Source organism: Rhipicephalus microplus, chromosome 3 (genome assembly GCF_043290135.1).
Source record: "Rhipicephalus microplus isolate Deutch F79 chromosome 3, USDA_Rmic, whole genome shotgun sequence".
NCBI lineage: Eukaryota > Metazoa > Arthropoda > Arachnida > Ixodida > Ixodidae > Rhipicephalus > Rhipicephalus microplus.
Window position 1 is genome coordinate 116,606,230 of NC_134702.1, and position 288,358 is coordinate 116,894,587.

At 45.3% G+C, this 288,358-nt stretch overlaps 2 protein-coding genes and 1 long non-coding RNA gene across 3 annotated transcripts; 1 reads left to right on the plus strand and 2 right to left on the minus strand.

Moving 5' to 3' along the window:
- Positions 1 to 23,740: 23,740 nt before the first annotated feature.
- LOC142803304 (neprilysin-2-like) lies at positions 23,741 to 148,737 on the minus strand. The gene is made up of 12 exons (XM_075888434.1): positions 148,624 to 148,737; positions 143,106 to 143,249; positions 136,399 to 136,683; positions 118,502 to 118,639; positions 107,869 to 108,059; positions 82,933 to 83,092; positions 79,726 to 79,821; positions 58,362 to 58,646; positions 36,378 to 36,575; positions 34,039 to 34,268; positions 30,245 to 30,373; positions 23,741 to 24,101 (listed from the first exon to the last, which is right to left on the minus strand). The coding sequence occupies exons 5-12, from the start codon at positions 108,025 to 108,027 to the stop codon at positions 23,838 to 23,840; spliced, it is 1,521 nt and encodes a 506-aa protein (XP_075744549.1). The 5' UTR covers positions 108,028 to 108,059; positions 118,502 to 118,639; positions 136,399 to 136,683; positions 143,106 to 143,249; positions 148,624 to 148,737; the 3' UTR covers positions 23,741 to 23,837.
- A 95,728-nt stretch (positions 148,738 to 244,465) lies between these two features.
- On the minus strand, positions 244,466 to 265,776 carry LOC142803306 (uncharacterized). The gene is made up of 3 exons (XM_075888435.1): positions 265,622 to 265,776; positions 262,307 to 262,402; positions 244,466 to 244,740 (listed from the first exon to the last, which is right to left on the minus strand). The coding sequence occupies exons 2-3, from the start codon at positions 262,392 to 262,394 to the stop codon at positions 244,499 to 244,501; spliced, it is 330 nt and encodes a 109-aa protein (XP_075744550.1). The 5' UTR covers positions 262,395 to 262,402; positions 265,622 to 265,776; the 3' UTR covers positions 244,466 to 244,498.
- Positions 255,466 to 259,794, plus strand: LOC142803305 (uncharacterized). The gene is made up of 2 exons (XR_012894046.1): positions 255,466 to 255,703; positions 259,308 to 259,794. It is a non-coding gene; the product is annotated as an uncharacterized LOC142803305 (long non-coding RNA).
- Positions 265,777 to 288,358: the final 22,582 nt, after the last annotated feature.

Sequence of the window (288,358 nt, forward strand, 5' to 3'; positions counted from 1 at the left end):
GTTATATTTTGCGACAAGAAAACGAGGTATAATATTCAATTCGATGAACCTGTATCCCTAGATGACTCACGCACAATTTCTTCTAGGCCAAGGCAGAACTTATTTCAGGACGTTTTTCAGAACTAATTGTTTCAGTCTCACCAGGCATATTATTCTGCTCGTGTATGCATGCTTAGTTGAGGTCTCCGGCCTTTATCAACCTCGTGTTCCCGTTAACATGGTCACTCAAAACATCACTTAGCGAATCTAGAATCTGAGCAGTAGATGCAGAAGGTGTGTATACTGAGCCACTAGTGTACACTGTAATATTGAAAGGAATCTTACATCATTCAGTTTCACAAACATAACATTTAATGATGGCCACTAGTATGGAGCTTTTAAAAATGATAGCAGCGCCACCACCTCGCGCGTCTCTGTACCATCTGAAAAGCTTTTATCCTGGAGGAACAACGCAATCACTGCGTATTTCATCACGCAACTATGTTTATGTCAGTGATACAACACGGGGACTATGTGCCGTTAACAGATATTCTGCTTCCGTAGCTTTATTGACCATGCTACGAGTATTTTGGACAACAATTCTTAGCTACGACTGAGATTAGTTTTTTTTTAACTACCAGCAGATCCGCCCGAGTCAAAGAAGTCCTGTTCGTCATGCACACTCGCCGCTGGCGTCGCTTTAACTTTGTTATCCTTCTTGTCACTCCGGTATTGAAAAAGACGGCATTCATTTTTTTGATAATCCCAGACAAATATGCGTCCAGTTACCTTGATTGTATCGTGCACTATTGAGACTGTTGCCCCTTTATTTCGGTCTATGATTTGGAAATCTGCAATAAAATACAATCTTTTGAGTCTGATATTGCTCCTTTGTCGAAGCACTTATCAAGAGAAAAATAACGAACGTGGTAAAATGAACGTGGGGAGTTCACTCTTAAATTCACTCTTAAAGCTTTCTTGCGTGGCAATATATGCTTTCCCTGGAAGGTTGGAACATGTAAAACCTAGGCACAATCACAAGGACAGATTAAGTGTTCCCTGTGCCCATGGCATTGCGAACACTTACAAACTCCAGCCAATGAACTTCAAACATTATATATCGCCGTGTATACTTGTGTTTATAAGACCCACCTATATTGTTTAAGTAGTAGGACGCATTCGACTGTCAGGAAGCGGTAGTTTTCTCGAAACCTTCAATGTTAACAGAACCCACAGCTATAGGAAACTTTCTTAATAAATTTTTTTCATTTTCCTCCGAGTTATGGCTATATCTTCCGCTGGGCCCAAACATATGCTTTTGATGAGAAATTTAGTTAACACTGAGGGATATTGAGGCTAATATGCTCAGCAGAAATAAAAGTCAGTAACTCGTTAGCAATGGTAACTAAATCGTGGAACATGAAAAGCTTGCAAGGCAAAGATATTCAATAATTTGCTTTTAGTCTGGATGTTCCTAATTTACTCCTTCATTGAATAAACTCATTTGTAGAGAGAAAAATCGCATCTTTTAGCACACGTTGTCATTGACGGACGAGCAGGTTTCGAGCAGTGGCCTTTTTCACTTCTTCTAATGATCAGCCGGAATCCCCTGCCACCCGGCGGCGCTCAGAATGAGACCTGTAAATCTGTTCGGTTTATCAGCTTCGTGGTTGAGTAATAAATTCCGCGAGGACTCTACATATCTGCTTGTAGCGTTGTAGTAAGCCTAATACAACACCTATATATACCTAATATCCGGCCAACAAAGTATGTTTGGTTTTCTGCAGAATGAAATTGCCCTTTTGTATCTCTCAAGAATTACTGTATGATTGCTCTCCTACACTCTTAATCTTGTTCCACATAGGTTCCAGAGAAAGCAGCCCTTAGTTGGATCAGACGGAGCTGTTATGTGAATCAGAGTGGTCTGCGAGGGTTATCTGGAACAGCAGCTTTTTTTATCTTTAGGTTTTGTTTAAGTGGAACCCGACATATGCCATCGAGCCCAGCCATTCGTTCCAGTTACCAAGTGGCGTGCTTTTATGGTTGTTCTACTCATGGCGGCAAAGCGATGCCGTATCTGGATCGCATGTTCGAGATAGCATAAAGAACCAGTTTATACAGCTTAGGTGCATCGGGGAGGAGGTCCTTCCATTGAATCTCTTCTTTGATTTCGAAATGTGCAACGAAAGAAAGCACGCTCAACGCAGGACTACACTGCAAATCATTTCACACCCTTGAGGGTGAATTTTTCAATAAATCACCCATCTTACACCTATTATTTCTGCCAAACTTATCCGCACGGGTGTAATTTCTGCAATTCCACCTTTTGTACACCCATTTGTAATTTTTAGGTGTACTATAGGTGTATGTTCGCAAATTACACCCAAGGGTGTTTCCTTGAATGTTACACCTATCATATATGCATATAGTTTAGAGCATCAATACATATCACATCTCAACGGATGCAATTAAACCGCATGCCAAAGTTCTGGTGAAAATATCAATGTTTCGGCCTTTGTTTTCATTTCCCGTATCATTAGCCAAAGTATATCGTGGTATGTACTATATTTATTACACCACCCCCTAATTACATCATTCACAACATTTCTCACATGTTCAACGACTTAATACAAGGGTTACGTTTTTGGGATTCTTACTAAAAATATTTTGCTGCCGCTCATGTCCATTCTTCCCTAATTCTCACAGAGACATCGGTAAAAGAGATTATGATGCGCTTTAACATAACATGAAACGATTACACATTGTTTTTGACAGGCTATCGTGGGCGCTTTCTCATTTGAAATCACACTAAGTTTTTTTTTGTACCAGAGCTCCTGGTTTATTAAGAACGATGGTTTTTCTTGGGGACTTTCGACGCAAAAATTTTGGTCTGTCTGTCTGTCCGCCTGCACATTTATCTTGTTTGTCCACTCCATACGGCATCTGGTACTTGAAACGGCCGACCCCATCCGCATCGCCCACCAATGTTGCTCAAGACGGAGCGTTCATGCTTGTGCAATCGTCAATTAAAAAGCAATTATTGCGCATGTTTGAGGCACCATAACAACATGTATATATTCTGCACGTGCGTATTTTACTGGAAAAGCATACATGAGTAATTTTAAAGACCGTAGCGCTTATCACGCTGCGCTGACCATGCCATGATTGCACGGAACGGGGAGTGTTTCCAACGCTTTGCTAAGACGAGACGGTGGTGGCACCTACCGTCGCCTTGCGTTCTACACCTTATCACCTCTGAGATGGGCGCGCACACCCGTCTCAGAGCCATGCGCTTTGTTTTTTTTTTCAGAAAACTGCCAGATGGCGCTCATGTCTTATGTGTGATAAAGTCCCTTAATGTGTGAGGTGATTGATGCGCTCGTTCGCCTCCGCTGCACGCTCGAGGGACTCAAACGCAGTGCCTCCAGAATACCACTCACCGATTTTCTTGCACAGAACACCAAATAAATGTCCTGTTCACTCTTTCCACGCGCAAGACTGTCGTCTTTCGATGACATTTGCAGAAACATGCAGATACGGGGCCAATTTTTTTAATGGGGGTCCACATATTTCCTCACACTGAAGTATTTCGCTATAATACACACGTCCCTGATTTATTCAGTGAGTTATATTTAGATCTATGAACATGGATGAGTTCAAATTGAATGTTTGCACCATTCGGATTGCCGTGGAACTAGGCATGTTTACAAATAACAGGCTAAGCTTACTCTAATGCAGCTGCTGTGCACGCATGCCTCGCTGCAGGACAAGCTTAGCGTACATCCGCTAAGCCCGGGTGAACTCGTACAATGGTATGCACCACTCTGTGGGCACTTACTGTTCTTTTTTATATCCTTAATCTGAACGCTTGCGCGTCGCTTAATATACACGTGAACGATCGTAGACAACACTAGCCCAACGTATCCGTGCCACAAGAATGGAGAATAGTTGATTAGTTGCAGCATTGTAATTGATAGTTGTTACTGTGACGTTACAATGCACTGATAATCGCACATTGCTATGCTCACACACAAGTTAGGACTTTCATTCATACTTTGTTGGTAAAAAAAGCATAGTCCCCAGGTTCTTTTTGAATGGCAGAGTGTTATTTAAAGGAAGCTAATAGCACAGCGGGGGTGTTGCTAGGATTTATGCATTCAGGGGGACAGAAAGAGGAAAAAAAAGGGGGGCCTGACCCATTTACATGTACATTTTTGCCTGTGGTTGCATACTTGAGAAACCAAATCGGGAGCTTTCATTTTTTTCTTTGTGCGAAATGGGCCAAATTCTGAACCGAAAGTAGCTCCAATGACACTCAATTGGCTCATACATACGTTCACCTTTCCTCTAAAACAGTAATATTAAAACATTATTTATAATTATCACTGTTCTAGAAAAACGTTGATAGCATGTATATGCCAATGCAGCTCCGTTGAGCTTGTTTCGGTGCTAGATTTGCCCCATTTTGAATAAAAAGACTCCTCAAACGAACATAAGAAAGAGGTGGAGATGTGTCAAATATAGAACAACCTCCCCGCCGCCCTTCCCTAACTTTTTATTTATATCTATGTTGCATAAGTAACAAATTTTGACTCCAAAATTTCGAAACAACACCACAACCACGCCTCACTCGGCAAAAAAAAAAACTACTTTGAAGCTCTGCTAGCAAATAAATATGTTGTCAAGCATAAAACTTGCACTATATCTTGGAGGCTTGACATAGCTTGGAAATTATATCATAAAACGGTGCTGCTATGAATTTCGGTTTCGGTTTTGAGGTCTCGGGGCAACTGCCCATCGCCATCGTCAACAGGCAGACTTTGAATTGGGTAGTAACATGTCGTACGCGTGTTTGCTGCAGGCTGACGGTGGTTTATTATTTTACTATTCACTTGCTTTGCTTGGGATATACGGTTTGCACGGTTCAACTCGAGCTTACAGTAGATGCAGTACGAGTCACTGCAAGCTGTGGCGCGTCGGCAAGTACAGAACAACTTCGGTGCGGCGGAGTGTGTGTCCTCTGTCAACGGCTTTCGTTGAAGCTTGTGCCCGCCGCAAGCAGAGAGTTTCCGATCAAGCAATCAACGGACTGTACGCTGGGAGCTACATGGAGAACGCTTTTGGATTTCGTGCTATTGCTGAAAAGGTAAGCTTTCGTGTATGCGAACAACGACGTGCAGAAGTGCGTGCCGGCCTGCCGACGCCCTATTTGCCCGCGATACTCGTAATTGCAGGAAGCGACCGTCTCTTGGCGCCGCTAGCTTCGTGACCTTCGCTCGCTCTGTGCTTATCAGCTGGGATGTCTCAACAGTCGCAGTGTTCGTGAACCTCGCTGTAGCGCAGGGTTAAAGAAAACGGGGGGATGTGCCGCGCGCAGATGGACCTTAGGGCATGCGGCAGCGGGTGAGAAAAAAAAGGCGGGGGGGGGGGGGTGAGCGAGCCGAGGTGGGCGAAAGAAATGGCATAATAATAATAATAACAATAAACGAAGCAGATCAACGGTAAATGAGGCGCCAGTTGTCAGTTAGTGGGACTGCAGTGGACAAATGGGGCGCGTTTATTACGCGGGAGAAAAAAATCCAGAGTTCAATGACTGAAGATAGGGGTGCGTTTTTAATGCGAGTAAATACGCTATTTAAAGTAACAATTCCAAAATACTTAAAATTTGTATCAGTACCCCTTTGATGCCTGCGCTTTGCAGCGGCGTGACATGTGTTTTGTTAACGATTGTGCAGCTAACCAAAAAATTTAGATGTACCTTGTTTGGTTAGTGATTTGCGCTTTTTATGCCTTGTTAGGTTTGTTTATATTTCTTCTAGTATATCGTAGATAATCAGGATATGGAAATATTGATGTGCTTTAATAAGGGATTGAACAGCCACACTCAATTGCACACATCTTTTTGCATTTTTGCACCGTTGTAGTGCGGCACATAGAATATTGTAGAATAGAATATTTCTGTATATTTTGGTGTAGGGTTTTGGCGCTGTGGTTACATATGAAAGCTTAGCCAAAGTGTACCAACAAACACCCACACAATACTTTCAGTTAAGCGGATACAGCACAGATGATAATGGTGTAGGCATAGTTAGCCACTAAAGAACACGCTCGCGAAAAACAAAATGAGGATGGCGACACAGGTGGCTGTAAATGAAAGCAGGCAGACCTAACAGTTCTTGTCTGTTTCATGCATTTTGTCTGTGCAGGTTTCATCCTTAGGAATGCAAACACACTGATCCAACTAATAAGCCCTCCATGCATATATTCCTGTTAGCTACTTATCTAATAAGTCGTGCATTTTTTTTAATTTTACATTTAAAGTCCGGCAGTTCAGAGCTTATTGAGCATATACTTAACTTACTTGTGATACATTATCTGTTGTATGGCTGTTTTTATGAATTAAAAAAATTCAACTGTGAATGAGCTGCTTCTGCATGCACTGGAAGAATAAGATTAGCACGTCTTATTTATTTTTGAGATTTGTCAGTTTTACTCAAAGCCTAAAGTAATCATTTTGTTGACCAATAAGCAACCTGTAAAAGACACATTATAAAATTATCCAGTACCCCACATTTATGTAACTGGAGAAGAAATTTAGAGGTGAGCTTCCACAAATACACAGTGCTGTGTTTTCAGCAGCAGTTGTCCTTTAATAAGTGCTGTTGATCCTTTCAGATTGGGGCTTGCTCGATGTTTTACACTAGTGTCACACAGTAGATTGTACATCTGTGATGTGTACATGTCTACAAAACTATCCTTCAAAGTAAATGATAAATATTGCTACTTTTCTGTCTGAATGGGTTTATATAATTTTTTGTATCACCCATTGTAGTGGCCTATTGGTTAGGGTATTCTAGCTAAGCAATAAAACTTGGTAAAAACGCTGAAATTTGAGCATCCCAGTATATTTCAAACTTCTTGGTAGGTGCATGATTCAAGAGAGAAGCACTTTTTTACCACCACCATGGTGTAGACTCAAACATGGCACTTCCATTCGTACACTTATATGCACAGATGCTTGTAAATGTAAAAGTGAATAGTGGTAAAGCTGAAAGGGGGGAAGCTGGAGCTTTTTATTATATGACACATCATAATGAGATTCTGATTGTTCCCAGTATTTTTTAAATGCTTAGTTGAATGTTGTGCATCTCTTACATGCAGAAGGTTGAAAGGAAAGCAGACTACGTCTTCTACGACGGACTGGGTGCTGACGATGCAGTGCACTCATCACAACATGAAAGCAGCTGTTCCGGGCTCACGACCTCACTCAAAGGGTTGCAGCAGTGGTGGACGCTACTCATTGGGCGCACCAAATATCTTGTACATTTCAGGAACATTCCTCTGATGGGAAGGCTTCATCTCAAGCTATGTGTCCCAAATACCTATTTATTTTTCCAATATGAGTATCAGTTTGCCATCAGATCAACAGCAGTGCGTGTAGAAAACTGTATACAATGCATAATGTTAGAGTTGTATGATCAACTGGAGATGGCCTAGATGTCTTCAACTTAAAAGGTGCATTCACGAATGGGTCATTCCACCCCAAACATCCCAGCTATTTTAGCGACCATCTGAAATCTATTAAAAAAATTGTGATGATTCACTGCATTGACAACAGTGAAACAGTAAAATATTTCTGAAAGAAAAACATTTTGGTCACGTAGTTGCCTTATGAACTTAACGGAATGTCAATTTAATCTTGTTTGTGCAAAAGTTTATTTTAAAAGTACTGCTCCTTGCTTCTATACCAAAATTTGTCTACATGTTAAGTACAAGTTCATGTGTAAAGTGTTTGAAGCACAGTAATATTAGTGCAATTTCACTGGCACATACGACTCCAAGACTAACAAAGTGCTTGATACGGCTGGTTGGTGCTGTATGGTAGACAAAGAAAGTGCTTAACAGTGCAAACGACAAGAAGGGAAAGAAGAGACGAGGTGAGCCCTGAACAAGCATCCAAGGTTTATTGCAAACCAAGTGCAATATATAGAAAACAGAATCTGCGCATAACCACGCACCATAAGCGAATCGCACATACGTGCACCATACAGTCTACCTTATCAACAACCAGTCATATAAGTGGACCCCAGATAACTAACTTCACAGCAGTTAAGAAAAATTGAAGGTACGCTAACTTAGTAAGCACAAGTTGTTGAATGTAGAAGGCTTCACTAATCTCGTGATCGCGCCGATTTTTATATCCCCCCATGATCAAACACTTTTCAAGAATTGGCTGACAACAAGACTTATTACAATGGTCTGCCAAGTGGCTAGAAAGAGAACCTTTTAGAGAGTTAGCGTGCTCCCTCAACCGATCATTCATGCATCGCCCTAATTGGCCAATGTAACCGTGCCCAAAAGTAAAAAATATAGCTTGTAGAGAATCGCTAATACACAATCAACATGGCACGTAGCGTGTTTCTTAGTGCATGCTTCTTACTTAGGTCCTTCGCTGTTGACCCTGCGACATAGCCCAGCGAATTTATCGCGTGCGCAGAACACAACTCTTACACCTATTTTGTCAGTGACCTTCTTTAGCCTTTGGGAAACTTCGTGTACGTATAACGAATAACAGTCCTGCTAGAATGAGGCTTGTTGAGTTAGCTGTTGCTTTGTCTCTTATCAGGCACTCTTAGTGACGTTAGGAGAGTCTCGGCAATGGAAGTTAGCTCGGGATTAGAGAAGCCTGCTTGTTGAAGGCCGTGAACTTGCAGCGAGAAACTGCACTCTATCTGGCGGTGACAAGAGCCAGTTAGAATTGCCTTTAGGCAGAAAAAAGTGATGCTTTATTTGACTAGCTTAGAATGGGTGGACGTAAAAAGTAGGTTCTTTCTTGAGCATAGCTCGTACCGCCTATATACATGATCAACAAAAAAAAGCTTTTATAATTGTAGACAACGTAGGTTATCGACAGATATAAACTCCGACGTTATTTCTAGTTTCTTCATTTCACGCCCGAAAATGTCAAATATCTCATTGGGGGTTCGCCGAGGGTCAGATTGATCGATGCGGTAAAACACTAAAAAGTCGTCAACGTAGTCGAACACTTTAACTGTACTCGTGTGATCAAAGTTAGCCATGGGACTTCTTTCATACCGCGCGAGTAAAAGGTCACAAAGTACTGGTGCTAAACATGAGCCAATGCACACATCTGCACTGGTGAGATATTTGGCATTTTGTGGCGTGAAATGAAGCAACTGGAATTAAAGTCGGAGTTTGATTCATGACGACAAGTTACGATGTCTACACTTGGAAATGCTTTTTTTGGTTGACCATGTATATTGGCGGTACGAACCTTGCTCAAGGAAAAGCTTTCTTCTTTTTACGTCCACCCATTTTAAGCTAGTCAAGTGAAGCACCACTTTTTCCTGCCTAAAGGCAATTCTAACTGGCTCTTGTCACCGCCAAATAGAGTGCAGTTTCTCGTTCTTAGTTCACCGCCTCCAACAAGCAGGCTTTTCTAATCCCCTGCTAACTTCTATTGCCGAGGCTCTCCTAACGTCACTAAGATTGCCTGATAAGACACAAAGCAACAGCTAACTCAACAAGCCTCATTCTAGCAAGGCTGTTATTCCCTACGTACACAAAGTTTCCCATAGGCTAAAGAAGGTCACTGGAAAAATGGGTGTAAGAGTTGCGTTCTGCGCACGCGACAAGCTCGCTGGCCTATGTCGCATAGTGAACAGCGCAGGACCTAAGAACGAAGCACGCACTAAGAAACACACTATATTTGCCATGTTGAATGTGTTTTAGCGATTCTCTACAAGATATTATTTACTTGTGAACATTAGCCAAACAGGGCGATGCATGAACGATCGGTTGAGGCAGCACGCTAACTCTCTAAAAGGTTTCCTTCCCCGCCACTTGGCAGACCATTGTAATAAGTCTTGTTGTCAGCCAATTCTTGACAAGTGTTTGATCACAGGGGATATAAAAATCGGCGCGAGCACGAGATTAGTGAAGCCTTCTTTATTCAACAACTTAGTGCTTCCTGTGTTAGCCTACCCTCAATTTTTCTTAACTGCTGTGAAGTTAGTTATCAGGGGTCCACTTATATGACCGGTTGTTGATAAGGTAGGCCGTATGGTGCATGTATGTGCAATTCTGCTTATGGTGCGTGGTTATGCGCAGATTCTGTTTTCCATATATTGCAGTTGGTTTGCAATAAACTTTGGTTGTTTGTTCAGGGCTTTGTTCTCGCCTCTTCTTTCCCTTCTTGTCGTTTGCACTGTTAAGCACTTTCTTCGTCTACCACGCCTTCAAGAACTTAGCCAAAATGTGTTATATTTGCATTTTTTCTATTGTAATACTGCACTTTCTATGAATGTCTGAGTAATGAATACTAACTACACAAAAGGTATATTTTGAGGAAATAATATTATGAGACCTCTTAAGCTGCTGAAACATTACGAGAAAAAATTACAAATTTTGCAGAATCGTCATTTTCGTCTATATTGAGACGTGATTTGAACTGTCGAGTGGTCCAAATAAATATGACCTTCAAACCTAAATCGAAAAAAAAAGAAAAGGCATTTTCATACGCCAATTGTTATCATTACATATTTTTGTTTTAAGGAAGAAAATAACTTTCCCATTGATGAAAATAGGGAAATTCAAGGCGGCAGCTGTCGTATGACCAAATGGGAAGATAGGCGCCAATGGGAATGCTAAAAAATTATTTTCTTCCTCAAAACGAAAATTGTAATGATGGTATATGAAAAGAACTGTTTATTGGCTTTCAATTTATGTATACAGGTAATTTTTAGTTGAGCCTCCACATGGCATAAATTGCATCTCAATATGGACAAAAATTACGATTTTGTAGTATTAATGATTTTTTCTCATAAAGTTTACCAGCTTGAGAGGTCTTCAATATTTTTTTCTCAAAATATACCTTGCGTGGAGTTAGTATTCACTATTTCAGATATTCATACAAACTGCAGTATTGCAATAAAAAATTGCAAACATAACACATTTTGGTTAAATTCTTAGAAGCATATGTGCCAGTATAAATGCAATATTATTACTGAGCTTCAAACACCTTACACAAGAACCTTTACTCAACATGTAGACCAAGTTTGGTATAGAACGTACTTTTAAAGTAAATTTTTTCACAAACAACACCCAAACGACATTCCCGAAGTTCCGAAGGCAACCACGTGACCGAACATTTTTTCTCTCCAAAATATCCTACCGTTTCACTGCTTTCAATACAAATAATCAGCACAATAATTTTCAAATGCATTTGAGATGGTTGCCAAAATGACTGGGCGTTTGGCATGAAATCACTCTAACAGCGTGTCATGAACACAGAAAAAAGTCCTATGCTTATTAAGCCATTTATTTTCCAAGAAGTATATTGAAAGTGCCTCCTCTGAGGCACTGTATAACGCTGCTTTTTTGACAGTTCTAAGGCGGCTGCACGTGCTATTGTTGTTTACATGTGCAGCAGCGGCATTCATGTCTAGTAGAACTCGCTGTTGGGATAGTTGGTGCATGTTGCATTAAACATTAGTCAATTTTGCGCCAAAATGACGACCACACAAACAAATAGAACACAAAAACGAGATGGGCACTAATTTGCAATTGTTTATTTCTTGAGGAAACAGGCTGATATAAACCCACTTTTCGTCAACGCATGTGCAACCTACTCGGGCCGTCCCTTACCTAATGATGCTATAGGACACATGATCGCTAGATACCGTGCTTCCAGCTCATACATGATGAGCGAAGTTTTGCTAACGCAATTGATACCCCATTTCTTTTGTGAAAGTCCTTCGAAATTGCTCTTGGTGTGAATCCACGTGAAGTGACATGCGCTCTTGAACGGGCACCGTCGTTATTCTTTGCCGTAAGGGCGTGTTCACTCACTCGATCATTGACGCAGCGCCTCGTCGTCTGGCCAACATGTCTCTTTCTGCACAATAGGGGTATTTTGTAAACCGCTTCACTGACAGACTTCGTGAATGGCCGCGCATACTTCTTTTTACAGCCTTTCAGCTGCTCAGCATGATTTTCAGCGATGCACCAGCGCAACTTTGCTAGTTTGTTAGGGGCACGAACTCCATCAGTATTTCATGCCGACTCGCCACCTTTTTAAGGTTGTGTGTATGAATATATGGTATATTATAAATATATGGTACAAACAGCTGCTAGTGAGCAGCGGTTCTGTCCATGTGTTTTCTTTGTGCGGTCGTGGTTTCGTCGCGAAATTGACTATTCAATTCAGGCATTCATGTCTATTGACAGCACATGTTTAATGTCTATGGCACAATATTACATGCGATTTTCGTATCCATATTTGCATGTTGAAGAGAACAGCAGCCACGTCAATTGTGTCAATCGGATACAATTTCCTAATTTAGCACAAAACCATTATGAAATACACAACCAGCCTCAATTATTTCTCAGTATTGTTAATTTCATCATGAAACATAACATTCATTATTCAACGTAAGTTTGCACATCACCATCCAATTGATTGATAGGTGCAGTTTAATGTCCTAAAGCCATCATTTGATTATGAGACGCTTAGGGGAGGGCTCCAGAAATTTCGGCCGCCTGGGGTTCTTCTCCACCGAAATCTAAGCAAATGGGCCTACAGCGTTTTCGCCTGCATGAAAAATGCAACTGAGTACCTACCTTGGCTACTAAACCATCGAGGCGGGGTCATCATCATCCAATCTAATACAGATGCGCCAACCGTAATTATAACTTTTAATTGACCTAATTCTATCCTCACAGCAAAAGAAAAGAGTAGAACGGTTTAAAAGAAAGTTCTCCCCGCCCCTTTCTATGACGTCCATAGTGCTTTATAAGTCGCTTTTGCCAGAGTACGCTTTCGCTCTGCAGAAAAGTGCTTTATGATTTGGAAGTGGCTACTAATACTCGCTGTCACAGGACACAAAATATTTTTTCCCTATATTACTCTGCCATGTAGATGCCATTCAATAACAAGTACTAGTATGAGTGCTGGCTGTCTTTCAGAGTGATTTATGAGGTTTTTGCAGCCTGAAGTGACAATAAAAAAATCCTATGCCACTTTTTTGTTTTCGCCACCCCCTTGAGCTCCTCCTTTACGAATATATGGAATTTCTGGGTCGCCTGTCAAACAGTTTGGCAAGCTGGGCAAATACTACTGTGAGTTTTTAGCCCCTTATTTTAGAACGTCCCTTGACTAAATGCTTCACCTTGACTTGAGAAAATTCATTCCAGCGCAGTCTCTAGGCAAAGCAAGTCACCCAATATCAGGGATAATCTGCAGCGATTCTCGAGAAAAGCGTCATTTTTAGACAAGCGGTGGCACTGTGCTCAGCTAGTTCAGGTGAAGGACGAGATTCGAGTCGAGGAGCGTTCGTAAATAGGGAGGTTAGCATTGTTTGCACTGTGGGACAGTTCAAGAGTGCTTTTATTGAAATAGCTCGGCTCTCGTATATTTTGAATGAATTAGCGGATGTCAATTAATTTCTACATATATTTTTCCTTTTGTGTGATTCAGTCTAATTTGTTGTACTACTGTAAATTTGGAGCCCCACCGCGGTGGTCTAGGGGCTATGGTACTCGGCTGCTGACCCCCAGGTCGCGGCATCGAATCAGAACTGCGGTGCCTGCACTTCCAATGGAGGCAGAAATGCTGTAGGCCCGTGTGCTCAGATTCGGGTGCACGTTAAAGAACCCCAGGTGGTCAAAATTTCCGGAGCCCTCCACTACGACGTTTATCATAACCATATGGTGGTTTTGGGACGCTAAACTGCACATATCTATCAATGCTGTAAATTGGAATTTCAGGCTCAAAAATGTTGCGTTTGTTTTTCCTGAAACCTGCTCCAAATTAAAATTTTCTCCCTGGAAAAGCAAGATATGATGCTCCAAAATATTGCTCCAGATGATAGCGTGGCTGCTCCGCCTCTGCTAGCTGTAAGTGGTTACTCTTTCACCCTGCTTTTGTGTTCATTTTATGTTCTTTGATGTTGCATTGTTTCAGGGGGACATATTATGTGATGCGCTTGATATTTTTCATCTTTAAATCAATTATTCTGCATGGTTAGTATCTAGTGACACTGTTAAGCTATTGTAATTTTGCCTATTGTTTTTACTCGTGTATTATTGTTTTTCCAGTATTCTGAATGTCTGAACACACAAGGGTTATTGTGAAATGAAAATGCCATTTTAAGACTGTTTTGTCATTACATTCATTAGAATACTACTAGCATTGCATAATATGCATAGGGAATGCCACAACACATGCAAACTGTGGCGTATCAATGAGGCAATTATAGTGTGCATTGATATATTATTTCAGTATATTGGAGAAATAAGGCATGCTGCATTGCACTACTCTTCCTGCTGTTTGTATGCTTCACTGCACTGTGCTTTTGGTGCTGCATTGAAGCGTGTTAAAATTAATCCTTCATTTCTAAGTGCAAATAAAGGCTCTTCTCTTGTACTTTGATATGCATGCATCGGTCGTTAGAGCTCCATGCCGTACCATTGACGTCTGATTTTCGGTCTTCTTTTGTAGCAGATGGCATTCTGCTCTGCACAATTGAAAAAGGCTTTTGATTAAGGTACAATTTGTCTCTGAAGCCTGTATGTGCTCTGTGTCTAATAAAATAAAGCTTGATTTCATTTTGCACTATGGCATGTCTTTGTGAACGTTCTGTTATGTATGACAACTCATTTTGAGTGATGCCTTTGCACGCAGCTAGGATTACATGTTATATGTGAGAACCTTATATGCCGTGCTTCATATATGCACCATAAAAGCTGTGCTAGAGCCAGGATTACCACACTGTGGCAGGAGCCACTACAATAGGACATCTGCACATGAAAGTTCTAGCTAAAGAGTAAGCTTTCACGTGCTTTTACAGGGGCCTACTGGAAAGGGGTAACACTCAAATTATGGTACTTTTCGCATGGGTATTGGGGCATTATTCAGCATGAACACCCCCACACCCTTTTTGCTAATTGGGCGAATTACACCCTTACACTGCTTTTGTTTTTTAAGAGTGTTAGGGTGTCATAGCAATATTACACCCTTACGCCCTTAAGATTACTTGGGTGTACATCCGCTTTTACACCCTCACTCCCTTAAGGCCACGTGGGTGTACATTTGCTTTTACACCCCCAAAAATGTTTGTGCCATAGGGTGTAAGTTCGGAAATCCGCCCCACGGTATAGGTGTAGTGCTGCTTGATACACCCATTTCGTGGGGTGTAGGGGTGTGAGTTATAGACACTATAAAACACCTATATGGGTGTAATTTGGTTTACAGTGTAGCATTCGCGAAATAACGATTGCAGAACGTCCATGTCTCTTGGCAGTGGATCTTCCTACAAGCTGAAGAAAGCGCGTCCGTGCATTCGCACCAACACTTTCTTCACTGGAGAGCGTTGCGGTGGTTACGGAGTTGACAAGTGCTTCATAGGCTGGGAGGCAGCATGCACCCTCTTCTTCGCTCGTGAACTTGCGTGCTTTTCCGAAACTTTGTTCGGGTCTCTAGATGGTTCTGGAGGCTCCGGGACCCTCGTTAATAAGCTTGCTTTTGAAGCCTCGGACTATTATTTCTGCGCTCGCTTATCAGAGGTGAGGGACGAGCATTTATACTGCTTATGCATTAGCGGTACGGCGGACGCAGTCTTTGCGACATTTTTATCGCTTGCTTTGATTTCTGTCTTTGTTGTGTAGCATGAATGTTTATGTGACCGCAACCAAACGCAGAGAGTTTGGGTGTGCATGACCTAGCAAGATGAATACGGAAGCATCTGTGAGCAGCATAGTTAGTGTGCCTGGAAGAGCGGTTATGTAAATTCCATCAAGAACTTATAGACGTAATCATATGCTCGCAACGAAAATGGCACTGTACCAGTTTGATGTGCTTAGCTGTAGGCTTGGTTAATTGAGATTTATTGTGTAAAACACTGACGTTTATGGGAATAATAATGGTCGCTTGCTCGTATGGCCTGCGTCAGTGTGTTAGGACAATTCACGATGACCTTTCAAAAGCGTTGTTTGCACGACTGGCTTGTTTCGACAGCCTTTCCAGTGTACGACGAACTAGTTCGCAGTTCGCACATAGCGAAGTCACCTTACGTTTCCGCAATTTATCGTCTGTGACAACAGGGTGGTGTTCAAAGGGGTTTTATGTGTGTTGTGGGGTATCACTATTTTGCGCAGTGTCATGTCGTGTAACGTAAATTCTTCAAAAAACATTCGCACTGACTTATGTTATTATTCACTTTAATATTGAGCCTTTTTTTGACACCATTAAATTTTTTATGTCAAGTATACGGAGCATTCCTATGCCAATATGTGATGCTTCTGTACTTTAACGTAAAAATAAACAAGCTGTGATGATACCGACTCGAGTTCTCTTTTTTTTTCCCATTGAGTAGCTTCGAGATGGACGAATCACTTGTTATTGGACACCTTGATAATAAACCGCAGCGTGATTTTACCATATAAAAAAGGCTCTTTATCGTCTGTTTCTTCACGCACATCGAAAAACTCCCACATTGATTTTTTGAAGGTAAGAAGAATGGCTAAGTTTTCATTTCTTTTCTACCTCGAAAATATTGTATAGCTTTACATCAATTTGAGTGCGTGTGTCTGCGTGTGCATGCATGTGTGCGCGCGCTCGTGTGTGTGGGTGGGTGTGCCTTGGGGGCATGTGTGTGTGTGTGTGCGTGTGTGTCTGTGCGTGTGCAAGTGCGTGTGCGTGTGTGTGTGTGAAAGTGTGTGTGGGTGGGGGGGTACGAAATGTTTTAATCTGCATGTGCATTTAAACATATATTATGCGCTCTAATACGTTCCAGCTAATTAGAGCTGCAAAGGCAAGAAAATGGCCAGAAAGGTACCTCAAGTGTTTTAAACACTCCCTTACAAGCTTGAATGAGTAAGCGCATTTTAGCTGTTTTAACACCTCATTGTTGAAACGTTTTTCTCCCATTTGCTTGAAGATATAGAATACTGACCGAAATCGCCATATCTTGATGTCACTCATGCAAACAAGTCTTCCGGCGTCAAAGGGTTGTGGCGAAGGCTCCTTAAATGGCCAAGTGAATGCCATAGGAACACAGTTTCTGACCCAAGCTCCGGCAACAGAACCACCTACTACTACAATGAGCTCCACAGGTCAGGTATCAGAATGAGCACTGACGTTTCGTGATACTAATTCCGTAGGTTTGCTAATTATGTCAAATGATAGCATCCAGGTGGCATCACTAAAAGTAGAACTGTACTATTAGTACCATCTTGACGAACAGCTTACGTCAAGCGAGAATTTCTCTTTCTTGCACATGTTTTTCTGGGTTAACAATTGACACTTCGCACGTGTGTGAGATTAATAACTGATAGAACTTAATAATGCTTGTCAGTACCTGTATTACTTGTTTCTTTATCTGGATCTTCAGTTTATTCCTAATGTATTGATGTTGTTGGTACACAAATTTCATTCCGTATGGCTATGCACAATGGCTTATTCTTTTGTGTGTTGTTTGGAATGACATTGTGTTATCTATATACACTGTACTTGTTTTCATGTAACCATGTGCGAGAAAGCGTTCGGTAAAATAAATTGTTGAAAATATTTTTCTTCTTTGTTTTACTGCCAGGCGAAAGGGCAGGCGGCTTTCTTAGCAATAGCGTTTTTCTGTGAGTAGCATATTGCCTCCAGATCATGCACACACAAAGCAATAGCAACAGCTGTAGCAGTTGTATATTCACACTTGCACTGTAGGTTGAGGTTTTGTATAATGTAGGAAAATGTGGGTATGCATCGAAGCCAAATTAAAATAACGAAGAAGCAAGTTCAAATGCTGTAGCTTTACTACGGTCATTTTCACAATTTCGCGGGTTACATTGGTGCTACTTGGCCCTGTCTGACAGCACGGTTGTTTTCAGATTCATCTAGATAAACTAAATTACCATTTAGAGTTCAATGAATATATAAATGGCTGACTTTTTAGTTATCTTGACGCGTGCTTGTATAACTACTATTGTTACCATAACTGATATCTGGCATAACTAAGCCGATATGACAATTCAGTAGGACAACTCAACATTAAATTTCTGACATATCTATTGTGTACCCCCAACAGATAACTGAGTTGTTATTATTTAGTACAGTATGTTAAATACATGGGCAGGCATGTTTTAATGGAGCATAAATATTGGCGTGTTCCACGATGACACACCTGAGCAATTATTCAGTGAACCATTTTTTTCATTGTTATCACATATTACTAAGAAATGACTCCCATATCGTTCGTTGATGTATGCAGCAAATATATGAAAAAATTGAATGCATACTTGCCGCATTCAAGTATCATGCCTGTTTATCTATGCCAGAAATACGGGTGACGCTATGCATGGTGTCCATAAATTCCCTAGGATGCATGAATTCCTGCACGTTACTCACAACGAAATCACACAAATGGCATAAGTATTACGGAGCCCAATATTAAAGTGTTGCCGGTGGTAAATGTTTTAGGACCACATTGACGCCATAAAATACGTAAAAAACACATAATGCACATCACTAGGTTTGAAAGGTGTGCCTTTGGACGCTCCAGAAACAGAGGTGATGACCGTCTGCGCTGAAAAACGGGGTAGTCCTTGAGTCCCAGTTGAAGCAGCATGTCTAGTTTCCGACATATCAGCGACACTGATGCGTTCACAAGCTAGCACGTGCATCGTATGAGGACGATCGCGATCATCTTCATCCTTCTGGCAAATACCCTCTACAGGAAGTAGATCACGAATTCGATAGTGTTATATATTACCACATTAGCGAGCATCAAGTCCACCAAATATTCATTGGTAAGAACATTTTTAAATACCCCGCCAAACCATCACAAACCTAACACTGTGGCCTTCACGATCAGCTCCGACAATGCATTGCCATCGCATCGGAGCTAATCGCAGATGCCATAGTTTACGTCGACTGCGATGGCTAATTTACAAGAGGCGAGCAGTGAGTGCCACTTTGCATTGAAATGAATTGGCTGTAGCATCTAAAAAAGCACTAAAGTGTAACAATGGCATAACTTAGAATTGGAAGCTGCACTCTGAGAACTGTAATGTCGTATGTTTCACTATCATTAGCCCATATTAGCGGATAAAAACAAGGTGGGAGCATCATTTCTTGAACTTTTTTGCCAGTATCTGCGCGCTGAACGCAAGACTTTTCAAGACAAATTTTTGATATTTTCTTCATATTGCCACGATGAAATGTTTGGGAACTTCGTATGCTAAATCTAGGGCTCTCACAAAATACAATGTACTTCATCTTTATTGATTAGACGTTACGTAGGACCCTGTAGACACCTTCAAAATTTGTTGCGTCATGGCGTTTTGTGCTGGAATCTCAAGGTTCTTTCCCCATCCCCATTACCTTTCGAATATTTTCTCGCTTAATAAGAGTCGTGTCACGGAAATAGAGGTGTTTTCGGGATTGTGACCTTATACTATTCTATTGCACAAAAGAAAGTGTTGTTCTTTTGTGTTCTTTTGAGCAGGAAACTTCAAAACATGTAGAAAGCTTGATCCAATGGCGAGAGGCTGGAAGCAACAGTGGAGCTGGAGTTCTACCAAGCTATGTTTTCCAGCCACTTGGAGGTTTTTTTATTATAGAGCTTGAGTAATGCTACCCAAAGCTTAGCCATTTGGCTGTAGTTCTGTAGTTTCCGTTGGTTATTCAAAATGCACAGGTACCACGTGACCAGTTGCTGCCAGTGGTGGGAACAATAACGTGATATTGCTCTTTAGTCGCGTGTCTGGTTTCATCCTGCTGTCGCTTGATTTTAGTCGAGTGAGTTGCTGTTACGTTTTTTTGGCAGCGAGGCGTAATGTGACTAGCTGTTACGTGAAGTTGTTATTTTAGTCACGTCACTTGTTACTTCATTTTAGGCAATTTCAGGTACGTGACTAGATATTTAATGATATAATTTACGTTGTTTTGGGGAAGGACATGTCTCGTGAAAAGCTATAGTGTTATGTGGCGTGATTTTAGACACGTCCCTACAGTTACGCGATTTTACATGCTTTAGGTTTTTACGCATTACTTAGATTTAGGTCACGTGACTGATTTTCACAAATGTTATGTAATTTTTAGTTTTGTGAATGGACATTTCATCATAATCATCACCTTCATCATCATCATCATCAACCTAACTACGTCCACTGCAGGACAAAGGCCTCTCCCATGTTCCGCCAGTTAACCCGGTCCTGTGCTTGCTGCTGCCACTTTATACCCGCAAACTTCTTAATCTCATCTACCCACCTAACCTTCTGTCTCCCACTAACCCGCCTGATTTCTCTGGGAATCCAATCAGTTACCCTTAATGACCATTTCATACCATAGCTATAACCTGACGCTGCATGGCTATAGTTATGCGACTAGCTGTGACGGTATATTTTGTGAATTTAGTCATGTGGCTAAACGTTACGTAATGTCACCTAATAACGGTCAAGGTACTAGTTCTATGCAATCTTGCGTTTCTTTTGGTCACATGACTGCGTTCCTTGGTTTCGGACAGGGCTTCCTACTGATTCATATTGTTCATTGCTTCAGTAAAAACGAATATGGCTTAAGGAAGGCAAAGGGAAGCGAAGACGCGTCGCGTGCTCACACCCAAGAACGCCATGACGCGGGCTCCCGTCTCTATGTAACTTCAAGTCTTCATTCAGTCCTCGTCCTCTTTGTGACATTGTAGTTTTGCTTCTTGTAGTTACAGAACTATGCGTGATTTTTAGTCGCTAACAGACTCATTCATCACATTTGTTGTGCTCCAAGCTGAACAAATCGGCGCACTAGTTGCGGAACCGAAGCATTAGGTGAGAAAACGAAGCGATTCCGTGGCGTTTCGTGGTGAAGACGATTGCTGTTGTCAATACTAGGCGCAACAAAAAGCTTAGAAAGATCTGCTCCTAAAATTTCAGCCGATTTCAGCTGAGAAGCATAAATGCAATTGCAAAAACGCCCCATGCTGTCTCTCAGAGTGTAGTGATGGATATTGCTCACAAGACCTCGGAGAGACCAATTCCCTCTAGTCGAGCCCACTGCATTGTCAAGATCAGAAGGGTGGGGTAAGGTTGCTACATTCTTCATAACGTGCCTAATGAACATAATTTGGCATCATTATCAACATATAGGCAAAAAAATTAGTCATCGCGGTGCTGGCCATTCAGGAAGATTATCTTTGAAAATTCGAGCTGAGCGCAGTTTGAAACCTCAGCCATGCCCCGTTTCGCTTGCGTGGAGCCGAACATGACTGCGTAATTTTTTACCCTCTGTCTGTCTTCTTTTCGTCGTCCTCACTTCCATTTCATTCCCTCTTGCTTTTCGCGGCTATATTTCACACCGCTTTTTTTGCCTAACAGCATACATTACACTGTGATTTGGCATTTTTTCCTCCTTTCAATGGCTATGTTATGCAGATATTTTTCGTGCGGGACTCTCAGTGGCAACACAAAAAGACAGCACGTTCTAAACCTCCTCTTTTTTACTTCCTGCCCTCTTTTTTTTCTCTCTTCATGCTGACGTCGGCCTTCCATGACCACAACTCTTTCTTACGAACCTCGCTACGTGGGGCAGTGCTACAAATGACTACGCTATACATAATAGCATCGCTGCGTCGGCATGTCAGCCGTGCACAAGGCAGGACCAGCTGTACTAGCGCGTCTGCAGACTTCGTTGTCGTCGCTGCGTCGAAAGACAAGACTGCGACACTGCTTTCGCCAGTACCGGAGGAAGCTATACAAGAATACGATGGCCCACGACAGCCTGGGTCATTAGGGAGCTCCGCACTTTCAAAAAATAGAAATGCGGCAGCTGTATTTCTGCTAATTTTATTTTATTTGTTTCATTGTCTCTGTCGCTCTTTTTTCTGTATATTTCTTCCTGTCTTTAGCGCTCTTTTTCTCGAACACTCGCCCTTAACAACTCCATACTATGCTTGCCGTAATACCTGTTTTCTTAACACTCCACGAAAGCGAAATAGTTACGTCACTCGCCTTCCAACTCTAATTACCATGCTTCTAGCGTTTACTCGAGATGAGATTTTATCTCGTTTTGCTTACTGCTTCTCTTCCTAATCACTTCTCATATTTCATTCTTTTCTTGCTCCTCTCCTCTTTATCACCTCGGATTTTCTAGAGACACTCACCTGTCTTCCCTTCCCTGGCTTCGGGCCTCACTCCTTACCATTTTACAAGCATTTAGTTTTGCAACTAAACCTACTGTGAACTTCTTCAATGCTTTCCATCACTCTCCTCAAGATTCACGAGAATACCCACTACAAAAATGAGGATATTGCCTCGCCGCGGTGGTCTAGTGGCTAAGGTACTCGGCTGCTGGCCCGCAGCTTGCGGGTTCGAGTCCCAGCTGCGGCGGCTGCATTTCCGATGGAGGCGGAAATGTTGTAGGCCAGTGTGCTCATATTTGGGTGCACGTTAAAGAACCCCAGGTGGTCGAAATTTCCGGAGCCCTCCACTACGGCGTCTCTCATAATCATAATCGTCTCTCATAATGGTTTTGGGACGTTAAACCCTACATATCAAAAATGAGGGTATTCTAGTAGATCATACGCGTCCCGATCCTCATCGTGCATAGCCGTCCAGGTTCTTGCGGACCAGCTTAAAAGGCATAGGATTGCCTGTGTTACGATTTTACTTGCTTCACAAAAAAAAAGAGAGAAATAACATTTATTTATTTATTTAACCTGCGTGTAAGAAGTCCCCGGGCTCGCAGGGCTTGGATGTTTCCTATCTTAAGATTACGGCTATTATTGCTTCCTAAATTATCACGTTTGCTCACCTTCACTGTGACTGGAGAGGCGGGAGAGTGCACAGACTGGCTTCTATCAAGGGACTAGGTAGGTAGTCTGTGGAAGGAAGGGATAACAGCCACAGCTGGTGGCATCTATCAGTCACAATGACGTGATCACTTCATCTTGAAAAATGAGGCCATGGGCATGGAACCTTGCTAGTGTTTAAAGGGCTCGTATTTATTTGAGGATCAACGTCACTAAGAAAGGCTGGCGTTTAATTTTTTCTTTTTTTTTAATTTATTAGTTCACGCGATAGCATTACAGATGCCGGCGACTGCAGGAAACTGTGTACAAACAACTCCAATAAATTCCAATAAACCTGCCTAAACTGAGTTTCAAACAACGCTGGCAAAAAGTGCGCTAGCAAAAACACTTTATAGGCTGTAACAAATCGTTCGATGAAGCAATGATCATTTAAAAGTAAGGCACACATTTTTCTAAACGTGAGCATATCGTGTCACCAAGCCATCAGTGTAGAGCCAATAGCAATAGAATATCGAAACTATGCACGCATGGATCAACGTTCTTTTCATTACAGTTATTTTATATCACTCCTAGAAATAAACGTATATGCAAACTCAAGCTGTATGGTTTCCCTAGATGCATAAAATCTATTGTTTCGATTGGGATTCAACATTATCTCTAAAAGCTGGTACATTTCTGGTATATATACAAATAACAACGCGTGTAGTATATGGCAGTTGGCAGGGCAGATTTTGTACCAGAGTATTGTAGTAGGAAGCTCTTCCTTGGCTTTAATACATCTGAAGAAAGAATTGGAAAAGTATGTTGGTTAAAACCCATGCAGTAGCATTCATTTCGCCCGCAGCTATGCCGGCGGTCCACCCAAATGCTGATTTGGAGAAATCCTCCAGCCATTCTACTTACTCAATTTCATGACCTCAATGACTTTTCCAGTTTATTTTGCCATATAAAAGCTCATCTTCGACGCTCGTGAACTACCAAAAGGCACACTTTTCATCCGGATTCATTGGGGTCCCTGCATCACAGCCAAACGCCTGGGAGAACTCAGGCATATTCTTCAGTGGAACTATACACCGTGACCGGTATGGTGCTTGGTGTTTTCCTGGACTGCTTGGAGCACCATCCCATGCAATAGTTCATAAAGAACAGTTGGTCAGATGACGCAATAAAGCCGGCAAGTTTAACCCTCTTATCTTTTTCGGGCAGTGAGTCGTAGGCTGCAAAAGCAAGCTTGATTCCCTCAAGGTCAGCAAGGTTCTCGGAGTCCAGACCGTCGTTCGAAACTTCACGTTGGCTGACTGAAGAAAGCTGCGAAAACAGTCGCATTGTGGATGGTTATCTTCTGAACGCTGCTTGGAATACAACTAAGACATTACACTTGGCATGATCAAGGTTATTTCTAGAAGTAAACGCGCCTAAATTCTGGATTCCTTTTTAAGGCGAAGGGGACAAATCTGTCAGGTATCCAAATACGTTACCACAAACGCAAGTGCGCATTTGTGCAATGAAACGGATGTGGAATCGTCATTTTCTATACCTTTCCCGGACGCTTCTCTCTACAAAATTTATCCCGAAGTTACAAGTAAGAGGTGTGTCTGGGTACAAGTGTCCGGTTACCTTTAAATACGATCAGCTCAGATGAAATAAGGAACAATCAATTGAGCTCACAATCCCGCTCAGAAGGCAGCTTCGAAGGCACGTACACCGGTGTTCGCATACCACAAACCTTCTGACTGAGCAGACTATACAAACTATAAACATGCTTCACCATATTGCCAAACGTAGAAATATCTTCGAGAAGGATACCCTCCTTTCAATGCAAACAGTTATAGTTAGCCAGCTCACCTTTCACTTTTCCTATTGTAATTTCACAATTTCTCAAACCAAAAAGATTAACTATGGAGGAAGTTTAAAATGGTTATATATTTGCTTCCACACGCATCTACGCAGCTCCTTCATCAACGCGATTCTGCTGCATTAGAGAACTGGTGCAGTAGAAAATCCGCAGACACCAAAACGCTCTGCCATTCTTTCTCGTGTTGCATTGTGCATTCTTGGAAAGATTACTCGGGTACTACGTTATGAACTTGCGCCTTCTTGTCGCACCTCAACTAAGTTGGCTCCGATTACACGCAACATGAAAACACACAGCCATGCCGGTTGTCGACATGCCCAAGTTCCGGCAACAAGTGTCTTGTCGATGACACTACAAGCGTCGTAGTCCTCTATGCGGAAGTGCCATGCCAACCAGAGCTGTCAAGCGTGTGTTTCCCTGTGACAGATGACACAGAGGCCCTTTTGGCGTCTTCTACACTTCCAAAGACGGACAGTGATTCGGAAGGTGACGTTGCTGTCACTTTGTCTATTGCCAACTCTAGGACATTGTCACATGACGCTCCTGTAACAGTAGTAAATGGTTCAAGGTTGTATGCTTTGCTATCCCTGAAACTTGTAGCTACACAAAGACAGGGTATCCTGTTTTCTGTGTCGCCTTCCGCAATACATAAAGTGCCTCTCATCTGCACACCTAGACCTGCTGCTTTCTGCAGCTATGACCCCGTTCATGCGGTTGCCCTAGGTCTGACCACAAGGGCACTATGGGAAGAAGTATCCTACCCACATGGCATACCGAGAAAGAGAAAGAGAAAAACCGTATTCATGTATGCCTAATTGTTCGCATTTTCGGATAACGAGTCATTTTGCTATGCCTACACTGCGTGCCCGCAACAAAAGCCGATGCTGCTCCGGTGGCTCTGAGAGGTCACATCATTATGCCAGGAGGAATACGAGGTTGAAAGAAAAGGACGGTATCCCGGTGGTATGGACATTTCTAGTAGCGGTAACAAAGTGTGGCTGCGCTCTAGATAAGAAAAGTATGAGGATATTGTGTGGGGTGGAAGAGATTTAGCATGTAAAGGCAGATACATGAATTAGTCTGAATCAGACACCAGGAAAAAGCATGTTCTTGATTGAATACGCTGTTTTCATGCGGCGTTCTGACGGTCGCCACAAGTCATTTGCATGTGGATGGGAAGTAAATACGACTTGTTTGATTATTATGTGGGACTTAGCGTCGCAAAACTACCGTATCATTACGACAGACTCCTATGGGGTGCTCCAGAATTTTAGACCACCTAGAGTTTTTAACGTGGACGCAAATCTGAGCACACAGGCCTACAGCATGTTCGCCTCTATTAAAAACCAGCCACCACAGCCGGAATGCGATCCCGCGGCCTGTGGATTAGCAGCCGAGTACAATAGCCCCTAGACTACAATGGCAGAACAGCACACACGGCTTTCTTAGTAATGTTGAAGCGTGCGCCGTCATGGTGGTCTAGTGGCTAAGGTACACGGCTGCTGACCCACCGGTTGCGGGATCGAAAACCGGCGGTGGCGGTTGCATTTTTGATAGAAGTGAAAATGCTGTACCACGTTTGCTCAGATTTGGGTGCAAGTTAAAAAACCTCAAGAGATAAAAATTTCCGGAGTAGCCCACTACGGCGTGTCTCATAATCATATGGTGGTTTTGGGACGTTGAACCCCACATATCAATCAAATAAGTGTTGAAGCGTGTCAGTTTAGACGTTCTGTTGGTGCACCACATGAGTTGGACAGCCGTCTCGATGGCGTCCGATTTGTAAGCATTCGATATGCCGCATTCATACTAAGCTGCTATAATAAGCTGCTATACTAAGCTTCTGGTCTGCAAAGCCTTCTCCCGAAGTCTGATGAAGAGGATATCAGCCTCTCATTCAACATGAAGGTGCTCATTAAAGAAGCACGATGCTTTCGTTGCCTAGAGAAGGACCACATTGCGAAAAACTGCAGAAACCGGGTAAAAAGGGGAAGATGCGCAATGAGGCACGGAAGATCCTTTTGCGCATTCGACGACATCAAAAACAAAAAAACATGATATTTACATTAGTCACTCTAGTCTCCCCGCAAGCAAGGTCGGCCCTAATGCTACAGACTCTGAGGGGCAGCGTATCGGGTTCGAAATAATCTATGCGCTACCAAGTCCCTTTCGATGACGGAAGCCAGCAGAACTTCATTACGTCCAAAGTGCACAGAAAACTTGGCAGCGAGCAATTACAAGAGGAAACGTTGAAAGTCACTGTTGTTGGTGGCGACAACAATTGAAAAACCTTGAAGAAGGTACGTGTAACGATTCTGCCTGTAAACCAGAAATTTCCGGTATAATATAGACGCTGGCGGTGCCATGGTGGCCACGATATGTACTGAATGCATTGCAGCACCAAAGAAAACGCTTTAAGAGAAGAAAACAAGATGCACTTGGATAAGCAAGATGTATCTCTAGGAGAGCATAAAAGAAAATTACGTTGTGGTCATTATTGGGTCAGACTATTACTGGGATATGTTAACTGGTATCATTAAACCTGAATACGAAAAGCTGAAAGCTGTAAAGACAGAACTGGGATAGACTCTGCTAGGACCACTGTCTGTTGCCGGCCTATGTTATTCAGTGGGCCTGTACTGCAGTCCGAGAATGAACGGTGAACGAGCGCGACATCTTGAAACTGTTACTCCTTTCTCGGATTTAAAAAGCATTGGTATGAAAGTCAATTATGAATGTTTGGTGGTTGTCGATTTGGTGTTGGCGAATTTTCAGAACATCAGCAAAAAAGACAATCAATATAAAGCGGCGCTACCATTGAAGGAAAGGGTTGCTCAAGGTGAAAACTACGCAGTTGCACTCAAACATCTACACAGTTTCAAAAAGATTTACAACAGTGAGCTTTTAAACTGATATGAATAAACTATCTCGAAGCTGGCCGAAATCAAAATGCCGACGTATTTATGCAAGTGCTTCGCTTTCAACGCAACAAGTTAGCTAATAATGTCGAGAATTCATTCCTATAAGGTGGCGTGCGGGAACCCGACAAATATTTGGTTCGCTTGTTTTGGTTGAAGACTACACCTCAAGTTTTGAGAATGACTACGCTGCCTTTTGTAGCTACTTCAAGTCTTTCAATATTGAGTTCTACATTGAAGCACCACTTCAGGTTCAAAGGAAGCTCTATCCCGTGACAGCCCCATTATTGCAAATCACTATACATGTGAACTATCTTCTCATTTGCGCCGACACCACTGAACAAGCCCTTCAAATGCATGAAGATATAATTAGGGTCTTCAAAGAAGCTTCTATGTCATTCGTATATGGGCCAGCAACAACCTAGTTGTACTTGCCACCTTGAAAGATCGTATCACATCTCCTGAAATTTACTTTGCTCACCTTCAGGACCCATTAAAGCCCTTACACTTTATTGAAACAAGAAGACGGATACTTTTGGTAAGCGAATGCGCTTACCAAAAGACAGAACAGCACATCTTTTCCGACGCAAACGAGTCAGCTTACAGGGCTGCAGCGTGTGTTCGAATGGTCGACTGAAGGGGTGAGGTCCACACTAAAGTAATATAGACATGTACCCGAGCTGTGCCGTTAAAGACGGTCACTACGGCGAGGCTGGCACTGATGTTAATCTTGCTAGCAGCCCGCTTATATGCCTACATCATCAGGAACTGCAAATATGGTATTGGTGAATGAGCAATTTTGTCCGACTCTCAAATTACCCGTTGCTGAATTGATAAGGAACCTGTTACATGAAATGTATTTGTACAAAACAGGACGCATGTAATCGGGAATTCAACAGATAATGTCCAATGAATATTTTGTCCAAAAAAAAACAAGAGAAGACTCCGCACACTTAATCACTCTATAGGCTTGCCTGTGCACAAACTAAGTACGTCAGAGTGATGGTGGTATGGACATGGAAGGCTTGCCAGGTGCCGTAGGTTCAGGCGTGAATTCGAACAAAAGCATGATATCGAAAACGGGAATATCGAGGAAGCCGAGATGGGGCCGGAAATCAGTATCTCGCTGTTAACACGAGACCATCAGTGTTAGCGATAATTGATAACAAAAATATCCGCACCCTCACAAAAGTCATGAGGGTAGGGCAACGGCCTTCCGTTGTCATAGAAAGTTGAAGGAAAGTGACAGGTTTGAAGAGCGGTCTGTTGAAGACGTTCAGCAGGTGAAGTGCTACCTTATTCGCGTAGAACAGAAAGCTCTCTTTGGTAATGAAGGTAAATGCATCACAAGTGAAAAACTAATTCCTTCCAAAAGTACACTTGGATTGTTTCTCGAGAACTAGGAGCTGCTTCGGTTTAGGGGAAAAGCTCAGATGACCAACCACTAAAGAAAAAAAAAAGCCACAACAATAGTAATCGTACTAATTTGTTTTTTTTTTCGCCGGGATTTCTGGTCTTGCCATAAGTAATGTCAATTTTGATGTTAATGTTGACGCATATACGTCACTAAGTTGCTAAAAGACGCCCGTAATCCTAAGAGACAAACAATCTTTTTCTTTCTGGAAATTTATTTAGTTTACATTCTTTCGTTTTCTTATCTCCCTGTGGTATTTTTCTGTTTGCTGTATTTTTTCTTCTAACCTGCCGTTTGGCCTGTCCTGCAATTTTTTTTCAATGGTTTAAGCCTGTTATACGCATTCTTCGGGCTGTGGTACCATCAATCACTTTTTTTAAATTTCTTTCCCACGATAAATGTACGTATGCACTCCTGCAAACTTGTGCAACGCCGAAGAGCAATCAAAGCTCTTGCTTGCGGCAACCTCTCTTGAAGGATTTGATGGCGCTGCTCTCTTTTGCAGGCGCGAATATAGGTACATGTATTTTATTTCAAAATCGGCGAACCATGCTTATTAGCTGAGCAAAAATCGGCGTGAGCAGCTATCTCTCATTAAAAACCTTATTTTTTCGTAACCTTTTTTGTGTTTTATCGTTCGTCGCCAACAAAAAGTCTTGGCGCTCTTCTGCCAGACCAACACCGGCGTATCTAAGGCCTCTCTTATTTCATCACAAGTAATTTTAATCGTGAATCATAAAGGAGTCCCGTCATGATTTTAATTACCAATTTTTTGAAACGCCTATGGCATTGAGTAATAAATAAAGAAAAGTAATATATATTTCTGTTTTCTAAAACAGCGTAGTTGGTGCAAAATCGAACTTGCACACATATGCCGCAATCATCTCCTAATAAAATGACTATTCTTTAAATTACATCAATAATAATGACTAATTATTTAAAATGCTGAGCTAAAAATTAGTAGTGCAGTATTCCAATTTACCGAGAGCCGTATTGCCACTAGTGTTCCGAGCCGGCAAAATGTGGCCAGGCAAAGAGGGTGAAGAAGTCGAAGACAAGCAGTGCTGGCTCTTCGATCACGCTGCACATTCACCTTCTACTGTCTCGCTGTTATTACCTCTGGCTCCTAGTGTGTTAAAATAAGCACGAAATTTGCGTCGCCTATCTCCAATTTATTATTTCGGGTCGTTCTGCGCGAAATCGGGCACACCCTACGTGCGCGCCTATTATTGTAGAAAACAACATAAAAGGTACCAATACTCACCAGTGATCTATGCGATCTCCGCAAGCAAAGCGTCCTCTTAGCGTATTCCTTTTTTACATCTTTCGTGCTCCAGAACTGGCCTCCCAAGTGTCCGTCGTCGAATCCGCGCATGAGTATGTGGCCTATTGTCTGCGATGAAAACGTGTTAGAAGTAATGACCTGTTGCAGCTTAGCCTAAGCTTGCAGTGATTTATAGCTATCAAAATTCGTCAACCATAAATGAAAATGTCCGTGCCGTCATCGGCCTACTGAACTGATATAGTATTCGAGTACTCGCTGGATTTAAGGGGAAGCTGTATGCGCAAAGAGCAAAAATAGGGACTCTAAAAATGATGACTGCAGAGACTGGTTTCGAGAACGCTAAAATGTATACCAGAGCGCCTAGAATCAAAACAAAGCGACTTGTCCCCTAGGGATTCCTAGCTACTACAGAAGCTGCAGCATTGCGTGAAAGAGAGAAAAATATACTGGTGTGACAGCCGCGAACAGCGCTCCAATGTAAAAGCTCGGCTGCCGGTTTTCTTAAACTTTGTTATCGCCTCATATGACTCTGTTGATAGGACATGTGCTGGGGTAACCGTCCTTCATGCTACATAGGGGGCCCCTTCTATGAGAAGGTTCACCTGTGCTGATGTGATAGTTATAAGAGAAATGCACGTTCGTAGGACGAATGGACACTTTTAGGCCGTGCTGCTCTCTCCCGATCCCCCTCATTTTTCCGGATGACCCCGTCCACTCTCTCACCGCTTCCTCTGTTCCTCTTGATAACGTGCTCTCATTCAGGTCACCACTGAATTCTTCAGCTAGCCCTGTGCAGAGTCTGATAGGATCGACTTGCTTACAAGATTCGTGTACAATTGAGTGTCGTGATGCCATCAGTAAAACTTAATGTAGCATTTATGCACTATTGCAATAAAATACCTAATTTATAGCAAAAGAAGCGGAACCGCATTTGAAGACACTTGGAATTATATGTTTGTGGATCTTTGCTTCCGATAGACATTTTAGTTGATTGACCTATAAAACATGGTTCTGATCGGTCACTAATGATAATGAATGTAATAATCGGTCTACACCTTCCTTTTATCCTGCCCACCCAAGCACACTAGACAACGTGGTTATAAGTGGATGAAAACGTAACATGGCTGTTATGATGCTCTCAATAACAAGTACTCTGATGTCACATAAATAAAAACGCCAAAAAAAAGCTTTGTGTGATTGAAAACATCAAAATGTGACAGGGAAGCGAAATTATACCCTGGACTGCCTATGGTGTATCTTGAAATTCTATATAATTATTGTGGCTAAAGAGCGTTGAAGCGGTTAGCTTTCTACGTTCAACTCCACAAATAATGTATTTGTTCAAGAATATATTAGGCAAACTTGCATGGATGCACCAAAATGTGTCTCAGATGAAAGAGCGAAGGCCATCGTGGGCATGCCGGTGAACTCCTAGTTTGATTGCTTGCGTGTTGTGTGCCCACCTACCGCCACCAGTAAAAGACACATTTGGATGCAGTTGCGTTGTATTGTGCATGGCCACCCCAGGATAGAAAAGGTGATTCCTCCGGTAGCCATGGTGGGCCTATTCGTAAAGCGGCACACAACGGGAAACGTACGTCTTTTAACGGTGAGTGCACAGCTGTGCAGGCACAAATTATACTGCTTTAGCTGATTGTCTGCTGGAGCTCTGCAGAGGTCGTCTGCAAGCCATTTTCAATGCTAGCCTGCATCCGCAAAGGTGTTGGGGGTGCTCAACCTAGACAGCGTATTATCGAGTTAAAAACTGTATGTGCTTTGTTGTACAATCTCCCGTATTATGACTGATGCGGTCACTTATAACGGTCTATCAATTACTGATCGCAGATTGTGCCGGTACCGCTGAAGATATACGCTGCGTGTTTCAGTTCCGCTTTCGTTTAGGCCTTTATCATGCATCTATATTGAGTTTGCAGCGAGAGTCTGCACGTGGAATCATCAAAAAAGTCTTTCTACAAAACAAATAGACGCACTAAACAATGTTTTTAATGATTTCTAGACGGTTGTTTTAGGTGGGCGTACAATACGCTGATTCAAGCACGCACGCAACATTTGTTCTATCGAACTCTTCTCACCGAGAGCGGAAGTAGCTCCTAGGTACAATATGGACGGTGCTCGTTTTGGGGCCCATTGCCCTGCACTTTTTGGTCTTCGTTTCTGTTTGCTGTTTTTATCTACGATGGCTTTCTGCGTATGACAAAATAGAGTCTTTAAGTGTGCCGTGGCAAGTGTGTGCGGCAATTCCAGCCAAGAGCGTCGGCAGAATTGTTCTTTAGGAGGGGTTTGGGTTCTTTTTCATTTCGATGTTGAGCCCAAGCAGGCAGATGAGGTCAATTACTATTTCGTGTTCCATATGGTATGGCGAAAAAGCGCACACATCTGCTTGTAAGGGGAACCGTTAATAGACTAAGAAGCCGTGGGAGAAAGTTCTGTAAGAAGGAGATCTTTATTCATCACCGTAAAACTCATGGCTCTGCACACAACCGCTTTGGAAGCCCTCGCCTCCACCACACTCATGCTCGTGTCTTCATTCAGACTATTACACTGCGTGTGCAAGAAAGCGATGACTGAAAGTTTTCATTATACAAAGCAGTGCAGCACCGCTAGTGGTCAGCACTCATATCAGAACACGCATTGGAAAGGAGCGAACGCTCTACCGCAGAGCCATCTAGTGACCTCTCCGACTACTAGCGTGGCTACGACGACTTACAAAGACAAACCCCAGCCATAAGCTACTTTGCATCTTAAAATTTGAGGGGAGAACGGAGGCGTGCTGGATCATTGGCCTTGCCCACAATCTAGCATATGACCATGTCCAGTCTCTCCTGAGACATCATTCGCGCATCCCCGGTATTGTTGGGGCACTCGCACTCGCATGCGTTTACCGGTATCCTAAGGGAGCCCTACAGAACAAGGTCACAAAACGCTGCCTATCTGTAGTAGAGGCTCCCGAAAACTCGAGAGTCAAATAATAAAACTGTGCACGTGTCATCGACCGCAAAATAAATATTCAAATACAACTGAAATTGGTTTCTCTTATCTCGTCACATGATGGTAGAAACTCAAATATCACTAGAAACAACCCTTCTATCCGCCATTGGCTAATTGGCACACTCGGTCATTTTAGGGATCACCAAGAGAGACCGCTACTTGGCCACGCTTGTGCGCGGGATAACACTGAAAAAGCCGCATTATTTAAGTAAAAGAAGCAAAAAGTGCTCAAGGTTACGAGGCGCACGCAACTTATTTCCTTCATACATGCGCTTCCTCCCTGAATAGGTCGCAGTGTTTTCGTACAGAAAAGGGAAGAGAGAATTCGATAGCAGCGTGCGAGAAATCTTTGCGTTACTCGATTGTAGTAGACGGACTCAAAAAAAAGTTTGCGATGGTGGATGCGTGAGGCGATAAACTCTTTTAGTGAATCAATATTGTGGTTACCTAAAAGTGTTTCAGATCCCCTCTAAAAGATTGTTTGCGTTTCAAAAAGACGCGGCCACTAACCGCTCACATCGCATCACTGACTACCGGAAGATGCACTTGGGTGTCGGGATATATCGCCACAGAGCGGTGTTTTTCTGGGAGCTAGCTTTGAAGATATCTTTCAGAAAACAGCGTTTCGTTCTTGTCACGCTGTTTTTTGTGAATTTAAGCACGAGCACTGGATTTAACTTAGGAAAATCCTACCACTGGCGAGTACAGTGAGGGATGCTGCCAAAATTTCAGCATGCTTGATGCGCAATGAAAGAAGTGCTTACCGATCCTATGCCAGCATAGTTGAGGGCGGGGGGTCCATACTCGTAAATAAATGGACTATGCACATAAGCCGTTGTTATGACTGCGGTATTCGACCCCATGAAGAAGGTACTAACTTTCTCTTCATCGTAAAATAGGCTTTCTTGGTCTTTCCAACGGTAGTGAGCGTTAAGACGACGACCTTCCATCCATGAGGGGAAAAGTCGGTTGACTGGTACGTCACGAAGTGGCTCTGCACACGCAAGTGTCAACGTGTTATTATGCGAAACTCACTTGATGCATGCAAGCCTCTCTCTCTCTCTCTCTCTCACACACACAAACACACACACACACACACACACAAACACACACACACCTATGAGCGCTTGATGCAAAAAAGATTTTAACAAGATAACTCACTTAACAGTTTTGCAGATTATGGAGAAGTTTGGTTACATTGTGACGAAAAATGTAGAGCTGCTTGGGGAAGAGCTGTATGATGCATTGATAAACAGCTGAGAAAACATATATGAAGGGCGAATTCTAGAAGTAGTGGTATAACTGTCAGTTCAAGCGCACGAATAAACAGGAAGGAAGAGAGGACAAGCGCTTTTTAGCGCACGAATAAACAGAAAAGAAGAGAGGGGAAGCAACTGACAGTTATACCATGCATATCCAACTAGCTCAACTTTAGATTCTGTTAGAAGTAGTGGTTTTTTACTTATTGAGAACTAAAACTATTTTACAAGGTGTAACAGCTCGGCGCTTGCCCTGCTGCATATCAAACGACCATGCAACACTGTATAAACGTACTGGAACACAGTAGTTCGACGCTGGAAGAGATGACACCAAAATGGCAATCGAAGTATTAAGGCTAAGGCCTAAGGAAAGGCGTAATGCTGCCTTTCATTGAAATGTAGGTTTTTTTGTATTCAAAGTACACAACTATGCATGAGATAGAACTGTTGCATGAATTTGTTTTAGTGTTAGAGGAGATTGTGAGCTCGAGTACACTCGCAACGTGTGACGCTTAGCCCTTTAAGTGCTCGATGTTTTCGAATGTTTCACGAACACGGTGCATATTTTTCATTCCCGATTTCTAGTGTGATATAAAAAAGTAGCTAGTGCATGAGGAAAAGTATTTGTACCACATACTTGTTGAAATTAAAACAAAAACGTTTACTTCTGAACGACACAACGCAAAGCAGCCGTTCGCTTCTAATCCGGTTTTAAATCTAACAGTTCCAGCCGCATCAAGTTTGCTTCTGCAGGCTAACCATCTTCGAGCAAGATTTACTAGGGAGGATTCGGGACTGCGTGGAAAATTTAAAAACACGGAATAGCGTGAAGCTTCACAGGTCAGCACTCGCGATGCTAACTCCCGAGCTGTAATAATCATCCCCGGAACAGCTGCTGAATTCACCATCATCGCTGTCTTCATTTCCGGACACAAGATAAACATCTGTATTCAAATCTTCCTCACCGGAAGAAGATGATGAAAGTGAAAAGCTTCTTTTTCTGGGGTGTCACCACTGAATGTAAGCTTCACATCAAAAACCACGCTCCTGCTGCAGAGAAGAACTAAATGAAACGAATAAATGCTGTCAAGTGGAAGAGACGCGACGTAAGCCGTAGAACAGCTTTCCTTTAAATCAGTTTGGTGGCATCTTAGACCATTCCTTATTCAACTTCATCCAAATGAAAAACACAAAATGAATAGCAATTACATTTCTGTATCACACTTTTAGTTGCACGAAATCTTCGCAGCGCATTATCTACGTCCACAGTGGTTCACTAGCTAAAGATTCTGCAATGAGTGTTTATAATGATGTCAGGAAAAATTTTTGTGGATAATGCAGTAAATTCGAAGCCCCAAAATAGGGCCGAAAACCGAAGGCCATTAACCTATGAATTCTAAGAGCTTAGTTCTTTCTGTGTACAGACGACTGAAATAAGTTCTTACGCTTATAAGGTACCAAAGATAAAAAAACGCACATTTATCAAACAGCTGCTTTGCAATTATCGACCAATGAGTTTGAAAGAAGTGTACGGCTTTCATATATTCCACTACATGAGCATATAATATACGTTTTTTATCGTGAGCTGTACAAGGTGGAACACCACATTCACTTTATTAGGTAACTGCACCTAATGTTCTCAAATATGACGGACTGACTTACCCAGAACAGCTTTCTGCATGTGTTCTCTGTGCCAAGAACACTTATGACTTGCCAACTGCGTTTAACTACGTTGTTCTTCAAATGGCGATTTCTGTGTTATGTGACATATCCCTCACCAGGAATAATTTCAATTGCTGATCATTAACGTATCGGCTGCTGATGACTAGACGTGCAGTACTGACCATAAAAACGTTCGACGAACTTGGGTTCCGATCGATTTCCTGGGCTTCCTACAAGGAGCTCGATTTTCTGCAACTTCTCCAATAAACGTTTTCGAACACTCGAAGTCAGCCAGCTTGAAGATTTCACGGTCTCGAAGAAGGTATCTTTGATTCGAGACGCTATTTGCCTCACCTCATTTAGACTCTCTGCTGGAGCCACTGTTGGGTAGAAAAACACGAAAAGAAATGTTACCAAAGTCTGTCTGTATACTAGCCGTACAAATGTCACTCACATTCAGACGCAAATATTAAGACAAAGAGTGATAAAGAAACCGTTAACACTGTGCAGTGACGATATTCAACTGGTAGTAAATACAAGGTCATTTCGTTAGAGCTGACCAACCATAATGGGTTAAAGTTTGGTTACAATGCTTCAAATTTTATTTTTAATTTATCGAAACGTCCAGAAAGCAGGAGTACCTATTGGCCCGGTCAGTATTTTTAACTGCAACACAATACAAAATGTTGGATAACAAAGAAACAATAATTCGTTAAAGAAAGAGAGATGAGTATCGCCTTTGAAACGTTCTGAAAAACTACCATGCGGAACATCCAAAATTGATGCAAAACTCGACTCCTCGTGGTCTAATTGTCCTTGATGATTGCAGTTTTCTTACACATACTGCTTTGTACTTCATACGATGTCCATGGTTCATTGCGATAGGCACAATGCTTGAGACATTTCCGTGAAAATAAATCTGAAGACAATAGATCTAGTGACTTCGGAGGCATCTCATATGGAATTTTCCCACACGGCATGTTCTGCAATATTTCTCTAATAATTTTTTTCTCAGTAACACCAAAATTGAGTAAGACAATAAAAATCTGTTTTTACAAGTTTTTGGTGCAAATATAATCAATATTCCACAATAAAAAAATAAAAAAATTGGCATATCACACGCACTGTGCGAATCGATAATATGTGAAGCAGGAATAAAAAATGTTATTATGTCCCGGTAAAATCAGCAAAACTTTAAGGATGCAAATAAATGATGTTGTTCATCACTTCCGTATCATGAATATCATATTTGGAGGTGTCGTTTACCTTTGTCATCTATTCACGTTACGTGATACCAAATTAAGTATATGTGGAGCTAGAAAAACAGCTGTGAGCACGCAATAAGCGTGGTATGTTGTCATGTTCATACATGACAAGCGTGTCGGGATGTTCATATATGCAGCAGTCCTATATTTCGTCGTGCATTGACGTCACGTAAAATCAAATTTGATATATGTGGAGCTAGCCAAAGAACCGCGAGCGCATCGGTAAGGGCCCAATATACACCAATACAGTGTTGATGCGCGAGCACGCATGGCACAGCGACGCTGCATTAGCAAAACCCGAGCACTCTGACGACAGGCGCGACCAGCGTCCGTCGGCGTGGCCCAACTGCAACCAGTGCGAACTGCGACATGCCGCATTTCGCGCCGATGCGTTACCATTAATGCGTCTCTCTCTTTGCGTGACAGAGGCAAGCCCAACACGCCGAAACGCAAATGGATGAAGCAACGCAACGCGGCACGCTCCTGCGAGTATAAGGCAGGACCGGCGCCTAGCATGGCGACGCCGGCGTGACGGGACAAAATGAACGCCGGTGAGCACGTGCACCACGTCACATCTCATGATTAGCATGTTTGCTCTAGTCACATATCTTCGTCATTCATTCACGCCCTGTTATACCAAATTTGGTATAAGTGAAGCGAGCGAAACGGCCGCCAGCACATCATGAGCGTGGCGTGGAGTAGTGTTGTTACATAACACGAATCTCATGATTAACATGTTTGCACCAGTCACATACTTTCGTCATTCATTGGCGTCACGTAATCCCTAATTAAATTTGCACATACATGAAGCTAGCGAAACGGCCGCAAGTGCATCACCAGCGTGGCATGTAGTCATGTTGTTACATGATACACATGTCGTGATTTTCATGTTTAGATGTGTCACTTACCTATGTCGTCCGTTCGCGTCGCGTAATACCCAGTTTGGTACATGTGAAGCTAGCGAAACAGCCGTGAGCGCACCATGAGCATAGCCTGTAGTCATGTTGTTACATTACAAGCATTTCATGTGTATCATGTTGGTACCAGTATCATACCTTCATCATCAATTCCCATCCCGTAATACCAAATTTGGTATAAGTGAAGCTAGCGAAACGGCCGCGAGCGCATCATGAGCGTGGCATGTAGTCATGTTTTTACATGACACGCATGTCATAATTTTTATGTTAGGGTCTGCCACTTGTGTTCGCCATTCAATCATGCCATACCATATCAGTTTTGCAACATGCCATGTGGACGAAGCCACCGCAACAACGGCAGGACTATGAAATGTAAATCATAACATTCATGACATACATGTCACGCTTTTCATGTTATGACTAGTCAATTGTGTTCTTCATACAGTCCTGTTATGACATACCAAGTTTGGTATTGATATCACCATCAAAACGGCCGGAAGAGCTAAAAGTCGTAGGCGGCTAGATAGATAGATAGATAGATAGATAGATAGATAGATAAATAGATAGATAGATAAATAGATAGATAGATAGAAAGATAGATAGATAGATAGATAAATAGATAGATAGATAGATAGATAGATAGATAGATAGATAGATAGATAGATAGATAGATAGATAGATAGATAGATAGATAGATAGATACGCTCAACGTCGCTGAAGGTCGCCAAGAAATGCTTCGCATTCAATTGTGCAGCCCAATAAAAAAATTGGCTGATCCCACGTACATTGGGAATCAATGTTATGCGAAGCAGGAATGAGAAATTATGATATGACACTTTAAAATCATCACAACGTGACGAGGTGGAGGTAAGTTGTGCCGTACACCACTTCCGTGTCATGATTATCATGTTTGGACGTGTCGTTTACCTTCGCCATCTATTCACGTCATGTGTGGAGCAAGTGAAATGGCCACGAGCACGCTATAAACGTGGTATGTTGTCTTGTTCTTACATGGCAGGCGTGCCATGATCATGATGTCTGCACCAGTCATATACCTTCGTCATCTATTGACGTTACGTAACACCACATTTGGTATATGGGGATCTAGCGAAACGGCCGTGAGTGCATCATTAAAGGCCGAATATACTCCAACTTAATGTTGACGCCTGCGCACGCTGGGCATAGCGACGCAAGCAAAAGGCTAGCACTCTATAGACGAGAGCACACATAATCTCGAACCCAGGTGCCTTCGGCGGTATACCACTGCTCCCAGAGACGCCATAATTTGTTTGCAAAGGCCTAGGCGCGCCTCGCTTACATGGAATGCAGGGGCTTTGGGAGTTTAAAATGCGAAAGTGCGCCTGTTCACGCGGCGCCTGATTACAAAATGTCATTTTGGTACCACTGTGCTGTCATCAGATGCAACAAAAACCAGCGCAAGAGGAAGAGATTGCTGAGCACTGCCTGTGAACTTTATAGCGCATCGCGCGAATCGTTCTGGTGTAGTGTTTTGCGATTGCTCAAATTTTGGTCCACATCAAAAAACGCCGAGCTCCACCGTCTTGGGAAATATATAATCGCAATCAGCAGAGAAAAGTACCAGCCCTGTGAAGTGTACGAGATAGTAAACTTATTGTGTTTATTCAAGCATGACTCCAGCTGTTTCACTTTACAGCAGCGATTTGCGTGCAGTATGCCTGTAGTATGTGGCACAAAACCATTGCCGTACTCTATTGCCGTAACTTTCGCATGCCGCATGCCAATAATAGGATATACGTATTATGGCTCACGTGTGGATGCACGCGCCATGCAGGTTTAGTACAACCTTAACGGTCTACTATTACGATGCGTGAACGGCACGTAAAGCATAACTTTCGACCCGGTCGAAGTGCGACATGCCCTGACTTTCACTAGGTGAATCTACATGTGCTTTCGGCCGGCGTCACCGTAGCAATTTAGGATCTTGTTCTGACTGGCACATTTGCACCGCGCGTGTGTTCCGAGTGCCCGGCAATACTGGCAATCGATACACATGCGGTGCATGAGCGTAAGTTGGAACCGAATTCTAGCGCTACGTTGACGCCGGCTTACAGCACGAATTCCGATTTGTCACAGCCGAGGCACGCCGCAGTTCGACTGAGTCGAAAGCAACAATTTCCGCTATTCGCCTTTCTTTCAATCGTGATTCTATGTACCTCATGAAGCTGCTTCCGTAGTCTGCAATGCACGTGCTGCGGACATTCCGGACTGTCGAGGTAGGTCTCCTCGACGTTTCACACGACATCAGCATAAACCTCCAGCACAGGAACAGCGCGAAACATGCTTAGAGCCGGACTCGAGTTGTGAAGTTTCGCGTTTGATTTGCAGAGCGTCTGCTCGCCTGGCAGTTGAGAGTGTTGCTTCCCCGCGCTTGAAACAGACGGCACCACGTGCCGCAGCAAGCACTGAGCTCGCTGTGTTCTGGTGTACAGTCTGACGCTAGTCGCGATCGGCCCGGCCAGCACCCGTCAGCGCGGCTCGACGGCAACCGGCGCGAAGTGCGACACGCTGCATTTCGCGCAGATCCGTTACCCTTACAACCCTACGTCTGCCTCTTTTCCTGACGAAAGGACGTCACATGCGAAGGGACGTCACAGCGCGGAACGCGCCTGTGAGCATATGACAGAAGCGGCACCTGGCGTGGCAAATCTGGCACGTACACACGCCGGGTCACGTCCAAGTGTGTTGGCGCCTTGAATGTGGCATCTAGTCAGGCTCTAACATGACCTGCATCTTAGGACTATCATGTTTGCACCAGTCACATACCCTCGTCATCCATTGACAAGTAATACCAAGTTCGGCTTATGTAAGGCTAGCAAAATGGCGGCGAGCGCATCATGAGTACGGCAGGTTGTCATGTTGTTATATGACACGCATGTTGATTATCACAATTGCATACGTCATTTACCTATATTGTCCGTTCGCGTCACGTAATCTCCAATTTGTCGCATGTAAAGTTTACGAAACGGCGGCGAGCGCATCATGAGCGTAGCGTGAAGTCATGTTACATGACATGCATATCGTAGGCCCATTTACATTGACCCGACGAGTGTGCGTTGAGTCGAAACAAACAGGTTTTCCGGACTCGCCCTCCCCATGTATAAGCGGACGCGTCGGGGCGGAGAATCGTCGCGGCGAGTCCCGTCGACCCGGAGACAGGGGGTAGGTTCACCGAACTCGCCACGCTCAGAAAGGGCATGTATAACCGGTCGCGCTGAGTTGACGGCTCGTGACCTCTCCCGCCCGTCGCGGTCTCCGCTTCCCCTGTCCCCATCACTCCGATGTTGCTCTTTCTCTGTCGGCCGGTACGCGCGCGCTAGGCACGATGACATCCACGCGGGCTTCACGCACCATGTGGACAGATGATGAAATAACGACGTTGCTAGCTTTAGTCAACGAGAAAAAAATGAGTGATTTGCTCGATAGCAAGCATAAAAGAACGAGGACATCGTTCTGTTATGCAGTAAATGCAGATCGCTTTTACTTTTAAATCTTGCTTGGCACGTCCTACGAGAGCTTCTTGGTTATCGTTCTCACGGCCGGCTATTTTGCTCTGCCCGTAGCAGGAAAACGGCTTGTGCGCCAGAAATCTCAAATACGTGCACATGAACGCTTTAGTAAAGTTTCTGGTCACCTTGCCACCAGAATACATTTGCGTAAATTCACAGAATTGTCTACTAATGCGCAGCATTCCAACTCCGCTTGGATTTATTTTGCGTTCTTCACAGCCAGGTTCGACTATGAAAAAGCAAATACTTTCGGGTATTTTATTCTTTGTAAGTTTTGTTTTGGTTTTTTTGCAATTGGTGTAAATTGTCTTTATCACAAAAATTAAGTGCCTTTACCAATACATGTAATTTCCCCCAGCGGAAAAGCGTAGTCCAGGGTCGGTTTCGCTCTTTTTAATTCGTGTTTCATGAATCCCTGAATGGACTTAGGCATTTCGAACGTTTTTTTCGGGTTTAGTGTTCGGGTTTTGAAGGAGATGAGGGTCGTTTCACGCCAAATATCCCAAACAGTACGCTAGACCATCTACGACTACACTATAAAAAGTAATGGTTGGTCACTTTACTACACTATTAATTTTTGGAACCAATTTTCTAAAGAAAATTTCAATTTCTTAAATATGGTGGCAGTTAGGTTGCGACGAAACTTCGAAAAAGTGAAATATTATACGCAGCACGGTAAAACGATTCCAGTCGGTAGGAAAAGAACCGCATTTCCTTGTTAAAACGCATTCACCACTAGTGTATGTTAATGTGCTTTGCGGGGAAGCAATGCAGTGTTCTTGACCAAAGTCAGAAATATTTACAGCTTTCCGACTTTTCCAGAGAAGTTTAATACGAATCTTTGTTTTACACGAGAAAAATATTATTTATATTGAGCTGCCCCCAAGGCTGTCAACGGCGGACCGTAAGCGCAGTTCACTGCACCGAGGGTTCCTCGGCAGCCTCCTAAATGCACCAAAGCCGGCTTGTTGATTCGTGCTCCATTTTCCTGCGCTTACCGCCAGTAATTTTCCTGCGCTTACAGAACCACTGCTGCTATCTCGTTGTGCAGTGTTAGCCAAGACACCAACACAACCATAAAGTACAGCTGGTGCAAACTGAGAAAAAATACCAAGACAGCCATCGCGGTGGCGGAGCGACAACTGCGTAAACAACCGCAGCCCACAGCGGCGAGAGCGCAGGCTTGGAGGAGCGGAAACCGGTACCGGAAGACGGGCTTTCGGCTCGCCTCGACGCAAAGCGTCGCTGCGATCACCGCTCACCTCAACTCGTCCGTGCGAGTTCATATAAACTCGGACGCGTTGAGGTAAGCTGAACCCACCACTCAACTCAGTCCGCCCCCGTCGCGTCCATGTACACGGGGCTCGTGATTAACATGTTTGCACCAGTCACATACCTTCACCACTCATTCTCGTACCGTAATACGAAGTTTAGTATATGTGACGTTAGCGAAATGGCCGCGAGCGTATCATGAGTATTGCATGTTGTTATGGTGTTACATGACAGACATGTCATGGTTTTCATGTTATGGTCTGTCACTTGTGTTCACCATGCAATCATGCCATACAATACCAGTTTTGCAACATGTAATGTGAACGAAGCGCCTTAAGAGCAGCAAGACAATGAAATGTAAATCATGACATTCGTGACATACATGTGATGATTTTTATGTTATGATAAGTCAGATATCTTGAATTGACTTGAAGTTTATTTCGTCCTGAAATTCTTACATGATCAGGAGCAGAGGCTAAAGGCTATATAGCCTGACATGGGGCCTCTGCTTCTAAATACAGTTTGGCACGCAGGCCGCTCAATCTGTCGCATTCTTTTTTCATAAATAAACATATAACACAACAAGTAACACACAGAAATAAATAAATAACACAATAAATAAACCATAACACAACAAAATTTAGCATGGTCTTGTCACACTAATTCAGGGAAAACATTAGAAAAATCACTTTTTCTCAAAAGCGTCATCTGAAAACTACCTTCAATACAGAATATAAAATAAAGCATAAGAAAAGCAACTACAACACATAACTCAAATTGATAGATAGGATATAAGAATCTTCGTCGTACAGTCATGTTATGTCATACCCAGTTTGGTATCGATACCATTATCCAAACGGCCTGGAGAGCTAAAAGTCGTAGGAGGCTAGATACATATATACGCTCAAAATCGCCGAAGTTCGCTAAGAAATGCTTTGTACCTAATAAGCCCGATTCTGAAAGATTCATCCTTTTTATTGCAGCCGTGGGTATAAGGTTGAGCGTCCGTCTCATATGTGACCGTCACTGGGTAGAATTTTCAGTGGTCACTGGTTGTTGCTAATGACAGAAGCGGCGCCTGCCGCTGCTTCTGTGCTTCGATTCGAAACTTATTTGTTTATTAGAACTCATCCTGAAAGTGGCTTTGTATTTTTTGCAAAAAAAGCTAGTGCAGTCTTTACCCACCATAGCTTGTAGAAAGAGTCGAGCACCCAGCACTGCTGTGAAAGTAACCCAATTGCTGTCACCGGGTACCTACCGGCCTAATAAGTGCAGGGGCACATCTGAACTGGCCCTCAGAGGAACGTAGTAAACACTCTCTTAGAATGGCATCCACCTTGTGGAAAATTTGCGGCGTGGAACCATCAAAGCAAAATATGGTAATCATTTTTATATAGTGATTACGCAAATGCATTGTGGAATAACAGACACAAGATTGACCCCCACCTCCACGAAGTGAATTTTAAGGAAATGCGAATGCATTTATTACGCCAAGAGTAGAAGGCATAGTAATTTGAACACTTAAATAATGACTAGATGAACATTTTTACCATAACCATTTATTTACACATTCATCATCCAGCGAACGGTGAGAGAAAGGCGCGCACTTCACTCTCTTTATATCTACGTGCGAGCGAGCAGACGGGTAAATGGGGCATAAGGAGGAGAGAGAGCAAACGGCTAGAGAAATACCGGTGAAGCACTGCAGCTACCCTCTCCTACACTGCCTTCCCACGCTCGCACCCGTGGCGGCCAAATTCGTTTTATATAGAAATTCAATCCGTATACAAAAACGGCCGTTGGATGAGTCTCTTCCAGTGGAAAAAAGTGGTTACACAGTGGATCGTCACGCTGCTATATCGCGAAGGTTACGGTGTCTGGGAAATTGTGTTGCATGGTTTCAATAGGTGACCAGTAAAAGAGCGAGGGATGGTGGTATGCAGCGTCTGCTACCGGCTTCCGGTTCGAGAAGAGTAGACGATGGCGAACCGCTTCGCCGCAAGCCTTAGATTATTCGGGATTTGCGCGTGCGGCCATCCGTTTATCTTCGTCCTGATAAACCATGGTCGGTTGCTCAGCCGTTGGCTGCTCCTACTCGAGCGTCAAAGGCAAACGCAGAAAAAACGAAGAAAAAAAATGAGGTGGGCCATGGCTGTGAAGTCATATACCTTCGTCATCTATTGACGTTACGTGACACCGTATTTGGTATATGGGGTATACAGCGACAGGTAGGCTTTGAGTACGGAAGGTTGGAGCCAGAGTATGTGGAAGCCATTTTATCATGCTTACGTGTGTATTCCACGCTAAAAAAACTTACGCATGAATTTGCTACAAATATTGTTACGGGGAATAAAGTATACACTGGTGAGCAAATGCGTACTGGCGAATATACTGGCGAGCTAATGCGTACGACGCTGCTGCAGTCCGAGCACGTTCCCGTTAAACACTTCGTCGTCGTCATCCTCAGGCATCTACTTAGCCCGTGACATTACCCGCCGGCGGCAGAAGCACCGTCCCGGTGCGATCAATTCCCGAGGCGTGAGAAGTATGGTTTAAGCCGTGAGACGTGCACTATATCGGTCAGGACTGAAGCTGGTACTGACGTGGTATGGAGTGGAGCTATCTCAAAGGTCACGCTGGTGACCTTGCGTATGACGCGGTAGGGGCCAACGTAACGGGACATTAGTTTTTCGCTGAGACCAACACGCCGTGATGGTAACCACAGCAAGACGAGTGACCCCGGAGAGTACTGTACGTCACGGTGCCGGTGATCGTAAGCACTCTTTTGGTTAAGCTGCGAGGCACATAAACGATCTCGGGCGACTTGGTGGGCGATGTCAGCTCAGGCCAGGGCATCACGAGCATAAGCAGTCGATGAGGGGGCGTCAGATTGGAGCATGGTGTCCATGGGCAAAGGCGGGTCATAACCGAACAGTAGGTAAAAAGGGGAAAATCCAGCTGTATCATGACGTGAACTGTTGTATGCGAAGGTAACGAAAGGTAAGTGGATGTCCCAATCTTTGTGATCCTTGGAGACGTACATCGCTAACATATTCGTCAAGGTACAGTTGAGGCGTTCCGTGAGGCCGTTGGTTTGCGGATGGTACGCTGTAGTGAACTTGGGGTGGGTAGAGCAGGATCACAGGAGCTCGTCGACTACTTTAGATAGAAAGCAGCTATCGCGATCGGTGATCAACTGACGAGGAGCACCATGACGCAGAATGATGTCATGAAGAAAGAAATCGGCTACATCAGTAGCGCAGCTGGTGGGGAGGGCGCGTGTAACGGCATACCGCGTTGCGTAGTCAGTAGCAATAGCAATCCCCTTATTACCGGTAGCCGACACGGGAAAGCGTCCTAGAAAATCGAGGCCGACTCGGAAAAATGGCTCATCTGGTACTTCAATGGGCTGGAGGGTACCAGCAGGTCTCAGAGCAGGTGTCTTGCGGCGCTGGCAGAGGTCGCATGCCGCGACGTACTGTCGCACAGAACGGTAGAGGCCAGGCCAAACGAATCGGCGGCGAATGCGGTCATACGTGCGTGACACCCCTAGGTGTCCAGCGGAGGGGGCATCATGCAGCTGGGCCAAAACGTCTGAGCGAAGATGCACAGGAACAACGAGTAAAAGCTCAGCACCATCAGGGCGGGTGTTGTAGCGGTGCAAGATGTCGTTGTGAAGAACGAACAGATGTAAGGAGTGGTCAGGATGGGGTGAGTGCAGACCATTGATAATAGCACGCAAAGAGGGGTCGCGGCGTTGTTCAGCAGCTATGTCCGTGAAGTCGGTAATTGAAAGAACGAGGGCCTCTTGCTCATCTTCCCTCGTGTCAGGGGGATTGGCTGGGTAACGGGACAAGCAGGCGGCATCCTTTTGAAGTTATAGGATACGGAAAAAGTGTACTCTTGTAAGCGCAGTGCCCAGCGACCAAGGTGTCCCGTAGGGTCCTTGAGTGAGGAGAGCCAGCAAAGCGCATGGTGGTCCGTAATAACTGAGAATGGTCGGCCATACAGGTACGGTCGGAATTTCGCAATGGCCCAGACGAGAGCTAAGCACTCGCGTTCTGTGATGGAATAATTTTGTTCCGAGCGCGACAACAGTCGGCTTGCATACGCGACGACGCGGTGCATGCCTTGTTGCCGCTGCGCGAGCACTGCGCCTATGCCGTGGCCACTGGCGTCAGTACGAAGCTCCGTGGCGGCAGATGGGTTGAAGTGTGCTAGGACTGGTGGATTGGTGAGAATGTCAACGAGCGACGAGAAGGCGTTTGCTTGCTGTTGGCCCCAGGTGAATGCGACATCCGTTTTGAGGAGGCAGGTTAGAGGACGGGCTACTTCATCAAACTTCTCGACAAAACGACGGAATTAGGAGCAAAGTCCCAGAAAACTTCGGACGTCCTTGGCTGAGCGGGGTGTGGGGAAGTCGCGAACTGCTCGGACTTTCGCAAGGTCTGGTTGAACGCCCGCAGCGCTAACAAGATGGCCGAGTACGCAGATTCGGCGTTGCCCAAAGCGGCATTTGGACGAGTTAGGTTGCAAGTTGGCACGTCGAAAAACATCAAGCACTGCGGACAGACGAGTAAGATGGTCGTCGAAAGTAGTCGAAAAAACAATAACGTCGACAAGATAGCAGAGGCAGATGGTCCACTTCATGCCTCGAAGGAGACAGTCCATCATGCGCTCAAATGTCGTGGGGGCATTGCATAATCCAAAAGGCATCATCGTGAACTGATAAAGTCCATCAGGAGTCACGAAGGCCGTCTTCTCTCTGTCTTTGTCGTCCACAGCAATCTGCCAGTAGCCTGAGCGAAGGTCTATTGAAGAGGAATATTTGGCACCGTGCAAGCAATCGAGTGCATCATCTATGCGCGGTAGGGGATAGACATCTTTCTTGGTAATATGATTGAGATGGCGGTAATCAACAGAGAATCTCCAGCTATTGTCCTTCTTTTTAACAAGTTTGACGGGTGAGGACCAGGGACTAGATGAGGGCTCGATTATGCCCTTATCAAGCATTTTATCGACTTCTCGCTGTATAATAGCATGCTCCGGAGCTGACACACGGTAGGGTCGTCGGCGAATGGGTCGAGCGTCACCGGTGTCGATGCGATGAGTTACCACAGATGTCTGGCCCAAATTACGGTCGCCGAAGTCAAAGATGTCCCGATAAGAAGCAAGCACACGGCAGAAAGCAGAGACTTGTTCAGAGGTGAGCTTGTCAGATAGCATTGGCTTGAAAAGGTCGGAACAGGAACGTGAAAAGAACGACGTTGATGAAAAATCGGGTGGCGAATCGGTGGTTAGAGCGGAAACTGTGTGGTCGACCAATGGTGTAAGATGCGCAAGTGAAATGTCGCGAGGAATAACTTGCGCTGAGAGGCCAAAATGGAGGACGGGAAACGAAGTTCGGTTGTCCTTAACGGTAACCACCGTGTTGGGGAGTGCAACATTGCGTGTCATGGCGACGTCAGAAATTGGGGCAGCAACATAATCACCATCGGGTACTGCAGGATATGGCGAGAGTTGGACATGGACTGCGGCTTGCGGCGGAAGTCTAAGGAAATCGACAGAGCGTAGACGAGGTGGGCTGGTAGAGACGGTCTTCGGAAAGCATGGTAGTTCGAGCCGAAGAAGACCTTTGGAACAGTCATTGAGCGCAGCGTGTGAAGTCAGAAAGTCGAGTCCAAGGTCATGAGGGCAATTTTTCAGTACAGCGAACAGAACTGAAGTTTGATGCTCAGAAATTTTTAATCGCACAGTGCACATTCCAAGCACAGCAGGAGTACTCCCATCCGCTGTACGAACGGTAGGTGCAATCGCAGGCGTCAGAACTTTTTGGAGGCGGCGGCGGAGGTCTGAGCTCATTACAGATATTTGTGCACCGGTATCAATAAGAGCAGTTATAGGTAAACCATCAACGAGAATTGTAAGGAGGTTGCACCGCTGGTCGGGTGTAATCAGAGGAGTTGCAGTCCGAGTCGTGTATGCAGCGTCACCTCCGGGGGCTGCACCGGCTAGTTTTCCGAGCGATGGTCGTAGGGAGACCGAGAACGGCGGGGTTGGGGCAAGCGGGACTGACGACGCACGGGCGATGGCGAGCGGCTGGTCCGACGTTCTGGATTATGCTCTGCATCTGTCTCAGCACGGTAGGACGGGGCATAAAGTGCACGTTCAGAGCGAGGCCACCAGTCACAGAAGCTCGGTCGAGGTGATGAGGTCCAACGGCTGCGGCAATGGCGAGTGATGTGTCCTATCCGATGGCACGTGAAACATATGGGCCGATCATCATGAGTGCGCCATTCAGCTGGGTTTCGTCGTGGCGCGAACGTGCGGTTTGGAGTGACAGCCACAACGACTGGAGCCGAGCTGGAAGTAGAAGGGGCATTTTGGTGAGGTGGCGAAATGCCCATATTCGCGATCTCTTGGCGAACCACAGCCTGTATCATTGAAACAGCATCGAGGTTGTGTCCTGGCGCGCTGACGCTAGACATAGCGGGAGCCATAGCCTCGAGTTCCCCACAGACTATTCTGGTGACGTTTTCTGGCGCTGGTGGTTGGTGTAGTGTGGGCAAATCTTCACAAGAAGGCGTAGCCGCCGTGTTGGGAAGGCGGTCAAATCGGTGAACTATCGCCTACTTTTTGCCTGTTCGAAGCGACGACATGCTTCGATGACCGACTACACCGTCGAGCAGTCCTTGCACAGGAGAAAATTGAAGGCGTCATCCGCAATTCCTTTCAGGATGTGTCCGACTTTGTCCTCGTCGAGAATGTCCTTGTCGACCTTGCGGCACAAAGCCAACACGTCCTGGATGTACGCGATGTATGGCTCTGTGGATGTCTGGGCACGAGTCGCAAGCTCTTTCTTTGCGGCCACTTGACGTCTGATGGGTTTCCCAAATAGATAGCGCAATTTCTGCTTACAGACGTCCCAGCTAGTCAACTCTTCTTGATGTGTCTCGTACCAGAGTTTTGCCGTGCCATGCAAGTAGACGATGATGTTCGCCAACATAAGCGTCGGACCCCAATGGTTGCTGCTGCTGACGCGCTCATATTGAACCAGCCAGTCATCGACGTCTATGGCACCCTTGCCGTTGAATGGTCCTGAGTCACGAGGTTGCATCACAACGATCGGCTGCGGGGCTGACGGATCTTGTTGACATTGAGTAGCCTGGTCAGTCATCGTGGTAGCTGCAATGCGCCGTCCGCTGCGAAGATCCAGCTCGTTGGGCTGTATAGCGAGTGGTACCCCGCACCTTCCACCAATGATGTTACGGGGAATAAAGTATACACTGATGAGGAAATGCGTACTGGCGAATATACTGGCGAGCTAATGCGTACGACGCTGCTGCAGTCCGAGCACGTTCCCGTTCAGCACTTCGTCGTCGTCATTCTCAGGCATCTACTTAGCCCGTGACAATATTATACTGAGACATAAATTGTCACTCAGGCGCGCCTAGCTAAAATATTATGGGAACACGTGGGCGAAATATACCTGCCACACGAGATGACCGCCGGCCATTGCACATATATACATGACAAAAAACGCGAAAGCTTCACTCAAGAGTAGGTTTACACGAAGCGATGGACGAGTTCACTTGCGTGTATCTTGGTCAAACTGTGTGCCAGGACGGCACCCAAAGGAAAAAGTGCATTGAACAAGCACGGGGTTTCGATTATTCGGTGCCTTTATGTCTGCTGTATTGTTTAGGTGCCGCTATGCCGTGCAACTTGACCAAGGTCAGCGTTCAAGTAAGCATCTGGCTTCGACTAAGAAATGCATCTTATAGCGCGCTGAAGGCTAGAAAAAATATACCTCAACGCGCTCATTAGGTGTTGCGCTTCATGCCGATCGACTGACGAGTTCGGGCGTAGCAGCGATCCCGAAATGAACACTCAGCACATTGCTGTAGTCATCCCCATCCTCTGAGATCTTTAAAATTGTGGCTTTTTATCTGCAATTCGGTATCATACAAGGAAAACTGTTTTGCGTATTGACTGACTTGCTAGGCAAACTGACATCACCCCCGAGCAGCATAAAAGCCTTGCACACCAATTTAGTGCGACCAAAAAGTTCCCCGACAGTTCATGGCTTTCGCAGCTTGTCATTATCACAGTCACTGTTGTCGGAAAAAAAAACAACTTCTAAAGCACTGACATTGCACGGCGAGATGCTTTTTTCAACGGAGCAGTACAAAAATGCGCCCGTGCCGCTGCCGACCCGTGTGGTGCGTCGAACCGGAAGCCGTCGTATCCCACAGTTCCCAGCGATTGCCCGTTTTACCGGTCACCTATTTCCTGGTCGAAGTTATCAGCGTCACACTCCTTGGTAAGGAGTGGCAGCCTGGAAAGACAATCAGCGTCAGCATGGCATAACCCACTCGTTTAGGAGACAGTGAAGTTGGCCTAAAATAACGTCGTACGTAGACAGAGGAATCACGGCGAATTCAGTGGTCAATATTTTTGCGCACAAACAAACATCTGCTGTACGAACGCCGACCGGGCAATATGCGCCACTACTAATACTAGAAAATGACGATCATTTGTTTCTCGAAAACATGACTTTTTTGTCTCTGATGAATTCTTAAACTAAGGCTCATCAGTGATATTGTTTCCCCAGTATCTACGAGAGCCCTAGTAGGGAGATTGTCAACACGCACACATGAACTTTGTTTTTCAGCATGAAAGCTGACGGGGTTATATCGGATGACAGGGCAAAGTATCCAGCGACCTCACCCCCGTCTGCCGCACTGCCGAGCTTTCTGGTGGTAGTGACGAGAAGCGACGCTGCGGCAACGGCGACCGCTCAGCATGTGCAGCAGGCGGTGGCATTTGGCTGTGGTCTGAGGTGGAGCTGTGGTCGGAGTTCCGGAAGTTGCCTTGGAAAAATTGAAGACTAGAAGTTGGGTGTGTTGGTCACGGCGTTGAAAAGGGTGGATTGCTAGAATTGTAGAAGCCCCGTGATGGTGCTCCTCGGAATTGCTTTGAACGATCACAAAATCTTGAGATGTGGTTTGGGATGCCGCAGCATAGCACACATAAAGTGACCTAAATGCGCGGTGCTGCTTGAACCCCTCATTCCCGTTAGTAGGCATGCGGCATCTGCCCGTATCATTGCAATGCTTGTATGCTATTGTGGTCGAGTAAGTAGTATAGAACCGCAGTGGGGCATGGGTATTTCGTCGCTGCTGCTCGTCGAAGGAAGGTTGGTTCGCCGGCCCAGACCGAAGCACAGCTAGGTAATTGTCCATGTTCGCCGCGTTGATAGATGAAGGAGACGAGGCATGAGATAATCAAGGCTGGTTGCATCAGTAGTAGTTATCACTACTGCAATGGCGTATTTCACCGCACCGGAGAGGCTATTCCCGCACACTGTGTCATAATATTGATGACAGGTTAGATGGGGGTTAGTGTCGACGCTAGCTATTGTCGGAACGATAGCGAAGCGGCCAAGTTGCGGCGTTATACGATGCATAATCAGTGCTTCATAGGTACAGCAGTGCTTCATGGCGTCGGTCACAGGTTCTCTATGGTGATCAAAAACTAGTACACGTCCTCTGCTATGCTTTCAAGAGCATGGCCAGCTTTTGTCTTCTTCAGACATACCGGTGGTAACAAGTTTACATAGGTGTAGAATCTCTTCAATGTAAGTGATTAAAGTCTCTGGAAGCACCTGAGCCAGTTGAAAGCTGTCATATTCAGCCCACTTCATTTTTGTTGTGGTGTCTCCGAAGTACTTCTTCAATACGTCTACGAACGTTTTCCACATTGTGGGTGTATCCTCGTAGTTGTCGCACCACAAGAAGGGCAGTGTTGGTGAGGAAGAGCACATCATACGATAGCTGATCGGCGGAGTCCCAGCCGTTTGGTTTGCCAATCCGCTTGTACTGCTTCAACCACTCGTCCACGTCCTTCACCGCCATCCCACCAAATCTCGGTAGCTCCTTTTAAGGATGCGGAGAAGCCACCATTTTTAGGACATCGGGTTTCAGAGGGATCTCTCCTGTTGAGGTTGATGGTAGTCCCGTAAGGTGACGACTCCAATGAGCTGAAAGAATGGAAACTCTGTTTTTAGAGACTCGGGGTGCCCAGAAGTATGACCAATCTGTTACGTTGCTTGTAAACGAAGTTGAACACAGGTATATTCACAGAAGATGGAGGCAAGTGCATGCCGGAACTGCGCGTCACTCTTCTCTTCATTCTTGCTGTCGTTGTCGTTGCTGTTGTTTCAATTTATTGAACCCACGATAACAATATAGACATATATAGATAATTATAAATGCTGTAGAATACCTTCGGTAGTTATGAAAGTAGATGCTCTTTCTTTTAACAACTGTACACACACACACAAGTCGGCTAAATTTTTGCCCTTTTTAAAAGCTTTTTTGCGGCCTGGCACCCACCCGTGCCGACGAAACGGCTTCACGCTGGAGGTGATGGTGATGGTGGACGGGGAAGTTATTTCCTAAAAAACTCTCAAGCATTTCCCCGAGGGTGAACATGGTTAAGTACGAATACACGGGGTGATTATATTATATTTATTATATTTATTAATCACACTATGTTGCCTTTATGGTGTAATGGTTCCTGGGAATCGCAATTTGATCACACGGGGGAGTTTACGTTAACTCACAGGCGAACGCCAGCGGATTTTAACTTTACTCCCCCTCACGACCTGCTCTCGACGGGAGACTGAGAGAGAAGGCGGGCGCGTGAGAGAGAGGGGTGCGCGCGCAGCTGCAGCGAGCGAGGAGAGCGGAGGAGTGAGCGAAGGGGGAGGGGGTAAAAGGCGCGTTACTGACACCGATATCAGCGTCGCGTCCGTGGCTAATCGGTAGAGCGTCGTGCTGCGGCCCGCCAAGTCCTCTTTCCTTTAAAAATAGAGAGAAGACTGCGGACGCCGCCGACGGCGGTGGATGGTTTGGGGTCGCTTATAAAGTGTATTCACACTTAAAAGTTCCTAACGCGCGTTGGTGGCAGACTGCTTTTGCAAAAAGAGCGTTCTCCACGACAAAAAGCGTCTGCTTTTTCTCGTAGTGCAGAAACGACTCGACATCGCACGGCCACCACACAAGGCGTCGTTCGGTGTTTTGCAGGCGCATCGACGCTTCCCCGCTTGCCGAGGTTGCACATTCTAGTCATAGTGCGACTGAAGGATGCCTGGATGTCTAGAAGGTTAGCCTGAATCGTCTACCCTAGGCCCAGTAGACCGCGGCAAAGCTATCCCCGGTAAAAACACCGGAGGATTTTGCCTGCCCGAACATAACTGCGAAAAAATTGAGGAACCCATAAGCTTCACCTTTAGGAGTTGAACGCGATAGTGAAATTCGGCCCCTGGAGCGCCATTCAACCGTGAAGTGAATACTTTTTTATTATGTTCACACACACACACACTCACACAAACACACACACACACACATATATATATATATATATATATATATATATATATATATATATATATATATATATATATATATATATATATATATATATATATAGATGTATATATATTTAAATATATATATATATTATATATATATATATATATATATATATATATATATATATATATATATATATATATATATATATATATTTATATATATATGAAGTCAAAAGTAATGTTTAGCACAAAAACAATGCCAAAGCAGCAGACCGGCTATTAATACGTGTGAACCATCTCTCTGCAGCACGCTGCGCTAACCAACTTCGTCGAAGACGCATAATAAAGTTTACAATTACAGAAACATCTAATTTATAAGAACATCCTGCTCTAAAAACGAAAAAAAAAATGCTTGCAGTGTCTGACAGACAAAAGAGGTATAAAAACGACTGGCAAAGTGTTGGCTAAAACAACAACACAGAAGTAAAGGACGCCAGTGAAAGCGTCCTTCCCATAACAGCTCCCGAAAGCACGATTCCTCGCACGATTCATAACAGCGTCTTTTACACAAAATTAGGGCACATCGGTTGTCTGCGAAATCCGTGTACGACGTTGTGAAATTCGTGAACAACAAAAGCATTGAAGAAAGCTACAGGAAAAAAAGCAACTGTTGAGGAGGAAAAGGGAGATAATTGTCTTTGGGTTACCTACGTCGCAACAGAGAACTTCAAAAAGAAAGGCCTAAGCTAGGTGCTATATTGCTATATATTGAAAGCAAAGCTACTGATGTCATCCATCCGTGCATGTTATGTGCCGTAATCACGCTCGCAGTAAACTACTGATTATAGCTTATGACTAAGTTCGAATGTTGACTCTATTGCACGAACAAGGTTTAAAATTGTATAATTTAGAGAAAAACACTACGGGCCATCTCTCCGGAGCTAACCCTGATGGGATGTGAAGCAGCAGCGGTGTGCACGGCGTTGACCCGGTTGAAACGGGCGTTGACGCGAGTGCTGGAAGAGCGGGTTGAATTGAAACTCGGCATAGTGTTCACTAGAATAAATACTTGTTTGCGACGCAAGGAAATGGGAGGCGGGATGCGTTGAAAACGTTTGTGATCGGCTACCTTGGCTCACGTTTCGTCAGTGTTACCCGCGCGCCGTCTGTTTGTCGAACGTGATTGGTGTTCTTGACTCTCACTTCGTCGGTGTGACTGGTCTTCCACTGCTGACGCTTGCATCGGGTTTCCTTGGCTTACGCCACATCGGTGTTGCTGATGTCACTATTCGTGAATGCGACCGGCTTAGCTAACCCTCGCAACACCAGCGAATACTGGGAAAGGTAAGCGCTCATCTGAGGAAATGACGCCGCGATGGCGTCGCTCTCGACGGCTTGATCACACGGCAAGCAGCGGCGCACCATCCGCATTGTCGGCGCCTCCATATTCTCGAGGCGTGCATAGCGAGCACACCCGACGACTGATGGAGAGAGGTAGGGCGGCTGAAAACATGCCGGCGTGAGGAGTGGGCTTGAGCGTTGCGAGAGTTGGAGCGGGTGAAGCGATAGGGAGCGCACACGCGGTGATCGCGTGGCAGGCGAGGGAGAGACATCACTGCGCACTGATAGGAGGGCGCGAGCTACTTGGCACCACTTCAACACCTGCGGCGAGGGGAGCGGTGCGGACGGAGGGACAGCGTTACATAAGCGATACTCCAGGACAACTGTCTGAAGCGATGAAAGGAAAGCTGCGGAACCAAAGTGGGCGTGTGCCACCACTGAGGAATGTAACCCCACGAATGTGGCTCTGTTTTTCACGTGAAGGTAGTAGATAAACAACATCACTGCATTTTCTGCGACATGCTGTTTAGAAAGAGATGCTGCACGAATTACGGAGATATTGACAATTGTTTTTGTTAAATGAAGTGTAATTTTGCGTTTTTGCACGCCTGAAAACGTCGCACGTTTAAGTGCACCTCACAGCCAAAATGGCGTCCTCGTCTTTAAGTGATCGCTCGTCGCCCACCAGCTGTTCCGACGATTCGCCGAAGGAGCTCGTATCGAATTTCACTCACAAATAGCTGTGTAAGCGGACGTGGAAAATTCTGTGCAGTGGTATTATTCGAACATGGCTGTCATTAAGAAAGTGAGTCTAGCCGGACTACTTGGCGGAAGAGTACATGTGCAGTAGCTCCACCCTCGTAGCTGCTTCGAATCTAATATCATGCTTCGCTGATATTATAAAAGCTGCTTCGAATCTAATAATCATGAAGTAACCTTATTCATTTCAAGTTTCAAAAATGTTTCAGAAAGCTGAGGCCTACATCGGCGTTACAAAGGAAGGGACACCACCATATAGAGGAGTGAACGAATGTGCCTCCCTTTTTCCGTCTCTTTCTCGGCACTGAGTTTTTGTGTCTGACGAGGAAAGGAACTTGCCAGAACTCGACTGTAGAAGACGCATATCTCGACAGGTTTAAGAAGCTCGCAGCCGACAAAGTGCAGCAAAAGTTGACGTAAACTTGCGAATCTCTATAAAAAGCTCTTACTCGTACTGGGCAAACCCTAGATGCTTTTTTCAGACATTAGCGCCATAGACGCTTTGGTATACGGAGTGGTAAGAACTCCTCGGATCCAAATCAGTAGGCTGCCACGTAACGCGCTTTCTCAGGTGTCATTGTGTAGAACCTGCTACGCTTGCTATTTTAAAGATGAAAGTGTTTCTTGGGGACCTTCGACGGAAAAATTTTGAATTGTCTCTGTGTACTTTTGTCTGTTTGTCTGCCCTTAACAATACTTCAAACGGTCGACCCCATCCGCAGCGCCCACCAATATTGCTCAAGGTCCAGCGTTCATACTTGTGCGTTTTTAAATCAAAAAGCAATCATTGCGCATATCTGAGGTACCACAAAACACGTCGATGTTTTGTGTGTGCCTTTATACTAAAGAAGGCACACACAAGTAATTCTAAAAACCGTAGCGCTGTGCTGACATTGCGACGCGGTGCTCAAAAAGGCAAGTCTTAACAACGCTTTGCTAAAACGACATGTTGGTGGCACCTGCCCGTCGCTTTCCGTTCTGCACCTCAGCGCCTCGGAGAATAGCACGCATCTCTCTCCGCAGACGCGCAGGCCTTCCTTTGTTCTCAGAGATCATTGCCAGATGGCGCTCGTGGCTAACGTGTCTTGACGCGCTCGTTTGCCTCCGCTGCACGCTCGAGGCCCTCTAACGCAGCACCTCCAGAATCCCATTCACCAATATTTGTGCGCAGAACATCAAATTAATGTTTTTCTCACTCTTTCCAGACGCAAGACTTTCATCTTTCGATGGCATTTGCAAAGTACTATAGAGATCCGGGGCCATTTTTTTCATTCAAAACATAGTGTCTCTCAAAAACGAATTCCCTACACTGCGTCTGGAAGTACTAGGCTGGTCTTTTATTTTATGTGAGGATTATGCAAAGTGCCAGTGTTGCTTTCATGCACACAGGAGAATTGAACAGACGAAAAAGGAAATGGCTGCCAGAATTACCAAATTGTGAACTGCTGGTCCTCTTCATTGGGGTTCATTTGGCATCCACTATGAGGCTTGATAGTCTTTGGGCATCCCGTATCACATGAATTCTATATGCCTCTAGCTCTCAGCATGTTGCGCGATAAAAACTATTAAAATAATCAAAGAGGCGTCATCTCGCTGCAATAACTATGTTCGGTGCATGTTTCCTAAACACACTTATAGGGTGATGACGCTAAGTTCGCGTAAGGGGCGCAGTGAATGTACTTACCCACTTTGAAAAAGTTGCTGAGAATCGCCAGATTCATGACCTTTTTGACGTGCTCGAAGCAAGCTTCGTCAGCCTTCTTTTTGTAGAGGAACAAGTATTGATCAGTGAACTCGACCAGCTGCCTATAGATACTCCAGCCGACCAGGTATCGCAGACCGGCTTTCGTAACGTATTCGTGATCGAAGAGTTCCTTGATTATTCTAGTACTGCGTTGGAAGTTCCAAATTGGGTGCGAACCCGTATAGATGCCTTCGGTGTACTTCGAAAAAAAATTGGCCCATTGATCTGGTAGGAGAAGAATGAAAGTGTTAAAACACGTTATTATCACACCATTAGCGCATCCACGTAGCCTTTGCTATATATCTGCTATAGGCAGCAAATACTAAAATGTCCTTTCGCTAATTGTGATGGAGTTGAGATCAACAACATATTCGACAGCCCATCGCTGACGATGTAGCGATGTTTGTTGCACAAATAAATATCTAACAAAAAATGTCCAGGATGAATTTGACCTTATGTCTTACTAAAATTTGAGATTAGATCTAAATAAGGAGGATAACACAACGAGAGAAATGAAGATCATATGCAACAGCAAACGCATTTAGTCATTACGAACTAATTTTCGTGGGGTAAAAAGGGACATATTTGTTCTCAAGCGAAAGTTGTTGAGATAAAGTTTCACAGTACCGGACACTGTCTGACTTGACGGAATTATCAAAATTATATAAACAAGCACCGCATGTAGGTTTGGATCTATGTACTTATGTATTATCAAAAAATTTGTTTAGAATTCTGAACTTTTTTTAATTCAATGATATAGAGAGATGTTGGTGCCAATGCGTGGCGCCGGCTAAATTTAGATGCTGATAGACACCCTATGTTTTACCAATAAATGGAGTTTTTCTTTCCATTTTTTCAGGGATATGCAAATCATGTCTGGTATTTTATGGGAGCAGTTTAAATGAAACAGCTTTCGTTATCTCGGGGCTTTGTTGAACATGCGACCACCGTTCAAAACTTCCACACCTATTTACAGCGAAAGATGCTCTGTCCCGCTCCTTCATTGTGTACCGCGACTACTACTGTTACTGACGAAACTTCTTTTACATTTAAAGTCGCCTGTAAAAGATTGCCAGTTCCTTCGAGTACATAACTAGTTTTATGTTATTTTCAATATCTTCCGCTATAGTTGAATTATTTTTATGTTTTGTGCGCATTGCATAAAGCTTAAGCGATGGTGCTGTAAATGCATTTTATCACTAGTAAATCGAAGCTACAGTGCGTTCAGAACATGTTAATGTGCGTCAAAATAATCTCTAACGATTCATGAACTACACGTTGTGCATGCCTGCTAAGAGACAATAAAGAAGTGGCACTACTAGCTGTTATTGCCGAAAGCATGAGCCAAAATATGTTTTGCTCGAGGACACGCTATGCTGGCATGTGCTTCGGCAGAGTAAGAAAGACTCCCTACTTAAATTGTACGTCATTATTGGTAACCCCCAAATCCAGAAAGTCTCACAAAGCAATAAGTTAGAACCGAAAGCAAAATGAGTAATTGTTGATGGGTGACAGACATCACAAACCCAAAGTGACTCCGCTTTTGACAAACGTCAGATGTAAAGACAAACTTTTCAAACGCGAATGTATTTTTAGTCAAATTATTTCAGGCCTCTGGCGCCGTACGTACACCAGCAGGTGTTATCACTCCTGTCTCACTCCCATCCTCGTAGCTTAGGCTGTGATTGCTTCCGCTTCTCCTTGCCACTTGATTACGGAGCAGGTGGTGCGAGCGAAAAGGTGGATATAAAGTGGAGACGAGGAAGTGATGTGTTTTTTTTTTGAATGAAAAGAAGAGAAAAGTGAGTCCCATTACTGTCTCTCAGGGGGAGGACACCTCAACAGTAGCTCACGAGAGATGGAGTAGAGAATGGAATAAAAGGGTAGGATTAAAAGGTAGCGACATAAAAGAGAGAGGAAGAAGAGGGCGAGGCCCAGGGACAGGGAGCGACGAAAGTAAGCAGAGGGCAGGAAAGAAGGACACGGTTGCAGGAGTCCGAGGATGAGGCACCACTGGCGAGAGCTTTTGGCGACAGGAGATGACGTAGGGCTAATCTAGACGGTAAGAGCTACGCTGTGGTCGTCGTAGGGGACCGGCGGCAGGAGGTAGCGTAGGACCAAGCCAGTCGGCCAGAGCTGTGCTGTCGTCGGATATCGCGAGGGCACAACCGGTCGGCACGGAATCCAGCGTGCGAGTCATGGAGACGAACACGCTCTTGGGTGTCAGGGCGCTTATATGGCGGGAGCTTGACGGAGCTCCAGCGTGTGTGAAGGCAGCGTAGGAGAGGGTAGGTATAGTGCTTCGCCACTTTCTCCCGCGCCGTTCGCTCTCTTTCCTCTGTGCCCCACTCTCCCGTCCGCTCGCTCGTACGTGTATATAAATGAAATGAAGCGCACGCCTCACTCTCCGACAGTTCGTTGGCAGATGAGTGTGTAAACAAGTGGTTAAGGGAGAAATTCTCTAATCATTACCTTACTCCATTAATATTACTACGCCGTGTTTTTTTCACGCACGAAATGCCTTCGCATTTCCTCACGATTCTCTTCGGAGAGGTGGGGGCAGGATTTCTGTCAAACCGTTGCGTGATACTTGCGGGGTTTGATTAAACTTTTGATTGAATAGTAGGTCACATAATCTCTCCTGAATGAGCAATTAAACGGAACACAATCATGTGGCGGACGCCTTGGGAAAGTAAGAAACATGAATTTCGTCGCGTTTTTATATTGTGCTGTGGCAAGTTTTTTACCTATCTTTATTTACCAGGGGCAATCTGTTTATGTGAAAAGGAATGCAACATTGAAGAGAAGAGTCTGTTCACAACGCACTCGCACGTAACCGTACTGTTGCGTATACCATAATGAGTTACAATATACAAACAATGCTATGAAAAAAGGAAAAAAAACAGAACATATGTTTGCCAGCCGAATATAGCCACCGAAATCACATCTAAACGATGCACTTTTTCGACCTGCACTAGATAACGCTTGACAAAAAGAAAAACCAGAGCACAAAATTGCCGAGCACGCAATTAGATTAGAAGGGCTGGCTTAAGCTAAAAGTTTAGGCGATCAAAATATTCATGTTTAACGATCACAATCAGTGACTTAACTAGTAGAGACTTGTTGCAGAGACTGCGTGAATTCGTACCACGTGAAGCTCTTTAAAGGGGCCCTCCAACACTACCAAACCACCTATTTTTCATTTGTGGTTTGCGTAGACCGATAGCTGGAGATAAAATTAGCAGAGGTCTAAGCGCCAATATCAAATAATTTTGTATGGTTATTTCCGCAATAAGTTTAATACACCACTTGCGACCGCATCACTACGTAGTGGTGCTCGCCAGGGCTTTGCGCGCGGATATGACGCCAGAAAGTTGCCACCGTATGATTGAATAAATATAACGTTAGAAGTGATGGTAGTGTAGGATCAAAACTGAGGTTACTGATTTGCTTCAATTTTCATTTCTGTGCTTTTTCATCGAACACTGAACAGATGCGGCTACAGCAACAAAGATCACTGTAACTAAAAACACGACAAAGACGCTGGCTGTCATTTCGCCACTGAACATCTATAGCTTGCGTGTGTCGGATGTCGATTCCAAAGACGGGTGTCTCTTTTTTCTCTTCTTGGTTTTGGGAGTTCAGAGCTACCTCTTTCGCCAAACGCCGAACGGACAGTTATTCGCCGAACGGGCAACTGACTGAGCAACGCGCGAAGGGTAAACAGTACTTCAGTGTCTGGGTTGTTGCACAAGTTTGTTTCTCAAAATAAGAGAAGCGAGTTTGTCGGAATGTTGTAAAACAGCAGCAGATAATATCTCGCTTCGCCACAGTAACTTCCGCTCACGTTGTGGCAAGCCACTCTTCAGGCACCACGTTTGTTACTGTGGCAACGTGGTATACATACATTGGAAGAAACGAAAAAACAAGCAACAACGAGGTGCGCGCTTCTTCTACGTTGACGTTTCCTGACAATTACATTGGGGCCTTCCGACGTCATGAGGGAATGAAATGTGGTCAAGTGACCACACGACAATTAATCTGAGGGGTGGATTTTTTTTCTGGTATTTTGAATGTTCAATTTTTGAGGCTGCATGCCGTTATCACTGCCATTTTCGCCGTATTAGTCTGTCTTTACTTCAGTATACAAAACCAATGAATAAAACATGGTGGGTTTAATAGTGTTGGAGGGCCCCTTTAACGTGCAGCCTATATGGAAGTACATGGCATTTAGAAATTTGGCCACCACAGTAAATGCAGATCTGTGGGTCTTCTATTCGGCTCCATCACGACAAAACTACTGTGGTGAGGTAGCGTATTGTGTGATGAGGCGGACATAAGGATATATTATTTATTTTTTATTTACATTTCACCTGATATGCCGTGAGGCATTACGTAGGGGAGGTACACATAATTATTTGACTACATAGTTTTCAATAGAAACAATAGATTCAACAAAAAGCAGCACTCAAATATTTTAAGAGAAGAAAAAAAACACTCGAATATTGGTAAGTGAAAACAACGTCACAGTCATGCATTTGTAAACACCCACACGCTTCGAGACAGCAAACCATTCTTAGTGGCAGTGATATTGTAGGAGTTGTTACAAGGAAGAAAAAAAAGGATTCTTTATCAGTTTCATTGACGAGATCATCCGGTAGGCGGTTCCATTCCTGTATTATTTTTACGAAAAAAGAACTACCGAAAAAATGGGTTTCACGGTATTCTAATATTTTCCGTGAATGGTCTTGACGATTAGAGACGTACGTTGGTGTGAACAGATAATCAAGAGGGTTAACGGTATTTCCATTATAATATATACAATGAAGAAATTTAAGCCTCAGTTTCTGCCTTCTTACCATCAGTGTCTCCCATTTCAATGCTCGTTTCATTTCTGTGATGCTTGCAAAAGAATTATAGTTGTTGCTAACAAATCTGGCTGCTTGGTTTTGAACTTTTTCCAATGCGCCAATTAAGTATTGCTGATGGGGATCTCAGATTACGCAAGCATACTCTAGAATAGGTCTTACATACATGAAATAAAGGGTTTGTTTCATGGTCTGTGGAGCTTGCCTAAAATTTCTGCGTATGAAGTATAGCTTCTGGCTTGCCTTGGCCACAGTTATGTCAATGTGTTTATTCTACTTGAAATTGTCGGAAAATAGACGCCCAGATACTTATAATAGAATTCATTGCTAATTATTCAATTATTTATTTTGTATGTTGTGTCTACGTTAATAATTCCGTTGGTGAATGATACACAGCAACACTTACGGACGTTTAGACTCATTTTTCATTTTTGGCAACACGTTGATACTCGGTACAGATCATGCTGCAGAATTTCAGCATCCTTGTGCGATTCAATCACTCTAAACACTACACAATCATCTGCGAATAACTTAATGGGAGAGGTAATACCATCGACTATGCTATTATATAAATCAGGAAAAGCATAGGTCGCCCCGCCGCGGTGGTCTAGTGGCTAAGGCACTCGGCTGCTGACCCTAAGGGCGCGGGTTCGAATCCCTGCTGCGGCGGCTGCATTTCCGATGGAGGCGGAAATGTCGTAGGCCCGTGTGCTCAGATTTGGGTGCACGTTAAAGAACCCCAGGTGGTCTAAATTTCCGGAGCCCTCCACTACGGCGTCTCTCATAATCATATAGTGGTTTTGGGACGTTAAACCCCACATATCAAAAGCATAGGTCCTAATACGCTCCCCTGTGGTACACCGGACGTAACAATTACAGCAGATGATTTTGATCCATTAAGCACTACGTTCTGCTGTCGATCGTTTAGATAGTTCTTTACCCAAATGATAACTTTAAGGTTTATGCTTCCAGAGAGCATTGCAAATTCTAACAGATTGTGTAGGACGGTATCGAAGGCTTTCCGGAAGTCACCGAACACTGGATCTCCTTGAGCGCCACTGTCTTTAGATTGTGCGATGTAATGCTGAAATTCGACTAGTTGAGTTACGCATGAGCGTCTATTTCTGAAACCATGCTTAGATGGAGTGAGGAAGTTGATTGACTCTAGCTGTTTAACTGTTTCACTGTATATGATGCGCTCAAATAACTTACAGCAAATTGCTGTTAGCGAGATGGCCCTGCAGTTTTCGACAAGCTTTTTATCACCTGATTTATGAACCGGGATAACGTTTGCAACTTTCTAGTCTTGTGGGTCAACTCCAGTGTTTAGTGTAATTTCATGTATAAGGCATAAATACTTTGCAATAACGCTGTGAACGTTTTTAAGAACAAATTGTGATAAACCAGCTGGTCCAACTGCTTTATTTGTATCTATCTGCTGTAACAAGCAATTAACGCCAGTAATGTCAACCTGCACGTCTTTCATGGAAGGCCACGTGACTGGAAGCGCCCCCACATCGCCAGGTGTGGTTTGAGTGAAAACTGATTGGAAATAGTTGTTAAAAGCTTCAGCTTTTTCTCCATCGGTGCACAAAGTATCACCCTCCACGGTCGGAGCAGGAATACTTATATCGTCTTTTCTAGGTTGTTTAACATACTTACAGAACTCTTTCGGGTTTCGCTTTAACCTATCACCTAATTGGGCAAAAAAGGTATCCTTCCTTGTTTTTATTGCCGATTTAAGTTTAGGTTTGCATGCCTTAGCTCTTGTTCATCAGACGTGATACTCCTATCGCGAAATTTTCTGTGCGAACCTCGTGCTTTCCTAAGCACCTTCCGAATGTCTTTATTAAACCAAGGCTTTTGTTTTGTTCTCTTCTTTAGTATTCTGTTTGGTACATGAGCTTCAACAGCGTGAAGTACCTTATCACCAAAATAAGACCACAGAACTAAAGAGCAACGACTTTCTGCCAAAAGCAAGATTGTTAGGTAATACGACTCTAATTCTGCAGAAACAGAATCATAGTCACCTTGTTCATACAGGAAAATTCGTCGGGGTATTGCATGTGCTACTTGGCAGTACTCTATCTTTAAATCTGCCACAATGGCCTTATGGTCACTTATACCAGGAATCGCCGGCAAAGTGGAAATAATATTTGGGTCATTACATAATATTAATTCCAAAATAGCATCATGTCTTGGTGGAACATTCACATATTGAGAAAAACCAAACACTCTCAAGAATTCGCCGAACAAAGTATACACTGACGACCTGTTTTGTGTACCACTGGTTATCCAGTCAAAATCTGGTAGATTGAAATCTCCACTCAGGAGTACACTGGCTTGAATTAACTGTATCATTTCAGAAAGCAGTGTCATAGGAGTATCACCACTGTCTGGTGGTCGATAAAAACAACCCAACACGACAGTATCTCCCTTCGGTAAAAAAACACGGCACCAAACTGCTTCGGCAGAATTGTGGAAAGAAACTTCCTCGCTAGTCCACTCGTTCGCTACAAGAATTAATACGCCCCCACCATGGCGATTTCTATCTTTCCTATAAGCAGTGAAGCCATGTGGGAAGACCACAGTATCAGGTATCGCACTGTCCAGCCAAGATTTTGTACCCATAATAATTTTTGCTTGAGTAGGTGCCAGAAGGGACGCAAAAACAACTTTATTATTATAACTTCGACAGTTCACAAGAAGCAACGGTATGCGCCCGCATGTGTTTGAAGTATCCATTCTCCTAGTTCTGCGGTGACTGACATCATGTCAGCCGGCTTCTTGTGATCGCGCATGTGCATGCAGTGGGACAGGTTGGTTCATTTCACTGCCCCACACGAACGTCTTTCCGTTGATATCAAGCTTATCATAGTTAAGGCGCAATCGGCCTCCCTTGCTATCTCTCTTTTCCCTGACATAATTCCAAAGCCGTTAATAGGTTAATTATAACCTATATTACACGCTTTTTGGCCGCAACATTAGAATATTACATCAATAATTTTACTCTTGTATTGGGATATTCATATCTCATGTGGAGGGCGATCAATGAGGTAATGATCACTCCCCCCAAAAAAATGAAGTTACTCTCCAACAAAGCGGTCTGTCAGACGTCCAGATTGCAAATTCATTCAATGCCCATTTTACAGATGTTGGTTCATCTTCACAACTCAATGTACCAGTCTCTCCATTTGAATTTATAGCAAATAGGTGTTGTTCTACTTTGTTCTTGGTAGCCACCGATGACCGGGAGGTCCAGGACATAGTCTCATCGCTTAAAGACGGTTGTGTGGCTGATTATGACGATGCAAAGGCGCAGCCGCTAAAGCCGTTAGTGAATATGCAAGCATACCTCTAGCTCATATCTCTAAACTAATTCTTTTAAATGGCGTGTTCCCGGATGAAATTGAACTGGCTCGAGTGACCATAATTCATTAAGGTGGACCAGCTAATGATATGAATAACTACGGACTAATATCCGTGCTATCAGTTTTCGCGAAAATCGTTGAACGTATAATAAACAAAAGACTGAGTGGCTTTTTAAACACGATAATCTTAATTACACAAGAGCAATACGGTCTCTGTAAAAATAAATCTACTGAAACAGCTTTACTTGAAATAAAAGAACAAACTCTTGACAACATTGAAAACCGAATGCTAACCCTTGGTTTATTTCTTGAGTTTAGAAAAGCTTTTGATAGCGCGCAACACACAATTCTTTTGAAAAAAATACCCCACTATGGTATTCGTGGCGTCGCTTTATCCTTAATGAACAGCTATCTAACAGCACGAACACAGTTTACTATCATCAATGGCCCTACCTCTGAAATTCAGACCATAAAGTACGGTGTACCCTAAGGTTCTCTTTTTGTTGTATATAATTGATATTGTGCTACTACAGGGCTACTCTAACATTATGTTATATGCCGATGACACTAACATGTTCTTCTCAGAAAGGCAATAGACTTCTACCGAGGTACGTCACAGCGTGACGTCACCGGTGCACGAGCAAGGAGGTGGTTGGCAAAACACACCCGCCGGTGGCTGAGTGGGGTGCAGTCGCTCGATGATTGGGGCAATTTTTTTTTCTTTTTGAAAACTTAATCTTCATCTCACAGGGGCAACATTAGCTGTGGCATGTGTCAGAGAACATCTAGGTGTGTGATAAAGTGCGTGATGAAATGTTCGCCACGCTGGCGGGCTGTTTATCTACGAGAAGTGAACACACGTGGCGGCCTGTGCGAGGAACAGCGGCATCTTCTTCGAAAATGTGCAGTGTGCGTTGAAAGGCATCGACAATATTGGTTCATCTTTACTGACGGTGAAACTGGGAATATTGTGCGCGGTGTGTGCAGTGTGAATAATGCGATGCGTCCTGTTTGCGAAAACAGTGGTATTCATTGTGGGCTGGTTTCAGTAATCGATTGTCTTTGGAACTTTAAGATCTGACATTGTAGTCAAGGTAAAAATACATTCGACGCGATAATCTGGGAGTGGGTATATCTCGGCGTATGCGCGGCGTGCAGAAAAATAAAAGTGCCTGATCTCCTGGTGATATCTACGACTACGCATGAGTAGCGTCGCCGAATCTGCATATATGCTCCACCACGGCTATAACTCGTAATATCGAATACCTGATACGTGTCAATGGAAACAGTGGGATTTTGGTTTCTTGTCTACTTTTCACTTTCACAGCTCCATCCTTATGAAGCTGTGAATGCGTTGTCGAAGTTTGTGTATCAGGCCTAAAGGAGCGATAGGTACGAAAACACGTTATAAGTATCAAATGCAGAAAGGTAACTGTGCCAGATAATGTTATATATTATTAAGATGTCAGGTTTTACATCACCTGAATATTCACCGGGTTATTGAGAAACACCGCGGCAGAACTTCCCTTTGGTTTCCACGAGGATAAGTTAAATGCAGCGTAACCCATGAAAAGAAGTATTTTTTTTATTCATCTCCGATGAGACTTTTGGGCAATGAGTGAAAATCTTATACGTGACGTCGTACACAGCAGCTCAAAACCATGCTGCGCCAATGTTGTACCTCGTTTATAACTGCATTGCACATGCTACGATGGAAATTGAGTAAGCTTACATCTATTCCATGCAAATATTTGTCAAAGTGCAAGTAATCGTGTACATTGAATTTGTTCGCTTTCAAAAAAGATCAGATCTTTTTTATGGGTGCCATTTACGTAGGTGAAGCCTGCTGCGGGCTACTCGCATCTCTTAGTACTCTAAACAAAGTTTCTCCATCTATCCAACTACGACGAGCTAATTCCCACACTATGAGCAGTGATCCTTCCGCGACCCCCTCTTTTCAAAAGCTGTGGCACTAGAACGTAGCAATGTAGAAATTTCTGTCCAAAGAATGCAGACACGCCGCTCTGCTATGCATAAAAGTTCTACCGGAGGAACTTTCTTGCCAACCAGCACCTGTTCCGAGAGAGGGTGTATTGGGCGGGGTGACCGCAGTGACGTCCCACTGTTTACAAAGAGGGAGAGGTATATTGCACAGCATTTTTGAACAAGCCAACACCCTGCTACAAAGACTAGATATGTGGCTTAATGCAAATAAACTTCAAATAAACGTAAGTAAAACAAAATACTTGCTCTTTAAATCAAAAAGAGTGAACACGGCTTGTCATCCTCAGCTAAAGTTTCAAAAAGTAAATATTCAACAGCCAAGCACGGCGATATTCCTGGGAGATATATTCCACGAGAACATGTCGTGGTCACCACATATAGATTCTTTCAAAAGTAGCCTTGCCCGCGCTGTAGGTGCATTTAAAAGGCTGCGATTTTTACTACCAACAAGCGTGAAGTACCATATCTACAACGCTCTTATACATTCCCGTTTAACGTGCTGTCTTCTAGTTTGGTCGACTACAACACAGTACAATTTAGGATCACTTTAAATGCTTGAAAACTGTGTGCTACGTGCAATAGAAAATTATGGCGTCTGATAAGCACCCAATTATATCATTCCAAAAATAAAATAATAAAGGTGGCCAAACTCTACACATGAAAACTATTTCTTTAAATTATGCGGCAATTTAAATCTGACAAACATTCCTTTTAGAGTAAGCACAGTGTGAAACTGACATGCTACAAATTCAGAAATAGTTCGGTATTTATATCACATGGCAAAACAATTTACGGAGAACAAAAACTTGCTGTTCGAATTCCTAACCTTCTCAATGACTATACACTTACCATAGATCTCCTCCAATCCGGAATTAGGAAACAAGCGTATGAAAAAACAACAATAAACTATTTTCAGAGGACTAATGGAAATAAAGGAATCCTATGGTTCTGTATGAACGGTATGTATTTTGTTGATTTTTCGTTTTCTCTCCCCACATGCGGTTTCCAAGCCCTGAGAGTTGTCCCTGGTCTTTGTGTGCATGTGTGTGTGTATGTGTGTGTGTTTGTGTGTGTAATGCGATTTTCTTTTTCTGCTCGAGAGTAGTCCGTACTTTTTTGTTGGTAAAATTGTACGTATGTTTTCTTCCCTTTTTCGCTAAGTGACTGCGTAATATTGATCAGAGGTTTAGTATTCGATTTCTATGTACCCTTTTATATTTGGGGATGTCCTGTTCTGCTGCTACTGCTGTATTGGTGGCAGGGCCCAGTTAGGCAATGTTTGCCTTCTGGATAATTTTGTAATTGTTCTTGATAAACTAATAAAGAAAAGAAAATATCAAGCGCGATGAGGTGATGTCCTGGTCGCCACACACGTTTTTACGGTGATGCCACCCTATGAGCGAGATGTGCACGAAATTACATACCGTTCGCCTCAGGTATATCACATAACAAGGCTCGCGTACTGTGCGCTTGCTCTCGCGTTTGCATGGTGTGGTGGTCGTGCTGCTTCCCTTTATTTCTCCATGTCTGCTCGTTGTGGTGAAATGCGAAGCCTGTGTGACGTCACGCTGACAGCGGCGGTGCTTCATGGCTATATAAGCGCTACCCTCTTAGAAAAAAGGCGGTAGTACATGCTAACTTTGGGGTAGTAATGGTTTGTCACATATGTTACAAACCTGGTAGTAAGCGCAGTTAGTAACGGCGAGGTTGGTAACAGTTACTACCCTTGTTGTTACTACCAGCATTTAGTAACGGTTACTACCATAGCCGTTACCACCCAAGGGTAGAAAGAAAGAGAAGCGACCATTACTACCTTGTTTATTTATTTTGACATATTATTTCTCCACTGTTATTGTTCGCCTATCAATGTCTCATTACTAGATAACTTCGGCTTATGAAGCGCGGTGTGTCATGAACGTGAATATATAGACCTAACAAGTCCATTATTTTTACACGTTTTTTTATTGAATATTTTTACGCGTACACGAAGAATGAAGTACGCATGGGGTATATATAGCGCCTACTTTGCAGGGGCATGTCTGGCACTGGGGAGGACTTGTGTTTCAGGATGAATTACAAAAAATTTGAACCTACAGCACTATATTTTACTACTTAGTTACGTATGTTTGGGGTCGCAGCACAAGACTACTAATCAGGCTTACTTATGAAAAATTGTATGTCAAATTTATTCAATATAAAAATATAACAAAGAGACAATATGGACAGTTGCCGAAACAAAGTTATGAACTTCTCCTCGGTGCATTTGAATGCTTCACACGGCTAATATATCATCGTTCACAAGGTAATGTTCATTTTTGGGGTTTGACGCGCCAAAACAATGATAATGTTTAGAGACACGGTGCAGTGGATTGATTTTGACCGTTTTCGAGGCTAATTGCGACGGTCTGGTTATTTCAATCCACCGGTCTTGTTAATATGTGCTGTTTACTAAGCTTGTTGTAATTATCTACTGCAACATGTGCACACCTACCTATGGTTCGTTAACTTGTACTTCTCCGTTTCGACAATACAAGAATCACGTTTACATAGCTCAGTTGCGTAATTTAAAACAAAATGTATTTTCTTGATCTATTGATATCCTCTGGGCCATTTTTTTCGTTTGTTGATAATACGTTGAGACGATTCCTCTGAATCGTCTCAACGAGATCACACGCTATTTCAGAATCGAGATCACACACTATTTTTGATTAAATAGTCAACAGCCGGGTAGCAAAAAGGTAGTAACGGCGCAAGAAAGGTAGTAACGGCTGCAGTTATTATCTCTTTCATTCCAGTTACTAACTGTTTACTAACGTAGGTAGTAAACAGGTCGTAAAAATTTAGTAACGGTAGCAGCTAGTAACTGTTTACTAACATAGGTAGTAAACAGGTAGCAAAAAGGTAGTAACTGTCCAAGTAGGTAGTAACCGCTGCAGTTACTACCTATTTGCTTCCAGTTGCTACCTTTTTACTCACTTTTTTTTAAGAGTATGTGAACCAGGCGCTCAGTGTTCTTTTGTACTCCGTATTCATGTAGTAATAAACCGTCTTACTGTCCTTCGTTCACAGCCACTCTGGCTCTGCTCGTCCCTCGAGGCTACAACACTCATATTCCCAGTTACTCGTTTAAGTGTGACCTAGTAGTGCGACGGTGGTCACATTTCGATGGGAGCAAAATGGTAGGGGCCGGTGTATAGTGCGATATCGAATCAGGGTGAAGAACACCGAAAGGTAAAAACTCCCGGAGCCCTCCACAACAGTGTTTTTCATTCTGATATCTTGGTTTAGGTACTTAAAACCTCAGATAATAATAATATAGGTGTTGGATTGGACTCGGAAGGTTATGGCTGTCATTCGACGTTCACGCATGCACAATATCTTCACCATCACAAGTGATCGCCACAGCAGATACGTTCATATCAACCACTATGACAGGAAAGGCAGGGAAGTCTGAGCTCCCATCGTTGCTTTACGTCGTGTGTTTCCTCAGGTACCAATTAGCATAAAATATAGCAACCGCCGATATGAAAGGCGTTCTGACACCAATTTTAAATATTTTAGGGATGTTGCTTTAAAAAAACACGGTAGCCAAGATCCCTGAAGGGAGTGCTGTGCTGCTTGGGAATGCATTGAACAGATTTTTAATGCCGCTGCCATAAAACAAGAATATCAATTTTAGTAGACAGTGGGTGACTTCGCAGCGACCTGCAAACCGAGGTCTGCCTTGCGTTCCAAGGAGACGGCCTCTCACTACATACTAGCAACCACTGCCACTGAGCTGCCAGTCAAGCATTGTTCACGTAAACGCCGATGAAATGAACTGTAATCCAGACACTGACAGCGATTTCTACCATTTAGGTAGCATGCAGGACGCAATTTTTGCAAGCCCACTGAACTGTGTGGATTCCTTAAAGTGCTAATCACGTTGGTACTGGCTTGAAGATGCTAGGTGACGAACTATAAAATCAAAATAAATTCTTTTGTAAGTTTTGTCTACCTCTTCTGTATGCATATATGTGTAGAGTGTTCAACGTGCACATCGTGGAATATATTCACATTTTGTGTTATCTCAAAATTGTTTCAGCTCTCCCTTGATGCAACGTGTTTGGCGACGGCTTAAACGTCTGCCCTGCTGCGATCGTGCTATCAGCTAACTAACACCAAAGAGCGCTCATGTGCGTGCCTCTGTTGGAGGCACGGAGGTACACATGAACGCACCCTAGTTACCGCTTTTCTATACTCAGCGACAACTTTCTGTGGCAGCACAGCCACAGCTACATGGGTGGAGCTTCTGCACATGTGTTACTACGCCAATAGTTCGCTTTCGTGCGATTAAGGTTTAGGCTTGGCAACCGCATCCAACGTGTATTTTGCGCGCCACCATGCAATATATCTTGCATTTTTGGAAAGAAAATAAATCAATGATTCATTCTTAAGATAAAAACACGAAGAGTTTTTGAAGCGTTGAGATTTGCTTCAGAAAAAAAAAACGTACGGACGAGCAGGTACTGGGCGAATAGAACAACGCAAAGCCAAGAAACCACCTCCTAAATTTCAGTGCATACTCATTTGGCATCATTGTTTTCCTTCTTTTAGAGACGTAAGAACTTTGTGGAGACGCTCACGTTATTTTTCACGGCACGTGAAGGCAACGCTGGGAAACAGAACTCTAAGAACGAATCAATCATGGCCGGGCACCTGACCTTCGTAAATTCAATTGAGTGAAACGCAATCTTTACTCGGACAAGAATGCTGTTTTTGCACGATCAACATGGTAATGCACATCAGCGTGTCTGTTACTCAGCAAAGTGTGAGGAATCACTCCCTCCGCGGATTCCGAAGCAGTGTTATGGTGCGCGATCTTTAGCGTTATCGTATCAACAATATTCGGCTGCCGGAACACCGATCGCGTATGCAACGCAATTTAGAAAAGGGATCATTTGTTTCACGTACAGTTTGCAATATCAATTTTTCTTCAATCAGCTGGTAGTTCTGAAGACTGGCAGGTCACCGGTGTCACGCTTCGATGTGAACTTGCTGCAACAGAGCGACGCTATATTTGTTTACCAGGGCAGGGAAATGGTGAAATGACCCAACAAAACCAGAAAACTAGAAACAGAAAACAACAAAAAACCTACTTGGGTGATGCTTCTTAATAATAATGCAAACAACGTTGACCATAATATTTGCATACTTCTTTATATTTCCCATTACGCTACGCAGTGTACAAAGTTATCGTTCGTGGCCCACATGCAAAAGCGTAGTAAGAAAGGGCGTGCATGGGCTTCGTAGCCTTGGATGTGCTGCCACAGAAAGTTGTCGCGGAGCGTAGTTCATGGTAGACGTGAAAAGAGCGTCGATGATTGCACTCCTCTTCACTAACAGCGTCCATTGGCCTCAGTCGTCAAAAAGGGCACGAGACGCGCTTCAGACGTGGAGAGATACGTGACGGGATTCAAAAGCCGGCCTTCTCTTGAAGATGACCTTGCTGCTACGTAACACCAGCAGCCCGTGGCAATTATCTGTCACTCTCAGCCAGCCCTACAAGCGCTGCTCTAACCAGGTCAAGCAGGCATCACCGTAACGTTACCACAAGCCAGACTGACCTCCTTCGGAAATGCTGGAGTGCACCTGTCCCTCCAGTGGCTTTCTGTGGACGTTGGAACACCTGGCAACGAGGTGGTTGACGCGGCCGCTAACGCAGCACACGACTGCACACCGCCGTCACTAAGGCGGTGACTTGATAGGATTTCTCCCGGCCAGCGGACGTTCATACCACTTTCAAGAACGGATTCTGCAAGGCGACTACAATCACTTGGTTGTCGTATAACTCTCCTACAACGGAATACGCCGGGCTCCTCCAACGTGCGCCCGTATTCAATCGACTAAAACTTACAACTTCGTTTGCCATCCAGGAACCCACGAAGCGCTGATACTTTGCTGTGCCGCGTGAGGTCGAGCATGGCATTTACGAATGCGTATTCTTGTATCCTTGGAATGGTGAGCAGTTTGGCATGCAACCTTTGTGCTTGCGAAGAGAGCACAAATGTTGAGCTAATTCTATGCATCTGCCAAGCATACCAGTCTGAACAACGTATTATGGAAGCCAAGCTCCATCAGCTGGATTCCCGACCTCTTACAGAAAAAATCCTGGTATCTTGGCCCACGGTTTAACATACTTTCAAAGCCACGAAAGCCCTCTTGTACTCTTAAGGTCCACCGGACTTCACAAGCACTCGTGAAGGAACAGCTTGAGACCGGGCTGTATAGTCTCTACCTGACTAATTATCAATCTCTTTTTTACTCCTCTCCTTTTCTATCTCTTTCCTTCCTAATATTCCTCTTTTTTCCACCAAGTGTAGGATAGCCAGCCGAGCTAAACTTGGTTAACCTCCCTGCTTTTGCTCCATATTTCTTTCTCTCTCTCCCGACAACGTACCAGGTTGTCTAAACTTTCTTGGCCCTCCACAACTGTGCTTCTTATCATCATATGATGGTTTTGGGAAACAGCAATAATTATTTTAATTCCCTGCAACCACAGCGGCTGCTCATACGAACGTCCCACTCTTACACGCTGGTGGAAAGCGGCAAGCAGCAAGGCTCCGCCTCCCTTTTCAACGTAGGACAGCCCGAACAGATGCGAGTGGTGGTCGCTGGTTCGCCTGCGTACAGCAACCCTTGGCCTGTGGCATGCATGTATTCCATGGGTCGCTGTTCATCGCCTGTGTGCCGAAAATGTGGTGGTGCCGGAATGCTGGGGCATAATATCTGCTTTTTCCTGTCCAGGCCACAGAACGTTTTGTTGTGGTAAACCGTTATCACCTGCTTGCTATGGCTGCGGGATGGACAGAAAACATCTTTTTTTCCTGCGTGCTCGAAGATAAAAGGCTTGCGAGTCTTGCTCAAGTGCTGTCCTTCTGCGGACCATGCCACATTTTACGCTTCCTGATACCGACTCCACACACAAGACTCTCTGATTGATTGATGAATGATTGATATGTAGGGTTGATGTTCTAAAACCGCCATATTATTTTGAGAAACACCGTAGTGGAGGGCTCCAGAAATTTTAAACACCTGGGCTTCTTTAACGTGCCCCCAAATCTGAAGACACGGGCCTACAGCATGTCCGCCACCATCGGAAATGCCGTCACCGCAGCCGCGATTTGATTCCGCGACCTTCGGGTCAGCAGCCGAGTACTTTGGCCACTACACCATCACGGCGGACCTCACAAGACTCTCTCTTGCCATGAGTTTCACTATTGGTGACATCTGCGGGGGAGGGGAAGGGTTGGTCAAGAAAATGCAGCACTTATTAGTTCACGTAGTGGATGTCGATCCAGGGAATGACGTGCTAAGGCTTCTGTGGCTCACGCAGAATCGCTAGAGTTCCTTGAGTACGTGAAATGCTGCGCTATTGATGGTCAAATGCAATTGTCCCGTGAAACAATGCACAGGAGCCTCGTCCTGGTTAGGGCCAGGATACGACGTGGGAGCAGCTGCAGAAGGTTAGGCTACACAGCAGCAAAGCTTCTGTGGCGGATGCAACTGCGACAGCAATTAGGGCAGCTGATGCAGCAGGACCTTGAAGGAGTGGCAGTAATCTTCGTTGTGGAAGGCATACTATTCAGTGAGCCAAGCATGGAGACAAGAATAATTCGAATGGACTGTCGTCAGATTTGCGAGTTCAAAATTTTATTGTCGACGTGACAATGACGTCAATATGGCTAGTTCAACTATAGTATATATTATGCCTACTTCAAGTATAAAAGTTTATATATAACTGATAAAGTTTTACTCGAAAAAGGAGCATTCATAGCAAGTTGTTCTTATTGGCGTACGTTTGGTTTGTGTGCTTTGCATTTGATGTTTGTTTAGGTCAATAAAGCAGTTTTGTTTCAATGGAGCTGTTACACCTCTGTTTCTATCTAAACGGAAGTAGCGACGACACTCACGAAAGCTTAAAGAGACGAGGTGCGCCCTGTAGCCACCATGAATTTTAGGTGAAACTTATGTACATTTTACTTTATAGGAAAAAAAGCTATAGTAAATATTTCAATATCATTGTGATCATAAGCCATTCTTCCCATTTGTCATAGAGGTTTAGAGCTCAAATTTAATTGCTCATTTTTGTTTTTCTTTCTAATTTAGCTACTTATATTTCACTTGGTCATAGGTATTAGATATGTTGAGAAAGAGTTTTTCATCACATAACAATATTTATGCTTCAGTAAGTTCTTTATCGTGTTCTGTGAATAATGGGCGAAGTGTACGTTTGGACGTAAGAGCATTTTATATATAAAAATGTGCAGTATTTCAAAAGTACAACGAGATAACAACAGATTGACGGCCTCAAATAGGAATCAACAAAATACTCATTCATCACCAATACATTTATCTTTTTTGTGTTAAAGTCTTTTCTGGTGAAATTCCTTGGTCGCCTGTTGTGTGGCGCTGTGAGCAAAGTACTTTCGATGCAGGTCACGAGCGGGTAGGCCCTGGACGGTGCAGTGCACGGCGAAGATTTAAGGGAGTTCAACACAATCCTGTGGGCTATACTGCCATCATTAAAAATGAGCACAGTGCCAAGCTTGCACATTTTTTTAAGTGTTCGACTAAGAACTTCTTCTGTGTGTGCTCCCACACAACCGTAGAACGACTCGTTAGAGTATCGGGTTTCCCATGGAGCCATTTAGCAAGTAATTCTGGATGAGCTAGTTGCTGAAAGTTTGACTCTACAGCCTCAATGGAAGATTCTGGATGGTGTTCTTTATGATTGTGTAGTTCATCATTCAACTAGGCTTTGTTGAAATTCCACCAAGTCCCGGTGTCCCTCGGGGAAATATGGTGTGTAGGATTGGCATCCTGGATCTATTGCTTTCAATGGTCAAACAATAACAGATCTTATGCTTGCCAACAAAACACCACTAAGACTCTCGCGCTCAGATATAAAATTTTCTGTCGTAAAACTTCTTGCCCCTACTGCTTGTCTGGCCCATTTTTAACTGTTTTATTCTCGTCTCCACCAAGGATTTAGTGACGTATTTTGGTCACGGAAATTACGGAGGAATAATACACACAACGCGAAGAAAAAAGTTCCATCCCCGGGCGTCCAACTTCTGATCTCTGCGTCTGCGACAACACATGCCGGGTACGTTATCTACTGCGTCATTGTCACATAGTCCGTAGGCTATAAAAATACATCCTTCATGTCTAACGCTGTCATCTTGCAGAGTCCTTCATAAAGTGCAGTAATGCATGACTTGACATTTGCTATTAGATTGTTCAACGCGTTGTTTGTAAGGTTACGTCGCATTCGACGCGTTTTCAATCAAGTACGTCCTATTTACTCAATGCCTTAAACCACCATTCACCAGATTCGGCAATCTTGAGCTGACAAGCGCAATCCGCAGATGAGGCGTTCATGATCTCGTCTGCTACAATCCGCTACGCTAAGATGAATGCTGTTCCCCCTTCCTTTGGCGGGAGCGCGCCCGCAGAATGAGGGTATTACGTGTGCGTATGAATGGCGCTACATACACGGCAACGTAGTGACATTGGTTCTCTACGTAAACGACTATGCTCTGACGTTGCCAACAGTGGCACGCGACATGGCGAAAAATTTTTAACGTGACCTGTGTAGTTCTTGTATTTGGTGCTTGAAGAGAATAATAAATCTCTAGATAAATAATGAGACGCAATAAGTGACTCTGAGCGTTTTTTTTTTCATTTTCGCCTTTGAATTGCAAACAGATTCAGGGCTAAAGTGACGGCGTTTCGCATTCAATCGTGTACCTGCGGTCTGCGCATCGAAAAGACGACAGCCGAACAACGCTCCTACGCGTTCGCGCAACTAGTGGGCTCATGTATTTTACCGCACTTAAGCCATCGTTCCCAAACCATTCCGACGAAACCGGCAGTATACCTCAAAACAACGTGGTCAACAACAACAACAAAAAAAAAACGCTGCTAGCGTGCACGAGGGTTGGGCTTGTTCGGGCACGTTATGCGCACGTGACTTCTTGGTGAGATGCCGGAGAGGGTAAGAAAGAAATTTGGCTTGAGAAGGCTGCGCGGTTTGGCCAAGGTTCCAAGCTCACCTCCTCTCATTCTCGTTTCACACCTCTTCAAAAACGCAGTTTTCTCAGCTGCTAATGAGCCGATTCAAAACATTTTCGCGGCAAAATGTTCCTCATCGGACACCAAACGACTTCCATGGTTTAACCAAAATTTTGTATGGGGCCTGGTGAGTGGCCCTTTAGGAGACCCACACGTGCCGACATTACCCCAACCGTCGGCGCCGCGCGTAGCATCCATCTTTACCAACAGTATTACTACGACGCTCACCGTACTCGCCTGGCTTTAAATGTGCGCTCCCCACACACGATGCTCACCCAGCGAATAAACGTGGTCGGTAAAAGCCACGACATGACGCGTGTTGCTTGTCTCTAAATTCCGTTAGTGGAGTTTATTAATTCCACCAAACTGCGTGTAGGTAACCTTAGCCCAAGTTGCGCGCCCCATTCTCTGGTTCTGAGCTAACCGTGAACTACCTACCGTATATGCATCTATGACCATAATGGTTTGCCTAATCATTGAATATAGACGTTGGTCATTGGTATGAAGCTGTATAACTAAGCGTCAACTTTGATGCATGCACATTAAGTGCTGCTATAGCTGTTAAACCTTAATACACGCTGCGCATGTTCTCTTATACCGATGCAAGTAAGCATAAAGCTACTTTTGTAAGAGCACATTTTACTCACATGTTTTTATGACTTAGGGATCAGCCATGTATTTTTTTTTTAATTTTCCTGACAGGATAGTATTTAAACACAGAAATCACACCTGACATAGAATTTAACATCTTATTCTGCTGGATGCCCTGTCAGTGAATCTCATCTCTCCTAAAGATGCCTGTTATACACAACATAAGATAATAATCTACGTTGAAACGAAAAGACGAGCGTGGTAAATATTCCGCGCTTGCTTTCGAAACGGCTTTCCGAAAAAAAAAAATGTGTTCTGAAAGAAGAGTGAACTGACTGCAATCTTTGCACCTACTTCCAATGGCGTATGGAGACGTCTGTTGGCCCAGATCTTCAATGCGAATGAACTGCTTCTGAGTCACATTGACGGTGGCTTCCTGTATCTCTCCTACTACAGAAAAAAGAAAAGGAGGATTAGTGATGTCATTGAGAGTACAAAAAAAATTTTGCGCGTCAAAACTAGGATATCATTTTGAGGCACGCCTTAGTGAAGAGCTCAAAAAATTTAAGCCACCTGGAGTAATTTATTGTGCATGTAAGTGGAAGAACATGAGCCTCAAGAATATCACTATTTTCCAAATGACACTGCCTGGTTGAAAAGCACTGCTTTCCCATAACGAGCTGCGTATTGTAAGGAATGCAAAACAGAAGGGGAGCAAATGAAACATTGATATCAGTGCTACCAGTTTTCACGTCGCATTTCACTCCTCTTTAAGTGAAGTGGAATTTGCATCTACGTGTGTAGCATGTATACACCTTCTACATTACTTAAATCACAGTATCCGCCGCATATGCTTGCCTAGAAGCATAATTTCCTGGCAGAATTTTCGAGTTCGGAAATAGCAAAATATCTATTTTTCAATGGTGTATGTGACCAGTAGCGGAGCTGAGCTATTCGAAGTACTATCGGTACTGTCAACAACTAAGTGACTATAAAACTATCGCTGGCAAGTATGAACAATAGATAGTGATATTGAGAGCAAACTCAATTACCACTACGGATGGCATAAAAGAACCACGTGAATTCATGATGATGAAATAACTTTATTGAATATCCGGCGATTGGAAAGCCCGGGCCTGGGGCAGCCTAGATGGTCGCTTGAAGCTGTTTCTCCCGCGCTGCCTGCAGTGTCCACTGGACAGCCCAAAGTTGGTTCATTGAAGCATAAAGTTTGTTCCTGGAGTTCATGAAATATGTTGGAGGAGGAAGGCAGGACTATAGGGCGAGGTTGTTGATATTTTTGTGTTTCCGCGTCATATTACTGGACTGAGAGATAATGAGGGAAACGTGTTTTATTGTAATCGAAGGCTCTTATATGATGTGAAACTGCACGGCTTCATATTGATGTTCAATATTACGGTTCCGGAAGGAAAACATGAATACTTATGGTTGTTATTTGTACAGATTCACTGAGCGCTGTTGAATATAATTTTTTGTTGGTATATGCATTTGCTTTCATTGACGAAACGATTTATGTAGCGCGATATTGCTCATGAATCAATCGTATCAGATATTGCTTAAAGTAGGCTAATGCAGATGTTCTCACTTCATTGACCACCAACAACTGCATTATAATGTACATATGATTGTAGAAGTAACGATAGTGTTTTACCGACAATTCTTCTTATTTACCTATGAATTGTTCACTTATATTAGTAGAATCGATGCTATTTCACTAGATAGATTGATTCGAAGAAACAATCGATGTGATCGATAATCAATTTAACAATAATTTTGACACAAATATCACGCGTCATGTCATGATCGCGCAATCTCACATAACTAACATCAGATGCCATATATGGAAAGGCGAGGATCAATTACACAAGTGAAGATATTTCGTTGCACTCGCTATTTAGCTGAGATGTCTCGATGCACATGACAGACCATACGATGTTTATTTATTGCATGTGCAGCATATGCTTGCATACCATCAACAACCATTGCCTTAATCGAAACCTGTGTGCCTAAATTTCGGTGTAGGGTAAATAAGTCTATGTGGTCTAATTTTCGTAGCCTCCCACTATTTCGCGTCTGAGATACCGTGGAACACCATCATTCATTATTACAACTGGTGGCCTAGCCACCAGCTCGCAATGGGTAAAGATGCCTTGTGTCAGCAAAGCGTTTTTTTAGCAGTGGCATTAGCTGGCTAAATACTGCTTAATGATGACTAGTGGGTGCTAATTCAAGATAGGCATTTGAAGAGAGCTACTAATGCTATCTCACAGCTAGGTGTAATGGCCCAGCACAAGGCATGCTATGCGCTAGGTCATTTCACCCAACCGTGAGGTAGTTCCTTCGAACGCTAACGTATGCTGGTTGTTCTCACCTATCAGCTGATGTCGGCTGCCGAATTCCGGCTATCTAAATATATTGCTTGGACGTGTTGGTCCGACATGACGCGCGAAAACTGGTACATGAAGTACAGTGCAAAAAATGGTACATGAAGTGTTGTATCTGCTATGTCATACCAACACGCAAAATCATCGACTTTACCTGCTAATATTTCTAGCGCAATCAGCCCTTTCATTGTTTCTCAGTTCAACCATGCGTCATTATCACCTAGTACGTCAATAATCTTTGCAATGTACGCAAATTCTCTTCTCACGTCGGGCCCAAAGAAATTCCTACACAACTGTGTTTTTTTTTCTGCTCTTTTTTATGTTGCATCTTCTGCGCTAATTCCATGTACCGCTGTAGCATAACATTGCCCATTAGTAAGTAGGGTAGCCTATAGTAGTCGAATATTGTGCGTCATGACTTTGTTATTGTTCAGCACGTCGTTCGCTGTCCAGCAGTTGTTATGTTGATCAACACTGTTGCGTTATCCAGCACTTGCTAACGTTCATTGTCATAATAGGACTGGCCAGAGCTTGTCCATAGCCAGACGTGGTTGATGTTCGACATAATTGCGTCATTATTGACCGAAATCACAGTGAAATGGTGAATCCACTTGCAGTGACAATGTTCTACCTTTTACAACTATTGTAGCTCTTCCACACATGTATGCGCAAGCGAACACTATTATTGCGTTTGAATGTTTGTGCTGGCAATACGTGTGGCTTTAACTGACATCTCACGCTTCAGAGTTTCGGTGATTTGACCGGAAAGCTGATGTAAGGTTCGTAGCTACGCCATATGCATAAAGGCATGTGCTTGCGCTGTAGCAGTTGACTGCAAAACAAAAAGCAAATAACAACCTCGTCTTCGCTGCTTCATTTGCATAATTTTTTCTGCCATAGCGCATGGGAGCTGCGAAAATATTTTTCTCGAGATATTCTCCGTCCTCCTAGGATTATCTTACACCACAATATAAATCCATAATTTATTGAAGCAAATTTCAGGAATTGCACAAAAAAGGAAGCGACTAAAATATTTTCAACTCAAAACATTGACGAATCAACCCATTCGAAATGTGAAGTCTTCCTCGCAGTCGCAAGCTTGCTTATTTCAAACCTGTGCTCTGCCAAAGATAAACAACGAAATTAGCCAACTTACGTTGTACCTCGTAGTCGTAAATTTTCTGAGCGTATTGATGGGATTCTTCAACCTGTAATCCATACATTTGGAGAAGATAGGCGTAGTCTTTCAGTTTCGTCTGTTCACCTACAGAGAGGCTATGGCGCACCCAGTATTCTTGTTCGCTGCTGTATTTCATCTGTGAATAAACAGAAGAAGAAGAATATTTGTCATGCATACATCATACCCTGTGACGACGAAGAAGGGAACACCACTGTTAAATTTTGCGGTAACGTCTAACAAGAAGTGACAATGATGATAAAACAAATTTTTGGGTGCGAGGAAAACAAGAACTACCTTTTTAACAAGTTTGTGGTCAGATAACCAAATCAGGCTCAAAACTTACACGCAGTTCTCAACAGCGTCTATATTTGGGTCTAGACAACCATGCCACAGGCGTGGCATTGAAAAAATCTTACACTGCACCCGACGCATTGTAGAAATATAAAACGGAATGAATAGTGCGAACCTGCTAGTAGGAGCAGATATAGTGTGAGCTCTGTATTTCTACTTCATACGCTCCTTATGGGCCTTCTTTTTGTTGTCGACTTGTTGTGGTGGTGGGCAGCCTACGGAGGTGCCATGCTCTGCACTTTGTGTCTCATTCTCCATCACGTCGAGGTTGGCGCAATAGCTGCACCATCATTGAAGACCGGTATGCATGCCCGGCATTTTAGGTTGGACCTGACCTGGTTTTTGTTTTTTACATTAACCAAGCAGCCAAAGCTATTTCTTGGCAGAGTTTAAAAATATGCCGACACTTATGTAACACCATGACCAAAGGCACGATTCAAAGATTGCAGGAAGTGCCAGTATTATTGCTTTTATGGTTTATTCGGTATTTACTTAATATCAATTATCAGCGTTTGAAGATGGAAAGTGGGACAAAAGGTAGCACTTATATGCTGTGTATCTGAGAAAAACATAGTGTTGGCAGCTTCGGCCATCATATTCTCTAAAATATACTAATTTAAATCACTAGGACGTTATTTCACGCAGCATTTGCAGTAGAATGATCATGTCCGCAATAAATTAGTTAAATCATAGAGAGTGGTTCGTATACTTTCGAGATATAAATTTATTTTACCTCTAAAGGGAAAGCTTTCTATATACCACGCTTTATTCCCTCACATTTTAACTACTGGACTTTATTGATGGTGACGACTAAACTTGATTTACGAAAAATTTCATCTCTTCATACAAAAATCTTCCATCTAATATGTCACTATTCTAGAATACATACAACAGGTCACTTCTTTGGCAAGCATGAAATCACCAATATTTACTACCTATGCAATTACAGTCTTTGACACCACTATAACATAAAAACATTTATCTGCTATCACAGTTATCACCTCCATGAAACTTTATCAATGAAAATACCCACACGCCGGGGCGTATTCAGAAACTTATTTTAGGGTGGGGGCGGCACCACCTTGGGTTTAGGAGGGGCGCTCCCTAAAAAAGTCAGTTTTTACCCTTTGTTTCATGACGAAAAAAAATTCAGAGAATGGGGAGCGGGGGGGAGGGGCGTCTTGGCTACGCCTTTGTCCACACAGTCATCCGCCACCTTGGATGCTTCCTCTTACAAAAACTATGGACACAAAGTTTGCTTATACGCTACCTTTACAAAAAAAAGTAAACAGGTTATATTTATCACGTGTCAACAAAGAAGGTATCACCCTTTCTCAACTTCGCCAATACCTTATTAACTCTATTGACAATTAGGACCATATTTTTAGTGTTCGTAGCTAACAATTAGGAAAAACACAAGGGATAAAAATGCAATTACCGCTCTATGTAAATAACATGTTGAGCGTATCTGTGGTACTTATTGCGACTTTTGATTTACATTTCTATATTTGTTTATTACACTGTGTGTGTGAGGGGGGGGGCGTTGTTTTTGTTTTTCTCAGCAATACCCAGTGAAACTGAATGCTCTAGAGTCTCTAATTTTGTTAGTGTTATGTACTTTTCTCAGCTGTCGTGGTCTGTCCTGCTTTATGCCACCCCTACCTTTATGTCATCCCTGCCTTATGTGTGTAGGGGGGGGGGGTGTAGGACCGTAGTTAGAATTGGTTGCACGACAGTTACTTTGCTTTTATTTACTTTGAGTTGTAAGCTTGGAGAGGCATGTCAGCCGTTGGCAGGCAGCATTCGTTTAATAGCACTCGGTCAAAGCGTGTCCGACCGGATTTGCCGTGAACGCACAGGCAGCACGGCGCCCGCATGGTACCCTGTGTAGTTCAGCAGCGCCGGAGACCGCCGAGCGTTTCGAGTTGCTGTCAACTCGGCAAAAAGAAACCGACCCCCACGTGTGTAAAAAAGGGGGGGTGTGATTAGAAGCATCATTGTGATAACCCTCTAATTGCCTCACGGCACTTTCAGCCGGTGTATCAATGGGCCTCTTCAGAGACCCGTCGCAGCGCGGTGACTCCTCACATCGGTGGAGCTAAGGCTCCGCCGCATGCTGTGGTCACGCGCGTCGTTTCGAGGCAGCGCCTGTCGCGGAAACAAGGAGGTAGGTGACAACCTTTCGTTCTAGTTCGGCTTAGCTCTGCTAGATCTCGGAAGCGGGTGGGATGGCGACACGTGAAAGCATGCTGTGTAGCAGCAGTCGGGTGCCCGGTCGACGAATTGGTGCGTATTGTGACTATGGCATGTCTGCGACTGCTCCCGCATTATTTGTTGCAAATGAGCTCGTAAGTTGAACCACGGGTGGTCAGTGAGTAGTTCCTCTTACAGCGCACAGGAAAAAGGTGGATTATTGCCCCGTCGTCAAGAAGTTGACGGGTTACAGGGAAGCTGTTTTATGGCTGCCAAAGTCCAGTATACGTGTACCTCTAAGTCTAGATAATTGGGCGCCGCGAAGCTTGCCGATGGCTCTATGACTTTTTCTAGTTTTGTGGAATTTTCATTTTGGCTGTGTTGTGTGCGGAGAGGGCATGAGCCCCCACGTGCACGAAGGTGGCATCCTTGTGACGCGGTTTCTGGTCGACCAAGTGTACTGTCCCATCAGTGTACAAGCAGGCGACAATTCGCCGAGAGTTGCGTAAGGGCGCAGAAACGACGGAATAAAAAGTGGTCCCGGAGCTCTGCCAAGCGTTCTGAACCGGCCTTCAGGTGTTAGGCAACATCGATCGGCTCTGCTGTTCAACGTGGGGTCACGCTACAGAACCTGGTTCATTTTTAAAGTGTTTTCTTTTTTTTGTATTGTTGATGATCATATTTATGTAACTTTTGTACAGTCTGTAAATGCAAGTTTTTCTCATACTAAAACTTCTCTAGCGTTCCTGCTTCATATTCAGGCGACCAGAAAGTCAATCGCCGCTATTTGCATAGCGGTGGTATACGTTTCTTCCCCCACTTTGCAATACCACTTCGAGTGGTGCGTGGGGGACCGCTAGGTGGCGTCGAGGAGCGCGGACGTGAAAACGTCGGCTCCCGCTTTTCTAAATGTTTTCGGTCGTTTCTATGCTTCAAGATCACTTGGCTTTGTGCTTATTCGAACAAGCAAGCTCTGCGGTTTCAGTGGAGACGCCATTTTTGGTGGTGAGTGAACTCTTAGACATATTTTTGGACTTTAAAGTTGCGACGCGGCGAGCGTCCCCGCTAACCCTAACCACACCTAGGGTTAGCGAGGAGTACGGCCGTTACACGTAGCCAAGGGCTCGGCCAGACGCGGCAGTTACTGGATCAACCTCCGTACGTCGCAGCCGACAACCAGGCACTGAAAATGCCTTCCACCGTAACCGTGGAGGGAATGGAAGTAAGCGCGGAGATCTTCGACGGACCAGGATGGGCCACCGCCATGGGACGCCGAAGACAGACGACTCCGCCGAACGAGGAGCTGGCCGCTGGGACGGTCGAGCACAGGAACCAGCCGAAGCACCCCAGGGGCTTTAAAAAAGTCAATCGGCACTACACCGTGTGGTATCCGCTTCCAGGCTACCCCGCCTACCCAAAGACCAGATCAGGGTAATTAAGAAACCCAGAGGTGGATTGGACGTAGCCCGAGTCGACCTCGTTCTGCTGGCGAGAGCCGTCATCATGGCCGCCCAGATCACCGACGAACAAGCACGGGAGGACACGATCTGCCCCAACAATATGCAAAACATCATTGTTATTTCTACGCCGTACCAAAATAATGCCACATCATACGTGAACGTCCAGAAACTGCACACAAACCAAGGCTTGTTCGAAGTTGCCGCATACGTGGCCGCACCCGATAATACATGCAAGGGCGTCATCAAGAACGTTGACCTCTCCCTTGACGACGCAACGCTCAAACGCCTGATTGTGCACGACCGAAATCCCACTGCCATCGAGGCAAGACGCATTAAAAAGACCAAAGTCGTCGCAATCCTCTTTGACGGGTTGCGCGTTCCGAGCACAGCGATATGCGGAACCGCCATGGTTCCCTGCTCGCTCTACAAGCGACAAGTAGATGTTTGCAGAACGTGCGGAGGGGTCGGCCATCGCGCCGATGTTTGCCGGCACACAAACGCAACCAGCAAGAAATGTCACAACTGCGGTGAAACGCTACAAGGAGACGGCGTGCATCACTGCGAGCTGAAATGCAAGCTTTGCGATGGCAATCACCCCACCGGAGATCGCGAATGCAAAAGACGCTTCCACATTCTATACATAGTGAGAAGGAGAAGAAGACACAGAAAGCAAGAGTGGCAAGCACAACAACGTCAAGACGCACCAACGTCTGTCACGTTTAAGGAACCCTGCCACAACCAGGTGCCGAGACGGGAGAACGCCTCGAGCGTCCATCCCCGTTCTCCATACAGGGGGAGATCCCGATCCAGAGGGCGTTCCCGATACAGAAGGCGTTTTCGATCCAGAGGCTGTTCTCGTTCCGGAGGGCGCCCCTCGACCCTGTCGGGATCCGACAACCGCCTGTCATCTCGGGAGTGCTCCAGATCCCGATCGAGAACGAGGCCAACAGCCACGCAGCAGCAGCAGCAGTCGAACAATGGCTCCTGGGCCAGCAGGGTTGCAGGTGAAGCACGAAGCACAAGTAGCCAGCCCAGAGGTAAGGCACAGCCAGAGCATGCTCCCGATTCTCGTATTGTAGCGCTTGAACAAGAAAACAGGGCCCTCAAGAAGGAGCTTGAACAGCTCCGGGCCTCAATAGCTAGAATAGAGAGCTGCCACGGAATTAATCTGTCGAGCTCACCGGCACAACCGACAACACGCTCAACACAAACGATCCACAACACACACAAACGCAAAGCCGTAGACAGCGACAGCGACACGATGGAGGAGATCGAGATGGTGTCGATAGAAGAAGAAGCTCTACTGAAAAATGTCGAGTCCGTGACAACTAAGCTCAACGACAAAATTGATACGTTGGCGAACACGCTTGCCAAGTTTATGGAAACCTTTAAGACTTACACTGACAAAGCTGACCAGAAGCTCGTGAGCCTGGAGAAGATGGCAGCCAACCCAGCTGGGGCAGGTGCTCTTCAGAGCCTAAGCGCGGACAAACCAGCGGTTACGGCAAGCGTGCCGAGCATACCTTCTAGAGCTAAAGTCCGACCAGTCAATGCACGCAATCTTGCGGAAATAACGAGCCGCGACGCACACAAGCTACCAAGCCAAAATGGCTGCTGACCATAACGAGATTAAGATCTGGCAGTGGAACTGTAACTCACTTCAGAAACGCAAAGCAGCACTAACACAACTATTGCTAGCCTGTAAAAAAAAAAAGCCGCATATATTAGTGCTACAGGAATGTGGAGAAAGCAAAACTGCTAAAAGCATTGGCATACAGGGGTACAGGGTAGCCAGGCCGACCCTGCACCCCGAGCAGAACAAGACGCGAGGAGTGGCTACCTTCATCCGGAAGGACATAATGTTCGCCGAAAGGGACGCCCCCGTATACAAAAAAGGCCTGGAAACGGTCCTGGTGGAAATCTTACCACACAGGGCTGGTAAAAGAAGCATCTTCGTGCTCAATGTTTACAGTTCTCCATCAGATAAGAAAAGAGATTTCAACAGACTGCTTACCTCGGCGGTAAAAATGGCGGGTGACAATCCGCTCATAGTAGCGGGCGATTTCAACGCCAGGAGTACCGAATGGGGATACTTAAAAAGCGAAGGCAAAGGCACCAAGCTAGCAGAAAGCGCGAATGCGCTGGACCTGCAGCTGATAAACAACCTTGCCCTCCCTTCAAGAAGAGGTAATTTGGTACAGCGGGACACAATGCCAGACTTAACCTTCACCAAGAACGTCAGAGCTACCTGGGATAACCTCGCCGAAGACCTAGGTAGCGACCACTGCATCCTAGAAATTACCGTTGAGAACGAGGTGAAAGCGCCAAGAAAATTCAAAATCACAGACTGGGACCAGTTCCACAAAATACGGGAGCAGAAGGGCAATACAGAACTATCATATGAAGCTCTCTTAAATGAATTAAAAATGGCAGCGAATGAGGCCACCAAAGAAGTCGAGACTGATGAATCCATCCAGGCAATGGACTCTCACCTGGCCAGTTTGCTGCAGAAAAGGCATGACCAAAAAGAAGCGTGGCGTAAAAACAAGCTCAACAGACACTTACGTACAAAAATCGCGGACCTTAGCCGCGAAATCGAATCTCACGCCAAGACAATCTGCGCCCAGCAGTGGAACAACACATGTGACGAAGCAGACGGCAAAATGAGGAAGGGAAGCAAATGGGGGCTGCTCAAACACCTTATGGCGGACAGCGATAAACCCACCAGAGGTGGCACCCAGCTGCAAATTGAACGATTGGTGCACAAGCACGCCCAGAATAGTGGTGGATCCCAAGCTCTCCTCAAAACTCTAGGCCAAAAATATCTCCCACTGGAAAGCAAATCAGTAGCCTGGGAAAACAAAAATCCCTCATATGGAGGTCGACCGCAAGAAAAGCTAGACGAACCATTCAGCGAAGCTGAAATACGGTACGCTCTACAACAACTAAATGGCAGATCGGCGCCAGGGCCAGATGGAATCGACAATAAACTGCTACGGAATCTAGACGATAAAGCAATCGTAATCATTACTAAGAAGATAAATGAGGCATGGAAAACGGGTACCGTGCCTAAAGAATGGCGTAGCGCCAAGGTTTCGCTCATCCCGAAACCTGGAAAACCACTGAGCATCGATAACTTAAGGCCCATATCACTCACATCTTGCGTTGGAAAAGTAGCTGAGCATGCAATACTCAACCGTATCACAGACCACATTGAGAGCAATGGGCTCTTTCGACACAACATTATTGGCTTCCGCAGGGCACTGTCCACACAGGACGCCATGTTGATGTTAAGAGAACACATATGTTACGGCCTCCTCCACACGCCCAAAGCTATATTAGCCCTGGACCTCGCCAAGGCCTTTGACACCGTGAAACATGAACACATACTGGGTGAAATATCACACATGAACCTAGGCGAGAAACTCTACAACTACATTAAAGGCTTTCTGGCGAACCGAACCGCCACCATCGCATAGGAGAGCAATGCGGCGAACCCGAACGACTCGGAAATATCGGCACCCCACAAGGGTCAGTGCTCTCGCCATTGATCTTTAATGTGGCGATGCACAAGTTGTCGGAGAAGCTCGCTCAAATCCCATCCGTGCACCATGCCATTTACGCGGATGATATTACCATATGGGTCCCATGTGCCCACTTATACGGTGCCTTGGAAGGAATCCTTCAACAAGCACTGACTACAACTGAAGAATTTCTTAAGCCAACTGGACTCGCACTGTCCCCAACTAAATCTACTTTAACGCTCTTTCACCCTCGACGGAATTCGGGCGAAGACGAGCCGCAAGTAGTGCTCAAAGCTGAGAACAACCAAACGATACCGCAAGTATATACGGTCAAAGTACTAGGGCTAACGTTAAGCGCCAAGGAGGGCCACAACAAAGACGCACTCAAGCGCCTTGAAAAAAGCACGAACAATTTTTCAAGAGGCATTGCTAGAATCGCCAACAAGAGAGCAGGCCTCCTAGAAGACAACATCATGAAGGCGTATCACGCCTTTCTTGTAAGTCACGTAGCATACGCGTTCCCGTTTCTGAAACTTACGAAGGCTGAAATCAAAAAGGTCGACTCCATGCTCCGCAAGGGACTGAAAACGGCACTCGGCTTGCCCAATAGCACGAGCAACGAGAAACTCGAGCAACTTGGTCTGCAAAACACAGCCGAAGAACTTTTCGAAGCTCAGAGAGTGGCACAGATCACACGCCTGTCGTTGACGCAGGCAGGCCATCTCATCCTACGAGACGCAGGCATTTGTCCAATTTTTCAACCAGAGAAAAGAACACAACTAGGTAATGACGTGAGGAAACACATTAGGGTTGAGCCAATCCCCCGCAACGTTCACCCTACGTTCAACAAAGGGCGAAGGAAGGACAGAGCGAGGGCGCTCATAAACAAGGCAAAAAAAAAAAACACAACACGCACGCGCTATTCGTAGATGCCGCCCGCTACTATGGCAGGGAGGCGTTTGCCATAGCGGTCGTTGATATAGACGGAAACCTCATAAAGGCGGCAACCGTCCAAACAAGCCATGTCCACGAAGCAGAGGAAATGGCGATCGCGCTAGCCTTGCAAAGCTGCCAAGCCTACTCCACAATATACACAGACTCTAAGACGTCGGCACGAACGTTCGCAGCTGGCCTAGTAGCTAGAAGCACAGGAAAACTCACCGTCAGCGCAATAAGAGAGTACGAGAGCAAAGAAACCCTTGTTAAGGAAGAGAAAGCTCAAATCTACGTATCCTGGTTCCCAGCCCACATGGGACAGTTAACGGAACTCGACCACTGCAATCCCAACGAAGAGGTCAACCGCCTGGCGCGTGAGCTCACACGCCGCGCCGCGGACAACGACCCCTCGATGAGTGAGCGGTACAAGAATTTCTGCAGCCAGGACAAAGCAGTCACATACCACGAGATCACTTCACATTACCGGGGACAAAGACGTGCCTTCCCAGCACCGCACCCAAAACTTAACAAAGCACAAGCTCTAACTCTCAGAAGATTGCAAACACGTACGTACATAACACCATCCACCTTACACAGAGTCGACCCCGACACACCGCCCACATGCTCCCTTTGCAACCATCCCTAATGCAATTTTGAACACTTTCTCTGGCTGTGCCCTACCCATAGCGCAGCACAACTGAATACCCAAGAGGCTTGGCAGGAAGCTCTCAAGAGCAATCAATACAAGCTGCAACTACAGGCGGTCCAGAGGGCCCGGGACATTGCTACAAGCCTTCGGCTGCCAGCGCCATCCTGGGCGGAGCCTCCAGACTGAATTAAGCGTCGGAATGGCCCTTTCTCAGCCTCCTCAGGATATGTTTAAATAAAGTCAATCTCTTTCTCTCTCGAGTGGTGCGTCTCGGGCGCCAATTGGTGAGAGTTGGTTTCTACAACATCAAAAAGAACTTGAATTTTCCGAGAGCTGAGACCTCAGTCAAGCGGATAGTCGCTTTTATTCTCACCTTTTTCATGAACTGTGTATGGGTGGAAATAAAAAGCATCGTTGTTATTACATTGTTATATAATTGTTTTTGTTTATTATAGTTGTCATTGCCATATAATTATTGTTATTAATTTCATTGAGTATGAGCGTTTTTTCGCACAATTAATATACCCGAAAAATGTAATTGAAGCATATCATTAGCACACCCGATTGATTGCCCTGAGTGCAGCGGTCCAACACGCTTCGGTAGAAGAAATATGCTCCCCTCACCACGCTTCACGACAGTGATAGCTAGATGCAGTGATCTATGATGTTAGACGAATGGTCACAAAGACGACGTTACGTCATCCCACAGCTACCAAGCTCTGCGGAGCCCTTGCTCATGTACGCGGCCGCACAATTGACCAAATGCCGCCAAAGACGGTAGGTAGAGATGTCCTGCAATAACTCCGCCCATAGCCAGACATACCGTTCTTTTCTTGTGATAGCCACTATATGGACACTCTCGGCTGGATTGTGCTCTCGGTGTTCCCCGCACAGCCTTCATACACGGTGAGGTTAGAGCATCGAACGCGTTATTCGAAGGTCGTAGGTTCGATTCCTGCCCACGGCTGGTTATTTTTTCATCCACTTTTCTTTCTTCTTATTTACATTCCATTGGTTTTAATAACTTCCCCTGTACATTCCTTGGCATTACTGTCTGTTAGATCTCATTAATATTGTGCTAAACACGGAAAAACGAGCCCTTAGGTATACACTTCTTTCTCGTATTATATATATATATATCTATATATATATAATATACCAAAGGGATGGTTTTTCCGTGTTTTGACTTAATATTATGAGGTGTACGGAAAAGTATATGGGAAGGTCGCAGGTTCGGTTCCTGCCCACGGTAAGTTATCTTTTCACCCACTTTTCTTTCTTCACATGTATCTTACATTTCAGTCTGATATCCTTCCTTATACTTTCCTTGGCATTATTGTCTGTTAGATCTCATTATATATATATATATATATATATATATATATATATATATATATATATATATATATATATATATATATATTTATATATATATGTATATTTGTATGTGAACATGCAAAAAAACAAAATTCCGAAAAAAAAACTGTGGCATGTGGGAGCGAACGTTCAGCATCTTGCTTGTGAATGGGAGGCATTAGCCACTGAGGCACGAAGAAGCACCTCCTTCAACGTTGTAACGGCTAGCTATTTATATCTACCACTTACCGCTCGTGATGACCATATTGGGGGAAATATCGTGTTTTCAACATCACCAGCAAGGTGGCTCCATGTGCGCGTGCCACCAGACCATCACGACAGGGTGGAGCGCGCTCTCATGTCCCACCCGTACTTTGCCCCGTGGAGAGGGAAGGTTGCGTGTTCACACGCCTATGCCTCAGTGGGGAAAATATGGGACACTTTGGTCTTTCACCAGTACGATTCTGTTGTAATACCAGGCGCACAAATGCCACTGCGCTCGCTACGCAGTCGCGCAAAATAACAACTGATGCGCTTATTCGCGTTCATCAGTACCTGTGAATACGTTTTGTGTGTTATTTTTGCATGAGAAACGCAATACGCGTTCCGATATGCTTGGCATTTTTCACGTGATCTTTTAATTTGTTGCTATTGCGTCTCTTGCTTCGTCTTCGTGGCAAAGCTGTGACTTCTTTTGTGCCTTTCGCAGGCATTTGCAGTACGGCGGAAAACACTGTTAATTAAGAGATAACGTCTGCATCATTCCCAATGTATTTTATAGAATATCCCAAATAAAATTGCTATGCCATCATACCGAAATCAAAATGAGTTTCCTACGTTTGAGATGAGCACTATACGGATTTTTATAGATGTATATGCATGCATATAGGCAGCCGGCAATGCAGTTTGCGAGATCTACTTGTAGCGCCAGAACACACAGCCTAGCGAGTAGGCGCAGCAAGACCGAGTCTTCCAGTGTGTAGCCTAGCGAGTAGACGCAGCAAAACCGAACTTGCAAGTGCATATCATTTTCTTCTTTAGTTGAGAGCAAGGGGCTCACGGCTGGTTATGTAAGCGCCGAGAAAGCGTTCTTTGAAAACGTGCCAAAAAGGGCACTGACACTTCAGCGTGTCACTGTGTTAAGCGAGCCTTCCAGTTTCTTAGTATCCCTGGCGGTCGGTACCAACAATGCTGAGACGGCCCAAAGAGCTTCGTCGCGCCCTCTGGCCCACTGTCGGATGCCTATAGGAAACAAAAAAGGTCGGGAGAGGGACTAATGGCACATATAAAATTCTGATCAATGAATGTATGAAGTTGTAAGATACGTAGTAAATTCGTATCAGTTATATCGTCATACTTTTGTAGCAATACAGTATAAATTAAAAGTGTGATAAAAATTATCAAACATGTGACCATAACGCATACGATGCATAGCATACGACCATAACGAGTGCAATGTAGATCTGCTACAATGAACAGCCACTCTGGCCGTTAGGAGCACTTGAAATCACGATGCAAGAAGGGTTCTGAAAGCTTGACGGAAGAACTACGCATGAGCGTAAGGGTTACACCAGCAGCGCCCATACGTGTGAAGCGTATGTGTGTTTAGCATTCTTAAGAGAGCATTTTAATTGTGAATACTGCTGTAGTTACACCTTGTGAGGAACTTTTTCAAGATGAAAATGTTTCTTAGTATGAAAAAAACGTTTATGAATGGTTATTAAAATCTTCATCACCAGTTTGAGAGAGCCGGAGAAAAATTTCAATAAAGAGTGATACATATAGGGAAACGTGCATTTCTAACAAGAGAAAAAAACAATACCCATGTGTAGCGCTGTCCTCAGGTGGTAACAAAAGAAGAACAAAATTTGGATAATAATGTTGCTTTTAAAGCTAATGAACTGCTTACTACTCGAATATTTCAAAGCATGCATTGCCATTAGAAATTTCATATTTTCTACCAAGAAAGCTACCATTCAGCAGAGCGACTTGTTGGGCTAGTTGGCTCATTCCTAAGGAGCTTATGGCGCCAATAAAATACACGAGAGAAAGACAAGCGCAAACTATCAACTAAGTTTGTTCGTAAAAGTGCACACATATAAATACAAGTTAACAAAACAAAGTCACACGTCATATTAGAAGAAAAAAAAGACCTCTATATATATATATGTATATATATATATATATATATATATGTATATATATATATATATATATATATTTATATATATATATATATATATATACATGTAAGAACTTTTACAAATAAACATAGCTGATAGTTCGCGTTTGCCCTTCCCTCGAGTCCCGAGTTTTTTTGTTTTTTTTTTCGCGGCATAAGCGCATTAAGCTACCATTTTCAGCCCACGAGAAGGCGACTGGCGAGTGTTGTATCTTGTATATAGTAGTTTCGGTTTCTGTGTCTGAGTTGGCAACACTGGGTCCTTGTGATTGTATATATTTGTGGAACGTCTAATAAAAAGGAGAGTATGCAACCGCTACCCGTGAGTGCGAGGTACGTCACTCGTTCACTACAATTGTGACGAGTGTTTGAACCCCGTCTGAGATAGTTCCCGGGGGATAACCAGTCACGCCCCCCAGATGGCTTTCGCTGGCATCGCCCCACCGGATCCGTTCCTTCCGACACCGGGTCGTCCCGTGCAGCCATGGTTCCGATGGCACAACATGTTCAAGGTCTATCTGCTGGCGTCCGGTGCTTCAGAGTTCTCCCCAGGGTGACGCAAGGCTCTTCTACTACATTCCTTGGGACCCGAAGGTCAACGTATCTTCAATACTCTGCCTATTTCGCAGGCGGCCGAAAAGACTGAGGAGGAAGGGACCGGAGCTACGCCCGACGTGTATGACTCCGCGGTAGCGGCACTGGCTAAGCACTTCGATGCCACCTGCAACCTGGTCGTCGAGCGCCACCGATTTCACCGTCGAATTCAGTTCCCAGGGGAGTCTATTCAAGAATACGTGACCGCGCTAACAGAGCTTGCTGCGATGTGCTCATTTATGTCGCAAGAAGAGTCACTACGTGACAGGTTTGTTGCCGGTGTGTCTTCGCATCGTATTCGGGAACGTCTTTTGTTAGAAGGGTCTTCGCTTTCGTATAACAAGTCAGTTGCTCTCGCGAGTCAAATCGAGCAGGCAGCAGTGAAACTGAAGGAACTTTTCCTCTCTGTGCAACCAGTATCTGCGCAGTCTGGCACAAAAGGCGGTTCATCGTTGCAGTCACCGAATTCACTTCCGCGTGCTCGCACTTTCAGTCAACGCGATAAGGCAGCTACATCGGGGAACCGCCCCCCATCTCGCAGCAACACGCGAATTTTTCGTATTGCTTCAGGTGGAAATCTAAACAGCATCGCGCTTCTTGGAAACGCTGCCCAGCTAAAGAAAAAAATGCTTCTTTTGTGGCCGTATCGGACATTTTTAAAACGTTTGCAACCAGAAGTGGTCGCAAGCATCTGTCCACGAGGTTTCAGTACATAGCCCGTTGCAGGATGGAACCGTCGATGTTCTTGTAGTTCAACAGCCTCTTGCATCTGGAATTCACATTAACATTCAAATCGGGCAGGTCGCTATGAAGCTGTTAGTCGATTCTGGCTTTTTCGTTTCGATTCTTTCAGGCAAGGTGTTTGACCAACATTTCTCTGGTGTGCCGCTTCTTACTGTTCCTAATGTGACGCTTCTGGATTATTCCGAAAGACCTATTTCGGTTCGAGGCTGCTTCTTTTCTGAGGCATTTTTTGAGAATCGCAGCGCACCGCTTTTGTTTTATGTCGTCAAACAGGGTACTTTCTCGTTGGCTTGGATGGTAATAAGGCCTTGAAGCTGTGTATTGAAGGCTCTCAGCTGCAGTGTTTTCAAACCAGCACAGTACCAAACGCCGAAGTAGCTCGGACATGTCCAATTGAGCCATCCATGCAGCTGCCGTCAGCATTTCAGCAAAAGTTTTGCTCGCTCTTCACAAATGAGATGGGCCTTGCAAAAGGTTTTGTTCACAAGATTAAGACACGTGCGGGTGTTCAGCCAGTAGCATCAAAACTTCGTCGGCTTCCTTTCATGTTACGACCACGCGTGTCTTCCGAACTGCCGCACCTGGAAAGCTTGGACATCAATGAACGTATCGATGCGTCAGAATGGGTGTCCCCTATTGTAGTCATTCTGAAGAAAGATGGAAGTATTAGGCTTTGTGTAGATTTACGCGAACCTAATAAAAGGTCATCGTTCCGAACAGCTTTCCGCTGCCTTACATGGATGAGTTGCTTCAAGCCTTGGTGGGTACCATTCACTTTTCCAAACTCGACTTAGCGTCTGTCTACCATGAAGTTCCGCTGGATCCTGAGAGCAGGGACTTGACAGCTTTTATAACACATGAAGGGCTGTACTGGTTCAAACGCGTTTGTTTTGGGCTAGCCTCAGCACCTGCTGCTTTTCAGAGTCTCGAATTCTTCGCAATTGTGCAGGTGTCCTGTCCTCTTTTACATCGACGATGTGATTATTTTTGGTAAATCAGCTGAGGAGCACCTCAAGAACTTGGAGGCAGTGTTGCAGCGCATCAAAGACGCAGGTCTGAAGCTCAACAGCAAATGTGTGTTCAGAGTTCAGGAGCTCGAATTCTTGGGTCACAAGGTGACACCTAGCGGTATTTCACCACTCTCAGAGAAAGTGGACGCAATTGTGGAAACCCCAGTTCCAAGAAATGCTGCTGAACTCCGCTCCTTTCTTGGGTTGGTGGAATACTACGCCAAGTTTGTGCCACACTTGGCCGAGATCGTAGAAGCAATGAGGGCTCTTTTTAGGAAAGACGAAACCTTCACCTGGTCTGTTGAGGTGGATAACAGTTTCCGCGCGGTAAAGGAGGTATTATCGTCAGATCTTGCATTGCACATGCTTGATCCTGCGCTTCCAATTATCATTTCCTATGATGCATCGGAATGTGGTCTTGGAGCAGTCCTTCAGCAGCAAGCCGACAATAAGCTTCGTACTGTTGCTTTTGCGTCACGCACGCTATCTCCGGCTGAAACAAAGTACGCAGTTGGCGAGAAGGAAGCAATTGCATGCATTTGGGCATGCGAGCATTGGCATGCATACATGCGGGCATGGAGCTTCACTCTCCGAACAGACCACCAGGCCCTCGTTTCGCTTCTGTCTTCGCAGGGCTCAGGCCAACGCCCACTTAGAATTGCACGTTGGTGCACAAGGCTACTACGTTACAATTTCACGGTGGAGTACCAGAAAGGCTTATCTAACAGAGTCTCCGATGCTCTTTCGCGGTTACCCGTTCATATGGCAGATGGAGAGCTGACTTTTTAAGAGGAAATTGTTTCCATGGTTCAACAAAGTTGCCTTACCAAAGAGCAGTTTGAACAAGCGGTTCTTGCTGACGCCACTCTTTAAAAGGTGAAGGAGTTTGTAAATGGGTCTTGGCCGTCACACAGAGACTTGCCGAAAGGTCAGGAACCATATTTCAGAGTTCGAGACGAATTGTCAGTGGTGAGCGAATTGTTGTTGCGTGCAGAGATGCTTTTAGTTCCATCATCTCTCGTGGCTCAACTTGTGGCAACAGCACATGAAACTCACCAGGATATCGGACGCACCAAAATCAGACTCAGGGAGCAATTTTGGTGGCCCCGCATGGACAGTCACGTGGAAGAAGCAGTCCATAATTATAACATCTGTCAAGACATATAAATCGGCAAAGACATCGCCTGCCCCGCTGCAACCTGTCGAGCTACCAGAGAGACCATGGCAGAAACTTGCAATGGATATCGTTGGTCACCTGGAGAGGGCGCCTCCAGATTGCAGAATTTTGCTGACATTTGTAGATTACTTCTCAAAATGGCCAGAAGTACAGTTTTCAAGGGAAATTTTTACAAGAACCGTGACCGAGTTTCTGCTCAACGCATTTGCACGAGAAGGCTATCCTGAAGCGATAGCCTGTGATAATGGGCCCCACTTCACGTCAAAGAAATTTGTCAACTTCCTTCAAGAACGAGCAATCCTCCTGTCGCACTCATCTGTTTATTACCCGCAGGCGAACGGACAGATCGAGCGGTTCAACCACACGTTCAAGACTTACCTACAACTGGGCCGTCTAGAACAACGTCCGCTGCGAACTGTTGTACGGGTTTACCTCGCCGCATACAGGTGTGCACCACATGCCGCAACAGGAGTGGCCCCTGCGGTACTTTTACATGGAAGACTGCCAAGAACGAAGCTTGACATCTTAGGCTTATCGCCCGAGCCCTTCGCAAAGGCAGCCTACCAGGAGCTGTCCAGGCTGCGGCAACGTGTCAAGCGCAGGCAAGAGTACAGCAAAGCCTATACCGACAGGAGGCGAGTGGGAAAACCGACAGCAGTGGCAGTAGAAGACATGATGCGGGTGAAGAAACCATCGGTTTCATTCAAAGGTGACATCTCTTTCTCGAAGCCAAGGAAAGTCATCGAGCAATGCGGCCCAGCATCCTTCAATCTTGACGACGGCAAAACATGGAACGCGGCGAAGCTGTGCAAGGTGCCTGCTCGGCGCCCTGGCGACAATGGCCTCCAGCAACATTATGCAGGGCGTGAATATTCGTTCCATCACGATCCCGGTGACATGACGCTTCTCGCTGCAACATGGCAACCAGCGTCCGCCGAGGCAAGTGCTCTCGCAGCGAAACCTGCGCCTTTTGCAGACTACGATTCCCGCTCGCCAACGAGACCAGCCGCCGGACAGTTTCCTGCTTCAGAAACTGTTTCACGCCCGCCCGTGAACACTACAGAAGAACCTGTGGTGTCGTGCCCACCTGGTCATCGCATTCAGCCGCACCGAGAGAGACGGCGACCGGACAGATATGGTTATAAAGTGTGAATGTGTAAATATTTCTTAGTTGGTGTACCTCTTACCTGATGTATTCAATATTTTGGCATGTGTATGGATAATTTTGTGTGTATACATTGATGTGTATTTCTTGTTGTGTATTTCTCGTTCGACATATAAACTGTGTGCGATTAGCCTGTACTAACGTACTAACACCTTCCCAAAATAAAAAAAAAATAAATGAGGGAGGGAAAATGTTGTATCCTGTATATAGTAGTTTCGGTTTGTGTTTGAGTTGGCAACGCTGGCTCCTTGTGATTGTATATATTTTTGGAACGTCCAATAAAAAGGAGAGTATGCAACCGCTACCAGTGAGTGCGAGGCACGTCACTCGTTCACTACAGCGAAATGTATATGTCAGCATGGGAAATTAGGCTACTGCGGTAATTACCTGCTTCTAAGGTCAACCGTGACTGACGTCACGTGTGCAGATAAGCCATTTGTTACATTGAAAAGTGTTAAATTGTTCATGGCCAACTGTATCAGTGCGATAGCTGCCCAATTAGGGCTAATGTAAACAGCCAAAATCAAGGTCGAAATTGAAAAAAAAACTGAAGAATTAGCCCATCGAAAAGCTTTTACGTTTATTAGGAAGTGCGTGCGTAAATGTCGCCTAAAATACATCGCGGGTCTTTACCCATTCCCCTATGTTTACCCCTATTTACTGTACTGATAAGAAATTTTTTACCTGGGCTGATGTTTTTCAACGTGTTGACGTCTTGTTTGTTTGCTGATTATTCACCGAAGCTCATATGACTGACAGAGTTGCTGAAGCCGGAAGGAGGTTTACCTTTCAAGAAAGTCTAGAAAATCAAACGACTATGATTGAAACTATGTTTTTACTACATGTGTAGGACAAATATTAGAGCATGCCTGCTTATTGTGGTATGTTTCTAAAGATATTCTGAAGACTTTGATGAAAGCCATTCAAACCAGTGTGGCCAGGTAAGTCTTGGGCAGGTACCGTTGATTGATGATTGATATGTGGGTTTTAACGTCCCAAAACCACCATATGATTATGAGAGACGCCGTAGTGGAGGGCTCCAGAAATTTCGATCACCTGGGGTTCTTTAACGTGCACCCAAATCTAAGCACACGGGCTTACAGCATTTCCGCCTCCATCGGAAATGCAGCCGCCGCAGCCGGGATTCGATTCCGCGACCTGCAGGTCAGCAGCCGAGTACCTCAGCCACTATACCACCGCGGCGGGGCAGGGGCAGGCACGGTGGAACGGACAGTATCACAGTGATAAACCTAGAAGAATTGGTAGTGAGTGTCTCAGCTTCGAGGAAAGTTATTTGTGAAGTGGTGTTGTTATGTATAACAACAAGGTAGGCATGAAAATGAAGCGTACATGAGTCCACCTTTTTATGTTTTGAAATGAAGTGACCATAAACCCTAAATTACGAATACCGGGCTAAGATGTCGAAACTCAGATGTTCAGTTTCATAAATTGTAGTTGATTGAAAGAAACCCTTTGACGAAAAAACGCTAAAAATAAATAATTAAAATTGACGGTATAGCCCTCTCTGCTGCAACTCCCGAGGGCAGTGTGGGTTCATTGTTTAATAAATAATAAAAAGTATCGTGAAGTAAATAGATTTTTCAATGAAGTTCAGATATATATCGGTCACTTTGTATAGGCTTATTTATTCAACTGCACCATTTCCATGTTAAAAAGGAAGTTATTTTTAAAATACACCACTTGAATTAGCACGAGCACATTGTGTGTGCCTGCACTGCTAGGACCATAACACTCCTACCTCTGCACAGCTATCCCATCAGCAACACATTACAGTCATTCTGCAACAAAACATTGCATTCTGACCTCTTTTCGCTGCTCTTGAATTTCACTTAGAGCTATGTAGGAGTATGGAAGGCTTGAAAGGCGATGCACCAGCCGCAATTTCCGAGCTCGACCCACTGCTGCACGCTCGATGCTGCTGCCTCTGCGCCGGAGTACTTCCTCTTCTTTACAATGGCCCCACGGAGAAAAAAAGGAGCCATCCTGGCGACTTAAACCTGTGCAGGCGGCGTTGAACCGTGGTACTGCTTGAGCCTCTGGACGTGTACAACCTCGCGGTTGCGACGTCGCAAGTCTGATGGTGGCGTAAGAGGCTCAATGAGGTAATTTACTGGTGACGTTTGTTCGAGAATACGATATGGCCCATCGTACTTTGGCAGAAGTTTGGAAGAGAGCCCAGGTGTGCGATGCGGCACTGACAGCCATACAAGAGCACCCGGAAGAAAAACGGGAGTTGTGGTCTGGGCATCGTGAATCGCTTTTTGCCTGTTTTGGTCATCGCAGGTAAAGCGATGAGCTGACTGGCGGCATTCTTCTGCGTGTCTGGCGGCGTTTAAGATTGGTAGGCACTCGGACGCGTCCGGTCGATAGGGCAGAATGGTGTCAATGATGGGGGAGGGGTGACGGCTGTAGAGGAGGTAAAAAGGGGAGAAGCCTGTTGTCGCTTGCATTGCCGTATTATAGGCGTATGTAATGAATGAGAGGACTAAGTCCCAGTTAGAGTGGTCAGGCGTCACATACATAGATGGCAAGTCACCGAGAGTACGATTAAAGCGCTCGGTAGCCCCATTGGTTTGAGGGTGGTAAGTGGTACATGTGCGATGTACAATAGCACACTCAGCGAGCAATTTTTCGATGACTTCGGACAAGAAGGCGCGGCCGCGGTCACTGAGTAGTTCTTGAGGGCCTACATGAAGCAACAAAAATGACGCAGTAGGAAAGTGGCGACCTCCTGTGCTGTAGCCGTTTGAAGAGCAGTGGTCTCAGCATAGCCCGTTAGGTGGTCAATAGCAACTATTATCCACCTGTTGCCAGTCGGAGTCAATGAAAGTGGCCCATAAATATCTATTCCAACCAGTTCAAAGGGTCGGGAAGGGCATGGTGAAGGCTGCAGTTCACCGGTAGAGGCGTGTGGTGGAGATTTTCGGCGCTGACATTCGGCACAAGAGTGAACGAAGTAGCGGACGAAGGTATACATACCACGCCAGTAGTAGCGATGTCGAAGCCTTTCGTAGGTCTTGAAGACTCCTGCGTGGCCACATTGTGGGTCAGCGTGGAAAGCGGAACAAATCTGCGACTTCGGGGTTCGTGGAACGACGAGCAGCCACTGGCGTCCCTCTGGTGCGTAGTTGCGTCGATAGAGAAGCGTGTCACGTACCGAGAAGTGTGGAACTTGGCGCCGGAGCGTTCGCGTCTTTGGGAGTTCAGAAGTGTCGGAGAGATGATTGGGGAAAGACGCAGTCCACGGGTCATTGCATTGTTCGATAGCAATGGTGTCTAAGTCAAGCGATGACAATGTGGAATCGCAAGCGATGTCAGCTGTGGCATTCTGAGACAGGGGAGAACGGGAAAGGGCGTCGGCGTCAACATGCTTCCGTCCTGACCGATAAACCACGTGTATGTCGTAATCTTGAATTTTCAACGCCCAGCGAGCGAGGCCGCCAGATTAGTCTTTTAACGTCGAAAGCCAGCACAGCGCGTGGTGGTCGCTCACGACGTCAAAAAAAAAACGACCATATAGATATGGGCGAAACTTTCCAAGGGCCCACATAATGGCCAAGCACTCCTTTTCTGTGACGCTGTAGTTGCTCTCAGCCTTGGTAAGTGTGCGACTAGCGTATGCCACGACGTATTCCTGATGCCCCGGTTTACGCTGTGTGAGCACAGCACCCAGGCCTACACCACTGGCGTCGGTGTGGATTTCAGTTGAAGCTTCAGGATTGAAATGGCGTACAATAGGTGACTTCGTGAGAAGCCGTCGCAAGGTGGTGAAAGCCTCGTCGCAGGCAGGGGACCACGATAAGAGGTCTTTACAGTTGCTGAGAAGTTGCGTGAGAGGTCATATAATAGACGCGAAGCTTCGGACGAATCGCCGGAAATACGAATACAAGCCGATGAAACTTCGAACTTCTTTGATGGTGGCAGGTTTAGGAAACGCCGTAACAGCTCGCAATTTCTCGGGATCTGGGAGGATGCCTTCCTTGGAAACAACGTGGTCCAAAATGTTCAGTTGATGCATGGCAAGTTGGCATTTTTTAGGTTCAATTGCAAACCAGCATTAGATAAGCAAGTAAGGACAGGCTGAAGGCGACGTAAGTGTGTGTCAAAGTTAGGGGCGAATACCACGATATCATCGAGGTAACACAAGCATATCTTCCATTTTAGTCCATGCAGGATGTTGTCCATCATTCGTTCGAACGTTGCAGGTGCATTGTAAAGTACGAAGGGCATGACGGTGAATTCATATAAGCCGCAAGGCGTGACAAAAGCGGTTTGGGGGCGAATGGCCTCCGCCATAGGCACCTGCCAGTAGCCTGACTGCAAGTCTAACGAGGAAAAGCACTTGGCACCCTGTAAACTGTCCAAAGCATGTCAATGCACGGTAGTGGATAGATATCCTTCAGCGTGATCGTGTTCAATCGCCGGAAATCGACACAGAAACAAATAGAACCATCTTTCTTTTTGACGAGGACCACCGGAGACGCCCATGGGCTCTGTAAAGGTCGAATGACGCCTCTGCGAAGCATGTCGTCTACTTGGTCAGCAATGACGCGGCGTTCTGTAGCGGACACGCGATATGGTTGTTGTCGCAGCGTTGAGTGGGACCTAGTGTCGAAAGAATGGCGGTAGCTCGCAAGAATGGTGAGGAGCTGTGAACGCTGCGAAGATGTCAAATCTGCAGCGATGAATGGTTGAAATATGTTTGCCGACGTTGATTCAGGCGCTGAGACGACAGCCAGTTCACATACGGAGGTAGAAGGCACCTCATCGGGGACGGATAGAATTCTGAAAAAACTGATTGTCTCGATGTGGCCAAGGCACTCGTGACAAAGTAGGAATAAAGACGACGACTCATGATTATAAATTGGCATTGTGGTTGAGCCTTCTACAAGATCGAGAGCAGCAAAAGGCAGGGGGAGGGCTCTTCGGGCGACGAATATTGGAGATGGTGTGAAGAAGACCGTGCCGTCGGATGTGGCGCTGCATGAAATTGGCATGAACGCAAAAGAGCATGGAGGGATGTAGGTGTCATCGCTAACGACAAGTTTAGCGGCAGACTGGGTGTCGATGGACGCTTGGTCATCCAGTGAGCAAAATTCAACCTCAGCCCTAGCACAGTCGATTACGGCGTTATGACGCGACAAAAATCCCATCCCAAGATAATATTATGGGAGCACGATGAAAGAACCATGAACTCTATCGTATACAGAAAGTCCTAAATTGTCACGCGGGCTGTACATACTGCGGTCGGTTGAACAGATTGAGCACTGGCTCTGCGAAGCGACAATCCGGAGAAAGGCGTCGTAACCTTACGAATTGAGCGGCATAATTCAGCATCTATAACAGAAACAGCTGCACCGGTATCTACAAGAGCGACAGTAGGGATATTTTCGACGAACACATCAATAACATTGGTAGGTGACAAATGAGGACTTGGGCAAACCGAAACTTGCGCAGTTCTTGCCTCAGTAACTGTGTCGTCTAATTTTGCTCCTCGTTAGGCGCGGGCCGTCGACGCATAGGAGAAGGCAAGTGGCGGCGTGGAGAGGGCGAGCGAAGACGTGCCGACCGAGGGCGGTGGTCGTTCTGGTAGCGGGCTGGCATTGGAGTGGAGGAACCGTATCGCGCGTTGGAGTCAAGCGGGGAAAAAGGCTCACGGCGGTTTTCATTGGTGATATGCGTCCGGCGGCGGCAATACCTTGCGACGTGTCCGAGGTATTGACAAGCCTAACATATCGGGAGATTGTCGAGGGTGTGCCACGGGTTGGCGGTGTTAGTGCTGGTCCAGTGGACTGGAGCTGGGGGATAGCTTGCGTGAGGCTGGAACGGGGGTACAGGCGCTTGCGAGTTGGCATGGATGCAGCCGCAGCGTAGGTGAGAGGAGCAGCCACAAGATTAGGCTCGCGAGCAGCTGGTAAGGCCTCTGCGACCTCTCCTTGAATGACGCCACGTAGAGACGATGGTAAAGTCTTGTCAGAGCTCGCTGCTTCCGCAATTCATTGTAGCTTCGGCAGAGGCTAGTTACGTCGTTAAGTGGTCGGGCTTTTCGCCAAGAGCATTCGAAAAGCGTCGTCGTCAATCCTTTTGAAGATGTGCTTACATTTTTTAGCTTCCGTCATTGCGGCGTTCACGCGTTTGTACAAATCAACGACGTCTTCTATGTAACTTGTGATGGTTTCTCCCGTTTCTTGTGCGCGTGTGCTTAAACGTTGCTCGGCACGAAGTTTTCGGACGGCAGGTCGATCGAAGGCTGCTACAATCGACGCTTTAAAATGCAGCCACGTTCGGACGTCTGCCTTGTGGTTTCTAAGCCAAAGGCTGGCTGCACCCGCAAGGTAGAACGATACGCGTGTCAACTTGTCCGCGTCCGCGCATCTGTTTAAAGCGCTCACCCGTTCGAAAATCGAGAGCCAAACTTCAACGTCATTGTCATCTGTTCCACTGAAGATTGGAGGCTCCCGCTGAGGAACACTGCCTGGACAGGTGGCCGGAAGAGATGGAAGCGTCTGCTGATCGGCGTCCGGCATAGCAGAAGGTAGCCGTCGAGAACGGAGTTCCAGGATGGTAGCGGGAAGGTGTAAGGGATGGTACCCGGCACGGCTCCACCAATTATAAAGGAGATTTGTTAAGCAGAAAGATTGATGCTTGGAAGGCTTGGAAGGCGATGCAGAAGCCGCAATTTTCGAGCTAAAGCCGCTGCTGCACGCTCGAGGCTGCTGCCTCTGCGCCGGAGTATTTCCTCTTCTTTACAATACTGTTATAATGGGGGGTTTTAAGCAGCATTACGAGAATGAGACACGCTGTAGTCGAGTTCTCCGGAAAGGTTGACCATGTGGTGCTCTTCAACGTCAACTGACATTGCAGATTATATGAGCCTCTGTCATTTTGCCTCCGTCAGAATGCGACCGCCTTGGCCGGGATCAAATCCATGACATTTGGTAGAGCATCCCAATACCGAAGCTTCTGCTCTAACAAGGCCGATAATATTTATTATTAAAAGACACATTTATGGGCCACTATGCGCCAAGACCATACATTATCCAAATTCTCTTTTTTACGTGTTTCTCCCCGAAAGGTGCACACAGCACTAGAATTGCTGAGTGCTTCCTACATCACTGTTAAATTGTCCAATCAGCGAGGGAATTCTTTTTTGACTTAATATCTGGAAGATAGAAAAGTGTACGTAAATCATTATTATTACGGCAACAATATTGAAAGCACTCCACATAGAATAATCCAGAACAAATTGTAAGTAATTGATAGGCACGTGCCGCGATGTTCACCACTTGTACGGCAGCCCCAATGAAGCCCACATAAAATACTTTTTTACCCACTTTCGCACACCGCTATCAAGCACTCATACTAAACCGTTATCACTACTGTTGCGAGGTGAAGAAAATAAATACACTCTGTGAACACGAGATTGTTGATATTAGAACTTAAGACCGTCATGAACCTTCATCACTCTACTACACTCTGACACGTTATGGAGAAACTCTTATGTGACATCTTTCTCTAAACTCACAGACATCAAGAATTCATTGCCGCACCTCAATCGCTCTCCTCCCGTGGTCAAATTGTGCGTCAGCGAAACGAATTGAAACAATGACATCCATTCCAAAGTCAAGAGAGCCGCGCACCATCATCTCAACCGGATCGACACTTCGAAATCTTGTCCTGTTCTTAAAGTCCAGGTTTATCGTATTCATCCATTTCACCAGCTCGTAGGTCTGCAATAGATCTGCGTAAATACAGTGTGAAATATAGGATGTTATTGCGATTACCAGTATAAAACTATATTACAATGCATTAGAAGGTTTAATGCAAACGAATGAGTAAGAGAAAAAAGTTAACGCAGCAGCGCACTTGAGGTACCAAGCCTGAAGTTAGTGTAGCCTTCCTGCGTAGTCTTCCTGTTTTCTTTTCAACTTTATTTTTCTTTTCTCAAGTCTTTTTTAGCTTCTCTAGTATCTCTGTCTCTTTGCGCACTCTCTGGAGCCTTCTTGGCAATAAAATATCAGTTGAAGTCAATCCTTACCCAGTAGTTTTACTGTCCATAGAGGTTTTTTTTTTTTTCACGTGGTAAACATCACGGAGCGTTCGCCCATTGAAGGTACAGTATAATACTCAAGGTTCATTCAGGAATCGATACCATGAATTACGCACGACAAATAAGTACTCTACAAACGTACCGCGCCTGGTTTCGGAATCGCTTTCGTAAAAGACCAAGTGCAGCAATAGCGTTGGTTAAACGTGTATTTTGGTTGCAGCGTTTTTAGAAACATTACGTCTGTACCCTAATAGCACTGTCATCACATAATATCAATATTGTAGTCAAGCGCTGTCCACAGACGTTAGCGTGCGCTGTTCAGGCCTACCATGCTCGGAATCACAAGCGCTACCTATCATAGCCTAAAGGAATGCGTTGCTGGGCTAGGCGGCTCATAATCTTGAAGCTTGGTAGCAAACTTGACGAGGACAGGAAAGCACACAGAAATACAGGACAGGGCGGTAAAAATCTTCATCTGGAAAAAAAGCACGTGCGACCCTTGGTCACATGCATCGTGGGCATTGTGTACCCAATACTGCTCACTTGCTGAAAAGTTTGTTTTGGACAGACCAGTCGTTGTATCAACGATCGAGTACTAGAACACGAGCAATCTGTTAAAAATAAATGGACGTTTCATGTGACTTTAAATTGCAAGAACTCTGCTTGTGAGCAGGTGCTGTCTAGCATTTGAATTCCGGGCAGAAGCGGGACTGCGCTGGTGAGAAAACTAATGGACGCTCATGACATCAAAGAAAAAGAAGGCAATTGTTATGCTGACACTTCAGTTGTTTTGCGCACTAAGGAAAAACTGTTCTTGGAAACTTTATTGTGATAACGAGTATATGTCGCTCTGCCAATTCTGATTGGCGTTATAGATTGTGATATGTATTGCTCCCGTCTGCACAACTTGGCTGCGTATATATTTAGGGAAACTCCTGAATAAAGCTTGGTTGCGAGTAACGATCTGCCCTTTATTTTTACTTCTTTTTCCTCCTCGTCAAATTTGCGCTGCCAAGCGTTAAACTACCTATCAGCTTACTGTTTCTGATGTTGGTAAAACCCATGTTGGCTTTTGGCATCATTATGCAACTGCAACGAGTCGGGTATATAAAACGCACGTGACAGTTCAAATGATGTCATTGCGTACAGCTTTTGTACAGTCGACGACAAAAGCTTGCACACCGTGCAAGCGCGCGCCAAACAGCTTGCCCGTGCCGTTTAGCGGTGCACCAGCTACTGACAAATGCAGGGCCACGCTATTAACAGGAAGTTTTGTTTGTTATTCATTGAAATCTGAATTTTTATGGCCACACAGAACATCTTAAGTACATTGGTGTTACGCAAAGCACTTATCTGCAGCATCAGCATAACACTTTTACATTTATAGCAGAGTAAAGGCTATGACGGCGTCCTTCTAATACAGCGGCGTTTGCTGTACATCACTTTTTGAGAATGGTTGGCGAGCCGCTGCCAAGTATTTCCCCTTGTGTGGTCCAGTAAAGTTATCGTTGGGGATTTTGAAGATGGATTATGAGAAGTTTACGGTCATGGCCGAAGGCTTGGGCATGAAAAAAAATTGCCCGCAGCTTCCCTCGGGGGAGCACTGAGGAGGATGCGGACCATATAATTGGTTAACGGGGTGTTAAAGTGCGACTTACTTGGGTCGATGGCTAAATTGGTTAACGTGGTTGTGAAATGGGGTGTTAAATTGCGACTTACTTGGGTCGATGGCTAAATTGGTTAACGTGGTTGTAGGAGGGGGTGTTAAATGAGTGAACACGTACACACGTATGCGAAAGGGCGGCGCTGGTCGAAGGGACGTCGATCATTGTGTTTGTGGATTCGTTGGAATTCATTTCACCGCGACTTTGGACGTCGACGCGCCGTACAAACCAACCGACGAGCGGCAACTGAGCGAGCGAGCGCCGACCTTGAGTATATATACAGCACGACGGCGCATGCACTGTCAGCTGTTGAATGTGCTCGAAGCGCGACGCCACATGCGCGTCCACTGGAGAATCAGGAGAATTGTAGATGTCGAACGCGGTGTGTAGAGGAGGAAGGGTGCACAGATGGTGGAGGAGTGAAGCGCGCGCGGTGTGTAGAGGAGGAAGGAATGCACAGATGGTGGAAGAGTGGGCGACGGCGTGACGGCGCATGCGCGCGCGTCAGCTGTCGAATGTTCGAGAAACGGTGCGGACGGCGCGGACGGCGCGGACGGCGCACTACAAGGCGCGAGTATAAGATGCTTCCGCATCTAAAAGAAGCAGACAATAGAGTGTTTTAAGAACACTCAGCAACAACAGCAAAGAGAGCGGAGCGAGCGCGCGATAGGCATGAACAAACACTCGCGGAGAACAAAATAAAAATAATCATTTCTAGAGTCGAAGCTGGGTTGACACAAGTGATTGAGGAACTGCGAGATGATGCAAGTGTGGTTAGTGCATCCTCTTTGGCGTTGGCGAGCTCGCATACTCCCAGACAAAAACAGATTTCACTTCGCAGGTTCATGGCACCTTTTGATGAGCGGAGGGACGAATTCGATCCGTACCTGCATCGTTTTCAGTGGGTCGGGATCGGACCAGGCTGCGAGAAAAGCGAGTGGGCCTTCAGTCTTTGTCTCGTACGTGAGGCATCGAGCGTGTTCGGACGCATGCCAGCAGAAGAATAATTGAACTATGAACTGCTAAATGAAACTTTATTACAAAGATTGCGGCTAACAGCCGAAGATTTTCGTGAGAAATTCTGAACGTGCAGGCTCGAGAATTCTGAGACAGGAAAACAGTTTGTTAGCCGATTATGTGACTACTTTGACAGATGAATGGAGCTATCGGACTCGGAAAAACCTAGGAAGGCAGCCGCGACAAGGTAGTGAGAGAGCAATTCCTCCACTGTTGCAGTAGAAGTTGGCCATATCATTGAAGGACAGAAAAGTGGGCACGGTAGAGGAAATGGCAAGGCAGGCCGACAAATTCATGGAGGCTCAAGGGTTAAGGAATCTTGAGAAAGGGACGAGCGACAACCCTGAGGATGGAAAGCAAATGAATGTGGCGCCAAGGAATAAGGCAAGAGCGCCGCAGTGATGTTGCTTGTCTAATAGATTGCTGAAGAATCGGCAGTAGACGAAAACAGCTGTGGTTTGCGACCTACGCTAAAAAAAAAGGACAAGACTTGTGAATGTAGGTAGCGATCAGACGAAGAGAGCACATATGCAATAAGGACAGAAGGAAAGCCAGAGATGGTCAGCATAGTGTTGAGTCCAGAAACAGGCATACATTGTGAAATGCCAGTAGTGGAAGGAAAAGTGAATGGCAAACGAGTGTCGGTGTTAAGAGATTGCGGAGCCGATACTGCAATAGTCAATAAAAGCCTAGTTAACTAAAGATACTTTAAAAGAAAACATGAAACTGTGATGTTCGTACATGAATCTAATAGAAGGCTGCCAGAGGCCAAGATAATGTTAGTAAATAGGGGCAGGAGTAAGAAGGGTTGATGACCCTGTGCGAAAAGATTCTAGTGCCACGAGAGTACACCAGGATACAAAAGAAAAAAAGGCAAAGGCAAAGAAGAGCCCAGGTAACTTGGAGGATAAGGAGAGTAATAAGGGAAGTGAAAGGCAGACAAAAGAAAATATGCCAATATTTGAGCGTTGAGTTGTATTCTCAGAGGAGCTTCCAAAAGAACAGAGAAGGGATACAACCGCAAAATACGCAATAAACAGGATTTCAGGCAAGCCAAGGAGACAAGGATTCAGTTATGAAGTATTCTATGAATCAATTAGGGTGTTTGTATTCATCAAGTTTTGGAAAATAAGTATCTGATTACACAAGTGATGGTGTCAACACGATATAGGCAGAATATTTAGAACACTCCTATGGCAAAGGGTTGAGAGATTCAAAGAGTTTAAGCAGAGAACAGACTAAAGAGGCATTCTGACCTGGAGTGCAAAAAAACGTAAATCCCCTGGTAAAGGGATATTGTGGAAAACTTTGTCTGTGATGATTGATATGTGGGGTTTAACGTCCCAAAACCATCATACAATTATCAAAGACGCTGTAGTGGAGGGCTCCGGAAATTCAGACCATCTGGAGTTCTTTAACGTGCACCCAATTCTGAGCACATGGGCCTACAACATTTCCGTCTTTATCGTAAATTCAGCCGCTGCAGCCGGGATTCGATCACGCGACCTGCCGGTCAGCAGCCAAGTACCTTAACCACTAGACCACCACGGCCAGTATCTTGTCACCTTGTCAGTGAAGTGTGCGCATAACGTTGCGAAACAGTGTATAAAATTATGAACTAACATTTGTTAGACATTGAAGCACGGGAACAGCAAACGTGTATCTGTATAGTGTTGATGCAATGTATTGGTTAATTGTATGATGTTGTGGTTGTGTGACAAGCGTGCAACAATGAAAAGTGACATACCAGCCTGTGCACGAGTTTGAGCAAGTGAGGTCTACAGCAAGAGAATAGAACAATATATCCCGGAGGAGGAAAAGAGCAGTTTTTTGTTACAGAAAAAATTACTCCTTAAAAGGGAGCCCAATGTGAGGAGTAAAAGAGGGGCGCGACATGCGTGCTGAACGTGGAGCCACTGCGACGGTGCACGAGAAGAAGAGAGTCACCCTAGTGCAAGCACACCAGCCACGAAGACACAAGAGATTGGTCGGAGAAAGGCTCGTGGCACGCGACCCGAATCTAGAAGGAAATTTTCAGAGAATGCGTTGGGACTGTGCAGTGGCCAAGCAGCAAGGTCGTGCGAAGTGAGCATTACTACCGCGACGGGAACAGCATGACCACCCGGCACTGAGGATGCGGTGTGAAAGGCCCGAAAGTGGCAGTTGACCTCGGAGGTTCCGAGTGGGGCTGCCCGGACTCTCCGCACCCTTGCCCAGCAGATACTGGTCGACAAGCAGCTTACCCGCTTCACGGCAGGACAGCCACTGTCCACACCTGTCAGCAGACGGGATTTGCCATCAGGAGAGTACATGACGAGACTAAGCCTAGCCTAGCAAGGGCGAGGAAGACAAAAGAGTCCGGGACGCCGGTGAAGACGACAAGTGGCTCGTGCGGTGGGACTGACCGACGGCTGCAGAGAAATGTGGCAGCTTGGGCTAGTTGATATGGCTTGACGATAGGTATAGCGCGAGAACAAAACGACGGCACTGAGACAAGAAGGACACGAAGGACACGGGCACTTTTTTTTAACTTCCAACTGAGTTTATTGCGTAGAGCGCGAAAATATATAGAGGAGACAGTAACCAAGTGACAAGAACTATACGGCCCAAAAACCAAACATGAGTAAGACAAAGACAAAAACAAAAACAAAAGCACAGAAAAGGCAAAGAAAAGTCTATAAGGAAACAAAACAGAAAGGTAAAGATAATATAGTTGCGCTTACGAAAACCTTCTAGGAACCTTAGTTTCTTTTCACGAAGGGCTTGCTAATACAAGACACCTTTTCGGGTGCAATCTGCGTGGCCTCGACAATGACTCGGGTGCGCTCATCTTTGTGCTTGTACAGCGTCACTGTGTCCTTGAAAAGGGGCACACAGTTGCACTCAGTGCAGTGCTGAGCAAGAACACCTTCTTTCCCGTTTCTAACATTGTTGGCGTGTTCTCTCAGTCGGTCGTTCAGACACCTTTGGCCCGTGTACATGGACGCGACGGGGGCGGACTGAGTTGAGTGGTGGGTTCAGCTTACCTCAACGCGTCCGAGTTTATATGAACTCGCACGGACGAGTTGAGGTGAGCGGTGATCGCAGCGACGCTTTGCGTCGAGGCGAGCCGAAAGCCCGTCTTCCGTTACCGGTTTCCGCTCCTCCAAGCCTGCGCTCTCGCCTCTCCACGCTGTGGGCTGCGGTTGTATACGAAGTTGTCGCTCCGCCACCGCGATGGCTGTCTTGGTATTTTTTCTCAGTTTGCACCAGCTGTACTTTATGGTTGTGTAGGTGTCTTGGCTAACACTGCACAACGCGATGGCAGCAGTGGTTCTGTTGCGGCACAGCGCTCGCCGCAGGCGTATCCACAGCCTGACGCACCGTTCCCTGTTCCCCCCTGGCTGGTCTCTCCAGGAATTCGCCGTGATTCATGGTTTGTAACGCCTTTCATTTGTGTACCTGATGCTGTGGAAAATCCTTTGAAGCCCTACACGCGAGTAATTTTTGCAATAGTTTTGGCTTGTCGCTAATACGAATTAAGCAGCGCCCTGAACCTCGTTGAAATTTTTAAATTGAAAACAATAAGCAGTTTTTAAATGAAAATGACTAAAGACCCTCATCAATTGTTGGAACAACGTGTACAGTTCCACCACAATTAAGTGCACCGTGTTCCTCTTGCCTCACACACTCGCCCTCTTTGTCTAATTTAAATTCTGTGGCTTTTGGACTGGACAGTGAGATCTTTACACGATGAATTTATAATTTGAGGGCTTGTAGTTTCAATTGGAATGCAATATACATTTTTGAGTAAAATTTCTATCGGCTTACGTAAAAATACATACGGCCGCATACCATTTTGCCTTAATTTTACACCTCTAATCCTATTGTGCCTCGTTTATGCCTAAAAAGGAAAGTAATTTGCTATTTTTTATATTTCTTTGAAGGATTGGAGTGTACAGCACCACCGACCAAGCGGGCCATGTGGATGCGAGAACGGTGCCAAGATTGGTGGGACCGAATTGTGGCTACCAACTTCAACGACAATGACTGGCGGGAGAATTTTAAAATGTCGAGGCACAATTTCTGCCACCTTGTTGCTGCCGTGCCACCATTCATGTCTCCTTGTGAAAACTACGTGCGGACCCCTGTGTCTCTCGACAAGAGGGTGGCTACGGCTCTCTACAAATTAGCAAGTTGTGGAGAATATCGCATTGTGGCCAACCAATTCGGCGTGCACAAATCAACAGTAAAGAAGTTTTTCATCGTGCCTAAAGTAAAGAAGGATGTCTTTGTGCCTAGCGCGCGCGTACCGGCCGACAGAGAAACAGCAACGTCGGAGTGATGGGGACAGGGGAAGCGGAGACCGCGACGGGCGGGAGAGGTCACGAGCCGTCAACTCAGCGCGACCGGTTATACATGCCCTTTCCGAGCGCGGCGAGTTCGGTGAACCTACCCCCTGTCTCCGGGTCGACGGGACTCGCCGCGACGACTCTCCGCCCCGACGCGTCCGCTTATACATGGGGAGGGCGAGTCCAGAAAACTGTTTATTTCGACTCAACGCGCCCTCGTCGGGCCAATGTAAACGGGCCTCTTCCGGTCGTTCCGACCTAGCAAACACCGCATCGAAAGGGGGTCCTGTAGACAATTTCCTAGGAGCATGCCTTATACCTGTTTCTATGTTGAACTGTGCATTCCATTGATGACTGCGTTTTCAGGGGGTTTGTAGATTTGGTGAGGATGAGTAATTTGAACGGTACAGAGAACAGCACACGAACGCCAACTCGTTTTCCGATTTTCTTGAGCATTTGTGATATCTGGTGTTTGTATGGAATCACGGCTATCCTTTCACGCTCTGTATCCGTGTTGCTCGGATTCTGTCGCGGCCTCTGCTCTGCCTTATTACTTCGCAGGATTGTCTCAGCAACGGAAGCGATAAACTCCTCGGCGAAACCCGCAGCCTTAAGCCAGAAATTTTGAGCTTTGAAGCTCGCAGAGATATTGTGGGCGCACGACCTATTTAAGGCATTCTCCAGACAGGTTCGTGGTATGCCTCGCTTAACTAACTTGCTGTGAGCCAAAGAAAAAGAAAGTAAAGGTTTCTACGCACGTGGTTAATAACACCGACAGATGTGCTGTGAGCTAAAAGCAGTCTCAAATCCAAAAAGCGTAACTTGTAATTCTCGGGCATTTCATGTATCAACACAAGAGGCTTTAAATATCTTCAAACACACTTATTGGTTGAGTTTGAAGATTGCGACTCAACCTTTGGGTTGAGTGGCAATCGAGTGGAACATAGAAGGGTTACAATTTAGAGGAACTAAGAAATCGTCCACGTATCTGAATACTTTGACAACATTCAAGCCTTCTAACTTTTTCTGTTGTTTTTTGCCCATTTTTGCCAATAGAAGATCACTGAATAGAGGTGCTATGCATTAGCCGATTGAAACACCCTTTTTCTGCAGATAAATGCAATCATTCCATTGAACGAAAATAGAGGTAAAGTACAGCAAAACTAGGTGAAGAAAATCTCGCGCACTGATGCCAGTTTTTATTTGGCAGTTCAATTCTCCGAAGATATCTACATTTTCTTTTATACATTCTAATACGTCATTGTGAGGCATGCAGTAGTATAGGTCCTTTATGCCAATTGAAACACCGAAAAGATTAGATTAATTTGACTGTTTGAAAAATTCTGTCAGGGCCTGCGAGTTTTTGATCAAAAATGAGCCAACAATTTTTAGACACTTTAGATGGGTCTGAATAAACAAGCCGAGTTGCTTTTTTCACGTACCAAGTTTTGTCACAATGACACGAAAGGCCATGTCAACCTTATGTGTTTCGGCAGAAAAAAAAAACATCCTGAGCCCATTTTTGTCACTTTTGCTAATATGCTCTGCTAACTGTTTCAACTCTAGTTTACGACACATTTCCTTGTATTGCGTTTTCACTCTACCTAGACGAAGGGCAGTACAACATTTGAAAACAGAGTCGATAGCTGTGACCGCCTTTTCTAGGTATAAGCAATTAGGAAGAACAGCGAAACCACCCTCCTTATCTGACGGCACAAAACAATGTTCATTGTCTCTCAGAAACTTGGTCGTCTTCCGCAACGGAAGGCTGTTGCTGGTAGGCTTACCCCGTAGGGGCACTTCGACGCCTTCTGAAATTCATCTGTCCGAATCCTCTGGTGAAGCGCGGCCAGCAACAGAGCGCACCATCTAAAGAAGATTGGTTGCGGACCTCTCTCGCTCGACGGCGCTCGTGTCTTTTGTGTCCTTCTTGTCTCCGTGTCATCGTTTTCTTCTCGCGTTATAATTATCGTCATGCAGCGAAAAGCTCTAGGGGACAGTCAACAACGTAGGTGACTAACCTCGACACGGCATCGGAGAGAAGCTGAAGTGAGCCGTAAGTTCGTTCGATTGTGGTGACGCCATGTTGAGTTAGAAGCAGTGGCAAGGACTAAGGATGGATTTAGACTGGTTTGCAGACTTGTTCTGTTTAGGGGTTTTTTTTGGTGTCTGTGAGTGGTGGTTTCGTTTTCGCATTTGATTTTCAGCCTTTTATCTTTTGGGTTATCAATTGATTGTTGTTTGAGGCCACGCCCATCTCCCGACTCTCGCAATTCCATTCGATGCAAGCACTCCCGTGATAAGTTCGTGACATAAATTCTGCTGATGTAACGAGTTCGAGACAGGAGTTTTAGTGGTGACTGCCGAAAAGGTCCCCACATTAGGAAGAAAAAAAGTGGATCATATTCGTCCATGTTCGGAAAATTTCCCAGGCTCTGATTAAGGGATGGATGCACCTTGGGTGCAGCAGGGCTCTCAATTGCGGCTTTGAAAAGGGAACTGTCGAGAATAGGCTTCTAGACACTCTCTGACATGGTCTGCGAACTTTTTGGTTCACTCTACATATATTTCTTATTGTCGTTTTGTAACATTTCGCTCAATTATATTTCACCACAGACACCTTTCATCGGAATGCTTCGCATTGACAATCATTTTCGTGAAACGTGGGATTGGCGTTTTTTGTGTGAGCTCGTTGTGCATATGCAAACTTCTTCTAAGTGTTTAGCTCATAGCCGTTCCTAAAGTGACACTCCATGATCTTGCTATCACATCATTTACTTCGTCCTTGCGGTTAAATTGCTTTTGTTTTTTCATATTTAGAAAAAGTCTCTCAGATGCAACCACACAAGTTTTGACCCGTACGCCTAATTGACGGCGTGTCACTACCTGTGCACCTTGCATGGCTTACTTTCGTTTATCGGAAACATGGGCTGCTTCGTATGAGCAATGCCAAGCGCTAGTAAAAGTTGGCACATAAGTAATATTACATAACCTATTTTGCCGAAAGGTATTGACTGAAGCGCGCAATACCTTTCGAAATCGGTAGTATCTACGACATGCTTAAATGCGGACTTCTATAAGAAAGCCGTTCCACTACAAATCAGCTGAGATTTCATATTACCTCTAATTCGTATGACGAGGCGAAAGACACGCAGGCTTTGTACATCGCAGCAGCTTTCTGAAACGCAGTTTGTTTATGCAGTGGTGGTTCTGTAAACTTCAGCTTTAGATATGATTCCATCCTTGTAGTTTCTTCAATCTGTAAAGTAAACAAAACGTGACTTGACATGTGTAAAATACTCACGGATTGAAACGCGACATGATTTATTTGTATTAACATGTACGTACAATTGCTCAAAATAAACACACCATATCGCCACGACTATGGCTCTTTGGGATAATGTTTGCTGCTCTCTACGTGTTTAAGTTGATATTACGCCGAGGCACCCGAAGAGTAAATGAGCGAAATATAATTGCGTTTGTTACCTAGCCCAGATTTTACTTATTTCAAACTGCGTGTACTGTACACACGTTACTTCTCTTTGCTTATAAGCCACACACACAGTGCATCGTGAGTGAGCTTCGGTTATACACCCTCCACAAATTCACAACAATTTATCTGAACGAGAGCACATGGTTCTTGCCTTGGGGATAATGGCACGGGTAATGTATAAACAAATTGTGAGCAGAAATTTTTCTATAAATTCACTTAGTTTTGACAAATTCCTAAGAAAATGTGCCTAACGAGCCATGGTTCACAAAAGCAAGAATGACATACTCTCATAGAAAAGGCACCAATATAACAGCCCATGTCACCGGTAGAGTGAAATCACAAGGTTCTTGAGAGCGTGGATGTACTTGTATACTTTAACCCAAGTACAACATTTGCACTCCTATATCTGTAGAGCTCGTACTCAGATGCCTGTGTTAACACCCGTCATGCTTAGTAAAAAGGCTCATACAGTAGAAAGCTACGACTTTCCTTAAGAGCTCAGCCAACCTTGAACTCATCTTGTGTTAGCGTGGCACATGTAGAAATAAAAAATGAAAAGGGAAAGACGACAGAGACGTCTTGAAAGGCAGGTGCTACCTTTCTAGACGTCTCTGTCGTTTTTTCCCTTTTCATTTTTCATTTCCATATGTGCCGCGCTAACAAAAACTAAGTTTATGGATAACTTACTCACCCGAGAAACAACACTTTTCAGTCAACCTATTCATTCCTGCGTGACAGCGACAGTACTCAAGCGGAACGCGAAGTTGCCACTTCCACAAGAGCGTACTTTATGTACTGATGACCGTCGTCTCTCTTCAAATGGCTGTATTACTTGAAATCGCATCAGTTGAAATGCAGCTGATCTAGACCAGTAGTGTCGTTTGGTTCATTTGGGGCATATACCAGCAGTGTCATTTGGATGTCGTTGACAACACTCACATTGCGGTGAGCGTTATCAACATAACGGGTGTCGTACTCTAAAGTGTGCCAGCGTTACTCACAAGTAATGCCAGCTAACACCGAAACAAGAGAGGGTTAGCGGGGTCACGTTTCATTATGTATGCCTGACATACACTTGTTCCCTTGTGCCGACTCTGCTTGTGTGCCTTTCAGCTTGCTCTTCGAGACGGAAAAAAAGATTTCCTCTACTCCAAGGATGATTCGCCTGATGGCGCATACACACGACAGACAGTGTACTGGCCTACGATAGCATACACCAGTGTAGGATTAGACAAAAGCCGTAGTAATCTGACAGTGCACTCACGCAATACTCGACCACAGTTTTTGATACCTTCTAACAGGTATGTCTCAGAACATATAACAAAAATAAAGCCAGCTAAAGACCACGCTCAGTTGTCTTCATATTGATGCGGCCCGTAATCTATTTTTGTGAAATAATGCTTTGTGTGGAAGGGTTGGATGGGCGTCAACCTACTGTACATTGAGCTGATTAAAGCCGGAATATTTGCTTTTGCTAGTGGGGCTCCGTATACAGAAAAAGGGTCCAGTAAGGCGCTGATATATATCGGCATTTTGTTTTCCTCTGCAGAACTACTACAGTCGATGTTTGCCCTGTGCTTCATATATATTCATTATCATCCGGCAGTACCCCAAGGTATCTCTATGATCCGAAAGCAAATATTGTGACCACTCGGCTCTCAAACACGCTAGCACAACACAGTATAGCCTTGTTTGGGTTAGTAAGTGTAGATTTAGAGTGGCCGTTTGTCATTGCCTGGTTAGTATCCTAGCTCTGCCGTGCACATGTTTACTCATTATTCTGTAATATATACTGGTCCATGGTGCGCAGAAAGGAGAGGCACGTTAGCCTTCTACATCCGGACCGTATTCCGACGCTGGGGTCACACAGATACTCGCGTTATGTTCCGTGCATGAACGGAAAAGACTCTCTGTACAGAGCGTCAAGTTAACACGTGTTTTTTGTTCCCGAACACTGGCTCAGTCATTTCACGTTCTCTCACCTTGTGCCAGAAGAAAGAATTCACATTACGATGAAGCTTCCAAGCGCTTGGCCCAAGAGTGGTGCAGTATATTCGCGCGTAGTCGTGCTACGCTAAGGCCGTCGCGAAAGGAACGCGCCCTCTCTTGAGCGGCAAACAACAGTGGTCGCTGAGTATGAGTGTACAGTAAATTGTCGCAAAGGAACATCAAAGACGACATTCTTTTATGCAGGCGTCTACCACAGATACGCTTACTCATTCTGTTGCGTATACGACGTTGTAAAGTTCAAAATAAAAGACGGCAAAGAAAAGCAAAACGAGATGAAAATGTCCCATCATCAGGAGTTCTACTTGCGGTGCCTTGATTCGCAGCGCCAAACGACTAAGACGAAAATTGCACGTTCTTTAAAATACTAGCGGTGAGCTATTTACATACAACATTCTAGTCGACGGTACACAAAACTCGGTGGTTAGAGCGTGCTCTCATCACTAGCTAAATGACTCGAGGCGCTAGATGAGCTGGCTTATAGATGGTCGCCCCGTGCATTGCGATGTTCTCGTGCTCAAACTCTGATGGGGGCGGTTTGTATGTCTGTTGCTCTCGCTGCGATTTCGCGTTGGAGACACACAAAGCACGAAGGTGATTATTGCCGTGGCTGCTTTTGCGAAAGGAGTCACAGAAGATACAAGTTTGTAGTGAAAAGTGTAACTCTCGGAAATAAAAACGTTGCCAGCATTCGCTCGTTTTGTGTTCACTTGTGCGTTAGTTTCATGCGTCTTCCTTTGTGTTTAAGCAGTGTTAGATCTAAGTGTAGAGCTGTTGAAGTTAGTAGCACTTATCCAAGGCTCACTTTTATCATGCATCCCTTCTGCTTGAGCAGCGCTTGTTTCTTTGAGTAACGTTACAATTTATTGCTATTGCGTTTATTCTTTTGCCCTTGATTCAGAACAGAGACCAATAAGCACTTACTAATTCCTGTGAAGGCACATTGCAATTTAGAGAGATACCAACTGCTATGGCAGAGGGATCATCAAAGTTTTTAGGGGGATGAAGCTACTTAAGGATGGTGTTTGTCCGGTTTCCGTTGTGACGGCTACAATATGAGGGGGTTCGGGTAAAGTATGGTATGGTCGAAGCATATGTCAGATCCAAAAGAAATGCTTAACAATCGTTCTACTTCAATGAATTCTGACAGAATATTACAAAAACCTTTCATACACAAACAATTTATAAACCTCGCTGTCTTCGACACAGACATGGACATTGGGATCTTGCTTTGACATCGACTCTTTATGTAGTTGCATTTGATTATATGGCACTCAGTTTACAACGTATGGGGCCCCGCTAGGGTAACATAAGGAAGACACAAACAGGCTCAACTATATTTTGTTATCTGTCATAGTTATAACAGAAGAACATAAAACAACCCCAAGCATGAACCGTTTATACTAGTCGGCGACTCACCTTAGGGGTAAAGTGTGGGATTGGCCTAATTGGTAATTCAATATTAAACTTCTGAGCGCAAAAATTTCAGACAACAAACACAAGAGACGAAGACGAGCGCAGACTTTCAACTGATTTCTCACTTTTAAGACACACATATATATATGTTACAAAAAGAATATAAAATCACTTGCTTAAGCAAGAAACAAGAAAAACACCACACAAAACCAAAAGGCCAAAAGAAACTGCAAAAAACCGTGGGCTGACTCCGCACGCTAACGTGACGTATTTAAATGTGCTATATATTTTTCAGATAAACCTATAGACGGTTTGCCGATGCGGCTGCCTCGAGCGATTGCTGCGGCTTTGGTTATATATCTTGTGCATTTGTAAGGTGGAACGCTAGAACCCTTGCCTTTCAGAACAATCTTAAGGGAACTAGCATCGTTCACTCGTAATTATTTACCTCCTGGTGATGCGTGGATTTTTTGGGGTGTGAAGCTCCCTACGCCGTGGGTCGTGCGTCCGCAATGTATGTAGACGTCATGGTGGTCGTAGATAGCAATCTCCACGGCCGCACTAGAGAAGCGGCACGCGCGCACTTTAGTCATCAATAAAAAGACAATTGTTTCTTGATGAAACAACCTATAGAGACGAGTATTGGTGGCTTAATCTTTAATATTTTTACGGAAAATAGGAGACGGCGTATCGAAGAGGCTGTGCAAAAGATTTATTTTAAACCAGCGGTACTGGCGTGATCATTTCACCAGCGAGCGAGCGGAGACCACCCCTCGTCTTCGTCATCAGGCACACACGCACGTCGCCCCCTGGAATCTCAATATGCATGCATATAGCATAATCACCGGCGGCAGAAGTGCTGTCTCAGTGCATCTAAACGTCAACGTCACTAGGAGAGTGGTACGGCTTCAAGCGCGCAAAATGTACAATATTGGTAGCCTGTTGGGCACATGAAGGCGATGGGACGACAGGACCTATTTCATATGTCACAGGAGTGACGATACGAAGGACTCGGTATAGACCTGTGTAGGGAGTAAGCAGTTTTTTCGACAAGCCAACTCGACGGGTCGGAGTCCAGAGCAGGACCAAAGAACTGGGTGGAAAGTGAACGTCGTGGTGTCGTTGCTCATACAAACGCCTTTGCTTCTCTTGAGAGGTCAAAAGGTGATTACGAGTGATTTCGCGTGCGTGAGTGGCCCGAGTGATAGCGTCCATGACATATTCACTGGTCGGTACTGCAGGGGACGGTATGACGGTGTCTAGAGGCAATGTTGGTTCTCGGCCAAACAGCAGGAAAAATAGAGAGTAACCGGCCGTGTCACGGCGCGAAGAATTATAGGCAAATGTGACGTACAGCAACACAAGATCCCAGTCTGTGTGGTTGGTAGAAACATATTTAGCGAGCATACCTGTAAGAATTCAATTTAGACGCTCCAAGAGTCCGTTTGTTTGCGGATGGTATGACGTAGTCAGCTTGTGTCTCGTTTTACAAGACTGCAAGATGTCGGCTATGACCTTCGACAAAAAGTTGTGGCCATGGTCTGTAAGCAGCTGCCATGGGGCTCCGTGTTGCAAAATCACGTCCTTGAGGAGGAAGTTGGCGACGTCTGTTGCGCAGCCTGCTGGAAGAGCTCGTGTGATGGCATAACGCGTGGCGTAGTCGGTGGCCTTAGCTATGCACTTGTTACTCGAGGAAGACAAGGGGAAAGGGCCAAGTAGGTCCAAGCCAACGCGGAAGAACGATTCTGACGCAATGTCAAGTGGTTGAAGGCGTTCGGCGGGAAGTGCCGATGGCGTTTTGCGGCGCTGACATTTGTCACAAGCCGCAACGTATCTTCTGACTGAGCGTGCAAGCCCTGGCCAGAAGAAGCGTCGGCGTATTCAGCCGTAAGTGCATGACACACCAAGGTGACTGGCAGTCGGAAGGTCATGAAGTTCATTTAAACGTCCGAGCGAAGGTGCTTCGGAATGACAAGCAGCAGGGCCAGTCCATCCGGCTTAAAACTTTGGCGGTATAATACACCATCGTGTAGCACGAATGAGCGATGTGACTGATTGCAAGATGGGGATTCGAGGCGCTCAATGATAGCACGCAAGGACGCATCATGGCACTGCTTGTCATCGATTGACGTCAGTTGCGAAAGTGAAAAGACGCTAGGTTCGGTGTCGGTGTCAGGCATAGTGCTTGACTCAGCAAACGGGTAGCGGGACAGGCAGTCTGCGTCCTGATGTAGGCGTCCGGACTTGTACGTCACCGTGTAGGTATACTCTTGCAGTCGCAGGCCCCAGCGCCAGAGCTGGCCAGTAGGATCCTTCAGGGACGTAAGCCAACATAGCGCATGATGGTTAGTTTGTACAGAGAAATTTGTGCCATATAAATATTGGCGGAACTTTGAGACTGCCCAAACAAGAGCAATACACTCACGCTCTGTAATGAAATAGTTGCGCTCAGAAGCTGTGAGGAGGTGCCTAGCGTAGGCGACAACTCGGTCGTGTTCCCGTTGGCGTTGGGCTAGGACGGCTCCGATCCCGTGACCACTAGCATCGGTTCGGACTTCTGTTGGAGCGGATGGGTCAAAGTGAGCCAATATAGGTGGAGTCGTCAGAAGCGTGATCAAATGAAAAAAAGCATCATCTTGTTGGTACCCCACGTAAACGTGACGTCTTTTTCGGAAGTTCAGTGAGGGCTCGAGCGATGGTTGCGAAACCTTTCACAAACCTTCTAAAGTAGGAACAAAGTCGTACAAAACTCCAGAGGTCTTTGACTGACCGGGGTACAGGAAAACTGGTGACTGCACGAATTTTCTTTGGGTCCGGCTGTACACCAGATGCGTCGACAAGGTGGCCCAACACCGTAATTTGCTGGCGTCGGAAGTGGCACTTCGACGAATTCAATTGAAAGCCTGCAGTGCGGAGTATGTCGAGAATAGCTGACAAACGCTGAAGGTGGGTCTAAATGTTGGGGAATATACAACGACATCGTCAAAATAACACAGACATGTTGACCATTTGAACCCTTGTAGCAGAGAGTACATTATGCCCTCGAGCGTGCCTGGGGCGTTGCATAGCCCAAACGGCATAACCTTGAACTAATATAGGCCGTCTGGAGTTACAAACACAGTCTTCTCTTGGTCTTTTTTGTCGACAGCAAACTGCCAGTAGCCGGAGCGTAGGTCTATTGAAGAAAAGTATCGGGCGCCGTGAAGACAATCGAGAGCGTCATTGATGCGGGGTAAAGGGTAAACGTCCTTTTTCGTGATTCCATTCAGATGGCGGTAATCCACGCAGAAGCACTAAGTGCCATCTTCCTTTTTAACGAGCACAACAGGGGACGCCCAAGGGCTCGAAGAGGCTACCATAATTGCTTTGTCCAGCATCTTGCTAACTTCTTGCTGAATTACTTTACGCTTGGTCGAGGACACCCGGTATGGTCGCCGATGAATGGGATGAGCATCACCTTTGTTAATGGGGCGCTTGACGAGTGACGTTTGGCCGAGTGGATGGCTGTCTATGTCAAATTTGTCGCGGTATGAAGCCAGAATGCGGCAGAGCGTGGCTGACTTCTCATGTTCGAGGTCCGGGGCGATCATGGAGCGTAAGGTTGCATCGAGGCACGCGGTATGCTGCGAGTGACGTGGGTGATCGGGACATACGTCTTCCGCAAAACAGGTGACGTGGTCTTCAAATAAGGGTATTAGCGTGGCAACCAATATTCCTTGAGGCAGCACTTGTTTCGTGAAACCAAATTTCATTACAGGTAAATATGTTCGGTTAGAGACCATGGTTACCATGGAGTGTGGGAGAGTAATGGCGCGCGCCAGGAGAACATCAGGAATCGGCGTCACGATATAATCACCATCAAGCGCGGGAGAGGGCCTTGCCAATTCAACAAATGTGAGAGCTTTAGGTGGTATCCGGAAGAAGTCAGTGGTGCACAAGCTGTTCGGGAGTTCAGGTTGAGAATCCGGGAGAAGAGGAAGTTCTAGGCAGAGAGTACCGGTGGCACAATCGATGACGGCAGAATGCGTTGATAGGAAGTTGATGCCGAAGATTAGATGACGAGGGCAATTTTCAAGCACCGTAAATGAAACGGGGACATGGCAGCCGGCAATACTAACGCGAACGGTACACATTCCAGTGATGGCCCCAGTTTCATCATCAGCGACACAAAGGGCTTTAGTCACTGCAGGCGTGAGGACTTTTTTGAGCAGGCGACACAGATGAGCACTCATTTTAGACACTTGAGCTCCGGTATCGACTAACGCCGTCAAAGAAATACCGTCCACATACACTTCAATCAAGTCCGTACGGTGGGGAGCGTCAACGGAGGATTTGGATCACTCGCAATTGATGCAGCACTACCTCCCGGAGCTGCATGATCTAGTTTTCCGTCCGAGAGGATTCATAGTTGACCGGCGACGGATAGCGGCGTGGTTGGAGCGATGGAGAACTGCGGCGTTGAGGTGACGGTGAAGGAGCGGTGGAGCGGCTGCTAGGGACGTCGGAAGAAGGGTACACCTGACTGAGCGAATACCGACCGGAGTCCTCGTATGGTCGAGTAAAGGAAAATGGGCTCTAGTTCTAGGGCGTCTATGTTCTTCGGCAGTAGCGGTAGATATGGCTAACTCGGTGGCAGCGGAAGCAGATCGGTCTGTTGTCGGCAGTTCTCCATTCCATCGGATTGCGGGATTGTGGAGTAAAATGTAAGTCATGACGTGGTGCATCTGATGTCTTTGGTCTGGAGGTGGGTCGCGTGGCACACTCTGAAAAAGTACTCTGAATCGTTAACCACTTTTTTCTAAACACATGTAAATAAGCAAAACGTGAATATTCATGTTTTATTTGTATCTTTTGTTCACCTTGAAATATTTTTGTGGCTGTGTTTGTGTGAACCAGTGAACGTACATGTTCTTTCAACGTCATCGCACATCCATGTTCATGCAAATGACGTTTCTTTTGTTATCCTCGTTATTCTATATCTAAAAGAATGATGATGATGATTTGTGGGGTTTAACGTCCCAAAACCACCATAAGAATATGAGAGACGCCGTAGTGGAGGGCTCCGAAAATTTAGACCACCTGGGGTTCTTTAACGTGCACCCAAATCTGAGTACACGGGCCTACAACATTTCCGCCTCTATATCTAAAAGAAAATGTTCTGTTGAAAGTTATTGACGTTTGTGACAATAATTTTTTCTAAACAGGTTTAGCGAGGGCTGGGCCGCTGTACTATAAATATTTTGAACTATTACATAGCCATAAACTAGAGGTGGTGAAAGGTGGGAAGTAGACACGAAACGCAAGCCATGAGGAAGCGCTCGAGTGCCACCTCTCATTTAGCCTTTAGAATATGCGCGTCCGCTGGATGGCGGTACTCCTATATGCTGAATATATTGTCACGGGGTCGTGACGTGGCCGAAGACAGGAGACTTCGTGTTGGGATTTAACTGTTTATTTGGGCGAACCTGTGCGCAGTAAACGAAAAGTCCGATTACAGCAGCAGTCTTGCACAGATAGCAGTCTCAGACTGATAGCGGCGAACAGAGCGTCGGCCTTCGTTCACCCATTGACAAGCGGCGAAGCGCGTCGGCATTTATACTCTTGCCGTCGAATGTTCTAGCGTTATGGCTGGCGGTGGCGTAGGTTCCAGAACGATCTGTACCGTTCGCACAGTGGGCGTGATCTTATCGAAATGATCTACTACAGTCCGGAACCTTCTCGAAAACTGCAGGCGCGGTTTGCGCTAAGAATCGTGTGGTGTTTTGGGACGATAACGAAAACTTGCGAAATGGAACGTGGCATTATGATAAAAAAGATGCAAGATGGCGGTACTTGGAGTGTTCACTAGATGAACGGACGGACAGATGCATGGACAGACGCATGGATAAAAAAATGGATGGACGCACGGAGACAAACACGAACGGATGCATGAAGTAACTCACGGATGACGGTCGCACAGGCAGACGCATTAACGGATGGAAGCACGAACGAACAGACGGACAAGCGCTTCGCCCCGCTCATCATCATGCACTCCATGAATATGGTGTAGTTTTTTTTCTTTTAGGCGTGTCATCTAGAACAGCCCATGTAGACGTGCCAGCAGCAGCCCATGTATTGCTGCCTGTGGCGTGATTGCTTCTTCCACCGCCTTCAGAAGTGGGAAGGGTACTCTTTCCGTCGTGTTGCCGAAAGCAATAAGGGCTTGTGTATTTTCGATTGCAGTACTGTGTGCCTGCCGCGCTCTACTTGGAATTCACTGCCTGAACGCACGTGTGCAGCAGCGCTGTAGCCCATGCGTAGGGGTGACAAGTGCGGCCTTCTGGCTCAATGAATCTGAACCCGTGCTAGTGGTCATATTCTGGAGAGCGACGTGCACAGTTACATTACAAAAGAAAAGGCAGAAAGTTTAGGCGAAGAGAATTGATGTAAAGGCAAGGAAGGTGAGGAGGAGGGAATACAGCAGGAGAAGAGGCAAAAGGGACAGAAGTATACTTTAACCAAAGGCTAACACACAAAAAGGGTGAGAGAACAACCACCTAAACAGAGAGATCCAGAAAGACAGAAACAGAAAGAGAGAAAGAAATACACAGTCGTGTAGAATATAGCGTAGCCATGTGCAATATACTGTAAGGAACCAGAAGGCAAGAAGTTGAGGGGTAAAAGGCCAGCCAAGCCTGTGCCAGCTAGGTGCCTACCAGCTCTGTTGTTAAGCAGCCCAGTACGACTTATTGTAAGCTGCGGTAATTTTTGTTTTGCTTCAATAGATAACGAGAATTCACGTTAATTGCTGCACATTGTGCCTATCTTTCTTGCTTTATTTTTTTAGCCGTTTCAGTTCTGTATTTTTTTATTTTGTTATAGTTCTTTTTTTTTCTGTATTCCTGATACTTTGCATCCCAGAAGTCAATAATTGTAAAGGACATCCGTGTCTTAATTATAGAAAAACGGCTTCTGTATGCCCTCTACTTTTAACAGTACACAAAAACTGAACGAACGTCTAGTTTTGCAGTGTGGAAGCTCTGGAAGCAGCTTCACGACTCGTGCTAAACTTGAGAAATTACGGAGTCCTTCTTCGAACAGCAGTACGTCGCCTCATCCGCAAGCACTTACGACGTCTCTTATCTCTTTAAAAGAACCGTAGCAATGCCCTTGTCTGCCAGAAGTATGACAAAGTTTTCATTTGAGTGAATGTCATTGATAGCTTGCTTTTCCTTTCTTCGTATTAAGGAAACATTTTGGTGTGAGCGCAATCGTGAAAGAGCGCTATAGGACTGGTTTGTGCCTCAACCCGAATGATAGCATTTACGACAACGAAAACCCATCTTTTTGCATAATTTTGTTGCCTAAACTTGAAACTGAAGTCCCAATTAAGAGCACTGAGCTCGGGTGAGCTTGGATGGCACGATGGCAGGGTATGCACAGCGGTCATGAAAACACTATGAAGGGGCCTGAATGCTTGCGACAGTTTTCGCGCGTCTCTTTCACGCGATGGGATCGAAGTATGGTCTTGAAGTCAGTATGGAATTCAATGCTTCTAACTTGTCCGCAACCTGGTTCTCCAAGTGACTGAGCGGGAAGAAAGCCTCTTTCGCTAAGTACATTACGGTCTGCCTGGATTCAAGGACCCAGGCTTGCAGTACTTTTTCGCCCTAAAGAATATTTTCGGCAGCTGGTTTACTGGTTTTCATGACCGGTGTCTTTTTTGTTATATTATATGAGACCCCGACCAGACGGGCTTTCATCAAAACGTCGACTTCCTCTATCCAGTCGTTTACAGTTGTGTAACGATAGCCAAATCAACATAGGTATTAGAAACATTAGAGGCGGTAACCTTACATCTATAGTGCTTGGGCTTGGAACAATTGTGCGCTATACGTGTAGACGAGACCACCTACGCGGCCTCCTATGCAGACTTCCACCGTGGTTGGCAAGGTAGCTCAAGGCGCTGGATTCACGATCCTTTGCCTCCACGCTCCTCGCCTTTATTTGAGCATCGGGGCTCTTTATTCTTAGTCAATTTATTAGATAAGTTAAACTGGCACCCATAAATATTACGCCATCTCTTTTTATTGGGAACTGTGTGTATATGTGAAGCAGCGGGCGCTAAAGCTTACACTGACGGCGACGTTTACGCTGCCACTCATCGTGGCATTTCGCATGACAGAAACCTGGGGATGCGCAAAGTACGCAGTGATTGGCTATTTTTTTGTGCTGCAACAAGTCAATAGCTTAGAGACAGAAGATTTTGATTGGACACCAAAATCAGCAGTATACCTTTAGTTATGCGGACGCTGCGAGTGTTTGTTGTTCAATAACTCACAAGACAAATCTCCCACCAGTACTAACTTGGAATTGAGTATCCAGTGGCTATATATCCGGCACTGTGAGTGAATGGCTGCGCAGCGCGAGCAGTCGGTTTTTGCAAACAAGAAACTCAGTCAGCGTTACGAAGCGAGGAAGGGGTGGGGTGTAGGAGAAGAGTGATAGGAGGAGGGGACACGCATGCGCAATGGCATATAGTGTAAACGATGCAAAGAGGAATACCTAGATGAGAGAGGGAATTGAGCGTAGGTCAGCAGACGCACCTTGCGTCGTCGTTGCAGCAAGCATGTCGTTAATGCTTCTAAAAGCACTTCAAAGGATCGTGGTTTAGTGTACAATTGACGTTAACGCAACGTTACACCTGAATCATATAAGTTTATGAAATCTACTAGCACTCCACCCACCGTTGACGTTTCACCCACAGCAGGTCTGAGGAGTCTTTTCGAAAACTTTTAGACACGCTACAAGGCTCTATTTTAGAATACGTTACTGATGTTATACCTTTCATTCTTCGGGTGACTGCTGCTGGTGTTAGTTTTTATTGACGCTTTCTCATTTCAACCAGAAATGTCTGGTTTCGCTGTATGTGACACACGTCTCTGCAGTAATTGGTTTGGCAACGTACGTGGCAGGACCTTGCGTTAATCATGTCGGGTCTTGCCAGACAATTTGATCAAATCATCTTACCCTCTCATACAAACTTCAATAAGTTGTAACAAAGAAAGGAATACAAACAAAAAAAACAACGACCATCATCATGAAAAGAGGTACCACGAAATCGGCGTAAAACACCACTACCTCGTTCTCACTTTGTCACTTCCGTTCTATCGCCCGTATGTTAAGCTATATCAATAAAACTCGCTATACTTGGAGGAGGTGCGGGAACATCCGTCGTCTGAGACCTAGAACTCCGATATCGCATATTGACTTCGGCAACGCAAGTTCACGCTGCCCAACAGATGCCACCTCTCACGTCCACTGCTTGCCCCGCCCCGGTTCGCAAGCGAGACCTCACGATATTTGCCGGCACGGAAGACCAAAACAACGAGGACTGGCTGTCGTCACAAAAAAAGTCAGTAAACTGAATAGATGCGATGACGCTGCTTAGTTGGGCACTGTGATTCGAGGACCGCTCTGCCTTCTAGCAGGCAATAACTGTTGTCTTCGGACGCTCTGCTGCACGGAAATTAACCACTGTAGACCACGTGGATAATTTGGCACAGGAGCATGGTGAAAATTTTACAACCGTTATGGAGGAGATTTTCGACTTCTGCAGGAGAATCGATGCCTCAATGAGTGGAAGCGCAAAGATACATATTATAAAGGGCGCCGGCGAGGATGTTTTTCGAATGATTCTCACGAAGTCTTCCACCACTGTGTCTGACATCAAAGTCCAGTGCCAGAGTTGTCAAGAGCAGCCGAGGCATGAAGCTCTCACGCGGTGTTCATCTCTGACAAAATCAACTAGTCACTTCACTTCACGTTCTGCCTGACCATTCGTACTTTGTCGCGCTAATAAAAGACTTCGTGTGGAAAAAAGTTGTTCGTCCACTTTATCTGCTCTCATTTGCTCAACGCCAGGAGCTCCCACAGCAGCAGACACTGCGGTAACCAAGCCCGTCTGCTTCGGTGGTTCGAAAAATTATTCAATAGCAGATATTCGAGGCCAAGCCCGTGCCCTTTAAGCAGTGCCCTGTTGCCACGCGTCTTACGCTAAGGCAGTGAAGCGGCAGCACGTACACAAGCCCTTGCCGTGTCACGAAGTGCCACATCTCCGCCTATTGAGCCCTTTGCCACATCGACTGTGCTGACTGCCCTATGGGCTGCTCCCACCAGTGCGAATTCCTAGCGAACGGTTGATGACCGGCTGCAGTCTCTTTTTGTGCGTGGCAACTTTGGACATACCGTCCCATACGGCGGTTGTCGTGTGACAGGATAAACAGACGCCAGTTTACAGAAGAGCTACGTGGACCGTCCCCTACCTCGTAATCAAAGCTCAGATTGTTAATAAATGACGTCTTCACGGGAATGATTTAGCCTTGAAGTGCAGTAGGCTGTGATTGATTCATTATGTTTTCTTTGTGAACGAGTGGCCTTAAAGACAGACGATTGCATCGTATTGCTGTTATTTTACTTTTTCTCTTTCGCTAAATTTGGTCTCTTCTCTGTCTGTTTGTAACGTTTTTTCCTATCATCTTTTATTCCGCTCGTCACCTTACCCAACACAGGATTGCCAGCTGGTCTAAGAACTGGCTTACGTTGCTGTCCTTCCGCTTATTTCTTTCCCCCTCCTCTTCACGTGACTATCTGCAACCTGCGTCTGAGCACTCACTTCCAGCCCGTCATCGCACCGTTTTACCAATGCGTCGTCAGCCAGCTCCTAGTCACCGCAGTTTCTGAGGCAAGAATACTAGCCACCGCAGTTTCTGAGGCAAGAACTGCTCTGTCAAAATGCTCAAGCCCTCGAAGATTGCCGTCGAATACTGTAGAGGTTTTTGTTAAAGACGTTCCAGTGTACGCTCTTGTAGATAGTACTGCTGCTACAGTTTCTGGTGTGAACGCCAAACTTTGCCGCAAGCTCTGATAAGTGACCACGCATCCTTTTATATTTCCTTATGTACAGCAAATTGAAAATTTCTTGATCAGCCTATAGTCGCCTGTAGTGCTACTCGACTGTTCATCGCAACGAACCACTGCAATGCTGAATTTGTCCTCGATTCATCCTCCTCGCACGATACCATAATTTACTGGAGTTTCTTGTCGCTTTATCCTGTCATTATCGATTGTGCCAGATCTGAACTTCAAAACTTAGCTTTTAACGACCAGGCCTCCAACCACGCCCAGCAGCTGCGCACAGACCAGCAGTCAAGGAAGTTACTGAAATCCCACCGGCAGAAGCTTTGTTTGTTCCCGTGTTCTGCTATGACAATTATGATGAAGCTTCATTTTTTTAACCATAAGCCTCATCCTTGGTCAGAAACGATTCCTGTTTTATTAGGTCCTCTCCATTTTTCATAGAAACAGCTCTCTCTACCACACCAATCTTCTTTCTTATCTGATCTAACTGTTGAAAGAAGAATCTAGTCAGGTGCGTTCACTCCATTGACGGGGGACAGATTTTTTCCATGGAACAAGTTATCCCGCAGAGACCGCGGCGTCTTCAGTGCCCTTGACCCATCTGATGCACCACCTTCTGAGCTACTCAATTCGGTCATTGCAAAGGGACCGTAACACTCTGGGCTCTATGACCTCCAGCTGCTGTACCGATTCCGGATATTTCAGCTAAACCCCAACCATGGTATTTGTTGGGGTTTACGGTACCCTAGTCCCAATGTGATTATGACAGTCGCCGCAGTGGAGCATTCCAGAAACTTCGACCATCTGGTGTTTTTTAACGTGCAGGTAAACCTAAGCACATGTGCCTGAAGCATTTTCGCCTTCATCGAAAATGCTGCCTCCGGTCTTCGACGATGCCACCAGTGGTTGAGCAGCAGAGTGCCTTAGCCACTAAACGAGCATGGAGGGTCATACAATTTTTGGTATACGCCAAGATAAGGAGGCAACTTAGAGAGCACCCGGATATAGGTAGCTAGTTAGATAGATACACAGATGGATAGATACAGATAGATCGATAGATAGATAGATAGATAGAATATAAACAAACAGGAAAAAAGAAAGAAAGGAACACTTGAAGTGCCCCAGATCGCTTAAATATATTGTCACAAAGGAGCGCTCAAGCAAGCTAGCGCCTTGGAATTTTAGCTACGGCGACAATACAAGGCGCCCTGCGAACGCGCTAGGAGGCAGCCTAAAATAAGAAAACAAGCATTAAAAACCCTTCGGGTGCACCGCGTTTACCTTTCAAAAGCGTCAAGGCAACGCTGACCAACTTCCTCGCACATATCACCGAGCAAACACCAGAAGCTTCGAGAAGGGAAGCGTGAGTCACTCTCTGGTTGCATCACCGGTCGAGGAGAGTTTTCAAAAAAAGTCTCGTCCCCTCCCCAGCTTTGTCTGTGCAGTGCACTAACAAAGTTTTGAGAGCCCAGGACGAAAGTATAAAAGCGAGTAGCGTGTGGTGATCATCAGGAGATGAAGAGAATTTTTCCGCCATCAGGCGAAGGCTTGTATCGTCAGCGACGCAGGAGACGAATACAGTTTCGCATCAGCGTGTGTAGAGCAGGAGATGGAGCATTAGCCGCCGTCTGGCGAAGTGCCGGTTCTACAGTCACCAAGCATAACCAAGAGGCTTTCTACCTGCGGGTGAGGCTTGTAGCACAAGCAGGTGAAGGGTGGGTGTTTACCGCCAGTGGGCGAAGACGCGTCTTGCAGTTGCAGCACGCCAGTAGCCGACGTGATACCGGCGAAGAAGTTTCCTTATTGGAGTATGGACCCGAAAGAGAAACATCGGGAGCAACAGAACGACAATCAGCACTGGCGTTTGAGTGAGCAATTTCTTGAAGGGGATCCTTCAAACTTTGGTCCAAGAACATTAACTGAATAAGTTTCAGGAAACTCTTTATTCTTTAGGTGTCTTGGCTTGTGCACGAGATTTTATTGGAACACGTGTAGTTGTTTGTGCTCGTTGATTTGAGGTTATCTTGTTGTGTTGTGTACCCGTCGTATAGAGTACCTTGTGAATGGAGACACGTTGTATTGAATTCTAGCCGAGTTTGCATAATTGTGTGTCGTTTGCCCTGGCCGTATTTGAGAATATATTCTAATTTTTTATCAACTCTAGTGTCTGAGTAGTTCTTTGGACCACAGACGGCGTTCGCCGGCGCTCCCAATAGGCGCCGTGCAGTCGAGTTTTTCAGTGTGACTGCAGTGCCAGAACGCAATGCCTAGCGGAGAAAAAACGCAACAGTAGGTTGGGGTCAGTCAAAATGGGACGCGATGCCAACGTGTCACTGCCCGCGTGAGCGGGGAAATTGCAGCAGGCATACACGGGTACGCGGCGCGCGTCTGATTTCTGCGTGCCCCTAATGCCCAACATAAGCGAACGTAGGTTGGGCTAGTGCCAGCTGTGCAGCTCCCTCTGGTCAGTGGATGTACCTATAGGACCAAATCTAAATTGTCCGTGCTTTCGTGGGGCAGTTTGAGGAGCTGATAGGTCGGCCCTTGAATTTAGTCCGGCGATTGCCTCTCTAACTAACAGGACCCGTGACATTCTGCTCCCATTGAAAAAAGAGCTTCAAACTATCTTGCTGCTTTGTTTTCTTTGTATTTCCTGGCGAAGATTTTTTCTGCGTATTGCGCTCGTGTGCCTTCGCCTCTCCGCATTAGGTGGAAAAGTCTTCAGGGAACGGAACTAGTCAACAGGGTGGCCAATGTAACGCGTAGTTTGTTGCAGATATCGTCTGCTATAACACATTGTTTTACGTCCTAAATAAGTGAACATTCGCATGGTACACAAAGGCATCGCAAAGCCAGATTAAGAGTCTCGCATTGAAGTGAAATAAACGATGGTAATTGACCGACGTGCTGCACTCATTTTACATACCACAGTAAATACACTTGATAATTTTACTGATAACAGTACATGAAGCGTAATTATGATTCTGTCAGGTTCATTACTTGTCGCGATAAAAAGATTGTGATAAAAACTTTGGTAAACCAGTCATTGCAAAAAATGTGGTTAGGTCCACATCTCCGGCGAATTATCTTCTGTCCGGCTTCCTTCATTTTAACTTTTCTAGAACTTTTAGAGTACCAACCGATAATGTGAGCTATGCATGCAGTGTTAGTCCAGAATGGGCTAAACGGCTATTTTTACTCACCTGTTGCACAATGCTCGTTGCTCTGTATTTCCTGCAGACATACTTGTAGAAGTCATTGCACGGGTCAACACCGAAGTCAAGTTGCGAGCGAAGTGTAATGGCCACATAACGGCAAAGAACGCCGACACATTCATCTTGCACAATGTGAGACGACGGAACAAGATGTCTCGGTTCAAGCGTCGTTGTCACTGAGGTATTTATAGGTAGCGTTGAAGACTTTTTCGTTGTCCGTGTTGCCCTTGACGCTTGAGCTTTCGGTACATGTAGGGGAGATAATGTGTCCACCTGGTTGTAGGGAGTAAAAAGTAGTTCATAGAGGAGCAGTCACTATATTTAGCTATTATGCAGTACACTCCCAACACACAAAAAAGTTCGTCAGCACGAGCGCTTCCGCATGAGAACATGTACACCTGTCTTTCTATCATCCCCAAAAAAGCGAAACGATATAAAACAAACTTTATGTTGTTGAAGGCGCATATGAGAATGTGGTGCAATGGCATTTGCAGTTACCAATAATGACAATTTAAGCTGGCCATGCTTTCGTTTCTCCTATTTTGGAAAAGCTTATGCCCTTCTTTCAATATAACGTTAGTTTCGGCACATATTGGCTTACATGAACATACTTAAATTAAGATCATTGTGAATATATGCAAATTTGTATCAATTAATTACGCCCCGACGTGGTAGTCTATAGTGGCTAAGGCGCTCGGCTGCAGACTCGCAGGTCGTGGGAATGAATCCCGGCTGCAACAGCTGGATTTCCGATAGAGGCGAAAGTGCTGTAGACCCGTGTCTTAAGATTTCGGTGCATGTTAAAGAACCCCAGGTGGTCGAAATTTTTGGAGCCTTCCACTACGGCGTCTCTCATAATCATATGGTGCTTTTGGGGCTTTAAACTTCACATATCTATCAGTCGTATCAAGGCATTACAAAATTCTTTAGAGAAGATACGAAGAAAAATATATTTTTGCTACATAACAAGCATTTTTGGATGGTTGGTGGAGGGTGTAGTATGATTTGTAGCAAGTTGGGATTATCATTATCTTACTGCGACAAATATGCCAGTGTGTAAAAAAGGCAACATTTAAATATTGCAGTAGGGGGCTCTTTATGGCATAACCTTTCTATATATATATATATATATATATATATATATATATATATATATATATATATATATATATATATATATATATATATATATACATATAAATATTTATATATATATATATATACAGTAAATGCACGGCTGAATTATGAGGATACGCCTAGAGAGGAAATTATTATAGAGAAATCGTCTGTCTCCGTTCCGTGAAACCTAATTGGCTAACACGTAGGACAGAAATTGGCGCAGTTTTTGAAGAGTTTGTGAAGTTCCTCACAGTTATTCTTATTACGTCAGTTTTCACAATCTTGAGTACCTTTCAGGATCTTAACGGTCTGACAACGGGCCCAAACGAACGATTATATCGTAGTAGACATGAAAAAAGATTGAAATATAGTGACATCTTTAGGCATTATTTTCTCGCTGTAACTTGTATTTATATTTTTATATGCTTAACATTATCAAAGACCATTCTGGTACGTAGATATACGTATCCTTGAAGCTGCACACAGGAATATTGAGTTTCTCGCTTTAGTATTGAACGTGGTCGTGTAGTCTGTCATGCGTGCTAGTCGCGAAAATTAGAGTATGCATAATATTAAGGAAACCCGCCCGATTCTCTGCTGCTAACGACGTAACATGAGTAGCATAGTGAAAAGCGGCACTGCCGTGAGGCCACCAATGAACGAAATCCAGCCGTGCGGCAGGCGCGTGGAGAGTGAGCATGCACAGTAAACCAATGCGGTCTAACACAAACCACTCATGCGCTCACAATTTACAGCATGCGAGCATACAACTTTATAATCGCTGTAGATGAAAAAAATCATATCAGAAACGTTTCCCGGTGTTTTACACTTTACTATTCCGTAACCAGACTGAGTGGTAGGTAAGACATACTTTGGGCAAAAAAATGTGCACCAAAAATGATTGTGGGTCCCTTTAGAGGCCCCTGATTCGATTAAATGGAAATAGAGTGGACGTCAAAGGGCTTACGTTATATTTCGCTAATATATCTGAGTGTGAATAAGAATAGTTGAAAAGTGATATGATCAATAAAAAACAGTTTATTTACAAACACATGCAACTAGGAGAACAGGCACCACTGAAGCATATATCTATGTTGCCAGTACATTGCGCAGAATGTATTCTGAGCACTACGAAACGAGGTAGGCGAGGAACGGTTGACATTTATATTTCACTAAAACCACTGAGTATGAATAGCAAGAACACCTGAATTATCATTCGATCAATAAACACAGCTAAATAAACAGGACGATACCCCTGTTGGTGGAGCAAAACGTTTTTCAATAAATCTTCCCAACGAGAAGTGAAGCTACCATGGCAATAGAAATTTGAGTGGTAAATAACGGCAAAAGTAGATAAGCCTAACAAGTAATAAATAAAGATGCTTGGTGTAGTTATCTTCAAGAACGACGAGTTTTTGTGTATTATTCCTATCTGCTGTAGCGAAGGATGAAGTGTTACAATTTATCCAAAAACGCTAACAAATGAATGCGTTATCAAAAAAACCTAACTGTATACGAGGTCAGAATAGGAGATAACTCTCTTATAATGTATCTGATTCTGATCTGGCGTGAATGTACATGACCCGAGATTAAACGAAGCAAGCGTTGCGAACGAACAAGGCAGAAAGGAACGAGCCATCTTTTTTTTTTTTTTTTTTTGCAGGAGAGCTGTCATAGCCGCTGTTTCTATGGTTCAGGATGTGACGAAAAAAAATAACATCATCGTGGTGGTGCGTTAAAGTTCAAGTTGCCCTTCGTTCACCACTCTTGTGTACCACGCATATGCTGTCGCGTGCCGCGTGGTGAAGCACATGGCAAGTGAGAGAACAAGTAGAAAGGAAAGCATAAAAAATAATTGAGGCAAAAAAAGAAACTTATACAGACAGAATCAGAAGACATAGGAAAGAAAACGTTAAAAAAACTCACAGTGAAATAGCCAAAAAAAGGTACAGAAAGACAGAAAAATAAAAAAGACAGAGCAATGGACGGGCTCAACCCCAACCAGTCCAATCAAGAGATCTGCGAATGTCACCTTTTCCGTTCCTGTACTCCACCTGTTCATTTCATTCTTCCCGGCATGAGAGACAAAGTGGGTGGAGAAACGCTGTTGCTCGAGGAAAGTAATGAAATGAACGCATCATATCAACACCCAACTGCCATTATTGTAATGGCATTGATTTCATTTAGAGCACGCGCAAACTAAACAGTGTCTAAAACGGATGTAATTGGCCCTTATTTGCAACACCTCGAAACCTTTTTACAGAATCGGAATGCTTGACCTACACCATCGTTGTTCAATTCCTCTGTCCAATAGTTCGGTTTTCTTTTTTTTGCGCAGTGGCACAAACACGTCGCGTATTGTTTCCAAACATACACTCGCTGTGCTGTAGTTACCAACATCTCATTTGTGGGGTCCAATAATTCCAAAAGCCCAGAAAAGATGTAATGCGAGTATGATATGCGTGCTTGAAAAAAAAGACTGTTCATGAAGGCGTGCAATACAATCCCTGTGTTAAAACACATGAACTTCTCTTGCTCAAAGCACTTGTCGAAACTTTGCTTAAGACACATCCTACAAAGACTACGTTTCTTGGCTTTTACCACGCCAACGCCACTAGTCTTTTAGGCCTTCTCAAGCTGAACTATGATAATTGTTTGCAAGCGGTTCGTACAGCAAGCGCAGATAACTAATGGCTGCATTTCAGGAACACGATACATAGGTTCGTAAAAAATATGTCCTTTTATAAACTAGAAGAGTGAGCGGCCCTACTCTCTGGATGACCCGTGAGATTACTTCACTAAAACATCGTGTTTTAGGGCAACCTACAGGATCCTTGTGGTGATTTACATGAAAAGATTAGAACATCAAAGTATCGATTTTTAATGTAAGGTTGTATACTTTTCTTATTAGCGATCCAGAAATAGTTTGGAAGCACCTTTAGATAGAAAAGAACCTGTTAGTAAATTTACTGAATGAATTTTTAGTTGCGAATCTATGCATATTAGCACAGGGCTTTAATGACCAAATTTCCAGTATATTTCTACGCAGAAGCGACACAGTTGCAAAACGTATTCGCAGAGGTCTAGGTATACTTCACCTCTTTTTATGCGAACTGAGCATTTTTTCACGACTTCTTAAACCTTCCACAACACATCTGGGCCGGATGGTATCCCAAAGAGCTTCTTTTCACAGATACGCTGAAGGGTGCGCCAAACATCTTCATACTTTGGTGCAAGTCTTGATAAATGTAACACAGAAATTGACACAGAGAATGCCAGTCCACAAATCTGATGACAAGCATACCGTGACAAGATGCACGCTGATTTTTCCGTTATGCACTCCTAGCAAGCTACGGAATACCTCAATTTTGGGCCCGTGAGGTTCTTTTTAAAAAAATAAAACTTTGTCACGAACAGAAAACATGGTTTTAGATGAGGCCTGTCCACGGGGACGCAACTGATTCATATTACCGACTAATTTATCGCAGCGCTTGACAAACGTGGCCAAAAAGATGTTTTTTCTCGCTTTCCAAAAAGCTTTTGACCGTTTGCCTTATTTTAATACCACAATAAAGTGGAGCATAATATTAAATGACAACCAACTTCTAAAATGGTTCAACTTCTTTTTGTCGAACCACCATTCATACGTCCAAATTGCGAAATGGAAGTCTGAAACAGCGTCACTGCTTTCCGGTGTCCCTCAAGGCTCAGTCCTTTGGCCCCTTTCTTTTCTTAATTATCTGAATGACTTGGCTTCTGACTCTTACATACACACTCATTGCCTTACAGAAGACTGCATCGACTATACAATACTGAGGCAATTCCGAATCAAGCCACATTAAGCAACCATTTTATGGTTATAACTAATTGTTGTCGTATGTGGGAGATGGCTTTAAGCTCCGAGAAATGTGCTCAGATGTCAATAACCAGTAATAATCCCAACTTTCTTATGCGTGAAATGCGAACAGTAATCCAGTGAACCTTGTTGATTAGTTCAAATGCTTGGGTTTAACTATTAATTCCACGTCGAAATGCAAAACACACATAAAATTATTGTCGGCGCAGCTTGAAAACGCCTCTGGATGCTCAGGTATTAAACACATGTAACAGTAAAAATTAGTTGCCCACGCGCCCCTAATACGTTCATTAATCGAGTATGCAGATGTGGTCGGAGATTCATACACTAAAACAGAGATTAGTCGCATATATCCTGTACCGAGTAAAGTGAAACGTTTCATTTCCAATTACTAAGGCAGAAAAGGGTTCGTATCAGCAATTTATATGAGATCGGGTGTGTCCCCTCTCGAGTAATGGCGGAAGTTGCAGTGTGTTAGTGTGAGGTTCAACATTGCTAACAACCACAAGAAACTAGCCTTCCACACATAGAATTTAACAGGTCACGTCAAATCTTGAAGAAGCAAAGTCTTTTGTGGAACCTCAATGAAAAACGAAATGCTACAGAGGTTCCTAGTTTCCTAAGACAACTATTGAGTGGCACAGGCTAAACAATTAGGTGACAAACATGTAAACGTCTGAATGTTTTTGTTTGCTATTTTCCCTACCTGTGGCCGCTATATATACTTAATTTCTAGAAAGTGCTTTAGCTGTTCTTCATTCTTCATTGTATTGTTTTCAACGAATATGTGTTATGTTATTTGTAGTCAGTTCGCGTAATGCTCATAAATTTTCCTTCTTGATGTTCATATAATTTTTTTGTTGTACTTCTAACATGACAATACCTTGTCAAAAATATGATGTTCCCTTCATCGTAGCCACTTGCGCTTTGGCAATCAAAGAGTTAAGGCTGTACTGATAAACAAATGAATAAATCAATTAATATCGTTTCATAAATTTTGCTTATAAAACAATGAGTTATGTTCAAAACAGATCTGTGTTGCTGTTCTCATGAGAACGTCGTTCCATTAGGCTCGTGATACGGCTGTAACGACCAAGGACGTGTAGCTTCGCCAACAACCGTATCGTGACAGAGGGCATGTGTCTCCACGTGTCCACGCCACAATTGCGATGACTACGTCGATGCAGTTGCTCTCGCACAGAGTATGATACCGAATAAAGACACCAGTGAGGTGCTATTTCAGCTGCTCTACGGATGGATGCCAGCTTTATCGCAGGCACACACTCTTGGTCAGGCACACCTCTGGAAAAGCGCCCCTTATATTTTATTCTACGGAAGACCTCACCGTTGACTTGACTTGGTTGGTACTCAGGCGTACTGAGCGGAAAACAGTGTGCTGAAATAGAACATTTTGCCGGTCCAGAGGTATCGGCTGTACGGTGATAATAAATTCAGTTGTTTGTTCACTGGTGTGTATGTGTACTTGTTTTTGTTTTGTGTCCCGTCTCAGTGCGTCTTTAGAGTTTCTACGTTCCTTTTTTGCGAACTGTAGATACATGAGAACAAGTGTAATAGTTGCAAAAACGACGCAGTATAAAAAAGAAGACATGGACTTAAAAGGTGTAATGATGGCTGCCGATCCTAGTTTCCTAAGTGAATGTCTTAGGGAACATACTCTCCGTCAGAGTATAACGTGCAACTTAAGTTCTAGGGTACTCACCGTGATGTCACCTTTAACTCGTGGTTGCTCAGTGAGAAGGTATGCCAGTAGAAATGTGCAGCTCAGTAGTCCGACCAGAAGAACAATCAGCGTGGTTAGGAATATGGTGGCCTGGCGGCGCATGTTGGCCTCCGCAGTGTCAACCTGCGAAAGTCGGTAATGGTTGAGTACACAATCCTGTGACTTCTGGGAAACGCGTTAGCATGAGAAGCTGCAGGATTCAAAACTTCGAGAAGTGTTTTAGTGACATTTATACGTTCTAATCACCATCAACAAAAACTGTTACACGAAAGAGCAATTGAAAAATTTAATAAAGCTTGTCTGTGTGAAACACAGCGCTCTATATTTAGATGCTTTTTATCTGCTGAATCTAAGAACACTTTACATGTGACTAATCGGCCGTAACAGATCCGCACCGGGTTCCTATGGACTACCAAAAATTCACAAGCCTGACGTCCCCTTTCTATCAATTGTGGACCTCACTTCCTCTGAATGCCGACCCATTTCGAATTTTCTACACAGAATCTTCACTCCCCTAATCGGAAGACACAAACTCATGTCCATGCCTCCAAGCCACTTCGTGCAGCTGGCGTCGGAGGTGAGCATTGACGATGAAGAGAGCCTGGTCTCGTTCGACGTCGTTTAATGGCTCAAATTTGTGCCAGTGTCCTTAGCTGTTTCCTCAACCTGTGCTGGCTTGAGGGTTACCAAAGCCTGAGTGAAAGGACTCCATTGACTGTTGACAAGCTGTACTGTCTACTGGAATTATGCCTGTCAAGTACGTACTTCTCCTTAAAAGAAGCAATTTTAAGGCAAAACAAGAGAACCTCGATAGAAGCTTCTGTCTTCGTCACGATGGCAAATTCGATCATAAGCACATAGAAGATAAAGCACTCTGCTGCTTCTTGCCGTAACCGCAATTTCTTTCTTCGTTATATGGACAGTCGCTTTTCCATCATGATAACGTCTGAACTTGAGAACCTCAGGCAGCATATAAATTCCGCACACCCAGCCATACAATTCACGGCCGAGTGTGAAAGCGACCACAGTCTCTCTTTCTCGACGGGGGGAGGGGGGTGGAGGGAGTGGTTCTTAGACTTGGGGAAAAAACAAAAGTGAGCCCCGCAAGTGTCTGCAACTAAGTGCGACATCTCAGCAGTGGTCACACGGGAAGGGAAATGGGAGAGGGGGCTAAAAAAGACGAGCGAAGAGAGGAAAGAGGAAGGAGAGAGCGAGCGAACAGAACGAAAAGGAAGGGGGGGACGCATAGATTGCCCACAAAACGCATAGATTGCCAGCTGCTATGCGAGCGTCGGAATGATGCTCGCACACGTAGCGGGCGGTGACGAAATGGTCGGCATCCGCGGAGCACACGAAGTTGGTGACGCCGGTCGTGCGCATCTCTCAAGGCACAGTCGACCGCCTCGTTGCAGGGTATTTCGATGTGTGAAGGCACCCAGTGCAGCGAAAGGTCGCAGCCTGTTTGCTGCATGGCGTGTAGCTTCTAGGAAACTCTTTGCGCAAGGAGGCTTCCGTCTTCGTCGCGTGAGATCACAGCCAAGGCCGCCGGGGATTCGCTGATGATGGCTTCAGCGCTCATGAGTGCCTGATAACTCAATAAATTGGCTGCCAAATTTATGGTGGCGATTTCCGCCACAGGGGAGAAGGTGGGGAGAGGAGACGGCACTTGAGAACCATGCTGACTGATGGCACAGGCAGGTGGTGGCCACGGAGTCGTCGCAAAGCACTGACCCGTCGACGTAAACAAGCAGCCGGCTGTTCAGCTGTTCGTGAAGGAGGGTGAAGCACTCCTGCTGCATCGCTGCCACTGGGGTGCTCGCCTTCGCTTTGATGCCGCGAATGGCCTCGGTGATCACTGGAGGGATGTCGTTGTAGGGGAGGATAGCCGGCCAGCTGGGGTACTGCATGTCGGACACAACCATTAAGAGCTCACTCGCCCGCTTCCCTCTGGATAAGTGTGGTAAAGCTATGTTAGCTGCGCCTGCCTTGTTGTTTTCAGCTGCAGTACATGATTTAGTGTCCGGTGGGTCACCCGCTGGGAGATGGAAGTTTTTCCTGCTTCGGCGAGCGTGGGGCCCACCTGGGAGGTGTGTGGGAGTCCGTAGTACTCTCGCACGACGTTGTGATGGTCTGCGTCTAAGACAGCTAACTGCAAGCACTTAACGAAGCCACTGCTGCCGAGTAGATCACGCGTGCCGATGCGACTGCGTTGTAGACTCGCAGGGCAAGGGCATGGGTGAAGCCCTGACATCGCGCGAGGAGACTGCGTGCGCGATTACCTTGTGGTTGGCCCTGCGCAGATCGCTGACGGCCGGCCACCAGCTGAGCCGATGGGCGATGGTGATCCCCAAGTAGCGCACCTTCGTGCTCCTCGATGGAAGGCCCCGGAGTGAGAGCCGAGGCGTAGAGCAGCGTGTTGACGCTCACGGATGGGCTAGCAGAGCCTCCGTTTTGAAGACGGTGAGCGCCAGTCCAATCCCGTTCAGGAATGCGTCAACCACGTAGATGGCCACCTCGAGGGAATCGAAAAAGGCTGCCCGGTGGCAACCGTGGCCGCAGGCAAACATTGCAAAGTCGTTGGTTAAATTACCACATGTAATTCACACAAAGTGTTGCGCGGGATGTAATCTGGCAGCTTGGCAAGAGCCTGATTGAACAGAAAATCACTCACTATGCTTCCCTGGGGTACACCTGTTGTGACGCAGTGGGAACCGCTTATTGTGGAGTCAACACTAACGCGAAGAGTGTGGTAGCCCAAGAAGCTCTCCAGGTAGTTAAACATCCGTCCACACACACCGAGGTCATGAAGTGCGTCCAAAATCGATACGTGGAGCAATCAGTCAAACGAACTTCTCACGTCTAGCAGTACGAGGATGCCGCAAACGCCGCGGTACTTGGCCTGATCGAGGGTGGCGATCACGTCAGCCAGTGAGTCGAACGTGCAGCGCCTTGGGCGAAATCTACTCTGTCGGGGGGGGGGGGGGGGATGTGTTGGTTGCGGTGGCAATTCAGTGATGGCGTCGCAATGCTATGGCTTCAATTACTTTTCCTGTGGCCGAGGTAAGTGATACTAGCAGTTAGGATGAAAGCTCCGTGGCTGGTGTCCGTGGTTACAAGATGGGCACCAAGAGCGCCTCTTTTTAGCCGGGAGGCACCTGACTTGTGTGCCACACTTCATTGTAGAGCTCCAGCAACTGGGCCTGCATGGAGGGGTCAATATTGCGCAGCACCTGGTAGGTGAGGCCATCCACTCCCGGAGCAGGCCGCTTCAAGTGGTTGTTGAGTACTGCGGTCAGTTCGCTGAGAGTAAATTCCTTCGTGCGCAATGAGCCTATTTACAGCAGAATACCCTCGGTGGGAAAGTACCGCTCAGGAGCGAATGGCTCAGGCCTCTTGAGTGCAGGCAAAGGTAGTAGTCTCTGTGGTGACTGTAAGCAAGCAGGAAGGGCAAACTTGTCTGCCAGTAACTCAACCAACACCTCCGTGGCGATCTTAATTGCAACACCAACAAAGAGAACCGGGTAGCGAGGCTCTCTTGTGCGATGAACGGCAGCGAAGATGCCCCAGGCGTGGGCGGGGTTCTGAGGGTCAACTTGGGACGGGCAGATGTCCAGATGGCAAGAAAGCGCAACAGCTTGAAGTTCCTCGCTCAAAGGAAACCAACGTACAGCAGCCGCTACCTTCAAGATGATTCATCTCATCTTGCCTGCCACAAAGCCTCGGTTCAAATAGCATCAATTCGCAGCCCTTCGAAATGCGTACCGGTCTCATACGTCCAACAAACCAGCAAGATGTTGGCGAAGGTCTTCTAAAAAAAGGAATTGGCATCGCCCACGTGCCTTCATGTAGGCTAGGCCGTCTCCTCCCCTGCTCGAAAGACCAGCCATGGGTGGACAGGACCTTGTTGTCCTTTATAAAATCCCGTTTGCCGAGTGTCCGTAATCGTATATCGGCGAGACAAAAAAATTGGGTGACATTTAAGCTTCGCCTTTAGGAGTTATACGCGATATCAAATTTCAGCCCTTAGTGCACCCTTCAACTGCTCAGTGCATACTTATTCATATGTTTTGTTACATACACATGAACGCACACATACACGCACACAGTAGATTGGCCCCGCGCGCGCTATAATTGCCGAATGAACTCGTTTTCGTCGTGACACCTGTCGAACAAAATGCTTTAGTGGTGCCCCAAAACACTTTTTTAAGTAACCATGGAATGAATTTATTATAAGAGCTTATTGCTTCACCAATTCAACACCACAAAAATTTTAGGAATCTGTCCAGTGCGAGTTGAGTTACAAAGGTTTGCCGCATGCTGCTATAGCATCATCTCCTCTCTCGTCCCGATGAAAGCGTTGGAAGCTAAGCAGAGTGGGGTGTGAAGGCAAAGGAACTACCCCGCCTCGTGACCTTGTGCACTTTTTTTCTTCAAATGCACGGCTTTCTCAGTGTAATCGCGCGCGCACGCGTCAACAAGTAGTAGCCTCCCGCGGCTATCTCGCTAACTTGATTTTTCGGTCACAGACGCGGAGACGATTTTCCGCTCACAACCAACTGGGCCTACGCCGGCGGCGGGTTTTCTGCGACACGAGCTCTTTAACACTATCGCATCAAAAACCTACCAGAACGACTCAAACTACACGCCAACGACGCCCGGAAGCTCTACAAAGAGCGCAGCGCCGTCACCGAGCAATCTGAGGCATTTGATCACCTGATGAATTTCGATTGATTGATTGCTTGATATATGGGGTTTAACGTCCCAAAACCACTCTTTGATTATGAGAGACGCCGTAGTGGAGGGCTCCGGAAATTTATACCACCTGGGGTTCTTTAACGTGCACCCAAATCTGAGCACACGGATCTACAAAATTTCCGCCTCCATCGGAAATGCAGCCGCCGCAGCCGGGATTTGAGCCCACGCCCTGCGGGTCAGCAGCCGAGTACCTTAGCCACTAGACCACCGCGGCAGGGCCCTGATGAATTTCGACGCAACAGCCATCCTTGAAAGCCAGACTAGCTGGAGGAGAAGGTTACTACTGGAGTCATGGGCAGCTGGAGGCATAAACAGCGAACGGCCCGACGAAACATCACTTGTTCTCTCGGAACCCTTCCACCGGTGAATACACACACACTATGCTACGGGGCAAAACTAGAGGCGGTTGGGGGTCATTCACCACCAAGCGAGTGCCTTGAAGAAGCCGCTGCAACGTAGCTCAAGTCTCGCGTAAGGAAAGAACCAAGTCGGCTCCGAAACGTTGCGTGCACGCATTTTCGCGCACTGTTTGGTTAGATTTAAAAACGTTTCCCAAAATGACGTTCTGTTTTCCTGTCGCTAGATATTGAGTCGTACAATCGCTCCTCCAGGCACTCTACCTACAATAGCCAAATAACGATTACCAATTCATACTGACGCCCTTCAATCGACCTTCGCTCGCTGCGAATGCCTTTTAGACAACATAGCTACTGCAATAATGGAAAAAAGCAATGCACATAACCATGTTTCAACGGAGCGTGTCTGGACGTGCCAGGAACAGAGGTGGTGATCACTTGCGCTGAAAAGCTAGGTGGTCCTCGATTCGTAGATGAAGCAGCGTGTCCAGCTTCCGACACAAGACTGTCAGTGAAGCATGCGCACGATGGAACGTGCACCATACGTTGACAATAGTGATTCTTTCTGTGCTGCTGGTGCTTACCCTCTACAGAAGGTAGATCATGAATTTGGTGGTAAAGTGCCGCACCAGTCACCATAAAAGAAAGTAATTATTCATCATCATCATCAACATTGAATAAACCTTAAAGGGCCACTCACCAGGTTTGACAATTTTCAGATGGCAAGCGCAATGCGTAGACGAGGCGTTCATGATCACGTCTGGCAAACTTTGCAACGCTATGCGCCGCGGAAACGTGTCATATTTCAAGATGAAAGCTGCTCCCCCTTTCCTCTGCCGGCGCACGCGTAGAGAATGAGGGCATGACGTAGGTGTAGGAATGGCCCTACGTACACGGCAATGCAGTGACGTTGGTCCTCTACGTAGACGAGTTTGCTCTCACGTTGTCGACAGCATAGCACGTAACATGGCAAAAATTATTTACTACAACATGCGTAATTTATGTTTTTGTTGCTTTGAACGATTAATAAAACATGAAATAAATAATAAGATGCAATAAAAATTGTGCGCGCTTTTCTTTAATTTTTTTTTCGAGTAGAATGCTACGAGGTGCAAGGCTAATGTGCCAGCGTTTCACATGCGGTCATCTCCCCGTGGTCAGCGCATTGAGCAGACGACCACTGTGGAACGCTTCTACGCATTTGCGCACTCATTGTGCTCATCTACTCTACCGTGTCTAAGCTTGCGTTTCCACAGCATCGCGCAAAAGCGGGCAGAAGATAAAAAAATAACGCTGGTCACCTAAGCAACGCTGCTCACGTCGTCGGGCGTTGGACTTGTTTGGGCACGTCATGTGCACGTCACCTCATAGTAGGATGCTGAAGAGGGTAGGGAAGAGATTTAGCTTGCGGAGGATACGTGGAGGAGTGGCAAGGATTTCGAGTTCACCTCCTCTCATCCTTGTTTCGCACCGCTTCAAAAAACATGTTTCCTCTGCTCGTAATGAACCGATTCGAAAAATCTGTTTATTTTTTCTTTTCTCGTCTTAGCTTGATCTTTGGATTGACCTGCGTTGCTTCCTTTTCCACAAGGCTTCAGGCAGAACTGCAGGGCGTGGAAACGACAACCAATTTATTACCTTGCCCAATTTGATAAATGTAGGTAACAAGGTTGTTGCAGTTTTGTGCTTTAACTTTTAGAAAACATGAACGGAGTGCAAATATTCAGTTTTAAATAATTTTGGAATAGTATTTGCTATTTGATTATTTTCCACTGTAAGTTTTACTATTAAAACTTCCCGAAGACCATAGTGAATGCCCAATTGACTGCGCACCTTCAGACTTTCGAATGCTCTGCCTCAATACATTTGTACTTTGCGGCAAAGCTGCACTTCAAGCTATAGTAGCAATTGCATTGACTCGAGAAAATGCTGGTTACAACACGGAGATACACAATGCTGTTATCAGTAACCCCTTCATTTTCTTTAATATGCTTCCCCGCTTCATCAAACACGCTACGGGCATAATCAGATTGGCTCACGAAAGCCCTTATTCAAGCCTGCATTGCAGGGGTGACGCTTTATTAATCCAGACCAAAAGTTAAAGAAATTTCAAACATTCTCACTTTCCGATATTTCAGGTATTTTTATACACAGACATCTGCAGGGCAGATCTTCAACTCCAAATTCGGCACACTTTTGTACACCTAATCAGAAGGGCCTCCACAGCATTTGATGGGGGTAGGGGGGGGGAGAGGAACCTTTCACGTGTAAACTGCTGTCGACACCACATTGGTTGCACCGATTACGATAAATAAATGCAATTCGGCCTGATCCAGCCTGCAATGACTCATCTTTTATAAAACAAGGGAGCACCTTCCCTCCAGATCTCCACCAACCTAGCCAAAAACGAATGCAATATTCCCATCCCATAAAAATGTGCTTAGGAATGTTTTGCGACTTTTCTTCTCTAGCTTCACTTCGAAGTATTCAAAAAATTTTCAAAAAATGCTCCAAAATATTTTATTCACACTCATACTTCAAGATTTAAATTTGTTTCGCACACAAAATATTTCTATTCACAGAGCTCTAAAAGAACAAAGAACACAGATTTACTTCTGCTCATTAAGAAATGCCTATCGCTGAGCTATGGCAGTTGATTTTAAGCTCACTAAGGAAGCACTAGCAGTAAATATGCATTTGCAAAGAGTCGTGTGCTGCTCGTACAACCTAACCAACTGAGGAAGTGTTTTTTAAAGGTAGGACGGTCACAATACGTGACTAGAAGAAGGCTCACACATCATGAAACAGCAACGGCTGGAATGTCAGTACAACCGTGAATCAAAGTTGGGTTTTCCTTCCGCATACCACTACAGAAAATGGAGAACATGAAACGGGTAAATTTCACCTAACTTTCTACAATACCAAATTATTTCTGTATGCAATAATGACAAAAGTGAAGTAGCAATGCCTTTCGGCATTTCCTACATCAGGCATGTACCGCATCAGCTTTACTCCGGCGCAAGGGACCTGCTTCGACTCATGCTAACGCTGCCAAGTGTTGGACACAGTTTATTTACTGCAACAAGTAATAGATGAAGCACGGGTCGACTCCTCCGGTAAATTTCCAGTTCACTTCTGCTTAACTGGCATGTCAAAAACACACTTCACAGGTCCATTTTTGCCACATTTTGCTCATGGATAGTTTTACGCAAGCCCATAAAATTTGTTGCCAACGCTTATCTCAGCAATGAACCACTGCGTGTGACAACTCACGCACCTTTCTAGTTTGAAATCACAGCTGCTGCTAAAAAATGAAGTATCAGAAAAACTGAGAAAACGCACAACCATAGCACTTGTAAATATTCGACAATAAATAAATTTGAAATGTGGTCAGGAAGCACTTGATCTTCTATACGGATATATTACTTCGTTCAAGCAGCAACTGCAATTTCGAAAACGATTGGTGTTTTAGCTGTGACATACAATGGTTAATTGCAGAGACAAGCATATGACAACGAATGTTATGAGAGTACGTGGAACATAGCTATGAGCGAAACATGGCAAAAATAAACTTGCAAAGTGAGTGAAATAAAACCACCGGTCAGGCAGATATGAAAGAAATATTCACTATTCAAAACAACCTCCGCTTCAACAATACTTTAAGGTGCAGCGAAAATGCAGAACCCAACACTTCACACCACTGGTATCAGTCAAAGCAAGTTAAGGAGCTGTGTCAATGCCTTCAAGTTAAGTGTGCCGATGACTGGAAATTCTGTGGCTGGGAATATAACTTGCAGATGTGCTCAAAAACAGGGCACCATAGTCGCCAAACCGGAAACAGGCTATAAAACGCATGTATGAAAAAACATACACACCACTGAAATGAGCAAGCTTCTTCGCATCCCTCTCTATGATTTATCTTCTTGTGGAGACAATTACTGCTGTGCAGGATTCTGGCCACCCTCTGCTGTAAACAAATTCCAACAGTTTCCGTGAAGCTCCCTTGCGTGCCGTACCAGCCTCTGTCTACCTCAATGTGATGGTAGACCACTTGATTAAATGGAAGTCTATGGAACGCCCATTAGCCATTTTAAGGCGTCCCTTGAGGGCATCACACCATTATGTCGGTGAACCAGCGCACACACAAACTAAAAACAATTTCATAATGAAACAGCGAACCAGCACTCGTTACTTCATCCCGTTGACTGAAACGATGTGCTGAGTTTCATAAGCTCTGAACTACACTTTGAACTAAAACATGTGCAGCAGAACCGCACAGATTTATCCTTGAGAGGACAGTAAGCAATGAACTTAAGAGCTATGAAACAGGTCAAACAAAAAAATGGCCCCGTATCTGCATGGTAATCTGCAATGTCGTCGAAAGACGATAGTCTTGCGTGTGGAGAGAGTGAACAAACATTTATTTGATGTTCTGCGCAAGAAAATCGGTGAATGCTATTCTGGAGGCACTGCGTTAGAGTGCCTCGAGCATGCAGTGGAGGCGAACGAACACAAGTCCCGTCACACGTAAGACATGAGCGCCATCTGGCAGTTTTCTTCGAAAACAAAGCGCAGGGCTCTGAGATAGGTGTGCGTGCCCGTCTAAGAGGTGATAACGTGTAGAACGCAAGGCGTCGTGTAGGTGCCCTCACCATCTCCTTTTAGCAACGCGTTGGAAGCACTCTCCTGTTCGTGCAAGCCTCGGAGGGTCAGCGCAGCCAGATAGGCGCTAGAGTCCTTAAAATTACCTATGTATGCCTTTTCTCGTAAACGACGCACATGCAGAATATATACGTGTTGTTATGGTGCCCCAGACATGCACAATAATTGCTTTTAATCGACCATTGCACAATTATGAACGCTGAATCATGAGCAACATTGATGAGCGCTGTGGATGGGGTCGGCCGTTTCAAGTACCGGATGATATTAAGAGTGGAGAAACAGGCCAACGTACAGACAGAGAGAAAGACCAAAATTTTTGCGTCGAAGGTCTCCAAGAAAGACTATCATCTTGAAATGTACACTGCTGAACCCTCCAAAATTTAGTTTCAATACATACACTCAATAACAAAATGTGGAACATTTCCCGGACAATGTGATTACTTGAGATAAGCAGCAAGAACCTCTTGAGCACCTGTGGTGTTGCATTGTCACAGGTCCCGTTAATTAGGGAGGCGATCACCGGGGTTATACCAAGGGCTGAAGTATCGGCCCCTGAACTGCACCACGAAAGTGTGGACATTTTAGAAGTGGTCCTATTTGGCATGCCAGCGGACGCTGGCTGTGGTCCAAAGAACGAGTAAGAGCCGAGAGTGTATAAACATAACAAAATTATATTCTAAAATATGGCAGATCAAACAATACACAAATTTGCACACTCAACAGTAGTTGAATACGATATGTCACCACTCGAACAACGTACTACACAGTACAACCAGCCACACTCGAAAAGGCGGACACAAACAACCATATGAGCTACATTGCTATCACATGCAGCGAACAACCAAGACACTTAAAGACGAAAGAGTTCGAAAATGTGTTCAGTGCAAAGTCCTTGGAACAAAGTCTGAATGATACTCTTCCAAGAATAACTCACTCAAAGTCCAGTGCTGTTGTCAATCCGCTGCCCCCGAAGTTGCTCGCGTTTTCAATCGGCCGCTCTCCAAGCACCAAACTTCTTCGCCGATAACACGTAGGCTCGATCCGCTGCCACTGAAGTATCTCTTCCAGGAAACCTTGCGTCTTCAATTGGCCGCTCTCCAAGCACCAAACTTGTTCGCCGGTAACACGTCGGCTTCCCACGCATTGCGATTGAAGGGCGCGTCGTCACTCTCAGGAGGTAGGCTCACACTATTATTCTGCTGGCAGCACCAGCCTTCATCCTTCAGGCGGAAGTCCTCTTCATTACCTGCTTTGTCACTGAGGACAGAAGCCTTCGCCTACACGACGGAAGGACCCGACCCTACGCACACTTGCGTACAACTTTCATCCCCTTCCTACGCACACGGGCGCAAGCTTTCCTCTTCTCCTGATCTCCCTTATCCTCTGCTCGCTTGAATACCTTTCGCGCTAGGTTCCAGAAAATTCTCATCGTTTCGTCGGCGCGATGCACAGCCAAGGTAGGGGAAAGCGCGAGACGTTTCGAGGACCATCTGTGGCACGTGACTGGACTCTACATCACCACGCCTCTTTCCTTGCATATCTTTCCAGGGCTTGCTCAGCAGCCGATGCGAGGAGGTTGGTCGGCAATACTACGCTTTTAAGGGGGACAGACGGTGCGCCCGGGGAGTCTTTGGATGACTGTTTTCTTCTTTAGCGTTGACCTTGAGCCGTCTCTCTGGCGCTTGGTCGCGAGAATTCGGCGGCGCGCTACTTTTCAAGCGCTCGTTTGTGACACACATCACCTAATCGGTACAGCGCCCCAATGGCCAAGACTTGGCAAAAAGGGCCCCACTTATTGCACTAACTGGCCACAGGTGAACCAGCGTCAATGAGTGATAACTCAGCCCTGTAAGCAAGCAGGACGAGTTTCGAACTTTATGGTAATTTTTTCAGCCATATTTGTGATGCTAGAAAACACGCTGGTTGATTTGGCCTGGAATTCCGCTTTTAAAAATAGCTGTGACCTAACTCAAATATGCCTGGGTGTTTGTAGCGAGTAGTACAGGTTTTCTTATTGGAGAAACTTAGCTAGCATCCGCAGCTGCTTTGCGAACACAGCCTGCCTTAGGAAATGACTGGCAGGCTGCTTCCACAGATATGTTGCGTATGCGCACTAAACCTGTCTATTGTTTTCAGATTGGCTCTCTGCACGGCAACGCTTCTCGAGGAATGTGGCTCATTCTTCCTCGGTGTCCTTAGCTCGCTGCCCCTTTTCAGTTTCGTTGTGACCTCGATGGCTCCTTTAAACCCAAGGCTCCGACTCACATTTGGTATCTGCCAATTATTCGGACCGAGCCGCTTCTTCTATATTTACGATGCAATGCCAGCCCCTCTTATGTTAAGTTTGAACAACACAATTGAGTTGAACACGAACACACAATGTTGACATTTAATTGTAAATCCAGTTGCAATGTGGTTTGCTTCTCATCTGTAGCACGCCAAATGACGCGGTGAGTGGTGCAATCATCAAATGCAGCAAAACGGCGATAATGTAGCCAATGTAGCTCCCGCTACAAAACTCTGAAATTATTATGCATAGTCAAATGGGAGCACTTTACGGTCTCACTAAGCAAGGCATTAAATATAGCCTCAAAGTGGCATGGCAGTGATGGAGATAGTCATGTTATCTTTTTTTTCTTGACTGGCCTGCGCTGACCATATTGTTTGGGAAAATTAGGCAATGGTGATAGCATCAAAAGATGAGGCGTGCATGATCAGTGACACATAGAGCACATAAACAGGGGTGATGTCAACACGCAGGGGAGCTTGCACATTTGAGCTGGAAACACTTGACTAGCAGACATTAACTGCTAACAAACAAACCCTCGAAGAAAGATTTATATTCACATGATGCAAAATAATGTATGAGTGGTACTAAAAGAACCTGAAAGCTGGTAAGCTTCGGGATTTGCAGGTTGCATGCTTGTTTCGAGCTTTTCCTGAAGCATGAGCACTGTGGTGCAGCGCATTGAAGAACATATGTTGGATATTTAGCGATAATTACATCGCGTACGCTAATTCTCTTCCAACTAGACGTAAGAACTAAATTAAGGCCATTTTATCATGTACTAATATGTTGAAATCCAGTTTTTTTGAGCAATATTGTTTATGAGAATTATGTATATGGTTTATTTCTTTCCTTTGGTACCCAGTCATGCTCAAAGTGTAACGATATTTGTTCTGTTGAAGAACTTGTGACGTTATCGTTATTCTTTCCTATTTTATTTATGAACCCAACTCCTATAATAGCTCTGCACTGGGCTGCAGTACTTGAAAATGGTTCAATAATATTAATCAGTCGCTTGCACCTGTCCCGTTCACTCCATTTGGGAAAAATTTGTCACCATTAACTGCGGTATTCGACAAGTCACCTGAATACTATTGTATGTTCACTTTGATCAAAACAATCAACGCAAACCATAATTCCATGAATTTTCACACTGCGCAACGCATACCGTTCACTGACATGTCTCTCTCGTGTCGACGGTAGCTCAGCGTGAGCACATGCTGTTGTATACGCAGTCTTAGCACAGCGCACGCAAAGCTTTGCGTTAGTGTTGTGCGTGCGTTTTGAGCCAGCCTCTCGCGGTCTCCCTTTACATGACAGCTACACCTGCAAGCTTTGCGTGCAGTATTCTATACTCAGGTTACATGTACCTAGCGGTCAGCAAGCCCTCTGGGACATGACCTGATTGGTTAAACACGGCATGGTTGAGCACATCGCAAGTATGGGGGGAGGGATTTTCTTTTCGGACAAGGCTTGCGAGAAAAGACATTAAACATGCGCATACAATACGCAGACCATGTAATGAGCAATTATGAATTTTACTTCTCCTGTCATATGCAGGAGTACGGTGTCGTAGCGGTAGCCTTTGGTCATCTCATCAGGGCTCCCTTTAAGAACTGTTGGCTTCCCGAGGGGTAAAGTCGTCAACGTCCTTGCGGTTCAATCATCGCCGCACTAAGGTGGCCACTACAACCAAACGCTCTTCGATTGCTTTACTAAAGTTTTGTTTCTCTTTTGCTATGCAGGCAAGTTCAAATGAGCTACCTGAGGACATTGTTGGGCTCAAAGATAAACCAAGTTCATGGGCGGATTTTTTTCTAGCATTCATTGAAGTTCACGGTGATTCGGAAAGTAGTCAAAAAGCTCCTGAAGATAAGCAAGTCATCATTGGTGATGCTGATCTTGGATCCTATAATATGAAATTCAGCAGTAATGTCATCTGACGTTTATGTAAGCAGATTGGAAGCTTTGTGCTTGTTGCTGATTTTATTTAACAACTATACTGCAACGCACACATGTGCCTTGCTGAAGCTTCATACCGCAATATCTTGAAAAAAAAGTTTGCGTCTATCGAAAAGGGTACAAACACCAAATTTAAAAGCTCATTCAACTCTGTCATACATTTATCCTTTACACAGAGAACTATGAGCTAGTGTGAAACATGAGAAAGGCAGATAATGTTAACTCAGCTTGGTGAACCTTGTGATGCTGTCCTGATAGTGCGGTTCTGGTGGCCACGTGAACCAGTATGGGAAGTGTTGTTGATGTCTGGGACAAAACAAACAAAATGGCAGCTTGTACGTCAACAACAAAGCCACCGTGAAAATGTGTCAATATTTTCAGCTTGGGTGAGCATGTGATAAAAAAATTGTATCATGTGGTGGTGTGAGGGTACATTAGGAATTAAAGCTAACGTGTACTTAATTTTTCAAGGTGCTCTGAGACTTTTTAGTACACTGTCTAGGTCCCTTGAAGGCTTGGTCTTGCATTTCATGCTGAAAAAACGAACTGATAATTTTTGCATCCTCACCTTTGAATGCAGATTTCACAAACACTAAGGCATCTCATTTGTGCTACTTTTATATTTTCTCAAGCATTTGAAGCCTCGTGTAAGTGGATGAAATTTATAAATATATTCTATTTCTATTATGCAACACCTGTGCACATTACATTCAGTAGGACCTTGTGTCATAGAAGGCGAACCATTACGTACAGAAAGAATCTAATATATTTTTACAATAATTTTGTCGTTCTTCACATTGAATATGCTGCACTCGTGAACACCATATAAAATGCTGTCATTGGACCTAGGATGCTAAGTCATATTGTCCATCACGCATATATACAGATATGTGTTCGCCATGCACGAGACATACACACGAACTTGCTACTACTGACTGCTTTATATCTAGTTTTGTATATATTGTTGTCAGAAGACTACGAAAGAATACGATGAAGAATTTAGGTGCTTCCATATTCAATTACATAATTTGTACAGTGTTCTGTTGAATTTTTGAAATATTTTATTTTTATTAGTTTTTGGTGGCAAGTAGTAATACGACAGATTATATAGTGTCTGGTACATATCAAGTGCCGTAAAAAGTTTTGTGTTAGTAAATCTAACTTTGTATTTTGAAATAAAGTATACACACTATTGCATGGCTTCGGTTTCTGTGCCTTTTTCCGGTCATCAGTTCCACAATGTGTACAGATTTCGTGTTCACAGTAAATTGTAGGACTGCCTTGTGTTCTTTGATGATCAGGAAATCACCTGGCTAGGCTAGCTGCGTTGTGCCATGTCAAGATGTGGTTTGTGCAAACGAATATTACATACAGAGAGGTATATACATAGATCAGCAAGCTTACCCATGAGCCAACTAACTATTATTCAGATCAAGCAGAAAGCCTGAGTAGGAGTAAGTTTGGGGGAATAACATTTTGGGAAGCTTCAATCCAAGAGTCCTGTTCAGAAAAAGTTGGAAGACGAGTTTGAGTCAGCCATAAGCACAAAATTTAATTATAAGTGAGCATGCCTGAGCTCCACTTTTCTGTCGACTTATGATCCTGCCTACAGAACTTCATTACTATTAGTCCTATGTCGGCTTATGTTCATGCTTGTGGCTATCCACATGCTTCAGTGCATCACAGTTTATACTCCATTTAAATACTTGTTGATGAGAGGCATAAGCTACTATAGTGGGTCTTTGGTCTTATCCCACAATCTCTTTCACAGGACGTTATTTTGATAAAAATACGTCATGTGAGTTGCCTTTCAATGAATTCGTGCTTACTGAATTGCCACTGTTGACTCATATTGGAAGATACGAGGTCAAAATGAACTAAACAATAAAGGAGAAACAGACTAGAAAAAAACGGACTAATGTTATGGTAAATATTAACATTGAAGGAGTACTACGAACTTCAACAGTTTTTGGATTGTTGCTTCTAAAAAAATTGAGGTGCCAGAAATTTATAGTTGTTTGGAGTGCACTTAATATTTTGGGATGCATTTCTAGCCTTCGTAGCCTTCGCCTATAATACGTCTGCTCAACGCACTACCGGCTTTTCTCCAATTTTTCTCGTCCATGGTCACTCGCCGAGTTTCACTCTGGACGTCTCTGTCCTTTCGGCCCCTGCACCCTCAACGGCTCCTTTCTCTGGAGATTCTGTATCTCGTCTCGCGCACAGCCATCACCTGGCCCGCGTAAACACCGGCCTCTATCAAGTCACTCCAAACTATTGCTACGACTCGTCTCGCCGTGTTTTGGCTTTTCCCCCTGGTGACGAAGTTCTTCTATGGACTTCACTGCGCGTCCCCGGCTTGTGCGACAAATTCATCAGCCGCTTCATTGGGCTGTTCACGGTAGTCGAACAGACATCTCCTGTCAATTACTGCGTTTCTTCTCTTAGCACTAAGCCTGATCATCTTTGCCGAGGGACACAGTCTCTCTATTTCAAGCTTTATACACGACGCATTTCATGATACTCTCAAGCGACCAGGTGGCCGGTTTCACCACGTGGCCAAATTACTGTGAGCGCAACAAGTGAATGACTCTTCATTGTCTTTAGATATCATCATCACCTGTACATCTTCATCATGTGTAAGTATCATCACTATTCTGATTTAGCTCAAGCCAGGCTGAATAAACCGGTTCCTCAGAATATTTTCTGTTACCACTTCCTCAAAAATGTTGGGTTTGATATCGAGTTGGTGTTATTATAGTGATACATGGACAGTGTGGCTTATGTCTAAGTGACAAGAGGATAGTAACAAGCACATCGCTGTATATTGTACCTGTTTAATATAAAAAGTGAAGGGTGAATGAACATGCAGGTGCTCCAAGAGCAATTTTGGTTGCACACAGACACAGAGTTTGCAAATAAAGTGAGCTGTTCTATCTCGATGTCACAAGCTCTATTACGGTGGTTGTCTTACGGATGTGGGCAATTTGATAAAGCTTGGGAAACAATGAAGGTATGCAACAGTCCTTGATATTGTAGTGCAAGAAGCATGACATTATGCTATCCATAATACGGCAGTGCCTAGTTAAGCTGCATGGGCCAAGATGACTTTGGTATTCGTTTGTCAAGGGCCTACCGTATTTATTCTCCAGGGCAACAAAAGTTCGAAATGAAACCAAGTTTTGCTGTACGTGTTTCCTGGTTTCATCGGTATTTGTGAGAATTATTAGTAAAAGCCAAGGAAACTACAGTATTCACACCGTACATAAATTAGGAAAGCTAACTAAAAGGTAACGTACTCGTGAGCCAACTCACTGAAAACTATGGAGCCACGAGTCTGAGAGCGACTGGCTGATTAATATTTTGCTGATCTTTAGAGTAAGTGAGTCTGGCTGAGGAAAAAATTAAGAAGCGTGAGTTCAAGTGCATTTGGTTGAAGAGAATTCTCAGTCCAGGCCCCAAGCACAAAATATATTTCTTGAGTTCACAGAACACATCCGACCAGAACCCACCACACTGGTGTGGTCTTCCCACCAGAACACACTCCACCAGAACATGTCCCAACAGAACACACCAGGTTGTGCCAGCATTCCCACAAAGACACACCACACTGTGTCAACTTCCACGCCAGAACACATGCCACTGGTACACACCACAGTCAGTCAGTGTTCCCACTAGAGCACAGCACACCAGGCTGGTGTATACACGACAACAAACTAGTGTTTTCGGGTGTATCCGCCAGATCACACTAGAACACACCAGACAGATACTGGTGAGACTTTCAACTGGGAAAGCTATTACAACATAGGGCCTCCACATAAAGCAATCACAAATACTTCAAACAAGCCATTAAAAACAATTTTAGCAGTTATAAAAGTGCATGATACTGCATGCATTTTTAAAACTGCACAGCTAAAGTTATTAATAAAAAAGCGTGCCTATATACTGCCTCACTTCTTTAGTTCGTCTCGAGGGCAATGGCTTCAGGAAGGCAATGTTGGCGGCTGGCAGAAAAAATTTGTTAAATGAAAGGGTCAAATCATGAAGGCGCTGAACGCTGTTGGAGTTGAACCATCGGCGAGAAGTTCGAGAGGGTGGAAGTAACTGTGTTCTATGCAAGTGGGAGAAGTTGTGGTACAATTTGTGGAATAGGATAAGTCGGCAGATTGTAGGTCTTGCTACAAAAGGGGGATGTTTTGGAGATGATTTGTTGAGCGTTACGCAGCGTGTGAATTATAATTCGATGAATTAAATTGGACAGCACTACTTAGAGAATATTCATTTGTACGACGTTTTTATTCTCCCGCTGAACTGTCATGATCCTACTGCTAACGCAATTCAGTTTGCTTATCTTGGTGGGCCACGTAATTTACCAAGCTGAAAAGCTCTTCCCACCATTGCGTTAATACTGGCAAGCTTACTATGGCGAGCCACGTGGTGTACCAAGCTGGTAAGCTATGCCCATCATTGTGATAATGATGAATAGCAGTGAGCTCATAAGGGGTGGGCTTATAATGACGCGCAATGTATATATAGTGCACTGAGCTGGAATCTTTACACCACGTGTTCTCCTGCAATGATTGCCAGCAAAGGTTAGGCCTGCTGACCATGGCCACACAATTATGTTATCCGCGCTTCTGGGTTTCAAAATACACAATTTTGACAAGTAAGAATGACAGTACAACACACCCATGGCATAAGTTCACCTAAATGGAGTATTTTTTGGTTACGGTGTCCGCGAAAGAAGCAACAAACATCAATGTGTCGCGATTTCAGCACTTCCAGAGAACGTAGGTCCCCCCTCACCGACAGCCGCCAGACGCACTTACCGGCACTTCTCTGGCTCTTATGCGAGAAGACAGATTTGGGAATTCGCATCATTTCTGAACCAATATCATAGCATAATGCTTCCGGCGCACTGCACTCGCTTTGGTCAAGCCGTTATGTAGTTGTTCCAAAGTAACAAAACGCCCACCAAGGTGAAATACACAAAAGTTAAAAAGACGTTTCGGCTCCACCACGGGAGCATTGTTCACAGTGCGGGAGCCTTGTTCACACTGTGAACAAAATTCCCGTGTGGGGAGCCGAAACGTCTTTTTAACTTTTGTGTTTTTCACCTTAGTTGGCGTTTTTCTTACTTGGCACTATGTTTGTCCCCGACCAGATGGGATTCCGTCGTACTCTTGACTATGCGTAGTTGTTGCTAACGATAGAGCTACAGCAGTGCAATGGTACGACTGCACTGTACGTTGCGCGAAAAGCATCCCAATGCTCAATCAACTAGGTGGGTGTATCTATGGAATGAGCCTAGCGGCGCCATAAAGACTGAGCAGATGTCGCCCTCTTTAGAACTAGCGAGAAGCGGATATTAAACTTGGCAGATCCCGCCAGTAAGCTGTACCTGCTTCCCAGTCCACTTCCTCTTTCTATCTTGTGGTTGTGAATAGTAAAAAAAAACATAGCGCTGGTGCCATTGCCGATGTGGCAATCGTTTCAGGCAGCAGTTGCTTGTCTTTAATAAATGTGCAAATTTTAGTAGCAGGTGCTGACCTCGTCTGCGTCAAGTATGCGACAAACAAAAATAATGTTGAACCGCCAGTAAGTATGCGAACAAGCTATTTAGCACGCTTGCTTAGTTATGTTGGTGTGGCGCAGTGGTTAGTGCCTTCGAATCAGAATCCGCAAGTTGCGTGTGCAAATCTCCGTGGTAGCCAGTATTTTTACGGGTGCATTTTACATCGTTTTTTGTAGAGTTATGTTTTTATTTTTTGTGGCAGCTCTTCACGGTGATTCGGAGGCTATTTCACGCTCAGATGTCGCTGGCACTGCAGCGTCTACCATATCCCACTATACACCAAGGCGGACGTTTTCCAGCAATCACCCACTACATTATTTGACTATAATGGTGGGTCGTGCTGGAAAACGTCCGCCTGGAAACTATGCGCACCTATCGCTTTCTTCCGAATAGGGTCATGACTTCTCACATGGTTGAACATTTTTAAATGCGAAGCATTCCTTAGCGAACTTCGGCGACTTTGAGCGTATCTATCTATGTACCGCCTACGACTTTTAGATCTCCTGTCCATTTCCATAATGGTATCAATACCAAACTTGCCAATGCATAACATGATTGTATTAAGAACATATTTGACCAGTCATAACATGAAAATCATGATATTTATCTCAAGAATGTCATGATTTACAATTGATGGTCCTGCAACTCTTGCGGTAGTTTCGTTCACATAACATGTTGCAAAACTGGTATGGTATGACATGATTGCATGGCGAACACAAGCGACAGACCCTAACATGAAAATTATGACATGCCTCTCATGTAACACCATAACAATATGCAATGCTCATGATGCGCTCGCGGCCATTTTACTAGCGTCACATATACCTAATTTGGAATTACGGTACGTGAATGGATGGTTGATTGATATGTGGGGTTTAACGTCCCAAAACCACTATATGATTATGAGAGACGCCCTAGTGGATGGCTCCGGAAATTTAGACCACCTGGGGTTCTTTAACGTGCACCCAAATCTGAGCACACGGGCCTACAACATTTCCGCCTCCATCGGAAATGCAGCCGCCGCAGCCGCGTGAATGGATGGTGAAGGTATGTGACCAGTGCAAACATGATAATCATGAGATGCGTGTCATGTAATAACATGACTACATGCAATGCTCACGATGCACTCGCGACCGTTTCGCTAGCTTCACATGTACTAAACTCGATATTACGTGACGCCAATGGATGACGAAGGTATGTGGTTGGTGCTAACATGATAATCATAAGATATGTGTCATGTGAGACATGATTACGTGCCACAGTCAAGACGCCAATACATTTCGACGTGACGCGATGCACGTGCTCGCCGGCGTTCACTTCTTTGCGTCACGTCGGCGTTGCCACACCAGGTACTGGTCCTGCAATATACTCGCACGTGCGGGCAGCTCCACGTTGCTTTGATGCATGTACGTTTGAGTGCGTCCGGCGTCCCTCCGTCCCGAAAAGAGGGAGATGCACTGTTGTCCGAGTAACGCATCGGCGCGAAATGCAGCATGTCGCATTTCGCGCCGGTGGCCGTCGGGCCGCACCGACGGACGCTGGCCGCACCTGGCATCAGACTATAAGTGCTCGCATTTTGCTAACGTAGCGCCGCTGTGCCCAGTGTGCGCGCGCGTCAGTGCTACATTTGAGTATATTGAGCCCTTCACGATGCGCTTGCGGCCGTTTTGCTAGCTCCACGTCACGTAACACCAAATTTGGTGATACATGATATGAATAGATGACAAAGCATATGACTGGTGCAAACATGATAATCATGACGCTGAAGTCTTGTACGGCATAATTTACCTCCACCTCGTAACGTTCGGCTGATTTTAAAGTGACGTAACATTTCTCATCTCTGCTTCGCATATCATAAATTCCCACTGTATGTGGGTTTTGCCAATTTTATTCATAGGATGTGACTTCAATCACCTGGCTAGTTTTTACTTCTTACGTGATTCAAGGCACATGAAAATATGTTACATGATTTTTCTTCTCGGGACTCACTCTCGCGTTGTTGTAAGCTAGAAGATATCTCGTCACTTGCTATACTGCTTTCTCACGGGAATATGTCACGGTAATTGTTCTTATCTTGTCTATGGTGGTGACATGCCACGTGAATAGCTGTTAGGTGATGTTGCGCAAATTTGTACATGTGATTCGTTGTTACGGTATTTTAGATAATTTGAGCGAGGAGATAATAATTTACGCAATATTATGCTGATATTACATCAGTGTAACACTGATATTACATGCATATTTCTTAGTCAGTGTTGTGTAAGTTTTGTGATGTGAAAAGGTAGGCTTTTAGCTGAGTAAGTAGTCAAATGATGCTACGCGATTTTAGTCATGTGACTAGTTGTTACGCTATAATGCGCGAGTTTATTCACGTACAAGTCGCTTCGTGATATGACATAAAATAATTTAGTTCTGAAATTTATGCAATTTTATATTGCTTTCAGTCGCACGACTTGCTTACGTGGTTCCAGATACGGCTTGTTGCCTAGGTAGATTGTTCATTGCTCCAGAAAAAAACAGTATTGACTAAATAGTACAAGGAGAATGCAAAAAGAAGTACTTTGGTTAGAGCTGGTTCGTTGTTTGTACTCTTTTTTAAGGGCAGCCAAATGACACGAGGAAAAAAAGACAGAGAGACAAGGACTGGTGACTAACAAGTGATCTTTCATTGCCGTCACGTGTGCACAAATATACACCACAAAATAAAACGAGAGAAAGACACGCAAATCTGACGAGCATCGTATGCAGGACATATCAACCCACGTGGTGCGGAAGGGAAGCACAAGGTAAAAAGGTGCCGCTATCACTTGCCTGATCGTGAGTAAAATACTTTATGTTGTCCATACCCGGCGCTACGATACAATGACAGAGACCGCTCTTGACATTCAAGCTAAGATTTTAGTTACAAGCAATGCTGTCCTTGGATATAAAGGATCGCCGTTCTTGCCGTTCAACAGAAAACAGTGGTGGTTATTTTCACGAGACCTTGGACAGACCAGTTGAGTCTGCTTGAGAGGACTGCAGGACTTAGTGCAGAAGGGCAGGCAAACATAGCTGCATTTTTCTGAGCGTGCCTAATAAGCACAATTTAGCGTTCTAATAAACAGCTTGGCAAACAAATGAGTATCCAGGGTGCCGGCTCTCGAGAAAAATGATTTTTGTTGCTGCGACCAGCTCCCTGAGCTCAGTTCGAGACCTCCACTATACACTGCTTTGCTTGCCTGCCGCTGAATAGAGGACTATGATTTACAACCCTCTCCTTTGCTTCTTCTCGTATTTCTCACTTTCCTTTCGTGCCTTCTTGCTTTTCATGGCTATGCTCTACATGTTTTTGTCTGCCTAATACTACGAAGTTTCCGGAGCTTTCAACTACGGCGTCTGTGATAATCATATCGTGGTTTTGGGACGTTAAACCTCAACTACAAATCATTCAATCAATGCCCAAGCCTATAAAATCTACCGTGCTCTGTCATATTTTTTTCTTCCTTTTTATGGCTATGTTATACAGCTTTTTTGCATGTGGGTCGCTAGGGGGGGGACACAAAAAAAAACTCCAAGCCCTCACAGAACATGCAGCTAAGTCACAGTGCAAGCAAGAAGAGCGTTCTTTCAGAATATTTTCTGAGCACTCTTTGGTTAACTGCTACAAGCACACTTGCCTGGTACTCACTACGCCATAAAAAATCATAACATTTGTGTAGTAGGCTGACATTCAATATTCTATCGTTCTTTTAACTGAATAAGGGCACGCACACAGACACGGACAATAGAACAGGAAATTCCGCAGATCATGAGCGCCTACTCGCAACTAAAGTTTATTTCAAAGGAAGGTTGGTAAACATATATTCTTTCTGTCACTTGACCCGGCAGGTGAAACAGCAAAAACCAAAAACGAGGGTATAAAACACATGCCTCAGATAACATTCTCAGAGCTCAGAGGTATGAAAATTCTTTTTCTGTTAACGTGGATGAGGTTGCACTCATAACACCAGTCGTCACAACAGCACCAGTCGCATACCTTCGTCCTTCATTCACGTCCCTTAATACCGAAATTCGGTATAGCTGAAGTTAGCAAAACGGCCACAAGCGCAGAATGAGCGTAGCATGTTGTCATGTTTCTACATGACACGAATGTTATGATAGTCGTGTTTGAAGCAGTCTTATATCTTCATAATCCGTTTACGTCACGTAATATAAAGTTTGGTACATGTGAACCTCGCGAAACGGCCGCGACCACTTCGTGAGCGTAGCGTGTAGTCCCGTTGCTACATGACACGTATCTCATGATTATCATGTTCACAAAAGTCACATACCTTCGTCATTCATTGGCGTTCTGTGATACCAAACTTGATATATGTGAAGGTAGCCAAACGGCGACGAGCGTATCATGAGCGTAGCTTGTCGTAATGTGTTTACATGACACGCATCTCATGATTATCAGGTTTGCACCAGTCGTATACCTTCGTCATCCATAGACGTCTTGTAATACCACGTTTGGTATATGCAAAGCTAGCGAAATGGCCGTGAGCGCATCATGAGTGCGGCATCTAGTCACGTTGTTACATGACGAATGTTACGATTTTCATGTTAAGGTCTGTCGCTCCTATTCCCCATGCAATCATATCATACCATACCTGTTTTGCAACGTGTCATGTGAGCAAAACCAGCGCAAAAACAGCAAGACCATGAAATGTGAATCATAACATTCATGACATACATCATGATTTCTATGTTATGACTATGTTATGACTAGTCACTTATGCTCTCATTTCAGTCATGTTAAGTCATACTAATTATGGTGTCGATACCATCATCGAAACGGCCAGGAAAACTTAAAGTCATAGACAGCTGAATAGATAGATAGATAGATAGATAGATAGATAGATAGATAGATAGATAGATAGATAGATAGATAGATAGATAGATAGATAGATAGATAGATAGATAGATAGATAGATAGATAGATAGATACGCGCAAAGTCGCCGAAGATTGCTAAGAAACGTTTCACATTTGAAAAGTCTAGATCGCGACACTGGTTTTGCGAGTGTCACACGAAGCTATAGCAGATGACGACGACATTAGACGAGCATACGACAGCCCGGGCCATTAAAGTGTTCCTCACTTCAAAAAAAATTGGAGATTAGGTTGCCCTAAAAATTGGGGACTCTTTGCGCTGGTGTTGACAAGCTTGAACAAGCTCTGGTGCTGGAAGGCCACTCTAAGGCTATCAGCCAAGTCTAGCTTAGAGATGGTTGCATAAACATAGATATGACAACGTTAGCACAGAAAGGTGCAGTTCAGCTCCGCAATCACAAGTTCAACCTCCCTCTCTAGTTCATTGTCTCTTCCCTTCTCTTCATTCCCATCTCTTTTTCCGAAATTTTATTTTACATGTTCTATTATGTTTACAATATTTGAATTTCTTGAAAGACATTTTCCTCTTCAAGAAGTATATCCTCCTTTCTGCGGCATTTTAAACCGTTCTATTGAACACTCGCCCGAAACAACGCCGTAGTATGGCTCCCGTGGGTGTTTGTTTTCTTAACGTGCCTCGAAAGCTAGGTAGTTACGACACTCGCCTTCCGACTGCGATACCATGATGCCAACATTGACTCGAGATGCAATTTCATCTCGTTTTGCTTACCCCTTCTCTTTTAGTTCACCTCTTCCCCCTCTCGTATTCATCAAATACGATTCTCTTGCGACACTCACCTGTCTCTTTCTTTTTGGCTTCCAGCCTCCTCCATCACTAGTTTACAAATATTAGCATTTGCGATTAAGGCGATATTATGAACTTCCTCACAGCTTTCTATCACTCTCCTTTTCTTTGCCTTTCAGTTCTTACGGTCCTCACCTTCCCTCACATATGCTGGACAAAGTAGTGGGTATTCCCGTGGATTATACGCGTCTCAATTATCGTCGTGCATACCCGTCTAAGTTTGTGGGAACTAGCATAAAAAGCGTAAGCTAGCCTGTGTTACAATTTTACTTGCTGTGTATATGCCCAATTTCGCTCACCTTCCGAGTGACGGGCGCGAACACAGATTGGCTGATACTCATTGACTAGGTAGGTGGTGTGTGGAAGGAAGGAGTAATAGCCACAGCTGGTGGTATCTAACAGTCAGGGTCTCGTCATTGCTTCATCTTGAAAAACGAGACCAAAGTCACGGAACCTTGCCCTTGTTTAAGGGACTCGTACTTCTAAAGACTATAGTCGTTTTTGAGGACCTTCGACGCAAAAATTTTGATCTGTCTGTCTGTCTATGTCTGTACAGTTGTCTGTTTGTCCACGCTTAGAGGTACCAGGTACTCTGAACGGCACCAGCCGATACCCCATCCGCAGCGCCCACCAATGTGGCTCAAGATTCAGCGTTCATACTTGTGCGATTGTCAATTCAAAAGCAATTATTGCACATATCTGGGGCACCATAACAACACGTATATTTTCTGTATGTGCGTCATTTACTAGAAAAGGCATTTGTAAGTAATTCGAAGGAATGTAGCGTTTATCATGCTGCGCTGACAATGTAACGCTTGCGCAAAAAGGCGAGTGTTTCCAACGCTTTGCTAAGACGATATTGTGGTGCCACCCACCCGTCACATTGTGTCCTTTACCTTATCACCTATGAGCAGGGCGCGCACGCCCGTCTCATAGCTGAGCGCTTCGTTTTCCAAGAAAGCTGCCAGATGGCGCTCATGTCTCACGTGTTACGTGACTTGATGCGCTCGTTCGCCTCCGCTGTACGCCCGATGCATTCTCACGCAGCGCCTCCAGACGATCATTCACTGATTTTCTTGCACAGAACACCAAATAAATGTTTTGTTCACTCACTCCACATGCTAGACTATCGTCTTTCGACGGCATTTGCAGATTAACATGAAGATAAGGGGCTACTTTTTTTACAAGATCTTCGTCAGGGATGAAGAAAGGCATTGCAATTTTTTTTCTTCTTGTTTCATATCTTAATAGTTTGCGCGATAGCGTTACCGACGCAAGCGGCGGCACAAGACTATGTAGCCAACTCTCGTTATCAGATAACAGTTTTCAATGCGAAACTCTAATAAACCTGCTTAGATTGAGTTATAAACAATGCTATCAAAACACTTTATTGACTGTTATAAATGTCTCGATGGAGCAATAATCAATCGAAAAGAAGGCAAAATTTTTCGTAAACAAAAAGCTCTCAGTGTAGAGTCGATTGCAATAAAACAACGAAACTGTGCACGCATAAACTAAGGTTGTTTTCATCAAAGTTGTTCGTTATTTTGGTCTCAGAAATACAAGTCTGCGCAAACTCAAGGCATCCCGCATAGAATCTATGGTTTTGGCCCAGATTTATTTCAATCTGAAAAGCTGCTACCTTTATGGTATATATCTCTCTAACAGTTGGTGGGGCAGAATTTTTTACCGGAGTACAGCAGAAAGCTGTTCCCTGCCTTTGTTACGTCTGATGAAAAATTAAATATAAAGGTACGGTTCGTTACAACCCAATGCAAAACGTTCACTCCGCCCACAGCCATGCCACCGGTCCACCCAAGATTTTGACGAATCCTTCAGCCATTATGACTTCCTCATTTTCAGGAGATCATTGAATATTCCACTTTATTTTACCACACAGAGCCACGTCTTCCACACTCGTGCACTACCAAAAAGTACACTTTTCGTCCGGATTCTTCGGCGTCCCTGCATCACAACCGAATGCCCGGGAAAACTCAGGCATGTTCTTTAGTGGTACTATACACCGTGACCGGTATGGTGCTTGGTTTTTTCCTGGACTGGCGTACTTGGCGCACCATCCCGCGCATAAGTTAATAAAGAACAGTTGGTCCGATGACGCGATAAAGCCGGCAAGTTTAACACTCTTATCTTCTTCCGGCAAAGCGTCGTAGGCCGCATAAGCAAACTTGGTTCCTTCGAAGTCAGCAAGGGTCTCAGAGTCCAGCACGTCGTTCAAAACTTCATGTTGGCCACCTAGAGACAGCTGCGAAAACAGTGGTTTTGTGGGTTAGGTCATTTAGTGAAGCACCTCTCGGAATACAATCAAGACATTACACTTGGCATGATCAACGTTATTTCTAGAAATAACTGCTCCGTAAAATTGATTTCTTGCTTAAAGGGAAGTTGACAAATCTGTCAGGTATCTGAATGCTTTGCCACAGCCGTATTTTAAAGTTTTTGCTGTGACACGGATGTTGAAGTGTCATTTTCTATGCCTTTCATTGATGCTTCTCTTAACAAATTTTATCACGGATTAGCGGGCATGAGGTGTGTCTAGGTTCAAGATTACGGTGACCTTTATATATCATCATCTAGGATAAAATAGGGCACGTAAGAGAAGTTAGAAGGATATCCTCCGCTGAACGCAAACACTCATCGTTAGCCGGCTAACCTTTCGCTTTTTTATCATAATTTCGCACTTCCACCAACCATAATGTTGAATATCCATCTACAGATAGAGTTTGAAGTGGTTTGCGCTTTCCTTACGGCATCCATAACGCCGTAAGAAAACTGGTGCAGGCTCAGCTCAATTAGGCAGACAGTTAGCGTCTGTGGCATCTTTTCTGCTCTTGAATAGACCATCCATCAAAAGCCTAATCAGGTACCACGACATAAACTTGTTACTTCTTTTCGTACTCTAAATGAAGTGACTCTGATTTCACGCAACATGAAAACCCAATGGCTTGCCGGTCGTCGACATGCCCGAGTTCCGGCCACGACAAGCGGCTTGTTGATGACACCGGAAGCGTGCAAGTTATCAACGAGGAAGCGACGTGCTAACCATAGAAGTAGAGCATAGGTTTACACATCTGTCATGAACATGTCACCTGGTGGTAGAGTTGAGAAAAGAGAAAGAAGAAACGAGCGAAAAGAACACTATAAATAAAGAAAAAAGGAAGAGGAAGACCATACATTGAAGCAGCGTAGAACAAAGAAGACGAAGAAGACGCTAAGAAAAATGTACGAGAGGTGACCTGGCCGGGAAGAGAAGAGGAGGATAGAGGGGGCTGGGAACGGCAAGAGGCAGACGTGTGGTGACAGCGGCATGGCGTTCGACGAAAGTCAGGCAGCAGAGCTCATAGCCAGGTGCCCATGCCTTCTCAGCAAGGCCCTGTGAGCTGTGGGGTGAGACCAGGAAAGGAGCTCGGCTGCGTGACGGCATCTTTATGAGGACGCGAAAGATGTCGTGTGGCTTGGCTTCGTGGAGTGTACATCACAAGGAGGAGCTGTGCAGCTGCTGCGGAGACCCGACGCTGCAGTTGTGTCATAGCGCAGGGACCCGACGGTGTAGCCGGAGGCACTGCACCTGTGGTGCAACGGACTTTTTAGACGTGACGTGGCTCGACAAATCATCTCTGGAGCCGCCACCACGTCAGGCCTCGAACCTGTACTGAAAATATCTTTTTAGGTTGTGTATGTATTGGGCGAAGAAGCTTATTTTATCATATATTTTTGCTACTTGGGGTTTTCTCATAATGGTTTGTTTTCTAATGAAGATTTTTTATAGTCTTCTCATTCTTTTGGCGTCATTAGCATCTAGATAACATGACAACGTGACAGATGACACAAAGGCTCTTTTGGGAGTCTGACACACTTGGCACTTCGCAGGACTGACAGTGATTTGGCAGACGAGGTGGCTCACGCTCTGGCTATTGCCAAGTTTAGCACATTGTCACATGACGCTCCTGCAACAATACTAAAATGGCTCAAAGTTGCTGTGCCGTCACTAAAACGTGTGGCTACACAAATACAAGATATCCTTTCTTTTTGTTACGCCTTCCACATTAGGTAGAGTGACTATCATCTCCATACATATATTTGCCTATCTCTGTGGGTAAGGTCACGTTATTATGGTGGCTCAATGTCAGACCTCAAGGGCACTATAGGAATAAATATCCTGCTCACATGGCGCACTGAGAAAGAGAAAAAGAAAATATCTATCTATGGGGGGCCTAATAACTATCTACGTTGAGCAGAGCCCTCAAAGTAGGAACCATTTGGCTCGTGCCGAACCACATGCCCGCTGGGCAAGCGGACGCTGCTCCTTTGGTTCTGAGAGGTCAGATCATTATCCCAGGAGCAATGAGAGGTTGAAGGAATCGAACGGTAGCGTGGTTGTGTAAATGCCCAGGAGCAGCGATATACCGTGATCTTAGCTTCATGATAGGGAAGTGTCAGGAATATTTCGTGGGGTGGAAAAGATGAAGCACATAAAGGCAGATGAACGAATTAGTCTGAATCAGCCGTCAGGAATCGTCATGATCTAGGTTGAGAGTGTAGTCTTCAAATGGATTCTGACGACCACGACAAGTGATTTGATAATTTGAGTGATTGATATGTGGGATTTATTGTCCCGAGACCTCCATTTGATTATGAGAGACGCCATAGTAGAGTGCTCCGGAAATTTCGATCAACTGGGGTTCTTTACCGTGCACCCAAATCTGAGCACACAGGCCTATAGTATTTTCAGCTCCATCGAAAATGCAGCCGCTGCAGCCGGTTTTCGTTCCTGCGACTTGAAGGGCAGCAGCCGAGTTCCTTAGCTACTTGACTACTGTGGTGGGGCAACACATAATGTAATGTCGATAATGTCGAAGCGTGTCAGTGTATTTTAGTCGTTCTGCTGGTGCATCGTCTGATTTGGGCAGCTGTCTTGATGGCGCCCGGTTTGTAAGCTCTCGAGCTGCTGCATTATAACTAAGCTGCTACGCTACGCTACTGAGTTGCTACGCATCATGCAGTTATACTTATTGTTCTTATCCTTCACTGTACAGCAGAGATGGTGCCATTTGGTGGAAACTGCAAAGTAACTAATCCCTTTGCCTCAACATGCTAAATCTTTTTTCATCTAACACTCAACCACTCCTCCTCAATCTTTTTTTGGCCTGTACCATTAGTGCACCACTCCACGAAGGGATGCCGTGACCAACAGATCAGCGCACAATCAGCGCACAAAAAAGCACGAAAACACGAGAAAGCGCACGACAACAGCGCTTCACTAACTGGTTGGTGTTATCATCACTTGTGGCGGTGTGCGAATGCTAGGTGAGTGTTGCTTCTTGACACGCAAAGCGTTCGCTGTGTCACCGAGAACTACAAGCTATCTGTGGATGGCTTCAGCCATCGCCCAGCCATGCAAGGAGGATGTGCCGTTTGCTGCGGTCTAAGTGGCGGCAAAGCCTTCACTTTTGTGAGCGCCTTCGTCTTTGTTCGATGTGGTGTTATCAGTGACTTACGGGGACAACGGCATCTATTTTTAGAGCGAACTAGGACAACAAACAGCGCGTTTGTCGTGCATTTGTGTTTTTGTGCGCTGTTCGTGGAAAATATGTCCCAAACAGCTTAATCGGATGCCTCACCACAGTAAGTGGACCTTATTCACAACCTCAAGCTTTCTCTTAGAAGTTCGCACTGCTCAGGTTACACCGGAGGCGACAGCAGCAACAGATCTAGTGGACTCGCAGTGTCGCACGAGGCATTAAATCCCTGTACGGAATATTTCACCAAAGGGAGCTTTTCCGTACGTTGACATGTATAGATTCGTAATGGATAACAATGTTTCATTTCATAGACTGGTAAAAACTTTCCCCTTTTGCAGCTCTCACACCAGAACGTCTCTACGAGTCGCCCGACAATGTTCCGGTACGCGCCATGGCCAATCACCCGAGCTTACGAGCATTGATTGTTCAGCCAATTTTAGAGTTTCCTCGCAAATGTCGTTGGGGTTACATGTGTGACCATCTAAATAGAGGGGTAAATAGGGAAAGAAAGCTCCGGTGCTGCCGAGCGCAATGAAATTCGAACGCGCTGGTAAGGTACCATGCGCATTTATAACCATGGTTTGTGATGCTAGTGGGGCCTTGTCCTTGGTGAGCTGTTTTCTATACAGCAATATCATGTTTCGACAAGGTGCCTTCATTTGATGCCGGTCCATTATTTTAGATCGTTTTTGTGACTTGTCACCTGGCAGTGAGACTGTTTAAGGCTGCTGCTTCACAAGGCGTAGTGCTTCCCGAGTGCTTGTGGCTGTAGGCACGGATTGGTTTTCAGATATCGCGCGTTTTCTTAATCAAAAAAAAAATCAGTACGCAACTAGTACGCTGCCTAAATTGGCGCACTTAGACATGATGTGAGTTTGCCCATATATACTTTGTAAGCGCTGTCAGGTTAGCAATAAATGTATCAATACAATATTAAAACTCATGATTGAATATGTAGTGCCATCATCACCATCGTCATTTTTTCCATCACCGCGCCGCGTCTCTCGCGCAGCTGGCGCGAGCTCGAGCTGCGCGAGAATTAGAACGAGCTGACACGCCTGGCGTGGCGGACGCTGGTAGCCGACGTGGCTCCGCTTCAGGCCTCGGAATAAAGTGGCGAGATCGACACGGCCCCATCGGCCGCCTTCGACGTCATCTCACGTCTCCTCTTCTCTCGCCGCTACATTGGTGACCCGGAGAACACGCCCTTCGCCGAGCGGCCCGCGGCCATGTTCCCGCAACTCTGCCCGCCAGTGCCGCCGTACCAATCGACTTACCCCAAGGTATGGTTTATGCAGCTCGACGCCGTTTTTGCGGTGAATGGCATCACGGACCAGCCGCTGATGCACGCCATTCTTCAAGACGCCCTTCCGGTAGAGTTGCGTCATCTCTCTGGCACTTCAACCTCCAGCCAACAGCCTTACGATGACCTCTGCTCGGCGGTGCTTGCCAGACATGGCCTCGCATACCATCCGCTTCCGTTTACCCGCACCAGGCAGGTTTCCCAGGCGTCGCAGAGCAAGGTACGAACCGGTCCGCAGCCCTCCATGGACCGCTACCTCGGTACCCCGGCTTCGACTACTTCTACACCTGATCCGGTCGCAGAAACATCAACTCCTGCACCTGATCACGACCGCGAGGTAGAAGACTTCCCCACTGCGACTGACCTTCCCTCCGAGAGGTACATTCTCTCAGAGCCCCCGTGCAGAGCTTCATCACACGCACCTGCCATCTGCACGTTTTCCACGAAAGCGACGGCACGCGACACCGTGGCCCTCGCCGTTTCCGCGACCACCAGCTCAGACCTCTCGGCCTCCTCATCGCCGCAGCTGCTGGTCAGCTCCTCGACGGTGCCCCCTGCCGCTCCGCCACCTGCCACTGGTGCCAGCAATGGCCTGCCGGGTGCCTCGCCACATTCTACTCGCACCTCCCCGGCCAGCAGCCGACCACCGTCGGCGTCCCCGCTCCCCGCCCCTGTCCCTGTCTCTGTTTCGTGGTCTACGACGGGCCCCAGCGCCGTGCCTTCGCGGAGCCAGAGCCTGCCCTCATCGTCGGCGTCGACACCGGCAACCACCAAAGCAACTGCCACCGTCGCCCCTCTGCCCGTGGCGCCGCAGCAGGCACCTGCGTCTAGACCCAGCGTCGCACAGGTGGTTTCGGCCAGACCCAGTCCTCGCACCTCTGGTGCCCCCCGGCTCATCCAGCCGAAACAGCCACAGATCCTGCCCAAGCTGTCGAGCGGCAGCGCGAACATGACGACGCCTTCGGCAGCGGCGACCACCCGGTCCCAGTCTCCCCGGGCGGCCCAGCACAAGGCCACACCGCGGCTCGCGCCTGTACCGGCGCCGCAGCCTGCGACCACGGTGCAGCGTGGAGCCGCGATGGGGCTCAACACGGGGAGTCCGCTGCTCATCGGGAACCCCGCGGCAGCGCAGCCGGGCATGTTTCCGGCTGGACCTGCGCACGGCACTCTCCTGCTGAACCAGTACATTCCGGGCCTGGGCCACAGCCCGATTCTGATACAAGGCGCACTGGGGCAGACCCAGAGCTCTCTGGGACAGATACAGGGGGTCCAGCTGGCCCTGCGGCCACCCCATGCCACGGGCCTGACCCTGGGACCTCAGACGGTGCCCAGGCCCCATGGGGGACATCCAGGACCGCCTGTCACCCCGACGCTTGTCATCCCACAGAACCTGAAGCCAAGGCCCAACATCTTTCTGGCACCGCCACGCATGATGTCGCCCCCCTCGTTAGCCATAGTCCCGGGACAGCCACTGACGCTCCAACAGCTGCAGGCCATGCTGCCCACGCAGACCACGCTGGCCCAGCCAACACTGGGTGCGTTCCAGACAGACCAGCACCAATCCCTAGTGCAGATACCGACGTTCACCCAGCCGCAGATACTGGCGCATGCCCACCATCACCACCACCACCACCGCCATCACGGGGCCCTGTCGGGACCTCTAATCTCGACAGGCGTCAGTATAGTGTCCTCTGCACCCAGCGCCAACATTGTCACCCATCATCCTGTCATGACCTCGCGACACACGGTCCACTCTAGGCCTGTCCGACCAGGTCACCGTGAGACCCGCTTGTCGGCTACCACAGCAACCCGGCACTTCCTCCTGCGTCCTCTGCGCAACTCCCAGTGTCGCCCGCCAGAGACCGCTGCCTACTGATGGCCCATAAACGTTGACAACCTGGACTGGCCAAAGAACACTTTATGGATTGCCGTTCATGTACATAGCATTTGTCGCCCTCTTTCTTTTTTTTTCATATGCGTTCAAATCGAGCAAAGTGCTAGGGGGGGGAGCCCTGTAGTGCCATCATCACCATCGTCATTTTTTCCATCACCGCGCCGCGTCTCTCGCGCAGCTGGCGCGAGCTCGAGCTGCGCGAGAATTAGAACGAGCTGACACGCCTGGCGTGGCGGACGCTGGTAGCCGACGTGGCTCCGCTTCAGGCCTCGGAATAAAGTGGCGAGATCGGCACGGCCCCATCGGCCGCCTTCGACGTCATCTCACGTCTCCTCTTCTCGCGCCAGCTGCGCGAGAGACGCGGCGCGGTGATGGAAAAAATGACGATGGTGATGATGGCACTACAAATATATTAGCAGCGGATATTCGAGTGTACTGGAAGACGCTTCCATATCCTCGACAAACATTTTGCTATGAAAGCTTATAGCTTCAGTACTTATTATACAAGCAACGAGTCACCAACTGCGCATTTTCAGCAAGTTACCAAGTGGATGCCTATTATTGGTAGCTTTGATGCAATCAAAGCAAAATACACGTGACTTCACTCGAGCGCGCATGCGTGCACCATGTCATTACTGTCCTTACTTATTTTTCTTCGTCCCTTGCTGCAGAAGGCCAACCATCAAAGCAGCGCCCGTTATTTTTCCTTTTTTTCTGAGTTATACTGTAGATTTCATCTTGCAATACGTGTTCTTTACTGCATGTGAACCACGCCGCCTTTGGAAGGCTCAGCTGTCCAAGAGATGATGCTGGAAAGCGGGGATCTTTGAGGACGCCAACATCATCGACGTTAAAAGCCAAGCAATCCCAGACGACTGCGGGTGTCATATTGGCGAGATGACACCCGCAGTCGTCTTGTGGTCCCAACTAGATGACGCCACAGCTTGTGGTCCCAACTAGATGTTTTTGTTATTGAGGCGGACGACCATTTAGAATAAAGCAAGACATCACGCCAGCTCCGGTAAGTTTACTCCTCGATCAAATAGGTTCAATTTATAGTCAAATAGAGCAAGTGGAGGAGGTGAATTGAGAAGAGACATCGAACCACCCGTTGGACAGTGAGATGCTAGACACTGGAAGTTAGCGTTATAAGGTCGTTATACTGACAGCGAAGTTACGAGCTGAAATGATTCCTGGGCACCTCCAGCGCCACGCCCTATGAACGTCCACGCTTTGCCATCGGGCAAAAGGAAGCTTCCTCAACAAGAGCTCCTCACAATTGACGGCAACGGGGGAATACGACTGCCACTTTGAACGCAGTGTACATCAGCACTCCCCAACAACAACAGGTTAAGCACAGATGCCAAGTTGAAATGCTTGAGCTGTTTGTTTACCAGATCGGCCACGTTAGTCATACTGATATTACAAGCATTCAAAGAATTGTATAAAGATAGGAACAAAATTTAAAAAAAAATGCTAAATTGATGAACAGATAACTGTGCAGAACAATTTGCAAGGTTTTGTTGGGTGTAAAGCTGGTGTCGTAGTCAGGAGACGTTTGTCAGCAGAGGCAACTTTACAAGGAACAGAATCATATTACAATCCTGAAGGCGCTTGGCACGAACTCGGCAACTTATTGCTCCATTCTTCGGGAAGTCTTGCTAAGGGTTCTACCGAGGGACATGGTACTGGGATTTCACGAGATGCGCAATGCATCATCATCTGCTGTAGCTTCTTTTTATTCATAAGGCAATTAAACCCGTGACACTATTCTACAACATGACGATCTCTCAATTATTCTGAACAAAGTTGTGGGAAAGCTTTTGCTGAAAAAAAACGTACACGAATCTCGTCGCGCTTCAGAGAAAGAAGGACCAAAATTCAGTCACCCACGTGACCTTTCCATGACAGCTGTTATACAAAAATCCCAACAGTGCCTGTTCTGCTGGTCTGAAAAGCATTCTGCGAAACTCTGATGAAAACAATATCAACCTGTCGATCAACATGGAGGCGTTCATCAAAAAACATAATGCCAGAAGCTGGGCCACATGTCGAAGGATCGCAGAAGCTGGTTAAAATAGGGCGAGTGCACTGGGAGGCAAGCAAGATTAGTTTGCGCATACGACGACATCGAAAACAAAAAGAAGGTGATATTTCCATAGGTCACTCTGGTCTCCAAGCAAGCAAGGCTGGTCCTATTGCTGCAGGCACTGACGACTAGCTTATCTGGCGTGAAATTATTCAGTCGCTACCAAGTCCTTTTCGATGGCGGAAGTCAGCGGAACTTCAGTACAGCCAAAGCTCAAGAAAGACTTGGCTTTGAACTATATAAGAGAAATTGTTGATGGCCAATCTGTTCGGGAGAAGAACAAACAAAATTAGAAAGAAGGTACGCTTATCTATTCCCCCAGTGGACCAGAAATTTGCGATATCAATAAAAGTGGTGATGGTGTCGTCATCTGCACGATATGCACTGAATGAATTCCAGCACCAAAGAAAATGTTTTAGGAGCAATGAACAACATGCACTTGGATATGCAAGCTGTATGTCTACAAAGATTAAAAGACAATGAGATCGCGATCTTTATACGATCAAGCTATTATTAGGACCTAGTAACCCGTACCTGGAAGCCTAAGTGCGAAAAGCTGAAAGCTATCGAGACGACACTGGGATGAACTGTAAAAGGCCTCTTGTCAGTTGCAGCTTATGTTATGCAATGGGCAGGTACTGCAGTCCTACGATCAATGGTGCCCGAGCAAGATACCTCACAGCTTTAGACTCGTTTCTGGGGTCTCAAAAGTATAGGTATCAAATCCAAATATGAAGGAAGGAGCGATGGTCATTGACTCGGTGCGGGCACAATTTTGAAAACATAAATAAGAAAGACGATCGATATGTCTTGGTGCTACCCTGGAAAGAAAAGGTTGGTCCTTGTAAAAGCTACGTTGTTGCACCCAAACTTCTACACAGTTTGAAAAAGCTTTACAAATCCAGTGAGCTCTTAAAATGGTACGCTGCAATTATTCGAATGTACCTCGAGGAAGGATGTGCTGGAATATTACATACAAAACAACAGCAACCACTTGGCCCATGGTAATACAAGTACACCGAGCTGCGATACATTAGGACCAATGTACAGCCGTCAGCACCTTAACTCGAGCGCTCCGACGCGTGGCCTCAGCTCGCTTGGACAGAGGCCAGCGCCGTCAACCGCTGAAAATTATATGCTTGCTGTAAATAAGCATAGATGGAGTGCGTGTCGGTTTCACTTGTCAATTTCTGCTTCCAGTCTGCCTGAGCGGCGGATCAAATGCACGCACTGGGTTTTCACCACGTTTTGCTCGTGGCTACGCTAACTCACTTACTCATGAAAGTTTTTGTCGTATGCTTATCTCGACAATTATTCATTGCGTGTGACAGCTTGCGCACCTCAGTTCGAATACAGTTTTAAAGTGTGGCAGTTTGGGCAAGTTGGTGTGAAATTACGATAATTAGAGCGCGAGAACAAAACGACGACAAAGAGACAAGCGCTCGCGTCCTTCTCGTCTCTTTGTCGTCGTTTTGTTCTCGCGTTATAACTATCATACAGTTTTGAAGTACAAGTTTACAGATTTAAAGAGCTGCCTGCTGAAGAACTTCAGCACGTGGAGTGCTACTTGCTTCTCGTAGAACAGGGAGCTCTCTTTGGCAAGGAAGGTTAATGCATCCCAAACGAGAATCTAATTCTTTGCCAAAGTCTAGTTATACAATTATGATTGCTTCTCTACAACAACGGGCTGCTTCGGGTAAAAGAAAAACCTCAGATAACAGACAAATGAGAAAAAAGTCAGAACCATGATATTTGCAGTAAATCCCAGCTTTTTGGTCATGGATTTTATAGTCTTACATATAGTGTTGTTACTTTTCATGTTGCTGCAATGATTGCCGGTTGTTTTACAGCATACAGATGAGTGGTTGGCGCTTTTTTTTTCCTGTTTCATATGTATACCCTCTCTGTAATGGTTTCCTTGTGCGTTTGACAGTATTGCTAAATAAAAAAGCAGTGCCCTCAAAAGAGTTCTGCAACACTATTCGGGCAAGCTCAAAAAGCTCTGCCGATAGGTAGTAGAAGCTCCCAAGAACACGCGGGGCAAATATTATATTGCAGCAATCAGCCTGTAATTCACAATAAATTCTCAAAGCCAACTAAGAATTACTTTCTTTTTTGTCTGCAACTTGCGGAATACGCTCAAAAATCAATCGTACAACGCCATCTATCATCCAGTAGCTAATTTGAGCATAGCATGCTTGGTTGTTGCAGAGATCGCTGCTAGAGGCCACGACTTGTCTAGGCGTGCTAGCGCGTTCACACTGAAAAATCCGCGCATTAAAAAAGTGCTTAAGGGGACCAGGCACACCTGGCGTATTTTCTTTACTTTTTTTTCCTACTTTATTTTCCCTACTGAGCTTCCAGCGCCTTCCTTGGGAAGAGAAGAGAGAGTAAAACTTTATTCAGGGGAACAAGCGCAGGGGAATTTTAGAGCTTCTATGGTTGGGGCCCTATGTCCAGGGCTCCACGGGCCTTAGCCGCCTGCCGGACTGACGATGTGATAGCAGCGTGCAACAACTTTTTGTTACTGTGCTCGTGCTAAACGGATTCTTAAGATTTCGCGGTATTGATTTCGTGAGGCAATAGTCTATTTTTTGTGAATTCATTCTATGGTTACTTCAAAGAGCATTTCAGGCCACCATAACTAGGCTCACTGTAAATATGATTCACCTAACCTGCCCCTCTGCAAACGAATAATCACGCAAGTTAGGTCCTACAAACTCGGCCGCAATAAGAACAGTGGCTAGGCTGCATTATCCATTGCGAGAGTCAACTGTCATGCACGGATAATGATAGTGATGTAGGATTGAGCGCGAGCATTGCATAAGAAATAGTGATGCATTTTGTTGGCGTTCTCTTTTTGCGTCCCCAAATCGCCTACAAACATCCGTCATCCCTAGAAAGAAACACTTTTTTCATTCTTGGAGAGTATATTGTGTTCAATTTTTTTTCTCTTCTCAATGTATTATTTTTCTTTTCTCCCAATTTTCAGTTTAACCTATTTTTCGGCCTCTATTCAGTGATTTGATTTTTATAGGTTTAAGCCCTCGATACTTGTTCTACGCACCATGGTACTTTAATTCGCTTTTATTGTTCTTTGCCTCATAATAAATGCAAGTAGTGCTGTTTCCAAAGTGCTTGACGCTGTTTATGGCAACGGACCGCAATCAAAGCTCTTGCTTAATTCTTTGACGGCTTTGATGGCACTGCTCTCGTTAGCAGGTCGGATCATAGTTACGTGTATTTTAATTCAGAATTGTCAAGCCATGCTTATCATTTGGAAAAAAAATCGGCGTGACTCGCAATCAGGAACTAAACGGCTCATTCTTCTCGTCACCTTTTAATGTTTCATTTCTCGTCGACCATAACTTCGAAGTCCTAGCATCTTTCTGCTAGACGAGCTTCTGTGTACCTACGGAAATACCTGGAGGAAACCACCTCCCTTTATACATCACCAGTAACCCTAATCATGCATCGCAACAGAGTACCGTTTTTATTTTTAATTACCACTTTTCTTTGTAACTCTTACAGAATTAGGTATTTAAAGAAGGAATAACGAACATATACTATGTGTTTCCGAAAAGAGCGAACTTAGATGCCAATCCAATGTGCATACATATGCCTCCTCAAAATATTATCGTGATAAAATAACTATTCCTTCAGTTACATTCACTATGATGATTAATTATTTAAAATACTCAGTGAAAACGTTGTAATGTGGTATTTCAGCTTAGTGGGAGAAGTATTTCCATCTGGTCTTCTGAGCTGGCAAGCCGTGGCCAGCCAAAAAGGGCGAAGAAGACAAAGACAAGCAGTGGTAGTTCTCCATCACGATGCACATTCACGTTTTACTGTCTCACTGTTATTGTCTCTCTGGCTCCTAGTGTGTGACAATATGTGTTCATTTTATTCACCTATCTAAGTTTCTCTGCTTTAAGGTTGTTCTGCGCCATAGTGGGGACACCATACGTGTGCGCTTGTATGTGCAGAAAACAACAAAATATGTACCAATACTTACAAGCGATCTATGCGATCTTCGCAAGCAGAGTGTCCTCTTAGCGTATTCCTTTTTTACGTCTTTCGCGCTCCAGAACTGGCCTCCTAAGTGTGCGTCGTCGAATCCGCGCATGAGTATGTGGCCTATTGTCTGCAATGAAAACGTGCCAGAGGTAATAAATACCGCAGTTTAGCGCAATCTCCGGGTGATTTATAGCTACAGACATTCATCAACCACAAATTGAAATGTCCGTGTAGTTATAGACCCTCTGAACTACAGTAGTATTCAGATATTTGCTAGATTTTAAAGCAAGCCCTTTGCGCAAAGAGCAAAAATTGACAATTTGAAATTCATGACTACAAAGACTGTTTTCGAGAACGTTAACACGTATTCTTGAGCGTCTAGAATCAAAACAAGCTGACTTGTCACCTAGCGATTCCTAGCTACTACAGAAGCTGCAGCATTGCACTGAAGAGAAAAAAAACTGGTATGGCAGCTGAGATCCCCACTTTCATGTAAAAATTCGGCTGCTGACTTGCTTAAACCCTGTTATCGCCTCGTATGACTCGGCTGATAGTACGTGCGCTGAGGTTTCCGTCCTGTTTGCTACATTGGGGGCCCCTTCTACGAGAAGGCTCACCTGTGCTGACGTGGTAACAATAGGACAAATGCACGTTCATAGACAAACGAACACTCTTATACCATACTGCTCTCCCCTAACCCCCCTGGTTTTTCCGGTTCATCAGGTCCACTCTCACAGTGCTTCCTCTTCTCTTGTTGATTACGTGCTGTCATTCGGGCCTCCACTGGATTCTTTAGCTAGATCAATGCAGAATGTGTTAGGAGCTTTTTGTTTACAAGATTAATGTATAAACTAGTGCCGTGATGCTGTCAGTAAAGTTCAACGTTACATTATTACGCTATCGCTATAAAATATTTTTCAGCTATAACAAAGGAAGGGGAGCAGTATTTCAAGGTACTTGAAATGAGATTCTTGCGGACATTTGCTTACTATAAATATTTCACTTGATTCAATTATAAAAAAAGGTTGTCAGTAGCTGATGATAATCGACGTAGTCAACGGTGTTTGCCTTCCCCCAACCACTCCTCCCAAACACAATATATATGCGTTTTTATCGGAATGAGAACATAACAGGGCTAATATTAAACACTTTATGACAAGTACTATAATCTCACGTAAATTAAAACGCTAATGAAAATGCTTTATATAGTTCAAGGCATCAATCAGCGACAAGAAAGTGAAATTTTACCCTCGATGACTCATGGCGTGGCTTCATGTTTTTTTTTCATATTTATCGTGCACAAAGGACGTTCAAGCTGCTACCTTTCTTCGCTTAAGTTCATTGTTAAATTATTAGCTTTATTCGCTCAAGAACACGTTCCGTTAATTTGAATAGATGCACCACGAGTTTCTCAGAAGAAGGAGCGAAGGTGGTCGTGGGCGCGCCGCGAACATTTATTTTGAGTGTTTGCGTGCAGTGTGCACACCTATGGCCACCGGTGATATATATGTAGGGTTTAACGTCCCAAAATCACAATATGATTAAGAGAGATGCTGAAGTGGAGGGCTCCGGAAATTTGGACCACCCAAATTTCGTTAACGTGCACATAAATTTGAGCACACGGCCCTACAGCATTTTTTTCTGCATCGAAAATGCAGCCGCCGCACCCGAGATTCAATCCCGCATCTCGCGGGTCAGCAGTCAAGTTCCTTCGTTACTAGAACAACGCAACGGGGCAACTACTGTTACCAGTAAAAGGCACGTTTGAATGTGGTCGCGTTGTATTGTGCGTGGCAGCTCGTGCTTCAAAAAGTGATTCCTCTGTTAGACATGGCGGGCCTATACTTGAAGCGGCATAGAAGGGGCCAAGTATGCCTTTTAACGGCGAGTATACTACGGCCTTGGCAGGCACAAAACGTACTACTCTAGCTGATTGCTTGCTGAATCTCTGCAGCAGTTGTCTTCAAGCCATTCTTATTGCTAGCCTGCGTCCACAAAGCTGTTGGGGATGCCCAACCTAAACTGCACATCATCTGGTTGAAAACAACATGTGCCTTGCTGTACAATCTCCAATATTATGAGTTATGCAGTTACTTATAAAGACTTCTCATTTGCTGATTCAAGATTGTGCAGGCACTGCTGAAGATACACGTTGCACGTTTCAGATGCGCTTTTGATTTCTTCTAAGAATATATGTTCATTTAGCGTTGAACGTCTGCCCGTGAAAACATCAAAAACTCCTTGAGCAGAACAATTAGACGCAGTAAGCAATGTTCTTTTGATGATTTTTGGTCGGTAGCTTCAGGCTCAAGTATATTATGAAGATTGAAGCACGTACGCGGCATTCGTTAAATTGGAGTAATATCACCAAGAGGGGGAGACGCTCATTGCATGGACGTTGCGCCTTATCGAGGCCAGCGCCGTGCTTTTTTCTTGTTGCTGTTTGCCGTTTTCCGGCTTCTGCCTTCACCTCAGATAACTTTCAGCGTATGACAGAGTTGGGTGTGTACGTGCACTGCCATAAGTGTGAGAGAGAAAAAAATGGAGAACGGAGCATTTTCATTATACAGAGTAGTGCAGTGCCGCTAGTGGTCTGCACTCATATCAGGGCATGCTCTGGAGAGGAGCGAGCGCCATACCACAAAGCCATACGCTGGGTGCACCAAGTAGTATCGGGGCTACGACGTCTAAAAAGGATCAAGCGCCGCGCATAAGGCACTTCGCATACTAACATTCGAGGTGAGAAGGAAGGCGTGGTGGACCATTGGCCTCGCGTAAATTCTAGCATATGACCAATTCCGAGCTCTCCTGAGAGGGCATTCGCGCATCCACGGTAGTATTCAGTCACTCGCACTCAGACCCGTTTAGCTGAACTCTAATGGGGCCCTACAAGGCTTTCAGAGCAGGGTCACAAAATGATGTCTATCAATAGTACAGGCTTCCGAGATTACACGAACCAGGTATAGCTCAGCATGTAGGCTGTAAAGCACAATAAATTATCATTATGAGTTAAAACTGTTTTCTCCTCTCTTGACAAATGATGTAACAAGTTCAAAAACCACCCGTAAAAACCCTTCTATCAGCCATTAGCTAATTTGAACTTGACGCGTTCAGTCGTTTGAGAATTCGCCAAGGGAAGCCGCGACTTGTACACGCTTGTGCCAGCGATCACACTGAAAAAGGCGCATAGTTGAAAAAAAAAGTAATGAGTGCTCAAGGTCACGAGGCGCACGGGATCTATTTTCTTTACCCATGCGCTTCCTCTCTGGTTAGCTTCCAGTGGAGAAGAGATAGTTTGATCGCAGTGTGCGACAAATCTTTGTGTATCTCCGCTCGTACTGGACGGATTCTTAAAATTTTCGGGACGGTGGATTCGTAAGGCAATAATCACTTTTAGTGATTTAATTTCTTGGTCTCCTAAAAAGGGCTGCTGGGACCCTCTAAAAACATTTAGCGTTTCAAATAGACGCGGTCAATAACCGCTGACATCACGGCCCTGCCTGCTAGAAGACGCGCTTGTGTGTCGAAATGTAACGGTACATAGCGGGGTTTATTCTCAGAGCTACGCTTGAAAAGATCTTTAAAAAAGAGCGTTTCGTTCTGGCCACGCGGTTTTTGTGAATACAAACACCAGCACTGGATTTGTCCCAGGAATGTTATATTCCTTGTGAGTGGGATATGGTGCCAAAACTTCAGCATGATTGATGCTTAGTAGAAAAACAAACGAGTGCTTACCATTCCCATGCCCGCATAGTTGAGTGCGGGTGGTCCATATTCGTAAATAAATGGACGATGCACTTGACCAGATTTTATTACTGCGGTATTCGACCCCATTAGAAAGGTACAAACCCTCTCTTCATCGTAAAACATGGTTTTCTGGTCTTTCCAACGATAGTGAGAGTTAAGCCGACGACCTTCTATCCATGAGGAGAAGAGCCGGTTGACAGGTACGTCATGAAGAGGTTCTGCGCATGCAAGTCACAATACATCATTACCTGAAACTCTTTTAGTGCACGGAAGACTCACGCGAAAACACTTATCAGACGTTTGTTATAAAAACAACACCTTAGCGAAATAACTCGTATAACGAAGTTCTGAAAGGTATGAAGAACTTGGTTACCTCGTATTGACTAATGTATTGGTGTCTGAGAAAGAGATGCATGATGAATGAAGAAATCACTGAGGGAAATTATATAGAGGGCGATTTGAAGTAGTTTTGTCTTAATTATTTAGAGTAACACTATTTTCAAACTTTATCAGCTTGGATCATGTCCCGGAACATAACAAACGACCATTCAACGCAGTATACAAGAAATAAAACACAGCAGCTTGCTACTAGAAGTGATAACACCAAAATGACAATCGAAGAAATAAGGCTAAAGCATTGAGTGCCTAGTGGAAGGCGTAATGCTGTCTTTATGGAATTGTGAGCTTTTGTCTCTTATTCATAGTGCAAAACTATACTTGAGCTAAGTTTGTTGGTTCATATTTTCATTGGTTTGTATTGGTGTAATTGGTTTATATTTTCGGAACGTACTGTTTGCTCAGGTGCACTCGCTCCGTGCGACGTTTAGCCCCATAATTGCTCAATGTTTTCGAAAGTGTCCCGAATAAAGTGCGTATTTCTTATGCTGATTTAGATTGCGATTCTGAAAAAAAAACAGGTAGTGGACGTGAAGAAATATTTGTACCACACACTCATAAAAATCAACAATAAAAAATTACGGCATATTCACGGGGTGAATGATGATGAATAGGCGAAGCTCCGGAGGGATTCATCGGTAAACTGTGAATCTTCCGTGTAATTCGCCCAGTCGATCATTATGTAAAGACGTGAGAAACGCTGTGTGTGTATATACACAAATCAACTTTTATTTGTTCTTAGACGATGGATGGCTTGCGATGTCCCTTGCCTCGCGCGCTCGCACATCGGGATTCTGTCTGCGAGCGCGCGCTGCTGCCGCCTTGCGCTCTCTCCGCTGTGCAGCCTTATTCATCCGGCGACTCCGAGCGTGCGCCAACAGCGAACGGATTTTATTACAACGCTCCCCCTAGCGTACGTCGCCGCACTAAATCGAACGATTGCCTTCAACCAATGACACGCGCCATATGTGACATCATTCCTATTTTATAAGATCTCGCGTCTTTCATCAACTACAAGTACCGCTTTCTAGTTTATAACATCTTGCATCTTTTCATCATCAGCTACAAGTACCACCATCTAGTAAACACTACAAGAACTAAACGAGAGGTGGCTACATACAGGAGACGGTACCGCCATCTAGTGAACACTGCAAGAACTAAACTAGAGGTGGCTACATACAGGGGACGGTACCGCCATCTAGTGAACACTGCAAGAACTAAACTAGAGGTGGCTACATACAGGCTACAGGGGACGCACAGCCCACGCCCTAAGGAGCTTCGCCCCTAAAAGTTTGCTTCTGGACGACACAACACAAGTCAGCTGTCTGCTGCTAATCAAAATATAGACCTAACAGTTTAGAATGCACTATGTTGATTAGTGCAGGCTAAGCGTCTTTGGGCTAATCCAACTCGGGAGGATTCGGGACTGCGTGACAGACTTCAAAACATGGATTAACAAAAAGGGCAGCTTCACTTGTAATCACTCGCGTTGCTCACTTACGATCTGTAATAATCATCCCCGGAGGAGCTACTCAGTTCACCGTCATCGGTGTATTCATTTCCGCACACAATATAAACATCTGTATCCGAATCATGCTCACTGGAAGAAGATGATAAAAGTGAAAGGCTTCTTTTTTTGAGGTGGCGCCAACAAATGCCATTTTTACATACACTAACCAGACTCCTGCTGCAGTAAAGAACACGATCGTCAAGTAAATGCTGTCTCGTAGTGAACGATATGCAATGAAACCCTAGATGAGTGCTCCTATAAAGCAGTTTGTGACAGCTTAGAGTGATTGGGAATCAAATTCAGCTCGACTGAAAGGCCTAGTTGAATAGCAACTACACTCCTGTATTACCATTTCAATAGCATAAAATATTTGTTTAGCATACTTTTCGTTCACAGTATTTCGATAGCTTAGCATTTGGTATTGATTGTTCTTCAAGCTGTTATGAAGAGAAACATGCGTGGACATTGCAATGAAACTGTAGAGCCAATATTACCCCGCCACTGAAGACGCTAAACCTTCGGGAAATAAGAGCTTATTTCTTCCTGTGTATAGATAATTGAAAGACGTTTTACGCCCATAAGGTAGCCGACAAAAGTGAGGCATTTCAATGAAACAGCAGGTTTTCAATCATCGACCCATAAGTTTTAAGGAAGTGTGTGGTACTGGCCCATTCTACTACATGAGAGAACATCATATGTTTGCTACGATGATTTGTATGAAGTGAAATACCTCATTCACATTTACTTGATTCCGCAACTGCATTCAATGTCATGGAATATAAAGGGCAGAATTACGCCGAACAGCTTGCCTCCTAAGTATCTAATGCCACGTACATTTCACCTTTCCGAACTGCGTTTAAGGGTTTGTCCTTCAATTTGCAGCTTCTGTGTTTTATGACATATCTCAGACGAGGATTAATTTTTATTCTTGAAGTTTTGCGTCTCGGGTGTTGGTTACTAAATATATAGAATACTGACTGTAAAATCTCTCGACGAACTCAGGTTCTAGTCGATCTCCTGGGCTTCCTACAAGGACCTCCATTTCCTCTAGCTTGTCCAATAAACGTGTGCGAGCACTCGAAGTGAGCCAGCTTGAAGAGTGCACCGCCTCGAAGAAGGCATCCTTGATTCGGAACACCAATTGCCTCACCTCGTTTAGCCTCTCAGTTGGAGCAGCTGTTTTCAGGAAAAATATGTAAAACACATGTTACCAAGACATGCAGGTGTATTCGCCGTACAAATTTCTCTTACATGCAGCTTAATAAAAATAAGACAAATATTTATCAAGAAAACGTTGAAAATATACAGAGAGAATGTTCACTTTATAGCTAATACAAGGTGATTTCTGTAGAACTGGCCTGGTATAATGGGCTATAGTAAGATTACAATGTTTCTAGTTTTATTTTTGAGGGAGTGAAGTGACAAGAAAGCCGGAGGACTTACTGACCCGTTCAGTACTTTTATGTGGAATGCAAACAAAAATAATAAATATATCAAGAAAAGAAAATTTATTGTTATACAATGAGAGGTGGCTTGCGCCAATCAAACGTTCTAAATAACTCTTATGCGAAACACCAAGCATCGAAGCAAAACTTGACACCTCATGCTCTAATTGTGCTTAACATTTGTAGTTTCCTTACACATACCGTTTTGTACTTCATACGAGGCCTATGGTCGAACGCGGTAGACTGAATTCTTCAGAAAATACCGTAAGAAGTGAAATGAGGACGATAGATCGGGTTATGTTGGAGGACTCTCGTACGCATTTTCGCTACACGGCTCGGTTTGCATTACTTCTTTAAAATTGTTTTCTCAGTAACATTGAAAAAGTAGTTACGGCAATAAATTTTCGTGTTTTCCTAATTTTCTTGTCGCAAACTTGTCAATGATGGGATAAGGAAAAACAAAAAAGCAACATGATAAATGAGCTCGGATCTGAAAGATTCACACCTTTTATCGCAGCATGGCTATATGGTGGAGTGTTCGCCTCGAATGCGACAGTAACAGTGTTTAATTTCTAATGGCCACTGATTTTGGCTAACGGGTAGAGGTGTGCTTCATTTTGAAACTCGTTTGCTTCTTGGAAACTATCTCGGAAGTGGCCCTGTAATTTTCTGTAAAAGACACTTGCACACATTAACCCCCCGATAGCTCCGAGGAAATAGTCGAGGTACTGGCGCCGCTGTGAAAGGCACCAAATTGCTGTCACCACGTACCTACCAGCGAAATGGGTAGAGGCGCACGTCTAGCCTGGTGCTAAAGTAGTATATAGTCGCTTAGAATGGCATCTTCTTTGTGGGCAATTCGCGGATGTAACCACCAAAGAAAGGAATGGGGGTGATCATTTTTTCTTGATATTTCATTTCATTTCATTTTATTACCCTAAAGACCCCACTAGGGGGTGTTACATAAAGGGTGGATGTAGAGAAATTATAAAAAAAATGCTAACCATGTATGTTGATTGCGAGACAGTCAATGTGTTACATTTTGTAAAAATAAACTCGGGCAGGTAATGGCGGCAGTGCTGTGGGAAAGGTCGTTCCATTCAGATGATGCCCGTGAAAAGAAGGAGGAAGAAAATGTCTTGGTGTGGCTGCGTGGACGGGTGACTTGTAGGGCATGACCGGTGCCATGAGATATGCTGTCTGGAGTGGTGATAAAGTCCGGTCGGTCACGTGAGCTGTAATAGAACTGAAGGAACAGAGCTAGGGTGGTGATGCGACGACGAAGTGCAAGAGTTAATAAAGATGATTCTTCTTTCAATGATGACACACTGACATGATATGAATATGATGAATGAATAAATCGTACCGCGCGGTTCTGCAGTGACTCAAGTGAACTTGTTAAGCAAGCTTGAGGCGGGCTCCAAATGGCAGCCGCATACTCAAGCTTTGGCCTGATAATAGATTTGTAGGCTAGAAGTTTCAGGTGTTTGGGAGCGTGACGTAAATGACGTTTCAGAAATCCAAGTGATTTATTAGCACCCGCTATTATGTTAGTGACATGCGCACTCCACGTTAGATCATATGACAATGTTACACCTGGATACTTATAAGATTCGACTCTGTCCAAGTCAACATTACCGAGTGTGTAAGGAAAAGTTAAAGGGTTTTGACGATGTGAGGAAGATAATGATTTGCATTTAGTTGGGTTAAGTGTCATGAGCCAACGGTCACACCATGCTTGAATAGAGTTAAGATCATGTTGAAGTGTTTGCTGCTCACGTGGATTAGTATTAGTACGATAACTGACGTAATCATCGGCGAACATGCGAATGTGACATGAAACGTGCAAAGGTAAGTCGTTCATGTATATTAGAAACCGTAGAGGACCTAACACCGAACCTTGGGGAACTCCGGACATAACTGGAACAGGGTTATAAACACACTCATTAACAAAAACTGATTGGGAGCGATTCCTCAGAAACGCTGCAATCCAATTAAGAACGTTAGGGTTAATGTTTAAGCTAGAAAGTTTAAAAAGAAGGAGCTGATGAGACACTATCGAGCGCTTTAGCGAAATCTAAAAAGATGGCATCAGTTTGCTGGTTACAGTCTAAGTTTAAGTGTAAATCATGAAGGAAGTTAGCTGGCTGAGTTTCACAGGAGAGACCTTTGCGAAAACCGTGCTGTGAAGGATTGAAAAAACCATTTAAGTCTAGAAAGGTCATGATTTGTGAATAAATGACATGTTCGATGATTTTGCATGCTATACTTATTAACGAGATTGGACGATAATTTAATAGTGACTGCTTACTGCCAGATTGATGGATGGGACCGACCTTTCCCACTTTCCAGTCGTCGGGCAAGTGACCTGTTGAAAGGGATTGAGAAAACAAAAGACAAGAAAGCAGCCGAAATGTTCTTAGTATTAAGTAAAAACTTCGAAATAATTTCGTCATAACCAGCTGATGATGTTAACTTGAGACGTTCTATGCAAGATATTATGCCATCAATGGAAACTACAATGTCAGGCATTGGTAGTTCACTGGTGATACACCGATATCTTAGTACAATCGGAGGCATGGCATGGTCATTAGTAAATACACTTGCGAAGGTAGTGTTAAATACGTCCACACATTCTGCGTTACTTATAAGATTATTGTTTTCATTAGCTAGTGTTATCGTGTGTTTTTGTTCTGGGTTAATCACCCGCCAAAATTGCTTAAGATTTCGTGTTAGCATACAATAAAGGTCATTGTGAAAAAACTTGTACTTTGCGTTTTGTATTGCCGTGAGGTATTCGGTGTTCGCTGAGTAGTACTTATACCATAGAAGTGGGTTGTTGCTCTGTTTAGCAGCTCGGAAATATCTTTTTTTTCTTATTTTCTAGTCGGTTCAGGGATTTCTTGAACCATGGTTTGTTTTTGTTAGCACGGAAACTACATACCGGAATATACTTCTCAATTAGCTCTAGCACTTTGCTCTTGAAAATCAACCAGTTTTCTTGCACTGGATGATTACTGAATCGCGCCTCAAATACCGGAAAAAAGCGGGTTAGCTCACTGTTGATAGCTTCATAATTGGCCTTATCATGAAGTCGAATTGGTTTTTTGTATGTTTCACATACTAGCGGGGCAAAGTTAAAGGTTGCGTGAACAACCTTGTGGTCGCTTATTTCCCTTAAGTGTGTTATGGAGGTCATAGAGTCGGGGTTGTTTGTTAGTATCAAATCTAGGGTGTTTGACGAGCTCTGTGCGACACGCGTTGGTGCAGTTATCAACTGCGAGAGGTTGAAGTTCAGACACACATCAACAAAGTTAGTTGCTTCTGGGCTAAAAGTTGTGTAATTATGCCAGTCAATGCGAGGATAATTGAAATCTCCGAAGAGAACGATGTCGGCGTTTGGATGCACTCTTGTAAGAGTGTTTAGAATGCTGTTCAGTTTGCACGGGAAATCGGGGTTACTTTGACGCGGCCTATAGTAAACGCCTAAAAGTATGGTTCGCGGTACTGCGTGGCAGATGATCCATAATATTTCAATGTCCGAATCGATGTGTAATACTGAAGATGATAGCTGCTGATTCACTGCCACAAGGACCCCACCCCCATGTCCATCTGTGCGATTTTTGCGATAAATCGTGAAGTTAGGCAGGTCGGCTAGAACTTCATCGTCACTGATGTTGCTATGTGGCCACGTTTCAGTTAATATGAGCACATTGCTGGTAGATGATAAGACAACATTTGATACAAGCTGACGTTTCGGCAAGAAGCTGCGAATATTAGCAAATATTACAGACAATGTAAGGTTAGCCCGAGGAACTTTGCTATTATGTTTTTTTTCTTTTACAACCCGTTGATTGCTATTTGAATTCTCTGACAGGTTGCGAGACTTCGCCATAAATATATTTCTTTGAGCCAATATAAAGTGTTTTGTAAGACAGTTGAAAGCGATCAGATTTAGTTTTGGCAAAAGCAACCAAAGGCTTACGAGCGTTTCTGACCGAGCGGGAGAAGTCCTGTGCGATACTGTAATTAGTCCCTTTTAATTTTCGAGCATTAGAAAGAACAGCTTCTTTCATTCTGTAGAAGCTAAACATAACGATGATGGGGCGACCGCGCTCGATATGGTGACGGCCTAGGCGATGAACCCTTTCAATTTCTTTTAGATTTATTGTAAGGCCAAGGTGGTCACGACAGTGCTGTATGACCAATTATTCGGTTTGGGTGTAACTTTCTGAATTACTATGCTCGGGCAGGCTATAAAATACAAAGTTGTTTCGCCGGGATTGATTTTCGGCATCGTCAAGACGTGTCTCGAGTTCGAATACTTGGCGAGCTGCCGGGGCAGTGTTGGACTTTATGTTGTCTATTTCTGTGCGAAGCAAAATAAGGCTCTGCAATGTTTTTCAACATCATTTATCCGATGACTCAACTGGGCGATAGTTTAATTTGTGGTTAGAATTTGGTCTTTCAGGTCACTTACTTCTGAAATTAGTTTGGACTGACCAGCTGATATTTTATGCAATTCGTCGAGTATAGCGGTTGTGTTAGCACCCGGATTTGACTCGACGTCGCCCGATAACATGAGCAAGGAACGAATAACGTCAGCACACTCAACAGCAATTAAAAAGCAGCACCGTGGGCTCGGCAGCTGTAGCAAAAAGCAGTTGCTTGATTTCTTTGAGAACAGAGCGTACTGTTTACTAACCTGCATGGCAAAGGTAAGCGGGTTACGGCTCTGTGCTGTAGCACAGCTGTCGAGCCCACGAAGCGCCGCGGTAGATCGCAGCTCTTTTGTAGGTAACAAACAGGTTGATGTTCCAGGCGATGCGGTCTCCCACGGTGAAGTGAGGACCGAGTGTTCCAGAGTTAGCGCCATCTGGTCGGTTGAGGTGCTGGCTTCCGGTTGGGTAAGGGGCGTTGTTCGGTAGAAGGCTTGAGTTTCCCAGCCATTTCCTTGGAACCGGAATGTCGACGCTGTCTCGGTGGTGGCGAACGATAAGGCAGGCTACAGCACGCGCGAGATAGGAAGCGTGAATACTTGCATGGCAAAGGTAAGCGGATTACTGCTCTGTGCTGTAGCACAGCTGTCGAGCCCACCCTATTCTTTGTATGCAAATGCAATGAGGTATAACAGAAAAAAAAGGCCTAATGTTTCTTTAGGTGACTGCTGTTTATCCCTATTCTCAGTGCCCGTAGACTGTCTGGCTGCTGCACGAAATATGGGAGCGTCCTTTCGAGAATGGTCATCAGCAGACGCTTGCTTGTTTGGCTCTGCGAGCCTCAGATTTACGCGTTACCAAGATACGAACACTTCGCATGTTTCGTGCATCATGAAATAAGCCAGACCGTCCGTGACACAATAAATTCGATTCGTTCCTGTGAGACCAAACGTTTTCGTCAAAATAATTGGCAATTCGCGCTTTAGATTAAAGTCCGCAGAGTACACGTATTATCCTCACGAGATTATCTGTAACCACGTATACCAAGCGTTTTCATCAAAATAATTGGCAACTCGTGCTTAAGTATAAAGTCCGCAGAGTACACATATCATCCTCGCGAGACCTTCTGTAACCACGTATGTTATATGAATGTTATCGTCTGACCTTTTCAGTTGGAATTCACGCTTTTTTAACCGGGTACGGCATTCTTCACTTCTTTTGTAGTGCATGAATCCTATCCCATTGACCGCACGCGGAAAGCCACGTGGGCTCGCGATTTGCCCTCGAAACAATAGCCAACGCTCTGCGGTTTGCTTTGCGCGTTGGTTAATAGATGGCAGAACACTACAAGCAACTCTCGGGAGCCTCCATGTGCGCGCGTCTCCGTGCGTAAGGGTGGTGTCAGCCTTTGACCCACCACTTTCCGCCACCTGCTAAAACACAATGTTGCCAATACCGGTTCTCATGGCAACAAGCACCATGTTGGTTCTTGAGGCCAAGCGTTTCTGCACCGCAGCTCTCCACCAGTGTGGGTGTGCAATCTGCAGTATGAGCTGCGTCTACCACATCGCTTTGGATCTAGCATCTGTGGTGTCACTATCCTCGTGCTAAGTGCTACTACAAGAGCCTTGAAGTTAGAATGCCCGGATGCTGCGTGCCGCAATGTACAACCATCTGGAGAAAGGGTTTGACATTGTTCCCGTTCACGACTTGTCTGAGCCGATGGAAGTGCTGGATCGCGCAAGCTCAGCGAGAGTGCTGGAAGCCGACTGCTTCCTCCCGTATTTATGAGGTGAGTAACCATTGTATTGCGACTCGGGAGTTGATTGAGTTAATCACAGCATTTTTTATGAAATGATTTGCCTTGTCGTGTGAAAGGCCGTGCCCGTATAACCACCGACAGACGCTTGCGTTCGCGTGTTTGTTCGGTCACAGATGTGTGAGCAGTGCAGATGTAGAAGCCGAAGAACATGTTTCCCGTATACTCGTGTACAACTACAATGCAGCAGGTAAAGTTTGCGCCTCTTACAATGGAGTATTTGTCTTTCGCATAAAGGGCACAATTGCGAGAATAACAGCTACACTGACCCAACTATGCCACTAAAGTCTTTGTTTTAAAAATATAGAATACGACTAATTTACTCTTTGCGTCCATCCGTCGTATGTCTGCTCAATGCCTCCTAAAAAAATCATGCCTGGAACGTGAGCCCCGAGTGCACTGCCATACCCTCTGGTTTTAACCTCCTCGTTCGGTACAAAGACAAGCGTCTCAGAAGGCTGCTCCTTGCGAACACAGCAATGCCCTCACAGTTGCCTCCGAGCAGCCCTGATGTCACGTGACAGAGTGGTACGGTTATGCAATGCCTCCTAGAAAAACTATGCCTAGAACGTCACTCTCTTTTCAATTGGGAGCCTCCTGCCAGCGCGCTATCTCGGATGCCTTGCCTCCCACCTTGTGTTGCGACCGGCCGCCGCGTCAGACCGCTCGCCTTCGTGCTGCTCAGTCACGTGACCTAACTGTACTGCTCTGTCACGTGACATCACGGCTGCTTGGCGGCAACTGTGAGAGTATTGCTTTGTTCGCAGGGGCAGCCGTCGGAGGCACTCACCTCTACCGGAGAAGGAGGGTAAAATCAGAGGGTATGGCAGCGCGTTCACGGCTCACGTTCAAGGCATAATAGAGAGTTTTAGTGCTGGGTACCCAAGCGGCTTGCGTACCCAGGACGTTGGGGCAGCGGTATTGCGCATGCGCGAAACCCCAAACAGATGCGTCGCAAGATCGCTGGGGTGATGGGGCCATGCGCCCGCGCGGCCATAAACAACGCTGGCACCACTGGCCTCCTAGCGGAGATAAGTTGCTCTGGCGCACATGCTGGCGCATCATGTTACCTTCACGGCGAGCAAAGCCGAGGCTGACCAGAGCCACCACTTTAACTTATAAGTTTTAAGCGCAAATATTATAGTGGCTAGCCACTATACATATAGCATAGCACAAAGGCGCGATATTTCGGACAGCATGGATCAGCCGCCTTGTAAGGCCCACCTTCGCAGGAACTCATGGTATCCGCACTGCAGATATTCTAGCCGTGAGTTAAAATAAGCCAAAGTGCGAGCACCAATAGCGATTACAGTGTCATCCAGATTAGCAAAACTAGAATGGCCTGGAACATAGGAACTAAAAATATACCAGCCCCCCGACCAGCTGAATAGCTGGCGCCATCTAGCGCGGCCATAGTAAACCAGACAATCACAACATTGTTATTGCAGAAACATTGTGCATTGTACGTCTGGCACAAAAACCGCGCAGTGGCGTTATTACAAAATGGTAACCTTTTATTCATTTTCACCTCAAAAACATTACGCGTAAGCCAACATGTTCATGACTGTGGTTGCACGAAGTGTCACAAGATGTCGACACTATCGTTACAGCAACCTTATATTTTTCACTTTTTTTCGATAAAAAAAAAGTCTAGTGTTTTTGCCGCATTGGTGATTCATTCCTAAGTCAGATAAATGCAGTTTAAAGGCAGTTAGCATCAACATTTGTGTTTGCGAAAACGTAAAGGCATACGTGTTTACGTATAATGAGCTCAAAACTTTACAAGAGGCATGTTCCGGTTGAACGGTAAACGCAAACTGGTATTTGGTAACACGTTAACGTAAAGAAGTATAGGTACAAGCTAAAAGTTACACAGAGCTACACGTTACATCGTTGCTCTGTCGTCGCGCTTGTCGTACTACGACCGGCCGTCTGGATTGCTTGGCATCGACGGTGCCGGCTTCAGTGGCAAGTGTGGCGCATACGAAAAAGTTTTTTTTTTTGTTTCGTGTTGAAAGCTGTCATATGATTTTTTTTATTTATTTATACTGTCAACCCTCACTTGAGGGTCAGTACAGAGAGGGAAGCATAGGATATGGAAAGTAAATACAGACATTGATATTTTCAGCAACTTTGAACAATAACACAATAGCATATTCATTGCTCGGCAAAGTAAACATCAAGAGCATATTCAAATTTTTAACGTCAGAATTTTCAACATTATATCGCGGAAATTTGTTCCACGCTTCTATAACATCAGGGAAAAAAGATTTGCGAAAGACGTCCGTGCGAGCACCGAAGGGGCGAACTGCCGCGTCGTGATTGATCCGGCTGCTGAGCTTATGCGGGGGGTGTACGTAAATTGTTCTATCTATTTTTATTTGACCATGCAATATCTGAAAAAATACTTTTAGGCGCTGCTTTTGTCGTCTAATTTCTAGAGATTCCAAACCACTTAGTTTTAACATCTCGGTAACCAAATCAGTCCTTTTATACTTCGAACATATAAATCGCGCGGAAAGTCTCTGAATTCGTTCCAGTTTACCTATTAAATCCTTTTGGTGGGGGCTCAAGGCAGCACAAGCATATTCTAAAACAGGGCGCGCAAATGTTTTATATGCAAGCACCTTGACGTCTTTCGTAGCATTCGGTAATTTAGCACGGAAGAAACGCAGTTTTCTGTTAGAGGCACAGCATACATTCTCGACATGTGCACGTCATTTCAAATCATTCGTAATATGCACTCCCAAATATTTAAATGCACACACCTGTGGTAAATAATTAGGTCCAATGCTGTACGTAAATGGTAAAACGTGTTTCTTGGTAGTTATATGCGTATATGTTGTCTTAGAATAATTTATTTTTATCTCCCATTTATCACACCATGTTTGAAAATCATCAAGACAATCATTAATTACAATTTGGTCATTCGCACACGTCACTGGGGCATGGATTAAACAATCATCAGCAAACAATTTAATTTTTACAGGAGGGTTAACAATGTCAACAACATCATTTATATACACCAAGAACAGCAATGGGCCCAACACGGAGCCTTGGGGCACACCGGAATAAACATCAAGTGATTCAGACTCAAACCCATCAATTCGTACCAACTGCTTGCGGTTCGTTAAGTATGCCTCAATCCACTTCAGGATATTTTCGTTTATGCCTGTTCGCTTGAGCTTGAAGAGCAATTTATGGTGGGAGACCTTATCGAAGGCTTTTGCAAAGTCTATGCATATCACGTCGACTTGTTCTCTGTTATCTACGGCAGCGGCAAAATCGTGGAGAGTTTCAACCAGTTGGGATAACGTGGAAAGCCCTTGCCTAAACCCGTGCTGTTGCCTACATATCAGCCCATTTATCTCCAAGAAAATAGCCATCTGTTTGGCAATGACATGTTCAAAAACCTTACAGCAAACACACGTCAGACACACTGGCCTGTAGTTGGTAAAAAGCATCCTGTCGCCACTTTTAAATACTGGTTTCACAATGGCGCTCAGCCAGTCTTTTGGAAGCGAATGTGTCAAGAGTGATTTTTCGAAGATAATGACTAAGTAAAACGACATCCACTCTGCATACCGCCTCAAAAACACAGTTGGTATTCCATCCGGTCCATTAGCCTTCTTTTCGTTCAAATTAAGTAGCTGCTGAAACACGCCCGCTTGATCAAATGTAACTGGATCCATGGCGCATGTGCAAGTATCGGCCATTTCCTTATCTTCATCCGTGAATGCCATCTTTGTAAATACAGATTGGAAAACGATTGAAACCATTAGCTATATCTAGTTTGTGGGTTACAACATCAGGGCCAACCGCGATATGTTCAATCGCTTCTTTCCGATCGCTCAAGTATAGCCAAAAGTTTCTTTGCGAAGTGAGCAAGAACCCAGAAAGCGTTTCATTGAAGAACCTTTTTTTCGACTTGGAGATTTGGATTTTCAGCGCTGCTCGTAGTTGGGAAATCTGCTCAGAGTGGCCTTGTCTTTTGCGTAATCTCTTTATTTTGCGTTTAGTGTGGATAACATCTCTAGTGATCCAGGGGTTAGTCTTCCTTGTTTTTTTCAATCGAATGAAAACAAACCTTTCTATACAGCTGTTAATTATTGATTTCAATTTCTGCCACAAACAATCAACTGGCTCGCTATCAGAGGCTTGCTTGAAATCATCGAAAGCAGTTTCCAAAAAGTCTAATACTGACGTGTCATCTGCCCGGCCGTAGTCACTAACAGGCACCCGAACGAAGGGTCGTTTTCCAGGTTTTGTACCACATAGAATCTCAACCGAAATCAGTTTGTGGTCAGATATGCCGTCTTCGACCGTAACACTTAAGTCCTCCATAGTGCCCGACAGGAATACCAGGTCCAGCAGTGACTGAGAACCCGATGTTACTCTAGTGTCCTGTTGAACAATTTGGGTTAGGTTATGGCTGATCATTATTTTAAATAACTTTTCGCTGCTAGTAGCATCCTTATTACCGGCCGATAAAGAAATCCAGTCTATATCTGGTAGGTGAAAGTCTCCGGCCTAGAATAATTTTGTTGTCTTGTTTACATTTGAGTTCAAAAATGTCTGAAGGTCTTCCAGAAACTCGGGCGAAGTGGCAGGTGGTCTGTATACGGCTCCGATAAGGTAATTGGTGTTCGCGTACGTAAATTTACACCATACAGATTCCGATAAATTGCAATTAAATGGAACTGCTGAGATACATTTTTTATGACAATTGCAACGCCCCCACCACGGGAATTTTTGTCCCAGCGAAACACTCTGTACCCAGGAGGAACAACCACATCATTCGGAATATCGTTGTTTGCCAAGTCTCTGTTACGATCACCACAGAGGGAGATCTCGACAGCAATAAATGTTCGAGTTCAGTTACCTTATTAACAAGACTACGAGCATTGAACAGGAGAAGCACTAGCTACGCATGTGACGGTGCAGCCACTGCCCCTCCCACCGGGGCGCCGCCAACGCTGTCAGAGTTGCGCGTTGCTGCTGGCGATCCTTTAGCATACCGCTCCTTACGACAAAGTTGGCGTTCATCCCGGTTGTAGTCCCAAGTAAATAAGCTTTCGCCTACCTTCAATTTGTCATAAACTAGCGATACCTTCTTTCCGCTGCCCCTGTCCGCAGCTGCGCTGTCCCACAACTTTTTCCGCACCGCGACCGTCTCCTCCGAATAATCATTGCTCACGCTAATAGAAGTTCCCTTTAGTTTGCTGCAGTTTCGGAGTATAGTATCTTTTTCTTTGAAATCGTAGATCCTCATTATGACTGGTCTAATATGCCCCGGCCGTTGTTTGCCCAATCTATGAATTCTTTCTATTGTTTTAACATGGACGTTCAGTTTTTTGCCAAATATATTGTCGACTATAGAAACTTTCAGGTCTGACTCCGATTCCGGGCTGCCTTCCTTTACGCCAAAAACCAAGAGGTTATTGCGTGTACTTCTGTTTTCAAGTTCACTTAGCCTTTCTGCCTGTGTTTTTACAGTATGTTCCAGAACTTCAATTTTTGCGTTCAGTTCTTGGACTGAAGCAACTAAGTCAGCCAATCCATCGGTATTTGTCTGTATCTGGGCTAATTGATCATAAATGCCAGTCAACCGACGGTCAAATGCTGCCTGATTTTCCAAAATAGTCTGTAGCTGCTGGGCCGCAGTAGGGCCGGGGTTTGCTTCGACATCCCCCGCCATCAACAACCGCAGCAACACAGACCAGCAATCAACAAGAATCAAGGAACATCTATGAGGGCACGGCAGGACAATCAAAAATCTATTATCACTACGGTAAGTGACAACAGTAGTTTGAAAACCAACCTGGAAGACGAACGGCGGCAGTTTAGGCATTTCGTTCGCATGGACGTTGCCGTGCCCTCTGAGGAGTTGCTTGATGTGCTGCTCTTTAAGTAGCTGCGCTGCCGGTGACGTCACTGAGGCCGATGCTCCGTTGATCCACGGCGCATCTTCCAAAACCAGGTTGAGATGAGGAAGCAGGAAAGGCGTCCCATCAGATCCGCTTGTCGCGATCGCTGTCAAAATCCACGGCACAACCTGGAAGACGAACGGCGGCAGTTTAGGCATTTCGTTCGCATGGACGTTGCCGTGCCCTCTCTTTTAAAAATAATTTATTGAAATTAGTTTACTTCATGTCATTATGTAAGTTTAATTTACCATTTTAAATCGTAAACATAATTAAATAATACTTACACGACAATTAAGACTCTATGGCGCTGCGAGTGCGTGTGACCTTCGTGCAGCTTGCGTTTGCGTGCGCGCCTCTATAAGGCATTCCAGTTGGGTATGGGTTGGAGACGCAACGCCGCGTGCCCCGAAGCCCGCAACGCCCCAAGAGCTTCCGTACGCAGCACTAAAACTCCCTAATTTTTTAGGAGGCGTTGGATTATGTCACGTTGCTGAGCGGTACAGAGGCCAACGATCTCACGCGGCAACACAGCAACACAAGACAGGAGGCATGGCCTCAGAGATAGCGTGCCGGCAGCAGGTTCCCAATTAAAAAAAGAGTGACGTTCCAGGAAGATTTTCTGGAAGGCATTGGTCTGCTTGTGTGTCGGTGTGTCTTTCTGTCTGCTAAACGCGTCTGTTTCCACGCACGAAAGATTCCTGTTTGCTTATGACTCAAATATGCCGCGTGTGAGATTGCGGTGCAGCGTCGCAATTTTAATTGTGTATAAATGGCCACAAGGATGACTGTATGGAGAGATCAGTTTATGTAGTGCTGTATAGGAACTACGTTTCTGTATTTCGTGCCTTGTATGAATTTTTGCGTTATTCCATTGTTCAAGACACATTTCGAGAACACAAGCGTCGAGCAAAAGAGGCAGGACGGTTTTAAAGAAATTAAGGCCAGGTGCCGTTGGGATGCTGTTTGCAATAAATTGTGACCTGGACAAACTTGGCTTGTTCCTTATTGTTCCCCTTTGCTTTACTTCTTGCCTAATATATTGGCTTGCAGGCGAGGAGAAGGGTTGGTGTAATATGATTGAGCGCCCTACTATTTTCGGGCAATCCTTACAGCTTGTAAGGTTTTAAGCAGTCCATTGTGCAGATTCATTCGCAGGAACTGAAGTTGCTACAGGAAATCAAATTACGGACAAAAGCAACATTTAGGGTATGCAAAACAGCTAGCGGAGTTACGCGCTTTACAGAGAACATCGCGAGCTACCTGGTTGTTTTATTTGCCTTCTTCTTCATTATGGGTACCATCATACCAACAGCACGGTTTTGAGCCTTGCACTAGAAGGCTTTGGAGGTGTCTGCAGCGCTAAGGTGAATTTGCTTCAGGAATGCCACGCAGATAACAGTTTACAGTGACATCGAGGTTCTCCCCCTCTCAACTATAGGCTCCCTAAATATCCTCCCTCCGCCGATGCGGTGGTTCTACCTTATATATCTAGTGTTACGGTGAAAGTAAAAGGGAGTTTATTATGAGGGCGAGGTTGATGGTTAGGTAATAATGGCGTCGGTATATGCACCAGTTCACGTTTTCCTCCTCTTCTTCTCGCTCGGCTTATACCCGTTGCATTTCACGGCTCCCAAACAAAGCCAGTTGGGCGAGTACGAATCGTTCTGAATGTTGAGGGTGAAACCAAATAAGGCGGGCGACATGTACCTATTGGGTCTGGTTTGACCGACGGCCAGCTGATGTCAGCTGTGCTACCACGTATGTCAAATCGCTCAAGCGATCAACAATGATGAATGGGCCACTGTACTGAGGTAAAAACTTTTCGCATAGGCCCGGTTTACGTTGTGGCGCCCACAACCTCAAAGTCTCCTTTGCAGTATGCTACAGACTGATTGCCGCTGTCATAGGTTTCCTTTGATCGGTGTTGCGAAGCCACAGTACGAAGACGAGCAATACGTCAAGCTTCTTCGGCTAGGCAGAGTGTCTTGGAGACAGAGTAGTCGCTATAGAAGTCAAATGGTAGAATAGTATCGATGCAGCTTAACGGTGAACGCGCGTAAAGGAGGTAAAAATGACTGTCATTGGTTGTCTCATGTATGGCCGTGTTATACGCATAGGCAACGAAGGGGAGAACGTCATCCCAGTCCTTGTGGTCAGATGACACGTACATGGCCAACATGTTAGACAGAGTTCTGTTTGTACGTTCTACCAGCCCATTCGTCTAAGGGTGATACGGGGATGAATCGTGGATCTGCGAATTGCACAGACGAACAACTTCTTCGAGCGTCCGCAACTAACTGATGACCACGATCACTAATGGTCACTATGGAAGGGCCATGCCGAAGAATGATGAATCTAAGCAAAAACATGGCCACGCACGCCACTGTCGAGGATGGTATCGCTGCAGTTACTGCATAACAAGTCAGATGATCGACGCATACTATCACCCATCGATTGTTGTTAGACAGGCATGGAAATGGGCCCAAAAGGGCAATACCAACTTGGTCAAATGGTTGATGAGGAGGTGGCAGTGAATGGAGAAGATCTGGCGGAGGAGTCGTAAGCCGCTTGTAGCGTTGGCATTGTTCGCAACTTGCGACATAGTGCTTGACTGTGTCCCACATTCTTAGCCAGTGAAAGCGCTCTCGTGTCCTATTCAAAGTTCTGATGAACCCCGAATGACCAGCTGTCGCATCGTCGCGTAGGGCCTTCAGTATGTCATATTGTAGGCTCTGTCGTACGACTAGCAGGAAGCGTGCACCTTTAGCCGAATAGTTTGTCTTGTATAGAAGGCCGTCACGGACACAAAAGCGGCCGTTGGCTTGAGGACGCGATGCCGCGGCCAGTAATGACTCCAAGCTAATACCAACCTCTTGCTCTTTCTTGAAAATACTAAAATCTGAGAATGTGGAAGAAATCGAGGCAAAATAGCCGTCAAAACGGTCTTCTTGACACTCAGTCTTCTTCACGGGAAGGCGGGAGAGACAGTCGGCATCTGCGTGGTGGCGTCCAGACATGAACGAGATGACGAAGTCGAAGTCGAAGAGCCCAACGTGCCAGTCGAAGAGCCCTCCTGAAGAGCCCTCCTGAAGAGCCCTCCTGAAGTCGGAGAGCCCAACGTGCCAGTCGACCCGTCGGGTCACGAAGATTCACAGGCCAGTATGATGCGTAATGGTCGGTAACGATTGTGAACGGACGTCCATAGATATAAGGTTGAAATTTGTGTACCGCAAAAAGAGCTGCCAAGCGTTCTTGTTCTGTTATGGTATAGTTGCGTTCAGCGTTGTTGAACGAGCGACTGACATAAGCCACTACCTGCTCAGCTCCTTGATGACGCTGCACAAGTACAGCACCGATGCCGATGCCACTAGCATCAGCATGCATTTCCGTAGGCAAGGACGCATCGAAGTGACGCAGTATGGGCCCCGACGTTAGTAGAAATTTTACCTGGTGGAACGCATCGTCGCAAGCTGAAAACCAGTTGAAAGGGACGTGATTTTGAAAAAGACATATTATGGGATGCACCACGTCAGCGAACCTCGGAACAAAACGACGAAAATATGATCATAGGCCCAAGAAGCTCCTGAATTCCCTCACCAATTTTGGTGGTTCGAAAAAGCTGACGGCCTCAATTTTTGTGGGTCTGGCCTTACTCCATTTTTGTTAACGAGATGTCCAAGTACTAATGTCTCTGTTTCACCAACACGACATTTCTTAGAGTTCAGGATCAAGCCGGCCTTTTGTATGCAATCCAAAACAAGTTTGAGACTTCTGTTATGCTCGTTCAGTGTGCTGCCAAAAATCACCACATCATCTAGGTACCACAAACAAATTTCCCATTTCAGTCCTCGAAGTATCGTGTCCATAAATCGTTCGAATGTTGCCGGTGCATCACAAGGACCGAACGGCATAACATTAAATTTATAACGGACGTCAGGTGTCAGGTGTCACAAAAGCCGTTTTCTCTTAGTCGTTTGGGTGCGTGGGTATTTGCCAATACCCTGATCGCAAATTCAACGACAAAAAGTAGGCAGCGGAATGCCGGCCGTCAATGACGCCATCAATTCTAGGAAGCGGATACACATCTTTTTTGGTGACCATACTTAGTTTTCTATAGTCAACGCAAAAGCACCACGATTCATCCTTTCTTCTTACTAAGATCACAGGCGCTGCCCGCGGACTATATGACTCTTGGACAACACCTTTCCGCAACATATCGGTGACCTGTTCAGCTACCACTGCCCTCTCTGTCGACGACACGTGGTAAAGGTTTCGACAAACGGGATGTCCAGATCCGGTGTCAATTCTGTGATGAGCAGGAGAACGCGGTAGTGAGGTATTCGTGTCACCTAGTATGAAATCAAACACCGAAAGATGTGTAGTAAGGGCACTTGCAAAAGCGTGGCGATCATATAAGGGTAGCGACTTCCTGATCAGTCTTAAGATCACTTTTTGAGAACTGCTTCTCTGGGGTTCAGTTGTTTCAGACTGTTGCTCTTCACTTAAAACGGTGATAGCGCCTACGTGATTCCGTCGAACTCGGCAAGCTTCATATCATGTGGAAGAACAGCAGGCACCGAAAAACAATTGAAACCCCATATGCTTGAGGCACCGTTCACAACTGTCACGAGAGAATGAGGCTCAAGTACATTTCTCTTCACGCAACCCGTCGCAAGTGGTTGAAGTTGCGCGTCAAACGATGAAAGGTTGGCAACAAAAATTAACAGGAACACGTGATAAAGACAACGGCGCTAAAAGATAATCATTCGACACGACGAAACAGTTTTTCTCCGGTAAAGATGTCTCAGCAAGCGTAGACAAAAGCGCAATATGTACCATAATTTCGCCTGTGCCACAATTAACGGAAGCACAACAATCCTGAAGAAAGTCGATCCCACGAATCATTTCATGAGTGCACCGCGGTAATACCGAAAATTCTGTGACAAGATACTTAGCACCAAACCAAACACTTGCAACACAAATACTTAGACGAACGAGGCACTCTCCACTGACACCACGAAACGTCACACCACTATTCCACGGGAACATAACCTTCCGACGAAGCATTTCCTTGAATGTGGCACTCATGCCGTAAGCCGTAGCACCAGTATTCACTAACGCAGTTAAAGGCACACTATCATTTAACACACACACTTTGTTTTAGGACATCATAATAGGAAGAGGAGCAGTTTGCAGAGACGGAGACCGGCCGGCGACTTTACCTCCATCGGCCGTGCCAGCTAGTTTCCCGATGGAGGCAGTGGTGTAGAACGTCGCCGTGGGGATGGTGAACGGCGTGAGCGGCTGGTTGGTGGCGTCAGGCTGCGGTTTGGTGCTGGTGAGTCACTCCTCCTGTCAAAATGGCGGAAAGAATTCCTGGATGGCGAGCCTATAGCGTTTGTTGCGCGATGTTTTACCGGCCAATGCTCATCGTTGACGCCTTCAAAGTTAGACCAAGTCGGTGTTGGGCCATACCTAGTCTGGCGGCGACGGTGACAAAAACGAGAGATGTGTCCTGTCGCACCGCAGCTGCAGCAAACAGGTGAAGGGTGACCGACGTTGTAGGCTTCGGGATAAGCCGACCTCGGACGCTCTGAGTAGTAGATACGATCTTCCAAGCGCCCATTCGTCGTCGCACATCAATAAGCGCGTTGGTCATGCATCACTTCGTCAGAACACGTATAGTGGTAGTGTTGTAGAGGATTGGTTCGACTGTCTGCAACGTCTGGCATAGCCGACAGCAAAGAAACCATGGGTGCAGCTTCGTGAGGTTGATTGAAAACGCAACCAAACTGTTCGACCTTCTCAACGTTCATTGATTTGCTGTGTCCCCGAGTTACTCACGGACGATTTGGCTCACAGTGGTAGCAAGGTCTCAATGGATACTGCAGCTGTCCTCAACGCTTGCAACTGTCGCAACATTCCAAAACCAGCTGAATTTTGGCGTGATGTGATCTAGCTTCAAGGACTCAAACGTGCGGCTATGATGGATCACGTCAACTACCGAAGCGAGGCTCTCCTTGCCAATCAAGTAGGTATAAACGTCTTCGGCAATGCCTTTCAGAAGATGCCCAACTTTGTTCTCTTCGAACACACGAGGATTCACCGTCTTACACAACTTCCGGATCGTCTCAATGTACGTGGTACAAGTCTCACCTGGCACTTAAGCACGCTGAAGTAATGTCTGCTCGGCTCGCTTTCTTTCGCAGTGGAATCCCCAAAGGACTCTGTGAGTTGGATAGAAAAGTGATCCCAGGTTGTTAGCGACTCTTCATGGTTTTCGAACCACACAAAAGCAGTGTCTGTCAAGAAGAGAGCAACATACTTTAGCTGAGCCGTAGCATCTCAGCCGTTGCACTTGCTCACACAATCGTAGTATGTCAGCCATTCTTCCACGTCCTCACCTGGTTTCAGGGCTTGGCTGCAATTGACGCATCCAGGCACCGGGAGTCCGCGCCGGAGAAGTTGATCGCTGTAGGGCACCGTTGTTCGACATCGCGAGTTTCGGTAGTGTTGGAGACAGTCGCGCGAGGCGTCGGCTACGGCAAGGACCTAGTGGCAGTGGCTCCGTCGTTTTGGGCGAGTACCCAGCACCTCCACCACAAAACTGTTAAGGTTAAAGTCGAAGAGTGTTTATTAGCCAGGCGTGGTTGATGGTTCGGTAATAATTACCTTGGAATCTGCACTCATTCACGTCTTCCTCTTTCTCTCCTCTCTCAGGTCATACCTGTTGAATTGTATATATATATAAATATATATCAGGAAGACTTGGTTTGGGAGACTTTTATTAGGCCCGAGGAACCGGCAGCCGTCAGCTATTATGAACAAACCAAGATGCAAGATGATGATGCTACGCGACAACGATGGGGATACATAAGCAACACATGACATTTTGATAATGTACAGATGAAGAGTATGGGTATACTAAATGCCCGCACTGATTCCCCCCCCCCCCACGTGAAAGCGGTCAGCCTCACCTCAGCAAGTCAAGGGGACAAAGAGCGTCGCATGAACGGCTTTATAGGGGAGACATGGACGACCTCAGTAGTTCAATAATGACGATCTGCACGGGCTACAAGGGGCGCAACGCGGTAATTCACTGGTGAAGTCCCTTGAAGAACTCTGTATGGCCTGATAAACCATGGCTAAATTCTGTCGCACAAATCGGGTGTCTGCATAGGCGTCAATAGAAGCATTTTATCTCCAAGTTGAAAGGATACAGCACGATGATATTCATCATAAGCTAGCTTTGTCTCTTGCTGTCGGGCTTTAGTATTTACACGAGCACGTTGACGACACTGTGCGAGTCATAAAATATCTTCCTCTGAGAAGGATGAAGATGAATTCGCGTGGCAGGTAAAAAAAGAGACGTCTAGGAAAGAAGTAGGGGAGCATCCACAAAATAGGTAAAACGGTGAGTAGCCGGTTGTCCGCTGAATGGCCATATTGTAGGCGAAAGTGACGAAGAGTAGAACTACGTTCCAGTTCTTGTGGTCTGGTTGAATATAGGCAGCGATCGTGTGTCCAAGAGTGCGGTGGAATCGCTCAGCGAGGCCGTTAGTCTGGGGATCATAACTTGAGGCAGTTTTGTGAGTTGTGCCGGAGGCGTGAAGAAGTTCGTTCACTAGCTGGGAAAAGAAGGCCCTTCCACGGTCACTGAGCAATACACGTGGAGCACCAAGACGCAGTATATTGGCTCGGAGGATGAAATCGGTGATTACAGAAGCTGAACCAGTAGTCACGGATACCGTCTCGGCGTAGCGCGCCAAATGGTGAATGGCTGTTACTATGCACCGGTTTCCAGGCGGACTGACTAAAACGGGGCCATAAAGATCGACGCCTACAACTTCGAATGGTGTGGCTGGGAACAAAAGAGGCTGTAGTGTAGCGGCTGGAACAGATATTGGTAGTTTTCTACATTGGCAGGTAGTGCAGGACCCGACGTACAGAGCTACGCGAGTGGTAACGCCTGGCCTCTAAAACCGACTTCGAAGGCGATCGTAGGTTTCTTGGTAACCAAGGGGACCAGCAGTTGGATGGTCATGAAGCGCTCTGAGGACTTCCCACCGAATTGATTGGAGTAGAAGAAGAACCAAGCGCTCACCGTCAGGATGGTAAATATTGTGGTGCAGCACCGAGTTGTCCAGTTTAAATTGCAAGAGTTGGCGACAGGGCCTCGCATTAGGTGGACGGGAACCGCTAGTGAGAGATACTATAATACGCTGACAGTATGGGTCAGCCAGCTGTCGAAAAAAAAAAATCGGGGGGTCGTCCGAAGGCAGCTGGAACATAGATGCGAGAGAGGGAACCGGCGTATACGTGGGCTCCGAGGGTGTGTTGTGCAAAGTGGTTGCGGAAACGCCGAGTGGAGCTGCTGGTAGTGGGCAGCGAGAAAGAGCGTCGGCATCACTATGCTTTCTGCCACACTTGTATACGATGTCGAGATAATACTCTTGGAGGCGTATAATTCGCGGACGAGGCGTCCAGACAAGTTCTTGAGTGTGGAAAGCCAACATAAAGCGTGGTGGTCGATCACAATGATGAAGTGGTGGCAATGCAGATAGGGATCAAATTTCTGCAGTGACCAAACGACGGCGAGGCACTCCTGCTTGGTGATCATGTAGTTTCTTTCAGCTGCGGAGAGGACACGGCTGGCGTATACAAAGACTCGCTCTCGCGAAGAGTTGCCGCGTTTCAGGAACACGGCTCATAAACCGCGGCCGCTAGTGTCCCTGCAGGAAGGTCGGTGCATCATCGTGAAAATGAGAAAGCACAAGGTCGGGCGTGCGGGCATTCTTCAACATTTTGAGAGCCGATTCACATTCCTGAGACCACCGAAAGGGCATATCAGAAACAAGTAGCTTATGAAGTAGAGCGGCTACGGAGGCAAAGTTGTGTATGTTTTAAATGTTTTGTTTTCCCAAATCTTTCGGTTTGTCAGGGCGAGGGAAGCAAGGCACCGCAGAAGTTTTATCAGAATCTGGACGAATTGCTTCCTTGCTCATGACATTACCGAGGACCTTGATAGATCTGCTGGTGAAATGGCACTTCTTGGTGTTAATTTAAAGACTAGTGTCCGCAAGGCAAGTCAGTACCTTGTGCAAGCGTTGCAGATGTTGAGGAAACGTCAAAGAAAAGACAACAATGTCATCAAGGTAACTTAGGCAAGTCTTTCATTTTCTGCCATGCCGCACGGTGCCAATCATGCGCTCAAAAGTTGCGGGCGCATTGCATATACCAAACGGCATAACATTGTATTCGTATAGGCTGTTCGGTGTTGCAGACGCAGTTTTTTTCTTTTCTTCTTCGTGCATGGGGATTCGCCAGTGGCCGGAACGCAAGTCGAGGCTCTAAAAAAGTTCAGTACCTTGTAAGGAATCAAGGGCGTCATCTATGTGTGGCATGGGGTATACGTCCTTCCTAGTGACCCTATTGAGTGCTCGGTAATTGACGCCAAATTGTACTGAACCTTCTGTTTTACGCACCAAAATGACGGGAGACGACCAAGAACTGGTTGAGAGTCGAATTATCTCCCGTTGCAGCGTATCGTCTAGGTTTTTTTCAATGATTTTTCGTTCACTTAGAGAGACGCGGTACGGAAGGCGGTGCACAATGAATGTTGCGAAAGTCTGAATACGATGCGCTGTAGCGTTTTCTGGCCCAGGGCAGATGAATAAACGTCAAAAGAGTTTGTATGCTTTTACAACAAATCAAGCAGCTTCTGCTTCTGTGAGTCCGTGAAGTCTTTTTCGATGGCTGCTGTAAAGGCCGAGAATACAGCATGATCAGCAGGATGACCTTTAGAGGAGGCAGGGGTAAGAGGCCTGACGCACAAAGGCTCCAAATCGGGAACGCAGGTGACAGTAGTGCCCCGCGGCAGTAAAATTTTATATTGTGTGGTGTTCGTAGCAGCGAAGACAGCTGATACATTGTTGAAGCGAGCGACACCTTATGCGAGAGCTATGCCTTTATTTAGGCAACAGGGCGACGGAGTGGCCGAAATGTCACCAGAGTCGATGTCGTTGGCCAAAACTGAGACTAATTAATTTTCGTGCGGTGGTAGCTCGATGTCTACAGCAGCGATGAGTCGAAGTGGCCTGTTGGTTTTGTCGCTGAGCAAGTGGTCTGTGTCAGTAAGATTGATGACACATTGTGCACAACAAATAGCCGCGAAAGCAGAGGAAAGAAAGTCTCAGCCAAAAATGAGTTGGTGGGAGCACGGGGATAGCACAACAAATTCTATAAGGTGAAGATTGTCGTCTATTAGCACACGGGCAGTACAGAGAGCAGAAGGGCGAATTGTTGTTCTTTGGGCTGTAACCAGTGTTGGTCCATCATACGCGTCATGGCGTTTCGAAGACGGGAACACAAATAAGCACGACTAATAGGAAACGCAGCACTAGTGTCCACCAATGCATCAACGTCCACTCCCTCAACCGCGACTGAAATGATATTGTAAAGGTGCGCTGGAGGTTTTGAAGTCCCGTGTTGGAACGCAGTTTGCCATCCAAAAACTGCGTCGCTTAGTTTTCCAGATGACGTTCAGATGCGAGGGAAGCAGGCTAAAGAAGAAAAGAGAAGCTACAATAGGGCGACGGTGAACGGCGTCGGGTTCATAGATAACTACTGCGCAGTTAACCCGATGCTGGCAGAGATGGAGACCGACACGGCAGTGACGAATAATAGAGGCCCTGTTACGAGGCTCCTGCGGTACAGTCCCGTTATGTCGTACCCTCAACGCTCATCTTGCTGGCGCTTGCGGCAAAAGCGTGAAATGTGACCATGATAGTCGCAATAATAGCGTGTGGGGCGAGTAGATCGAAGAGGAGGATAGTAGCTTGCGTTAACTGCACCAGGAGAAAGAGCAGTGAGAGGGACAGATGATGGCTCAGGCGGTGGTGATGGAAAGTTTGTGGGAGGTGCGGCAGCAACCAACGCGTACGTTCGTGCCGGTGGCGTCAAGCTGACGGTGCTGATTGCGCGGCGGTGGCATGCGAGAACGATGGGAGAGTATGAGCGACTGTGGGGCTGCAGGTGGGCCATGTGGGTCATGGCCATGAGCTCCTCCCTGATAACATGCCGCAATGACGTTGAAGAAGACTGAATGGAACACACTGAAGGTAGTGTGAATTCCATTGATTTGAATTCGCGTATAATCGCCCTTATCGTGTCTCGAAGGTTTGGATCTGCCGTAATACGGGCCACGTCACTGTCCGGTTGTAGGCGCATAGACTCAAGTTCTTCGAGGTGCTGACAGGTTGTCGCAACGTCAGCAACTGTAGCAAGATTCTGGATTGCAAGGGCATTGAATTCGACGGGTACATTCCCCTTAAGAAGCTGGTGTACCTTGTCTGACTCTGTCAGTGGTGTGCCAACCTGACGGCAAAGTGAAAGAACATCCTCGATGTAGGATCTATATGACTCCCCGATGTGTTGTTTCCAAGCCGCAAAAGCTTTCTTTGCGAGAGCCGAACGGACAGCCGGTGTGCCAAAAACACGACGAAGCCGATCTTTGAAGGCTGACCAGTCGGGAATGTCTATGAAGTGGTTGAAGAACCACGTCTTCGCGACACCCGTGAGGTAGAATGAGACGTTAGCGAGTGTGTAGGTGTTCTCCCACCGGTTAGCAGCGCCGACACGTTCGAAATCATCCAGCCATTCCTCCACATCTTTCTCGCGCATACTAGCGAAAAGATGGGGCTCACGCTTGAGGCGGCTATTGACGTGAGAACGTGCGATACGGTGTGGCTGAGTGGGCACAACTGCAGCACCGACCTGATCTTGGAGCGACATACTTCCGGACACCTGACCCAAGCGATAACCTGAACGTACATCCAGGGGGTACAGTGGTCGATAGGACGACAGAGAATCTAACAGCACCCTCCAACACGTATGAAGTTTTGGTTTGAAAGACCTTTATTAGGCCTGAGAAACCGGCAGCCGACCAGCTACAATAAACGAACCAAGGTCATGATGCTACGCGACAACGATGAGGATGCATGAGCAACACAAACACATGATAATTGAGATAATGTACAGATGAAGGGAATGGGTATACTAAACGCCCAATATATATATATATATATATATATATATATATATATATATATATATATATATATATATATATATATATATATATATATTGCAGTGAAGAGGAATGTCCACTACTGCAGTGACATCGGCATGTTGGCGCGAGGCAAGAGCTAGGACTGCCTAGTTGCTGCGGCGACGACGTCTGTATACCCGGCCAGCTCTTGCTGCTTCTGTCCCGACGCTGCTACCGCTTTTCGCCTTGCTTTGAATTATATTTTGGTGGAGGCTGCTGTGATTTTCTCCGACCCTTGAATTGCATAGACGAAAGCTGCCGTCCGTCATTCCTGGCGACGCTGTCTCCCCCCCCTCCCCCCGGGCGTCGCCACCCAGAGCCTCTCCCGGCGCCCAGTTCCTGCGATAACCCGACATCTTCAGCGGCAGAGACGAGAAAGTCTTTGAGGATTGGCTGAAATTCAACGAACGAGCCAGCACTTCCAACAACTGGAATGAGGTCATGGAACTCGGTTCCGTGACGTTTTATTTAACGGATGTCGCCACGCTGTAGTACAGAAACCACGAGGCGGACATTTCTACTTGGACGACCTTCAAGACCTGCATCGCAGCTGTTTTTGGACGCCCTGTGGTGCACAAACTTCGCGCAGAATAACGCCTATGAAGTCGGTCCCAACAAACTGGCGAGGCATTCACCAGCGACATTGAGGACATCATCGACCTCTGCCGGTGTGTTGACCCGATGATGGTGGAGACTGACAAGGTACGACACATTATAAAAGGCATTTCCGACAACGCCTTTCAAGTGCTCCTCTCAAAAAATCCTGCCACCGTCTCGGAGTTCATCGAGCTGTGTCAAAGTTTCGATGAACTACGACAATAGCGTCTTCTCACGCGGCGCCCTAACGTGCCGGATGACATCCTTTAAAGCCTAATAACCACCTCTGACCTTCAGTAGCTGCTATCGCAGATCAAGGAGTTTGTTCACGCTGAGGTCGCTCGTCAGCCGTCGCTGCTATGAACAGCCAGCCAACCACCATCACATCTGCCAGCAAGCGTTCGTGAGGTCACCAGGAGCAAGTTTGCATGGCTCTGCCATCTGCCCACGACACTTAGCCGTTGCCACCCCCTGTGGCCTGTGCCGATGTGAATGCACCACTAAGCTATGCTCAGGTTGCCGCAATGCCACCTGTTCAAACTTTTAGACCGCTACTATCAGCTGTGCCCACTCCTTGGTTCGCTCAGCCGAGGTTCCTCCAGTGTATTGAACAACGTCGTACACCCGACAATCGGCCAATATGGTTTGCATGCGGCCTGCCTGGCCAAATAGCGTGATACTGCCGTCGGCGTGTCCCTGCCTATCACCAGAACTACCACCAGAGCTTCGATCCTGCCCCTTATGTGCCACCGCGCTTTTTGTTCGCAGGCTCTCAGCACCCCGACCAGATATCATCGTACGCCGACCACCACCCTCCTGTTAGCCGTCGCTCGCCATCGCCTTGATGCCACTCGCATTCGCCGATGCGTCGTCGTCCTTCATCGCCGGAGCGAGAAAACTAAATGCCGCAGTTCCTGAGGCAGGAACTGCGTCACCCGCGATACGAACGCCAACGCCTCTCTCTTCACCAACGAATGTTCTGGCCGTATATGTGGACGGCGCTGCTGCACTCGCCCTTGTCGACACTGGTGCCGCAGTTTCAGTGATCAGTTCCACACTCTGCCGTAGGCTCAAAAACGTTATGACACCACTAGCAAGTATATCGCTTCGTAAAGCAAGCGCTGAGAACGTGACGGCGGCTGCTGCCTGTACTGCTCCCATTGCGATTGACAGCCTCTTTTATGTCGTCGAATCGCTAGCGTTGGATTTCTGCTCCCATGCCCTCATTTCGGGTAGGTAATTGCTCTTCGCTAATAAGGCCGCCATTGACTGCTCTCGCACTAAGGTGGCATTTGAAGTGTTTAGCGACGCTCCTTTGTATGACGCTCTTGAAACCAGGAACAACCTATTTGTTGCTGAAGACGTTACCATACCACCGCACTCTTTTGACTTGGCCCTGGTGTCTTGCAACGCGCTCACCTAGTCGAGTGCCCGTTTCACGCCATCTGCCATTTTCGTTCGTCGCAAGTGTTCGCCGCTACCTCATGCCCTTTTGGAACTTCATGACGGCGTCAGTACACTCATCATCTCAAATCTGCTGTCATGTCCTGTAACACTACTTCGGGGCGAGTGCTTCAGTAGTGTTAACAGTCTCGACCCTTCTGCAATTATGGACATGTCGACTGTTTCTTTCGCCGAACACGAAGTCGCTGAATTGACCTGTGCCTCTTTGCCGCAGACTACTAGATCTGACATACTGAGCAGCTCCATCACCGACACGTTAACCGTTTCGCAACGTGCTCAGCTTCTATGACTCCTAAAAAAGTTTCGTTCTTCCTTTGACTGCCAGCTTAGTCCTCTTGGCTGCACGTCAGCTCTGTCACCGCATCAACACGGGCACCAATGCACCACTGCGTCGAAGACCCTATCGCGTGTCCGCGACAGAGCACCAGGTTATCGCTGACCATGTACCTGACATGCTCAAGTATGGCGTCATCCAGCCTTTGAATAGCTGCTGGGACTCTCCAGTCGTTCTCGTTAGAAAGAAGGACGGGTAGATTCGCTTCTGTGTTGACTACCGTCATCTTAACAAAATAACCCAAAAGGACGTTTACTCTTTATTAAGAATCGAGGATGCCCTTGACTGCCTCTAAGGTGCGGAGTTCTTCTATGGACGTTGTCGTGGTTAGGTTCGTCACGTAGCAGGGCGTGTGACGCGAGGAAGATGGAGACAGTGCGGAAAACAAAATTCAGTTATATGGACGAGGGAAAAAACCACTGCAAATACAGTTCTAGACGTCGTACACGCACGTGGTTCACAAAGAAAAGAAAACAGTAAACAGTCTCACAGTTTGTGCCTGAACCCGTAGCCTTGAAGTGGGGCCCATTGCGTGCTCGGATGCAGTCGTCGCTAGGCTCAAAACAAACGCCTTAAGCTATCTGTTGATAAACTTTGCGTAGACACTAACACCTACGTTTTCGATCACTCTAGCAACGTAGTTGTGCTGTATACGAAATAGCTAGAGGCTAACACGAGCACGCGTAAGTGGAGTCAGTTGAAGGCGCCATCTTTACCTGTGTCTTTTACTAACATTCGAAGCCTACTTCCCAAGAGGGATGAGTTGTGTTCCTACTTAGAAGATAGCGATGCTGACATATTAATACTCACGGAGACTTGGCTCTATCCCGACGTGACCAACGAGGAACTGTTCCCAGATATAGAGAAATATAACATATATCGACGTGACCGTGCCATTAGAAGAAGAGGAGGCGTCTTAATAGCAGTACAAAAAGACAGTGTCATCAGTTTCCCTTGATACTAACCCCCCCTACAGAGATAAATTTGACTGCATGCGTTACAACCTATGCAAAAGTACCTATAGGAACATGTTATCGTCCAGCAGATGTCCATTCTTCTTTCCCCAAAGATCTAAGTGACAACATATAACGAGCTACGCAACTCTATCCAGCTGACAATATATACCTTATTGGCGGTTTAAACTACCCGCTCATTGATTGGTCAACCATGATTACCACAAGTCACGCCTCATTAAATTTTCTCCTAGTAACAGTCGACAACAACTTATCGCACGTTGTTCACTAATGTACCCTTGGTACTAACATACTTGACCTTGCTGTCACTAATGCACCAGAAGCCACTGGAGCAATTTTTCACATAAGAGGATTTAGCAATCACAATCTCCTTAACTTTCCAGTCAACCTACCTGTAAATTTTACAGGCTCAGTGAGAAAAAGAATCCGGGATTATAACCATGCTAACTTTCATCAATTCAGGATGGAGCTAGAATAATTTTATCGGGAAGAATTCTGCCGTCGTTTGTCTCACGAACAGGGAACGAAAACTGCATTCTTTTCAAAAAAAATATTAGAGTTAGTTGACCAGCTTGTGCCGCTGATCTCTGCATCCAACGATAAAACTAACCGTTAGTTTGCTAAACATCTTCAAACATTATGAAATAAAAAGAAACGTTTCTATGACACCGCAAAACGCATTGGTTCTGTGTCCTGCTGGGATAAATACAAGGTCTGCTTACAAGAATATTGTAAAGCCTTAGACACAGCTAAGAAGAATTATTATTCGTAGGACTTACCGTCACTTCTCAAAAATAGCCCCCAAAATTTCTGGCAAATAATTTTACCCTACAAGAAGTCTCCTAATCACATTACAATACACGATAATGAACTAACGCCGCTCTCTGATGAAGCTTCCGCTATTGCTTTCAATGAGTACTTCGCCTCTGTTTTTACACAGGAAGATTGTTCTAATGTGGCATTTCTTCCAGATTACTCTTTCGCTTTAATGACCCCAATCATTGTTACTGCCGAAGGTATAGCACAATGTATCACAAATGTTAAGGTTTCTACTTCATCAGGCATTGATAACATTGCCTCTAAAATACTGAAGAACACCACAAATATTTCCAGCCGCTTCCTCTCTCTCCTAATTTACCAGTCGCTATTATCAAGTGAGCTGTTCAGAGATTGGAAGATTGGTAAGGTTATTCACGTATTTAAGTCCGGTGACAGGCACTTACCCCGATTTATCGACACATTTCCCTTACATGCATATCCTGCAAACTACTTGAACATATCGTGGCTTCTCGTATCTACGATCACCTTGAATCAAACAACTTCTTCTTTTCTAATCAGCATGGCTCTAGAAAAGGCTACTCATGTGACACCCAGTTTTTCGAATTCACATCTGATCTTCATTTTATTATGAACGCTAACGAACAAACCGATTGCCTCTTCCTTGATTTTGCCAAGGCATTCGATACTGTATCTCAATGTTGTTTAATCTCTAAATTGGCTGCACTCCGTATTGGTTCATTAATCCTGTCTGGGCTACGAAACTTCCTCTCCTCGCGTGAGCAACTTAGGGTGATCAATGACATTTCATCTAACCTTTGCGACGTCACATCCGGTGTTCCCCAAGGCAGTGTTATAGGTCCGTTACTTTTTCTAATATACAGTAATGATTTGACCGATAACCTTTCATCCACAGCTTGGTTGTTCGCCGATTATTGCGCCAATATACCGCAACTATAAATGTTTTAATGATCAATCCGCTCTCAAAAATTACCTTGACCTAACCTTCCGGTGGTGCGAAACTTGGCAGATGTCCCTTTACGCCTCTAAATGCAAGTTAATCTCGTTCACCCGAAAGCATGCCAATTCAGCATTTCACTATAAGAAGAATAACACCGTCATTTCAGCTATACCACCTTACAAATATTTAGGCGTTCACCTTACATTAGATCTATCCTGGACTACGCATGTAGCAGCTGTGTCATCGAAAGCCTCTCGATCTCTCGGATATCTCCGCAGAAACTTGCGCAACGCTTCTTCTAACGTACGCGTATTATCATTTATTACTTATATTTGCCCACAGATAGAGTATGCATCATATACATGGTCACCATATCAAGATTACCTGGTACGTATGTTGGAAGCCATCCGCAATAGGACAGCAAGATTCATCTCTGGAAACAACGACTAGCATTCAAGCATTACCCTAATAAAACGAGACCTTGCATTTCAATCACGGAAATAAGCCGCAACATTGCTCTTTTATGTCTGTTTCATAGGTGCATTTATAGTAACGAAATTCACTGTTTGCCACTTTATTCTCCGGCGCGCACTTCACAGCGCATTCCCAATGCACGTAGTTTCATGGGCATTCATGGTCACACGCAGGGATTTAACCAATCATCACTACCTAGAGCCAATGCATATTGGAAGAATCTTCCGGATCATGATGTATTCATTTCTAACCGTGGAACGTTTCGTGATATCCTAATTTTGTTGCGCTCGAATATTGTAAAACGCTGTTGCACCTTGATTTTTGTAATCTTTTTTATACATATTTTTTGTCTGCTTTTCTCCTTTATTGTTATTTTGTTTGTATACTGATGCCCCCCTTACTCAATGCCCTTCAGTGGGCCTGTATGGTATTTTGAGTAAATAATGAAGAAATATATTCTGCATGTTCGTCTTTACTAGAAAAGACATACATAAGTAATTTTGAGGACCGTAGCGCTTATCACACTGCACTGACCACGCAACGCTTGAACGGATCGAGGAGTGTTTCCAACGCTTTGCTAAGACGAGACAAGACGGTGGTGGCACCTACCCGCCGCCTTGCGTTCTACACCTTAACACCGAGACGGGCGCGCACGCCCGTATAAGGGCCACGTGCTTCGAGACCAAGTGCTTCGAGAGTACCTCGAGCTGCACGCTTGAGGCACTCTAACGCAGCGCTTCGGCAATACCATTCACCGATTTTCTTGCGCATAACATCAATTAAATCTTTTGTTCAGTCTCGTCTTCGATGACATTTTCTGATTACATGCAGATACTGAGCCATTTTTTAATCTAGCGACTGCCTCTGCGTCGGCTTCTTTCGCGGCATTTCGTTCAGTCAGACGAGCGTCACGTGCCCCTTTTTCGAGTGTGCGTTCTTGGTCCATCCAACTTTTTTGTGCTGAGCCACTTAACCCCAATTCCTTTCCGATTGCAGTCAGCTTTTCTGCCACGGTCATCGACCGTCACGAACAAAAATGCGATGTGATGCTCTTCTTAGATGTAACAAGAGTAGTCCTGTCCCGTGGACGCCAGATATGTCGTGGTTAGGTTCGTCACTTAGCAAGGTATTTGACATGAGGAAGATGGAGACAGTGCGGAAAAGAAAATACAGCTATATTGAACAAGGAAAAAAACCACTGCAAATACAGTACTAGACGTCGTACACGCACGCAGTTCCCACATGAAAGAAAAGAGTAAACAGTCTCACAGTGTGTGCCGTAGCCCGGTGCCTTGAAGTGGGGCCCTTTGCGTGCTCGGATGCAGTCGTCGCTTGGGTACACAGGTCAGCATGCCGTGGCAGAGGGCATCGCCAGCTCTAGGCGTAGCCACACACTGACAGCGACGTCGGCTCGCTGGACGTGGTCAGCAGCTCTGGTATTTCGAGGGCTTTTGCAGTACCGGAGATGTCCGCAGGACCACTTACCCAGAATTCGTGCCTGGCCACGCCGACACGCCGTGCCCCGAAGACGTCAATGGCTCGAGGACAAGAACGCAACCTTTTGAACCTCGCGCGTAGTTGCGACTTTGCCCTAGGCTCCCTTGCGTAGTCTCGTCAGCGTCCGAACAGCTTCGTTCTGCGGGAGCGCCTTCTCTTCTTTTTTTTCCAATAAACGCATTGCCATTTTTGTCATCTTCCCGGTGATGTGGCGCTGTCGGCTTCTATGCTCGCATTTTCCAATCACAACGTACATCACAACATAAGAAGTGGCTACTGGCAAGTCCCTATGGCACCTAAAGATCAGCCTAAAACGGCTTTTGTCACACCTGTAGGCCTTTACGATTTCCGCGTCATGCCTTTCGCTCTTCGTTACGCGCCCGCAACATTTGAGTGGATGATGGACAATATTTTGCGGGGCCTGAAGTGGAAAACATGCCTGTGTTACTTAGATGGCGTGATTATATTTTCGCCTGATTTTCCCACGCATCTCCATAGGCTAGATGAAGTGCTACAGTGCCTAACTGACGCCGGTATTCAGCTCAACCTGAAAAAAATTGCCTCTTCGGCACCAGTCAGCTCACAATCCTTTGCCATGTTGTCTCTAAAGATGATATTTTTCCTGACAATGCCAAGCTTCAGGCAGTTGCATAGTTCCCTGAACCTGCACTTCTGAAAGATCAGCGCAGCTTCCGTGGCCACTCCTTGTATTTCCGCCACTTTATTCAGAATTTTGCGATGATCACCACCTTTTGACTGAACTTCTACGGAATGACTCGAAAAGTTACGCTTGGTCTCCAGCCTGTCACAATGCCTTCAAAACGTTCTGCCACCTGTTAAGCTCACCGGCAATTTTGCATCACTTCAACCCGATTGCTCCGATTAAGGTACACACCGGTGCCAGCGGTGTTGGACTCGGCGCCGTGCTCGCGCCGCGCAAATGGGGATTCCAGGAGTAGGTAGTCGCATACGCAAGCCGTACCCTCACCAAAGCGGAGAATAATTATTGTGTGACAGAGGAGTGTGTGGCAATTATTTGGGCGCTAGGTAAATTTATACCGTACCTATATGGTCACCCTTTTGACGTAGTCGCCGATCAGCATGTACTTTGTTGGTTATCCACGTTTAAGGACCCCTCCGGCCGTTTAGCTCGCTGGGCTTTGCGGTTGCAAGAGTTTGACATACGTGGTGTCTGCAGGTCTGGCCGACGTCACACTGATGCCAACGCCCTATCGCGTTTAAATGTATCATCGGAAAGCTCTCCCTGTCTTTGTGCCGCAGACGAAACGGTTGCGTTTCCAGCAAAGTGCGACATGGCGTCTGAGCAACGTAAATATGACTGGATCAGCGCTTGTCTGCGATTAATTGCAGACCCGTCAACTTCTCTATCTTCTGGAACATTGCGCTGTCAAGCGGTTCACTTTCAGATCCGCAATGACGTACTTCATCGCAGGAATTACAAGTCTGACGGCCGAAAGGGGTTACTGGTCATACCTCACCATCTTCGTGCTGCATTATGTTCAGCTTTCAACGCTGATCCTCAGTGCGCACATGCGGGCATCTTGAAAAGATACGCTCAGCTTTCTTCCCAGTTTTGTCGATGAGGCATGTACACCTTTTTGCGCAAGTACATTCAGACATGCCTGCAGTACCAACGACGGAAAGCTCTACCTCATCACACCACTAGTCCGGTCCAACCAATTCCTCGCCTAGCCAGGCCTTTCGACCGCATTGAAATTGATCTGTATGGGCCTCTTCAATTCACGGCTTCTGGAAACCGTTGAATCGTTGTCGCGGTGACTACTTCACGCGATACGCAGATACAGCCGCTTTGCCTGCTGTCATATCACGTGACGTATCATCTTTTCTCTTGCAGAATTTCATTCTCCGTCACGGCGCACCGCGTGACCTTTTCAGCTACAGAGGACGTGTATTTCTCTCCGAAGTCGTCAACGCACTCCTTGGCAAATGCCATATCATTCACCGGACTACCACCACCTACCATTTCCGAACGAATGGCTTGATGTAAAGATTCAACCGTACCCTTGGCGACATGATATCTAAGAATGTTGCCTCAGACCACTATAATCGAGGCCTTAATCTGCCTTTTGTGACGTGCGCATACATTACTGCTTCACAGGCGACTACAGGCTGTTCGCCGTTTTTCATCTCATATAGCCCAGACCCTTCTACCACAATAAATACCATTTTGCCCTACCACACCGATTCCTCCGAGTCTACGCCCATCTATGAAGCTGCTCGCCGCACCGAGGAATGACGTAAGCTCGCCCAGTCGTTCACAACCATCGACCGATGGATACAAAAACCACGGCGTGACGATAACCACCCGTACCCTAACTTTCTTCCGGGCACACTTGTGTGGCTTTGGGTTCTGGCTGTTCCTACAGGCCTTTCTTCGAAATAAGTTTCAAAATACCAGGGACCCTACTACGTTGTCTCGCAGACTTCACCTGTTAACTACATCTTCAAACCCGTTACGGGTCGACAGATCAGCGCTTTTAGGGTCGTGAATCCGTTCACGTACAGCAGTTTAAACAGTATTACGATCCGCTCGTACTTTGTTCTCCGTGAGTCGCTAGGACGGCGCTTTTTCCGACGGGGGACGATATGTAGTGAAGAGGAATGCCCACTGCTGCTTTGACATCGACACGTTGGCGCGAGCTAGGACTGCCTAGTTTCTGCTGCGACGTCGCCCATACATACATATATATATATATATATATATATATATATATATATATATATATATATATATATATATGACGCTATGAAGAATGGGTGACGTGGCCTGGCTCATACACCATGTTTATTCCATTGCACTTCTTCCTCCTCTGATTCTACAAACCATCCATTCCATCATACGTCACATAATTCCCCCTCCCCCCGGAAGTAGTCGCGTCAGAAAATCAACAAAACAAGAAAAATGCAGAGCGCTTAACGAAAATTGACAAAATGCACTGTAGTTCCAGTTCAGAAGGAAGTTCCTTAACTCGAACGAAAAATCCACAGCAGAGGGAAGCAGTCCGGTCATGTCTAAGAGAACTCTGGTGGGCGAGGCTGGCTGTTGCGTCCTGGATGGCCTAACCACACCCTGCAGATCTGCACTGGTGATGACATGGGTAGAGTTCTTGTGAGGAATGGGCTAGGTTGGGAGTTCCTGTAGCATTTTAAGTTTGGATGTCGAAGGCGTTGAATTGTGTTTCGTGGTGGGAACAGACGGTGTGCTTTCAGTTCGCGTGTGTGATGGTCGCGGCTGATGGAATAGTGTCTTGGTCTCTGCGTTGTACAGATGGTGCCTTCTTGTCTCTTTCGTCGTTTTCTGTGGTTTCGGAGCTGTAATTGTAGGCGCTGTCTTGATCTCTTGTGCCAAATGCATTTGTGGCGCCGATACTTTATGCATATATGCCTCACGTATTCAGTTTGCTTTAAGAGCCTTGTTTTGCGTCGTCGTCTTGTTGGTGTATTGGTTGGAGTGTCTGGAATCCTTGGACTCGCTTTTGCTGGCGTTGCTGCTGTTGCATCAGAACGTGCTGAGGTGGGAGCGCTTCTGGAACATCATGCCCGTTTTCTTGATAACTTGATGAGTCCAGTCGGCAGCTGTTGCAATGCTTTTCAGGCAGCGAAGTTGCTACGACTGATTTGCCTGGAGGAACATTAAAGGCGCCTTCGACAGTATTCATTAAGTAGGCTTCTGGCACCTGGCAACCTGTCAGTGTCGCTTCCGAGCCTCCTGTGTTTGGGCTATCATATGGCTGCGCTATTTGACGTATGTGGGAGGTAGTGGCCAGATACTGCACCAGGGTGGCCAATCCTTCTCTGGTGAGGGAGTGACAAAATAGAACTGGCAGAGCTTTCGAAGTTGATTAATAGGCGTAAGGTATCCGACGTAAGAAGGTATAACATGCAGAGAATTGAACACGCTCTGAAAAACGGAGGAAGCATCAAAGCAGTGAAGAGGAAACTTGGAATAGGCAAAAATCGGACGTATGCACTAAGGGACAAAGAAGGCAAAATAACCAGCAATATGGATAGGATAGTTAAAATAGCGGAGGAGATTTACAGAGATCTGTACAGTAGCTAGGATAACCATGTGTTTAATATTGACGCAAGGTGAACGCAGTATTCAAACTACGCGCGCTAGTTCGTGCGCCCCCCCAAGAGATCAGCGGCTTTATGATCAAACAAGAAAAGGCCGTGACGGCGCGCGCTTCCTCAGCACGGGATTTTGATGAAAAAGAAGTGGACCACCACTCGAGGGTTTTTCTCTCTCGGAGATTGATCCCTTTTTGCTGATCGCCTGTTACAGATGCCGCTACTTTTCGGGCACAAGTTCGCCCCAATAAACAGTTATTCGTACACCATTTGGATTGTACGTAACAATTCTGGTGGAGGTGCTGGGTAACACCCCTGTACCTCAATTCGTCGCCCCTGGACCTCCTTTCGCCGCCCCTGGACCTTATTTCGCCGCAGCAAGCACGCATCTGCCGAAACCTCGATTTACGCCGTCCCCAGCCGAGACTAGGATCCGAAAAGCTGATATATGGCGCACTCCTGATCGAATTCCGCTTTGTTATCACTGCGGCGAAGCTGGCCATCTTTACCGGATGTGTGCATATCGACGAGCTGGACTTCGGGGTTTTCCCTTAAACGCTGCCTGTCCACGGAATGGGGAGCGACCTTTTGAAATCGAGGAGTACTTGTCAAGGCGTCAAGGGGCTCACTCCTCGCAGCAGCATCAGTCTCGGTCGACAGCGCCACTGAGGTATCGGTCACCAAGTCCGCGCCCATCTTCAAACTCTCCGAGGCGACTTCCCCAAAGCCCGCTTCGGGAAAACTAGAATCGGCGACCTGGGGAGGTAAGGCCGCTGCCGACGCAAGAAAACAACCTCCAGTGCCGATTTCAAAATGTGATGACGGACACGAGACTACGTGCGGAAATGGTAACGTCGCTTCTGATTTGTCGGTAATTATAGACGGCTACGAAACGAATGCTTTAGTAGACACAGGCGCAGACTATTCCGTCATGAGCAGGGGACTTGCCAGAACGCTGAAAAAAGTGCTGACCCCTTGGATAGGACCACAAGTGCGAACCGCCAGGGGACACCTTATCGATCCGGCAGGCATGTGTACCTCTAGAGTTGGGATACGCGGCTTCACCTACGTCGCCAGCTTCATTGTCCTGTCGGAGTGTTCAAGAGATGTAATTATCGGAATGAACTTTTTGCAGGCCAATGGCGCAGTGATAAACTTGCAGGAAACGTGCGTCTAGTTCTCGACGAAACACGCCATCGCGACTTTCGAGAGTGAAAAACGATTCGATGCGCTCCAGATTGCAGGTGATGATGTAACAGTACCTGCAAGATCCATCATCGTTGTCACCGTAAAAAGCAATGTGTACAACGACTATGAAGGAATGGCAGAAAGCAATACTGGGCTATTACTCGAGAAAGGGATCTGTGCAGCACGAGGTATTGTACGACTGCGTGATGGGTGTACAAGTGTCTTCCTGACAAATTTCCGAAATGAGGTGCAGCACCTTGCGAAGGGAACTGTGGTTGGTCACTTGCATGATTACGTTCCGATTACGGATTTGAATTCTTCCGAGACTGCACCACTGCACCCTGACGGTATAGATTCTATACTCGCATCTATCCACATCGAAGCAGCCCTATCACCGAACCAGAAACAAAAAATCGAGAGCCTTATACGGGAGTACGCCTCATGTTTTTCCACGTCATCGAAAGTGCAAAGAACATCTATCATCAAACACCGCATCATAGTCGATCAATCTGTTAGACCTATTTGCCAGCACCCGTACCGAGTGTCACCAAAACAGAGAGAAGTCATCAGAAGCCAAGTTGAAGAAATGCTCAGGGACGACGTAATACAACCGTCGGCCAGCCCATGGGCCTCACCTGTAGTACTGGTGAAGAAAAAGGACCAGACCTTGCGCTTCTGCGTTGACTACCGAAAATCGAACGTCGTCACAAAGCGGGATGTCTATCCCCTTCCAAGGATCGATGACACCCTTGACAGACTACGAGACGCGAAATTCTTTTCCTCTCTAGACCTCAAGAGCGGATACTGGCAGATAGAAGTGGACGAACGAGATCGCGAGAAAACTGCTTTCGTGACCCCAGATGGGTTATACGAGTTCAAGGTACTCCCATTTGGCCTGTGTTCCGCACCCGCCACATTTCAGCGGATGATGGATACTGTGCTGTCCGGGTTAAAATGGCAGTCCTGCCTTGTTTATCTCGATGACGTCATGATCTTTTCGGCCACCTTCGATCAGCATGTGGAACGACTACGAACTGTGCTCGAAGCGATTAGTTCAGCAGGGCTGACGATAGAACCCCAAAAGTGCCATTTTGGTTTTCATGAACTGCTTTTCCTCGGTAATGTGGTTAGCTCTGAAGGCATTCGACCTGACCCCGAAAAGACAGCAGCTGTAGAAAAGTTTCCTAGACCGACAGATAAAAGGGCTGTGAGACGATTCTTAGGACTTTGTGCCTATTACAGAAGATTCGTTAAAGATTTTTCGAAGATTGCGGAGCCACTAACCCGACTGACGAAAGACGACATGCCTTTCACCTGGAAAAGCGAGCAAGAAGAGGCGTTCAATGAGCTACGACAGCGACTCCTACACCACCCTGTCCTGGCACATTTCCACGAAGAAGCCGAAACAGAGATTCACACGGACGCAAGCAATTTGGGACTAGGCGCCGTCCTTGTGCAGCTGCAAAACGGAGAGGAAAGAGTGGTCGCATATGCTAGTCGCACTCTTTCGAGAGCTGAAATAAATTATTCGGCGACGGAAAAAGAATGTCTGGCGGTAATATGGGCCATACAGAAATTCCGACCGTACTTATATGGTAGACCATTTCGAGCAGTGAGCGACCATCACTCGTTGTGCTGGCTCGCAGGCCTAAAGGACCCTTCTGGGCGACTTGCTAGATGGAGCCTCAGGTTGCAAGAATACGACATAACAGTCGTATACAAGTCGGGTCGCAAGCACAGCGATGCTGATTGCCTATTACGCGCACCAATGGAATCTGCACCTGGGGAAGATGGAGACGACTTTCCGTTTCTTGGGGCCGTGAGCACCGCAGACATGACTGAATATCAGCGATCTGACGCGCAGTTGCTTAAACTGATCAAGCATCTGGAAGGGCAACCTGTGCGTGTTCCTCGAGTTTTCGTCCGGGGATTCTCCTCGTACCTCATGAGAAACAACGTTTTATACAAAAGAAACTTCGAGCACAGCAAGGAGAAATTCCTACTCGTCGTTCCTTCGGCCTTGCGACCCGAAATACTGGAAGCTTGCCACGATGACCCAGCAGCAGGACACCTCGGAGTGAGTAGAACATTGGCTCGCATCCGCACAAAATACTACTGGCCAAAGTTACTGGATGCTGTACAGCATTATGTAAGGACATGTATAGATTGCCAGAGACGCAAAACGCCTCCATTGAAACCTGCAGGATTTCTCCAACCAATTGAACCACCTGAGTCTCCGTTCGAACAAGTAGGAAAGAATCTACTTGGTTCATTTCCCACTTTATCAATGGGCAACCGATGGATAGTAGTGGCGACAGACTACTTAACCCGGTATGCCGAGACAGCCTCTCTCACCAGGGGCACGGCTTTAGAAGTAGCTGAATTTTTCGTTCCTAACATTGTACTACGGCATGGTGCCCCAAAGGTGGTTATCACGGATCAAGGAACTGCATTCACAGCCAATCTGACGCAGTCCATTATGAAATTTACCCACACAAGTCATAGGAAAACAACGGCTTACCACCCCCAAACTAATGGGCTAATCGAGCGACTCAACAGAACTCTAACCGATATGTTGTCCATTTACGTTGACTTGGAGCACCGTGCGGGGGACAAGATACTGCCGTACGCCACTTTCGCTTACAATAATGCTGTGCAGGAGACTACTAAAGTGACGCCATTCCAGCTAGTCTATGGTCGAGTAGTTACCACACCATTAGATGCAATGCTGCCTGTAGGCGACAATACAGAGCACAAGCCTGACATCAGCGAATTCATTCAGCGAGCCGAGGAAGCACGGCAGTTGGCGCGACATCGCATAAAACAACAACAACGCGTGGATGCAAACCGTTACAACCTTCGTCGGAGAGGAGTCGACTACGCACCAGGCGACCTAGTTTGGATTTGGACTCCTGTGCGGACGCCTGGCCTTTCCGAAAAGCTCATGCGCCGCTATTTCGGCCCTTACCGAGTCCTTCGTCGCGTCAGCTCCTTGAACTACGAGGTGTCACCGGAAGGACAAGTGAGCTCATCAAGATGCCGAAGGAGCACAGAAATCGTGCATGTAGTCAGAATGAAGCCATACTATGACAGGCAATAAACATCGAATTATACACACCCGATTATGAGGAATACCTATTTTTCCATTGGAAATCACGCATTCAGACCATCTCAGCAACACTGCTTTTACGCATCGGGACGATGCATTTTCGGAGGAGGGATAATGACGCAAGGTGAACGCAGTATTCAAACTACGCGCGCTAGTTCGTGCGCCCCCCCAAGAGATCAGCGGCTTTATGATCAAACAAGAAAAGGCCGTGACGGCGAGCGCTTCCTCAGCACGGGATTTTGATGAAAAAGAAGTGAACCACCACTCGAGGGTTTTTCTCTCTCGGAGATTGATCCCTTTTTGCTGATAGCCTGTTACAGACGCCGCTACTTTTCGGGCACAAGTTCGCCCCAATAAACAGTTATTCGTACACCATTTGGATTGTACGTAACAATATTATAAGAACTTGCAGTAACCCAGATGACACCCCACCAGTAATGATAGAAGAAGTCAGAAAAGCTTTGGAGAGCATGCAAAGAGGCAAAGCTGCTGGTGAGGATCAGGTAACATCAGATCTGCTAAAAGATGGAGGACAGATTGTGTTAGAAAAACTAGCCATCCTGTTTACGAGGTGTCTCCTGACGGGAAGAGTACCAGAGTCTTGGAAGAACGCTAACATCATCTTGATACACAAGAAAGGAGATGACAAGGACTTGAAGAATTACAGGCCGATTAGCTTGCTCTCTGTAGTATACAAGCTATTTACAAAAGTAATTGCTAACAGAGTAAAGAAAACATTAGAATTCAATCAACCAAAGGAACAAGCAAGATTTCGAACAGGCTACTCAACAATCGACCACATTCATACTATCAATCAGGTAATAGAGAAATGCTCAGAATATAACCAACCACTATACATAGCCTTCATAGATTACGAGAAGGCCTTTGATTCAGTAGAAATATCAGCCGTCATGCAGGCACTGCGGAATCAGGGCGTCGATGAAGTATATATAAACATTCTGGAAGAAATCTACAGGGGATAAACTGCTACCATAGTGCTTCATAAAGAAAGCAACAGAATACCAATCAAGAGGGCTGTAAGGCAGGGGGACACAATCTCCCCAATGCTATTTACCGCGTGCTTACATGAGGTTTTAAGAAGCCTAGAATGGGAACAGTTAGGGATAAGAGTTAATGGAGAGTACCTTAGTAACCTGCGCTTCGCCGATGACATTGCATTGCTTAGTAACTCAGGGGACGAATTGCAACTCATGATTACGGAGTTAGACAAGGAGAGCAGAAAGGTAGGTCCTAAAATGAATCTGCAGAAAACGAAAGTAATGTACAACAACCTCGGAAAAGAGCAGCGCTTCGAGATAGGTAATAGTGCACTTCAAGTTGTAAAAGACTATGTCTACTTAGGGCAGGTAATAACCGCGGAGCCGAACCACGAGATTGAAGTAACTAGAAGAATAAGAATGGGGTGGAGCACATTCGGCAAGCACTCTCAAATTATGACAGGTAGATTGCCACTATCCCTTAAGAGGAAGGTATATAGCAGCTGTATCTTGCCGGTACTTAGCTACGGAGCAGAAACCTGCAGACTTACAAAGAGGGTTCAGCTTAAATTGAGGACGACGCAGCGAGCAATGGAAAGAAATGTGGTAGGTGTAACCTTAAGAGACAAGAAAAGAGCAGAGTGGATTAGGGAACAAACGGGGGTTAAGGATATCATAGCTGAAATCAAGAAGAAGAAATGGACATGGGCCGGGCATGTAGCGGGTAGACAGGATAACCGCTGGTCGTTAAGGGTAACTAACTGGATTCCCAGAGAAGGGAAGCGGGTTAGGGGGAGACAGAAGATTAGGTGGGCAGATGAGATTAAGAAGTTTGCGGGTATAAATTGGCAGCAGCAAGCACAGGACCGGGTTAACTGGCGGAATATGGAAGAGGCCTTTGTCCTGCAGTGGACGTAGTCAGGCTGATGATGATGATGATGATGATGATGATGATGATGGCTGCGCTCTCAATGGCGACGCCGCAACAGACGTGGTTTGGTCAAATTCCAGTTGGGAATGACTGCCTTTCTGTGCAACGATTGAGGCGAGTTCTTCTGGCGCATGAAACTTAACTGTAGGTCCCGGGCTTAACTGAGTATGCTGCGAGCTCTCCTGCTCTATTCCGACCATAGTGAACGTGTGAGACGTGAGGTGGGCGCTGTGGGCGACCGAAGATTCACGTGATGGAAAAGCAGGAGGTGGGTTCATGCGTGAAGACAGCTTTTGACTGTGACAACTGAGCGCGGCTGTCTAAGGTTGGGGGGGATATAAGAGAATCTTCGTCGTAGTCGTCATTGTACCCTTTAAACCAAACGATCATTTCTTTTTTGATCTTTTCCCATGACTCGTCGTTTTGAAATATGTGGATAAGGTAGAATTTGAAAGCCACACCGCAGATGTAATCAGTAAAGTTGATGATCACCTCCCGTTCTGACCATGAAGCAGCGGTAGCGTGGAGCTCGAACAGGTTGATCCAGTCCTGTACAGGTCCATCATTCACTGCTCCGGAGTACTTGGGATGGGAAGGTCAGTCGATGGTTCTTCAATGGTGCTGGTCGCTGTGAGCAGCCAGGAGATGATTCCGTAGTCGATGTATTGTCAAGGCGTCTTGTTGAGAACTGCGTCGATGATGGGACACTGATGAAGTGGCTGGGACGTCTTCATCCTCTCGTCTCGTGTGACGCTATGATGAATGGGTGACGTGGCCTGGCTCATGCATCATGTTTATTCCATTGCACTTCTTTCTCCTCTGCTTCTACAAACGATCCATTCCATCGTACGTCATATATATATATATAGATATATACATAAACATTACACCTTCCTAATACCTTCCCCTTTACTTTCCTTGGCATTATTGTCTGTTAGATCTCGTTAATATTGTGTAAAACAGGGAAAAAACGAGCTCTTGAGTATAAACTTCTTTCCAATATATATATATATATATATATATATATATATATATATATATATATATATATATATATATATATATATATACCTCCTCCTCGTTTGCGGCGGCTGAATTTGTGATGGAGGTAGAAAGGTCGTAGGCCCGTGTGCTCAGATTTGGGTGCACCCATGTTGAAGAACTCAAGGTGGTCCGAATTTCCGGAGCCCTCCACTACGGCGTCTCTCATAATCATATGGTGGTATTGGGACGTTAAACCCCACATATCAATCATTCAATCAACCCTCTTCGCGTTGAAGCCCACGCTGCCTTCAGTGTAAATGAGCCAACGCGGAGAACCAACATGGCAGTCCGTCAAGAATGGCGGCCGTTTTTGCCTGTTGTAAGCAACCATAATCAAAGTTGTCACCACACGTAAGCTAAGTGGATGCGATGGAGTGCCGCATACCGCCAACACGCTCGAGATCAACAAGCGTAACGATATGGTTAGGACTATATTCAACGCCTCTCTGCTAGCTTCTCCTGCCCTTCACTGGTACTTTCCGAACAACGCTGTTGTTCGACCAATTTCGCAATTTCGCCATCACGCAAATATATACACCTGCGTATTTTTTTGATACTGCTCTTTTAACCGCGTGATGACACCTGCAACATTAGAGTGCATGGAATTGCTTACGGTTAGAGTCTGAGCATGGCTGTGACACAAGAGCTACTTTATTGGAGGTAAATGAGGGCGTTTGTTCAAGAAGCAACTCCAGGTTGCTGACAACACAACTCGGCGTACAATGTTTGCGAACCAACGCCACGTTTGAGGCCCACTAAAGGCAACTATTAGGTAAACATTTGTTGCTAAAATAGCGGCCCAGAAACCTCGTTGTGTTAATTTTGTGCAAATGAAGTACTCATTTTTAATTAAAACCACGTTTTAGTGTCCTGCGACACGTTTGTGCAATTCGTATCACCTCTTCAAGAAGCGAACCGATCAGGTCACTGTTGCCGTGCACAAAGATGTCCGGCTTTACTGTGTGGTCACCGACACTAGTAGACAGAACGAAAACATCGGGAGCCACAGCAGCAACAAGAGTCATGCATCAATTCTTGCTATTGGCTCAAAGATGGCAGACGTGTCTTGGTTCAACCGCGCCCCGTTAGATGGCACGAGCTATGCAGTGTAGCAACGGAAAATTTCCGACCAATCGCGCCGTTTTTCATAGCAACACCCGGTGGTTCTTTTATCCATAAATCTAAAAGAAGCGAACAAGCAGAATTCTAATGCGTCTCTTAACGCACAGGTTTTTATTAGTGCAGCTAGATTGATTACTAGTGAATAACTATAGGCGGTTCGTTTGACGTCATCGGTATTATTTTGAGAATGCCCTACTGCCGCGCATGTATTCTTGTGCATTTACCTTAATTTCTCGGTAAGTATATAGGGCACTGCTATTGGTAATATTGTCGCTTTACATGTTCAAACATTCAGTTATCACCCTGACGCAGTTGATTATTTGTTTTTAGTGGCCCTTTGAACATTTAGTCCTGTGCTGCCACGATGGTGTGCTATTCGCTATCAGCCTACTACTGCGGCAAATCTCTCAGACAGGCTTGGTGCCAATTACCTCAGAGTGCCATTAAGTTGATACGTAAATTCTAGTTAACGCAGTTTTTTTCTATTGCATGCACAGGACAACGCACGTCATCGTTGATGCACGGTCGATTAGCTGACACCACCATCTTTCCCACTGCGGTAAAAATGTGTTGCCAACCCTTAGCAATTCCTATCGTTTTCGAAAGTAATTTGGTCTGGTATGCATTCAATAACCAATGAAGAGATCATCCGGTGAAAGAGGCACGAGGCAACGTCCTTGCGTCTTATTTTTTCCTATGCGAGTTCACGGGCTGACAAGCCTCCCTCATTCAACTTCGTTTGCACGGCGCACCACCTATTATAGCACGTGGGATTTTTGAGTAGTAAGATATCCTTCACAGTGCTTCTGTTGTAGCTAACAAACAGTGCTCGAAAGCTGCTCAGCTTGGGCTCCCCGAAAGACGCGTCAGGTCACCTGCTGGCAGATACTGATATCAATGTACTTTTTTTCAAGTTATGCAGAGTGCATGTATTTGACCATGTCGAAATTGAGTTTCGATACCACGCATTCGTACGCGGTCAACACCCTCAACATGTAAAAACTGGGCAAGTTTCTCGTTGCGAGAGATCTTATATGGACACTCTCGGTGGATTTCAGCCTTTGCCGTCACCGTCACGTCCCGAATGTTTATGTATATTGTGACGCTGACTTTGTACTTCATCTTCATCCGTATTACAAAACCATTGTAGTGATAATCATCGTATTTCACGTGAGCTGGGTCTCTTTGGCTCGGGCACCTGGATTAAAATTATAACCTGGTTACTGCCATATATATATATATATATATATATATATACACATTCAGTCTAGCTATCCCCCAGCCACTTAGTAGGGTGTATAAGTGAATTAAGCGCAGGAGTGCCAGTCAGCGCCACCAGTAGCCATGGCGGCAAGTGTGGCACACTCTTTTGGGCCTGTTTGGCATCACGTAGAACATGAACTTGTTACGAGTGGGCAGCTGACCAATAGTCCCTCGTATATAACCTAAAGGCACTGAGTCTGCCAGTACGAGACCCTCGTTAATAAATAAAAAAATAAGTATATGTATATATATATATATATATATATATATATATATATATTAAGCAAACAATGCTTAAGCAGCCGACAGGTTATTCAAACCTGCGACCCATCTTTCTGCAGCACGCTGCGTTCCCTAAATGGGACTTGGGCCTAGACGCGTCATAAAGTTTATAAATACAGAAACATCTGGTTTGAAAGAACAGCCTGGTCTTGAAAAGATAACTTGCTTGCAGTGTTCCAGCAGACATAAACGGGGTATAAAAACGAGTGACACGGAGGCTCACCCAAGTGACGCTAACGAAAGCGTTATATCGATAACAGCTCCAAGACAGCAGCGTTCCCAGAGAGGTTTTGCTTTCCCTTCGGTATCAGTGCGCTGCCGGCTATTGGCCCTGCGCTTCCTGTTGCGCCTCGTACAAGGATAGGAATCCCCGGCCCGAACACTGCCATATTATTTTCTAGGCACTTGCCTTCCGTATGTAATGCCTAATTTGCACCTTAATCGGGGCCCGCAATCAGTAGTACTTCCTTCGTTTTATGCAACAGCTGTTGCGTTTTTTCGTCATGTCCAGTCGACTTGCTCTGAGGTAGATCTGTTAGACTATCCTATTGTTGACACAGCAGCCGCTTTGTTGCTCCCGTTAGTTCCCCTGGCACGCCGCTCCCACTCTAGTCGTGTGTCTTGGGAGCATGCTGACGGCATCGTTTCTACCTGGCCACCTCCGGGACTTCATGTGGTGGCTGGGGTTGGGCGTTCCTCCTACCCTTGACCGCCTCGAAAGGTGGAGAATGGTGCAGTCATCAACATGTCCGAACTGCTCCCTAGGGAAACAAATCAGCATGTTTTAAGACAATGCGTCGTTGCTCGTGTTTTTTGGGGGGCTGTGCATGCAGGATTTTGTGGCGTCGGAGTAAACCGCTTTGTTTCTTCTGGACGTTGTTCTCTAGGCCACTTTGCCTGCCTTCTGATTGTTGCTGGTGCCTACTGTCTTTGGCGTAACCGCTGTGAGGCTGTTGCAGCAGGTCGCCGCCACCGTGATCTCTTCCCGATTTTCGAACGACTGTACAAAGAAATGCTATCCGTTTTGTCGGAAGAACTCTTCTTTCTGGGTGAGAAGGCATTCTTTTGACACTGGTCCTGCCATTTTGTGTTCGTCTGTGAGAGACGTGTAAGGATTGTTCTCAGGCCTGCCTCGTATTGGTAGGGTAATCTTTGTTTAGTACTCAAACAAATAGCTTGTAAATAGTGTGTAAATAACTGACATATAGATCTTTACATTTCATTTGTGTGTTCTTCGTTTACCATGAATTTTGCATAGGGAGACATATTTTTCGTATCAATTCTTGTGTATTTGTGTATGTTGTGTTCCGTTTACACTTGTAAACTTATGTTTTGTAACAACTTTTGGTGTGTCTGTGGATGTCGTGTTCTGTCGCGATGTTCCGTTGGATTGCAATTAATGTTTACTCTCCGTGAAAATAAATTTCTCTAAACAATGGTTGAAAATTTCCTTGCGCGATTTAAAACAGCGCTTTTTCGACAAAATCAGAGCACATCGCTATTCAGCGTGATCCGTGTATGACGTTATGATATTGCCGCGAGGCGTATTGCGGATAGTGTTGCGCATGCCGATACCGCCGGCACGCGGCCTTATCGTGGTCCAGGATGCACCGCGACTCATCTGCGAAGATCATGGCCCGCACGTTGACCATTCGTTGATAACGAGATAGCGCCAGACGCTACGGCGACTGTATCTCGGATGGTGAACGCGCCTTGCGTTCCAGTGGGACATTTCTGTTACCCGACAGCCGTCGAACGCGCCTTGCGTTCCAGTGAGACATTTCTTTTACCCGACGGCCGTCGAACGCGCCTTGCGTTCCAGTGGGTCATTTTCTGTTACCCGACGGCCGTCGAGCGCGCTGTTCGCCTCCCGCTACGCCGGTGTGTCTGTTTTCCTTTAGTGGACGCAAGTCCACCAAGTAAACGGATCTCCTTCTATTTCTACTAACCTCCCGGTCTCCTGTCTTCGGGCTACCCTCACTCTTACGTGACATCTGGTGGAGGTGCGGGGTATGCACAAAAACGACCTTAAAACAGCCACTGCAGAGAACGAGGACGCTGAAGACAGATACTCGAAGCAGTCGCCGCCTCCGAAACCTGCTACCTGAGCTGGGACCGCTACCGGACCCCACGCGACCACAGAAGGACGCTTCTACAGCCACCATGAGCACCCCGCAATCACCTACCCCTGTCATGCTGCAGCAGCCGCGGGTGCCCCCAACTTTCCATGGTTATGCCGCTGAAGACCCAGAAGAATGGCTCGACCAATTCGAGCGCGTGGCTACCATAAACAGGTGGGATGAGGAAATGAAGCGGCGATACGTTCACTTTTCCCTGGACGGCCCCGCCAAAACGTGGTATGAAAACCATGAGACCACACTGACCACCTGGGAATTTCTGAAGAATGAGTTGCTCAGGACCTTCACCAGCATCATGCGAAAAGAAAGGGCCCAGCTGCTGCTAGAATGGAGGACCCAACAGCCCAATGAGACCCTGAACGTGTACGTCGAAGAAATTAAACGTCTTTTTAGGCGAGCGGACCAAGACATGACCGAAGACAAAAAGGTCGGATACCCAATGCGAAGGGTGAAGGAGTCGCTTTTCGCCGGTCTCATAAGGAACCCTCCTAAAACAGTCGCCGAATTTACTGAAGAAGCGCACACCAAAGAAAGGACCCTGGGCGCCCAGACTCGGCAATACAACCGCCCGTTTCAGCTCAGCTCGCTCTACTCGGAACCGATTCGAGGTGGGCTAACCACCAACGATCTGCGGGAAGCTATTCGAGAAGTGGTTAAGGAAGAACTACGCCGATTGCTACCTCCTACCCCCCAGCCCGCCCAAGGAGCATCGCTCTTGGACATAGTGCGTGATGAAGTCCAGCAGGCGCTTGGCTGTTCATCAGCGACGACTCGAACAGAGGCCGAAGCAATGACTTACGCCGCTGCAGTGAACACTAGGCCACCCCGACGAAACGAGCCCACTCCTTGACGGTACGCTCCAGCAACAAGTAGCGGTCCGCCCTTACCCGCCCACCCTACATACGAGAGACGCCCGAGCCAAAGAAAATGCGACACCTGGAGAACTCCCGACGACCGTCCCCTATGCTTTCAGTGCGGTAAGGCCAGCCACATTCTTCGACACTGCCCCTTCAGGCGGATGGGACTGCATGGCTTCTCATCTCAGGCACCACGGTCACGCCCTGGACAATAATCTCCGGCAATCGAAGACTACTTGCGCCATACAGAGTACTTATCCAGCCGTTCTCCATCACCACCATCCCCACGCTTCCCGTCACCGAACCGCAGCAACAACGAACGAAGAAGGTCCCCAAGCCCGCGTAGGGGAAACTAAAACCAGCAACCTTTGGAGGTGAGGTTGCTTCAAGAGGAAAAGCTAAAGACCCTTCACCGACGACCATATATGACGACAGCACATCATCTACGACGACGACAACGCACAACAACCCAAGCCGCGAGACGAAGCAAAACGAAGCAACAAGACGAAGCCGTGACCCGAACCCAAAACCAACGCGCAACTCCAGCCCAAGTGCCACCGATTTTGAAGTATCTATTGACGGCCACCCGGTAACTGCCTTGATTGACACAGGAGCTGACTACTCGGTCATCAGCGGGCCATTGACAGCACAACTGAAGAAGGTTAAGACGGCTTGGGACGGCCCGCAGATCCGCACAGCGGGAGGCCACCTCCTCACCCTATCGGGGCGATGTACTGCAAGGGTGACATTCGATGGTCACACATACCTTGCCACTTTCTTGGTGCTCCGACAGTGCTCCCGTGACGTCATTCTCGGCATGGACTTCTTGACTCAACATCACGTGGTTATTGACCTGGCGTCCAGATCCATCAAACTTTTCTCGGATGAAACCATAAATTCATACTCGGCACCACATAATCGCGCAGTCCTCCGTGTGCTCGAGAATGACGTGAGCGTCCCACCCCGATCAATGACCCTCATCCCCGTAACCACTGGTACTGCCGAAAATGCTCATGGCGTCGTCGAAGGTAACATACAGCTTTTGCTTGGCCGTGATGTCGCAATCGCAAAAGGCATTGCGGACTTCCGGAATGGACAGGGCCCAGTGCTGCTAACAAATTTCAGCCAAGAACACCGTCACCTGGCCAAAGGCACGACCATTGCCTTTCTCAATGAAATCGCGGAAGTCAGTGACACCCTCGCCCTCTCGAATCCAGCGACCATCACCCCACAGACCCACAACTCGCAGCTGTCTTTCGACATTAACCCTTCCTTGCCTCAATGCAAGCAGCAACTGCTCCAGAACCTCCTTCGACGTTATGACGACTGTTTCGCCACTTCTTCACAGGTCCGACACACTTCTCTGGCAAAGCATCGAATCATAACACAAGAAGACATCCGCCCTCTCCATCAAAGCCCTTAGCGTGTGTCGGCACGTGAACGTCAGGCCATCCGAGAGCAAGTTGAGGAAATGTTACACGACGATGTAATTCAGCCATCGAAAAGCCCATGGGCAGCACTAGTCGTCCTTGTCAAAAAGAAAGACGGAAGTCTTCGGTTTTGCGTCGATTACCGACGGTTGAATAGTGTAACCAAGAAGGACGTGTACCCTTTACCAAGGATCGACGATACCCTAGATTGTCTTAGTGATGCAAGGTACTTCTCGTCCATTGATCTGAAGACAGGGTATTGGCAAATTCAGGTTGATGAAAGAGACCGAGAAAAGACCGCCTTCATCACGCCGGATGGATTGTATGAGTTCAAAATGATGCCATTTGGACTTTGTTCCGCTCCAGCAACCTTCCAGCGTCTAATGGACACAGTACTGGCAGGTCTCAAGTGGCAAATATGTCTCGTATACCTGGACGATGTGGTCGTCTTCGCCTCCAACTTTAGCGACCACCTGAAAAGGCTCCGGACGGTACTGGACGCAATTAAGTCTTTAGGGCTGCCACTGAAGCAAGAAAAATGCCATTTTGCCTATGAAGAACTACAGTTCCTTGGCCATGTTTTAAGCAAAGATGGCGCAAGACCAGATCCCGAGAAAACAGCTGCTATCGCACAGTTTCCTCAACCGCAAGATAAGAGAGCAGTGCGCCGATTCGTAGGACTGTGCGCCTATTACCGACGCTTCGTCAAGAACTTTTCACACATTGCTGCCCCTTTGACGCAGCTCACCAAGTCGGACGCCCCTCTCGAATGAAAAGCTAAGCAACGTGAGGCATTCAAAGAACTTCAACAACGTTTACAGTCGCCGCCTGTGCGGGGTCACTTTGATGAAAATGCTGAAACTGATATACATACAGACGCCAGCAGCATCGGCTTAGGTGCCGTTCTCGTTCAGAAGCACAAGGGCTGCGAGCGCGTCATCACGTATGCAAGCCGCTCACTGTCGAAAACGGAAGTGAACTATTCCACGTCTGAGAAGGAGTGTCTTGCGATAGTATGGGCCACCTCGAGATTCCGCCCATACCTATATGGCAGACCGTTCAAGGTCGTAACGGACCATCATGCGTTGTGCTGGTTGGCCAGTTTGAAAGACCCTTCTGGCCGCCTCGCTCGATGGAGCCTACGGCTTCAGGAGTTTGACGTGAAGCTAGTCTACACATCTGGTCGTAAGCACTCCGACGCAGACAGCCTGTCAAGAGCCCCTGTCAACGCACCACCAAGCCATGAAGAGGACGATGCCTTTCTTGGGCCTATCAGCAGCAGCACATTTGCATTACAGCAGCGCTCAGACCTGATCCTACAACAGTTGATCAACTACATCGAAGGAAAGGCCTCCATACCGCCTGCACTGTTCAAGCGTAGGATGTCCTCCTTCTGTGTGCAAAACGGGGTGGTAGTTAAAAAGAACTTCGCACCGAATAAGGCAGCTTACCTTCTTGTCATCCCAAGCAGCCTTAGAGAAGAAATTTTACCAGCGTTAGATGACGAACCCACTGCAGGCCACCTCGGTTTTACACGCACACTCCACAGAATTCAAGAACGATACTACTGGCCCCGCCTCTCCTCAGATGTTGCGCGGTACGTCAAGAGTTGCCGCGAATATCAGCGCCGGAAGAGACCTCCAACAAAACCAGCTGGATTTCTCAAGCCAATTGAACCCCCGTCGAGACCATTCCAACAGATTGGTATGGACCTGCTTGGGCCTTTCCCCACGTCAACATCCGGTAACAAATGGATCATAGTGGCCACTGATTACCTTACCCGATACGCTGAAGCTAAGGCCCTCCCGAACGGCACAACCGTAGAAGTTGCCAAATGTTTTGTTGAATCACTTTTCCTCCGTCATGGCGCACCTGACGTACTAATAACAGACAGGAGAACAGCGTTTACGGCTGATCTTACTCAGGCAATCTTGCATTACTGTCATACAGATCACCGAAGAACAACTGCTTACCATCCGCAGACAAATGGTCTCACGGAACGCTTGAACAAAACCATTGCCGATATGCTCGCTATCTACGTGCACACAAAACACAAGACCTGGGACTTAATTCTGCCTTACGTGGTCTTCGCCTACAACACCGCGGTGCAGGAGACCACTAAAATGACACCATTTAATATCGTCCATGGGAGGAATGCCGTTACTACCGTGGACGCCATGCTGCCTAATGTCACCGATGAAAACAACCTAGACGTGGCCGCCTAGCTTCAGTGCGCAGAAGCCCGGCAGCTTGCTCGTCTGCGCATAAAAGACCAACAGCGAAACGACGCAAGACGCTACAACCTGCGGAGACGCGATTTAACATACAGGCCAGGTGACAAAGTCTGGGTTTGGACGCCCGTTCACCGCCGAGGATTAAGCTAAAAACTCATGCGCCGTTATTTCGGCCCATACAAAGTCATCCGTCAAGTGGGTGAAGTGGACTATGAAATGGTCCCTGATGGAGCTAGCTCATCCCAACGATGCCGCGCACGACAAGAAGTGGTACTCGTCGCCCGTTTGAAGCCCTATCATGCGCGCTAAAGGAGGCTCCCTGTTTGCATCTCTTGTTTTGTTTATGTGTGCGTGATTCGTGCTTATTTGCCATTTACTTTCGCACAGGCTGTCCTTTTGTTTTGGTTTTATTTTAAACAAAGCATCGGGTCGATGCTTACGTTGAGGAGGGGAGCAATGCCGCAAGGCGTATTGCGGATAGTGTTGCGCATGCCGATACCGCCGGCACGCAGCCTTATCGTGGTCCAGGATGCACCGCGACTCATCTGCGAAGATCATGGCCCGCACGACGACCATTCGTTGATAACGAGATAGCGCCAGACGCTACGGTGACTGTATCTCGGATGGTGAACGCGCCTTGCGTTCCAGTGAGACATTTCTGTTACCCGACGGCCGTCGAACGCGCTTTGCGTTCCAGTGGGACATTTCTTTTACCCGACGGCCGTCGAACGCGCCTTGCGTTCCAGAGGGTCATTTTCCGTTACCCGACGGCCGCCGAGCGCGCTGTTCGCCTCCCGCTAAGCCGGTGTGTGTTTTCCTTTAGTGGGTGCAAGTCCGCCAAGTAAACGGATCTCCTTCTATTTCTACTAAACTCCCGGTCTCCTGTCTTCGGGCTACCCTCACTCTTGCGTGACAATATTCATGCACAACAAAAGCACCGAAGAAAACTACTCGAAAATAAATACAGTTGTTGAGGAGAAAATGTAGGATGATAGCAGTTCGCTAACCTACGTAGCGACAGAGAACTTCGTCAAAATGATAGGTTTTAGCTATGGGCTAATTTTACTAATATTAAAAGCGCAACTACTCATATCGTTCATTCATGAATGATATGTAGCGTAATCACGCTCACAGTAAACACTCAATACGGTTGATAACAATCTTTGCGATGCTCAACTGTTGTTTACATTGCAGGAACAAGGTCCACGGTTGTGTAATTGACGGAAATGTCCATGAAGTATTCTTATTATATCAAAATGGCAAAAATACGTCTGAAAGCTGAGGCTTACTTCAGCGTTGTGAAGGAAGGGACACCACCATCTAGAGAAACAAACGAATGTGCCTTCTTTTTTGCCATCTCTTTCTTGGCACTGATTTGCTGCGTGTGTATATCTGATGGGGAAAAGAAACTCGACGGATTTCGACTGTAGAAGATGCACACCTCACCAGACTTAACAAGCATGCAGCCGACAAAGCGCAGCAAAAAATGACGTAGAGTAAACGTGCGAATCTGCGTAACAAGATCCTACTCATACTAGGCAAACCCTTGTTGTTTTTCTTAAGGAATAGCGCAATTAACGCTTTGGTTTACGGAGTGGCAAAATTGAATCCTATTCACTGCGTGAGTAAGGACCAGTGCGCGATCTTACGCGGAAATCATGCACTGTGTCATCGTTTTTTCATTAACACAGTAGAATAATTGGACAGATGAAGAAGGACATTACTACCAGAACTGCCATTTTGTGCTCTGCTGATCCTCACCGTTGGGGTCTTGACATCCGCTTTGCTGTTACACAGTCAATGGACATCCCGAGTCCCACGAGTTCTATAAGCCTCGAGTCCTCGATATGTTGCGCGACGGCAACTACTTTAGATAATCAAGCAGGCACCATCTCACTGCATTTAATATGTTTGTTGCATATCTCCTAAACACACTTATGGAATCATGACGCTGATTTTCCGTAAGGCGCGATGTGCATGTACTTACCCACTTTGAAGTAGTCGCTGAGTATCGCCAGATTCATGACCTTTTAGACGTGCGCGAAGCAAGCTTCATCGGCCTTCCTTTCTCTGAGAAACTGAAGCGGATCAGTGAACTCGACCAGCTGCCTATAGATGCTCCAAATGACCAGGTATCGCAAACCGGCTTTGCCAACGTATTCGTTTTCAAAGAGCTCCTTGATAATGCTGGTACTGCGTTGGAAGTTCCAAATTGGGTGCGAACCCGTGTAGATGCCCTCGGTGTACTTGGAAAAATAATTGGCCCATTGCTCTGGAAAGAGAAGAATAAAAAATGATGAAAAATATATTGTCACACAATTACTATATCGACGACGCCATTTCTATGTATTTGCTATAAGCTGCACATACTAAATTGTCATTATGCTGACTATGATGGGTTGAAACAACAATATATTCGACAACCCATCACTGACGATGACTAATATTTGTTGCACAAAGAAATACATGACACAAGAACTGCAAGATGAATATGAACCTATGTATTACCAAGAAATTGAGTTTAGATCTCATAAGGGGGATAACACATAATGAAAAGTGACGATCGTATGCAACACCAAACGCATATAGTTTTAAGAACTACTTTGCTCGTGGTGAAAATCAGCATTATTGTTCTCAAGTGAAAGCTCTTCAGTTAAGATTTCACAGTGCCGGAAGTGTCTCGAAACGTCGAATCATCGAAAGTACATAAACAACCCACACATAAATTTAGATATCTACTCTTGTATTTTTTAAAAAATACGCAAATCATATCGTTTTGCATGGAAGCAGCGTAAAAGAAGCAGTTTTTCTTATCCCGGAGCTTCGCTGAACATGAAGAAACTGTACAAGACTTCCACACTTATTTACCGTGAAACATGCTGTGTACCGCACACTTATTTTGTACTGCGACTACCAGAGCAACCATTCGAACGTTTAAACATTTATTAATAATACCATAAAACAAGAATATCGATTTGGTTGAGAGATGGTGACGTCGCAACGACCTGCCAACCGAGGTCTGTCCCAGGAAGATTTTCACTCTATAAATACAGCGATTTCTACAATTTAGGTAGCATGCAGGGCGCAAGTTGGCAAGCCCACAGAACTGTGTTTATTCTTTCTGATAGTCATCATCGCGTTGGGACTGGCTTGTAGAGGCTTAGCAACAGAATATATATATATATATATATATATATATATATATATATATATATATATATATATATATATACTGTGAGCGCTGACTACGTACTTCATCTTCATCTGTATGACAAAACCATTGTACTGATCATCATCGTATAACACGCGGGCTGGGTCTCTTTGGCTCGTGCACCTGGATTAAAGAGATAACCTGGTTACTGCCGTACCGGACGTGGTCTCATAAGTGGTGGAGCGTGCTTTGGTTTGCACGTCCTCCTGCTCTACCCGTCAGCCCTGGAGCTCCAGTCTGGTCGACGGTTGTGCCCTCAAACAACAGCGATGGCATCACGCAACGCGTCCGCTGCTGCAACCTCCCCTTCTCAGCCACTTAGGCTTAACTACACCGTGAGTACCCCCCACCGAGACCCTCCAGTATTTTCAGCTTTCGCGGCGAAGACGTCGAAGAATGGCTGGACAGTTATGACCGAACCAGCGTGTGTAATTATTGGGACGAGGCGCACAAACTGCGCTACGTTCCTTTTTACCTTGATGGCGTCGCTAAAACCTGGTATTACAAACACGAGAGCGATTTCTCCAATTGGTCGGCCTTCGCGGGGCATCTCCGTCAGGTATTTGGCACGTCTGCAGGATGCTCTGTGGTAGCGAAACAGAAGCTCGCAACCCGCATCCAGGGGGACGACGACTCATATACGTCCTACATTGAAGATGTTCTGGCTCTCTGTCGCCGATCACAAAATGACATGACAGAGACAGAGCGCATCCGACACCTACTGAAAAGTATCAACTCTGTGGCCTTCAATGCTCTCGTTATCCAGAACCCAACTACCGTCCGGGACGTCACCACCATATGCCAACGCCTGGACACGCTTTATACCATGCGCCTTCCACACGCCTCTTGCGACGCTCGCTTTACCGCACAGCATGAATTGCGAGCCCTTATCCGCACAATTGTCAGAGAGGAACTCCACGGCCTTATTTCAGGCAAGCCAACTATTGCGTCTGTCCACCCACCTCCTCCCAGCCTGAGTGAGATAATCAAGGACGAACTGGCATCAATGACAAGTGCTACACATGCCCCGTCCCCTGTGCGCTTTCCAGTGCCTTCGTACGCAGAAGTTGCATCACAGACTCGGCACCAGTTCCAACCATGCCTACGGACATCGGATGCGACCATTTGGCTGCGATGGCAACGCAAGTGCCAAGGCCACCCCACTATTTTACATGGCGTCCTCTGCGCCCCATCTGCTTCTACTGTGGCGTAAGGGTTCATATATCCCGTTTCTGCCGCCGCCGTCAGCAGGATGAACGTCGTGGTTATCCAGCTTACAAAAGAGACTTTGCCCCGAGACCCGATGAATATGATCCCATACCGTAGCCGTCCACATCCCGTCTGTCGCTCTCCCCTCAACGGTCTCAAGCTGGACTTCATCCTTCTCGTTCATCTCGTCACCGTTCTCCATCACCGTTTCGGCATACGTCATCACCCCTGCGTCCTGCGCCGATCTCTCTGGACTCGGAAAACTAGAAGGTGCAGTTTCCGGTAAAAAACAGCTTGTTGTCGAAACGTTACAACTCCTCCGTCTTTCCCAGCTAATTTACTGCCTGTTTGTGTGGAAGGTGTTTTTGTTGATGCCCTTATAGACACTGGAGCCACATTTTCGCTAATTGATCGTGAATTGTGTTTTCGCCTGTGTAAAGTGCACATTCCTTATTCCAGTCCCATGTTATGCGGCGATAATGACAGTCCGATTTGCCCGACCAGATTGTGTACTGCTCGTGCTCTCATCGATGGAATCCTTCATCACGTACAATTGGCTGTGCTGTCTTCGTGCGCTCATCAGATAATCTTAGGCATGGACTTATTGTCAGCTGCGCCTGCTGTAATTTCGTGTGGTCGGCCCCTCATTCGTATGACGAACACTGAGCTTTCTTCTGCTGCCGACCTTTCGTCGCCCAACCTTGTCACAGCTGCTGATTTTCTCCTGCCTCCCGGACAAGAACGCGTCCTTACGATCAAGTCACGATACGATCTAGATGGCGACGCTGTGGTTGTTCCTTGCCAGCGCTGTATTTTTCGAGGGATTACCATCGCATCTTGTTTAGTGCGGTTCTCACATGGTCATGCAAGCATCCCCGCCTGCAACGCGACGCCAGAACCACTACTTCTGCAAGAGGGAACCACTGTTGCCAGCATTGCTGAAGAAGCCCCGGTTTGTGTCGTCACTAGTTCATCTGCTTCGTCATTCTCAAAGTGTATGCCAGCTGAAGATCCATCTCCCGCTCTCAAGGCCACTTTGTGTGACCATCTCAACCCAACGCAAACTGATGCCTTACTAGCGTTAATAATGAAGCACAAAACTAGCTTTGACGTTTGTTCCGAAGGTATGGGTCAAACAACAGTGGCCGCTCATCGTATCAACACCGACGGATCCCGTGTCCTTCGCCGCTCCCCATACCGTGTGTCGGCTTCTGAACGCAAGCTTACAGAAGAACACGTCAACGACATGCTCGCGCGCAACGTCATCAGGCCTTCGACAAGTGCATGGTTTTCTCCTGTCATACAAGTAAAAAATAAGCATGGCTTGGTACGGTTTCGCATTGATTATAGATCACTCAACAAAATTACTCCTAAGGATGGCTACCCAATGCCTCGCATTGACGACGCTCTTGATACTTTACAAGGTGGCGAGTACTTTTCAAGTCTCGACTTGCGCTCTGGTTATTGGCAGATTCCGATGCACGAGTCTGACAAAGAAAAGACTGCGTTTGCTACGCCAGATGGGCTCTTTGAATTCAATGTGATGCCTTTCGGCTATGCAACGCCCCAGCTACATTTGAAAGAAAGAGAGACACGGCACTGCGGGGATTAAAAAAGGAGACGTGCCTTTGCTACCTGGAGGACATTGTCAACTTTTCGTCCAGCTTCTCACAGCACCTAGAACGGCTAGACGAAGTCCTCACGTGTTTAGCTAAGGCCGGTCTCCAGCTCAACACTAAGAAAGGTCGGTTTGCCAGTCACAGCATCAAGGTGTTAAGTCACGTCGTCCGTAAACATGGCTTCGAGCCCGATCCCGAAAAGGTGTCTGCGGTACTGCACTTTCCTACACCAACCACACCCAAAGATCTCCACAGCTTTCTTGGCTTGGCGTCGTATTTCCGCCGCTTTTTTGTGTGAATTCGCTACTATTGCGGCTCCTCTGAACAAATTTCCGAACACGAGCGCACCCTTTGTCTGGTCGGAAAACTGCGAAGCCGCTTTTCACACCTTCAAGCGATGCCTCACATCACGACCAGTGCTTCGCCATATCGACCCTGCAGTACTTACTCTGCTACACACTGACGCAAGTGGACTTGGCATCGGTACTGTCCTTCAGCAGAACCACACTTTTGAAGAACAAGTTGTGACCTACGCGAGCCGTACTCTTCCACCTGCTGAGCAAAATTACAGCATTACTGAGCAAGAATGTCTCGCCATCGTGTGGTCCGTACAAAAGTTTCGCCCTTAAATATACGGCTGGCATTTCACAATAGTGACTGACCATCATGCTCCGTGTTGGTTATCGTCTCTCAAAAATTTGTCGTGATGTCTTGGCCGTTTCGTACTACGATTGCAAGAGTATGACTACAGCGTCACATATAGGTCGGGTCGACAGCACCAAGATGCCGACGCTTTATCACGTTGCCTGCTCTCGCAAAACGCTGAAGTGTCACCTTCTATCTGTTTGTCACCGCTCACCAAAGTGACCAAGCAGACAGCTGCTAGTTCGAAAGAGTTAATTGCCTCGGCAGACCTTTCGTTCACAGATCTCGCCTCGCTCCAACATGCCGATACCTGCTGCCGCACAATCATCGATCGCCTCACTGGCTTATCGCGTGCTCCAAACAGCCGCCTAAAACGACAACTTGCCCGTTTCAAGCTTCAAGGTGGAAAATTATGTCGACAAATTTACCATCCTCTCGGTAACCAATGGGTTCCCGTCATTCCTCACTCACTTCGTCTGGAAGTCTTACAGGCGTTTCATGACGACGTGACAGCTGGCCACTTAGGGTTCCACAAGACTTACGACCGCCTCAAGACTCGCTGCTTTTGGTCTGGCCTCTCCACTTCTGTCACCAAGTACGTCACTTTCTGTGCGTCATGTCAGCACCGCGAACGTACCACGTGTCTTCCCGCGGGACCATTGCAACCGCTGCCATGCCCATCCACTCCCTTTGAATTTGTGGGCATAGACTTATGCAGACCTCTTCCGCTTACGCCAGGCAGTCACCGTTGGATTGTTACTGCCTTGGACAACCTTACTCGCTGCGCGGAGACGGCAGCTCTTCTATCTGGTGCTACCTCTGAAGTCACCGATTTTTTTCTTTGCGCCATTATTTTACGACCTGGAGCAGCGCGTTGCTTCTTAGTGACCGTGGCAAGACATTTCTTTCACACGTCCTTGCTGAAGTCCTCTAGGCCTCTAACACCATCCACAAGACCACATCAGCGTATCACCCAGAAATTAATGGTCTGGCTGAGCGTTTTCACCGAACTTTGTCCGACATGATCTCCATGTATGTTTAACCGGATCACAAAAACTGGGACACTATACTTCCTTTCGTCACGTTCGCGTATAATACTGCCATACCGCGTACGACAAATTACAGCCCCTTTTTCATCGTTTATGGCCGTGTACCGACTTTTGTTCTGGACACCACCTTTTTGTCCACATCTTTCGTTCCATCTTCATCTCTCCCGGAAGAGTTCGCCGCTCGCGTCGCCCGTGCCGTGAAATCGCCCGCGCCAACGCCGCTACCATTCAGGACAAGCGAAAAATCGACATTGATGCATAGCGTCGAGTTGTTCTGTTTCGCCCAGGCGACCAACTCCTTTTGTGAACACCTGTTCGGGCACATGGCCTCTGCGAAAAATTCCTTCGACAATATCGTGGCCCATACACCATTCTGGAACGAACATCCGAAGTCAACTATCACGTTGCTCCTGTCAACGCGACTCGTCATCGTCGTCACCGCCACACCGAGATCGTCCACGTCTCTCGGCTCAAACCATATATTCGGTGTTCCAACCCTTTCTAATTTGCTGCCGTCTTTCGCGAAGGGGGAAAAAAGTGTGAGCGCTGCCTACGTACTTCATCTTCATCTGTATGACAAAACCATTGTAGTGATCATCATCGTGTGTCACGCTGGCTGGGTCTCTTTGGCTCGTGCACCTGGATTAAAGAGATAACCTGGTTACTGCCGTACAGGACTTGGTCTCATAAGATATATATATATATATATATATATATATATATATATGTGTGTGTGTGTGTGTGTGTGTGGTGTGTGTGTGTGTATTCTGCGCTGCTACTACTGCGCTGCCATCTCATAAGTGCCCAAGAGCGCTCATGGGCGCGCTTCTGTCGCAGGCACGCAGGCACACATATAGCACCCGAAAACCACTCTTCTGGTTCACAGTAAACGTGAGGCGGGCATCAGACCGTGAGGGAGACTCGATCGGGTGTGAAGAGATTCTAAAAAACAGGAAAAGGCTTGCGTTCGCTTGGCAACAGACCTCGCTGCTACGTCACTCAGCTGCCCGGAGCAATTCTCTTTCACTCTTGGCCAGCTCTGCTAGAACTACTCCAACGAGACCAAGCAGGCCTCACCATGCCATTGCTGTATGCCTAAGTGACCGCCATCACAACTAGCAGTTTGCGCCTGTCTGTCCAGTGACTTTCCTTGCACGTTGCGATAGCTGGCGACGAGCAAGCCAACGCCGCCGCTAAGGCAGCACACGACTGCGACACTACCGTCACCAAGGCGGTAGCTTAGTAGGATTGTTCTTAAAAAGTTACCAGGTGGTCGCAGTTTTCGTAGAGTTCTGCTACGGCGCTTCTCATAATCATATGGTGGTTTTGGATGTTGAACCGCAATAATTGTTATTACTCCCGACAACGACTGCAGCTGCTCATTCAAACGCCGCACCAAGCCGCGCGGGTGGCAATCAGCAAGCAACAAGCCTTCGCCTTTCTTCCGAACTGAGACAAGACCGGACAGATTTGAGCGGTGGTTGCTGCTTTGCCTGCATACTGGCTGCGCCTGGCCTGTGGCACCCATGTATTCCAAGGATTGCTTTTCATCGCCTTCGTGCCGAAAATGTGGCAACAACGAAATGCTGGAACATATTAGCGGCTCTTGCCCTTACCTGGCCACAGAACGATGCGTGTTCGTTTGTCATTCTCACCTGCTCGCTATGGATTTGCAAGCGGCAGAGGGCATTGTTTTTCCTGTGCACTTGAAAAAACAAGGCTCGCGAGTCGTCTTCGAGTTCTGTTCTGCAGACCACGTGGCTTTATACGCTTCGTGATACCAATTCGCTCACAAGACTCACAAGCTTCCAGACCCACTTGAGCTTGAGGAGACAAGGTGAGCCCTATACCTACCACAAAATTTAGGCACAGTTTATGTACGTTTTTTCTATAACAGTAAAAGCTACAGTCTATATTTTGTTATCTTTCTGATAAGTCATTCTTCTTCTTACTGTTACAGATTCCGGGCTGAGATTGTAATGCTCATTATTTGCATTCTATTTTAATATACTTAACTAACTATCAATTGGTTATAGCTATTAAATTTGTTGAGAAACAGTGTTTTCATCACAGAACATAACTTCTGCTTCAGTGTATTTCTTAGCATTCTTTCTGAATACTCACCGAAATGTATGTTTTAACGTATTAGCATTTTGATGAGTAGAGTTTGCAGTATTTCAAAAGTACAACGAGATAACAGCAAATTGACGGACCCGTTCAGCAGGCGCCAGCTGAACGGTCATGCATAAACAATACCATTTTACTTTTTCTGTGTAAACGTATTGTTTAGTGAATGTCTTTGGTCGCCTGCTGCGCGGAATTGTGAGCAAAGTACTTTCGATGCTGGTCACGAGTGCATGAGCTCTGGATGGTGCTGTGCACTGGCAAAGATTCAAGCGAGCTGAGCTAATTCGCACGGGCTATATTGCCATCATTAAAAATGAGCACAGCATCAAGAGTGCACATATATTTGTGTCCAAAGAAAGTGTTTTTTATAGCCTGGTCCCACATGGCAGTGCAACGACTCGTTAGAATACTGGGTTTCCCATGGAGGCATTTAGAAAGTTATTCGGAATGAGCCAGTTGCGAGCTAGTTGTGAACTATTTGGCTTAACAGCTCAATGACAGATGCTGGATGGTGTTCTCTACAAACATTTAGTTTACCATTTACTTGGTCCTATTGATATTCCACTATGTCCGGGAGTCCACCGGGGAAAAGCAGTGTAATAGATTGGCATTGTTTGATGGCAAGCAAAAATATATGGCATGGGCAGCTTTTCAAACATCCTCTAGGCTGGCTCTATTGCTCTTAATGGTCAAAGAAATACATCTTTTATGCTGGCTAATAAAATACCACTAAAACGTTTGCAGTCCGATATAAATTTGCTGTTTTAAAGCTACATCTCTCTGCTGTCTTTCTGACCCATTATTTAACGCAAAAGTGTTTTATTCTGGTGTCCACCAAGATTTGATTGACGTGTGTTTTGACGGGGAATAAAGTGACAGAATTGACGGGGAAAATACGCAGGAGACGATGAAAAAAGTTCCGTAACGGGGTGTCCCACCTATGACCTCTGGGTCTGGGCGACACATTCTGGGTGCGCTATCCACGACGCCCTCGTCACATAGTCCACAAGCCTTAAAGATGCGTCTTTTATGTCTACCGCTGCCATTTAGAAGCCTCCTAATTGAGGTAGAGTAAAGCATGACCTGAATAAAGGAAGTCCAAATTTGTCAATGCTTTCACAAACCCATACGTAGTAACGTTACCCCAAGCATCGGTGCCGCTCGTAGCATCCATATTTACCAACAATAGCGCTGTGACACCAGCCGTTTTAGCTGGCAGTAAATGAGTGTTCCCTACACGCGCTCTTCACCCAACGAATAAACGCGATGGGTAACAGGCATGACATGACGTGCGTTGCTTGTCCCTCCATTCTGGCAGTGGTCTTTAAATAACGAAAAACTGCCACTAGGCCACATTAGCCCAAGTGCGGCGTCGCATTCACTGTATCCGCGCTAACCGTTAACTAGCTACGGTATATGCATTTACGATCATAATGGTTTGTTTAACCATTGAATATGGACGTCGGTCATTGGGATAGAGCTATAGGACTATGCGTCAACTCTGATGCATACACGTTAAGCGGTGCTATAGCTGTTAAACCTTAATAGACACAGCGCAAGCTCACTTATATTGATGCAAGTAAGCATAAAGCTACTTTTTTAAAGAATGTCTTGCTTACGTGGTTTATGGATTCTAATGGCGCAGATATGAACCATATCTGTTTTCCTGGATGTGCCAAATTCACTCAACCATACGAACGGTAGCCCATCTATAAACCTGTAATACTTTAACTGCAATTATTTCCTTGCTTTCTATGAACTGGGTCATGACAGGTCACCACACAGATTTTTTGAAAGGGCCACTCACCAGATTTGACAATTTTGAGATGACAAGCGCAATGCATTGACGAGGCGTTCATGATCACGTCGAAAGGTTTAAAACAGATATACGCATTAAAATCACCCGTATGAACACTCTTTTTACGCCCCATTTTCAAAATTTGAGGTGTTCGTAATTAAAACACCCTCAAAACACCTATTTACACCCTTATATTTGGGGTGTATTGAACAGGGCTACAAATAATTGATTGATATGTAGGGTTTAACGGCCCAAAACCACCATACGAATATGAGAGACGCTGTAGTGGAGGGCGCCTGAAATTTCGACCACCTGGGGTTTTTTAACGTGCACCCAAATCTGAGCACACGTGCCTACGAGGCTACAAATGCACGACATTTTCGGGTCATTTTGCTTATACTGTTAGTATACGTTAACCATCTTGATACAAGCAAGGCTCCCACTACTAGCAGCTTGCGAGTCTAGTAATAAATCGAAGCAGAAAGTAATGTGAGCGAAACGCAGTTTTCATCGATAAATTTATGCACGCAAACTACTATAAGATGGAAGATACAATAGGAGCGACGCTTGTTCAATAGAGTAAGGGCCAATTCTCATGTACCTGTTTCATTCATCTGTGTCGTTTACGTGATTAGTCAACACTCACAAAGTGCACTGATTTGCCTGAACAATGTAATGTGGCGCACATTAGTGTAGCCATGCATGGAACACTCCCCCCTCCCCCCGTCTCCCATAAGATCGAAGCTTTTAAAGCTGGAGTTCCTCTTCTTTCTTGTTATTGCTTGCTGCATAAAAGCGTGCAGATGCGCGCATGCGCTGTCGTCTTCGTCTTCCTAGCAGTAAGCACGTGGTAACATGTTCTCATCGAGTAGTGTGACGGCCGACGCATGCAATGTTGCAATGTCTTTACCGAAATGAAAGTGCTGATAAAATGTCACCTGCGTGACCTTGATTGTGCAGCCCCTAAAGGCCCATAGAGCTAAGCAAAAAGCATCAGCTTAGCTTTTTTACCAAAATTCACTACATTAGGTCGATGAAGGTGCGCTAAAAATTGCTCCTGAATATTACAAATGCGCGTTCTGACTAGTAGCTCGTGCAGGCCGCACTACACCGTCACAAAGTTCACTGCGATTCAGATGCACTGTAAAAGAACGAGTATAACGCAAAAGATCCCTGCCGCAAAAAAAAAAAAAACTGCGCCCGCGCTATCAGCAGAGGGCCGGAGCTAGCGTTAAACCGCATCTAGCCGGTCTGAGAGCGCCACAAGGCGCCGTCAAGTATCGTCGCCTAGACAACCTTGGCTGCCCGGTATTGCTGCGCGCCGGGCGCACAGCGCGGGAAAAGGGTCGACATCGTCTTACATGTCACTGCGTGCGCTGGCGAAAATCCTCCCGGGTGTGTGCATGTGGTGCGCGTGGCTTCTCGATCGGTAGAGTTTATTAGTCGGTGTTTAGTTTGAAATGGGCCTGCGCTGTGTGCTCCACCAGTGTGTTCTGTCAGTGCTGATTATTGCGAAGGTGCACCATCCTAAAGACCGGACCTGTGGATTCATATTCTGGAGCACTCGAAGTGAAATAGTGAGTACCGCTCTCACGTTGTTCCGTTCAGCGCTTTGTTAACTGCGTGAGCACAAGAATAACGCTTTCAAACAATTTTGTTTTCAAGCAGTTGATGACAAATCAGCTTTTCTTTACTTAGCGAGAATATTTGTCCGAACTGTTACACGGGGATGATGGCGAACTGTGATTGTGGGCAAGTTTTTTTTTTGTTTGTTTAGATTGTTTGGAATACAAAGCAGAGTGAGCGTGCGCCGCTGAGGTTCAGCGAAGAAATTGAACAGATTTTCGCGGTGCCCTTTGTTGGTAGCCGTTTTTAACGAGGCCCTCTCGTGCTGTTCATCAATTTTAGTTTTCTAATTAATACATGTGTGGGGACGGCGTCTGTTAGCTCTAAGCATCAACCGTATGTAAGACGCATATGCTTGGGCATGTCGGTAGTTCATTTACTTTCGTTTTTTTCTTATTGCACAAAAATACCGAGAATGGAAAACAAGGGCGTGGTGTCCATGTCGTTCTTTTTGGTTCTTTTTCGTTTTTTGCGGTAACACTGCCGTGATAACTAAGGTTGATGCATCGGGTGACAACACAGCATATAGATTCGCGTTAGGAGCGCCTCGCGAAGTTTGCCTACTTGCTAATACATTCAATTTCGTTAAATTTGTCAGAACCGTTATCTTCGTTCACCCGCAACGTAGCGTGACACTGCCGACAGCCATGTCTATGTAGCGGATCGAGCACTGAAGCTGGACTTTTGTTTGAACAGACCTTTAGTTTGTGTGTTTGCTCGAATTGCCTACTCTAACAGCGCAAACGCTTGTTTGAACATAACTGCTAACGTTCGAGCACATTTTATTCAGATTGTTTCCATCATGTGTAACTTGCAAAACATTCTTGTTATTCAGAGTTTGATTGTCATCGCCTCGCTTTGGCGTTTAACTTCGGTAAAGGTATTTTCGCTATGTGAAGCCTATTATTAGTTTTTTTTTGTTGCACGAAAAACACTTCAATGTTATACATACTGCACGGTATCTAAGCATGTGTTGCAGCCAAAATGTAAGACTGGGCAGCATATCTATCTGGGAACACAACACGCACAGCCACTGAACAGCCTGCACTGCACCGGGAAGGAGTTACGCTTTCTCACCCTGACTGCATGATTGAAACAAATGGCCCTAATTTAGCAGTATGCAATGGTCATTGAGTGAAGGTAACAGGCTCACTTTATTCGACATTCTCAGCCAATTTCGCGGCTATGGCGAATGTGTTTGAAAAAAAAATCGTGCTGATTTAATGCACTGAAAACTGTGAACTGCTTGAATATTTTGGTGAGAAAAAAGCTTTTGGTCACGTAGTTGCCGTTCAAACTTTTCAGACTGCTGTATGAGTGTTGTTTGTGAAAAAAAATATTTTACAAGTACCGCAGCTTTTTTTTATACCAATTTTGGTACATGTTAAGTAAAGGGGCTTATGTAAGGTGTTCGAAACTCAGCAATATTAATACAAATTTTCGGCCACATACGTCTGCAAGAATTTAGCCAAAGTATGTTATCTTTGCATTTTCTCATTGGTATACTGCACTTTGTATGAATATCTGAGCTGTGACTGCTTACTTCACAGAAAAGGTATTTTGATGAAAAATTATTTTTAGACAGCTTAAGCTGTTAACCTCTAAGAGAAAAGATCACTCATTTCACAGAATTGTCGTTTTTGTCCGTATTGAGATGCAATTTGCACCATGTGGTGGTCCAATTAAAAATCACCTTTTACCTAAATTGAAAGCAAATAAACAGTTCTTTGTATGTGACAAGTTTCATCATTACAATTTCTATTTCAAGGAATAAAATATTTTTTTGAATTTTCCCATCAACGGCAATGGGGAACTTGGATGCGTCGGCTGCTGTATGACCAAATGCCGAATGGGGAACTTGGAACTTCAAAAATCATTTAGAGGCAAAGCTCTTGAGGCCGTGGGTCGTTCCCTCCTCTGTAGTCGTACTAGTATTATGTAGCCACTTGATGAGTTGCACAATAGATAGCGTTAGTTGTTTTCACAGCATATACACGGACGAAATGATGATTCGTGGGGCGAATCGTTCGTCCGTACATTTGTGCTTTCGTCCGTTCGTCCGTACATTTGTGCTTTCGTCCGTTCGTCTGTGCATCCATCCGTCCGGGATTCCGTGTGTCGGTCTGTCTCTGAGTCCGTCCGTCTTTTTGTCCGTCCATACTGGCTTCAGACTGTCTGTTCATCCGTTTGTGCGTCCGGACAGACGAGCGCTGGGCCCCACTCATCATCATTCACTCCGTGGATATGCTGTGATTTTTTTCTCAAAACATAAATTGCTATGACAAAAGTTGGCGCATGGAAAGAACTGTTTATTTGCTTCGATTTAGGTACAAAGTCTATTTTAATTCAACCAACACATGGTGCAAGTTGCGTTTCATTATAGACGAATCAATTATTTTGTGAAATTTGCAATTTTTTCTCGTAAAGTTTCACAGCTTGAGAGGTCTGAAATATTTTTTTTTCCAAATATACCCTATGTGGAATAAGTATTCACTCCTCAGATATTCGTACAAAATGCAGTATTGATATAGAAAAATGCAGATGCAACACATTTCGGCTAAATTATTTCGGACGTATGTGGTCGAAAAATGGTAATTATATTACTGAGCTTCAAAAACTTTACGCAAGCCCTTCACTTAACTTGTAGACCAAATTTGGCACGGAAGAAGAGATACTTATGAAATAATTTTTTTTCACAAACATCCCGACGAGATTTTGGGAAGTTCAGGAGTCAGCCATGGGACCAATAAATTATTTGTTTGCGAAATATTCTAGCAGTTACCTTTTTAATGCAGCAAAATCAGCGCGATTTTTTTTCGAATACATTTGCTGTGGTCACCAAAATAACTGGGACGTCTGATGTGGAATGACCCAATAGCCAATTCTTCCATTATATAATCGCGTCAATGTGAGCCAGTCAGAGAACACTAGTATCATTCGCATTTTAATACGTAACAGTACAGTACATAATTTTACAAGTTACCTGCAATGAATACCTTCTCAATGCGCATACCGTCATGTATGCTCAGCTGCATTGTGCTTTTGTGCAATACAGATAAAATATGTATATGTTGTTGCGCGTCGTACTGTATTCCTTTTAATAAACTAATCGAATTAGTACAATGGTAGATCTGCAGAAATACACATGCAGCTGTGTTGATGCATACTTAAGCATAGAACTTGACATTAATTTAGATTGGTCGTTGCATGCAGCTGATGGAACATTATCAACTTGGAGCAGCACCTTTTTATTTGCCTGCGCGAGCAAGCTGAAAGGGTAAAGTAATGTTCATATCTACGGCACGAAAGGTGTAATGATTCTGCCACAGCGTGCTTTTTATTGCGTTTATTGCTCAGCATACCTCTTCTACCATTTCTCACTGCAGTGGATCCCGATGCTTCTGAATATGCTTGCTATGCACTAAATTTATACTTACACATAAGAAAGCAGGTAGTTATGCATGGTGCACACACTGTATTTTGCACTTTTGTGAAATTTCAGTCATTGTTCCTTGTGTATTTATTTTATGTTTCGGGTTTGAATTTTCTGTACAGAAAGAACAGCTTTGCCCCACTTCTCTCGAAGACACCAGTCATCACAGCAGCTGAAGATGATTGTGCAAGCAGCAGTGACGAGTGGTTTGGCAGTTAGAAGTATACCAACACTGACATTACATTCATACAACCCCAATTACACTACCTTGTTGAATTTGTTGAATGTTCTCTTTTTTAATGTCGAAATTTATACTGCGAGATGTAATAGGTTATAAATGGGACTCCAGAAACTCGCCTACTCTTTCTACGTGTTTTTTTTTTCTATTGTATAGGTGTCAATCAAACGCCATACGTCTCAGTCGTTTGCGCGACTAGCGCAAATGTTTTTGAAAGTTGTGGAGATTTATTGTATTGAAAACAATGAGTTTTTAGTATGGAGAGAAAGAAACTTGGTCCGGTAACATATTTCAAAATATTGCAGAATGCCATCAGAGTCCTGTTTGTCAGATTTGCAATTTTTCTTAAATAAAGGCAGATGTTATCATAAGGGCTTAAAATAGTTTTTTGCTTCGGCGTTATGTTCGGTTCCACCTTACGCTACAGGTTACTGTGCGTGCGTGTGTGTGTGTGTGTGTGTGTGTGTGTGTGTGTGTGTGTGTGTGTGTGTGTGTGTGTGTGTGTGTGTGTGTGTGTGTGTGTGTGTGTGTGTGTGTGTGTGTGTGTTGTGAAGTGCCTTCCGAGTCCTTGTCGTTTACGGCCCAGTCTACGTACACATATATACACTGGTCTCATAAATCTCATTGAAGACCATGGCACCTTATTTCATCAGCTGCATGCAAGCAGGTATAAGTGCAGTGGGTGAGACCAGTATCTTCCTTCTTCCCTGTCAGCCGCAGAGAAGGTTCGTATATGCTTCTCCCTGAGAACAATTGAGGCTTGGGCCACTTAGTGATGCATATTTGATGAAATGAAGTGCTGTGAACGGCTCTCCTCAACACACAAGTCTAAGCGTCACCACCTGTGTCTCTGTTTTTGTTGCCCGTTAATTGCGCTTCATTTGATCAAGTATGCTCATCCAATAACTGCCATCGTTTCAAGGGGATTTTCAGTGTACACCCCACTCACATGGGTGTCGCTTCATCAAACACACATAGTTTAGGGTCGTTCATAAACACCTATTAAAATAGGGTGTAACATTTCTTTACACCCTACCGTTTCAGGGTGTTTCTAAACCTTTTATTGTTTAGGGTGTTTCTAGACACGCTAAAAGGGTGTTTCCCATGAGACAAAACAAATACACCCTTATGGGTGTAAAAATTTTTAGAGTGTACGTGCCGCGGAAATGCGTCAAATTTGAAGACGAAATCTGCTCCCCTCCCCTCTGCCGGCGTACGCGTAGAGAATGAGGGCATGAAGTAGGTATAGGAATGGCCCTACGTACACGGCAATGCAGTGACGTTGATCCTCTACGTAGACAAGTTTGTTCTGACGTTGTCAACACTATACCACTTGACATGGCGAAAACTATTTAACACAGCATGCGTAGTTTATGTATTTGTTGCTTTAAGAGACGAATAAAACTTGAAATAAATAATGAGAAGCAATAAAAAATTGTGCTCGTTTTTCTTTCATTTTCACCCTTGAAATGCTACCAGATGCAGGGCCAATGTGCCAGCGTTTCGCATGCGTTCGTTTCCCCACGGTCAGCGCATTGAGCAGCCGTCCGCCGTGGAACGCTCCTACGCGTTCCCGCACTCGTTGTGCACATGTACTCTACCGCGTCTAGGCCAGCGTTTCCAAACCATCCCGAAGGAACAGGCTGAACGCCACAAAATAACGCTGATCAACAAAGCAACGCTGCTCGCGTGCTCGGGGGCTGGGCTTGTTCGGCACGTCATGCGCACGTCACCTCTTGGTCGGATGCCGGAGAGGGTGGGGAAGAGATTTGGCTTGCGAAGTTTAGGCGGAGGAGCGGCAAGGGTTTCGAGCTCGCCTACTTTCACCCTCGTTTCGCGCTGTTCAAAAACCTGTTTTGTCCGCTCGTAATGAACCGATTCAAAAAATTTTTGTGGCAAAATGTTCCTCATCGGACACCCAACAACTTACACTGTCTAACTAAAATTTGGTATGGGGCCTGGTGCGTGGCCGTTTAAATGAGTAATTCTGAGAGAAAAAAAATAATTGGACTGTGAAATAAAAGGCATTGAATTTCAATTCACACAAAAGATAAAGCTGTTTTTATTATGTTTGCTTACTCGGTCGTCTTGAGACGCCAGTGATTCTGCTGGCTGTGCGTAGTACTGTGAAGGAATGTATAGGTTAGCGGGCGTCATATGCGTGACGCGCACGATGTCTCCTTGGATGCTGACGAACGTAACACGGATGTTACGGGAGAAAACCACTACAAGACACCTGAATAAAGCGTTAGAGTTGCTTTGAGACACTTATCAATGTCATGCTTGCACAATACCTATAATGTTTTCACCGTAAAATTCAAAGGTTCTTTCAGCATTCGCCAGTCACCATTAGAAAGTGAAGATCATACTGACTGGCTATTTTAGAGGGTCCTATATTTTACGTGACCACATCTCTGATTTGATGATGTAAAGAAAACGCACGAATAGGGAGGCGGAGGGGTGCCTGGTGCAGTGACATGATATTTTCTGTACTTCATGATCCTGCTCTTTACGTAGAAATCAGAGCATTCTGCCTTAGCTTAGTTGTATGCGTATAAGCTCAACTTTATGTGGCACTGGACGATGTTTAAAGAAATAATTAGGCTTAAGCCATCCCAACAGTTCTCCTCTACGCATACTTCTTATATTTTTCTGAATCCTCGACAAAGTTGTATTCAAGTACTGAAATGACGCCTGAAATATAGTCATGTCGATAAATGTTATCTCTTCTGAAACATGCTGTGATACACAAAATACGATATCGGTCTAGGTTCAAGACAAAATACGATCGTGGCGAAAATTCCACGCTTACTCTCAAAACGGTTTTGCGACAAAAAGTATGTCCCGCAGTAAGAGCAAAGGAACTCCAGTGATTCCACCTACTTTCAGTGACGTATGGAGTGGTGTGGTGGCCCAAATCTTCAATACGAATGAACTGCTTCTGGGTCACATTGACGGTGGCTTCCTCCATCTGTCTTACTACAAAAAAAGAAAAGGAGGATTAGTGATCAATTTGAGAGCATAAGAAGTTTGGCGTGTGAAAACTATGACACCATTTTCAGGCATGCTGTAGTAAAGGGCTCAGAAAATGTTGTCATTGATTTATCGTGCAGATGAGTAAAATAAAACGGGTCTCAAGAATATCGCCATAATCGAAATGCCACACCCACAGCCAGGTTTAAACGCAAGCCTTACCTGCACCCAGCAGCGCAATTTAACCAATGCAAAACAGTAGTTGAGCAAACCAAGAATTGATCTAAATGCTACCAGTTCTCACGTCGCATTTCGCACTCTCCGGAATGAAGTCAAATTTCTTTCTACGCGTGTAATATGCATACACCTTATGCATTACATGATTCACATGAATCATTGGAGGTATCCGCTGCGTATGCTTCCCTAGAATAAATCTTGGCTAAATGTTCGAGTTGGAATATGGCAAAGCGTCTACAATTACATGCTTTGTACGAGCAGTAGGTATGCAGAGCTAATAGGTGCAATCGATACTACCCATAACTAAGTAGCTATAGAAATATTGTTGGCAACAATGAGCAGTAGCTAGTGGTATCGAGAGTAAACTCGATAGCACTACAGATGGCATAAACTAATTCAATGAATTCATTGAAGCATATCATTTGTTCCAGGAGTGCATGGCATATGATGGAGAAAGAAGATAAGAAAGGAGGGCGAGAATATTGATACTCTTGTGTTTCTACGCAACATTACTGGGCAAAGAGATAATTAGGATAATGTTCTATTCTGGCAGGATGCTTTTACACGAGGCGACTGCAAGACTTCAAGTTTATCTTGTATTGTAAGATTTATAAATAAATGAATGAATAGTTATGCTTGTTGAATGTAAGGAATCGCTGGTCGTTTTTGAATACAAGTCGTTTATTGACATATGCCGTCATTTTTACTGACAAAATATTTGTGTGGTGAGAAATTGTTCATAAATCAAGCGTGTTGGGTTTTGTCTAAAGTAGGCCATTGCAGATGTTCGGACAGTATTGACTGCCAACAACTGCAATATTATGCACATTCGATGGAAGAATTAAGAATACGACGATCTTTCTGACTGCCTTATGTATAGATGACTTATAATATCTTGATCGAAGGTTTTTTCCCTCGATCAACAGCGCTAAAAAATCATCGATGTTATTGATCTTCAAATAACTATTAAGTTTGCAACATTCGTGAGGCGTCATGTCACGATCCCGCGATCTCGCACAACAAACATCAGATGCCGTATATATTGTTATTGAAAAAAAAAGAGATGCCGTATCGACGAGGCCGTGAATGAGATGGATTCATAACCATCAGTAATGCGTGACCGGTTGAGCAGCGATCGAGTGGAGACAACCTTTCGTCTTTCTCGACAGGCACACCCGCGCGTCGCCGCCTGGAATATTATATGCATGCATGTAGCAATATCATGGCATGAATTTTCACAAAAGAGAAAATATTTTGTTGTGCTTATTATTTAGCGGCGATGTCTTGATGCACATGGCAGATAACAAGATATCTGCGTAGCGTTTCTTGCATACACTCGACAGCGATTGCCCTTCTCAATACATGTGTACTTGGATTTTGGTGTAGAGTGAATAATTTCAGGTGGTCAAAATTTTCGTACCCTCTTTCAGCGGTGCCTTTGAGATTACCAAAGTCACCATGAATCAATATTACAACTGGTTGCCCAACAACTAGCTCACAATGCGTAAAGATACCTAGCATCAGAAAAGTGTTTTTAGCAGAGGCTACACCTGGGTAAGGGTAGTTAGTGGATGTTAAATTAAGATAATAGTTGACACAATTGACTAATGCTGCTAAGAGCCGAGCCATTTCTCCTAACTTTCAAACAGTTTCTGCGAATTCTTGCTTCTGCTGTTATGTTCGGCCCCACCAGCTCACGTCTGTTGACGAATTCAAGCTATCTAATGTGGCTGCTTGGGCATGTTGATACGACATGGTACATAAAAAATACAGAAGGAACGGTACATAGCGTGTTCTGTCCGCCATGGCATAACGAGGCATATGATTTACCTGGAAACATTCCTGTGCGCAAACAGTGGACGGCAGAACGGAAGGCTACGAGATAAACGAGCGCTTGTTTTTCTCCTATCTTTCCGTTCGGCCGTCCACTGTACGCGCCGAAATGTTACTAAGGACGTCGTACAACGAAATCGCCCAACTTTCCATCTTGTAATTTTTTTTTGCTTAGGAATATTTCTGGTAAAACAGGCCTTGTAGTTGCTTCAATATTCGAACAAATGCCATCATCACCTTATACGTTGATTATGCTTGCAATGAACGCAGATTCTCCTTTCACGTCCGGCACAAACAAATCTTTACACCACTTTTTCCCTCTTTTTTATGTTGCATCTGCCGCACTGTTTTCATTTACTGCTATAGCATAACATTGCCTATTAGTGATTAGTATAGCCTATAGTAGTCTCAGATTGTTTGTAATGTAATGGTGACATTGTTATTGTTCAGCACGTCGTTCATTTTACAGCACTTCTTACGTTGATCAGCACTGTTGCGTTGCTAGCGTTAATTGTTATATTCGGAATGGCCAGAGCTTGTACATAGCCAGATCTGGTTGATGTTCCCTATAGTTGCGTCGTTATTGACTGTAATCTCAGTGAAATGGTGAATCCTCTTGCAGTAACAATGTTCTATCCTTTATAACTATTGTAGCTCTTTCGCACAGGTATGCGCAAGCGAACGCTAAATATTGCGCTTGAATGTTTGCGCTGGCGCTACGTGTGGCTTTAACTTACACCGCACACTTCATAGTGCCGGTGACTTGTCCGGAAAGCTGATGTAAGGTTTGTAGCTGCGCCATATGCATAGAGGCATGCGCTTGCGTCGTAACAGTTGGCTGCAAAACAAACAGTAAACCGCAAGCTGTTCTTCGCTGCTTCATTTGCATAACACCTTCGGCCATAGCACATAAGACCTGCCAATATAGTTTTTTTTATATATTTTTCGTCCACCAAGGTATATGTATACTGCAAATAAATCTCTAAATATTAAAGCACATTTTCGGAATACCATAAATAGGTCAGTGCAATATTTTCAACTGAAAACAATAAATAATCAACGTATTGGCAAAGCAAAGCTTCCCTCGCAGTCACACGCTTAGTTATGTCAGAACTGTGCACTGCCAAAGCTGAACAACAAAATTAGCCAACTCACGTTGTTCCTCGTACCCCAGTATTTTGCCAGCGTACGCATAGCAATCTTGAAGCCGTAATCCAGACAGAAGGAAAAGATAGGCATAGTCTTTAAGGTTCGTCTGTTTAATGATATAGCGCCTTCGTAGTAGCCAACTTTCTTGTTCGCTGCTGTAGCTCAACTACGAATAAACAGAAAAAAAAGAATGTTTGCCATGCTTCTATCGTTCGCTGTGACAATTCAGAAGACAGCACCAGTGCTAACGTTCACGGCACCATCTAACAACCTAATGACAAAAATATTTTTAAGAAATAATATTGATAAAAATAACCAATTAAGGCCATTTTTTCAAAGTTGGCAGCAAACAATCAGAAAAAACTATAAACAAAAACATAAGGGGGGAGAATGCAATCACTTCTGCTTGAAGATCACATGTTTAGTGAATTGTCGTTCACATATTGCGACTTTTTATTCACATTTCTACATTTGTTTATTGCACTGTGTGTGTGTATTTTTGTTGTTTTTGTTTTTTTCAGTCCAACCGTCTGCAGTGAGTTTGAAAGCTTTACTACTCCTAATTTTGTTATAGTGGTGTGGTTTTTGTCATCTGTGGTGTTCTTTTTCCACCACTGCCACTGCCACAAAGTATGTAGCGGTTTGAGAACTTAGTCAAGCGGATTGTCGCTCTTATTCTCATCCCTAAGATAAACTGTGTGTTGGCGGAATGAAAACCACTGTTAGTCTTAATAATATAATATATATTTATTATAATGTTATTGTTATATATATTTCTTATCCTAATATTGATAATATTACAATCCTTGAGTAGAGGCGTTTTCCCACGCCTTAAAAATACCCGGGGAATGTATAGATATTATACAGAGTAGCATGCCTGATTGAATACCCTTATTGCAACGGTCGAACACGCTTTGTGTACAAGAGTTATACCTCCCCCATCATGATTCACCCCAAGGGTAATTAGACGTGGTGCTAAAAATAATAAATATTTATTACATGAATGGTCGCAAACACCTGGTTACGTCATCTCATAGCCACCATGCTCTATCGAGCCTTGCCACATGTACGCGGCCGCACACACTGCCAAAGGCGGTAGGCATACGGAGCCCTGCAATAACTTTGTGCATAGCCCCGTGGCCAGATATACCAAGCTTTTATTACAATAGCCATAGATAATTTTGGCTGAATTTAGCCGTCGGTGTAGGAGTCGCCGTCATTCATCGTATATACGTATATATATACAAGAGAACGCGAGAAAAAGTTACAAAGAATACGGCATCCGGAATCAAACGTCTAGCCTTCAACTTGCTAGTGCGAGGCGTAGGCCACTGAGCCATGAAGGAGCACAATTTTGAACGTGGGAATGGCAAGCTAATGATATCTACCGCCTAATGCTAGTGATTTTCATATTGGAGGAACTAACACGTTTCCAGCACTACCAGCGAGATGGTGCACTGAGCTCGCGTCGCCAGACCATCAGGAAACGGCGGCACGCACTCTCATCTCCCACGCGTACTTTGCCCTGTGAATAGGGGGGCGGGGGGGGGGATTGAACGCTCAGGCGAGCGCGAGACTCTGCACTCGCTGCAGAGTCTCGGTTTGTGAAAAAGGCGCGCTTTTCAGTTTTCAGACAGAGTGAAGTTACAAATGATGCGCTTATTTGCGTTTATACGTGCCTGTAAGTACGTTTTCTGCGTAATTCGTGCGTGAAAAACGCATGAGAAGATTGCGATCTGCTTGGCATTCTTCGCGCGACCTTTCAATTGGTGCTATTGCGTTCATTGCTTGGCCTACGCGGCAAAAATGTGACTTTTTTTCTGTCCGTCACAGGCTTTGCGGTCTGACAAAAAAAAAAAACTATTACTTAACTCATAACTTCCGCAGTATTCTCATTGGATTTCATGGATTATTCCTACTATATATCGCTCTGCTATGACACCGAAAGTACATAAATTACACAAATTGGACATGAGAAATAAATGACTTTTGATGGACGTGTACAAGCGCACAAATGGTCATTCCATGCCGATTGTCTTATCTATTTTGGCGACCATCTCAAATGTATCTGAAAAGCATTGTGCTTATTCACTGCATTGAAAGCAGCGAAACGCTAGAATATTTCAGATAGAAAAAAAATTTGGTCACGTGGCTGCCTTCCGGATTGTTCTTTAGTTGTTGTTTGCCGAAAGAGCTAATATTAAGTACCCTTCTTTCTTTATGTACTTATTTTGATTTAATATACATGTAAGGTAAAGGCTCTTGTGGAAGGTGTTCAAAGCTCAGTTATATCTGTGCAATTTTTCTGGCACATACGTCTTCAAGAATATAAAACTAAAAAGAGGTTTTTATTGTATTTTTTCTATTTCAATACTACACTTTGTGTGAATATCTGAATAGAGATTACTTACTTTACAGAAGGTATATTTCGAAGAGAAGGCGTTTTTCTAGCTTTAAAGCTCCAAATTTACGGGCAAAATTCACGAACTTCACAAAATATGGTCCAATTAAAATTCACCTTTACGTTTAAAACGAAAATAAATACAGTTTTTTTTATTGGCAAGTTCTATTAATTTTTTCCTTTGAGAAAGAAAATAACTGTTGCACTTTTCCATTGGCGGAAATGGGGATTTCAAGCTCGCAGCTATCGTATGATCAAATGGGAAGAGAGGCGCAGATTATCCGCGGACAATATTTATTTTTAAACGACACATATATGAGCCCTTATGCGCCAAGACGATGCTTTATCATTGTTTTATTTTTTACCTGTTCCTCCCCAAAAGGTGCACAGAGCACTGAAGCTGCTGAGTGCTCCCTACATTACTGTTAAACTGTCCAATCAGCGAGACGGTTCCTTTTTTTACACAATATCTTGTAGATAGATGGAGAAGTGTGTGTAAACCATTATTATTACGGCAGTATTAGTGAAAGCACTCCACGCATATCAACCTCAAACTAAATGTAAGCATTTGATGAGCACCTGCTACGCTGTACACCACTTGTACTAGCAGCAGCGCTGAGGCGCGCACGAACTCCTTTATGACGCAACTTCACACACTGCGTTAAAGCACTCTTACTAAACTGTTATCACAACTGTTGGCACGGAAAGAAAAGGAACACACTCTAGGAACACGCATTTCTTCATATTGGAACCGAAGAATTGTCATGGACGTCCATCACGCTACTACACCCTTGGACTTTATGAAGTATTTCTTATGTGACCTCTTTTTCTCAACTCACAGACAGCGAGAATCCATTGACGTACCTCAACCACTCTGTTCCCGTGGTCGAATCGTGTGTCGGGGAGTCTAATGTCGATGATGACATTCACTCCGAAGTCCAGAGAGCCACGCACCATCATCTCGACCGGATCAACACTTCGAAGTTTTGCCTCGTTCTGAAAGTCGAGGTTCATTGCCTTCATCCATTTCACCAGCTGCAGCGTCTGTAATAAAAATGCTACATGTCGTAAAATGTAAAACGCTATCGATATTCCAAATATGACACCATATTATAATGCGACGCAAGGATAAATGCAATTGAATGAGTTGAAGAAAAAAGTTAGCGGAGCTTCGCACTTGTAGTACGAAGCCTCAAGAAAGTGTCGTGTTCCTGACTAGTCTTCTTTGTTTCTTTTCAAGATTATTTTTCCTCTCCTGATGTCTTTTTTGTAATTTCTCTACTATCTCTGTCTCCTTTCGCACTCTATGGAACCTTCTTACCAATACAATTTCATTCGGAAGCCAATTCTCGTCCATTGTGTTTACCCTTCATGGGGGTGTTTTTTCTTCGCTGTCAACCTCATGCGCCGTTCACCCGATGAAGGCAGAAAATCGTTGCGGTAGGAAGCTAAACCGAGAATTCCGTACGGCATTGTACAACCATGACACGCCTGGTATGTGAATCGCTTTGCTAAAGACCAAATGCAGCAATAGTGTTGGTTAAACGTGAATTATGGTTACAGTGCGAGCTATGTGCTTTAGTAAACACTACGTTTATACTCCGAAAACACAGGCGTCACAAGATATGACATGAAGTTAGGCACCGTCTACTGAAGCTAGTGTGCGCTGTTCAGGCCTTCCATGCTCGAAATCACAAGCACTACCTATCATAGCCTAAAAGAATGCGTTGCTGGACTAGTCGGCTCATAGCCTTAAAGCTTGGCAGCGCAAAACTGTCGAGAACAGGAAGGAACACAAAACAAAGAAGAGAGCAATAAAATTTTCTATGCGCAAAAAGAACGTGCAACCCTACGTAACATGCGCCGTGGGCGTTCTGTACAAAATCCCGCTCATTTGCGGAAAAGCTTATACCGGGCAGACCACTTGTTGAGTCAACAATTGAGCACCGGAACGCGAGTAATATGTTGAAGGTAAATTAACGTTTCATGTGCCTAGGAAATATAAGAACTATGCCTGTGAACCAGTGCTGTCTAGCAGTCAATTTCTAGGCAATAGGTGTAATGCGCTGGCTAGACATATAAGTGAGCCTTATCAAATGAAATAAAAAAGGAGGCGATTGTTTTAATGACACCTATGTTGTGCTGCGCAGTAAGGAAAAGCTGTTCTTGAGAAACTTTGTTGCGATCCCGAAATTCTGTTGCTATGCCGATTCTGATTAGCGTTGTAGATTACGATGTGCGTTGCGCCTTCTTGCACTAGTTGGCTTCGTATATATTTAGGGAAACATCCTAATAATGCTTAGGGGCAAATAGTGCTCTGCCCTTTATTTCTTTGTTCTTTTCTCTTATCGTCGATTTTGCACTGATAAGCTTTATTCTTACCTATCCGCTAACCGGTTCTGATGCAGGTAACACATATGTTGCTTTTGGCACCGTAATGCAACAGCATCAAATTGAGTATATATAACATATGCCACTGTTCAATTGATGTCTTTGGTACAGATTTTGCACAGTGAAACACAATAGTTTACAGAGCGTGTGAGCGCGTGCCAAACCGCTTGTCTGCGCCACCTAGCAGTGTGTAATCTACTGTTGAATAAGCGCCACTCTGATAAAAAGAATTTTCGTTATTCATAGGAATCTCAGTTTTGGTATAGTCACACAGAACATCATTAGTTCGTTCGTTTTGCGCAAAACGCTTATCCGCATTAACAATTGCACAGGTATACCAGAGTAAAAGCTACGGAGGAGTGCTTCTAATACAGTGGCGTCGACTTTATATCTCTTGTTGAAGATGGTGGCTGATAACTTCTGCTGATGAGATGCTTTCTAGACAGGAGTTTGCAGCGGTGACTGCCGAAAAGCTCTATGCATTAGAAAAAAAAAACTTCGTCCGCGTTGGAAAAATTTCCCGGGCTCTGATTAAGGGATGGATGCAACTTGGGCGCAGCGGGGCTCTCAATCGCTGCTTCTGAAAGGGAACTGTCGAGAGTAGGCTTTCATAGCCACTCTCTGGCGTGGTCTGAAAATTTTTGTCGTCGGCTCGTCATATATTTCTTATTGTAATTTAGTAACATTTCGCTCAATTATATTACACTATACACACATTCCATCGCCATGCTTCGAATTGAAATTCCTGCTCATGGTTCGTGGGATTGCCGCTTTTTTGTGTGTTCCTTGTGTAAGCACAAACTTGCTCTAAGTGTCTAGCTGCTTGCCGTTCTTCAAATGGCATTTCATTTTGTTGCTCTCGCATCATTTACGTCGTCCTTGTGGCGAGATTGCTCTTTGTCTTCATGTTTAGAAAAAGTCTGTCAGATGCAACCGCACAAGTTTTGGCCAGTACACCTAACTGACGGCATGTCAATACGTGTGCACCTTACACAATTTCCTTTAGTTTAAAAATCAGAAACTGGGTCTGTTTTGTATAAGCGATGCCAGTGACGCCAAGCGTTGTAAATTTATGTGCATCATTTACTTTACACGACCGATTTGGTCGAAAGGTATTCACCGAAGCGGGCAATATCTTTAAAAATCGTAAGTATATACTATGGTGCACATTCTAAAATGCGGACTTCTCTAATTGAGCGATTCCAATACAAATAAGCTGAGGTGTTTTATTACCTCTGTTTGGTGTGACGAGGCGAAGGCCACGCAGGATTTGTACATAGCAGCAGCTTTCTCAAATGCAGTTTGATTATGTAGTGGTGGTTCTGTAAACGTGAGCTTTAAATATGTCTCCATCCTTATAGTTTCTTGAATCTGTAAAGCAAAGAAAAGATGACTTGGCATGTGCAACACACTAACGGATCCAAATGCAACCTGTTTGTTTTTAGAATAAAATGTACGTGCAATAGCTAAAACTAAATACGCTGTGTCGAATGCCCCAAGAACAGAGTATAAAGATAATGTTCGCTGTTATCGACGCGTTCGATTGGGTATTACGTCGAGACCACCCGAAAAGTAGACGAGCGAAACAAAAACGCGTTACCAAGCCCAGAATTTACATATTTATATCTGTGTGTACTGTACACACATACTTTCTATTCATTTATAAGGCACACGCACTGCGCCGTGCGCAATCTCTGGTTAGTTTTGCGCGAAGACTTTGCCTGCATATGCCATGAATTCGCAACAATTTATCTGGAAAGAGCACTCATGTTTCTGGCCTTCGTAATAATGGCGCCGGAAATAAATGAGCCAATTGTGAACAGATATTTCCTATATAAATTAAGGAACTTTTGGTCAATTCCTAAGAAAATGCGCCTAACGAGCCATGGTTCACGCAACCACGAAAGACAGATACAGTCACAGAACTAGCGCCATTATAACAGCACGTGTAACTGGTAGTGTGAAATCACAGGGTTATTGAGAGCGTGGATCCACTTGCCCAGGTAGTTTAACCCAGGTACTTCATTTTCACTCTTATATTGGTGGAGATTGTACTCAAAGGCCCGTATTTACATCTCTCATGCTTAGCGAAAATACACATGTAGTTCAGGAGCTTAACCAACTCACCTATTCATGCGCGATAAACACAGTACACAAGCGTAGCGTGAAGTTGCCACTTCCACAAGCGCCTTCTCTTCATACAGATGACCGCAGACAGCCTTCAAAGGGCTGCACTGCTAAAAAAAGTATCGGTTGACTTCCGGCTGGCCTATACCAGTAGTGCCGTGTGGGTAATTTGGGGCGCATACCAGCAGTGTCATTTGGATGTCATTGATAACGCTCACATTGCGGTGAGTGTTATCACTATAACGGGTGTCGCGCTCTAAAGTATATCAGCATTACTCAGTAGTAATTCCAGCTCACACCAAAACAACAGAGGGCGAGCGGGTTCACGTTTAATTATGTATGCCTGACGTACCATTCTTTTCCTATGTCAACTCTGCCTGTGTACCTTTCAGCTTGCTTTTCAGCATCAATAAAAAAGGACACTAATACTTGTTCATTGCCTACTTCAAGCATTATTCGCCTGCTGGCGCCGCCCCGCCGCAGTGGTCTAGTGGCTAAGGTACTCGGCTGCTGACCCGCAGGGCGCGGGTTCGAATCCCGGCTGCGGCGGCTGCATTTTTGATGGAGGCGGAAATGTTGTAGGCCCGTGTGCTCAGATTTGGGTGCACGTTAAAGAACCCCAGGTGGTCTAAATTTCCGGAGCCCTCCACTACGGCGTCTCTCATAATCATATAGTGGTTTTGGGACGTTAAACCCCACATATCAATCATCAATCAATCGCCTGCTGGCGCATTCACACGACAAACGAGGTACTGGCCTTATAATTAAAACAAAATCATATTAGTTCTACAGCGCACTCACATAACTCTCGACCACAGCTACCTTCTAGCAGATATATTTCAGAATATTGAAGAAAATTTAAGCCAGCACAAAACAATGCTCACTCTTCCTAAAACTGATCCGGCGCGTAAAATACTTTTGCGAAAATCATGCATAGGGTGGAAAGTCTAGATGGGCGTCAAACCTGCTGCACAATGAGCTGCTTAATGTTGACCTTTCAACTTTTGCCAGTGGGGCTCTCTATACAAAGAGAGGGTCCAGTCATGCAACGGTCTATATTGGCATTTTTTTATTCTCAGCAGAACTTCTATGGTCGATGTTTGTCGTGTGTATTATATATATTTATCACATCCCGGCATTAGCCCAAAGTATCTTCATGATCCGAAAGTGAGTATCATGACCACACGGCTATTCAACAAGCCAGCACAACAGAGCATAGCCTTGTGTCGTATAGTAAGTATAAATTGAGGGTGGCTTGTCGCCATTGCGCAGGTATTTTCCTAGTTCTACCATGCATATGCCTACTCATCACTTAATAATATACTCTGGTCCTCGGTGTCCAGAGAGGAAAGTCTCGTTAGCCATCCTCGCTCGGACCAAATCTAGACGCAGACGCCATGAAAATTTTCGCTATATGTTCAGTGCATGAAGCAAAGAGACTCTCTCTACAGAGTGTCAGGTAAACACGTGTTTTTCGTTCCCGAACATTGGCTGCTTCGTTTCACATTCCTTCGGACTGAGTTTGCTGAAGCTGCCTTATGCAAGCAGCAAGCACTTACCTTACGTTATATCTTCCTATGCTATCACTTGGCGGAAGAGCGGTTCAGTATATTCATGCGTAGTTCTACTACGCCATGGCCAATGCGAAAGGAGCCTGTCTTCCTTCGAGCAGTAAATAACAGCTGTTGCTGATCGTGAGCATATAGAGCATTGTCGTGGAGGGACATTTCACAAGAAATTGTTCTATGCTGGCGTCCACCACAGCTCTTCTGAGTTATTTTTGTCGCGTATACGACGTTGTAAAGTATACAATAACAGATGGCAAAAGAAAAAAAAACGAGAAGAAAAAGTGCCATCACTGGGAGTACTACTAATGACACGCAAAGTTGCCGCGCCACGCACTTAGGCCCAAATAGCACATAGTTTAGAATACTAACGGCCACCTGTTTATGTACGTCATTTATGGTTCTGGGTGCTCCGAGCTCGGCAGTTTCAGCGTGTTCTCAGCCCTAATGAAAGGACTCGATGCAGTCGATGGGCAGTCTTTAAAGATCATCGACCCGCGCGTTGGGATGCACGCGTGCTCATATTGTAATGGTGGTGGCTTTTACAGCTGGTGCTCTCGCCGCAAGTTTGCTTTGTAGATACACAAAGCACGAAGGCCACTTCTCTCACTGTAGCGGCCGCTTTTGCGAAGTGAGCCCAAGAAGATGTAATTGCTTAGTCACAACTGTAATTGTCACAACTGTAACAGTAGCCAATATGCTCGCGTCTTGTGAGTACTTCTGATATCGTTTCGGGCTTCCTCCTCTTTGTTTTAGCAGTGTGCTAAAAGTATGAAGCTGTGACAGTTGTTAGCGCTCATCTTGTGTATGTGACAAGAGCCCCTACTGCTTCAGCAGTGCTTGTTTCTTCGCGTGGCAATAAAATTTGTTTTTATAGTGTTCATTCATTTGCCCTTGAGGCAGATGAAAACCACTAAGTGCTCAGCTACTGCTGTGAAGGCACGTTTCACTTTTGTGTGATACCGATACCTAATGCAGTGGGACCATTCATGTTTTTTTTTTTTGGGGGGGGGGGGTAAAGCTCCGTAAGGAGGAGACTTGTGTGGTGTCCGTTGGGACGGCTACAGTAGCAGGAATCTCGGGTAAGGTACGGTATAATATAAAGTTATGTGAAACCTAAATTCAAGGTTTAGTAATCGACTAAATCAATAAATTCTGCCAAAATCATATAAAATACTTGCAAACAGAAACTACCTTTAGAACTCGGTGTCTTAAACAGACACACTGGGGACCTCAAGACACAGCTTATGCCAACTCATTTGCGAAATATCGGGCCATGCTAAGGTATGATATGTGAGACACAAAAGGGCTTATTTATATTTTAATATTACTCCTATGTAATACAGCAATATAAAACATGCACAAGCACGAACCCTTCAAACTAGTCGGCGACTTACTATAAGACATGGCATCACTCACTTGTCATAATTTACTTTCTAGAGATCTGCTAATTTTTTGTTAGTTGACTGTCGTCTTGAACAGTGCATGAGAACTCGCTATAAGCAGCCGTTTGGTATCTATTTCAAGCCGTGGTGTAGCTAATCCCAATTGCTTTGCCCGCCGCCTTTAGAAGTGGCAGTGGTATATTTTTGTGGTGTTGCCACTTCCACTAAAAGTTCGCCTTAATTCAATAGCAGAACTCTTTATCTGCCGCGTTCCACTGTGTAGTCATTGCTCGAAAGTAGGTGTGCAGCAGCGCTTTATCCCATGCAAGGCGGCAACAATAAGTTTAATCCTATGTTAGTGGCTGTTCTCTGGTAAGATACGTGCAAGCATAAATTTACAGCAAAAAGGCGGAAAGATAGGGTTAGAAGAACTGATAATATGGTGACGAGGAGGGAATTCAGCAGAAGAAGAGGCAGAACAGATAGAAGTATATTATAAGAAAAAAGCTGACATAAAAAAGGTGAAAGTGACCACCCAGAAAGAGACAAAAGGAGCCATAAAGACAGAAAGAGAAAGAGAGGAAGAAGCACGCAGTCGCACCGGGTATGGCATAGCCATGTGCAGTATATAATAAGGAAGCAGAAAGCAACAATTGAGATGGTAAAAAGCCAGCCAAGCTTGTGCCAGCTAGGTGCCCACCAGCTCTGTTTTCATGCAGCCTAGCATGGGCTAGCATAAGCTGCTTTAATTTTTGTTCTATTTCAATATGTGTGGATCATTTGCCTTGCATCGCAGTACATTGTGCCTTCATTTCTTTCATCCTTCATTTAGCTCTTCCAGCCGTGAATTTTTATTTTGCTGGAATTTCATTCATCTTGAATCTCCTAAAGATTTGTGCACAGAAAATCAAAAACAAAACTTGAAGCAGTGGTGCAAGTGTATAATCGTGGCGTCAAATTACCTCATCAGACTCGTAATATAAGAAAAAGATTGCTTTTGTATTCCCGCTACTTTTATGGCCACACATAATATGAGCCGACGTTCAATTCGGATATGTGAAAGTCCTGGAAGCAGCTTCAAAATTCGCGCTTTCCTTTGGAGATGGTGAGCCCTTCTTCGGGCGGCAGTACGTCACCTCACCCTCAAGTACTGACAACGTCTTGACACGGTAGTCACCCTCTCTTTAAAAGAACCGTCATGTTGCCCTTGTTCACTGAATGGATAACAATGTTCTATTTTAGCGAATGTGATCTATACTTGCTTTTCTGTTCTTGAGATTAGGGAAACATTTTGTTTGAGCGTTACTGTGAAAGAGCGCTATAGCGCTGGCATATGCGTCAACCCAGTTGACAACATTTACTGCAGCAAGAACCAAACTTCTCGCTCTTTTTGTGGCCCGGCCCAATTTTCAAACATAAGTCCCGATTAAGAGCAGTGAGCTTGTGCGAGCTTGGCTTGAATGACGACAGCTTATGCACGATGGACACAAAAATGCTATCGCCCGTTTGGTGAGCTCCATCAATAAACCTTGTTCTATTTAGTGAAGGTACGGGTACCCTCATTGTCTGAGCCCTGGAACTTCGTTATCGCCCATTGCCTTCGACCATGCAGGTTCGCGCTGCTTAAAAGACACCACCTCTCATGGCCTCTGTTTGTCCTGGCCTGATTTGCCAGTGAGACCTCCCAATATTTGCCGTCACGGAGGACCAGGGCAGTTAGGAATGGCATTCGTCACACAACTCGGTAAACCCAATAGATGCGATGACGCTGCTAAGTAGGGCACCGTGAATATTTATTTCACCAACGTAGCGAAGCTACAGTATACAAACGATGAATCTGAGTTCGAGGACTGGTACGCCTTCAATCAGGCAGTAATTGTTGTTTACGGACGCTCTGCTGCACTGAAGTTACGCGCCGTACAACGCCTGTATACTCGGGCACAGGAACCAGGTGAAACATTTACCGCCTATATCAAGGACATTTTCGATTTCTGCAGAAGCATCGATGCCTTAACAAGTGGAAGCGCTAAGATACAAAATTTATTATGAAGGGGGGCAGCGATGATGCTTGCGGATGCTTCTACGAAGGCTCCCACCACTGTGTCCGAATAGAAAACCCGGTGCCAGAGTTACGTTGATCAGCAGAGGCAATGAGCTCCCACGCGGTGTTCATCTCTGACAAAATCAACTAGTCACTGCACTTCACGTCTTGCCTTACCAGCCGTAGGTTCTCGCGCTAATAAAAGATTTCGTTCGGAAAAAAATTGTTCGTCCACTTTATCTGCTCTCGTTTGCTCAACGCCAAGAGCTCCCACATCAGCAAACACTGCCCGCCGCGGTGGTCTAGTGGCTAAGGTACTCGGCTGTTGACCCGCAGGGCGCGGGTTCGAATCCCGGCTGCGGCGGCTGCATTTTCGCTGGAGGTGGAAATGTTGTAGGCCCGTGTGCTCAGATTTGGGTGCACGGTAAAGAACCCCAGGTGGTCGAAATTTCCGGAGTCCTCCACTACGGCGTCTCTCATAATCATATATTGGTTTTGGGACGTTAAACCCCACATATCAATCAATCATCAATCAGCAGACACTGCGGTAAACAAGCCCATTTGCTAGAATAATCCGAGGCATTATTCAAGAGCAGATTTCTGAGGTTGAGCAGGTTCCCTTCAAACTGCACCCTGTCACCAAGTGTCCTATTTGCGCTGAGGTAGTGAAGCGGTGGCAGCAACACAAGCCCTTGCCGTGTCATGAAGTGCCACATAATTCGCCGAATGAGCCATCTGCCATTTGGACTGCTTCTATCGATGCTGCCGCCCCGACTTTATTGACCGCCGTATGGGCTGCTCCTATCAGTGAAAATTTCTAGCGAACGCGTGATGACCAGTGGACATACTTTGTCTGTGGAAGCCGTGGCCATATCACCCCATACGGCGGTTGTCGTGTGCCAGGATAAACAGACAGCTGTTTGCAGAATAGCTACGTGGACTGCCCCCTATCTCGTAATCAAAGCTCTGAATGTCAATAAATCACGTCTTCACGTGCTTGATTGAGCCTTCACGTGCAGTAAGCTCTAAAAGATTCAGCATGTTTTCTTTGTGAACGAGTGGCCTTAAAGACAGACAATTTGTCGTATTCTTTCTATTTTGCTTTTCCTCTTTTGTTATCTTTGGTCTTTTCTCTCTCCGTAACGTCCTTTTCTATCATATCTAATTTTACTCGTCACCTTACCTATCACAGGGTTGCCAGCTGGTCTAAGAACTGGCTTACTTTTCTGTCCTTCCACTCATTTCTTTCCTTTGCTCTTCACGTGACTATTCGCTACCTACGTTTGGGCACTCTCCTACACCCCGTCGTCACTTCGTGTCATCAATACGTCATCAGCCAGCTACTGCTAACGAGAGAAACTGGCCGCCGAAGTTCCCGAGGCAATAACTGCGCTGTCAAAATGCTCTAGTCCTCGAACATTGCCGCCGATGATTGTAGAAGTTTTTGTGAAAGGCATCCGTGCGTACGCTTTTGTAGATACTAGTGCTGCAGTTTCAGGTACGGATGCCAAGCTTTGCCGCAAGCTCCAAAAAGTGACCACGCCTTCTGATGTGATGTCAATAGTTACAGTAAGTGGAGAATCTCTTCAACTTATAGCCACCTGTACTGCTGGTCGTCTGATCGTCGTGACGGACCACTACATTGCTGAGTTTGTCATCCTTTCATCCTCCTCGCTCGATACTCTACTTGGCTGGGATTTTTCTATCGAGTAATCCCACCATTGTCGATTGTGCCAGACCTTAACTTGGAACACTTGCCGTTCTACGACTAGCCCTCTAACAACGCCCAGCAGCTGAGCACAAACTTTCAGTCAAGAAGATACTAAAATCTCGCCGACAGTATCTGTGTTTCTTCCCTTGTTCTGCGGTGACATTTGGGATGAAGCTCCATTCTTTGAACCATCAAGACTCTTCCTAGGTCAGAAATCATTTGTTTTATTCAACTCTCTCCATTTCTTGAGAAAACAGCACTCTCTGCCCCACCAGACTTTTTTTCATATCTGATCAAACTCTTGAAAGGAGAATCTCTTCAGTGGTTCACGCTACTGACAAGAGACACATTTTGCTATGTAGCAACAGTTGTCTCGTAGTGACCCCGACGTCACCAATGTCCTCAACCTTCCTGATGTAACACCTTCTGAGTTATTCAACTCGTTGATCACAGAGGAATTGTCGCCATCTTAATACTCTGATCTTCAGCTGTTTTACCGATTCCGTGAATTGTGGTCGAACCCCAACAATAATAACTGTGGGCGTTTACCGTCTTAAAGCTACTATATGATTATGGGAGACGCCGTAGTTGAGCGCTCCGGAAACTTTGACTTCCTGGGGTTCTTTGACGTGCAGCTAAATCTAATCACATGTGCCTGAAGAATTTTTGCATTATTGAAAACGTTGCCTCCGGGCTTCAAAGACGTCCCCAGAGTGTCAGCAGCAGAGTGCCTTAGCCACTAAACGCCCCTTGCGGGTCAAACAAATTATGGGTACCCCAAGACAAGGAGGTGATTTCGAGAGCACCCAGATATAGATAGGTAGATAGATCGATAGATATAAAGAAAAAAAAGAAAAAAAGAAAAGAAACGCTCGAACGGTCCTGGATCGCTGAAATATGCTTGCCATTAAAAAGGGCTCCGAACCATCTCGCCGTCTAGCTTTCTTTCTGTCGTGCCTGGCGAAGATTCCTTCTGTGTACTCCGCTCGTGTGCCTTCGCCACTCCGCATTAAGTGCGAAAACGTCTTCAGGGAGTGAGCCAGTCAACAAGGCGGCCAATGTCAAACGTAGTCTGTAGCAGATAACGTCTGCTGTAACACAATGTCTAACGTCCTAATTAACTAAACATTTGCACGGTACACAAAGGCAACGCAAAGCCACAATTAGAGTCTCGCATCGAAGTGAAATAAATGATGGTATTCGACCGACGTGCTGCAATCATTTTACATACTGCAATAAATAAAGTTGATAGGTATACTGATAAAGTACATGAGACGTACTTTAGAATTCTCTCACGTTCACTACTCGTCACGATGAAGCGATAGTCAAAACAAACTGTGGTGAACAAGACACTGCAAAAGATACGGTTATGTCAACATCTTTTGACTGGCTTCCTTCGTTTTAAATTTCCTCGCACTTTTAGGGCACCAGCCGATAATGTGAGCTATGCATGCAGTGTCAGTCCACAAGTAACTAAACGGCTATTCTTACTCACCTGTAGTACGATGCTCGTTCCTCTGTATTTCCGGCACACGTACTTGTAGAAGTCATTGCACGGGTCAACACCATAGTCAAGTTGCGAGCGCAGTGTATTGGCCACATAACGGCAAAGAACGCCGACACATTCATCTTCCACACTGTGAGACGACGGAACAAGATGTCTCGGTTCAGGCGTCGTTGTCACTGAGGTATTTATAGGTAGCGTTGAAGACTCTTTCGTTGTCCGTGTTACCCTTGGCACCTGAGCTTTCGGTACATGTAGAGGGGATAATGTGTCCACCTGGTTGTAGGGCGTAAAACAAAGTAGTTCAGGGAGAAGCAGTCGCTATATTAAGCAAGTATGCAATACACTTCTAACACACAAAGAAGTTCGTCAGCACAAGAGCTTCCGCATGAGAACATGTGCACCTGTCTTTCTATCATCCCCAAGAAAGCCAAACGATATGAAATGAACTTTATGGTGTTGAAGGTGCATGTGAGAATGTGGTGAAATGGCATTTGCAGTTACCAGTAACGAAAATTTAAACTTTGGCCATGTTTACGCGTCCCCTGTTTTGCACAAGATTGTGCCCTTATTTCTAAATAAGGTTGGTTTCGTCACACATTGGCTCACACGACCATACTCACATTAGGCTTATTGTCAATATATTCAAACTGGTGTCAAGTTATTACAGATTTCTTAGGATAACATACAAAGAAAAATATAATTTTACTTCATAACAAGCATTTTTTGCTGTTTGACGAAGGATGCAATATGATTTGTAGCAAGTTGTATTTAACATGAACCTTACTGCGAAAAATCTGCCGATGTGTAAAAGCTCACATATACAAATAGCAGTCGGTGGCTCTATACGGCATAACCTATAAATGCACATATATATATATATATATATATATATATATATATATATATATATATATTGTCTGTAATCTATGGAACCCAATAGGCTGAACCGTAAGAAATAAACTGGCACAGACAGTCTGTCAAGTCCCTCACGGCAGTTTTTACTACGTCGGTTATCACAATCATGAGTACTTTTCAGGGTCTTAAAGATCTGACAACTGGCCTGAACACGCTGTTACATAGTAGTAGAAATGAAAACACTGAAATATAATGACATATTTGAGCATTACTTCCTCGCTGTGACTGGTATTTATAATTTTGCATGCTTAAAGATCGTTATGTTATTAGGCTTGCGTGGCCTTGACGCTGCATAAGCGAATATTGAGTTTATTGCTTTAGTAGTGAACGTGGTCGTGTGGACTGTCATGCAAGCTATTCGCAAAAGTCAGAGTATGCACACTAATATGCAACCCTGCTCAATACTGTGCTGTATACGACGTAACATGAGTAGCATAGGTAAAAGCTGTGCTGCCGTCAGGCCGCCAGTGGACGACATCGAGTCGTGGGGCATTCAAGTGGACAGTAAGCATGCACAGTAAATCAATGCGGTTCAGCACAAACTACGCGCTCACTGTTTGCAGCATGTGAGCATACGACTTCATATTCGGTGCAGATAGAAACAATCATGCCACAAATCTTTCCTGGCGTCTTACACTTTAGTATTCGGGAACCAGACTGAGTGAAAGTAATATTTACTTTCGGCTAGAAATTATGCACCATAAAAATGGTTGACGGTCCCAGACTTTGATAATTGAGAAAATTGAGAAAGGTGCACGAGAAAGGGTTCACAATACAATTCGCTAATAATACCAAGTATGATTCGGAAGAATACCGGAAAAATCATTCGATATACATAAACAGTGTAAATAATAAAAGAGTGCACCTAGTTGAATAGGCACCACTGAGTCATAGCTAAATGTTGCCAGTAGCTTGCACAGAGTTTCAAGTACTGAAAAACAGGGTGGGTGAAAAAGGGTTTACACCTATATTTTAGTAAAACTACAGAGTTTGAACGAAAAAATACTTGAAAAATTATAAGATCAATGAAAACAGCTCGATAGCCAAAAGGATACACCTGTTAATGGATTTAAACGTCTTTCAACAAATCTTGCCAACGATTAGTAATGTTACTATGGCCATGAGAATTAGAGTTGCGAATAAGACTAACGAGTAATAAATATAAAATCTTGCTTTGGTCATCTCCCAAGACGACCAATTTTTAGTGAACTATCCCTATCTGCTGTAGAAAATAGTGAAGAGTTACAAAATATCCAAAAACGCTAACAGATAAATGCGATACCAACAATATTGAGCAGTATAAGAGGTCAGAATAGGAGCTAATTCATTTAGTATCTGCTGTGGCGTGAATATACATAACGCTAGAGTAAAGGAAGGAAGCGGTGCGAGAAATCCACGCAGCAAGAAACGAACCACCTTCTTTCACAGGAGAGCTGTCATACGCACTGTTTTTCACGTTCGGAATGTAGACAAAAAAAAGCATCAGCATTGTGGCAGTGTGTTAAGTTTTATTTTCTCCTTCGCTCACCACACAAGTGTGCCACGCATGCGCTGCCCCTTCGCACCAATTATTCCGGCGTGGGATTCAATAGCATTGGCAGGTGAGAGAACGAGTCCAGAGAGAAGCATAAAAATGAATAAAAGAAAAAAAGAGACATATACAGAGAAAAGGAGAAGACATGGGAAAGAAATCGTTGGGAAAACTCAGAAATAAATCGCCAAAAATAGATAGAAAGACAAAAATATGTAGAACGGCATTGGAATGAACGACCTCAACGCCAAGCAGTCCAATCAAGAGCTCTGTGAATGTCGCCTTTTCTATTCCTCTAATCCATCCAGCGAAGTGCTGTCAGTTTCTTTCTTCCCGGCACGAGAGACAAAGTGGGTGGAGGACGGCTGTTGCTCGAGGGAAAAAATAAAATGAATGGATCATATGAACACCTGACCGGCATAGTTGTAATGGCATCGCTTTCATTTCGAGCACGCGTAAACAAATTATAGTGTCTAAAACGGACGCCATTATGCCACAAATCTTTCCTGGCGTCTTACACTTTAGTATTCGGGAACCAGACTGAGTGAAAGTAATATTTACTTTCGGCTAGAAATTATGCACCATAAAAATGGTTGATGGTCCCAGACTTTGATAATTGAGAAAATTGAGAAAGGTGCACGACGCTATTCGCAACACCTCGAAACATTTTACAGCATTGGGGAGCGTGTTCTACACTTTCTTTGTTCAAGGACCGTGTGCAATCGTTCAGTTTTCTTTTCTTGCGTGGTGCCACTTACACGTCGCGTATCCTTTTCAACCATACACTCGCTGTAATGTAGTTACGAATATTTCATCTCTTGGGCCCAAATTATTTATATTCCAGTAACTCTAAAAGCCCAGAGAAGGTGCATTGTGATCGCGCTTGACCGCAAATTGTTACAAAAGGCGCGCCACTGACTCCAGTGTCACGAGACGTGAACTTCTTTTGCTCACAGCACTTCTAGAAAGTTTGGCTCAAGACACATCCTACAAGGACTACTTTTTTTACTTCACCATGAGCACGACGCTAATAATTTAGATGTCGAACTGAACTATAATAATTAAATGAAAGGTTTGCATACATTACAGCAAGCGCAGATGATTTATGGCTGTATTTCAGGATTACGACACATAAGAATGTAAAATAATATCTCATTCTCAAAACTAGGAGAGTGAGCAGCCCTAAATCCTGGATTACCCGTGAAATTTTTCACCAAAAACATCGCTTTGAACATTTGTCAAGAAGCAGTCGACAGAAAAAAGAGTCACAGCTTTACCGCAAAGGCGAAGCCTTGAACGCATTAGCAACAAATTGCATGATCACGCGCTGAATGGCAAGCAGATCGAAACAGGTCCCGGGTTTCTCATGCACAAGGGACGCACGAAACGTATTCACAAGTATATAATAACTCGAATAACCATCTCAGTAGTTGCTTTGCTGTGTCTGAAAAGCGCGCTCTTTTCGCAAACGGAGGCTGTGCAGCGATTGCAGTGACTTTCGCGTGCCCGGTAAATACAACAGAATTGTTCCGACAAAACTCATAGGCTAGCCAAGACGTACGATTCTCCCCACTGCAAGATAAGGGCGCGCGATTGAGCGTACACCCCCTTATTCTCAACACAGGCCAAATTACGCGTGAGAGATGGGAGCCACCGCACGCTCACTGTGCCATCTTGCTGATAATGCTGAAAACGTGACAGTCCCCCCCCCCCCCCCCCCGAGATGCCCGCGAATGGCGGTAAGTAGTAGATATGAATAGCTTGCCGTTTGAACGTTGAGAAAGGTACCTCTTGGTGGCTTAGTGGTTAACGCTTTGTATTCGCGAAGCGGATGTCCCACGATTGATACCGCGAGCCTGAGTCTTTTAAAGAGGATATTCATTCTTGGGAACCTTCGACGCTAAAATTTTGGTTTGTCTTCTGTACATTTGACTGTTTGCCCACAGTAACGACCCCTCTAACGGCACCAAACGATACCTCAAACGGCCAACCCCATCCGCAGCGCCCACCATTATTTCTCATGTTTCAGCGTTCATACTTGTGTGATTGTCAATTAAAAAGAAAAGCTGCGCATATCTGAGGCACCATAACAACTGCTCGACGTTTTCTATGTGTACCTTTTTACTAGAGAAGGCAAACACAAATAATTTTAAGCATCGTAGCGTTTATGACGTTGCGCTGACAGTGCAACGCCATGCTCAAAAAGGCCAGTTTTGCGACGCTTTGCTAAGACGACACGATGGCGGCACCTGCCCATCGCTTCGCGTTTTACACCTTATCACCTCCGAGATATGTGCGCATCTTTCTCCTCGGGGGCGCACGCCTTCTTTCATTTTCGAAGATAACTGCCAGATGACGCTCGTGTCTAACGTGCCTAGATGCAGTCGGTCGCCTTCGCTGCACGTATCGAGACTTTCTAACGCAACACTTCCAGAATACAATTCACCGATTTCTTCGCGCAAACTTCAAATACCCGTTTTTTCCACTCTCTCTACACGCAAGACGTCTTTCGACGACATTTGCAGTGAAACATGCACATATGCTGCCTATTTTTCTCCGAGACTTTTCTTCCTTGCGTTTTCTTAGATATAGATACGTATACATATAAAATATATGACATCGTCGTCCACGTCGACGCCGACACCCACGCCCACGCCGACGCCGGCGGCGAAATCCAGCTGACAGTGCACATGTAATTACTGTCGCAATTAAAACAGAACTTGCTGGATTATTGTGGCGAATTATGCGAAAAGCTCAGAAAATCAAAGCATCTGTTTTTAAAGTCACAATGTATAAATTTTTTCTTTTCGATCCACAAAGTTTTTGGGAGCATCTCACTGATAAGAAAGACGCTGTGCGTAACGTTTCTGTTGTTCCGGATTCAAGCGTAATAGCGCAGGCTTTTAGTGACCCAATTTTCAGTGAATTTTCACACAGATCAGACACAGTTGCGAAATTCAGTTGCAAAGGTATAGGTATACCTCACTTCTTTGCAAGAAAAGAAGACATTTTTTTTCAGCATTTATAAATCTCGACAAAAAGAAATCAAATGGGCTCTAAGATATCCCGAACAACTTTCTTCAAAGATGCACTGAATGGTGCGCGAAACATCTTGGTATATTGGTGCAACTCTTCATAAATGTGACACGATATTCGACAGAGAATGCCAGTCCACAAATTTGGTGATAAGCATACCGTGACAAAGTATACGTTGATTTTTCAGTTATGCACTGCCAGCAAGCTAATGGAACAATTCGTTCTTGGGCCTGTAAGGCCATTATTGTAAAGATAAAATTTCTCCAAGAACAACAAACATGAATTTCGATGGGCCATGTTTGTCGCCCCGCCGCGGTGGTCTAGTGGCTAAGGTACTCGGCTGCTGACTCGCAGGTCGCGGGTTTAAATCCCGGCTGCGGCGGCTGCATTTCCGATGGAGGTGGAAATGTCGAGACCCGTGTGCTCGGATTTGGGTGCACGTAAAGAACCCCAGGTGGTCAAAATGTCCGGAGCCCTCCACTACGGCGTCTCTCATAATCATATGGTGGTTTTGGGACGTTAAACCCCACAAATCAATCAATCAATCATGTTTGTCCTCGATGGGGCAAATATGTTTTCAACGCAATTGCTTCGTTGAAAGCGTCGACGCATTCGTTGAACAAAGAATGCGTCGCAAAGCTAAACAAACATGGCCAAATAGATGTTTTTCTTGGTTGCCAAAAACCATTCATTCATGTGTCACATTTCAATATCACGATGAAACTCACCATCATTTTAAATAACAACCAACTTGTAAAGTGGCTAGACTCTTACCTATTGAACCGCTATCAGTATGTCCACATATAAATCTAATTCTATTACGGTACCAGTGCTTACCAATGTATCTCAAGGTTTGGTCCTTTGGCTCCTACTTTTTCTTAGTTATTTGAATAACTTGCCTTCTGACTATTATGTACGCACCCGTTGGTTTATAGACGAGTGCATTCTCTAAAACAATATTGAGGCAATTCGGGATCAAGCAGCAATAAACAACCGTTTGATAGCTATAGCTTTTTAGTGTCTTATGTGGGTAGTGACCTTGAATTTCGCATAATGCGCTAAGATATTAATAACAGGTAAACATCCAAACTTGCCTATGCTTGAAATGTGAAGATTCTGCTACCTGACCTTGTTGATTGGTTTAACTACTCGGGTTTAACTATTGAATACCCGTTAAACTAAAAACACAAATAAAACTATACCTGCCGCAGCTTTAAATCGGCTCTGGTTGTTCAGACATAAATACTGTGACAGTAACAATTATTTATTTATTTATTTATTTAAATACCTTAAGAGCCCAGAGGGCATTACATAAGGGGGGATACATACAAGAGGTTACTATAGCATGAGTAAAACAACATGTCAGGGAGTAATACTAGTAATCAAACTGACCGATAGCCCAAGCAACATTACTAATAACACAATAAGCAAAAAACACAGTAAGCAGCTCACCATAACAGGAAACATATTTCAAGAAATAGCAATAAACATTCTCTAAGCATGCGTTACACATTAAATGTTAATGGTGGTTACAAATTATTGTCAACTTCTAAGTAAGTTAGTACTGCAGACTGGAAAATGGAGGGTTCTGTAATAGCGACGATGTTTGAGGGCAGCGCGTTCCACTCGTTAATGGATAACAGCAGAGGGGAAAATTGGTATTTCTTAGTGCGTGAATATATTGGATTGACCTTATGTGCAAGACCAACGCGATCAGAAACGTAGAAAGCCGGGTGAATGAATGTTCGGGAAAATGACGAGTCATTATGATATAAGCTATGGAAAAAACATAGGCGGGACAACTTTCTGCGCGTGGCAAGCAATGGAAGGTTCAGAGAACGCTTAAGACATGTTACGCTTTGGTAACGAGAATGACAGGAGGTGATAAACCGAGCTGCTTTACTTTGTACCGATTCTAGCATATCAGATAACATTGCCGTGTGTGGATGCCAGATGGTTGACGCATACTCTAGTGAAGGCCTGATCAGAGCTTGATATGCGTGAAGTTTAGTTTTCAAGTTTGCGTATCTGAGGCGGCGTTTCAAAAGACCGAGTTTTTTTGATGATTTGCTGGTGATGTAATCAATGTGACTGTTCCAGGTTAGGTCGGAACTAAAAAAAATGCCGAGGTAT

Excerpts from the sequence above, each read along its gene's own strand:
- LOC142803304 (XM_075888434.1), bottom strand. The coding sequence starts at position 108,027 with ATGAATACGATAAACCTGGACTTTAAGAACAGGACAAGATTTCGAAGT. Across the intron at positions 58,647-79,725 it reads GTCTCCATACGCCATTGGAA|ATCAATGGGCCAATTTTTTT; the intron begins GTAGGTGCAAAG and ends TTCTCCTACCAG. Across the intron at positions 34,269-36,377 it reads GTTCGTCGAACGTTTTTATG|AGCCACTTCGTGACGTACCA; the intron begins GTCAGTACTGCA and ends TTGCGTGTGCAG.
- LOC142803306 (XM_075888435.1), bottom strand. The coding sequence starts at position 262,394 with ATGGAGGAAGCCACCGTCAATGTGACCCAGAAGCAGTTCATTCGTATT. Across the intron at positions 244,741-262,306 it reads CACTCCATACGTCACTGAAA|AGCAATGGGCCAATTATTTT; the intron begins GTAGGTGGAATC and ends TTCTCTTTCCAG.